This window comes from Periplaneta americana, chromosome 15 (genome assembly GCF_040183065.1).
Source record: "Periplaneta americana isolate PAMFEO1 chromosome 15, P.americana_PAMFEO1_priV1, whole genome shotgun sequence".
Lineage (NCBI taxonomy): Eukaryota > Metazoa > Arthropoda > Insecta > Blattodea > Blattidae > Periplaneta > Periplaneta americana.
Window position 1 is genome coordinate 175,642,294 of NC_091131.1, and position 288,358 is coordinate 175,930,651.

The window sequence follows — 288,358 nt, forward strand, 5'->3', positions numbered from 1 at the left end:
AGTGGTGTATCGGTATTAGTAGAAGCAGTACTAGTAGTAGTAATAATAGGAGCAGTGCTAATAGTAAGAATAGTAGTAGCAGTGTTTTATTATTATTAGAAATTGCAGTACTAGTCTTAGTAATAACAGTAGTAGTACGAATAGCAACTGTAGTAGTAGCAGTAGTAGTAGTATTAGTAGTAGCAGTACTAGTAGTAGTAATAATAGTAGTAGTACTAACATGAACAGTAACTGTTGCAGTGGTGTAGCAGTATATGTAGTAGCAGTACTAGTAGTGGTAAGAATAGTAGTAGTACTAATAGTAACAGTAGCAGTAGCAGTGGTGTTGTAGTATTTGTAGTAGTAATACTAGTAGTTGTAATAATAGTAGTAGTACTAATAGTAACAGTAGTAGTAGCAGTAGTAGTAGCAGTAGCAGTGGTGTAGTAGTAATAATAGTAGAAGTACTAGTAATACGAATAGTAATAGCAACGGTAGCAGTGGTGTTGTAGTATTAGTAGTATCACTAATAGTAGTAGTACTAATAGTAATAGTATTAAGAGTAACATTAGCATTAGCAGTGGAATAGCAGTATTAGTAGAAGCAGTACTAGTATTATTAATAATAGTAGAATTTCATATAATAACCTTAGCAGTGGTGTAGTAGTATTAGTAGTAGCAGTACTAGTAGCAATGATAATAGTAGTAGTAGTTATATTAGTAGCAGTAGCAGTGGTGTAGTAGTATTAGTAGTACCAGTAATAGTAGTAGTAATAAAAGTAGTAGTACTCAGAAGCAGTAGCTGTAGCAGTGGTGTAGTATTATTACTGGTAGCAGTGCTAGTATTAGTGATAATTGTATTTGTACTAATAGTAACAGTAACAGTAGCAGTGGTGTAGTAGTATTAGTAGCAGTAATCTTAGTAATAATAATTGTAGTAGTGCTATTAGTAACAGTAGCAGTAGCAGTTGTGTAGTTATATTAGTAGTAGAAATACTAGTAGTAGTAATAATAGTAGTAGTACTAATAGTGAAATTAGCAATTGCAGTGGCGTAATAGTATTAGAAGTAGCAGTAATAGTAGTTGTATTAATAGTTTTAGTGCTAATAGTAACAGCAGCAGTAGCAGTGGTGTAGTAGTATTAGTAGTACCAGTACTGGTAGAAGTAATAATAGTAGTAGTACTAATAGTAACAGTAGCAGTAACGGTGGTGTAGTAGTATTAGTAGTAGCAGTACTTGTACTATTAATAATAGTAGAGGTAATAATGGTTACAGTTGTAGTAGCAATAGTAGTAGTATTAGCTGTAGCAGTGGTGTACCAATAGTAGTAGTAGCAGTAGTATTAGTAATAATAATAATAGTAGTAGTACTAATAGAGACAGTAGCAGCAGCAGTTGTGTGGTAATATTATTGGTAGAATTACTAGTCGTAATAATAATAGTAGTAGAACTAATAATAACGGTAGTAGTAGTAGTGGTAGTACTAATAGCAGCAGTACTACCAATAGTAACAGTGGCAGTAGCAGTGGTGTAGTATTTTTAGTAGTAACAGTAATAGTAGTAGTAAAAATAATAGTAGTACTAATAGTGACAGTAACATTAGCATTGGTGTAGTAGTATTATTAGTAGCAGTACTATTAGTAATAACAGACGTACTAATAGGAACAGTAGCAGTAGCAGTGATGTAGTAGTAGTAGCAGTACTAGTAGTTGTAATAATACTAGTAGTACTAATAGTAACAGTAGCATTAGCAGTGGTGTATTAGTATTAGTATTAGCAGTAATAGCAGTAGTGATAATAGTTGTAGAACTAATAGAAGCACTAGCACTAGCAGTGGTGTAGTAATATTACTATTAGCAGTACAACTAGTAGTACTAATAATGACAGTAGCAGTAACAAAGTTGTAGTAGTAGTAGTAGTAGTAGCAGTACTCGTAGTAGTGATAATTGTAGTTGTATTAAAGTAACAGTAGCGTTACCTATGGTGTAGTAGTAGTAGTAGCAGCAGTACTATTAGCAGTAATAATACTAGTAGTTCTAAAAGTAACAATAGCAGTAGCAGTGGTGTGTTAGTATTTGTAGTAGTAGTACTAGTGTTAGTGATAATATTAGTAGTACTAATAGTAACAGTCGCAGTAGCATTGCTGTAGTAGTATTACTAGTAGCAGTACTAGTAGTAGTGATAATAATAGTAGTAGTAATAACAGTAACAGTCGCAGAAGCAGCGGTGTAGTATTATTAGTAGTAGTGATAATAGTGGTAGTATTAATAGTAACTGTAGCAGTAGCAGTGGTGCACTAGTATTAGTAGTAGCAGTACTAGTAGTGGTGATAATAGTAATAGTATTAATAGAAATATTAGCAGTAGCAGTGATGTAATAGTATTAGTAGTAGCAGTAGTAGTGTTAGTGGTAATTGTAGTAGTACTTATAGTAACAGTAGTAGTACTAGTGATGATAGTAGTGGTACTAATAGTAACAGGAAAAGTAGCAGTAGCAGTAGTTGTGATAATAGTAGTAGTACTAATAGTAACAGTAGTAGTATCAGTGCTAGTAATAGTGATAATATTACTAGTACTAATAGTAACAGTAGTAATATCAGTGGTGTAGTATTATTAGTAGTAGCAGTACTAGAATTAGTGATAATTGTAGTAGTACTAATAGTAACCGTAGCAGTAGCAGTGCTGTAGTAGTATTAGTAGTAGCAGTAGTAGTGTTAGTGGTAATTGTAGTAGTACTAATAGTAACCGTAGCAGTAGCAGTGGTGTAGTAGTATTAGTAGTAGTAGTGATAATAGTAGTAGTAGTACTAATAGTAACTATAGCAGTAGCAGTAGTAGTAGTAGTGATAATAGAAGTAGTACTAATAGTAACAGTAGTAGAAGCAGTAGTACTAGTAGTAGTAGTAATAGTAGTAGTACTGATAGTAACAGTATTAGTAGCAGTACTATTAGTAGTGATAATAGTACTAGTTCTAATAACAAAAGTAGTATTATCATTGGTGTAGTAGAATTAGTAGTAGCAGTACTAGAAGTAGTGATGGTAGTAGTACTAATATTAACAGTATTAGTAGTAGTAGTGGTAATAGTAAATCTACTAAGAGTAACAATTGCAGAAGCAGTAGTAGTAGTGGTAATAGTAGTTGTACTAATAGTAACAGTAGTAGTAGCAGTGGTGTAGCAGTATTAGTAGTAGCAGCTGTAGTAGCAGTGATGATAGTACTAGTACTAATAGTAACACAAGCATTAGCTGTAATAGTGGCGGTAATAGCAGTAGTACTAATAGTAACAGTAGTGGTAGCAGTGATAATAGCAGTAGTACTAATGGTGACTGTAGTAGTGGTAGTGGTGTAGTAGTATTAGCAGTAGCAGCAAGAGTAGTAGTACTGAAAGTAATAGTAATAATATTAACAGTAGCAGTAGCACTAGTATAGTAGTATTAGTAGAAGCAGTACTACTAGTAGTAATGTTAGTAGAATTTCTTATGGTAACAGTACCAATGGTATAGTAGAATTAGTAGTAGCGTTGGTGTAGTAATATTAGCAGGAGCAGTACTAGTAGTAGTGATAATAGTAATAATAGTAACAGTAGCAGTAGTAGTATTAGTAGTAGCAGTACTTGTAGAAGTGATAATATTAGTAGTACCAATAATAATAGTAACAGTAACAGTGGTGTAGAAGTAGTAGTAGCAGTACTAGTCGCAGTAATAATAGTAGTACTACTAATAGTAAGAATAGCAGTAGCAGTGGGGTAGAAGTATCAGTACTAGTAGTAGTAATAATAGTGGTAGTACTAATAGTAACAGTAGTAATAGCAGTAGTAGTAGCAGCAGTAGCATTGGTGTAGCAGTAGTAGTGGTAGCAGTACTTGTAGTAGAAATAATAGTAATAGTATTAATAGAAAAAGTAGCAGTAGCAGTGATGTAGTAGTATTAGTATTAGCAGTACTAGTAGTAGTAATAATAATAGTAGTACTAATAGTAACAGTAGCAGTAGCAGTGGTGTAGTAGTATTAGTAGTAGCAGTACTAGTAGTAGTAGTAATATTAGTAGTACTAATAGTAACAGTAGTAGTAGCAGTAGCAGTGGTGTAGTATTGGTAGTAGCAGTACTAGTAGTACTAATAGTAACAGCAACATTAGCAGAGGTGTAGGGGTTTAGTAGTAGCATTAGCAGTGGTATAGTAGTATTAGTAGAAGCAGTACTAGGAGTAGTAATAAGAGTAGAAGTGCATATAGTAACAGTAGCAGTGGTATAGTAGTGTTAGTAGTTGAAGTGGTATAGTATTAATAATAGTAGCAGTACTAGTAGTAGTTACAATATTAACAGTAATAACAGTAACAGTAGCAGTAGCAGTGGTGTAGTAGTATTATTAGTAGCAGTATATGTAGTACTGACGATAATAGTTGTACTAATATTAACAGTAGCAGCAGCAGTGGTATAGTAGTATTAGTAGTACCAGTACTAGTAGTGGTAATAATAGTAGTAGTACTCATAGAAGCAGTAGCAATAGCAGTGTTGTAGTATTATTAGTGGTAGCAGTGCTGTTATTAGTGATAATAGTAGTAGTACTAATAGTAGCAGTAGTAGTAGCAGTGATGTAGTAGTATTAGTAGTAGCTGTACTAGTTGTAGTACTAATAGTGACAGTCGCAGTAGCAGTGTTGTAGTAGTATTAGTAGTAGCAGTACTAGTAGTAGTAATTGTAGTAGTTCTAATAGTAGCAGTAGCAGTAGCAGTTCTAATAGTAGTAGTACTAATATTAACACTAACAGTAGCAGTGGTGTAGTAGTATTAGTAGTACCAGAACTAGTAGTAGTAATAATAATAGTAGTACTCATAGAAGCATAAGCAGTAGCAGTGGAGTATTGTTATTAGCGGTAGCAGTGCTAGAATTAGTAATAATAGTGGTACTAATAGTAACAGTAGTAGTAACAGATGTAGTAGTATTAATAGTAGCAGTACTAGTTGTAGTACTAATAGTGACAGTAGCAGTAGCAGTGGTGTAGTAGTGTTAGTAGCAGCATTACAAGTAGTAGTAATAATAGTAGTAGTAATAATAGAATTAGTAGTAGTAGCAGTGTTGTAGTAGTATTAGTAGTAGCAGTACTTGTAGTAGTAATAATAGTAGCAGTACTAATAGTAACAGTAGCAGTAGCAGTGGTGTAGTATTACCACTAGAAGCAGTAATAGTAGTAGTAATATTAGTAGTAGTATTAATACTAACAGTAGCAGTAGCAGTGGTGTATCGGTATTAGTAGAAGCAGTACTAGTAGTAGTAAAAATAGGAGCAGTGCTAATAGTAAGAATAGTAGTAGCAGTGTTTTATTATTATTAGAAGTTGCAGTACTAGTCTTAGTAATAACAGTAGTAGTACGAATAGCAACTGTAGTAGTAGCAGTAGTAGTATTAGTAGTAGCAGTACTAGTAGTAGTAATAATAGTAGTAGTACTAACATGAACAGTAACTGTTGCAGTGGTGTAGCAGTATATGTAGTAGCAGTACTAGTAGTGGTAAGAATAGTAGTAGTACTAATAGTAACAGTAGCAGTAGCAGTGGTGTTGTATTATTTGTAGTAGTAATACTAGTAGTTGTAATATTAGTAGTAGTACTAATAGTAACATTAGTAGTAGCAGTAGTAGTAGCAGTAGCAGTGGTGTAGTAGTAATAGTAGTAGAAGTACTAGTAGTACGAATAGTAACAGCAACGGTAGCAGTGATGTTGTAGTATTAGTAGTAGCACTAATAGTAGTAGTACTAATAGTAATAGTATTAAGAGTAACATTAGCATTAGCAGTGGAATAGCAGTATTAGTAGAAGCAGTACTAGTATTATTAATAATAGTAGAATTTTATATACTAACCTTAGCAGTGGTGTAGTAGTATTAGTAGTAGCAGTACTAGTAGCAATGATAATAGTAGTAGTAGTTATATTAGTAGCAGTAGCAGTGGTGTAGTAGTATTAGTAGTACCAGTAATAGTAGTAGTAATAAAAGTAGTAGTACTCAGAAGCAGTAGCTGTAGTAGTGGTGTAGTATTATTACTGGTAGCAGTGCTAGTATTAGTGATAATTGTATTTGTACTAATAGTAACAGTAACAGTAGAAGTGGTGTAGTAGTATTAGTAGCAGTACTCTTAGTAATAATAATTGTAGTAGTGCTATTAGTAACAGTAGCAGTAGCAGTTGTGTAGTTATATTAGTAGTAGAAATACTAGTAGTAGTAATAATAGTAGTAGTACTAATAGTGAAATTAGCAATTGCAGTGGCGTAATAGTATTAGAAGTAGCAGTAATAGTAGTTGTATTAATAGTTTTAGTGCTAATAGTAACAGCAGCAGTAGCAGTGGTGTAGTAGTATTAGTAGTACCAGTACTGGTAGAAGTAATAATAGTAGTAGTACTAATAGTAACAGTAGCAGTAACGGTGGTGTAGTAGTATTAGTAGTAGCAGTACTTGTACTATTAATAATAGTAGAGGTAATAATGGTTACAATTGTAGTAGCAATAGTTGTAGTATTAGCTGAAGCAGTGGTGTACCAATAGTAGTAGTAGCAGTACTATTAGTAATAATAATAATAGTAGTAGTACTAATAGAGACAGTAGCAGCAGCAGTTGTGTGGTAATATTGTTGGTAGAATTACTAGTCGTAATAATAATAGTAGTAGAACTAATAATAACGGTAGTAGTAGTAGTAGTACTAATAGCAGCAGTACTACCAATAGTAACAGTGGCAGTAGCAGTGGTGTAGTATTTTTAGTAGTAACAGTAATAGTAGTAGTAATAATAGTAGTAGTACTAATAGTGACAGGAACATTAGCATTGGTGTAGTAGTATTATTAGTAGCAGTACTAATAGTAATAACAGACGTACTAATAGGAACAGTAGCAGTAGCAGTGATGTAGTAGTACTAGCAGTACTAGTAGTTGTAATAATACTATTAGTACTAATAGTAACAGTAGCATTAGCAGTGGTGTATTTGTAATAGTATTAGCAGTAATAGCAGTAGTGATAATAGTTGTAGAACTAATAGTAACACTAGCAGTAGCAGTGGTGTAGTAATATTACTATTAGCAGTACAACTAGTAGTACTAAAAATGACAGTAGCAGTAACAAAGTTGTAGTAGTAGTAGTAGTAGTAGTAGCAGTACTCGTAGTAGTGATAATTGTAGATGTTTTAAAGTAACAGTAGCGTTACCTATGGTGTAGTAGTAGTAGTAGCAGCAGTACTATTAGCAGTAATAATACTAGTAGTTCTAAAAGTAACAATAGCAGTAGCAGTTGTGTGTTAGTATTTGTAGTAGTAGTACTAGTGTTAGTGATAATAGTAGTAGTACTAATAGTAACAGTCGCAGTAGCATTGCTGTAGTAGTATTACTAGTAGCAGTACTAGTAGTAGTGATAATAATAGTAGTAGTAATAATAGTAACAGTCGCAGAAGCAGCGGTGTAGTATTATTAGTAGTAGTGATAATAGTGGTAGTATTAATAGTAACTATAGCAGTAGCAGTGGTGCACTAGTATTAGTAGTAGCAGTACTAGTAGTGGTGATAATAGTAATAGTATTAATAGAAATATTAGCAGTAGCAGTGATGTAGTAGTATTAGTAGTAGCAGTAGTAGTGTTAGTGGTAATTGTAGTAGTACTTATAGTAACAGTAGTAGTACTAGTGATGATAGTAGTGGTACTAATAGTAACAGGAAAAGTAGCAGTAGCAATAGTTGTGATAATAGTAGTAGTACTAATAGTAACAGTAGTAGTATCAGTGCTAGTAATAGTGATAATAGTACTAGTACTAATAGTAACAGTAGTAATATCAGTGGTGTAGTATTATTAGTAGTAGCAGTACTAGAATTAGTGATAATTGTAGTAGTACTAATAGTAACCGTAGGAGTAGCAGTGCTGTAGTAGTATTAGTAGTAGCAGTAGTAGTGTTAGTGGTAATTGTAGTAGTGCTTATAGTAACAGTAGTAGTACTAGTGATGATAGTAGAAGTACTAATAGTAACAGGAAAAGTAGCAGTAGCAGTAGTAGTGATAATAGTAGTACTAATAGTAACAGTAGTAGTACTAGTGATGATAGTAGTAATACTAATAGTAACAGGAAAAGTAGCAGTAGCAATAGTAGTGATAATAGTAGTAGTACTAATAGTAACAGTAGTAGTATCAGTGCTAGTATTAGTGATAACAGTACTAGTACTAATAGTAACAGTAGTAGTATCAGTGGTCTAGTAGTATTAGTAGTAGCAGTACTAGAATTAGTGATAATAGTAGTACTAATAATAACAGTAGTATTAGCAGTAGTGGTAATAATAGTACTAAAATTAGTAACAATAGTAGTAGCAGTAGTAGTAGTGATAATTGTAGTAGTACTAATAGTAACAGTAGTAGTAGCAGTGGTGTAGCAGTAGTAGTAGTAGTGATGATATTAGTACTAATAGTAACAATAGTAGTAGCACTAGTAGTAGTGATAATAGTAGTAAAACTAATAGTAACAGTAGTGGCAGCAGTGATAATAGTAGTAGTACTAATAGTGAGAGTAGTATTAGCAGTGGTGTAGAAATATTAGTAGTAGCAGAATTAGTAGTAGTGATAATAGTAGTAGTACTAATAGTAACAGTAGCAGTAGCAGTGGTGTAGTAGTATTAGTAGTAGGAGTACTAGTAGTAGTGATAATAGTGGTAGTACTAATAGTAACAGTAGTAGCAGTGGCGTAGTAGTATTAGTAGTAGGAGTACTAGTAGTAGTGATAATAGTAGTAGTACTAATAGTAACAGTCGCAGTAGCAGTGGTGTAGCAATATTAGTAGTAGCAGAATTAGTAGTAGTGATAATAATAGTAGTAGTACTAATAGTGACAGTAGCAGTAGCAGTGGTGTAGTAGTATTACTAGTAGCAGTACTAGTAGTAGTGATAATAATAGTAGTAGTATTAATAGTGACAGTCGCAGTAGCAGCGGTGTAGTATTACTAGTAATAGCGATAATAGTAGTAGTACTAATAGTGAATTTAGCAGTAGCAGTGGAGCAGCAGTATTAGTAGTAGCAGTACTAGTAGTAGTGGTAATAGTGTTAGTACAAATAGTAACAGTCTCAATAGCAGTGGGGTAGTAGTATTAAGAGTAGTAGTGATAATAGTAGTAATATTATTAATAAGAATAGTAGGAGCAGTGATTTAGTAGTATTAGTGGTAGCAGAACTAGTATTAGTGACAATTGTAGTAGTACTAATAGTAATCTTAGCAGTAGCAGTGCTGTAGTAGTATTAGTAGTAGCAGTAGTAGTATTGGTGGTAATAGTAGTAGTACTAATAGTAACAGTAATATTTATAGTGATAATAGTAGTAGTACTAATAGTAACAGTAAAAGTAGCAGTAGTAGTAGTAGTGATAATAGTAGTATTACTAATAGTAACAGGAGTAGTATCAGTGCTAGTATTAGTGATAATAGTACTAGTACTAATAGTAACAGTAGTAGTATCAGTGGTGTAGTAGTATCAGTAATAGCAGTACTAGAATTAGTGATAATAGTAGTACTAATAGTAACAGTAGTATTAGCAGTAGTGGTAATAGTAGTACTAATATTAGTAACAATATTAGTAGCAGTTGTAGCAGTGATAATTGTAGTAGTACTAATAGTAACAGTAGTAGTAGCAGTGGTGTAGCAGTAGTAGTAGTAGTGATGATATTAGAACTAATAGTAACAATAGTAGTAGCAGTACTAGAAGTGGAGGTAATAGTAGTATTACTAATAGTAACAGTAGTAGTAGCAGTAGCAGTGGTGTAGTAGTATTATTAGTAGCAGTGCTATTAGTAGTGATAATAGTAGTAGTACTAATAGTAGCAGTAGCAGTTCTGTAGTAGTATTAGTAGTAGCAGTATTAGTAGTAGTGATAATAGTGGTAGTACTAATAGTAACAATAGTAGCAGTGGTGTAGTAGTATTACTAGTAGCAGTATTAGTAGTAGTGATAATAGTAGTAGTACTAATAGTAACAGTGGCAGTGGCAGTGGTGTAGCAGTATTAGTAGTAGCAGAATTTGTAGTAGTGATAATAGTAGTAGTACTAATAGTAACAGTAGCAGTAGCAGTGTTGTAGTAGTATTACTAGTAGCAGTACTAGTAGTAGTGATAATAATAGTAGTAGTATTAATAGTGACAGTCGCAGTAGCAGCGGTGTACTATTACTAGTAGTAGTGATAATAGTAGTAGTACTAATAGTGAATTTAGCAGTAGCAGTGGAGCAGTAGTATTAGTAGTAGCAGTACTGGTAGTAGTGGTAATAGTGTTAGTACAAATAGTAACAGTCTCAATAGCAGTGGGGTAGTAGTATTAAGATTAGTAGTGATAATATTAGTAATACTAATAATAAGAATAGTAGGAGCAGTGATTTAGTAGTATTAGTGGTAGCAGTACTAGTATTAGTGATAATTGTAGTATTACTAATAGTAACCTTAGCAGTAGCAGTGCTGTAGTAGTATTAGTAGTAGCAGTAGTGGTATTGGTGGTAATAGTAGTAGTACTAATAGTAATAGTAGTATTTTAGTGATAATAGTAGTAGTACTAATAGTAACAGTAAAAGTAGCAGTAGTAGTAGTAGTGATAATAGTAGTAGTACGAATAGTAACAGTAGTAGTATCAGTGCTAGTATTAGTGATAATAGTACTAGTACTAATAGTAACAGTAGTAGTATCAGAGGTGCAATAGTATTAGTAGTAGCAGTACTAGAATTAGTGATATTATTAACAGTAGTGTTAGTAGTAGTGGTAATAGTAGTACTATTATTAGTATCAATAGTAGTAGCAGTAATAGTAATGATAATTGTAGTAGTACTAATAGTAACAGTAGCAGTAGTGTAGTAATATTAATAGCGGAGATAATAGTAGTAGTACTAATAGTAACAGTAGAAGTAGCAGTGCTGTAGTAGTATTAATAGCAGTGATAATAGTAGTAGTACTAATAGTAACAGTAGCAGTAGTGTAGTAGTATTAATAGCGGAGATAATAGTAGTAGTACTAATAGTAACAGTAGAAGTAGCAGTGCTGTAGTAGTATTAATAGCAGTGATAATAATAGTAGTACTAATAGTAACAGCAGCAGTAGCAGTAGTGTAGTAGTATTTGTAGTATTGATAATAGAAGTAGTATTAATAGTAACAGAAGCAGTAGCAGTAGTGTAGTATTAGTAGTAGTGGTAATAGTAGTAGTACTAATAGTAAAATTAGCAGTAGCAGTGCTGTAGTAGTATTAATAGCAGTGATAGTAGTAGTACTAATAGTAACAGTAGAAGTAGAAGTAGTGTAGTAGTATTAGTAGCAGTGATAATAGAAGAATTACTAATAGTAACAGTAGCAGTAGCAGTAGTGTAGTACTATTAGTAGTAGTGATAATAGTAGTAGTACTAATAGTAACAGTAGCAGTAGCAGTAGTGTAGTAGTATTAGTAGTAGTGATAATAGTAGTAGTACTAATAGTAACAGTAGCAGTAGTGTAGTAGTATTAGTAGTAGTGATAATAGTAGTAGAACTAGTAGTAACAGTAGCAGTAGCAGTGCTGTTGTAGTATTAAAATAGTGATAATAGTAGTAGTATTTATAGTAACAGTAGCAGTAGCAGTTGTGTAGTAATATTTGTAGTAGTGCTAATAGTAGTAGTACTAATAGTAACAGTAGCAGTAGCAGTGCTGTAGTAGTATTAGTAGTAGTGATAATAGTAGTAGTACTAATATTATCTGTAGCAGTAGCAGTAGTGCAGCAGTATTAGTAGTAGTGATAATAGTAGTAGTACTAATAGTAACAGTAGCAGTAGCAGTACTGTAGTAGTATTAGTAGTATTGATAATAGTAGTAGTACTAATAGTAACAGTAGCAGTACTGTAGTATTATTATTAGTAGTGATAATAGTAGTAGTACTAATAGTAACAGTAACAGTAGCAGTGCTGTAGTTGTATTAATAGCAGTGATAATAGTAGTAGTACTAATAGTATCAGTAGCAGTAGCAGTGCTGTAGTAGTATTAATAGCAGTGATAATAGTAGTAGTACTAATGGTAACAGTAGCAGTAGCAGTGCTGTAGTAGTAGTAATAGTAGTGATAATAGTAGTAGTACTAATAGTAACAGTAGCAGTAGCAGGGCTGTAGTAGTATTTATAGCAGTGATAATATTAGTAGTACTAATAGTAACAGTAGCAGTGGTAGTGGTGTAGTAGCATGAATAGTAATGATAATAGTAATAGTAGTAATAGTAACAGTAGCAGTAGCAGTGCTGTAGTAGTATTAATGGTAGTGATAATAATATTAATACTAATAGTAACAGTAGCAGTAGCTGTTGTGTAGTAGTATGAATAGTAGTGATAATAGTAGTAGTACTAATAGTAACAGTAGCAGTAGCAGTGGTTTAGTAGTATTATTAGTAGTGATAATAGTAGTAGTACTAATAGTAACAGCAGCAGTAGCAGTGCTGTTGTATTATTAATAGCAGTAATAATATTTGTGATATTAATAGTAACAGTAGCGGTAGCAGTAGTGTAGTAGTATAAGTAGTAGTGATTATAGTAGTAGTACTATTAGTAACAGTAGCATTAGCAGTGCTGTAGTAGTATTAATATTAGTGATAATAGTGGTGGTACTAATAGTAACAGTAGCAGTAGCAGTGCTGTAGTAGTATTAGTAGTTTTGATAATATTATTAGTACTAATAGTATCAGTAGCAGTAGCTGTGCTGTAGTAGTATTAATAGCAATGATTATAGTAGTAGTACTAATAGTAACAGTAGCAGTAGCAGTAGTGTAGTAGTATTAGTAGTAGTGATAAGAGTAGTAGTACTAATAGTAAAAGTAGCAGGAGCAGTACTGTAGTAGTATTAATAGTAGTGATAATAGTATTAGTACTAATAGTATCATTAGCAGTAGCACAGCTGCAGTGGTATTAATAGTAGTGATAATAGTAGTAGTACTAATAGTAACAGTAGCAGTAGCAGTGGTGTAGTAGTATGAATAGTATTGATAATGGTAGTAGTACTAATAGTAACATTAGCAGTAGCAGTGCTGTAGTAGTATTAATAGTAGTGATAATAGTATTAGTACTAATAGTAACATTAGCAGTAGCTGTGGTGTATTAATAGGAATAGTAGTGATAATAGTAGTAGTGCTAATAGTAGCACTAGCAGTAGCAGTAGTGTAGTAGTATTAATAGTAGTGATAATAGTGTTAGTAGTAATAGTAACAGTAGCAGTAGCAGTATTGTAGTAGTATTAGTAGTAGCAGTACCAGTAGTAGTGATAATAGTAGTAGTACTTATAGTAACAGTAGCAGTAGCAGTGCTGTAGTAGTATTTGTAGTAGTGATAATAGTAGTAGTACTAATAGTAACAGTAGCAGTAGCATTGCTGTAGTAGTATTAATATTAGTGATAATAGTAGTAGTACTAATAGTAACAGTAGCAGTAGCAGTTGTGTAGTAGTATTAGTAGTAGTGATAATAGTAGTAGTACTAATAGTAACAGTGGCAGTTGCAGTGCTTTTGTAGTATTAATATTAGTGAAAATAGTAGTAGTACTAATAGTAACAGTAGCAGTAGTAGTTTTGTAGTAGTATTAGTAGTAACAGTACTAGTAGTCGGGATAATATTAATAGTACTAATAGTAACTGTAGCAGTAGCAGTATTGTGTTAGGATTAGTAGTAGCAGTACTATTATAAATGATAATATTTTTATTACTAATAGTAACAGTGGCAGTAGTAGTGCTGTAGTAGTATTAATAGTAGTGATAATAGTAATAGTACTAATAGAAACAGTAGAAGTAGCAGTATTGTATTAGTATTAGTAGTAGCGGTACTAAAAAAACTGTTATGTTTCATTTAACGACGCCCGCAACTGCAGAGGTTATATCAGCGTCGCCGGATGTGCCGGAATTTTGTCCCGCAGGAGTTCTTTCACATGCTAGTAAATCTACTCACATGAGCCTGTCACATTTAAGCACACTTAAATGCCATCGACCTTGCCCGGGATCGAACTCGCTACCTTGGGCGTAGAAGGCCAGAGCTATACCAACTCGCCAACCAGGTCGACTAGCGGTGCTAGTAGTAGTGATAATAGTAGTTGTACTAATAGTAATTGTAGCAGTAGCAGTGGTGTAGTAGTATTAGTAGTAGCAGTACTACTAGTAGTGATAATAGTAGTAGTACTAATAGTAACAGTATCAGTAGCAGTGCTGTAGTGTTATTAATAGTAGTGATAATAGTAGTAGTACTAATAGTAACAGTAGCTGTAGCAGTGGTGTAGCAGTACTAGTAGTAGTGATAATAGTAGTGGCACTAATATTAACAGTAGCAGTAGCAGTGGTGTAGTGGTATTAGTAGTAGTGGTAATAGTAGTAGTATTAATAATAACATTAGCAGTAGCAGTGATGTAGTAGTATTAATAGTAGCAGTACTAGTAGTAATGACAATAGTAGTAGTACTAATAGTAACAGTAGCAGTAGCAGTGGTGTAGTAGTATTAGTAGTAGCAGTACTATTAGTAGTGATAATAGTAGTAGTACTGATAGTAACAGTAGCAGTAGCAGTGGTGTAGTAGTATTAATAGTAGTGATAATAGTAGTAGTATTAATAGTAACAGTAGCAGTAGCAGTGGTGTAGTAGTATTAGTAGTAGCAGTACTGGTAGTAGTGATAATAGTAGTAGTACTAATAATAACAGTAGCAGTAGCAATTGTGTAGTAGTATTAGTAGTAGCAGTACTAGTATTAGTTATAATAGTAGTAGTACTAATAGTAACAGTAGCAGTAGCAATTGTGTAGTAGTATTAGTAGTAGCAGTACTAGTATTAGAGGTAATAGTAGCAGTACTAATAGTAACAGTTGCAGTAGCAGTGGTGTAGTAGTATTAGTAGTAGCAGTACTAGTAGTAGTGATAATAGTATTAGTACTAATAGTAACAGTAGCAGTAGTAATTGTGTAGTAGTATTAGTAGTAGCAGTACTAGTATTAGTGATAATAGTATTAGTACTAATAGTAACAGTAGTAGTAGCTGTGGTGTAGTAGTGGTAGTAGTAGCAGTACTAGTAGTAGTGATAATAGTAGTAATACTAATAGTAACAGTAGCAGTAGCAGTGGTGTAGTAGTGTTAATAGTAGCAGTACTAGTAGTAGTGATAATAGTAGTAGTACTAATAGTATCAGTAGCAGTAGCAGTGGTGTAGTAGTGTTAATAGTAGCAGTATTAGTAGTAGTGATAATAGTAGTAGTACTAATAGTAACAGTAGCAGTAGCAGTGGTGTAGTAGTGTTAATAGTAGCAGTAGTAGTAGTAGTGATAATAGTAGTAGTACTAATAGTAACAGTAGCAGTAGCTGTGGTGTAGTAGTGTTAGTAGTAGCAGTACTAGTAGTAGTGATAATAGTAGTAGTACTAATAGTAACAGTAGCAGTAGCAGTGGTGTAGTAGTGTTAATATTAGCAGTACTAGTAGTAGTGATAATAGTAGTAGTACTAATAGTAACAGTAGCAGTAGCAGTGGTGTAGTAGTATTAATAGTAGCAGTATTAGTAGTAGTGATAATAGTAGTGGTACTAATAGTAACAGTAGCAGTAGCAGTGGTGTAGTAGTATTAGTTGTATACTTGTTTTTTTGAAAGATGGGTTATGACAGGAGCGTTGCGATCGGCAAAACAACTGAATATTGCATAGCGTGGGAGGCTTGTTGCTATGGTAACAGCGGTTGAGTTGTCAAATAACAATGAAGCAATGACGTTTTTCCCACGTGTTCAGTCGCTCTCTTGGTACCATTCATTTTGTACACAGTGTCAGCTATTCGTACGTTTCGTGTTTCGTTCTTTGTTGATATTTGCCTCGTACTATTTATACCCTCGTGTGAAATACCGTATTTCCTTTAGTTAATATTATATTCATCATTCATTGTTTCGTTAGTGTTTTATTGTTTGTGATTTGTAGTGCTTTTTACTGCATCAAATTCTTCGTACAGTATTGTGTTTTATAGTGGTTTTTATATTTAGTACTATTTTAAAATTGCTTTTTATATAATGACACCTCGAAGAGGTCGACCAAGAATTCATCCTCCCGGAGAGTCACGAAGAAGCGCTATTCGATCCCAGGGAAGGGAGATGATAATTGCTGCCTGGAACTTTTTCGAGAAGGAGAACGAAAACATTCGTCAAACGAATACTCCGCTGATACCCTTCACTCAGATACAACAACGTACTGCGGCAGCTCTGGGTGTGAGTGTGGAGGGTGACGATGGAGAAATTCAGTTCGCCAGAAGAATCTTCTAAGCTCTCCACCCCGGGAAAGAAGAGGTCTAGGAAAAGTGCAGTTACCGACCTAGATTCCTTCCAGGAAGATGCAATACGACGTCATGTTTATGATTATTATATCAGGAGAGAACACCCGACAGTGAAGAAACTATTAGTATCGCTAAGGGAGTGTGATTTATTTTCTGGCGGTTACAGTTCCCTGTACAAAGTGTTGCACAACCTTGGTTTCGAATATAAACATATAAATGGGAGGAAGTTACTAATGGAAAGGGAAGATATTGTGACCTTGAGGTGCACATTTTTAAAAAGCATTCAAGGAGTAAATCTACAAGAAGTCGTGTGGTTTGATGAAACGTGGGTTAATGCAGGCCACACCAGGACCAAAGGCTGGTCTGACGATACCGTTAAGGGGTCAATGCCCGGTCCCACCGGAAAAGGAGGGAGATTCATTGTTCTCCATGCAGGGACATCCCATGGGTTTGTAGGTGGAGCGCTTCTTCTCTTCAAGTCCAAGAAAACAGTGGATTACCACGAGGAGTTGGACCACGACCGATTTTGTAGGTGGTTCAAGGAACAATTATTGCCCAACATCGAGGAGAAGAGAGTAATTGTGATGGACAATGCTGTTCAAGTCGACAAGGCGCCAACTCTTGCTACAAGGAAAGAAGAAATGCTGAACTGGCTTGTGAGGCCTGGAGTGCAAGCTGATCCCATCTTGCCCAAGGGAGCCCTGCTTGGCATTGTTAAAGATATCAAACCCAGGACTCCCACGTATTACGTGGATGAACTGGCTAAGCAACATGGGCATCAAGTCATACGACTTCCTCCTTACCATTGTCACTACAGTGCTATTGAATTGATATGGTCTCAGGTTAAGGGACATGTTGCTGCCAACAATAAAACTTTTTCATTGCGGGAGGTGGAAAAGCTTATTGTTGAGGGTGTGGAGAAAGTGGATGCTGAAGATTGGAAAAAAGCAGTGGCACATATAGAGAAAGAAATAAGGAAGGCTTCAGAGAGAGAAAGTGTACTAGATAATGCTATCGACAGCATTATTATTAGAGTTGGAGATTCCTCAAATTCCAGTAGTGATGCGACTTCCGACAGCGAGGGCAGTGGCAGCGAAGTAGACATGGAGGGAATAGTGCCGCTTCCCGTCGATTGAAGCCATCTGAATGGTGAGTACAAAATTATTATTGTTCTCTTACTGTGAATGTTGAAGTGTGTATTACTACGTCGTGTCTCAACAATGCTCCTTCGTATTCGTATTGTAAATTTATTTCAACTCAACAATAGGATGTTATTCTTCCAACAATATTCGTTATAGCACTCCACCGACGACAATGACAATTTACTTGGACTAGTACGAACAACAATGAACTGTTAATCTTAACTAATATTTACAAAGCACTATTTACAAATCAGAACTATCAGTTCTCAGTTCACAGTTCTTCTATCTCAGTCACTCGAGTTCACAGTATCTCGAACCACAGACCTTCAGAGACAGTTCACTGTACTCGAACTCAGGTCCCTCCAACTGCGGTCCACTGCACTCGAACTCAGGTCCCTCCAACTGCGGTCCACTGCACTCGAACTCAGGCCTTCGGATGCTGATACAGTTGCGGACGCACACTCGAGTCGAACTCCGGTACACAAGACTGGCTTGCTTGCTCTGGCTTACTCACTGACTGAATAACTGAAAAACTGCTCGAGTTCGCTGGCGTTTCTTCTTTTATAATCACAGCGACGTAGCCTCGAAAGTTCGACGCGTCTCCAGAGATTGCACTCCAGAAAAATCCAGAGCCCTCTCCTCTCTACCAGCACCAGATGCTCGCGCACTCTCGTCGCGTTGACGTAATACACCCCCTCTCTTCTCTCCGCCGCGCGCCGTCCCAAAGTGCTCCGCGCGATCTTCTCTCTTGCGGGACGCTGGTCGTGAGTTCGAATCTCACGTCGCTGTCACAGTATTATAGTTTTCGGACATGCCTATATATATAATTGTTTTCACGAGTGTTATTCTTCTCAGTTAATCTGTCGCATTTCTTCAGTGGTTTAAAAATGGCAGAAACACACATTAAAACATCGCGATACACTCTGATAGAATTTCTGTCATCTTGTTTTTGTTTACACTTTACTGCTGCTCTATTCGTGAGTGTATTTTAGCTGTTAAAATATAAATTCTGTTGCAACATCTCGTTGTATTATTTTAGATGCGAAGAATATGCGATATTTAGTTATATTGTTTCTTTATTTTATGTATCACAGTTCTATATAAAGCATGAAACATTATATATTGTCAATGAATGTTTTAACGCAAGCCATTTAACGTCATCTGCTAGCTCACATCAGCTGATAGCGTGGTCTCACATGTTGGCAACATAGCGCTGTAGTTCCAAACTCGGCCGCTTAGCTGTCAAACCCCATCTTTCAAAAAAACAATTATAAATATGTATGTTTAGGATTAGTATAAAACTGCCTATGCCTCCTATAGTGGGCGGGACATAAGTAACATTGACCAATCTTTCTTCATCATTTCCATCACTTGTGACATAACGGAAAATTGTTGATAACTGTGACTTACTGGACACGTCTGTGGATTCATCATGATAACAGCAATAAAACTTGTTTCACTAATTTTCTTTTTAACTTCAATAATCGAAATGCGAAAAACACATACAATTAAGTTATTCTGAATGTCGATATCCCAGAAAATACAGTAGCAGTCTATCAATTTGAGCAAGGAGGTGTAAAAGTTACACATAATTGCCCCTGATGACAGAGCTATCGGATTCATCCCTACCCCCAAACGAAAGTTCTTGCTGAGCCAGGAACACACTGCACGAGACATTTACATAACTAGACATCTGTTTCTTTTCACAACTTCATTGTGTTTTCTGTTGATTTTTTATTGCCTCGCTTAATGAGAAGTCTGTTCTCGTGTTGCCAAAATGCGCTAGAGAAACAAAGGATTCAACATGATTTTAAGAATTTTCATGACGCGCGCATAGCACATGGAAACTACTCATATTCTTGATACCATCTTTGGTCCAAGCGTTTTTTTTTTTTTCATTTGAAAAAAGTAAACACGACTTGCAAAAGAGTTGTGATAATTTTGCACTACCGCACAGCCATGGTGATCCTGTATACCATGATACATTAAAATGTCTTTCGAAACCTCCATGTGATTTAGTCTTCAAGTTGGTCTGCCATCCAAAGTAATATTACTTGTCTCACTAAATGTATGTGATCCTAAAGGCTCTGTATAATCGCGTCACAGTCTCACCATGGCCATGGTACTGAAAGTCACTGACACCCAGCCCTGGCGAGTTTGCCATTGAAGCGCTTCAGGCAACATGTGGCGTAAATCGGAAACACTGAAGTGTTGTTTATGTATCAGTTCAATTCATCAGCGCTAAATGGAAACCATATCTTTTTTTTTTTTCCTCGCTGTTAGTTATTTATACTCAATTTAACATCTCTGGTCATATCGCGAGTTAATCTTTGGTTGAAATCCGATGGCCTGTGTACAATTGTTGAGAGTGGTTCTATTGTTGTGAACTAGATGGCGACTGTGTATATATTACTGATTTGTTATGAATATGATTTCGATGATGATGATGAATGAGGCCGGTGATTTTCAGGGATGTTGTGGCCCGAATTTCCTGGCATTTGCCTTACGGTTGAGGAAAACCCTGAAAAACCTCAACCAGGAAATACAACCCGACCGGGAATCGAACCCGGGCCCTCTGCGTAAGAGACCAGCATGCTGACCCCTACACCACGGAGGTGGTCCATATCTTTTCTGACATGTGTTACGGAAAACTGGTGAATTTAGATTGTTGATAGAAAATACAAATTAAGAAATTATATAATAAGGAATATACTTAATTTCTATTTTTTTCTATGTTATTGTATGTTGTCACCAGCAACATAGACGTTACACCCCTGATTGTTTCAACTCTCTTCTTACAAAGTTCCCTCAGGAAACTGAAGCTAAGGTAGCAGCAGGTGTTTTCGACGGACCCCAAATTCATGAGCTGATGCAGAATGAAATCTTCCCTCAATCGATGTCCGAGTTAGAGAAGTTAGATGGTTAGCATACAAAAAAACGATAGAAGATTTTTTGGCCAACAAAAAATCTGAGAACTATAAGAAAATTGTGGAAAAAATGTTACAAAACTTTAAAAACCCAGGGTGCAGAATGAGTGTTAAAGTGCATTTTCTCAACAGCCATATTGATTACTTCCCTTCGAAATTTGGTGCAGTGAGTGAAAAACAAGGTGAGTGGTTTCATAAAGACATTAACACAATGGAAACTCGCAATCAAGATCATTGGGATGTGTTAATGATGGCCGATTATTGGGTTTGAAAAGAGACATTAGTGATGAACACATTAGGACTTCGAAAAAAATGAAGTTTTCTTCTCAGTAAATGTGAGCAAAGTTTTGAAATTCACAATTATTGAAACATAGCTCTCGTAATTCAGCATATTTATTCATATTTGAGTCAGAACTAAACACACTGGAACAATTTTGCCTCAGTTTTATGCCTCTAATATTTATAAAATTTCATTAAAATGTCAAGTACATTACTACATTTGTTTTGATATTGTTCAAAAACCTAACCCGATTGAGTAAAACTGAAACCAGATTTGAATTTAGCGTCACTCATCTGGAAATTACTTCGAGATGATGCGGTCGTTGCTGAAAGTTTCTCGCAGCAGATCTTTCACCTGGCGAGCGACATGTGGTGTTGCCTCATCTTGCATAAAAATAATGGTGTGGTCACAGATGCGTTCTTGGAAAGCTGGAATCACGTGTTGCACAAGCAGATCCCTATAACGTGCAGATGTCACTGTACACCTAACAGGCCCGCGAGGTGTCATCTCCTCAAAGAAAAACGGACCAAGAATGAAGGAGCTTTTGAAACCACACCAAACAGTAATTTAAGGTGAATGCAGAGGTTGTTCCTGCACGACATATGGAGGAGTCGAACCCCATACGCGACAGTTCTGTGTATTCACTGCACCGTCCAGAGTAAAATGCACCTCATCAGTCCACAGAATATTCCCCGGCCACATGTTATCCACTTCCATGCGTGCCAAAAACCGAAGGGAAAAGTCCAAGATGTGGAATATCTTGGAGTTTCAATTGCTGCACACTATGAATTTTGTAAGGACACCAGTGTAAAATGCACCGCAAAACCTTACGAGCTGTTGACCAGGGGAGCGACAATATTTCACGTGACACAGCTCGAGCATTGGTTGCAGAATTTGAAGCATGTACTGCACGACGATCAGCTACAGCTACAGAAATTTCGTCAACAACTTCCGTCCTCTCCTGGTGCGACACCTAATTTACCTGTTTCCTCGAATTTCTTCAAGCTCTTCAGCCCATTAATTGAGATGGGACCTCTTCTCAGCTGTTTCTGTCGGCGATATTCCCGCAATGCAGCGTTGCTATTGCTCTCATTCTGGTAAAACAACTTCACTAGCAGTGCACGGCCTCTCTTCTCAATAGCCATTGCGTTTTACACGGTAAAGTTCAACCTCCTTAATTTTCAACGAACATACACTTCAAAAAAGGAATGATCAACACGCTTCACCAAGCAACAGGGAACTGACACAACGTAATGCCACCAAAAGAACATACTGACGTTAGAGTAGTAGTAGTAGTAGGGTTTAAGAAGGGCACGTCAGCTACTATGGCTATTTGCGCCCTTATCTAAAATGCTTAATATAACAAAGATATAAATAATATAATAATCAGAGTGCTAAAAAACTAAAAAGCGGTGTCACGAGAAAATGAGGCACACAAATGCAGTATACATAAGATGATTTCTACAGAATCATAAAGTGAGCAATTTTACCACAATAGGTGGTATTCAAAACGAACAAATAGAACAATAAAACTAAGGCCACCAGAGATAACTTGTGAATCATATTTTAAAACCATAAAATTTTATAAAATATTCGGATGTACAAAGTCCGAAATGTCAACAATGTAAAATCAAATATAAAACAACAAATGTAACCTCCGGATGTAAAGGGTCCGGAGGATAAGTAAAACGGATCAATAAAAAACTAAATCACCTTATCCAAACCTGTATTTGATAAAAATCTCAGAACTGCATTTGTAAAATTAAAATCATTTCCAAGAGCGTCACGTAATGTCGGCCGAATTGGATATTGCCTCCGTGCATGGTCATATTTCCTGCAACGCAATAAAAAGTGTTCCACCGTAAGTGGAACATGGCACATATTGCACTCCGGCTGAGGTTAGCCACGTAGGAGATGGCCGTGCTGACGTTAGATTTACAGACAATTTCACGTTCTGACTGCTTATAGCGCCATATTTTCACCTGGTGGCACGACTTGGAACTAATTTTTTTGGCATAATTCGCGAGTGCATTGCTTAATTAGCATATCTACGAGCTTTCACACTCTTACGATTATTACAGTCCATTCTGTACGACGAGGGCATGTTGAAAAGTAATGCCTCCTAATTTTTATGTGAGAAATTTTATAGTTATTTGAGTGAAACAAAACTGGTAACTTGCTAAAACCTTACTGTTCATACTTGTAGTTTTATTTTTCCACATAATCGCACTGGCGACCAAATACACTTCTCCCAATGATGACCAGTTTCTTGATATCGTCACTGTAGAATGTTTCAATCTGATGACGAAACCACAGCCTCACTTCTGTCTGCACATCGTCAGGAATCAAAGACATGTCCTCTAAGGTGTTCTTTAAGTTTCGGGAACAGATGAAAATCTGATGGGCCAGGTCGGGACTAAATGGAGGATAATCAACAACAGCGAAACCAAGATGTTGTATGTGTTATGTTGTCATTGCACTGGTGTGCGGACGAGTGTTGTCATGTTGTAGGAGGGACTGGTCCATATCTGGACGAACCTTTCGAATTCGTGATTTCAGTTCTTTTAGGGTTTCACAATACCTTACAGAAGTACGGTAATGGTAGTGTCTTAGGCATGAAATGTTAAATGTTATGTTTTATTTAACGACGCTCGCAACTGCAGAGGTTATATCAGCGTCGCCGAATTTGCCGGAATTTTGTCCCGCAGGAGTTCTTTTACATGCCAGTAAATCTATTGCCATGAGCCTGTCGCATTTAAGCACACTTGAATGCCATCGACCTGGTCCGGGCTGTTCACTTTGATCTCCCGCCTAGAACACAACACAGACCCGTCAGCTGTTCACTTCGACTTCCCTGAAGTAAATAAATAATGCTGCATTTATAATGTTCAATTTAATAATAAATTATAAAACACAAGATAAACTTATCATCTCTTCATTTCGAATTCCCGCCTCACTGAAGTAGTCTAAGTGATGTTCAATTTGTATGATTATATGTATATGTTCAATTTATTATTTATTATTTATTTGTTTAACCTGGTAGAGATAAGGCCATCAGGCCTTCTCTTCCCCTCTACCAGGGGATTACAACTACAATATTAAGAATACGATTACAATTATAATTACAATTAATATTGAATTTACAAATACAATAAAAATCAAAGTACTAAAAGAATTAACAGACTAATAAAAGCTAGACAGTTCATTGTAAAAATTAAGAAGAGAGAAATTTTTTTTATTAACTAAGTAAAAATTAAACCTAATCTACGCAGTAACAAAATGCTTAATAAGTTTGCTTTTGAACGCTACTAAATTCCGACAGTCTCTGATGTCACTGGGTAGGGTATTCCACAAGCGCGAGAGCGAGATTGTGTATGATGATGAATACGATGATGTCTTATGTGTTGGTATGGCTAGTATGCGGCTATTTTGCGTGCGTGTGAAGAGATTATGATATGATGACAGGTAACTGAAACGGGAGGCAAGGTAGGTAGGTGTAGAGGTGTGAAGGACTTGGAAAAGGAGAACAAGAGAATGAAAATTTCTACGTTCGTTAAGCCGTAGCCAGTTTAGAGTTTGGAAGGATGGGGTAATGTGGTCAGCGCGACGGACATCGCAGACGAAGCGAACACAAGAATTATGAACACGTAATCTTTGCGACTGGTTGACATTGAGGTCGGTCAGTAGAGAATCACAATAATCGAAGTGGGGCATTACTAGTGTTTCCACTAGTATTTTCTTGAGTGATAGCGGGAGGAATTTTCGAATGCTGTTTAAGGAATGTAGTATGGAAAGCACTTTTTTGATAATATGGGTTACTTGATAATTCCAGTTTAAATGCGTGTCAAAGTAAACTCCAAGGTTTTTAACACAGGAAGCAAAAGGGATTATTGTGTCGTTTAACTTGACTGGAAGAGCAGGAGTAATGTTGCATAATAGACGTTGGTGTCCCACTAGGATTGCTTGTGATTTTCTTGCATTGAGAGTCAAACCAAACTTTCTGGCCCATGCAGATATGGATTGAAGGTCCTCGTTAAGATTGTGTATTGCGTTATTGAGTGAGTCAGGGGTTGTATGGATATAGATTTGTAAATCGTCTGCGTAAAGGTGATGCTTACAGTGCAGTAGAGTCGAAGGGATGTCATTTACGTAAATAGTGAATAGTAGTGGTGATAGATTTATATTTATAACACAACACAAACCCATCACCCGTTCGTCCACTCTCGCTTCCCGCCTCACTGAACTAAATAATGCACAAGAGTCTAGGGAGCGTAAGCAATTATTCTGCTTCTCGCAATGCCGAATGAGGGCGGAAAGAGAAGAATGCCATGCTGAATGACAGCAGTAAGTTGAATAATGACAACCGGAAGAGAGGAAAAGGCAATACTGCTCCTCGGAATGCCGTGCGGTCACGTGCTCACTGATGTAATAATATAGTTTTTATGTTAAAATATATCTTGAGGTAGGCCTAACTGAATTTTCGCTCATTGTCTGTATTATAATTAAATATAAAGAAATCTAATTACAATTGAAGAGTCCACTGCAAGATTGATGGATGTCATTTGGAATACATTTTGCAGGAGAAGCAATTGAAAGTTTGAAATGCCTAGCGGTCAAAGCTTAAGGCTAGGGCTCCGCTAGCTGTGTTTGACGGCTGCTGTGAGCTGCATTCTACTGCCTAGATTTGTACTGCAAGAAGGTGGCTCTACTTAATGTAAATTCTCTGCGTGTGAAAGCCGTAGTCTGCTGCTCCGCCCGGCTCCACTCCTGCTGTTCAGCTGAAAACTGCCTTGCGATGTTCTTTGTGTACTACAAGATCAAGCAAAAATTGCAGTGAAAATAAGCACACTATTTATCAAGGTGATTGTATGTTTGCTAGTGGTTCGCAGTCGTCGAAAATTACAAAGAAAATGGCGGATACATCCTATATATATTTTTAGTAGGTTATTTTACGACGCTTTATCAACATCTCAGGTTATTTATCGTCTGAGTGAGATGAAGGTAACAATGTCGGTGAAATGAGTCCAGGGTCCAGCACCTAAAGTTACACAGCATTTGCTCATATTGGGTTGAGGGAAAACCCCGGAAAAAACCTCAACAAGGTAACTTGCCCAGACCGGGAACCGAACCCGGGCCACCTGGTTTCGCGGCCAGACGCTCTAGCCGTTAATCCACAGGTGTGGACCATCCAATATTAAGTAACAGAAAACATGGAGGTATTTTTGCTGCAATGCATCTCAAACTTAGGGAATATCCAGCTAAATTCTTTTAGTTCTACTGGATGTCGGAATTTTGTTCTAAGCATACGAAGTAATTGTTCTGTATGGTTGTGAATCTTGGACTCTCACTTTGAGAGAGGAACAGAGATTAAGGGTGTTTGAGAATAAGGCTCTTAGGAAAATATTTGGGGCTAAGAGGAATGAAATTACAGGAGAATGGTGAAAGTTATACAACGCAGAACTGCACGCATTGTATTCTTCACCTGACATAATTAGGAACATTAAATCCAGACGTTTGAGATGGGCAGGGCATGTAGCACGTATGGGCGAATCCAGAAATGCATATAGAGTGTTAGTTGGGAGACCGGAAGGAAAAAGACCTTTGTGGACGCCGAGACATAGATGGGAGGATAATATTAAAATGGATTTGAGGGAGGTGGAATATTATGATAGAGACTGGATTAATCTTGCACAGGATAGGGACCGATGGCGGGCTTATGTAAGGGCGGCAATGAACCTGCAGGTTTTTTAAAAGCTATTTGTAAGTAAGTAAGTAACCATACCAAGTAATAATGCTCATACATAGGGGGTGTTTCGCCTCATGGACAAATGGACAGACGTTCAAAACAGGAGCACGACACATCTAATCAAATCAGAGCTGAAAACTGCAGTCGACTTTAACGATTACGCGAGAAAAATCTGTCTCAAAATACTCGTAATTTAAGCCTAGCTGGCGAAGTGTAGAATAAAGTTGTTTTTAGCAGCTAACTGAACGGAATATTTGTCAATTTTATATGCGAAATTTTGTCGATTTCTTAATCTCAAGTATTTTCTTCAAAACAAGTTGGCAACCCAAATTTGCAGTACAGGATACTTCTCAATTTCAATAATTTATTTGCCCACTATCGAGCTCCATTTTACAAATTGCAAACAATCAATCAACAATACTGTTGCGACACAACTGCAAGCACTGCGGTGCGTAGACTGTTTTACTACAGCTGCCAGCTGACTACCACGGCCAGTGGAGCCAGGCTTCGGGGACAGATAACGGCACGAAAATGGAACATGTTCTATTCCTCCGGCAGTAGACCTTGGCACTGCCGCCGTAATTCTGTTAGGCGCAGTGAAATACTGTCCATTTAGCCGCCTAGACTTGTTTTGCGTGTATTCCATTTTCAGGCAGTAGTCTGCAGCTCACAGCAGATGTCAAACACAGCTAGTGGAGCCCTAGCCTAACTGTGACTTTCCGATTATTACTGGACAATGACTATCAGTTTAATGCCATATAACTCTCTATGTACATGCTATATGTCTTAAGCTATGTATTGACAGTCTTGGTTCATTTTCGACAAGAAAGTGACATCCATCATTCTTGCAGTCGATTCTTCAATTAAAATGTCAATATTAAAAGAGCTCTGTTCTCTATCCGTATGTAGAGAAAACGAAAATATCTATCGACCACGGAAAATCGTCCCCGCTACTCCCCAGCCCCCGCGTAATACCGAATGACCAAGGAAAGGGACAACTGCTCTTCGCTATGCTGGACAGTGGACTTAGTCCTTTCAGTTTGGCAGGTCATGTTTCGAGTCATGTTATTCTTATTGTCGTGTTTTCGAGCCTGTTGTAATTCTGTGGTGTTCAGACTGAGTATCATTGTTCATCAAATTCGCGCCTGTTAATTCTGTGGTGTTCAGACTGAGTATCATTGCTCATCAAATTCGCGCCTGTTAATTCTGTGGTGTTGAGACTGAGTATCATTGCTCATCAAATTCGCGCCTGTTAATTCTGTGGTGTTCAGACTGAGTATCATTGTTCATCAAATTCGCGCCTGTTAATTCTGTGGTGTTCAGACTGAGTATCATTGTTCATCAAATTCGCGGCTGTTAATTCTGTGGTGTTCAGACTGAGTATCATTGTTCATCAAATTCGCGCCTGTTAATTCTGTGGTGTTCAGACTGAGTATCATTGTTCATCAAATTCGCGGCTGTTAATTCTGTGGTGTTCAGACTGAGTATCATTGCTCATCAAATTCGCGCCTGTTAATTCTGTGGTGTTCAGACTGAGTATCATTGTTCATCAAATTCGCGCCTGTTAATTCTGTGGTGTTCAGACTGAGTATCATTGTTCATCAAATTCGCGCCTGTTAATTCTGTGGTGTTCAGACTGAGTATCATTGTTCATCAAATTCGCGCCTGTTAATTCTATGGTGTTCAGACTGAGTATCATTGTTCATCAAATTCGCGCATGTTAATTCTGTGGTGTTCAGACTGAGTATCATTGCTCATCAAATTCGCGCATGTTAATTCTGTGGTGTTCAGACTGAGTATCATTGTTCATCAAATTCGCGCATGTTAATTCTGTGGTGTTCAGACTGAGTATCATTGTTCATCAAATTCGCGCCTGTTAATTCTGTGGTGTTCAGACTGAGTATCATTGTTCATCAAATTCGCGCCTGTTAATTCTGTGGTGTTCAGACTGAGTATCATTGTTCATCAAATTCGCGCCTGTTAATTCTGTGGTGTTCAGACTGAGTATCATTGTTCATCAAATTCGCGCCTGTTAATTCTATGGTGTTCAGACTGAGTATCATTGTTCATCAAATTCGCGCATGTTAATTCTGTGGTGTTCAGACTGAGTATCATTGTTCATCAAATTCGCGCATGTTAATTCTGTGGTGTTCAGACTGAGTATCATTGCTCATCAAATTCGCGCATGTTAATTCTGTGGTGTTCAGACTGAGTATCATTGTTCATCAAATTCGCGCATGTTAATTCTGTGGTGTTCAGACTGAGTATCATTGTTCATCAAATTCGCGCCTGTTAATTCTGTGGTGTTCAGACTGAGTATCATTGCTCATCAAATTCGCGCATGTTAATTCTGTGGTGTTCAGACTGAGTATCATTGTTCATCAAATTCGCGCCTGTTAATTCTGTGGTGTTCAGACTGAGTATCATTGTTCATCAAATTCGCGCATGTTAATTCTGTGGTGTTCAGACTGAGTATCATTGCTCATAAAAATAACATTCGTGTGATAGATGTGAATGCAGACTACAAGTTTGTGTATTATAATGTTATGAAATGTTAAGTAACATGTGTCGTGCTTATGTTGCTTAGACTGAATTCTTCTTGTATGTAGTAGGATAAGTGTCTTTTAGGGAATAATAATGCTGGTTTTAATTAATTTTGTAATGGTCATGAATGATAAAGGGTTAGCGGTTTCGTATTATAGTGCGTTTTGATGTATTAATAACAGAATAAACATGCCTAAACAGTTCAATTGTTCGGAGTGTAATAAAGGCTTTGACTATAATAGAAATCTTAGAAGACATGTATCAAAAGCACATCCTCATGTTTTAAAGATAAACCAGAAGTCGTATGCTTATGAGTGTTCTGCACAATAAAAATTTGAAATTCCACGAAAGATCAGTTCTTGGTACCGGCACACCTGAAAATGTTAAGGAAAGAAAATTGGCTTCCTCTCCTACGGCTGTCGCTGTCATTCAGCACAGCAGGTATCCGTGCGTTTTTTTTTTTGCGCTTCATGCTTTTGCTGCAGCAAAATGAGGGTCGAAAAAAAACGTAAGTAGGTCAAGTGACTGCAAAATGGTGGACAGTTAATATTGGCTTCTATTTCTGCCGTAATAAATTTAACCCTAAAAGAACCAAACATGTTAAATATAGTTTCGACTTCCATGATAATGATATGAAATTATTATTACTAGACGATTTTGACAATAACAAACGTTGCAAAACACCAAAACACACATTCCGCCATGATGGATCGTTCAGCAAACTCGTAAAGCGAAGTTTTGATTTGCTGTACGCTTGCTACAGCGCTGCTGCAGTGACGGTGAAGAAAATGTAATAAAAGAACGGTCTTGCTGCAGCACTACGTCTTGTTTAAAAAAAAAAACGCACGGTATAGCATTCGTCTCTTTCCGCCCTCATTCGGCATTGGGAGGAGCAGAATTGCTTACGCTCCCTAGTCCCTGTTTACACCTGCAGCCATCGTTCGACTTATAGCGCGGGCGCATGCGCAGTACGGATTTCGTTCCTTCCCTTTCGACATCTGCTGGGTAGAAGCTGTTTCTATTTCTGTGCAACATTCCCGTAGGTGGCCCAGCCGAATTCACACGACAAGACCCGAACATGGTTCGGAAAAGGCAGTAGCAGACAACTTTCAGCTGTTTCTCTGTTTCCGCGCGGTTTGTAGCGTCATGTCAGAGTGGAACAAAAACCAAGTAATGAAATTAATCGAGCTTTACGAACAATGTCTGAAATAAGGACTATCACAATAGGATGTGGAGGGAAAATTCGCTGGAGTTTATTTGTAAAAATTTGTTTCTGTTCGTCCCAATACTATTCCGTCCGACATCAAAACAAAAATAAAGAACATCAGGAGTCAATATGCAAGAAGAAAAAATTAAATTGACGATTCATTTTAATACAATAAATATTTATTAGACAATTTTGTTCCAGTTTGAAATCTTTACTGAGAACATGGAATAACCCTTCCTCCTGCCTTCTGGATATCCATTTCCTTTCCCAGAGTCTCTTTGTTTTTTTTTTTTTTTTTTTTTTTTTTTTTTTTTTTTTTGCCACTCTCGTTGCTCGAGCTCAACAACAAGCCTCGAGTAGCAGACGAGAAATCTGCCAAGAGTGAACGGTGATACTACATTTAGCCGACAGAAAGCGCTTCATATAGGACGTTGCCAGTGATCTGTTATTTGTCTATGACAGACGTCTCAATAGGGCCTCCTCGGAGCACTTCCTCCTCTCTCTCTTTTTTAATGTAAGAGTGGAACAAGATGCGGGAGCAGTTCGTGTATCTCCGGATGACGTCATTGACCGCGACGTTTGAATAGACATCTCCAACCACTACGATGTAACGGTCAGTCTTTGTGTTCATCTCCGAGGAAGGAACGTCCTTATTACCGCAAATGTATGAAGAAATAAAAGATTTCATAGGGAAAGTGAAATTATGGGAGTCGCAACTTTCAGTGGGTAACTGTTTCCACTTCATTAATCTAAAATTTTTACCTAATTTGAATCAAGACCAGTGTAACAAATAATTATGTAACATATATGGTTCTTCATGCTTCAGATTTATTCGTTTTACTCATTGATATATTCGAAAATAAAATTTTATTATTATTATTATTATTATTATTATTATTATTATTATTATTATTATTATTATCGTTGTTGTTATTGTTATAGTGAAGTACTGGAGGCCTTGAGAAAAGAATTTGAGACCAGATTTAAAATTTGAATAGTTCTAATTTAAAATAATTGTTTGTGAATTCTTAAGATATTTTGGTTATTTTTAATTATTGAAATAATTATGAATCATATTATTTAACTATTATTGTAATGAATATGTTAATATTGGCATATCATAAGAAAACGTACTTTAACAACCAAGTGTAATAATTTAATTATTATTGTTATTTAATTGAATTTAATTGTATTAAATATAGTATAAACTTAAAAGAAAAGAGATACTGGTACCAAAAAAAATACTAGAAATGAAGTATTGTTGTTGTTTAGTCAACTGTCCGAAGACAGGTCTCAACCTCTCAAATGATACCCACAAGGCATCACTTATGAGGCAACTAGGCCAGAGATAATGGATAGGGTAGCCAGTTATTATTATTATTATTATTATTATTATTATTATTATTATTATTGTAAATTACTTAAGAAATTCCTTCCGAAGACAACCGTCTATTGTGACAGTACAACACAAAAGTGCAGCTGTGTAACATTTCTCCCGCGACAGCTACAACGTAACTCGCTGATGCATGTAACAGGAATCAATGATCGGCTATCTTCGGGTACTGCGCTTATCTCTTCAGCTGGCTACGCTTGCTCTCTGTAACAACTTCTATGCGTTGACCTTGAGACGCCTGGTCTATGATCTCAACATAGCTCAATGGACGTTGCTCGACGACTTGCGTGGACGAGAAATCTGCCAAGTGTAAATGGTGATGCTACATATAGCCGACAAAAAGCCAGTGGCGGCTGATTGACTGAGGCAAGTGAGGCCCGGCCTCAGTCACTTGGCTTAACTGAAATCAAATTTTGTGTTTTTATATAATGTATTAGTTATTTGAATGAAGCATATATCGCTGTAGAAGCATTTGAAAACTTTGTGTTTTGCAGTAAAATTTGTTCCTGAGGCCAGGATTGCTCGTGCTGGGTCTGGCTTGTGATGTATATAGATCTGTTTTGTAGTAAAATTTGTTCCTGAGGCCAGGATCGCTTGTGCCGGGTCTGGCTTGTGATGTATATAGACCTGTTTTGTAGTACAATTTGTTCCTGAAGCCAGGTTCGCTCGTGTCGGGTCTGGCTTGTGATGTATATAGATCTGTTTTGTAGTAAAATTTGTTCCTGAGGCCAGGATTGCTCGTGCCGGGTCTGGCTTGTGATGTATATAGATCTGTTTTGTAGTAAAATTTGTTCCTGAGGCCAGGATCGCTCGTGCCGGGTCTGGCTTGTGATGTAAATAGACCTGTTTTGTAGTAAAATTTGTTCCTGAGGCCAGGATCGCTCATGCCGGGTCTGGCTTGTGATGTATATAGACCTGTTTTGTAGTAAAATTTGTTCCTGAGGCCAGGATCGCTCGTGCCGGGTCTGGCTTGTGATGTATATAGACCTGTTTTGCAGTAAAATTTGTTCCTGAGGCCAGGATTGCTCGTGCTGGGTCTGGCTTGTGATGTATATACTGTAGACCTGTTTTGGAGTAAAATTTGTTCCTGAGGCCAGGATCGCTCGTGCCGGGTCTGGCTTAAGCATTTCCAGTCTTTTCGCGGGCTTTGAGTTTACGCTTAAAACGTTGTAGCTGAGGCACAATTCGTCAGGCCTCGTGGCCTGGTCAGGTTTCACTTCTCCCATCCATGGGCCGGCCTCAAGGGTAGAGTGGGGTGGGAATAGCAATGGTAACTTGTCTTCCTAAATAGGCCATAAATAACAAAATTCCAGCACTTTGGCAGGTAGAGACCCACTCTACTCTCTCCCCTTATGTCTTAGTTTATGACTTAAGCGAGGGTGTTGTATTGTACTTCCTAGTACAGTAGTGAATCTGGGCCAATGTTGTTATGTATTTCGGGAAAATATAAACAGAAACAAATGCGAGAAATAATGCTGGTGCAGTTAATTCATTGTTAGAGCGTCCTTTTTCGAGAAGAAATAATACTGAAAGAAAGGAAGTTTTAAATAAAGAGAGACCTATCGAGATACCTACGACAACTCTGACAATTTTTCTGACAGATAATCTTAAACGCGAGTTTCTATTGCATCCTGGTATGAGCAACATACATTGTTAAGTGGTAATGTGGTGCAAAATAAACTTCTCTGTTGGCCTTGTTTGTTGCTGTCAAAGGAAAAAAAATAAAAAGAAAAGAAAGAAAGGGCTATTTCAACACATAATATGGGTTGCTTCATCACACTGAAACAATCATTGAAACTCACAGCATAACAGCTTATTTGGTGAGTGAAATTATTTTTCATGAATAATAATAATAATAATAGTAATAATAATAATAATAATAATAATAATAATAATAATACAGTAATAATGATATTAATAATATAATAACAATAATAATTAATATCATAAACAAACATTTCCTATCGGAGGCACTTAAACTAGATGCATCTGGCCTCACCGAGGATTTCGATCACCGGCCGCTACTGCAAAAAGCGCTTGATGTTGCGCGACAAATAGCAAGTGTAAATAGGGACCTAGACTCTTGTAATAATGCTCTATCAAGGGCGCATGGAGAAGGAACGAACGGAACGAAGAAGTGCAATCACAGTCTACTATATACAGTCGCGAAGCTCAATAGTAGTAAATATGCAAACATTAGATAGTTGCTCACCACAAGGATAGCTAATATCGCCTCATTACAGGCAATGCAAAATAGTACCGTCACAGTCTATTGTTTCTAGCACCCTCAAACTGAAGCTTCGTGACTGTATATAGTAGGTTGTGGTGCAATGTTAATGCTCAATCCAGGGAGCACGGAGCGAAATGTCTGTCAGGTTCTAGACGCTCGTGGAGGGAAACACACATATAAGTATGTACATAGAGAAAATTGTTTCCTCTATGGTAATTCAGTTGTTGACCAGGGGCCTGTTTCACAAATTTACAATCTTTGTAAATTGTAAACTCTGCTTGTAAATTGTAAACTTCTTTGTTTGTAATGTTGAACTTTACAAAGGAAATCAAATCTTTACAAATTAAATTTTGCTCACTTTACAAGTATTCTGTTTCACAATGAAGAGTAATTTTACAAACGTGTAAATTTTACTTGTAAAATTAGCACATTTTCTACAATACCTCTGAGATGTGTAAAGTTTGATATTGCAACAAATTATGAATAAATACAATAAAAAAATACTTATTAAATTAATTTTTGAGTAACTGGATAATACTAAGAATTAAACTAAAGCAGTTTTGATGTTATTAAGGAGTTCTAATGACTCAGACGAAGATATTGAATTTAGGCCTAATCAAACGAAGACGTATACGTAAAATTCTCCGGGCAAGAATTAATGCCAACACGTTTGTATCATTGTATAAATTTAATGAAAAGGTTTCGAATGAGTCCCGCGCTATACTTCAGAATACCACGTAAGTATTTATATACGAAGACTGTATTTAATAAATACTCGCACTTAATAAAGAAGTTCCCTGCACCAAAAATAAATAATTCAATAATGCAATAGTGACACTACTTACACGGTATTCTGACGTCGTTACGAGTCCCGTTTCGCTGGAATCTCTCCTACAAGATATGGGACATAATATCCAACATCGAAAAGAGAAAAGTGATGCCCTAGCCCCTAACCTCAAAGCGAGAACTGTATTGTTTTGCATTGGATGCATACTAGCTGTCAGTTCAGTGGGTTAGCAGATAAGCACGGAATTTCTAAGATATCAGTGTGTAAAAGTGCCCACAGGGTAGTTGATATTGTTAAAAGAGTTAAATTCGGGGCAGGTTTTTGATCACCAAAATGTTATTTACTATAGCACAGAATTTTTGTGCTTTGTACTGATGGATCAACACAAAAAATTAACCTGATTTTGTGGTTAGACATCGTAATTATTTTATCAATTGTATATTTGTACGTGGACCAAATCTGTTATTTACTTATTTGACTGAATTTTGTGCTAACTTTGTTCATTTAAGTAATAGACTTATTGGTATACTCGACCAATCACATCACATGAAACTCCATTGTCGCCAATATATAAAAATCTAAATACTTTTAATTTTTTTTAACAATACATTATATTTTCTGTTGGTAAAATATGAATCCGCAAGCTTAGAATAATCTATTTTAGTACAAAATATAAACATATATATCGATAGTAATAAAAATACAGCGACTTTAGCTCTGCTCCTTAGCGATATTTGTAAACTGTCGTTGGCGATATTGTGTAACCAATAATGCGTATTTGTAAATTTCTTTAGCTGGTTTTGTAAAGTTCGTCAGACTTTACAAACTAATAAAATAGCATTGTGAAACACAATTTACAAGCATTTGTAATCTTTTACTTGTTATTTGTGAATTGTTAATTTGTAATTTGTAAGGATTGTGAAACGGGCCCCAGACGGGACCAAGCGTGTCCGTGTGCACCATTCTCGATTAAAATTTGACCATGGTTAAGTCGGCACTTGACCATCTTCAACGCCAATTTACGGAGTATCAATATCGATCAAAGTTAAACAAGCGAGTTGATGATCAAATTTGATCACGGGTGTGGGACCGATTATCTTGAGTTGAACATGGTCAAGTCGAGAAAACCAAAATGGCGGCACGATTTGACGTACTTGATGGAATTGAAGATGAAATTATGTATCTTGAACACGCAAATAACTGCGGAAATAACAGAATTGGTGTTATTGTAGAAAGAGTAAGTTTGTAGATGAATAATAATTTTTTTTTCTCAAAATAGACTAATGTTTTATATATGTTTCTGCTTTGGAAGATCGGGACTTTACTTGACACAATATTATTTAGGTCTAACTGTCCAATTTTGTTAACATAATCATAAAGTAGTTATTCTATGCCGGTAATAATATAGTAAAACTAAATGACAGTTTTGTAGAATGCGAGATTATTACTTACTAGCTATAGATTTGCCGTTTGAAACTATTAGGACCTACTTGACGTTTTGGACAATTAGGCTATTTACGCTTGAATTAAGAGAAATTACACGGATACCTTCCTTTCCCTCTTACTCCAAAATTCCAACCGTGTGAACACAAAATAAATGGATAAAATTCAGAACAAGGATACTTTCCTTTCCCTCTTACTCCAAAATTCCAACCTTGTGCACACAAAATAAATTGGCATTAAAAACTTCCTTTTCGTATGCATGATGATGCGTATTCGACATACACAGACGAATTGCTTTTTTATTATTTTAAAATAATTGTTAGCGAGGTATCCGTATACTGAACTTTTCCCAAATAAATTATTGGCACTGAAATGTGTCTTTTCGTAAGCAAGATGATGAGCATTCGACAAACACATACAAATCTGCTCTTTTTAGTAGCCTATTTCAAGATAATTGTCAGTGCGGTATCCGTATACTGAAAATTTCCCAATTTTTATCAATAATATGAAATGACCACTGTATAAATTACGTTACAAATTATGTGGAATTATGTAAACACATATAACTCATGTTGAATTGTGAGGTTAAATCCAACCAGGTAGCCTGCTTTTCTCTTAGAGAACTTCAATCAGTATTTTTATTCTCTAATATGGATGCAGAATTGCTGACGAGTTCTAAAAGAATTCCCACTTCGAACTGTGAGAAGTTCGGCGCTCTTTTCTTTTTTTCTTCCATGATTATTGAAACTTGTTATTTGAAAACTGCAAGGATGTTTGAAACAGTCCGACAAACAAAAACGAAGCGATAATTGACAGAGTGCGTTCGTTCGCTGTTTTATACGCAGTAACCTAGCGCTCGGATGATTCTTCTCAAGCGAGCGTATCGTCAGCTGACGGAACTGAGTTGATGGAGGGAAAATGTCGGTGCACTGCATCTGTAACTTGATCAATGTCAAGAATTAACCATGTTTCCATGATTGCTGATAAACGGGCTAGATGATCGAGAATGGTGCACACGGTGTGTCACCAAATTTTCGGTAATCGTGATCGGGCCTGATCGCGATAAGTGGTAATCGCGATTAGTACTGTAGTCTGTCACTAGTGGAGGCAAAAAACGCAAGAAGTATGTTGGCACTCCTTCAGCTGCAAGACTCCTCTTGTTCAGATGTTAAAGCATAGGAGGACAAATGCTGCAGTTGAGCCGTTTCTTTCTTCTTGCTTCATTGATTTCAGCAATTTATATGCAATAGTTGACAGATCTTCTGTAGGCTTTGGTTCAAAATAATGTTAATCTTTGAATTGAAAGTCGCTGAATAATCCAAGACTAATTTAGACAATGGATCATCTTTGAAATATCCTATGAAGCCTATTGCGCATGCGTAGATTTATCGCTGTTTTTGCTTCATTTTGTTATAGTGTAGTTATAGGTTTAATAAGAAACAATCTGTGTACTGTGTCAATAAAAACAAGAAATGGAAGCGGATGCTGGTAAAAGAAAACGTGGTGGTAATTGGACTGCAGAAGAAAAAAAGATATTATTTTCCTTAATTAAACCAAAAATATCCGTAATTGAAAATAAATGCTTGACTACAAACGCAAATGCAATGAAAGAACAACCGTGGAAAGACGTTTATAACGAATTCTGTGTCATTTTTGGTAATGGAGATCGCAGCGTTCCTCGTCTGAAAGAGCAGTGGAAGAGATTAAAATCAAGTGCTAAATGCTATTTGCTAAAAGTAAGTACAAGTGTTACACATTTCTAGATTAGGTTTAACTATTATGAAAGATTTCAATGAACGAATTTGTTCTAATGCAATATTTCGTAGCCTAATTCTATAGAAGAAATAGACCAAAGGCGGCACTTTTTAAACGATGGCGCTTTCAAAACCAGTAGGCCTGTACCTGAAATCAACCACTAGGTCTATTAATAACCCCTAGAGTTATGCTGGCAAATGCTGATTAGTTATGTCATTTTAGTCCTTCATTTTGCTCGAGAGGTCCTGGACTACACCAGCAAGAAAACATTACAGATAAACTTATTGTGGAAGAAGGTTTTATTTTTACATGATTCATTGTATTTTACATTTAAATTGTGGTCCGTTCCCTCGTGACGTATGAGTGGATAATATGGCAGCGATAGATCCATTCATTGCTACGTACAACAGGTGGATTGTTCTAATTTATTCTGCGCAAAGTAATGGGTGCTAGAAAGTAGAACCACGTGCTTAGTAGTCTATTGGCTAAGGCCCACTAATCGTAGTGTGCAATTGTGACTTCTTTGGTCTAGTTCTGTAGAATTGGCTAGTATTTACTTATCTATTTATTTATTCATATATTTTTAGTTTGAACACCGAAATCCAACTGGTGGAAAATATCCTCCTCACTTGGAGTTTGACATAAACTTACTTGCATCTTTACCGCAAGAATTAACCCACCGCCGTCTGGATTGTAATATACTGCCTGCTCTATGGTAAAATTTAACATGGGAAACGCTGTATAGCAATGTTTCTAGAATTTGCCGCTAGAGCGCGACTGTGACTGCACCATACCGCATCATTTCTAATCTGCAGGTGTTAAAGTGTTGAGGCGATTGTTAGTGATTGTATGATTAATTATTACATCTAACTAAGCTAAATACTCGTTTAAGTCAGTAATGATGAAAATATTGATTGTCTGTGCTCTAATTTGCGTATATAAAGTTTGTGCAAAGTCATAAATTATTGCGAAACGTGATATTAATTTTCGACATGAATTAGGTGCTGTGTTCATGTTTAAAATGGTGAATTGTTGTGTTCCCCTTTGTAAATCTAGACAAGGAAGTTCACATTCAAAAGGAATAAAATATCATGAAATTCCCTCAGCAAAACAACTTAGAGAAAAGTGGCTGGCGTCTATATCCAGACAAAGTGCCTGTAAAGGTAGCAGGTGGGTTCCAACCGATTACTCACGTGTGTGTAGTCTCCATTTTCGTTCAGAAGACTATAGAGAGAACTGCAAGAAAAACATTTTAAAGCCTGGTGTTATACCAAGCATTTTCCCAGCTTACCCCAGTTATCTGCAATCTTGGAAGATTACACCTCGTAAGGAAAGAACCACTTCAGTGAAAAAGGAAAGTGAGGTAGACCTTTGCGGGAATTCTGGAAAGTACTTAATTAAGAACAAATTTTTAATATTTGCTTGAATTTTTTATCTTAGTATTGTTGCTAGAAGAAAGTTCTTTTTTTTCAGATGGGTCAAATAAATTCCACACAGAAACTTGTGATGAAATTGAATACAAGTGTGCGATAGGAGTTCAAATTAATCTCAAAGATGATAACAGTTCTGCATGCTCAAGAAGGGAAATTAATAGACTCCGATCTAAAATTTATAGACTAGAGAAAAACATGGCAGCTATGAAAATTGAATTGAAAAAAAATGCATCATCCGGAATTATATCAACTAACGGTTATAAAAGAATTAGCTGAAGAAAAAAATAAAAAAGCTGTATATTTACTTGACCAAATAAATAATTTTGGCAAGAAAAGGCCTGAATGGTCAGAATTAAGTATCCGTTACTGTCTAGCATGGAGACTAGTGTCACCCAAGGGTTATGATCATGCGCGAGTGTCCAAATTAATATCAGCCCCTTCCCGAAGCACATTGGACAGATACATAGGGAATGTTGATTGTGATGTTGGGATTTCTCCATTGGTAAAGAGCAGACTCCAAATATAATGTGAAAACCTGGAACCCATGGAAAAGATTGGTTCAATTATCTCCGACGAAATGGCAATAAAGGAACGGCTTCTTTACGATAGAACAAGTGACAAGTTCTTCGGAATAGTTAATGCAGAGGGTATATATGATGAATGCGTAGGAAAATATCCAACGTTGGCAAAAAAATTACTTTGTTTTGTGGTGAATGGCCTCTCAAAAAGATTCACAATACCAGCAGCTAAAGGTTTACAGGGTGAAGAGTTGTATCAATTGTTTAATCAAGTAATCAAAGCAGTAGAAGACTGTGGATTCTATATACTGAGAATTGTGACAGACAACCATAAAACAAATGTCTCAATGTTTCGACAGTTTGGAAATGGAGATCTGAAATTTAGTGTTCCACACCCTTGTGATCCTCAACGTCTGCTGTTTCTAAGTTTTGATTACTGTCATTTGATTAAGAACATTAGGTCTCAATTCCTAGACAGGGATATGGCTGACGGTGATGGACTAATAAGTTCCAAATATTTGAAGGAAATATATCGTCTGCAAGCGAAGTTGACAGTGAAGCCCGTTCGATACTTAACTAAAAAAACATTGAATCTACAAACTTCGAAAAAATGAATGTATTAACGGCTGTACAAGTTTTCTCTCCTGCAGTCACTGCCACAGTTGAATTCATGAAGAATAACAATGCCCGTATCAATACCAATGTAGACTTCTCAGAAGCTGGCCCATCTGTACATTTCATGAAGTGTATATATAAATTTTTCACTGTGCATGACGTAAGTGACAGAACACAGCATATGAGGCAATGCAACCCGAATTCCATGCAGTTTTATTCTGTAGCTGATGAAAGACTGCAGTGGCTACAGGAATACTTCGTTGGCTATATAACAAGGATTCAGGCTGAATCGAAACGGGCTAAATTGAAAGGGCTAACCAAAGAGACGACAGAGGCACTTCTGTTCACTGTGAACTCTACAGTTCATTGCATTATACATCTTTTGAAAAATGGATATTTCTACGCCCTCACAAGAAGATTTTCTGGAGATCCAGTAGAGGCTCTTTTTAGCACCGTTAGAATGGGAGGTGGTAGTAACGATGTAACAGATGCACGTACAGCGGCATATGCTATCAAAAGAATATTGAAGTCTGGTCTTATGATACCTTCCAAAGTAGCCAATGTCACTGGAGATAATGCATATTGTGGAGAAACCTTTCCAACTGGTGGCAATAGTATCACTGATACCAGTACCGAAAATGACCTTGTTCTTCCTGATCATGTTTTGATTCTTTTGGACAAACTTACAGTACCAAATGACAGAGTAGACATTAATTTAGAAACTGTCTCCCAAGCTTTGATTTGCGGATATTTAATACGCGTAATTGAGGAGAAAGTAAGTTGTGATTGTTGTATTAGGAATATATCTATGCCTAAAACGTCGACGCCATTAAATGAAATTATCCATCACCAAGATAGAGGAGGGCTTAGATATCCAAAATCGACTTTTGTTGCCTTAATAAAACATTTGCAGGAGTTCGTTGAAGCCGCAGTACCATATTGTACTAAGTCTTCTCAATTAACAAAAACAATTCGCACATTTGCGCATTCTCCTCTTTCAGAATGCGCATTATTGAATTGCAGTATGCCAAATCGTCAACAGATGGTTAGCCACATTATAATAACAAAGTTTGTACGACCACTACTAGCAAATATTGGAAGGAAAGAAACACAGCGTGCATTTCGACCGGTGTGCTATTCAAAGCCTCAGTCCAGGAAAATTCTGAAGTTGTGACTTCAAGGGATGAACATCATTTTTGCCAGGTAAGCTTTTATCTCTGGTATACATTTACACATATTATCTAGTTTAATTAAAGGAAAACTTGAGAATAATTGTGTTTATTAAGCAGAGTGCGTTTAAATTTCCATTATAACTAATGTTACGTATGGTGTTGTATGACCTGCCATCTAGCGGAGATTTTTCAGCAGACTGTATACGCAAAATGGACGTCATAGAGCAGGCAGTATATTACAATCCAGACGGCGGTGAATTAACCGAAGGTGACGCAGAATTCGACTCGGATTAGAGATGGGGTAAAACGTGATTTTTCATTCACCGGTGAAGCAGTGACAGCTCATTTTCGATCACGGTGATTTTAACCAGTGATCCAATGATTAGAGGTGATTTCCAGTTGCCAGTGATGACGACGAGAGACCGGATCAGCTGATCACTAGTAGAGCAGTGATCTAGTGAGTGGGGGTGATTAGAAGTGATTTCTCACTACTAAGTGCGAGCAATCAACTGTTTTGAATTATTGGTGAATGTGAATATGATCGTAAATGCATTACTGTTAAAATAATGAAAGGAATACGATATTATGGGTGCATTGATAGTGCAGAGGAAAAACAGAACTAACGCAGAAGAAATATATTATGATGAAATCGGACACATAGTTGAGATTATTTGCGGATTTTAAAAATAAGGATATTTAACTTAAAGTCCACACCTGTGGAGTAACGGTCAACGCGTCTGGCTGCGAAACCAGGTGGCCCGGGTTCGAATCCCGGTCGGGGCAAGTTACCTGGTTGAGGTTTTTTCCGGGGTTTTCCCTCAATCCAATACGACCAAATGCTGGGTAACTTTCGGTGCTGGACCCCGGACTCATTTCACCGTCATTATCACCTTCATCTCATTCAGACGCTAAATAATCTGAGATGTTGACACAGCATCGTAAAATAATTTAATAATAAAAAATTAACTTAAATACAGGCATTATGTAATTTTCATTTGGCTGCATGTATAATAAAGATGATAAACTGATAAGTGTGGTTGAACAAAGTGTTATTCGTAGGCCTGCATAATTCTAGCCTCTCCCTTCTTTTTATTCACACATTCCACAGTTATAGTGTGGTTAAACTACTACAATATACGGTAAATATTAGTGGTAATTCTCCAGAAATCTACGAAGGCAAAATGTTCTTTAGCTTAACTGGCTTCCGTGATATAGGTCTATATATAATGATAAACAAGTGACTTCAGTTTGCAGGTACAAATACTTTCAAAATATAAATCGTTGTATGCTTGTCAGTATATTCTAATACACTGTTGTGTTGTGGCCCCCCTTCTTTTGGTTATTTAACGACGCCGTATCAACTACTTGGTTATTTAGTGTCGATGGAATTGGTGATGAGATGGCATTTGGCGAGATGAGTTCGAGGATTTGCCATAGGTTACCTGACATTCGCCTTACGGTTGAAAAATCTGGGAATCAGCCCAAGCGGGAATCGAACTCACACTCGAGCGCAACTCCGGACCAGCAAGTAAACGCGCTACTGCCTGAGCTATGCCGGTGACCATTTTCTTGTTACTAGGGCTGATTAATTTTTTCTTGAATGAAAAAAAATCAAATTTTTTAATTGTGCTTCTGTAATTTCACCAAGCTGACTAATGAAATTTTTGCCTCACTGGTGAGCCACCATAACATTTTTAAAGCCCCGCTAATTACCAAGAAAACATGAGAGAGGTGCAGGACGAATTAACAGAGAAATGGTCATTTCTCTAGAATTGCGTCATGGACCTCTAGAGTGTTATATTTGAAACAAGTAGGGGGCAGAAGGGCAATAACAGTGCATTAGAATATATACCTAACTATAGAACTATTTTTATGTTATGTTTCATTTAACGACGCTCGCAACTGCAGAGGTTATATCAGCGTCGCCGGATGGGCTGGAATTTTGTCCCGCAGGAGTTCTTTTACATGCCAGTAAATCTACTGACATGAGCCTGTCGCATTTAAGCACACTTATATGCCATCGACCTGGCCCGGGATCGAACCCGCAACCTTGGGCATAGAAGGCTAGCGCTATACCAACTCGACAACTATTTTTATGTTGAAAGTAACCTAGTTCTTAAAAATCTACTAAAGAAAGTTATGCCACATCACTAAGTTGTTCAACTCAGCACTGAAATTATTATTGCAGTACAGTACTTTCTTTCATCACAAATCATACAAGCTTACAAAGAACAAAAATCCATGTAATGTCAAGCAGTTCAAAAATTACTCAACAGGTGGCAGAGGACTGCAATGTAAGATATTGAACTGAATGTTGAAATCACTGAGGAAATAGTGATTCGTTACAGTTGCTTCTGGTGCAATTAGTAAATCACCGCTTGATCACTGTTTCACTGCTTAACGAACAGTTCACTCACTGGAGTGAAAGTGATTTTTTTAATCACCGGTGAAAAATCGCTGCTAGTGATTTTTTCTTCCATCTCTAACTCGGATGCACAGGTGTCATATGAGGTTGTGATTTTGGTTCTTATTGCGTGTTTAAATGTGGAGCTATTACTTCATGGTAAATGTTTATGTCTAAAAGTGGCTATGTTATAATTATGTTACTTAAGGCTACATTGGGTATGGAGTAAATAATATATATCGTGTAGAAATATGAGTTATGTCAGTAGTAGGGCTACACAAAGAAGATAGGGCTGAACTAGCGCTGAGGTAGTTCCCTTCGTATTCCGCTTATACATCTTGCATATATGAATCTGTGACAGGTTAGGTTTGATTAGTTTAGTCTTCTATTATGCCTTGCATGTACGATAAACTGTATCTCCAAAAAAAAAAAAAAAAAAAAAAAAAAATCCCCTATAGATTCGAGGATTTTCATTTCCGAAATCACGGAACTACTTCAGCGCGAGTTTCACGGAAGATATAATTCACAATTATCGTGAAAGCACAAGCTACGATATACTCGTACCATACACTTCGGATCAAGGTGAAGTTACATCAAACATCTGATGTCAACCCATGCAATTATCAATCGTAACGTAATATCTCGTGTACTGTTATTATGAACACTGAGGCATTTACATGTAATAATTATTTATTTGTACTTTCAGGTTTCTGAGATACCGGTAACCCTGCTCTCTCCTTCATCAGAAGAAATAACATCAGTTGAGGTTAGCTTTCTCTCCATATAAGTATAAGAAATTTGTAAAATTCAAATTGTAGGTTAGTTATATCAAATTTTATCTCGTGTGTTCACTATACTTCTGGGCTCATGTTACAGTAGGTAACTCCTGATGCAAGTAAAATGACTGTATTTAATAATTTATACGGAAATACAATCTGGAGCTCCTCATTGTCTAAGTTTCGCTTACATCACACTGCGCATGTGCAGTAAACAAGAGACACTGTATATATGCTGCCTGTGGACAGTCTTGCGAAATTGTTCCCTATGTACAAGTGGCCTCCCATGAAGACTTGCTCCAAATTTTAATTCCGTATCTGTATAATGACTGTGTCAGTTAAAAATAATTTAAAGAACATGCTTTTTTATGTATGGTACAAGGGTAAAGAAATAAATACATAAAAAAATAGATGTTCCTTGCACCGAAAATAAATAATTCAATAATGCAACAAAGACATAAATGTACTTACGCTGTGTTCTGAAGTCGCCCCGTGTGTTTATAGACCAGCAGTAGATGATTTAAAAATACAAAATGACGGTATGTAATTTGGGTGATTCTGTAGGGCAACTACTCCGTGGTTTTCGAACTTTTTTTTTTTTTTTTCCCACAAACTACGATTTTATGCCCAACTTTCGAAAGATTCATTCATTTATTCATAGTGTTCTGCCCAAGGGCAGGTCTTTCATTGCAAACTCAGCATTCTCCAGTCTTTCCTATTTTCTGCCTTCCTCTTAGTATCTACATATGATCCATATAATATATATATTATTATTATTATTATTATTATTATGTGAGCCGGAAAGCAAAAAAGGGACTTCTTGTCGAAAATTTAAGATTGAGAGTTTATGTTATTTTCAAATTCAGCATAGAGTTCTAAAAATGTACTGAAATTTTTACTTTTCCGACAAGCAGTCTCTTTTTGCTTTTTGTCTCACATATCTTAATGTCGTCTATCATATGATATTTTCTTCTGCTCCAAACTCTTCTCCTGTTCACCATTCCTTCCAGTGTATCCTTCAGAAGGCAGTTTCTTCTCAACCAGTGACCAAGCCAATTCCTTTTCCTCTTCCTGATCGGTTTCAGCATCTTTCTTTCTTCACCCACTCTTCCAACATAGCTTCGTTTCTTATTCTGTCTGTCCATAATATAAAAAATTTCGGAAACACATTATTTCGACTGTAACCTAACATAACCAATTACAACCTAAACTAACCTAACCTTAACTAACTCAAGCAAAACTAAGCTAACGTAACCTAAACTACTCTGATTGCCACCAAGCAGTAAACATCACTACCAACAAACATAACATTATGCTACTGTCCAAAACTACATAAAACTTAAAACATGTAAAACCATAGACCGTGCGCAACAATCTATGCATATAAATTATGGGAATTGAATATAGAATAGTTACACTTGCTTAGAACTTCTAAAATCCATGGGGAGGCTTTTCTCGGAATTTGTGGTTGTAGTGATTTAAACATACCTTTCATTGTTAGAAAGAAAAGCCCTAAGAATAATGACAGACAGTGAGGGAACTGCGATGGTATGGAATACTGTCACTGGTTTCTATGGCCAGAAAACATACCGTTAGTGAAAAATGATATACTGTCACTGAAAAAATGTGATCGTAAAAATTTGTTTAAATAGGCTACATTTCTTCACAGCGAAGAGTACTATCTGTTTGCTTCGTAAATCTAAACCACAGCCTTCTAGAACTCTATTCAGTGTGTATTTTTTTTTATCCATGGCACTACAGCCCGCGAAGGGCCTAGACTGACCAGCTGGCTGCTGGCCTCACACCCACATTCCGAAGCAGAGGTGGACGATCATCTATCCAGAATGGAGGTATCGTGTGGTTAGCACGATGATCTCCCCAGCTGTTATAGCTGGCATTCGCAACCGGATTTGGTTACCTATCGAAATTTCATGAGAAAATTTCTTCCCCCATGAGGACTCGAACCAGCGCACATTCTGTAATGAGTCCTAGACAGGATGCCTTAGACCGCGACGCCACGGTGTATTTAGACATGCTTATTTGATAAGCTCAACTCCTGGAATGCTTATAACGGTAGTATTTCAAGTGTAGAAGGCTGAGTTCTGTACCTTGTGGTGGTCATTGTTGCCAATTTAGTGACTGTGTCATTTTTTTTTGTTGCACTTTTTATTAATAATAAATTAAGTAAGGCACTTTGACACTTTAACATTATTTTAAGTGATAAGTCTCAAAGGATATTGTAAAATGATCTAGTAAATAACCGAAGTAACTTGAAATTATTTTATTAAGAAATTTAATGTGTTACGTAAGTTTCAAAGATTCGCGTTACTGACTGGACGAAACAATTTATTGTATATATCATTTATGTCTGTTGTAAGGGAGGGAGTATGCCTTTTTTAAATTGAGGTATGCCAGAGGAAAATCTTGGGGTAGCATACCGCCTCTGGTTTTTTCTCACTTCCCTCACTGATGACAGGTGTGCATAAAAAGATATCCTGTAAGAAGATTTTCCAAAATTTAGGGATTTTGAACCTATATTTGAGTACAGTCTTTCCCTGATGATGTTTTATGTTAAAAATGAATACACTTCATCAAAACATTCATAATTTTAATACAAGACACAAATCAGATTTCCATTTAACATCTGTTAGCCTCAGATGTTGTGAAAAAGCAATTCACTATTCATGTGTTACAGTTTTCAATGCATTGCCTGCTTTTCTATAGCATGAAACACTGAAACTTCCAGCTTGCATTTTTCTAAGTTCTATGGTGTGGGAATCTTTGACTGGTTAGGTTAGGTTAGGTTAGTTTAGGCTTTTGTATGTCATGCATATACTAAGTGATGTGAAATATGAGTTTTGCATTAACTTTGAAGTGTTCTTTTTATTTCATATGTTAAATAATCACTTTCAGCAGGGTAACTATAGCGATAAATTCTTTCCAATTTTTACCAATTTTCTATTATGTTTTCAAATCAGCTGACGTCCTATATGAATTCTCAATATTCCAAACTAACTTTCTTCTGAAAATTAGACCATTTTTCCATTTTTTCGTTAAAAAACCTTCAGTGTCACGTGCTATAGAAAACCCACATTGCCTAATTATTTTAAAGCTTTGAACAGAATTAACCAAATTTCTCAATCTTCATATTGTGACAGCGACGTGAGAATCGAACTCACGACCAGCGTCCCGCATGAAAGCAGATCGCACAAGCTCCACGGAACATTGAGTGACGTCGCGCGGTGGAGAGAAGATCGCGCGGAGCACTTTGGGACGGCGCGCGGCGGAGAAAGGGGAGAGGGTGTATTACGTCACGCGACGAGTTTGCGCGCGCATCTGGTGCTGGTAGAGAGGAGAGGGCCCTGGATTTCTCTGGAATGCCATCTCTAGAGACGGGTCGAAATTTCCAGGCTACGTCGCTGTAGTTATAAATTACGGTCGCGAAGGAACGACAGCAGTTTCAGTCTTCAGAGTTTTCAGTTATTCCGTCAGCGAGTAAGCCAGAGCAAGCAAGCCAGAGTTCGACTCGAGTGTGCGTCCGCATCTGCGTCAGCATCCGAAGGCCTGAGTTCGAGTGCAGTGGACCGCAGTTGGAGGGACCTGAGTTCGAGTGCAGTGGACCGCAGTTGGAGGGACCCGAGTTCGAGTACAGTGAACTGTCTCTGAAGGTCTGTGGTTCGAGATACTGTGAACTCGAGTGACTGAGATAGAAGAACTGTGAACTGAGAACTGGTAGTTCTGATTTGTAAATAGTGCTTTGTAAATATTAGTTAAGATTAACAGTTCATTGTTGTGCGTAATAGTCCAAGTAAATTATCATTGTCGTCGGTGGAGTGCTATAACGAATACTGTGTTGAGTGAGGATCCAATTGTTGACGAGCGCGTTTAAGGTGAATTGTAGAAAGGAATTACTGTTGTGACGAATAAATTACATTGTTGTAACTAATAAAATTCACATTGGTGTCAGAACCGGGATATTACCGACAATGGAGAACCTACAGCAGATCCTGCAAGCCATCGCGGAAATGAAAGCAGAAATGAAAGACGAAATGAACAAGCACATCAGTGAGTTGAAGAACGACATAAGTGATGTGAAAACGGAGATGAAAAGTGACATAAGTGAAGTGAAAACGGAGATGAAAAGTGACATAAGCGGAGTGAAAGGCGACATAAGCGGAGTGAAAAATGACGTCACTACGCAAATTGAAAGCGTTTCGGCCCACGTAGATGGATTTGTCGCCATCGTGAAAGACGAACTTAAGGCCGATTTGGACAACCTAAACAAGAATTTTACAACTATAAACGAGACAGTAGCCGAGTTGAGACAGGATGTAGACCATTTCGACGGCAAGATCCGCGATCTCGAACGTCGTCAAGAGGAAACGTGTGTGCTGATGGACCAACATGCTGTAGAAAACAAGCACATCCTCGCGTTGGTGGATCGCCAGGCTAGAGAACAGAAACAGATAATTGCCGAGGAAGTTCAACGGGCCGTGGAAAGATCGACGTCAGAATTGAGGACCTCATGTAGTGGCCATGTGGAACCATCGCCCTCAGCCAGACATCACAACGTCAAGACGCCAAAGTTCGACGGTACGACGTCTTGGGCGATATTCCGTCGCCAGTTCGAGGCCACCGCAGCACATAATGGGTGGACCCCAGCGGAGAAGACTACTCAGCTGCTGGCCGCGCTTCAGGGACAGGCGTCGGAGATTCTTCACAGCGTTCCAGAAGATGGGACAGCCGCTGAGATAATGGCGGCCCTGGAGGGACGTTATGGTGACCATCAACTTGCTGCAGCATTTAGGACCCAACTAAAAACGAGGGTCCAACAGTCAGGCGAGTCCCTGCAAGAATTCGCGATGGCGGTGGAACAACTGGCCCATAAGGCGCTCAGGGGCCTACCTAATGACTTCATCGCTGGAGAGGCGGCCTACACCTTCGGCAGCGGAGTTCGAGACCCGGAAATAAAGCAACAGCTACTCTTGGCAGAGCATCGTACCGTCAACGCAGCTCTGGCGGCGGCCCTCAGGATGGAGGCGGCCAAGTCGGCGGCGGGAGTCTCAACACCGCACTGGATCAGGAGCGTCACGGCGACGGATGCTGGGGGGCGCCAACCGAAGCCACCCGAGCGGCAGTCAACGGAGCGGCGGAGACGACGGGCGCCCACCTGCTGGTCCTGTGGCAAACCGGGACACTTGAGAAGGGACTATGACCAATCCGGCCACAGGCAGGAGAGAGAGGTGGCCGACGTCGAGGAGCGCCAGCAGTCAACGGAGCGGCGGAAACGACGGGCGCCCACCTGCTGGTCCTGCGGCAGACCGGGACACCTGAGAAGGGACTGTGACCGATCCGGTCACAGGCAGGAGAGAGAGGTGGCCGACGTCGAGGAGCGCCAACAGTCAACGGAGCGGCGGAGACGACGTGCGCCCATCTGCTGGTCCTGCGGGAGGCCAGGACACCTAAGGAGGAACTGCGACCGCTCCAGCCACCGGCAGGAGAGAGAGGTGGCTGACACCGAGAGAAACCAACAGTCGCCTGAGCAACGGAGTCGACGGGTGCCCACCTGCTGGTCCTGCGGTGAACCTGGGCACCTGCGGAGGAGTTGCGACCGACCTGGCAACAGTCAGGAGAGAGAGGGGGCCGATGCTAGGAGGAGCACGTCGGCGCCATCATCATCGTCCCCTCGGCTCGTCCTGAAACCGGTCGACAGAAGATGCGACGATGGGCTGATTGCTGAAGGACGGATAAAAGGCCGTCCATGCAGAGTACTGGTGGACACCGGGGCGATGCTCACTATCGCCAGACCAGACGTCGTGCGGGGCCTACCTGGGAGGACGCCGCTGCGCCAATACGAGCTACGGACTGCTTCAGGCGAGAGCTTGCCCATCCAGAGAGAGGTCTTCCTGGACCTGACCTTGGGGAAGAGGAAACTGGAGATGTGGGTGTTCGTCGCCAACATCACCGAGGACGTCGTCCTGGGACTCGACGCCATGCGGTTACTCGATGCGACGGTGGACGTCCGGCGCCGTATACTCCGTCTTGGTCGGGATGAAGTGTTCCTGATGGACGCCGGGGACCAACCCGTGGCCAGCGAGCTCTCCTTGGAGGGCCAAGGGGAAGAGCAAGATGGCGCCCACGCAGTACGAGTATCGCTGCCCAGCCAAGCCAAGGATGGGGTGGCGCCACCATAAGGAGGAAGCAGCCGGAGGACCCCAAACGTTGGACCGACTAGCAGCCTACCAAGGGACTGCCCGAGACGAGCAGTCCTAAGGAGGGAGCAATGTGACAGCGACGTGAGAATCGAACTCACGACCAGCGTCCCGCATGAAAGCAGATCGCACAAGCTCCACGGAACATTGAGTGACGTCGCGCGGTGGAGAGAAGATCGCGCGGAGCACTTTGGGACGGCGCGCGGCGGAGAAAGGGGAGAGGGTGTATTACGTCACGCGACGAGTTTGCGCGCGCATCTGGTGCTGGTAGAGAGGAGAGGGCCCTGGATTTCTCTGGAATGCCATCTCTAGAGACGGGTCGAAATTTCCAGGCTACGTCGCTGTAGTTATAAATTACGGTCGCGAAGGAACGACAGCAGTTTCAGTCTTCAGAGTTTTCAGTTATTCCGTCAGCGAGTAAGCCAGAGCAAGCAAGCCAGAGTTCGACTCGAGTGTGCGTCCGCATCTGCGTCAGCATCCGAAGGCCTGAGTTCGAGTGCAGTGGACCGCAGTTGGAGGGACCTGAGTTCGAGTGCAGTGGACCGCAGTTGGAGGGACCCGAGTTCGAGTACAGTGAACTGTCTCTGAAGGTCTGTGGTTCGAGATACTGTGAACTCGAGTGACTGAGATAGAAGAACTGTGAACTGAGAACTGGTAGTTCTGATTTGTAAATAGTGCTTTGTAAATATTAGTTAAGATTAACAGTTCATTGTTGTGCGTAATAGTCCAAGTAAATTATCATTGTCGTCGGTGGAGTGCTATAACGAATACTGTGTTGAGTGAGGATCCAATTGTTGACGAGCGCGTTTAAGGTGAATTGTAGAAAGGAATTACTGTTGTGACGAATAAATTACATTGTTGTAACTAATAAAATTCACAATATTTTCTACAAAATGAACTGATTATGCTTCAAATAAAGTTAATCTACTTAATGTCTATCATCATCATCATCATCATCATCATCATCATCATCATCATCATCGTCGTCAAGGATTAGGCACTTAGACTGTTCTGTTTCAGAATTGTTCACACCATCTGTTTAGAAGTCGACCCACACTTCTTTCATCTTTAGGGCTATACTGGAAGGAGACCTTTGTTATTCCTAATGTCTGGCATTCGCTGAATATGTAATTCTATATTTTTCAATAAAAGTATATTTAGGCCCACTATAGATTTTATAAAAACAGTTATATTACCGGTTGTTCTGTATGATTGTGAAACTTGGACTCTCACTTTGAGAGAGGAACAGAGGTTAAGGGTGTTTGAGAATATGGTGCTTAGGAAAATATTTGTGGCTAAGAGGGATGAAGTTACAGGAGAATGGAGAAAGTTATACAATGCAAAACTGCACGCATTGTATTCTTCACCTGACATAATTAGGAACATTAAATCAAGACTTTGAGATAGGCAGGGCATGTAGCACGTATGGGCGAACCGAGAAATGCATATAGAGTGTTAGTTCGGAGACTGGAGGAAAAAAGACCTTTGGGGAGGCTGAGATGTAGATGGGAGGATAGTATTAAAATGGATTTGAAGGAGGTGGGATATGATGATAGAGACTGGATTAATCTTTCATAGGATAGGGACTGATGGCGGGCTTATGTGAGGGCGGCAATGAACCTGCGGGTTCCTTAAAAGCCATTTGTAAGTAATAGATTTTATATCTAATTCTTGTTTTATGTTGTAATTTCTTCTGGCATCTAATAGGCATAATGTGCATCCTTTTACATATCAGAAAAATCTCATTTCTGATGATTCAGCTATCTTAGTTGATCTGATGTTACAGTCTAGCTTTTGCACCCATATAATAATAGTGACTTCATATAATTTTAATAACGTTCCTATTCTTACTTTATGTTTCATTGTCCATTGTATTGTTCCACAGAAATATCTTAATCTATTTAATTTGCTTCCAACATCATAATATAACCTATGATTTTCTATACCCAAAAATGGTAACCCAAATATTTACCTGTTCTATAATATCTATTTGGAGCTTTCCTGGGTTATAATCCATGGAATGTCATTACTTTGGTTTGTTTTGTTGAAATTGACATTCCATATTTAGCTGCGGTCTGGCTTAGTTTATGGACTGCTTCTTAGACTTTGTATTCAGATCTCCCTATAATAAACTGATTGTCAGCATAATGTCATCAGCCAGTTTTTAACATCATCATCGATATATGTTAAAATGTGTGAGTGTAAGCAGGAAGACTGTGAAATGAGTGAGCCTGGGTTCAAATTCTGCTTGAGACAAGTTACCTACTTGAGGTTTTCTTCCGGGTTTTCCTTCAACTGAATGGGAGCAAATGCATTGGGCCCTGAACTAATTTGCCGGCATTATCACCTTCATCTCACTCAGATGCTATATAACCATAGCAGTTTAAAAATAATCAATTAAAAAAAAGAAGCAGGCATCCTTTGTTTACTCTTGGTTCATGTCGGCTGAAGCTATTCCATTTTTCTGAGTACGAATTCTTACCTTATTATTTATGTACAATGATTGAATTGCTGAAATTAAATACAGGGCTCCTACAAAAGCCCTTTCCTGTTTCGAACACATGTAATTTACATTCTATGAATCTGAGGTGCATGAAAATAGCACCAATGGAAAGAAAAATTAAAAAAGTTTAGTTGTGGTAACATTGTTTTCCTAGTTGGTAACATTACCTCATAATAGCGCATATAAACAAATTTGTCCATTGTTGGGGCGAAATGGCTGCTATAGAGGACAGAAAAACTTTTTATGTGCTTGATTTTCATGTGAACCATTCAGTTATTAATGTGCAGTGGCATTACGAACAAAATTTGGTGCAGATTCATCCAGTAGGCCTACAATCAGTAAATAATACACTGATTTTAAGGCAAGATTCTTCGCAAGCACTTGCGATTTCATCTCTACCGACTACAGTTGCTGCAAGCCCTAAAACCAGAGGACAAAGTGCGACAAACAAATTTCTGCATAAGTATGCAGACTTTAATTGAAAATAATGATGAATTTATTTGTTCCGTGGTTTTTTTTTTTTTTTTTTTTTGATGAAGTCACTTTCCATCTTTCTGGTAAGGTGAACAGACATAACCTCAGAATCTGGGGGTCAGAAAATCCGCATACCTATGTGGAACTTGACTATACGCTTGATGTGTGCCATGTTACCAAGGGATGACACATTGAACATCTTTAAGGTAAGGAACTAAACGTTTTGAGTTTCTCTTTCCATTGGTAATATTTTCATGCATCTCAGATTCATAGAACGTAAATCACATGTGTTCGAAATCGGAAAGGTCTTTGTAGGAGCCCTGTATATTGAGACCCCAATATCCTTCAGCGCTTCACACAATAGTTTTTGTTTTACTTTTTCGAACACTTTCTCATAATTGATAAGTATATAGTAATGGGTACCGGTAGTCAGAATTCTCTCTTTTTATGTTATTTGTGCCAAAGTAAAAATGCAGTATGTGCAGGATTTTCTGCTTGTAAATTCATGTTGGGACTCTTGTATTTTTTCGAAAAAGATGTCAGGCTTTTATTAGTCATTTTGGCATATAATTTATAGCATGAATTTAAGGGACTTAAATCCTTTGTAATTCGAATACTGGGCCTTATCTCCTTTCTTATATAGTGGATATATTAATGCTTCATTTCATTCTTCTGGTATGCAACCATTAACCCATCAAATATTAAGGATATTTAAGAGCCTTTGCATTAATAAGTCTGATGCTTGCTTGATCATTTCCATTATCTTTTCCTGGTGCTTTTTATTTTTAGTTTCTTTGACTAGTAATTTCGACTCGTACATTAACTTGAAGTTTACCACGAAAATCGTCTGTAGCTGCATTTAGATTGGCAACAGGCCATGATTGTTTGGCCAAACACCTGCATAGAATTGAAATATATCAGTCCCCTATCTGCCCATTGTGCAACTCAAACCAAGAAATGGATTCGAAACACCTAAAAATCTGTGGTTCAGTGGCTGACCATGATAATATCTTTGAAAAATATTGGAGTGCAAGAGGTCAAATGACTTTATTGTCAAACGCCTGGCATTAGAAAGCAACAACAACAACATTAACTTGAAGTTAATACTAAAATTTATTTCTTATTCTCCATCATTACTAGTCTAGTCCATAAAGATTTCAAATAGATTAACCAGCCATTTTCCGAAATTATATTTAATTGGACTTTATCTCTCTTACTTGTTTAAATATTTCATAATTTTATTTTAGATGTTTCACCTTGGCTTTCATATACATCATATTCGATCTCATTGACATAATGGTCCCAACTTTCTCTCTTAAGTTTGTACACTTCTTTCTTTACAAGGATGAATTTTCTTTTATAATCTGTTCTATAACCTATGTTATATTGTTGGTAGATCTCCTTTTTCTTCTTTTATTAGTGTTTTAATTTCGCCATTCCAGATTCTTAGCCCCCTTTAGAAAACTTCTTTTTCTAACTCCTAACACTGCGAAAGCTGAGTGCTTGTATAATTGTTATTTCTTTGATATTACTCCATCCTTCGTTTGCTTGTGGATTTCAATTGCCACTGTTGATTAAGTCTTTCTGATGGAGCAGTCGTATGCTTTCTTCTTACCATGTTCTTTGAAAATTTGATAATTTCCTAGAAGACGGTGCTCACGGGAACAGAGCCCTCTGTGATGTCATATGTGTGTGACGACATAGATTCGCATCAACAACGTTAATATACATTATTTAATAAAGTGTTTTTTGTAAATAAATTTAGAAAAATAAATATGAAGATACATTGTTTTATTCATCGTCAACTTCTACTCTTCTGTTACTAATATATACACAATCAAATACATAGCACAAGAAAATGGTTACAACCCAAACATAATAGACAACATCATAAGGAAGACAAAACAAAAACTCAAGAAACACAAAAACACATAAAACACAACACAAACACAAGAACACAAGAAATACATCACACTAACATACGAAAACAAAAACATACACAAGATCGCATCCTCATTCAGAAAACAGAAATAGAACATAGCATACAGAAGAGAAAACACACTACAAAGACATCTCAACACACAAACAACACAAACAAATAAATACAACCACACAGGCGTATACAAACTCACATACAATAGTTGCGACAGTTTCTACATTGGACAGACAGCCAGATCATTCCAAACTCGATACAAAGAACACATTAAAGCAATAACCAGAGGACACAATACATCTACATATGCCGAACACATAACTAATGCTAACCACACATACAATAACATAAATACAGACATGGAAATCCTACACGTACAACCCAAAAACCAAAAACTCAACACACTAGAACAATGTGAAATATACAGACACACTAAAACACACCCTGATCAAATTCTCAACACAGAGAACAATTTCAGAACACACAGACTATTTGACACAACTCTTCATCACACGAACACACCCACATAACAGACAGCGAAGTTGAGATAGCGCCGAGATCTAGTAGGCTCTGAGGATGGTGTCAAGCAACACCGTAACAGCTGTAAGCCACACATGCTTACATAATTAACACGAGTAAGATCGCTATTCAATCAATTACTAATATATGCTATTGGTTTCAATTCTTCTTTCGTACTCTGTATAAACTGTGCTGATGTCATGGAGAAAATGAGTGAATATTTTGTTCGGTGTTCTATTGTGTTGCCAAGTATATACATATTGGAATATATACATTTCGTCATGTTGCTCCAGACGTCCTTCCCTTTTTAATCCTGACTTAAGTGATTTCCACAAACACTATATTTTGTGCAGAGTGGCATGTTTAAAACAAAAAGTTTTGAACACAGTGTTCAAATTGTTTAAAACAATATCCATTGATTAAAACATGTTTTAAACACAACGTTCAAAACTATATGATATTATTAATTTTTAAGGCAACAGAATTCTCTGTTATATTTATTATTTATTTCTCCATCAATAATAAATAACGTTTAAAACTAATCTTTTTTTATATAGGCCTAGATATTTCATACAAGTTATTTGTCTCATTTTCTGCTTGTTTTATTTTATCCTAATTATTCACAATATAAAATCATGCTTGCCTTTATAAAATATACAGTTATGAATTTACAGCAGTGCTCCGTACTTTATGCAGCCAAACTTTGAATTCTTCCAAACAAACATTATTTTTAATAAAAAATTTTTGTAGTATATACAGAGGAAACAATCTGAATGTTGATATCTACATATAGGCCTACTGTCTAAAGCAGTTTTATTATATTTGTAAAAAATCCCCTGAAAATAATTTTAAGATGCTTATTATAAAATATTCTAGTCTTTTCACGAATCACCACTTCTACTTCATGTAATGTTTTGGTTGGTGGGTGCACGAATAACTTACCCAAGTTTCCTATGGTACAAGTAGCCATTCAGCCATGATCACTTGCTCACTAATCGATACTTGATAAAGCATAAAAAAGGAGAAATCCGGATATTCAGTTTGATTGGAAATGTTTGTTTTTCTGTCATGTCCAAGTAATAAATAGCAAATTTAAAGTCATCAGTGTTTTAGTTATGCTGTCTAAATATTTAGGAAAAATAAAATTCTAGTGATGAGGAACCTAGATAAAAAAATGAAATCAGAATTACAAGTTTGTGCTAATTCAAAACTGGATAGTCCAGCTTTTTTATAATGTTATAAAAAATTATTTCTCACTGTTAATAGGCGCTAGATCTTCAGAGAAATGTAAGCAGTCAAACTGAGGTAAATTTGAAAATATTGTTTTTTATGAAACTCAGCATTAAGTTTTATAATTTTTTTTTTTTTAGGTTAATAGGATATTAATTTTATGACTCACCTTATTTAGTTTAAAGCAACACAATATATTTAAAAGGCCGTTTCCCAAATTTTTCTTAAAAAAATCGAGAATTTCGCTAATTTTTACAATACCCATCTGGCAACCCTATGTATAAAACATGTTCAATATTAAAAAAAAAAAAAAGGACATGTCAACTTTATTATTTTCATCAGTTAAAAGATTAATCAACTCGAGATATCAACCATTTCCACAAAATTTCAAATAATAAAAGTTGGGAGCTGTACAACATATAATTCCTGAGTATCCAAGGAAAAGTGCAGTTACTTCCTTTCGATTACTCACAGGGTATGACTGTTTGTCAAAACTCTTGAACAAAATTGGAATTTTTTCTTCACCACTTCGTCTATTATGCACTCTTCAGAAAGAAATGGATCAGAAATTCCGAATTGTATGTTCATCCCTTTCTTTTAAACCCACTGTGTGTGAGAAATATTGGAGGGCAAGAGAGTTAGTGCCTTTATTGCCAAGAATCCAGCATTAGTTAACAACAATAACATATTACAAAAACGCACTATTTCATGGTACTGTTTAAAATAGTATAAAAACATTTTAAAACAAAACCAAAAAAAAAAAAAAAAAACGCTTTTTTTAAATAAAACTTTTTTTTTTCAATTGATTTTGTGTATTTTTTTTAATTATCCTTTCTTCCAAATTGTATGGAATGATTTACCATGTCATGAATATAGCCTTCTTTTCCAATTCACTGTAAGTTTCCCATCCATCTGTTTTAATTTTTGTACCAGGTAAAATGACATTTTTTTATTAATTTTAAAAGTGTGTTTTTATCCCTTTTCTGAACTATAGTATCAAACAGTTTTTGTTTTCTCTTTGAATACTGCCGAAAACCCATATTTGTTCCCTTTCACTACATAAGAAACAGCGTCTATCGGATTTTATTGTCCAAATATGCGATTCGTCTATCTGGACTACTGGGCCCAGTCCTCCTATTGGCTCAGTATTGTTAGTCACTATAACATAGCAAACCTCTCTGCAAAGGCTGTAATATTCTTGAACTGTATTTATGTTTAGCTCAATTTCAGATGCTGTTAGTTCTAATGTAAAATTATGTAACCAACAATATATTAATTCTAGACTCTGTTGTACTGTAATTTTAGAGTTTTTAAACCATGTATTAATAGCAGCCGAAATAGTTTTCCTGCATCTTAAGCCTTCAAAATATACGGAATATTTTGATTCGATTTCTTTTACTTAGAATTTTTTTCTATTGGTTAACCTGTGAAGTTGAGCAAATTTTATAGAACTTTAATGCTCCTAACTTTAACCATGATATGTCACTACACGTACTTTCACTTTCTTCACTAACAGCTCTTTCTTCCATACTTGGTCAAGCTGATTGCATTGCCATCAGTCACTCACTAAACAACTGAAAGTAGGTTTCAATTAGTATTTTTCCATATTTTTAGTTAGAGTTAGTAATGTTATCTATTTTTGAAAATTAAAACTAAGGTATTACTACCGGTACTCCCACCTGTTATCTACTACTGTATACGTTTTATGACTACCAATACCAATAGTAGAAACATTTTCAACTTGCTCTAATAGCTCAGTTGGTTGAGCACTGGAATGGAGAACGAAGACTCGCCATGGTAAAATTACAAATTTAAAATATAATAATTATAATTTGTAACATCAGAAATTAGATATAGACTTAAGATAATATTAAATAAATGTGAGTTACTTACAGGAATAAAGAAAAAAAGAGAGAGAGAGAGAGAGAAAAGGGGCAAGAAGGGAAGGCGAGAAGAGAAAGGAAAAGAAAAGGCAAAGAAGAAACATTTTTTCCACATCTTTTGTCACGATTTATGATGTCCCATATGACATAATTATTTCCCCATTCACATGCACTACTACTGACTATCTCTTCCCGTGAGAAAAGTCTTCTAGGAATTAACGGAAAGTTTCTATTTCATTTTTAGTATTTGGTCTTAATTTTTAAATAAATTATACTATTCACTACTATAAAGTGAACTGGAGGTATATTACAGCTTCTAAATACTCTTGTATCTTTTGTATTTGGCCATGTCTTTTTATTTGCTAAGATAATAATCTATAACAGAAGTTTGACCTCGAGCTACCCTTGTACATTTATGTATATAAAATGTCAGCTAGCCACTGGCATGGCTCAGTCGGTTAAGGCGCTTGCCTGCCGGTCTGAAGTTGCGCTCGGGCGCAGGTTTGATCTCCGCTTGGGCTGATTACCTGGTTGGGTTTTTTCTGAGGTTTTCCCCAACTGTAAGGTGAATGCCAGGTAATCTATGGCGAATCCTCGGCCTCATCTCTCCAAATACCATCTCGCTATCACCAATCTTATCAACGCTAAATAACCTCGTAGTTGATACAGCGTCATTTAAATAACAGACTTTAAAAAAAAAGTGTCAGATATTATCTCAGATCATGTTCTACTGATAGAGGAAGTAGATATTCGTCCGAAGAAGATAAGAGATGAAGAAATTGAACATGGAAAAACTGAAGAATGTAGAAGAAAGAAGAAAATTTGAAGCAAATTTTCAAGAGAAAGTCGCTACATTAGAATCCACACATGAGAATAGTAATGAGTACTGGACTCATATAAAAAGCTGTATACAGGCACAGCAGAAGAAACAATAGGATACACAGAAGGTGGAAGAATTAAGAAACCTTGAATCACAGGGAAAATGTTGGAGAAGATGGAGGAAAGGAGAAAATGGAAAAACATTAACACAGAAGAAGGTAGAAGAAACTACAGGAAACTTAAAAACGAACTAAGAAGAGAAACTGATAAGGCGAAGGAAAACTGGATGAAAGAGAAATGTAAAAAAATAACGATCTAGAGGGAAAAGGAAGATATGATTTAATGTACCGCGAAGTAAAATGTTTGGACTTCACAAATAAGAAAAGCAAATCCATGTGGTTGATAAAGACGAAATCGGAAATGAAATAACAGAAACACCAGGAATACTGGACAGATGGACGAAATATGTAGAAGAGTTATATGAGACAGGGAATTGTACTGTATGACTTGGCTATAGAAGACGAAGCAGCCATATCAGATGATGAAAAAGTATTTTCTGTTTTAAGGCAAGAAGTTGAACTAGTGCTTAAGGAAATGAAGAATGGGAAAGCAACAGAAGTTGATGAAATCCTCGTTGAAATAGTGAAATGCTTGGTGAAGACAAGAGAGAAATTCTATCATTATGCAACAAAATCTATGAGCAAGGCAACTGGCTGAAGATTTCATGGAGACGGTGTTGCTTTCAATACCGAAAAAAAAAAAAAAATGCCAAGAAATGTAACGAGTTCAAGACTGTCAGCCTGATATTGCACTCGGAAAAAATTATTCTGCGAATACTGAATCGATGTTTATATTCTAAGATGGAAGAACAGTTGGAAAAAGAGCAGTTTGGCTTCAGGAAGGGAAAAAGTACGAGAGATTCAATTGGACTGCTGTGAAAAATCGGCTAAAGATACCTAGAGAAGAATAAAGAAGTGTATATAGTATTTGTGGATCTAGAAAAGGTGTTTGACAGAGTGGATTGGAATAAACTGATGGGGTCAGCCTCGGGAGCATAGTTGGTATAGTGCTGGCCTTCTATGCTCGAGGTTGCGGGTTCGATCCCGGCCCAGGTCGATGGCATTTAAGTGTGTTTAAATGCGACAGACTCATGTCAGTAAATCTCTTGCGGGACAAAATTCCGGCATACCGGTGATGCTGGTATAACCTTTGCAGTTGCGAGCATCGTTAAATAAACAGTAAATTTTTTAAATTGATGGGTACTCTAAAGAAATTTGGCGGGATTGGAAAGAGAGGAGGCTGTTCAGTAACTTTTATATGAAACGAGTGAAAATCAGGATAAGAGAAGATGTGTCAGAAGGAAGTGAAATAGGGAGAAGAGAATAACAGGGATGCCCTTTATCACCTACCCTCTTCAACATCTACTTGGAGGATTTAGTGAAGAATTGTTTTTAGAGCATGGGAGGAGTGATAGTAGGAGGAAGAAGAATAAAGTGTATATGATTTGCTGATGATGTGGCATTGTTAGCAGAAGAGGAGTGGATACTAAGGGATATGCTACTGCAGCTAAATGACAGCCGTGAGCAGTATGGAATGAAGATAAATGCCAACAAGACGACCATGGTCATAGGAGGAAAAGTAAAGAAGGTAAACTTGCGAATTCTAAATGAGACCGTAGAGCAAGTGGACAGCTTCAAATACTTGGGGTGTACTTTAAGCAGTAACATGAGCTGCTGTCAAGAAGTCAAAAGGAGGATAGCAATAGCAAAGGAAGCGTTTAATAGAAAAAGGAACATCTTCTGCGGACCTCTGGAGAAAGAACTAAGGAAGAGACTAGTGAAGTGTTTGGTGTGGAGTATAGCATTGTATGGGGCAGAAACATGGACATTACGACCAAGTGAAGAGAAGGGAATAGAAGCATTTGAAATGTGGATATGGAGAAGGATGGAGCGTGTGAAATGGACAGAGAGAATAAGAAATGAAGCTGTGTTGGAAAGAGTGGATGAAGAAAGAATTATGCTGAAACTGATCAGAAAGAGGAAAAGAAATTGACTGGGTCACTGGTTGAGAAGAAACTGCCTACTGAAGGATGAACTGGAAGGAATAGTGGACAGGAAAAGAGTTCTCAGCAGAAGAAGATATCAGTAATAAAGGACATTAAGATACATGGAGACAAAGAGGAAGGCAGAAAATAGGAAAGACTGGAGACAGCTGGATTTGCAGTGAAAGTCCTGCCCTTGGGCAGAACACTATGAATGAATGAAGGTATCTGAGAAGTGTTGATTCTGAGCTCATTGTGTGCAGAAAATTCATTTAGTTTTTTCTCGTTATTAGTGTAATTCCCCCCTTTGTACCCACAATATTTTGTATTTGTGTGTTTCCAACACGGCCATTTATAAATCCCCCATTAGAAATAAATCGTTCTTGTTTATTTAATTTATTACTGCTTGTAATTCTCCTGTAGTATTTTGAGTTTGTCCATCTGTGGGTGCGTATAGTATGGGCAAATCCAGAAATGCAAGTAGAGTGCTAGTTGGGAGGCTGGAAGGAAAAGTACCTTTAGGGAGGCCGAGACGTAAATGGGAGGATAATATTAAAATGGATTTGAGGGAAGTGGGATATGAAGATAGAAACTGGAATAATCTTGCACAGGATAGGGACCGATGGCGAGTTTTGTGAGCGTGGCAATGAACCTCAGGATTCCTTAAAAGCCATACCGTAAGTAAGTAAAAGGTGCATATAGTTAGAATATAATTACATATCCTGTTTCAGCTTTTAGTCTTAACATTATTTATAAATGTATATGATTGTATCCTGTTATTTAACCATTTGTGTATCCAAATTGATACCGGTACTCTTGCAGAATCTCTTTGTTCCTGTGGTACACAGCCATATACAGTATCATTGTAATTCTATCGATGTTTGTAGTTTCAGTAACAGCAGCAATATCAGTCTTACAGTTATTTAATTCTCATGCAGTCTTCTTAAATTCTAGATTGCTGATGTTAGTGTTTCTGAGATATCAGTGTTGTTATTTCTTGTAACCTTATTCTTTGCATGGGTCGGTATAGAATGACGTAATAATAATTATGTACTTATATATTGAACACTTTAATTTTATTCCAATGTGAGTGGATCGGATCTTTGAGTTCACCATGATGATGATTTATCACTTTAATGTCCTTGTTCCATATCTCAAAGCTACAATGCTGATGTAAGATCTATACTGGTATGCGTTATTTGAGGCAGCTAGAATCAAAACCCTCCAAGTCCATAAAACAAAATTTGTGGGAAAATGGAAAAAACTGTTTCCATATAAATAAACATTCTTGGGATATAAACAATACTTTTATCAAGTATTTTATTATCATTAGATACGTTCAAACAAATTACAGGATTGCCCCTTCATTGAAACTAACAAATTCGTGAGGTTAAATTAGCACCTAACTGATTTTGAAACTGAAAAGTGTATTTGGAGGCTTTTGAAAGTAAGAGAATTAGTTCTGAGCATAAAAATGAGTCAAAAAGGAAAACATTTTAACTTAAACCTTACAAATTATGTAGGCAATGAAACCCAGACTTGAAGTATGATTATGCACATGCTTTAAACATAACAGCAGTATAAATTTGAAGATATGTTGCACTTTTTAAGTTCATACAAATTTTACACAATATTGTCACATTCCTCTTCCTCCAGATTAACAGTTTCTTCTTCGTCTTCTTATTCTTCACGTTCAATTCTATTGTTTTTTCTTGTTACTACCTTTGCAACAACGGTGTCAGTTCTATAGTTAAACTCATCTTGCACTGTTATCTGTTCTTTCAATGCAGATCGTCTTAAAATAAATCTTTTACAGCGGAATGGAACTTCTTCATGTCTAACAAAATTAAACTGTTGGATTTCCATTTACTGCCAACAGCATTATTACAAGCTGGTATAGCAGGAGGGCACAAAAGGAGTACCGACAAAATTATGTAATTAATTATTAATTGGTAAGAACATTTTTGTAACTCACTACTCACTCTATCCACCATTTCACTGAATATTATTAGAGTAGAAGTTAAACTTAATAAGGTTTAACAAGAGCTTAACCACACAAATAATAAATCAACATTGAACAGCTGAGGAATGCTGGGTAAAGCAGTCCCACAACCTGATTGGCAGAAAGGGACTTGGAGGTTTTTGAAACTAACAATGGCCGAAATTCAGTTGGATCTAGCGGATATTGAAACTAACCCTAACTTTTGTCCAGCATTTTGAGAGGAATCCAGCGGATATTGCAGAAAAATAATGCCAGCATCGGATTGCCCATGCGAAGATACACAGAAAAATAACTTTATCTCATTTTTTTTCTTCGATGGACTTGGCGGGATTTGATTCTAGACGCCTCATTATATATTAAGTCCATTTAATACTGTATTGGTGTGCTTATTTCAGGGTATCAGTATCCCATTTTCACCTACACCAGTTCCAAGTACATCTGAAGTGAATTCTGTTTCCACAAACCTGGATCAGTGTGCGTTAACTTTTTCAACAGTAATCAACAAGGAGTAAGTTTAAGATCTCATTCAAATTTAAGAACATTACTATTCATGACTACTGTATTATAACATTCATATAATATATATTATTTCAGGCAGTCCAGTGGGTCAGAATGGGACTGTTCTAGCAGTGAACGTCTTGGAAAGGTTTGTAATGATAATATAGCATTCGTAAAAAACAATTTGTTAGATACAGGGTGATTCAAAAGTCACGCGACATAGGACATCTCCGTTATTAGTGTAAGTACAAAAAATAGTTTCAAATAAATTTTTAGATATTGGTACATGTAGTTCATGTCCAAAATTTAAAGAAAATCGTAATAGCCATTTTTGAGAAAATTGCAACAAACATGTTCGCGTTTCAAGTAAAGTACCAGTTTGGTTAGGGAAAATGCATCCAAAACTGAGATGCCACATCTCTGGAGGATACGAAACTTAAATTAGAAATGTGGTTTGGGTCGCGCGCCGTAATTAATAAATTGTGTTTTTTTGTGTTGACAGCTGAGTAAGTTGAGAGTCACAGCGGCAAACTGAAACATTTTATCACTCGAACTTTCACGACCTGTGTAATTATTCCACATGCACACTAATGAAGTAAGTGTTCAAATTGGTGGCCATTTTGTTGACTGCACATCCATACACGGTTGAGGTAACTGCTCTGCACATTATGTAACACTGCAGGTGTTATTTGTGCACATTCTCTCCTGATATTTTCCTGCAGTTAATCCATTTTTCGGGGTCTGTTGCTGTAAACTACAGACTTGAGATGTCCCCAGAGAAAAAAATCAAGTGGCGTTAAATCTGGCGAACTTAGGCAGCCATTCCACTGGATCCCTGCGACCGATCCAACGCCCAGTGATAACTTCATTCAGCAATTTGCGGACTGTCAATCTGAAATGCGGTGGTGTTCCATCCTGCTGAAAGAAAAACCCACGTCTTCTATCTAGGGGGAGCTCATTCAAGTAGGCCAGCAGTGTAGCCTCGAGATGCTATCTGTACAGTGGAGCAGTGAGCTTGTTGTTCAGAAACACAGGACCGATGACATCCCCGTGTATGCCACACCACACATTTAATCTTGGGTCAAACTGATTATGAGCCTCTACAGCTATGTGGGGGTTCTCGGTTGCCTAGTACACAGCATTATGTCGATTCAATGTTCTGTTCAAATGGAAACAGGCGTTATCGCTCCAACAAATGTCAGCTTCAAGGTTTGGCTGGTGCGTTCGTCGTTCAAGAAACCACTCACAGAACTGCACCCGCATATGTGTCATCCCCATGCAGTTCCTGCACAAAGTGTATACGATAGGGATGGAAATGATTGACGGATAGTATTGACGCTTGACTGGTGCCACATTCTTGCGCCACTTCCCTGGTTGACCGTGATGGACTGACTACCAGCTTAGCTAGTATACTAGCTGCGTTTGCATCCACTGTTGCTGTACGAGGCTGCCCTGAACGTTTTTTTGTCGTGGATACTGCGTGATGTCTTGAACCGTTCCATTAAATGACCAATGCTTCCGTGATGTGGGGTAGGTTGATCTGGATGCCGTCTGTGATATTCTTCTGCTGCTTCCCGTAGACTCAGGCCTCCCGCATGGATGAGAACCATTTCCACCCTCTTAGGAATTTTGTACATTGTCTGTTGCTACCTGGTTCACTGGTGAAACTAGCACTTACTCATCTGTCTACACAAAAAAACACTATTAATTACGGCGCGCGACCCAAACCACATTTCTACTTTAAGTTTCGTACCCTCCAGAGATGTGAAATCTCAGTTTTGGATGCGTTTTCCCTAACCAAACTGGTACTTTACTTGAAACGCGAACAGGTTTGTTGCAATTTTCTCAAAAATGGCTCTTATGATTTTCTTTAAATTTTGCACATGAACTACACGTACCATTATCTAAAACATTTATTTGAAACTATTTTTTGTACTTACACTAATAATGGAGATGTCCTACGTTGCGCGACTTTTGAATCACCCTGTATATGCTTATGTAACCTCATTATATTTACTGCGTAACAAGCTCTGAGAACGTATACTAAGTGGGGCACATGTGTACCCCAGAAATAATTAATATTACCTAAGTTTAATGTTTGGAAATAAGGGAGTACAGCCTTACACACAAAAATGATCAGTCTCCTGTAGTGTGAGTTTGTTTAAGTCCACTTTAGGCAGCTCTTGGTTCACACGACTAGGGAAAGGATGTTTATTTTGCACCTAATTTACTCCTTGATTATATCTTTGTTGTAGATTAGTTGTAACACTTGATCTATAAACAGATAGAAAAAGTAACAAAAAAAAAAAAAAAACAAGGAAAAACAGAGTGTGCTTAAGTAATTTTTTCACATGTAAACCTAAGCTCTCACTGAATCATCTGAAGTATTTGAAGCATGTATGGCAGTTGGTCGTTTTTCTAAGATTATACATGTTTACAACTATACACAATGGAAAATTAGGACTGTGAAATGAAATTTATGAGAGCAACACTAGGATATAGTCACTTAGACCACAAAATAAATGAGGATATCATGCAAGAACTTCAGTTACAACCAGTGTCACAGTTTATAAACAAGTACTAGCTGCAGTGGAAAAACCATGTACAACGAATGAATCGTGATAGACTTCCAAAATCCATGCTTCAATACTGTCTTTGGGATGTCCAGAAAAAAAGGTGGACTGCAAATGGCTCACTGACACTAACAAGCCTTGTGACATATGTATACTTGAATAATTTTCAAGGGAAAAATTGTTCCGGGGCCAGGTATCGATCCCGGGACCTCTGGTAGAACGTACCAGCGCTCTACCACTGAGCTACCCGGGAACTCCACCAGACATAGTCTCAACTTTTCCCTTATATCCACACAACTCGCGTGGGCTGACGAAACGCCAGAGACCCACAACGAGTGCACACAATCTCTGTGTGACTTGGAATTGTGGTTTTCTGTTAACGTACACAGTAATGTTCAACCAGAGGTCCCGGGATCGATACCCGGCCCCGGAACAATTTTTCCCTTGAAAATTATTCAAATCTGCTTTACAGGAAGCTTCACCTGAAAGATTAGATTTGCATAATATGTATACTTGTCTGGATGATGATGATGATGATGATGATGATGATGATGATGATGATGATGATGATATTTTCTAAACCTCATGTGAACTTTATAATTTTCAACAGTTTTTCTGCTGATATCAGTACTTCTCATTGTCCCTGCTTCACTTCCAGAATACAGTACAAGCATAACTAAGGTTTTATACAAGCTTATTCTTGTGTGTTGCTGTATAAATAAAGTGTCCAAAATTGTTTAAAACAATATACATTGATTAAAACAAGTTTTAAACACGATTTTTAAATGTATATGATGATTTTATTAACGTTTAAGCCAACAGTATTCTCTGTTATGTTTATTATTTATTTATCCATTAAAACTATATGAATAAAAGTTTTTTTTTTTAGATATTTCATACAAGTTATTGTATTGGTTGTTTCATTCTAAATGTTTACAATATAAAATCATGTTTGCCTTCTATTTGGCCTTTATGAAATTTAGTTTGAGTTTACAGTGGTGGCATTCTGTGGTACAAGTAATCATTCATGATGATCACTTGCTCAGTAATTGATATGGTACTTGATAGTGACATCATAACAAATCAGAAATCCGGATATTCAGTTTGATTGGAAATATGTCTTTGTGTTTCTGTTATGTGGTCCAAGTAATAAAATAAATAATACATCCAAAGTACATATTGGTGTTTTAATTTTGCTGTCTAAATATTTAGGGAAGCGAAATTCTGATGATGAAGAACCTCCATTAAAAAAAAGTGTTTATTTCAAGAGATGGGATGGTGTGTATAATTGGCTTGTGCCCCCGCGGAATAATCACTCTTAAGCTCACTATGAACCACACATATGGTCAAGTGCAGGAACAGGTGCCTAATGCTTGAATTACAAGTTTGTTCCAATTCAAAACTGGACTGTCGAACTTTGTGTAATGTTGTAAAAGATTAGGTCTATGTATCACTGTCAAATTGAGGTAAATTTGAAAATATAATTTTTTTTATGAAACTCACCATTAAGTTTCATAAAAGGTTTTTTTTTTCAGTTAGTAGGATATTAGTTTTATGAATAACTTTTATTTAGCTTAACAAATAGCGCGATAGATTTAAAATATCTAAAATGCCAGTTTTCCGAATTTTTCTTTAAAACATCTGGTATTTCACTAATTTTGACAATACACATCTCACAACTCTGTGTAAAACATGTTTTATGTAAGAAGGTACCACTGGTGCCACACTTGGCTGCTGATCTGAAGTTGTGCACAGGCACAGATTCGATTCCCACTTGGGCTGATTACCTGGTTGGGTTTTTCCGAGGTTTTCCCCAATGTCAGGTATATATGGCGAACCTCGGCCTTATCTCGCCAAATACCATCTCGCTATCACCAATCCCATTGACACTAAATAACCTAGTAGTTGATACAGCGTCGTTAAATAACCAAATAGAAAAAAAAAGTATACATGAAGATGTCATTGGAGAAGAACAAAATCATCATCATCATCATCATCATCATCATCATCATCATCATCATCGTCATCTGGCACTACAACCCTGGGTGGGTTTTGGCTGCTCGTACAACAGTCCTCCATTCTGTCCTATCTTCAGTCTTCTTTCTAGGTCCCTGATGACCCCATCCAGCCATCTCTTCTTAGGTCTTCCTTCCCTTCTTCTGTTGTGGACTTTCCCTTGTAGTATTCTCTTGGGAATTCTGTTTTCGTCCATTCTCTGTATGTGTCCCAGCCATCTCAACCTCTGGGATTTTATAAATGTAACAATATCTTGTCCTCCAATCAGTTGATTGATTTCTTCATTATACCGTATCTGCCATTCGTTTTCATATACCGGTCTGTATATTCTTCTTAGAATTTATCTCTCGAAACACCATAGGAGATCTTCTTCTACTTTAGTTAGTGTCCATGCCTCAGATCCATATGTTATTACTAAAGTGTGGTATGTGTTTAGTTTGGTTGTTCTCGTAATTAGCCAACTACTAAGCAATTTAACATTCACAAAGTATACTCTGTTGCCTGACAGTATTCTGTCCTTAACAGTTACACTCATATCGCAGTTGTAATCGATTATGGCGCCCAAGTATTTCAGTTGTTTAACTACTTCAAACATCATATCTCCTACTGATATGTTTTGAGGAATTTTTCTAGTTTTGGCGGTAGGCATTACTATATACTTAGTTTTCTCTTGATTAATCATTAATCCCATTAGTTGAGCTGCATTAGGAAGTTCTGTTGTTAATCATTTAAGAGTTGCCAGGTTCCTAGTGATAATGGTAATATCATCTGCGTATGCACATATTTGGCTTGACTTGAGGAATGTAGGGCCTTTTTGGTCTACTTTTTCGATTGCCTGATGTATTGCCAGGTTAAATAACGTTGTGGATAATCTGTCTCCCTGTTTCACCCCAGCATTAAAAGAGATGCTATTACTGAATTTGTTCTCATGACTAACTTGAATACCTAATTCTCCCAGTGCTTCGTAGAGTGCGCTTCTGCACACACTGTCAAATGCTTGTCTAAAATCAATAAACAGCAGATGTAATTCTGTATCCCATTCGTGAAATTTTTCTATTTGTCTTATGATGAATATTTGGTATGTCCAAAAATCTGAAAGTTAGAATTTATAAAACAGTTATATTACCGGTTCTTCTGTATGGTTGTGAAACTTGGATTCTCACTCTGAGAGAGGAACATAGGTTCAGGGTGTTTGAGAATAAGGTGCTTAGGAAAATATTTGGGGCTAAGCGGGATGAAGTTACAGGAGAATGGAGAAAGTTACACAACACAGAACTGCACGCATTGTATTCTTCACCTGACATAATTAGGAACATTAAATCCAGACGTTTGAGATGGGCAGGGCATGTAGCACGTATGGGCGAATCCAGAAATGCATGTAGAGTGTTAGTTGGGAGACCGGAGGGAAAAAGACCTTTAGGGAGGCCGAGACGTAGATGGGAGGATAATATTAAAATGGATTTGAGGGAGGTGGGGTATGATGATAGAGACTGGATTAATCTTGCACAGGATAGGGACCGCTGGCGGGCTTATGTGAGGGCGGCAATGAACCTTCAGGTTCCTTAAAAGCCATTTGTAAGTTGTAAGTAAGTAAGAAGAACAAAATGGTTTTCGTAAAGACAAGTTTTGCTGTGATGGTTATTTTACATTGAAATTGCTAATTGAAAACACAGAGAATTCAACTTAGAGACACACATTGCTTTTATTGATTTTAAACAAGCTTCCGATAGAGTCAATTGAATAAATTATTTCAGGTGCTAGCAGATGATCATGTCCCCCAACAGCTTTTAATTAACATTCATAACGTTTACAAAACAACTTTGATAGCAGTTAGAAACAAAAATAGACTTTCAGATTGGCAGCAAATTCGTAGCAGAGTAAGACAAGGTTGTGACCCATCTCCATTACTTCTCATTATATGTATAAACAGAATCATTAGCAATTGGAAACAGATGCGTCATGGTTCAATTTCTGTCAGTCGAAGTTTACAGATTGATAGTCTGCTCTTTGCTGATGATTTAGCCCTAGTTGCAAGCGATGAAGATGAGCTTCAGTATTCAGTGCATAATCTAAATATGATCAGCACAAAATACGACATGGAAATCAATATTGAAAAAAAAAAACAAAAGTCATGATATTTCCTGGGAAATACCTGGTCGCAAGCAAAATTTCCTTAAACAAATTAATAGAAAGAGTAAATGAGTTTATGTATCTTGACTATAATTTAATATTTCTTGGTGAAACAGATATAACTTCTAAAATTTGCAAATGCAATAAAACAATGGGAATAATCAACAAAATTATGAAGCCTTCCCTAGTACAGTGATACACAAGAATATACTTCTATAAATCTTAGTTATACCTGTACTATGTTTTGGAAGTGAAGCATGGACAATAAGAAGTACATATGAGGAGCATTGTTTCAAAACGTATTATGTGCAACTTAAAATTTTTTTACACGAACGACGAAAAACTGGATTACTCGTAAACCGGAGAAGTTTTCAAAACACTACACAAAACCATTTTTAAGTACTGGTTTCACAGTTTACAAATATGACGACTTGGAACCATCAGACTTCACAGCATGAAAGATAAATAAATGGAAAGTAACAAATTTAATTTCGTCCACTGGGGGACTTAACACGTTTTGAAATGATGCTCCTCATATATCAGCAGAATAACAACCTGTGAAAGGAAATTTATGAGAGCAACACTAGGATATACTCGCTTGGATCGCAAGAGAAATGAGGATATCATCCAAGAACTTCAATTACAACCAGTCTTACAGTTTATAAATAAGTACCAGCTGCAGTGGAAAACCATGTGCAACGAATGAATCAGAATAGATTCTAAAATCCATGCTTCAATACCGTCCCCAGGGGAAGAGATCTTTGGGCCATCCAAAAAATAAGTTGAAGTGAGAATGACTCATTCACTCCGTAACAAGCCTTGGACCATATATTTGTTTGGATGATAATGATTACTTTTCAAAACACCATGTCAACTTCATCATTTTCAACAGATAAAGGCTTAATAAACTCAGAATATCAAAATGTACCATTTCCATGAAATTTCAAATGAAAAAGATGGGAACATCTCAATGTACAATATGAAGAGTTCGCGGGGAAAAACGATGAATGTCGCATTTCTGTTAAGGATTAGATAATGGTCTAATTGAGTCTGTAACTGCAAGATGTAGTGCTGTTTCTATAGAAAATAAAGGAAAGGATTACTGTATTCGTGGTGATAATTCTCCTTTTTACCATTTTTCATAAGAATAACATTAAATTTCGCAGTGATCCATTGAATTAGATAATGACATCAACCTTAAGAAAACTGTGACATTCATTATTTTTCCCGCGAACTCTTCATATATAATTCCTGAGTATCCAAGACAAAGTGCAGTTGCATCCTTTCGATTACTCACAGGGTATGATTGTTTGTCAAAACACTTCAACAAAATTGGAATTTTTTCTTCATCACTTTGCCCATTATACAGTCTTCAGAAAGAAATGGATCAGAATCATACGTCCAGCCCTTTCCTCTAAATCCACTGTGTGCGAGAAATGAAGGAGAGCAAGCTTTATTGCCAAGAACTCAGCATTAGTTAACGAAAACAACATATTTTAAGAATGCACTATTTCATGTCACCATTTAAAACAGTATAAAGGTACGATCACACGTCGCTACTTTTGCAGTGCTGCAATACAAAAAACTGCGCAACTCTTGTACTGCGACGTGTGAACAACGGTGGAACCGTAAAGTAGCGGGTGCCGAACCTGCTGCCCGCTACTTTTCCATGCTGCGCGCAACTTAATGCTAGCTCCACACTCTCGCCGAGTCAAGCCGAGCCAAGGCGAGCGCGAGAGTGTGGACGGTGAGCTCGCCTCGCCTCGCCGTGTCTCGCCTAGACTCGCACTCGCCTGCGCTCCGCTCCGTGTCGGTTTTTGGTGTCCGAGTCAAAGGAAGCGAATGGTGAACCCGAGCGTCACCCCAGATACAATAACAAAAAGTGTAGACCAGTGGTTCTCCCTACGCGGCCTGCGGACGGCTCTTAAAGTGATTTATTGCGGCTATTGAATTAATATTAGGCCTGCTATTACTATTTTTTTTACCTTTTCTTTTTAATTTCTGTAATAATGTGCAACTGGGGAAATCTTTGGTTACCCTGTATCCTTACTGCCAGTGAAGGCGTTCAACAACGACGCGCATTTGTTTTCATTTTTAAAAAGGTACAGCAGTGTCATGTCTCATGTCTTACTATGTCTTGATATAATACTGCGTTATAAATGTTTTTATCTTAATAGACATAGCGTGCATTCAAATTTTTGTAACAGGTATTCAAAAGATTCCCAATCAAAGATAGAGAAACTGAAAATGTTAAAAATTCCGTAATATCTGTATAGAAAGTAATGTATTCTCTGTACATAAAAATCAATTGACAACAAAAGCATCGTGCCACGTAGCAGACATTAAGCTATTTATAGATTCGGTGATTGTTAAGGAGTGTCTTGTAGCTGTATGTGACACCTTATTTTCTGAATTTCCAAACTCATTCAAAACAGATTACAGGTGAAATAAAACATCAAATCAACCTGCTCGTATCGTATGATTTGCATAAGAATAGCAGAGTCCGCCCTTTAACTTCAAAATATCAGTAATGTATTATAAATATTTGATAATGATTACGATGATGCTGATGATAATAATAACAATAATACACCAAATTATATAATAATTAAAAATCTGCGCATTTTGTTAAGCTTCAATACTGTAAAATGCATTGTGGCTCTCGACAAGTTCCTATTTTCCACTTTCGGCTCTCCTTTAATTTCTAGTGAATACCACTGGTGTAGACTCTTGTACTCAATTACTTCTTACAAATAACTTTTAGGGAATCCGGAAGTTCATTGCTGCCCTCACATAAGCCCGCCATCGGTCCCTATCCTGGACATAATTAATCCAGTCCCTAGCATAATATTCTACCTGCCTCAAATCCATTTTAATATTATCCTCCCATCTACACCTTGGCCTCCCCAAAGATCTTTTCCCCTCAGGTCTTCCAACTAACACTCTATATGCTTTTCTGGATTCATCCATACTTGCTACATGTCCTGCCCATCTCAAACGTCTGGATTTAATGTTCCTAATTATTTAGGTGAAGAATACAATGCGTGCAATTCTGCGTTGTTTAACTTTCTCCATTCTCCTGTAACTTCATCCCTCTTAGCCCCAAATATTTTACTAAGCACCTTATTCTCGAACACCCTTAACCTCTGTTCCTCTCTCAAAGTGAGAGTCCAAGTTTCACAACCATACAGAACAACCGGTAATATAGTAACTGTTTTTTTTTTAATTCTAACTTTCAGCATTTTCGGGAGCAGACTGGATGACAAAAGTTTCTCAACTGAATAATAACAGGCATTTCCCATATTTATTCTGCGTTTAATTTCCCCTCGAGTGTCATTTATCTGTTGCTCCAACGTACTTGAATTTTTCCACTTTTTCAAAAGATACATTTTATATTGAGGTTTCGCAACAAGCTCTTTTTTTTTTACGGTGATGGGTTGTTAGTCCTTCGCCCAAATCCCAAGCTGGAGGACCACCACTTATCAAATTTCCGCGACTGTCTGTTCAATATATTTCAGTTATTCTAGCTGCCAATATGGCGAGCCGCAATTCGTCTGGTATCGCTTTTCTCAGTTGTGTCTTTCTTTGAAATAATTGGCGATACAGAAGTTATCAAATTTTCCTGATGGTTCACAAAAATTGCTAGTTAAAGATATTTTCTAACATGTCCCTGCAATATAAATTAATATGTAGTTTTAAATGGCTTTAATTATCTTGGCAAACAAATGAATAGTCATATTTTTATTAATCATTTATAAATTCCTATTAAGATATTGTGATAACATTAGAGTCGATATATTGTGTAATAATAAAATCGTTGCCACGTGGAAATGTTCATAGACAAGTTACATTATACTAAATGAGAAAAAATGTAATATCGGCAAATTCATCTCGTCCGATTTTTGTGTATAGCTTCATCCACCATCTTTTTTTTTCCGAGGCTTCCGACTTTTTTGGTGTGATATGTTACCAATAGTTGTAATAACTAAGAGCACACAGAGCTGATGCAGCGGCAATTCGGTAACTTCCATCGTGTACACGTCACAACTGAACGCCTCACCTCGCCTCGGCTCGGCGAGAGTGTGGACGGGTACATCGCTCGCAACAACACGGTTTGCGCTCGCCGAGTGGCACTCGGGTCGACTCGGCGAGAGTGTGGAGGTAGCATAAAAGTAGCGACGTGTGAACAGGGTTCTCAGGGTTGCAGCCGCAGCATTTTTGATATCGGTTTTGTTGAAACTTTTGCTGTGGTTGCAACCAGTGTTACCACCCAAATGTGTCAATGACACTTTTATTATTTGGATATATTTTAATGTTAAATGTGATGAAAATAAATTATTTGTAACAGTTATTAAATACACAACACAGTCCAAGCATAATTGGAGACGATATAATTCATTTTTTAAATTATCTGTAGCGTAGTTCCAAACAGGAGGGTTGCCAACATTGATTACGTGAATATACTGTTGGTTATCATTTAAGTATATAGGCATTTTTAAAAGCTTTATAGTAAAAATAATGTCAATTTCTGAATACTAGATATGACAGAAAAGCAAATAATAGGTAAGGAAGCTTTTGCATGAGTTTCTTAATAATGCGAACATAACCACAAAATGTATATTGAGAAGTCAACACGGAGATGGGAACCTGCAGCATGACTGCGGCTGCAAAAGTAGCGCCTCGCGTGTGAACAGACTCGCAACCTCCAGTTGCAACTTTTGCAGCACTCAGGTTGCGCAGCACGAAAAGTAGCGTGCAGCGAGCTACTTTTGGCTTACGTGTGAACACGTCACGCAACTTTTGCAACTGCAGTATAAAAGTAGCGCTGCAAAAGTAGCGACATGTGACCGTACCTTAAGAAACAGTTTAAAGAAACAAACATGTTTTTGATTTTTTAAATAAAACTGTTTTTCTTTTTTGCCAACCCTGGATGTGAATAGTATTAAGACAAAAATAATTACCGGTACATTTTTTTTTTTTTTTTTTTTTTTCGTTTTATGTATAAGCCATCTTTTTTTTTTTTTTTTTTCTAACCTTTGGTGCACACTTTAAATGTCTGAATGATTATACACAAATATTGGTGTAGGTCATTCGTTATGTCGTGAAATAAAATGCTTGCATGTGCCATAAGATATAGTAAGAACCTTATGGTGGAGGTAAGTGAGCTTGCTTACTACGTACGAGTAGAACTGTAGCGAGGGAGAGAAGTTGAGAAGCTTACTTTCTTCTTCCCTGACAGAAAGATAGGTCTCACGAGATACGAAATGGTCCATACTTACTGCACCTTGTCCTGCACTTCCCTATCCCTATTTTTTAACATAGCTGCATCTCCCAAAGTGCGAAGGCTGAGGTGAGGAGGAAACATTCCTCTTTCTAACTTGTAAATTCCTCAGAATCAATTTTCTGGACATATTATAGCTAGACCACTTAGAAAAGGCAGCTATGGCGGAAACCTAAATCATTTCCTTCCAAAGAGTTTGTAATATGTAACTAGAGACACCAACGGCGCTAGTTTCGTGTACAAAATTGAACCGCTGTTTGGCCGCCATTAAAGGGAGTTGATGCTTCCCTGGGAGTGCAAGCAGTTCATGCTTATTGAGGAGTACGAATAAATATAAGTACACTTGAAGGGAAATAATAAGAAAATGGCGAAATACTGCGCCGCAAATATTTGTTCGAACATAGCTATTATTGTAGGATGCCCAGGAAAGCATGCATATCTTAATATTTGGAAGAATGTTCCAAATGCAGTTCCTCCTTTGAATGTGTTTACAGAAAGTCGGAATATTTCTTGGATAAAAGTTTTTCCAGAAACACATTAATCAGGTTTATAAGACTGATTTCAACAATGTATGTAACGGTTAGGTGCCATCACATTACAGTGAATTATAATAGCAGAGTGCATAAGAAAATCCGCAGACTATATCTGTCTAAAACTGTTTTGTTTCACAATAAATTAATTAATCATGTAATTTCCGTTTTGTGCAGCATGCACTTCTAATTTTTGGTTATATTAAATGCAAAGAAATTAATGAAAATATAGCTGATGGCCTAGCTAGGCCTATTATTACCACTGCTACTAGGTCTACTATGACCACTACTAGGCCTACTATTACCACTACTAATAGATCTATTATTACCACTAGCACTGACTAGGTCTCACTACTACTAAATGAGGCAGTAGAGCAAATGGACAGCTTTAAATACTTAGGATGTGTAAAAAGCTGTGTTGGAAAGAGTGGGTTAAGAAAGAATATTGGACAGAATTTTGTATGACATCAACAAAAGTGATATTTCTCAAAAGCTACTAGAGTTAGCCTTTTTTCCCTTCTCAAAGACACGCACAATACATGGAGACTCTGCATTGTTCTGGCACAGTTTCCTTTTCCCAAGTAGCAAGCACATCTTATAATTTCACTAGATAATGTGCTTCACCCTCTTGTATTAATTCTGCTGGAATTTGATCAATATCTGGAGACTTGTACTTTTTCACCTTTCCAGAAAGTGTGGATTCGGTATCAAAGGTTCAGCAATTTGTATTTGAATTTCGTTCTGATCATTTCTATTTGGCCTATGTACATTTAGTAGTTGCCCAAAATAGATTTTCTGTCTGTTTAGGATGAAATGAGAATGCAAGCAAGTCACCGTTCTCATCCTTGATCATGTTTACCCTTGCCTGATATCCTTTCTTAAATTCTTTTATGCCCTTATATAAATCTCTAATGTTTTTATTCTTACTATTTGTTTCTCCTTCAAGTAATCTCTCTTTTTGTTCCTAAGTGTATGACTTGCTTCCTGTCTTTCATTGAAATAATTATTTAGCCTATATTCGCCTGGAATGGATTCTGTAAGAATTTCAATTTTGCCAGTTTCCTTCTTCCTACTACCATGAAATAATCTTCATCAAACAACGGTTTCTTTTTCTTAGTTCCACTGTGACCATGCATTAAAGAATTATGAAAATAATTAAAAAAAAAAAAACATTTTACTTTATATGGTAAACTTTACATCTCTAGTGACTTGTTAAAAATATGTATTTGTTTTTTTTACTGCATATTGTGTGGACTAGAAGGCAAATTTTGTGTACTCTTATGTTTTGAATTTCGGAATTTTTTTTTCAATACACCCTATTCAACACTTTCATTCAGTAGAACATAGCCTGTAGATAGTCACATTATATGGTTATGGAAGTACCATTAAGAAAGTTTCGTTTTATGCTTTAGCTGTAATGTTAAATTTAGAATTGCAAAGATTACACTTATTGTTGTAATATGAATAATTTTTATTTGTAAGCAATTATAAAGAGAAACTGCATGAAAGAGAGCATTTTGTTTAGTGTTCAACAGTATTTAGAATGTATTAGTGTCTGTTATATAAGTTCTATATGTCAGCGTACTTCTTTGTTGTAGAGAATTTCTGACTGGATTCCATAAAAGAAAACTACAGCGAAAGAAGAAAGCTCAAGAAGAGTTTGAGCAGCAGTTGAAAGAAGAAAGAAAGCGATTACAGCTAGAAGTATGTATGAAATTTATATTTAACTCCATGAAGTCTTTAGGCTAAAAGGGCAATTTAAAATTGGACTACCAATTAAAAAGCTGGCATAAATTTTTGCTTCACAGAGTTTATGCAAGTGCAACATTAGCCAGTTGACCAGTATATTTGTCTGAGATTTAGATTTAAATTCTGGCTGCTAATACCAAGTTGGAATTTATAGTGGACAGTGCTTGGATACGAATAATTTTGAGGGAAAATTGTTCCGGGGCCGGGTATCAAACCTGGGATGTTTGGTTAAATGTACCAATGCTCTACCAACTGAGCTACCCGGGAACTCTACCCGACACTGATCCAACTTTTCCCTCTATATCCACAGACCTCAAAGTGGGCTGACAACCGTCAAGCAACCAACATTGAGTGCACACTAACTCTGTGTGACTTAAATTGTCGATACCCGGCCCCAGAACAATTTTTCTCTCAAAATTATTAAAAAATCAACTTTACAGGGAGTTTACCTGAATGCTTGATTTGCAGTGCTTGGATATGTTTCCTGGAGAATTGTCATTCCAGCATTTGCATTCCATTATCTCTTTAAAATCAAGACAAGGCTTCATGTCACATGTCTGTGGTGTTGAGATAATCCCCGGTATTGTGCGGACATGGAACATTGTTCCCCTTGGCTATCAACTTTCAAAGCTGCTTTTCCTATGATTCAGATCAGGGTGTGTAGTGATGTTACATACAAATCTGTCCAGTAATACTTCATTGACTTTTCTCAAATAAAGATTATGAACCTCCCTCCAAACTTGCAACTTTTATAATAGCTATGAATGAAACTTGTGAAAATATGGATTATATTTTTTAAGCTCTTAATCATAACTATAATTAGTGAAATTGTGATGTGGGCGCATTTATTATATCCTTAAAATGTGTTCAATTTATGTTTGCATGTTAAACTGGGACTCATGAAAAATGCTATTGAAGGCATGGAAAGGGATTGCTAGTTTTACAGAATATTGAACAGCACAGAACAGAAAGTGTTTTAAAGCTATTTTATTTGTTTACTAGCTGATAGTACCCGGTGTTGCCCAGGTTTTTCTTTCTGCTTCTGTTTTCAAATGAACTGGTTGTTAAATTTTCGGAAATGTCGGGAACCCAACTATAGACAACCAAAACGGATTGTTTTACTAAACTTTTCTCGCACATAAAGATGAATCTTTACTTAACTTCACTTAGCCTACATGAATTAATACTCCTTAGCCAAATGCCTGCCAAGTTTAACTAATTTTAAAACAATTGTAGATCAGGCACAGAAAAGAAAATATTTCATCATGTGCCTGACGTTCAACTTTGTTTCAAATTGATATATTTATTTGTTTTGTTTATTTATTTCTGCCGGTCAGTTACCGCTAAATTTCAAGTGCTTTATCTTAGTCGTGGCTGTCAGCGTATTAAACACCATTAATTTTTCTGCTGTCTCCTTTCCTCCCCGCCACAAATGTGACGTTGTACAGAGGCAGAGAAAAAATAATTATAAGATCTGTACATTTAACTGAAGCTGTGCTGACACACATTTCACGTAATTTCATGTCTATGTGTGCTTTCACTTGAACTTCAGAGACAGCTGATGGTGATTAGAGAATTCCCTTGTTCCCACTCTGAATCGTTGGGGTGTCATCGTGAGCCTAAATTTATCTATTGGTCGTACCAAAGAATCAATATATACGTATGTAATTCAATTTATATTGGAATATTTTTTACACCTTGACAGCTGTACGCCCGCTTATATCATACCAGGGCTTTTTAAAATATGACGTAAGATATAATATCTAACAAATTTAGAACATATTAAATATATTACTTTTTATTTTATATATAGAATGCAGATAGAGTATAATTTTGCAAGAAGTCATTGTTCAGCATAAATAATAATATTCTGAAAGACATCCTATGTTATAGAAAATGAAGTGACCGTTCTTTCCACAACGCTTGACATACTACACTGGCAACCTGATTACACAGATAAAATTTCGCCATAACATATTATTGGACATGGGCAATAATATTTTGAAAGATATATATTTTAGAATTAAGTAGTATATCGAAATGATTGCCGTCCAAATCTTGGATTTAAAATATCGGCATCCCAATCAATTCAAATGAACAAAAATAAAGAAAATGTAAATTAATGTCTTATTTTCACTGGGCTTACGTATATTCACATACTACTCGTACATTAGGAACATGACAAAAGTCTCATTGATATGCATACAATTCGTTTTCCCGTCTTTTGTATAAATATGTATATATTTTTTATTGCGTTATTTTACGACACTGTATCAACATCTAGGTTATTTAGCGTCTGAATGAGATGAAGGTGATAATGCCGGTGAAATGAGTCCGGGGTCCAGCACCGAAAGTTACCCAGCATTTGCTCGTATTGGGTTGAGGGAAAACCCCGGAAAAAAACCTCAACCAGGTAACTTGCCCCGACCGGGAATCGAACCTGAGCCACCTGGTTTCGCGGCCAGACGCGCTGACCGTTACTCCACAAGTGTGGACAATATCTATATATGTTTAGGTGTGCTCACTTGGAAGCAAGTTACGCAATTATTGACAATATGAAAAACACGGAGATTTAGGTGAATGTCTGCAACTTTGAGCGACTATCCTTGAGCTTTATTTTACTACGGTCATTACGAATGCTAGTTGCACTGAAATGGCAGTTGCTTAAAATCGAATGACATGTTACTGGCTATCATAAGAATATGTGGGATAAAAACATCTTTTCCTTTCCTTTTGCCAGTTAATACTGTCACTTCTATCACGTTTGTCATGAGTTTTTTCACACCAATTCCTGTTCCATTGCATAGTTCTTGTGGGTCAATATTTCGCAATAGTACTATTGGTGATTCATTATTAAGTATTAAATTATGTGTTGGCAATCCTTGTGATTTCAAAGAATTTAAGAATTCAGTTTGATAAAACACAGTCTGCTCACTATCTACAACTGTCTCGAGAAACACATAATACGGTTCTGGACTGCGTAAGGATACTTACTGCATGAATAAATTGTCTAGATTTTGACCTTCATGATGTATCTACAATGTTATTTTATATCGTTTTGCTTTTTCCATGGCCTCATGAAAGTCGATGTTGAATACAACAGACAATAATAAAGAACAATTGACTGTAGAAGATTGCATTTTAGTATTATACATGAATGTTTGATCGTATTTATTTTTATTTTTTACTTTTTTAATCAATTTAACTCCATTTTAACAATTTTAATATAGCCTATGTTCTTCTCCTGGTTATGAAGGTTAACTGTGCAAACTTTGGTACATATTGGTCAAAGCGTGTAGATTTGTATAGGGAACATACATACATACATACATACATACATACATACATACATACCCACATTCACTTTTATATATTAGATTTATTTACTTCTGTGCAGTGAAACTTGTTCAAAGTGGAATTGCAAGGGATCAAGTTTATTTTCTGAATAGGAAAAGTTTCCGGATTATACAGAATTACACAAGGCTTAAGAAATGTTGTTGACCATTGTAAGGGTACTAATCCAGTTCCCAAATCTTATTAAAAAGCTCAAGAATAGTTTTTTTTGCCTCTGTTTCCGAGTGTTTGAAAAATTCTGCATGAATTTATCTTCTCCTGGTGAGTTCCTTTGGATACTTTCTAAGTCATGTATAAGTTCTTCATCTTTGAATGCAGCTTTGAAAATGTGATCTGTTGTACCATTGATTGATTGTATTTTTCTTCAAAGATTTTCACATTTTGTTGCATAAACTCCTTCCTTTGGAGCCTGTGCATAGACTAGAGCAAAGCCATTGGTTATTTGAATATTAGAATGAAGGATCTTATTTTCAAACATTTTTGGTTTTTATTTTGGTATAGGTTCGCTGTTTTACGTATTGGATACAAATTTGTGATACTTCGTGCAATCTTTCTGGAAGTTTAGTTTGATTATGAAATTATTAAATTAACATACTTTGTCTTGTAAAACTGACTTCCTGAGGAGGGCTGTCTGTTGTCTCCAAGCCAGGTTACCCTGTTTGTCCCAATTGTTCAGCTGTATTTCGTAACTCATCACGTTCTTGATTTTTTAAATCTTGAGACCAGAATAATTTGTAGTTTTTTTATTGCTGCTCTTGGGATGTGCTTTTTTGCAAATTTCAAAATTTAGCATTAAGGCTTCTACATATTTCACTCATGTAGGTCGAGTAAAGTCATTATTTTTTTCTTGCAATTCTGCCTCAAGAAACTTCATGAAGTTTTCCTAGTCTGCATTTTTTAAATTCCATGTCACTCTAGCTCGAATTTTACCCATTTCAGATTTATATTGGCAATGACTATTCTGTGTCCAGATCCTGTACTGTATCTTGTTCAGTGTGTTGACATATGTCTGCAGACACAGGGAGGAGATCAGGCATGGTTAACAAGCCATTATTATGTAGATATAGGTATGAGTGTCAGATCTGTCGTATACTAACTGCAAAATACTAGAGTTGAGTATACCTTCAACTTCCTTTCCTGTTGCATTTCCAATATTGTTATTACAGCTTCAGTTGCGTGAGTGAGTATTAAAGTCCTCTATGAGTACAATCTTACAAGACATACTCTACTCTACTCTTAAATGGAAGGAGTCCATAATCGTACCTATCTTTAAGAAGGGAGACAAGACTAACTGTAGTAACTTTCGAGGAATATCACTTTTGTTGACGTCGTACAAAATTTTGTCCAATATTCTTTTGAGAAGATTAACTCCATATGTAGATGAAAGTATTGGGGATCATCAGTGTGGGTTTAGGTGTAATAGATCAACTATTGACCAGATATTTTGTATTCGACAGATAATGGAGAAAAAATGGGAGTATAAGGGTACAGTGCATCAGTTATTCATGGATTTCAAAAAGGCATATGACTCAGTTAAGACAGAAGTTTTATATGATATTTTTATTGAATTTGGTATTCCCAAGAAACTAGTTCGATTAATTAAAATGTGTCTCAGTGAAACATACAGCAGAGTTCGTATAAGTTAGTTTCTGTCAGATGCGTTTCCAATTCACTGTGGGTTGAAGCAAGGAGATGCACTATCCCCTTTACTTTTTAACTTTTCTCAAGAGTATGCCATTAGGAAAGTTCAGGATAACAGGCAGGGTTTGGAATTGAACGGGTTACATCAGCTCCTTGTCTATGCGGATGACGTGAATATGTTAGGAGAAAATCCACAAAAGATTAGGGAAAACACGGGAATTTTACTGGAAGCAAGTAAAGAGATAGGTTTGGAAGTAAATCCCGAAAAGACAAAGTATATGATTATGACTCGTGACGGGAATATTGTACGAATTGGAAATATAAAAATTGGAAATTTATCTTTTGAAGAGGTGAAGACGTTCAAATATCTTGGAGCAACAGTAACAAATATAAATGATACTCGGGAGGAAATTAAACACAGAATAAATATGGGAAATGCCTGTTATTATTCGGTTGAGAAGCTTTTATCATCCAGTCTGCTGTCAAAAAATCTGAAAGTTAGAATTTATAAAACAGTTATATTACCAGTTGTTCTTTATGGTTGTGAAACTTGGACTCTCACTTTGAGAGAGGAACATAGGTTAAGGGTGTTTGAGAATAAGGTGCTTAGGAAAATATTTGGGGCTAAGAGGAATGAAGTTACAGGAGAATGGAGAAAGTTACACAACACAGAACTGCACGCATTGTATTCTTCACCTGACATAATTAGGAACATTAAATCCAGACGTTTGAGATGAGCAGGGCATGTAGCACGTATGGGCGAATCCAGAAATGCATATAGAGTGTTAGTTGGGAGGCCGGAGGGAAAAAGACCTTTAGGGAGGCCGAGACGTAGATGGGAATATAATATTAAAATGGATTTGAAGGAGGTGGGATATGATGATAGAGAATGGATTAATCTTGCTCAGGATAGGGATCAATGGCGGGCTTATGTGAGGGCAGCAATGAACCTCCGGTTCCTTAAAAGCCAGTAAGTAAGTAAGAGTACAATCTTATTTGTGAACTGTAAGAGCTGAGAAACTGCAATTACTGCTGTGCTATCAGTAGCGTAGATTTTGAAGTGGTTGTCTTTCTTCTATATAACTTCACTATTTATCTCTTGTCCACAGTGTTACCCATTTCTTTTATTATTTTAAAACCAGATGTAAGACTGCTCACTCCCACTAATATTCCACTGGCAATTTGCATTTTCCTGTAAGATACAATGTACAACCCTTGAATTGATAGTGAGGCAGCTTATCTAGAGGAGGATTTGCTTCCATAAATATAAACACTTCAATCTTATGTTTTGTCAGGGTTGTCATTAACTTTGTCTCTTTAGCTTGAGATAGCAATTCAGCATTCCATTAACAATTTTTTAATTTCTCAGGTTTGTTCGTATAAGGAACAGGTGTCTTTGAGGTTGTGTCTTATGTTCATGGATCTTTTTGCCGTTAGAGATGCCCAAGGTGCACCACAAGAAAGTTACAGCCTTATCTAGTCTTGTCCACTGTATTTGCCACTAACGACTTTGTATTAAAAACCAATTTATTTGTCCTTGTGTTTATGTTCGTGCATCTTTTTCGTGTTATTTTATCATTCTCTGTACATTGTATTAAAGTGTGCTCCATTTTTATTTAAATGTTTATTGTTGTTGCCATATTACTGTAGCAGCACAGGAAGGTTGATTTACATTTCAAACTGCTGTAGAGCCCAGACGAGAAGTTATGGCACCAGCGCGAGGGACGCATTTTAGTTCGTTTGCTTGGACTCGCCCTCACACTCAACTGGAGGGGTGTTGGGTTAGTTGGTTACTAGCATTCCGAGTGTTCAGATCGTTCTGTTACTACCGCTATTGCTAATACTGAAAACATTGTCCTTCTGAGCGCCATCATTATGGCATTGTCTAAGGTGTGAAATCATAGAGTAGTTCATAGTCAAGGACATGAAATAGCATACAATGTATGGAAATTCATGTCAGAAGAGGCTGTAAACGGAATACCAATTCCATTGAAAAGCGTGTGTGCAAGAGTACTGGCTACCACTGGTATTTCAAAGCGAACCTTGGCAGAATCAGGAACGAAGGGAAAAATATTGAGGCAGGAACAGCAGATTCTTTCTCCAATCCGGAAAAATCACAGCCGAAGAAGGAGATTGTTGCAGCTGTAGACAGTTTTGATGAGGAAGTCATGAGAAGACTCATTTATAATTTCTATGCTACGCATAAACAGAGGCCGACCCTGCAATCGCTTCTTCCAAAAATGGATATCAGTGTATGATTATTGAAGAAAGTAGAGAATAATTACATTGAAATTGAGCACGTGATGGACAGTATTTTTGAGAACATTTCCATAGACTTAGGGACATCTGATTGCAGCACAGATCAGTCGTCTGATTCGGACGGAGAATAAGAATATAAAGATGGAATAGCGGGCGTAATTCCATTAGGTACCTTCGGACTCTTGAGTAGGAAAGTGGTGATACTAAGGTAAGACGAATGTTTTTAGAAAGAGATGAAATGGATATGCCTGCCACTCTGAGCTTGAGAACCGTAACCCAAACAACCCCCACTCCTGTACCCTGCTGGCCGGCAATTTAAAACTTCGCGCATGTTGGTGCAATAACATCTCATCTCAGCTCTACACAGCTGTAGTTTTAAGTTGATGGACTGCACCGCAGCTAATTAAAACACTGCTCAAACAGAAATTCATACTCTTCAGATTAAAACAAATTCAACAATTTTCTATGAAGTAACTCATTAATTTCAGTGATGGTCAACTCCTCCACACATGTGGACTCAAACTTAGCTTACACTGTCCAGATAAAGGTATGCTGAGAGTACTGGAGTTTGTGATTATCGGGGGAGAAACTGTAAAGCATTTAACTTCCTATGTCTTAGAGGTCTTAAAAAATGTTCATTCTTGAGGAAAAGATAGTAGCAATATCAGCTGAAAACACACAGGCGATAATTTGCATCACAAAAAAAAAAAAAAAAAAAAAAAAAATCAAAGTGATTTAATAGGTGTAAGATGCCCTGCTCATGTTTTGCACAATGTTCATGAGACTGGGCTGACTGCTTGCCCATTGTCGTACAGTTTACAATTGAAGAAATCTATCCTGTTTTCCACTTTAATGCTGTATGTATTGATATACAGTAGAATCTCTCATAACTGGCACCAAAGGGACCAGGCCAGTTCCGGATATGAGATTTTGCTGGATAATTAAATAAATACCAGTACATATAAAAAAAAAAGTTCGTATTTCATGGTGCCAAATGTTGAAACTGCAGCCATGTGAAGCTTATTTCTCTATCACTTGCTCATAACTGAATAAATGTAAAAACTGTTTGAATTTTCCTTATTAAAACAAAGCAGACAACACAAATAACACACCAATTCTAGGTTCGAATATTCACTGAAAATTGAAGTTCATGCGAACTTCATATGTGGCAACACTGACAGCCTGAATATAGGCCTAACTAAATAAACATAAAAACTGTGTGGATTTTCTTTATTAAAACACATTACATAACACAAATAATTCACTAATTTTAGGTTCGAATATTCACTGAAAATGAAAGTTCATGCGAACTTCATATGTGGCAACACTGACTGCCCGAACATAATTAAATTAACATAAAGACTGTGTGGATTTTCTTTAATAAAACACATTACATAACACAAATAACACACTAATTCTAGGTTCGAATATTCACTGAAAATTAAAGTTCATGTGAACTTCTTAATGTGGCAAAACTGACAGCCCATACTGTGGCAATGTGGCAGATTTAAACTTTTTTTTTTTTTTTTTTTTTTTTGGCTCAGCCAAAAGTGCCGTTGTTTTGGTATTGTGGTTATTTGGGTGCCAGTTATGAGGGATTTTACTGTTCTGAAATCTTTCTAAGACTCTAGTGAAATAGAATATAAAAATTGGAAATTTATCCTTTGAAGAGGTGGAAAAATATCCAGTCTACTGTCAAAAAATCTGAAAGTTAGAATTTATAAAACAGTTATATTACCGGTTCTTCTGTATGGTTGTGAAACTTGAACTCTCACTTTGAGAGAGGAACCCAGGTTAAGGGTGTTTGAGAATAAGGTGCTTCAGAAAATATTTTGGGCTAAGAGGAATGAAGTTACAGGAGAATGGAGAAAGTTACACAACACAGAACTGCACGCATTGTATTCTTCACCTGACATAATTAGGAACATTAAATCCAGACATTTGAGATGGGCAGCGCATGTAGCACGTATGGGCAAATCTAGAAATGCATATAGAGTGTTAGTTGGGAGGTCGAAGGGAAAAAGACCTTTGGGAAGGCTGAGACGTAGGTGGGAAGATAATATTAAAATGGATTTGAGGGAGGTTGGATATAATGATAGAGACTGGATTAATCTTGCTCAGGATAGGAACCTATGGCGGGCTTATGTGAGGGCGGCAGTGAACCTCCGGGTTCCTTAAAAGCCAGTAAGTAAGTAAGAATATGCAAATCAAGATTTTCAGGTATAACTCCCTGTAAAGTTGATTTGAATAATTTCGAGGGAAAAATTGTTCCGGAGCCGGGTATCGAACCTGGGACCTTTGGTTTAACGTACCAACGCTCTACCACTGAGCTACTCGGGAACTCTAACCGACACCGATCCAATTTTTCCCTCTATATCCACAGACCTCAAAGTGGGCTGACAACCGTCAAGCAACCAACTTCGAGTGCACACTAACTCCGTGTGACTTAAATTGTGGTTTTCTGTTAACGAACAGTGACGTGTATTATGCAAATCAAGATTTTCAGGTATAACTCCCTGTAAAGTTGATTTGAACAATTTCGAGGGAAAAATTGTTCCGGAGCCGGGTATCGAACCCGGGACGTTTGGTTTAACGTACCAACCCTCTACCACTGAGCTACTCGGGAACTCTAACCGACACCGATCCAATTTTTCCCTCTATATCCACAGACCTCAAAGTGGGCTGACAACCGTCAAGCAACCAACTTCGAGTGCACACTAACTCCGTGTGACTTAAATTGTGGTTTTCTGTTAACGAACAGTGACGTGTATTATGCAATCAAGATTTTCAGGTATAACTCCCTGTAAAGTTGATTTGAATAATTTCGAGGGAAAAATTGTTCCGGAGCCGGGTATCGAACCCGGGACCTTTGGTTTAACGTACCAACGCTCTACCACTGAGCTACTCGGGAACTCTAACCGACACCGATCCAATTTTTCCCTCTATATCCACAGACCTCAAAGTGGGCTGACAACCGTCAAGCAACCAACTTCGAGTGCACACTAACTCCGTGTGACTTAAATTGTGGTTTTCTGTTAACGAACAGTGACGTGTATTATGCAATCAAGATTTTCAGGTATAACTCCCTGTAAAGTTGATTTGAATAATTTCGAGGGAAAAATTGTTCCGGAGCCGGGTATCGAACCCGGGACCTTTGGTTTAACGTACCAACGCTCTACCACTGAGCTACCCGGGAACTCTACCAGACACCGATCCAATTTTTCCCTCTATATCCACAGACCTCAAAGTGGGCTGACAACCGTCAAGCAACCAACTTCGAGTGCACACTAACTCCGTGTGACTTAAATTGTGGTTTTCTGTTAACGAACAGTGACGTGTATTATGCAATCAAGATTTTCAGGTATAACTCCCTGTAAAGTTGATTTGAATAATTTCGAGGGAAAAATTGTTCCGGAGCCGGGTATCGAACCCGGGACCTTTGGTTTAACGTACCAACGCTCTACCACTGAGCTACTCGGGAACTCTAACCGACACCGATCTAATTTTTCCCTCTATATCCACAGACCTCAAAGTGGGCTGACAACCGTCAAGCAACCAACTTCGAGTGCACACTAACTCCGTGTGACTTAAATTGTGGTTTTCTGTTAACGAACAGTTAACATAATACACGTCACTGTTCGTTAACAGAAAACCACAATTTAAGTCACACGGAGTTAGTGTGCACTCGAAGTTGGTTGCTTGACGGTTGTCAGCCCACTTTGAGGTCTGTGGATATAGAGGGAAAAATTGGATCGGTGTCGGTTAGAGTTCCCGAGTAGCTCAGTGGTAGAGCGTTGGTACGTTAAACCAAAGGTCCCGGGTTCGATATCCGGCTCCGGAACAATTTTTCCCTCGAAATTATTCAAATCAACTTTACAGGGAGTTATACCTGAAAATCTTGATTTGCATAATACACGTCACTGTTCGTTAACAGAAAACCACAATTTAAGTCACACGGAGATAGTGTGCACTCGAAGTTGGTTGCTTGACGGTTGTCAGCCCACTTTGAGGTCTGTGGATATAGAGGGAAAAATTGGATCGGTGTCGGTTAGAGTTCCCGAGTAGCTCAGTGGTAGAGCGTTGGTACGTTAAACCAAGGTCCCGGGTTCGATACCCGGCTCCGGAACAATTTTTCCCTCGAAATTATTCAAATCAACTTTACAGGGAGTTATACCTGAAAATCTTGATTTGCATAATACACGTCACTGTTCGTTAACAGAAAACCACAATTTAAGTCACATGGAGTTAGTGTGCACTCGAAGTTGGTTGCTTGACGGTTGTCAGCCCACTTTGAGGTCTGTGGATATAGAGGGAAAAATTGGATCGGTGTCGGTTAGAGTTCCCGAGTAGCTCAGTGGTAGAGCGTTGGTACGTTAAACCAAAGGTCCCGGGTTCGATATCCGGCTCCGGAACAATTTTTCCCTCGAAATTATTCAAATCAACTTTACAGGGAGTTATACCTGAAAATCTTGATTTGCATAATACACGTCACTGTTCGTTAACAGAAAACCACAATTTAAGTCACACGGAGTTAGTGTGCACTCGAAGTTGGTTGCTTGACGGTTGTCAGCCCACTTTGAGGTCTGTGGATATAGAGGGAAAAATTGGATCGATGTCGGTTAGAGTTCCCGAGTAGCTCAGTGGTAGAGCGTTGGTACGTTAAACCAAAGGTCCCGGGTTCGATACCCGGCTCCGGAACAATTTTTCCCTCGAAATTATTCAAGTAAGAATATAATTGAATTCCAGGACATATTAAAACTATATGGTTATACCTCCTTCCAGCAGTTTATAGAGTCATTTGAGTTTTTTCCAGCTTTGAAGCCCTCCTTCAGTCATCATCTTTCATTTCTTTTCCATTCAATTGAAAATCTTCTCCAGTAGTATTTTTTTGTGTTGAAAAATAAAGCACAATTGTAGCTGAAGTAAAAAACGAATCCCTTCAATTCAATTCAATTCAGTTCATTGTGTAGATCACTTTAAATCAAGCTGTCAATTGTAAAAGTTGTAACAGTATGCAAGAATTCTAGAATTTTATAAACTCTAGTGTTCCCGACTTTTAACAAATATTGTAGTGTGTACAAATACTGTAAAGGCAAATAGGAGATTTGGAGTAGTATGTCAGACAATAGTGTCATTGATATGTGGCAGAAAATATTCGCTCATTTTAACAATAAGGCAGTGTGTATAAAACATATCAACTGCTTCGTTGAATTTTTGCTTTCAATTCCAAGATCTAATGTAGCAGTTGAAAGAATATTTTAAGTAATAAATTATTGTATTTACTCGCATAATTTCTCCCTCCAAACTTTTAGGACACATTTTCTCAGAATTCAGAATTTTGTTTTCTTCTTGCAGTGTTTCCCCTTGCTTTCATTAAAACAATAATTGGATATCCTTCTCGTTTTAAGAGAAATACTGTAAAAATTCGTACTGGTATGGAAAACCTATGGTCATTACCATAGTAAAAAGTACTGATGACATGTTATATGAAGACAATAGAGTGTACAATACATGCATCTTAATTAGTTTTCTTTGTGTGATTAATTAATTTTGATATTGGTACCAATCAATATCTTATGTGCGAATATTAACACTATAATCAAGGTGAGGCTACCGGCATAAGAACTAACACACAGTGATGCAACTAACATACAGCTGTAAAACTGCCCATAATTACTGAATTCTGATGATGGCCCATCACTACATATTATTTCTAACTTTGGTTGATTACTATCTGATCGAACGATTTCATCATATATAAAGTCAAGCAACACAAACACAGTGTCTTTGTCCTTAGATTGGCATTCAGAACAGGTAAGGTATGTTTTACATTGCCCTTTATAAAATAAAAGCTAAGTAAATAGAAGAACACGTCTTGTGCATGACCAAAGAGCATTTGAATTTCATTCTGATACTTGCAGCTAAATGACATCGCAAAGACCACTTGAAGTATGCATGTACCAGATTCTTTATTTTTATCACATGCAAACTCTTTCTGCTATATTCATTTGTATTAATATGGGCCATTATGACAGGCACCTCAGCAATAATCAATTCAAAAAGTTTTCTTTAATGGAAAGCTGTAACCTCCCATCACTGGTTTTTCCCCATGTTTTTCAAACCACTTTGTTTTCTGGTTGATTTGGGCAACACATTAATTTTCCATTTTAACACTGATCACACAAATTGTTCCAGCAAAGAGATTCCAATTTGTCATCACACATATATTCTTCCAGAACTCACTTGAATATGTACATTTGGGCGAAAGTGAATTTAGTTTTAAAATTAAATTCTCATGAATTTTGCATTTACAATGCTCTGCTGGAGTTTCTTCTAGTAACAAAATATTATTATTTTTTCTTTTTTCTTTTCTTTTTTTTTTTTTTTTTTTTTTTTTTAATTTATTGAGTATGCCCCGACGAGTATAACTCATATGTAGGGGTTATACAAGAACACATATGTTGCACATTGTAATTGAAAAGTCATGAAACTACAGTTTGTTGAAAACAAACAATAACACAAGAATTTATTAAAGAAAGAAAGCAAAATAAGAACAAATAACAAGATGACATAAAGTTTTGGACAGAAAGAAGAAAAAGTTTGAAACCATGGAATAAATAAATCAACTGAGAATTAAAATAAATAATCTTCCCAAAAACGTATTTTTAAACAATTCTTAAAACACCGACAATTTGGTAAAATTCTATATTCTAAAGGAAGTTGGTTAAAAGTTGTTGTTAAAAAATGGTTAAGTCGTTTCGTTCCATAAGTTACTGAGCAATGCTGAGAAAAAAAAAATATATTGTCTTTTTGTCTTGTTAAATAAGTATGTATGTCTTTAATAAACTGAAATGTAATATTACTATGTATTAAATTGTTAATAACTTTGTACATGAAAATGGCGGCACCTAATTTGATAATTGATTCAACTGGTAGAACGAAAGAAAATTGATATAAATATTTAACTGGAGTCAAATAATGAAAACCCAATAAATTTCTTAAAGCTCTATTTTGAATAATTTGTAAAGGTCTCAAAGCAGTTTTCTTATTATGTCCCCAGTTAAATGACATATACATTGAATGAGAATGGATAAAAGCATAATATCCATTCAAGAGACAAGATATAGGCAAAGATCTTTTAAGCCTTTTCAAATACCAGACATTGGAGCAATTTTCTCACAGACAGCCAAAATATGCTTATCCCATGTTAAATGTTCATCAACAATCAAACCTAAAAATTTAACTGATGCAACTTTTTGTATTACAGAATCATTAACCTTTAATTCTTTCGGAATAATATAATAAAATGAAGGTTTAATGAAAATCCATATACCGTATACAGTTTTTTTCAAATTCAAAGAAAGCCTATTTGTGCTTAACCAGTTTTCAAGAGTAATAATGTTTGCCTCAAACTTTTCAAACAGTTCTTCAATGGAGTCAGTAATATAAATACACTAGTGTCATCTGCAAAAAGAGTGAAGGCGAAGGCTGCAAAATTTTGAATATCCAGTTCTAAAATTTTGGTTTGCCTCTTTGAAAATGTGAAAGGCCTCTGTTAGAAACATGGTCAAGTAATGTTTTTGCAATTTTTCTTTTCTACCATTCTCCCAGATGGTAACAATGTCTTTCATTCTTGGGCATGTATGAACATTGTCTGGTTGGAAGAAAAATCTAGCAACCATAGAATATTCATGAGTGCCTGCAGATCTTTCTCCATATGATTTCCTAGTTTTATTCCAACACATTCCGCAAGACCTTCTACCACAGCTTGCAGTTTCCTGGGTGACTTCAGCAGTGATCGAGCCATTCTCCACAGTTTTAGAAAATGTTGCCTTCCATGACTAAAGACTAGGTCTATTGGGTGACTCGGAACTGTTATTTGACACATTTAAGCCATCAATCTTCTTTGCTCTCTGTAATCTCTTCCTGTCTCTTTCATATCTTCATAAATCCTCATTTTCTTTTTCACTCATGGAAGCCCTCTTTCTCTTTTTCAGATCTGCAATTCTTTTATTTCCTTCCTTTTGGTAGTTTGGATTCTCAGCTTTCAAACTTTCTCTCATCTTCATGTTTAATGCACTTGGGTTTTTCCATTGTTCCTGTAAAACATTTTAGTACAGATGCAACAGACTTGAAGAGCAAGTTTTGTTTTGACTACAAAGGTGATAGAAATAAAATTATTGGATACATGTCCCATATAGGATGATCACATGTGGGACAACAATGAAAATTATTACTTAGGCCTAATTCATTTTAATTAATAAAACAATTTTAAAATGTGATCGTGCAGTTGATGATTAAAGAAGAAGAAAAAAAAGTTACTCAAAGTTTTTTTAACGAATATCTTTTGGGAAACAAAATATAATCTATTTTGAGTCATGTGTGGGACATAGATGTTCATTATTTTTTTGATTGGCTTAATTAATAATTACTTAACACATTCATAACGTTATAATAATAAAAAAATGTTAAAATATATATTCATTTTTCACTCAGAAAAGGAAAAAGTTGCAGAATAATGTTTGTTAAGCATCTGAGAGTCTCAAAAACAATGCAGTTTCAGTCTAGCGGGAACAGCTGATAGAGGTCATCTTAAATGCAGGTGTACCACACTCACAATTGAAAACATTTGAAAAGGCATTATGTTTCTGCTTAATTCAGGGTTTTATGTAGGTACCATTTTACAAAACGTTTATCAACAGTAATCTCACTAGAGGTTTTGATTTGTCTAGAGAAAATCAAAATTCGAGTGGGATTTAATTGACTGTTACATGATTAGAAGAAAGTATATAAAGAATAGAAGTAACAAAGTACTCCATTACAATTAAATATTAATTGACTTACGAAAATACTGAACTGTCTTCAAATGTATATTATGTATTGTACCATCTCAACATTACAAATATTCCGCTATATGGCAGTAGTGTGTTATGATTAGCTGTTTTCTTGTTACCAGTTGTGCCAACTATAGAATCTTCATTGAACTCTGTGGACGGTTACCAAGGGTTCTAAAAGTCTATAGAAGCCTTGGACTGTTGCTAGTCAAGAAGGCTTTGTTGATTCAGTTCATTTTTGTTAAAACAGTTGCATTACACTTCAATTATCCGGATCCCAGTAATCAACGTCACTTGACAGATAATTTTCAATAAATCTTACTATTAAACAATCTCTGATACGTGACTATCCATAATATCATATAGCAGAAGCTACAACACAACTTAAACAATATAAACAAGTGTTAGAAAAGCTTTAATTAGGGATGATGAAATTAAAAATAAACATGAATAATTTTAAAAGGAACAATTATTGAAAGTACAGTTTTCAAATTGAATGTTTTAGTGGTTGGTGGTTCAATTGATGTTATATTGGACGTGTGAGTAAAAGAAGTGGAACTCGTTGATGTACATGGTGTATTCCTCAATTTATTTAGGGTTATTTGTAAATAGGGTTCAGGGAATATGCACAGCTATGACCAATGATTTTATTAATTCTTGTTCTTGAATGCCAATGCGAGTCATATTTGAAATTGCTGTGCATCGACTGGAGTGGTTGTTTTTTGACGTCCAGACCAGTGCAGTTTGAAATGTTGACAAACAAAGAAACAAATGCTAGGGTAGTGATAAAAACAAACAAATGCTAGGGAAGTGATAAAATTGTGCGATAAACAACCATGATTGGTTGAAAGAGGTCCTTTCGTATCGTTTTATTGGTCAAAAGTAGTATGATGTAGTAAAAGTGTAATAGTCTGAAAGAAATTACGATAAATTCATATTAATGTCCTATTTTTCATGGAATGTCCCTTCATTACATTTCTAATATGAACATGAAATTTAAGCATAAATAAGAAAAAAATAGTCAAGATTTGGAACATTTGTGACATTGATTACATTACATTAATATCTGATTACAGGCTCGAGAGTCTTACAAGAAGCTTGTAGTCTCACATAGACCAATACCAGAATTAGAGAACCTTGCCTCAAAGAAGTACGAGCTAGAAAACCATTCTGTAAATATAACAGAGCTCTCAGCATCCGACTTAGCAGAGAAAAACTTATGGATTGGTACGAGCAAGGTAAGGTTCATAATAATGATGTTATTTTTTTTGTCAGTATAAATGTGTTCAAGTCTTCTTAAATAATTGGCTGTCAAGTAGATATATAGTATTTTACTTTATTATTCTTTAAAACATATTATGAAATATTAAGAATTTCTCAACTGATATTTTATGTTCTACTACACTGTCTTCAAACATAACACAGATTCAAGTTGGGGGATCTTGAAGGCCACAAACAATGACTCACAATGCAATCGGCAAAAATGCTAGCCTACAATTTAAAACTACTGCAGTTCCATTTATTTCTTTAATTTGAGTGGGCAATTTGTTAAGAAATCTAATACTACTAGGGCAACATTGCTGTAAATCAGTGCTCCTAGCGGTGACCATTGAAATCTTGTACCATGTAATAGAGCAGCGATTGTTTCATAAATTTGCAATATTGAAAGTCTCGAAGTAACCATATTTTGTAAATACAGTGACTGTTTCTGATTTGTAGTAAACAATACAGCTCTAAAGGCTACCACACACAGAAAGCTAAGCTACGCAAGCTAAGGAAAAAAAAGCTCTAATGTAGTTGTATGGAATGGCACACACAAAGCGCTATGCTAAGCTAAGGTAAGCTAAGCTACACTAAGCTAAATTTCACAGATCGCCTAGGAGGCAATTTTCATAGTTGTAGTTGACTTCGCGCATACGCATAATCAGTTGTTTTCCTGGCATCTAGCAGATGGTTGTGTTGCATAGGCCAACTTTAATAGTTATATTATTGTTCCTGTTTACTAATTACTAATAATTGGAAAGAAGATCAAGGGAGGAAAGATTGATTGTAGAAATACAAAAATATCCTTGTTGCTATGACACAAGCTCAAATTATTATAGAGAGACAGCCAGGAAGGACAACTGTTGGCAAGAAATAAGTGGAACTCTCGGGATTGATTGTACGCATCTTTTATTCTTTTACATATCTATTGTACCCACTATAATTTACATACTGCTTATGAAATTAATGTATTAAATTGCATTTAAGTTTATATTGCTAACTTATTGAGGAGTTCATTTCAAACAGTCAATCTTTATTTCTACCTCTATAAACATAAGCTATTTGCCATGGAACACTTCCTTCATTCATGAAATAACATATAAACTCTTGCCTAACATTGAAAGCCTCTTGCGTAGCATTACAACCTACACGTGGAATCGAATCAAGACATGCGTCTTGTGTTAAAATTTCCTGTTCACGTTGTCCTTCTGGTATCACGTATATATTCTGCCTCATATAATTGTGAAGAACACACGTTGCCTTTACAATTTTATCAACTAGTTATGCCCTGCATCTAAAAGGCTTTTCATAAACCCTCTATTGTGAAACCAGAATACCAAAAGTACACTCAGGGACAAAAAAAACCGGACACTTCTATATTTGCTTGTATTTTGTTGCCAATTATTTCAAAATGAAACAAAACCCATTTAAACAAAATAATGTTTCATTTAGCACCTTATACGACAACATTTGAAAAAAAAATCTCTGATGAGAAAATTTACAAAAAAAAAATTACAAAGGGCGTATAACTATGGCATCGTTTGGTCTAGCTGTTTTTTCATTTTATGGTGCCTTAAACATTAAAAACTATTTTTAGTAACGGGTATTACCCCCTCTGGCTTGAATAACTGCATCCATATGTCTTGGCATGCTCTCAATTTGGTTAGCAATGTCTTCTTCAGGAATAAGTTCCCATTCTTCGCCAAGTGCTCACCTCAACTCTTGTAACGATTCTGGTCTCGGTCGTCTATTCTTAACATGCCGTCCCAGCATGTCGCACGTGTGTTCAATTGGGTTCATGTCTGGACTCCTTGCTGGCCATGGAAAAACATGGATTCCCACTTCTTGGAGATAATCTCCGACCGCATGAGCAATATGCGGCCGTGCATTATCATGCATTAAAACAAAATTATCGCCTACAAATTGGCCAAATGGCACAACATGATCAGCCAAACATTCATTTGTATACCTATCAGCTGTTAGTCTTCCATTTTCAACAAAAACCAACTCTGTACGAGCATCCGTACACACTCCTGCCCAAACCATCACTCCACCACCTCCATACGGCACATTTTCGAAAACGCAACACTGTGCAAATCGTTCTCCCCTCCTTCTCCAAACTCTTTCACGTCCATCAGGTGAGCACAGATTCAAACGGGACTCATCGGTGAACAGAACACAGCTCCACTGTCCATTTTTCCAATCCCTGTGATCATTTGCAAAACGCAGTCGTTCATCTCGATGCATCCTGAGAAGTCTGGGACCAGTTGCAGGTCTACTTGATATCAGTCCACTTGCTTTCAACCTCCTTCTACCTTTTTTGGCCGAAATTGGGCGTCCATGCATGTTAACAAATTGCTGGGCTACACTAGTAGCTGGCAGGTTGCGCTCCCTAAGAACTCTCAACACCATATACCTGTCTTCATTTGGATTTGTAGCTCTTGGACGACCCGAACCTGGTCTTCTGGTATATTCTAGGGTCTCTCTATACCGTTTTATGGCATCATGGGTTGTGCTTCTAGCCATATTCATAACATTTGCAATGTAATGTACACTGTGTCCATCATCGTAAAGGGCTACAGCTCGAGCCACATCTTCAGGTCGCATCTTGTTTTAAGGCAAATGTTACAACCCCACGTAAACTCAGAAAATGTAAAAAATAAAGAAATAACGAATGATAACGATACTGAAGCACAAAATGGTTGAGACAAAATTGTTATAGCTGAGACTCCGAAAGAAAAATTGGAATATTTGGTTGTAATGGCTTGTTTATAAAACAAAAAACAATCAACAATGTATACACGTCTCCATAACAACAGATGGCTACCATAATATTGTATGAGAAGATAATGTTTTCCAAAATACCAACAAATATTAAAGTGTCCGGTTTTTTTTTTGTCCCTGAGTGTATTTTTAACAATACGTCTGGCTTGTTGTTGTTTTCTAATGCTAGGTGTTTGACTTGCACTCCAATATTTTTCAAAGATATTATCATGGCCAGCCACTGAAGCACAGATTTTGAGGTGTTCCGAATCCATTTCTTGGTTTGAGTTACACAATGGGCAGTTAGGGGACTGATATATTCCAGTTCTATGCAGGTGTTTGGCCAAACAATCATGGCCTGTTGCCAATCTAAATGCAGCTACAAACGATTTTCGTGGTAAATCGGGAATTAACTGTGGATTATGATGCAGAGAGTTCCATTTTTTTCCCTTGAGATTGTGTTATCAAATTTTGTTTGTTGAAGTCTTAGTATGTAGATTTAATAAATCTTTTCACAGAGTAATACGTAGATTTAGTAACAGGTCTGTAAGTAGCAGTGCTGCCCTTCTTTGCTAAAGCATCCGCATTCTCGTTTCCCAGGATTCCACAATGGGATGGTATCCATTGGAATACAATTCTTTTATTGAGTGTTATTTGAGAGAGCGTTTTAGTTATTTCTGCTGTTTGAGATGAAGGTATGTGTTTAGAGACGATTGATAGAATAGCTGCTTTGGAGTTTGACAATACAACTGTATTTTAAAATTTATTGATGTGGCATAGAAGATTCCTGAGACTTTCACTTATTGCAATGATTTCTCCATATCCAAGAGATCTGTAAAGTGAGAAGAGACAGCACCTAACACCTGCACCGGCACCTTGTTCTCTGGAGATCAAGGATCCGTCAGTGTATAAATGAAGCCAGTTTTGTGGAGGGTACCTAATATTAATTGTGTCTAAAGACAATTGTTTCATTATTTCAGTGTTTACTTCTGATTTCAGTATTTCTTCTGTTAAATTTAGATTATATTCTATATTTAATAGAGTTAAAGGGTTTGGTTTAATTTGTAAGATTTCTTTTAAATTAGAGATGTTGATTTTCTGTTTTAATTCTTGAACCATGGATATGAAACTTTTTTGAGTTTTTAATCTACAGAGAGGACTGTATGAATGCCAATTGTTTCCTAGTAATCTGATAAGTTTTTCATCTTGAATCAGTGCTTTTTTCTTCTATTGTCATTTTGATGCTGCTAATATTAGTGAGGAATCTCATAGAATCTATTGGAGTTGTTTTGATTCCACCAGTAATGAGCCTGAGAGCTTGGTTTTGAACACATTCTATTTCGTTTATGAAAGGTGAAGTACGTCAGCACTGGCTGTATAAAAATTTTCTATGTAGTGTTCAAAGTATTTCTAGAGCAGGCCTGCACAAGGTTTGCACTCTCCGAGCCGGCTCACAGCTCATGAGCGGAATGCAGATATTAGCTGTGCTCTGTATAGGATGGACTGGAAGAAGGGGTGATCTCGTACAAAATGTACACAAAAGGAAGTACTGTTACGAGTGTTCGTGAAATGAATTCCCGTTCATTGTTTGCAAAACTATCTTGGACTTATTAATTAATGCAGAAATATTTATTTTACAGAAATAATATAAATTCTGTACCTACTTAAATGTACAATATCATTTTGTTATTTTTTTTATTTATCAGTACATCAAAACGAGGTTTTATGCTGTTGGCAGCTGAAAGGAACAGTAGCCTACTGATTGTAATACAACATCAGTTACAGATGTTCGATGCCTGCCTTTATTAATGTTGATTATGGAAAACAGTTGCTCACAAATATAAATGTTGAGCCAAACATAGCAATCATTTTCACAGCCAGCCTGTGTAGTCGTGGATATTATTGCTAATGTTTAGTCTTGTAAAACTCAACCAGGCTAGTAGTATTATTCAAATGATCTTTAGCCCTTAGGCCACATTGAAGATCAATAAGTCTGAGCTGTAAATTGTTAAATGTTATGTTTTATTTAACGACGCTCGCAACTGCCGAGGTTATATGAGCACACTTAAATGCAATCGACCTGGCCCAGAATCGAACCCGCAACATCGGGCACAGAAGGCCAGCGCAATACCAACTGCGCCAACGAAAATCGAAAAATCGAAAGAGAATTGGGAGGACAAATTTAAAAGGTACGCAAAACGCGTCCTTGCAAGGGGTTGGGGGCTGTACAAAACTAAATATGTGAGCTCCAAGCCTGTTGGCCACTAGTCTCACTCCGGGTTACGCTGCTCCACTGAAGGAGTTCTAGAAAATTTTGAAGGGGAAGCCGAAATGGGACATAATCTCTTAGGTACCACATACGCGAGGGGGACTGAGATTTGATCAAGTGATCACGGAACGGGGCGAGGAGGAGTTGGCTGGTGTTTGCCGTTAGGATGCCGAGACGCTGTCATCTGTTGTTCGATGACAAAGCATGTGAAGGCCGTCAGAAGAAGTGCCGTGAAATCTAAATCTGCAATTTGAGAGGTCCCTGTCCTTTCAAATTGCGACTAATTGAGTGACCTCGTATATTTAATAGACAATTTATAGGTTCTGAACTAGGGCATACGTCGTTTATATAAAGGGAAATATATATCAGGAAGGGCATATAGGTCCTTGGCCCATTTCTTATAGAGCTCATCCCGACATTTGTCTTACGCCTTAGGAAAACCACGGAATACCTTAGGCAGGATGAGTTGTCTCATATATAAGAGACTAGCCAATTTGGCTATTATGTAGGAGGTGATTGTTGTCATGAGCCTTGTTGAATCGTCTCAAATTTTGAGACCAGCCATTTGGCTATATGATGGCTCAATTACGAAGAGGGGGGGTGAGAGATGTAATTGTTAATTAATTTAGAGTAATTAGGGAGATTCATGGGGATATGAGTGCAGGTCCGTGGCCCATTTCTTTTAGGGCTCATCCCGACATTTGTCTTAGCACCTTAGGAAAACCACGGAAAAACCTTAGGCAGGATGAGTTGTCTCAATATCAGAGACTAGCCAGTTGGCTCTTAGGCAGAATGACTCTATGAATCGATGGATATATACTAGCCCATTGGCTCTATGATAGTTCCATCGATCAACAAAAGTAGATATTGTTAGGGAGGGATTTTGTTTAGCCCAGTTAAGACAAGGTCATTTTAAAGCAGTTGCACTATCCAAGGAGTCTCATGGAGTTGAGTCGTGGCTACCAAAACCTGGGAGTAACGCCAGCCTCCCTGTCCTCCTGTCTCAATAGTATAGCTAATGGACCTGTCTGGTGTCTATGCCAGATATGAGCGGGCTGGGGTTAGCACGAGCTTCTGCATACAGGTTCCTAGCCAGTCGAGCAATGAACTCGTCTATGGTTGGCAACTCTAGTTCATCATGGAACTTTCTTCTTGAGGCGACTCGGGGGAGATGGGTAATGAGTCGAATCACCTGGTTTTGGATAACTTGGAGTTTACGTAGATGGGACACTGCTGCAAACCCCCATGCGGGTGCGGCATAGGTAATGACAGAGCGAATGAGGGCCTTATACTGCGCCAACCAGGCCCACCTGTAACTTATATGACTCTGTTTCAACTGGTGTTGAAGGAATTTATTATGATAACTTTAAACTTCTTTCCAATTAAGACAAGATTTTTAGTAGGTTATTTTACGATGCTTTATCAACAGCCTATGTTATTTAGCGTCTGAATGAGAAGAAGGTGATAATGCCGATGAAATGAGTCTGGGTCCAACACCGAAAGTTACTCAGCATTTGCTCATACTGGATTGAGAGAAAACCCTGGAAAAATCTCAATTAGGTAACTTTCCCCGATCGAGAATCGAACCCGGGCCACATGGTTTCGTGGCTAGATGCGCTAACCGTGTGGACCTTAAGACAAGATCTTTGAACCTAGAATTAAATTCATTCTGAATTTCAATTAATATTTGCACATAATCGTTTAACATGGCTTCATCACGAGCAGTTTCAATCGTTCGAAAGTAAGCCATATTACCTTCCCGAAACTGACTTACGAAAAGTGTAAGGTTACGACTGAAATCCCGTAATTTATTCAACATATCAACACTGAGTTGGCCTTTTTCCTGAAGAGAGATATTTAAATTGTTGAAGATTAATATCTTTAGTATCTTTATGTCTGGACTCGTAATGACGCATTATGTTATGTTTCTTTCTACGTTTAAAAATGTTGTGGCGGATAAAGCACTGAGTATTTACTCCAGCAGCTATGAAAAAATAAGCATTTTCCCATGCAACATTGAAAGAATCTGCGTGATCATCACTTTTCCGTCTTTTAGATTCCTCCATACTGTACTGTAGCAGTAGGTAAGCAACGTGAAACAGTTACTGAGAATACGCACTGCACTCCACTAGATAGCTGAGTGGTTGTTTCCCTCTCCTCTACCTATAGCAAGTCTATGTCATTCTGATGTTTCTTCCTTTCTGATTCAGCGAGCAGTAAACAGCTTTCTCGCTCCAAAGGAGCGTGCGCACTTGTTGAGTGCTGTTTGTGCAGGTATGTTCTAGACTCTAGAGCATCCCCATTTCTTTCCTGCTAGTCTTTCCAGAAGGGAGAATCTTTTACGAGCTTTTTCAGAAATATATTTCAAATGGTTGCTCCATGTTAACTTTCTGTCGAAAATAACTCTCATATGTAATGTTCGAAAGATTTTATAGCCACGTGTATTACTCGACATTATTAATTTTCAAAACAGATAGGGGAAGCAGAGTGCTGTCGGTTGGCTCTACATTCGTTCTATAAATGCAATCACTCTATTAACACTAGACAGCAATCCATCATTTATAATGAGAGAACAATGGAGTCCGACAGTTAATAGAAAACGTAGTAGAAAAACAGAATAGGCCTAGTAGCGGAGACTGCATGCTACATGTCGTCAAGATCGGAGTCTGTGTCACTACATTATACTCCAGCTATCACTAGAATTGTTATCTCGATTAATCATTTCACTGACTACAATGTCATTGATGAGTTCTTTGGTTGCACGATACTTATTTTTAACTACATGGTCACAATATTTTTTTCATCATCATAATGACAAGTAACATTGCCCTTTTAATGAGGCAGGCTTTACGATGCAGTAGGCCAGGCATGTCAATTATACCCACAGGAGCAAGCGTGCGCTTTAGAGCCCAGGAGAGTCTGAGAGCTTTACAGCTGAAAGGAAAGAGACAGACGAAAGAGGTAGTATATGCCGCTTGGTCGAACTATATACAGGGATGGCCAGCACTGATTCAATGGACAAAGGGAAGAGAACTTATTAAAACTGTATCCATGTTAATTTTTAGATTTGCCTGAGAAGTATAAATGCATTATAAGAATGTAAGTTTTAATTTTAATGTTCATTTTTCACAAGTTTGATTTTTTTATTCTAAAGAAATATTTTCTCAACTTTTCGTATAGAAAATTGAAATTTTCAGGTATAGGCCTATTTATTTAGTAGCCTTGCAGAATGTTTTCGTAAATCTAATATACCGTATATACGTATTACTGAAGGTAGTGTATTGCAAATTTTGAAAATATTCGCGTGGAAATTGTTTGTAAGGAAATGAATTAACAAAGCAACTACTGTTACATCATAAGCAAAAGATACGTGCCCATGTGTTGTAAAAATGTCAGCTCTATAGCTTCAGCAGATTTCGAGAAAATAATTTAATATTCTGATGATAGGAAGTTCCTCACAAATATCAGCTTAAAAGCATAATGCGATAAGGGTTTTGTTATGTAATATTAGTTACACTTAAAACAGATACAGTACCTAGGTAACTTTGCTTTGTACTGTAATATTGTTTTGATTAGTTTATTGATTACTTTTGTAAGGCTAAAGATACTATCAATATAAATTCCAACATATCATGTCATACTCAATCTCTTTCTTTGGAATATCACTTTATTAATGATGTGTTTTATCCACTTAATACAGTATAATATTATACTACTATGGAATTTAAGTGAATAATCCTTCTTAACTCTCTTATGTTGTTAAGATTTAAAACACAAGTGCAATATTAATAAATCAATGTTAGTACTTTTGTTTTACAGACAATATAGATAATATCAAACAGAAAGAAGCCATATAAAAATAACGACATAAAATTTCACGTTCCGTTTTCTTAATCCAACAGATTGCTTATTCATATACACAACCCTTCCTCTTTCCATACTTAGCGCTTGCTGCCCGCGCACGACGTCAAGGTCAGAAAAATGCGCTTGCTTTGACATCACTGCAGTAGGCAATCAAATTTACCGACTTCAATATTATTAGAGGTGCTTGTACAGATACGGAATTAAAAAATGGGCTGAGTCATGGTAGCAGTCCTCCCCTATGTAGGCAACAAGCGTTGCAAGTCTGTTCATAAGTTCTTGTTTACTGCACATGTGCAATGTGTTGTATCTGGAACTTAGTAAAATTGGGCGATCCAGATTTTGTTTCTGGATCTGTACTTTTCTTTCCTGGAGATTTAATTTTTTCGTCATGAATATTTGCTAATTTTGATTGTTTCAGTGTTTTACAAATAGTGGATTCAGACATTATGCAGAACATTATGTAGCATGGACACTTTAATTTTCTGGTTGACTTTTCTTTATCAAAAAAACTTAATTACATTTCTGATTAATTATTTCACGACCCTCGCTATTGATAGCAAATATAATTCTTGATAGATACCATGTTCTCTTTTGAAAATTTAACATGTGTGAGTCACATGCTAAAAAGAAGAATATCTATTCAGACTGCACACATTGCCTAGCCAAGCTGCTCAATACTCAGTCTTATGCCGATGCACATTGTTCACGTGTTTTGTTAATGAGGTCGCACAGTAGGCGGGATGAAGATGATGATGATGGCGAAATGAACCCAGGGTCTGGTGCCGTCAGTTAAACAGCATTGTTCTTCACTTTGTGTTATTTTTCAAAATTCAATAAAATACTTTAAAAAGTTGCTGTGCGCAGTCAACATGCCAAAATCCAGTCTTTTTGTATCAGATTGTCTGCAGCATTGCAATACGTGCTATAATGAATGAGAAAGTACATACCTAGAAGGTATGGAATACAAAATGGAGTGTATTTAATTTTAAATACAATAATTAGGTGTCAATATTATTTGTTTCAGGTAATATACGAAGATGAAAGTAGTGAGAACAATGACCAGAAAGATACTCAAAAAGATGAATTAACGAGATTAAAATTAAAAACACCAAAAGATGTAAAGAAGATACTAAAGAAAAATGCAAAAAAACAGGTTCAAAAGAGTAAAACATTCAAATTAAAAAACAAGTTAGAAAGGCAAAAAAACAAAAAGGAGTCACTTAAAAAGAAAAAGAAAAGAAAGGGTCATTCTAAGTCCAGACAGGCAGGGAAGAAAGGAAAACGATAAAATTCAATGTATTGAGCTGTGAATATTCTTTCTTGAGTTTTGTTACTAAGATTGATACTTTATCACGCCGAAACGTGTCACAGATTTAATTACAGCTGTTGATAAAGAGTGTACTGAGTCAAAGGACAGTGAGTTTTTAATTGAATCAGATTGGAAGACTAATACAACTAAATACTGTATGTTGTAGAGCAAATGAGTATGAAATCAGTGTACCTACTTTCTTTCTATAGAATATATGTATGAAAATTTAGGAATTCTAGTTATTAAATACACTGCACCCCAGACATGTTTAACCCTTATGATTAGGGACCGGATTTTTATGTAATATCAAGGTGTGAAATATGTACATATTTATGTAAGAAAAATAAGCTGAATATGTACTAAAATATGTAAAATCATGAAAATATTTAATATCAATATCTGGCAGGTATAGGAAAGGTAAGACTCCAGTTGTGATTTCATAGAGCACCCGACTTTTTTACCGCACACTTGACACATTACTATTTTTCCATCTGTAGTGAAAGTGTGAAATTAAATCACAGCTGAGGTGCTGAGGCGAATATCACACCGAACCTGGCAATGCTTTGTTTTGTGTGAAGAGAATTATGGAGGACATATCTACTAATCCTGTAGACACTTAGGACACGAATTAATGTAAAGTGGATATATGTCTGAATTATGAATTACATAAATAATGTGTATATTTGAGGTATTTATAGGGGTTAGCTTTGTGCCCACCCTGTAGATGCTATAACAACCCCTAACCATGCAGCTCATGTCAGACTTGACACAAGTTTTCCATGGAAGGATTAGGAAGAGGGTGAGAAAGGTAGCAAATTGCATGGAAACGGCTTGTTAAGACGTGTGCAGAACAATTATAGTTCGAGACAAATCATGTCGTCCTCGTCCCACTCCGCCACATGAAGACAACGCTGCTTTCTGAGTGACTTTTACAATACATGGTAGTTGTATGAGAATGGTTGCCTTTTGTTCATCATATTTACAGTGGACGGTATGGGGTGAGTGCCTCTATTACTTTCTGGAACTAAGGACGTTATGTTTTGTCCCGAAATATATATTTTCTTGGGTAGGTAAAAAGGCTTTTTAAATCTGTGTATTTCAAATTGTAAACTTCCCCAGCAGAAGTTTTTTTTTTTCTTTTAGAGAAGTAAAAATGAATAAACCCCCAGAATGTGTAGATTTATGTAATACTAAGTGACAATATGTAATATGGGGTAAATATGTAAAAATATATAGTATCAAATTTTAATATATTAATGGTAATTACAAGATTCGCAAAGATTTGTTATTTATATATGGTTAGGTTGAAAGGAATATAATATGTAATTACATAAAAATCCGGTCCCTACTTACGATTCAACGTGTATCTTCTTGAAAGTTCCTCAGTGTGCTGTATATGTGCCAGAGTGTTGTTGGCAGTTTTAAACATGTTATGATTGCTCATTATTTACAATATTTGCCAGTTTTGTAACATATATAATACTATTATTGAACTATAAAATTGTCTTTTGGCATACCCACTTTAGAATTTTATCTGGAGACAAAGTAACCATGTTAGCCACTTTTGTTCAGATGGTCAGTGGTTAGATGCTGGTGGTCCTATTACATTTGAATGTAAGAAACATACAGGCTGTGTGTTCTGAAGGAAACTTTAATCAAAAGAACTCCTCATTTGAGAGACTCATTATAGGCTCTAAAGGACTGCTATCTGTAACTCGCAATAGGAACCTCTTGGTTGTGGTAGACGAATACTCAAGGTTCCCTTTAGCTTTTCCATTTTTTTTCATTTTACAATTCTGTAGGAGATTATACAACAAATTTTGAAAGGAAAATTACTGTTGTTTATATCATCGTTATTTCTGCAATAACTCCTATGTGCAAAATATAAAATTTTTCAGTAGGAAAAGAAAACACATTTATTCATACTATGGCAGTCGTACGTAGGAGACTGTGAATTCTTACATTTTCGAAACAAAAAAATATAATTACATATAGGAGATTTTATTGTTTGCTGTATCACTATTTAAATTATTTAATAGAGCAAAAATTTGAAAATCAATAAATATGTCACATAGGAGTTATTGCCGGAACAATGACGATGTACTCTTGTATAAATTAAACACATTCCAAAATGCTGTCATATTATTGTCAAATTCAAGGATAACCATAAATGCTATAATTTCAGGACAGTCTATAAAAAGGACTAAAATTCAGGATTGTAAGAAAATTATCTATTACTTATCAAAACCACAGAAAAAATAAGTTTACAGTGGATTTCTTCCCACCATGATATAAAGGGATATAAAACAGCACACTTTTTGACTAAAAGGGGCACCAAAATTTTTCAACCATTTAATAACGGACTTTCATTTATTCTGTAAAACAACTAATCGAAAGTAAATTCATATCTGTCGAAAAACGACAAAATTCGGATGGAGCAGAAAGTAAAACCTAGGAAATTTTATTGACTAACCTCTGCATAATCCCCCAAGGGCCACTTACATCTGTCTGCACAGGATAGGAACTTACCATACATCCGCCTATGTATTGTATAATGCAAATGAAGAGATGATCATGGAACACAGCAAAAGAAGCACAGTATTGCTACAAGAAGATGAATCATACAGAAATACTGTAAGACTGCAGTTGAGCTGATTGTCAAGTGCACGGGCATTGGACCGACAGCAACATCATAATTGTCATGTGTACGATATGATGGAGCTTACATGTGCCTGTACCTTCGATCTTTTTGTGTTAGTATTTCTTGATATTCTTGTCGACAATTGGGATTTCTACGAAGCAAACCTTCTACCCACTTTTCCCCTGAAAAGTTATTTTCAAACTTCCCAACTCATCCACTTCTGGCCAAATTTTTTTGCCAGCACACATAAGTCAAACTTTGAAAATGGAAATCCTGATTAAAAACTACTATCAAGTGGTCAGCAATTGCATCCCCTTTTTCTTGATTAAATACAGGCTGCTTTCCATGTTCCATGTATGTTTTCCACTAATATCACTTCCTAGTGCGGTCCTAGGAATCCCTTATCTTTTGCAGCATTTATTGTTGATAATTTTTGTTATTCTATTTCTTCAATCATGGGAGAAACGTGGGGTCAATATCAACGGCAGAAGACTATCTAATCTGAGGTTCGCAGATGACATCGTCTTATTCGCTGACTCAGCAGCAGAACTGCAAAACATGATTGAGGAACTGAACACGAAACAAAGACGAAAACAAAAGTGATGACAAACAACACGAAAACAAAAGTGATGACAAACAACACGAAAACAAAAGTGATGACAAACGCACAAGAGATCCCAATCAGAGTAGGCGACACAGAATTGCAGTATGTCTCTGAATATGTGTATTTGGGTCAAATAGTTACCTTCTCACAAAGAAACCACAAAGAGATCAATAGAAGAATTTCATCAGCATGGAAGGCATTCTGGAGCCTGAAGTTCATATGGACGGACAAGACAATCAACCGCAATCTCAAGTTCGAGGCACTAGAGACATGTGTGATCCCAGTTTTGCTATACGGCTGCCAAACTTGGACATTGTCCGAGAGACAACGCTCAAGTATACAAACATGCCAGAGGAAGATGCAAAGGAAAATACTGGGCATCACGCTACGAGACAATGACAAACGAAACACTGCAAAGACTGACGAACACTACTGATGCAGCACAACGAGCCACGGCAACGAAGTGGACCTGGGGGGGACATGTGGCGAGACTACACCAGGCAAGATGGACCATGCAGTCACGATGTGGGACCCCTACGTCGGAAAGAGAGGACAGGGAAGACCACGGCTCAGATGGTCTGACATGTTTACCAAAGAGGAGGGGAAACAATGGTCGAGGACAGCAAAGAACAGAGTTTTGTGGAAAGAACTAGGGAAGGTCATTGTAAATAGATAACGTAATCAGTGTTAAGATATTGTAAATAGTAAAGTCAGTATTAGTGAAAGTGTAAGATAAGTTTTGTAAATAGTAAAGTCACTGTTGAGAAAGTGTCAGGTAAATAGCGTAAATAGCAATCAGTGTTTGTCAAAGTGCCAGTGTCAGTGTAATGTGTGTAGTGCAAGAAAAAAAATGAACAAAGAACAGAGTGCTGAGACTAGTCAAAGTCTAACAGGGTTATTAACCATGTCACAAAAGTAGTATACACGACAAGCTTGCCTGGATTGGCTCACCAAGCGAGTACACTTGAGCCATTCCTGTCGAGGGGGTTCTAACCCCATTGCAGGAGGCCTGTGCCCAACATGGGACATCATGGCTAACATTAATTCATTCATTTCTTCAATCGCTTTATTAAAATTCACATATTTGTCTTGTGATAACTACGTGTTAATCCATGTGCAGCAACAATACTTACGGTGCCAATATCAATTACTCATCTAATTTACGTGAGGAAATAAAGCACGCCATAATGTTAATCAACTTACACATTGTCAGATACAGGAGGCTGACTCAACACCTGAATTAATTTCAATTGTTGTTTTGCTTGTATTGGCAGAAAATGTAAGTACTGCCATTATCAGTGAATGCAAATAAAATTTAGAAGTTGTGGACAACAGTTAAGTGTATAATTATGATAATACATTCTCTTATTACTAAAAGTTGGACATCATGTTTTTATTACTGACCCAATTCTTTTATTATTTTAATACGCTATCGCTACAGCTGGTGTAATAGCGTACTGTGATCACTTACATGTCAAGTGAAGCTTAAACATCTTCCACATGCATAGTACTTATGTGCCGAAGGTTACAGATGAAAAGTAGAATTATATTATACTGATTACGAAATGATGACTCAAGACTGTTTGATGGTTTATTGATTTTGATATAGGGACCATGCCATTAGACAAAAAAAGTAATTTTGCTCTAGGTTTTGGCCAATCAGTGTATTTCCATGAAGCTCTTGTTTACTATGGCTTTGTAGTACTACTTAGGCCTATGTCAACAAAGAAAACTGAAACAAACAATGAATGTACACTTTTGAGAGGAATCTAATAACTCAAATTATTCAGCCTTTTGTGGCTTTTTGAACAAGCAAGTACTGTAGTTCAAGGAAAAAAGTCTACTACTTGAACTGTCTTTTCTATCAATCAATCTTCTTAATGTATCCAGCTGCTTGCTGACAACGTAAAGTCCACTATAGTCCACTGTAGTCTATTCAGTTGTTTTTCACGAGAAATGAGGGGTATTTTGATCGGTGTTCATTATAGATGCCTGTTGCTAGTAGCCAGAGGTGGGGTGTAGTCAATATATACTGCAGGGCTGTGTCTTCTGCAACTGGTACTGATGATTGTAATTTACTTCTTTTGTGGTTTAAGGATGGACAGTATAGAAGAATGTGTTCCAGATCTTCATCATGATTATTACACCACAGACAAGTAGAATTATCAGAAATGTGAAATCGGTGTAGGTACAATTGAGTGACAATGTGACCTGTTCTGGCTCTTGTTGAAAATGTTTGACTATATCTGGGCAAGTTTTTGTACATTTCCAGGTCATTTGGTTTCTTTTGTACAGACTGTAAAATTTTTCCTTTGTCAGAAGAGAGTCAATTGTTGATCCATAGGTTTGTAAAATGAGACTTTACTGAAGCAAAAGCATTGGATAGAGATATCACTTGAAGAGGTCTTGGTTGCAAATATGTTGCCTGTTTTGCAATATTATCGACTTTCTCGTTTCCAGGTATACCACAATGACTAGGTATCCATTAAAATGTTATTTCCTTTTGGAGTTTTTTAGTTGACTTAGTTGTTTCTGAATTGGAATAATTCTATGTGCGTATAGGTTTGGTACATATTTGATTATATTAAATATAGCCCCCTTGGAGTCGGTAAGTATGCAAATAGATTTTTCAGAAATTTGAGTAACACACTGAAGAGCAGCATCAATAGCTAGCAATTCAGTGTCAAGACTGGAGGAGGATGAACATGGTATGAAATAACTTTCTTGATATTTTGGAATATAATACCCTGCTCCTGATGTCCTATTATTAGGATTTAGAGATCCATCTGTATAAATTTGAAGGTGATCCTTATATGTACTGCAGAGTAGTTCCGTGGAATCTAACTTAAGAATGTATGGAGGATCATTTTTGGAATGATTTCCTGGAATTTGTATGCTATGTTCTGGAATCAGCCATTTCCATATAGGAATTTCGTTCACAACTGGAGTTTCAGCAATGAGTGTGTCTGTGATATAGATTGGTACTTAACTGTCTTTTCTATCATGGTGTAGAAATGCAATGCGGTTTTTATTAAGTAAGGATATGTATTGTCATCAGCAAAATGGGTGTATCTATAGGGAAGTCTCATTAAGAATATTATTTTCCCAATTGATCGTCATACTTCCTGCTATATAAGCAAGCAAGTGGTGCTTAGGCATAAATATTGTAATCTCGCTAGTTGTGAAGAGAATGAATTCTTAAATAAATGCGAAAAAATGAGAGCAGACCTTTCCCTCCGTACAGTTATTAAAAACATTTTTATGTGTCAAAATGAAAGAAGCCAGTTTGCAAAAGATAGAACCTTAGTGTTTTCTAAGGCTCAGAGATAGGTGTATCATCACAGTAACCTAAATTTAGTGTCATGGATTGCTCAGGGTACCAGCTTATGCATAAGTATCACATTTAAAAACAAGAACGCTATTGTTTTTAACTCTTCCATTCCCTAGACTGTGATTTATAACAAACAAGAAATTCTTGAAACAAACTGGTGTGATGTTGGTGAGGATCTCATTAAAATTCGACATAAACTGTTGATGGACTGCATCGCGAAATATGGTGTTGGAAATGTGTGGACCATGGATGAAGTCGTTGTGAAGCAAAAATAAGAGTGACCTGTGAAGACATTCCAAGGCAGCAGAGTGTGTGTGTGTGCTTGTGCTCATTTAGTAATTACGTAACTAAGTATAATTTGCGGGTGCTCTTGTAAAGGGGGGTTAAGTCAATATTACTCACTTTTCCCTCCGTACATAGGCCTATCTCATAAATCGGGATATAAATATTTCTACACGAAAACTGGCTGTAAATGTCTAAATATATGTTTACTTGGCTTATGATACATTCATTCATGGTATTCATCAAATGGTGCGAAGTAATTAATATTATTGTGTAATCACTGACATAACCCCTTTAGCACAAAAAAGCTGTAACTTAACCCATTTGGTTCAATCATTTTATTGAGAAAATCAACAATATACAATAACAAGAGATCAATGTTTGAATTATTTAAACTGACTGAATGCTACAACAGTATAAATATTAAGTTAAAGTGCCAATAATAACTTTAATTTGACAATTACTGAAAATATTTCAATAGTGTATTTGGATGTTTTTACGAAAAATGAGTTCTTTTTCTTTGATGGAATGAATAATGATTAAGAATAATACAACAATTTAATTATAAAGTAGAACATGTCAACAATACTAACATTTAAGACTCTTCTGTTTCATCTTCATCTGGAAGAACATCTGGTAACTCTTCTATTTTGAGATTTTGATAAAATCCCCAAAATATCTTGAGGATGTAAGGAAGAAGATCTTGGAAATCCTCTTTCTTCTCTTTACTTATGCTTGGAGGCCCATCATGTATGGCGAATCAAATGGGCTCAGTGGTTTCACGGCCTCTAAGGTGGTAGCTCACTTCCTTAAAAGGAGTCTCTTCATTCAAATCTGTTTTCACTTCACCAGGTAGTTCCTGCCGTGTTAATAGTGAAACCAACGTACCTCTTTCCACACAAATTTCTCACCTTCAGAATTCTTCTTTCCTGCCTGTAGAACTGTATCACGGAGGGCTGCAAAATCATAGAAATCTGATTGTTGCATCTCTGTCACTTTGAATGGTGTGTTCTTTCTGCACATTTTAACTAGCTGATACCAGCGATGGTGGTGGTATATTTGGAACATAATTGTCTTCTTTTTTGCCTCAATAACTGAGGGTCCGAGTCACATCCCAAGTGGGTGTGACCCAGAACCAGAACTTTGTGGTCAGTCTGCTTTATTTTGCTGTTTTCCATTGTCATGAGTGCAAAAAAAAAACATAGCCACCATATCTGTTTTTATTTTGATCTCCTGCTGTATCGGAATAGAGAAAGGCCTGTTCTAATCTGTTGTTTTCATTTGAAGACAAATATTTGTATAAACATGACGCAGTTTGATTTGCACCCCCTTCCGGCTATACCTTCGTGCCACATAAAACAGTGAGGCTGACCTATGTAACGATCATGAATTGTCAAATTATGTGTCCATAATTGCCTTTTACTTGATGTCTCAAGATTTGGTGTTGGGAGGCATTGCTGCAGGTCGAAAACTACAGTTTCCTTGTTTTGACTTCTCTTTGTCAGCCGCTTTGGATAGGTACGCTTTGTCAGCATCTTCTAGATGTATTCTCAGAGCATCTTTGATTATGAACTTTTGATCTTCTGCAGCTAGCACCAGCTACATTTGAAGCTTGTTACACTTGGCACATGTAACTTTATTTGGTATTTTTATTGCGATATTCTGTGGGTGAAATATTTCTTCATACTTGGGACGACCTACAAGATTGATGATCTTTGTTTGTCCTTGATATTCCTCACACAGTTTCTCCAATGTATAGTAGGAATGTAGGTATTTCTTCTCTGAATCCCTCCTTGTGTAATGGCTCTCGTATTTTGGAACAGAGTAAATATGCTGATGAACTCTCTCAATAGCGTCCTCAGACTACTTATTTGAAGGAGGTGTAGTACTCTGTAGTTAGAAGAAGTTGTTCCAGATGTTGAGGCTCCCATTTTATGAAGATTCATTTACAAGAACATTTTAGACTCCCCTAAGTTTTTTGGAAACACGTTTTGCAGATAGCCTCTAATTTAGAATCTATTTGCAGGTGATGGGCGTAATCATAAGTCACATACCTAAACTTTTGTTTATTTGGACATAGTCTTCTCTTTGCAGTGATTGGTTCTTTGAATCATACAAGTCCACACACATATTTGACCCTTCTATCATAGAACTGCAATCCCTGTACTCTCGGAACATTTTCTTCCTTATAATATCGTCCTTAAAACGAGATGAAAACTTCATTCTACATTCACTCAAAGATTTGCATTCCCTTGAAGGAAGAATTTTCCATTTCTCAGTAACATATTCTACACTCGTGTTCCCTTTTCTCTTACTATCTTCTCTTGCTTTTCTGGTGATTCTTTAAGAGTTTTTCGTTTCATCTGGGGGCGGGCTGGTACTACAGTTTCCTCACTCAAGTCGTCAGAATCTTTATTTCCATCCATGCTTTCGTCATTACAAATTACTGGCACATGCGAATTATTACTACGTACTGATGGAGCTCCTTCTGAATCAGGAGAAATCATGTCCATATCAGAGTCTTGTAGTATAAAAGCAGGATCGATATTCGAATCATCACTATTAAATATGTCTAGAAATTCCTCGGGTACATCAGGTGGAGGGCTGCTACCTGAATGGGGAAAGGTTAACAAATGGGAGTTGTTACTTGAAAGAGAACAATATTCATTACTTTTTAATTGGTTTTTTAGGGACGCTGTATCAACTACGAGATTATTTAGCTTCGATGTAATTTTTTATTATGTGATGATGTTTGGCATAGTAAGTCCGATGAATCACTATGGATTGTCCGACATTCGCTTTACAGTAGGGAAAACCTCGGAAATACCTAACCAGATTGCAAACATATTGTAGCATCTACTACAGTTCTCTTGATATTTTTCTTTAATTTTCACCTGTCGCTAATCATATCTCTGTGCATTATGTGGACATATCAATCACTTAAAGGGGATAAGTCAACATAAACTCCCATACAAATATAATTCCACGGTATGAACAGAGTCAAGTCAACTTAACCCATTTCACACATTAATGTCTGACTTGTAAAAAGAGATATGTAAACTTGTCTCATTTGGCACTGAACATAATCCCTTTGTCACAAAATATGGAGCACAGCAACTCCGTCATCAATGGAAGAATCACATAACCCCTTTAACACAAGATAGAAGTAATTGTAGAAAGTTAAAATCTGTACTTATCCCATTTTAGCCAATTTCAGACTTGACCCCCTTTACACGAGCACCTGCAAATTACAATTAGTGTGCTTAAATGCGACAGGCTCATGTCAGCAGATTTACTGGCATGTAAAAGAACTCCTGTGGGACAAAATTCCGGCACACTGGCTATGCTGATATAACATCGGCAGTTGCAAGCGGCATTAAATGAAACATAACATTTTAAGTTATATGATATTCATTCCGAAAATATAAATTACTTATTCATACCTGTTACTGCCAGTAGTGTGTTTTCATCTTTATTGATTTCAACTTAATTCTAGCTGAGTTATCAATTAATAGGAAATCTTTACTTGTAGCAACTTCATATTTTATATATAACATTTTTTCTTAAGTTGAATACCCTGTTACTTGACAGTAATAATCTGGTTGTCTCTGACAGAACATTGTAAAATGACCTTCACTCACCCCATTCCCCTATACCTGCTGACCAGAACCCTCTCTCTCACCCTGAAGCATTCAACAATTTAACAACATACGTTGAAAGAGTAATGGAACGGAGAAAAATTCTCTCCGGCACCGGGATTTGAACCCGGGTTTTCAGCTCTACGTGCTGACACTTTATCCACTAAGCCACACCGGATTCCACCCCGGCGTCGGAAGAATCATATGTACTTTGGTACATTACAATTATATAATTATATAATATGCGTAAATCACTTCGTGATTTAAGACGGCGCTTATTCCGTCGGATCCCGGCAAACTAGTCACTCATTACGAGTGCACCTCAGCACATGTGTGGACTTCGGTCCTAGGTTCATAGATATCTATGATGTAGTGCAGAGGGCAGCCACTAGAGGGAACCTAAGAGTTGGAACTTAAAACTGAGACGATTCTTCCGACGCCGGTGTGGCTTAGTGGATAAAGCGTCAGCACGTAGAGCTGAAAACCCGGGTTCAAATCCCGGCGCTGGAGAGAATTTTTCTCCGTTCCATTACTCTTTCAATGTATGATGACGCAGAATATCTGCATGGAAATATCATATGTACTTCGGTACATTACAATAATATAATTATATATTTTAACAACAGCATTTTCCAAGAACCCTTCATCCCTTCACGTAGCCCATATTAATGCTCAGAGTTTGGTTGCACACTTTAACGAAATTCAATCCATATTCTCAATTCAGAATTTGCATGCTCTTCTCATCTCTGAATCTTGGCTAAAGCGTATACTATCCTCAGCGACATTACACCTAGATGGTTATACGCTATTAAGAAATGATCGTTTAAATAAACAAGGGGGCAACGTTGCTGCATATGTTAGATCTGATCTCAATCCCAGAATAGTATACACATCTCCTGGCGAGTATGCCGAAAAACCTGAAATGTTATTTGTAGAAGTCTCGACAAGCTTTCAGAAATGTTTTATTTGTGTTATTTACCAACCCCTGAATATTAACGATATCACAGAGATTGAGAGATCGTAGTTGGAATTCATCACAGGTTAAGAAATGTTTTATAATTATGAGTGACTATAACACAAATTTGTTAGCCTCTGGTTCGAACTACACTAGACATCTATTGACCATGTTCCAGGCTCTTGATCTAGCAGTCCTTCCCCTTGAACCCACCCACCATACCCAATCTTCCGAATCTCTATAAGACTTAATTATTACGAAAAATGCAGACAAAGTACAAACACATGGACAATGTGTGGCTTCGGGAATTTCGTACCATGACATTATTTATCTAGTATATTCTTTGAAGTGTCCCAAGCCCACACCTAAACTCATAAGGTACCGTGACTTGAAACATGTTGATGAAACCCAACTACTTGAAGACGCAATAAAGATTCCCTGGGACTCAATATGGACCTTACATACTGTTGACGAGAAACTTTTGAAACTAAATGAGTATATTATAAATTTATATGCTCCTAACAAATCTAAACGCGTAAAAAGGACACCAGCACCATGGATGACTGCTGACATATATAGTATGATTATGGACAGAAACACTGCATACAAAATGTTTAAACATGACAAGACAGAAATCCCTTATAATTATTTTAATCTCTTACATAACAGAACTACTCAAGCCATTAGAAACGCAAAACTGAGGGACCTCACTCTTCCAAACTGTGGAGAAACTTAAGGACAGTTGGTTTAGGAAATCCCAGGACTCAGGCAGACAGTGTGCCAGTTTCTCTTGGCGAACTAAATGACCATTTTGCAACTGTAACTTGGATATGGTCGACAAATAGCAGACAGTTCACCAATTACAAATGACTCCAATTCCGAATAGAGAAATATTTTCTTTACTTATGTCACAGAAACCGAAGTAAGAGTGGCAATAAAGCGTATTACCTCTAAAGCTGAAGGTGTGGATAATATTGGCGTAATATTAACGTCAAATAACTGTTCAATCACACAAGCTATGTTGAACCCCACAATCAAGGATCAAATACGTTTTTGACGCCTTTTGCTTGTATAAGAATAGTTTAAGCATTTTTATATGCACCTTATTGTTTTATGGGAGAATTTTACAGAAAATCTGATCATCAATGTCTAAAACTCATAACAAATCATTCCATTCCAGGACAGTCTCTTTCAATAAAGGACAGATAACTGTCCTGCCTTGTATTCGACTTTACTCATTAACTACAAGTCAGTCTGTTGAGATTACGTGTGAATGTTATTGCAAAAATTAAACTAATCTTCATTCCATACAAGATGACTCTGCATATCAACAAACATACCACAAAATCCTTCTGCGTCCTTGGTTCCTATGTTTGTGCCAGAAAATGAGACATACATCGATATGTGTGGAGTAATAACAGATGACGTGACATGGAAGATACACTGGCATGCCTAATTATTTTAAACTAAGTATCGAATGCTTGCAGAACTTTTACAAGAATGTACTTACATTATGAAGCATCCATGTCAGGTAACGGACTGATTCCCTCTTAAGTCTAAATCTGATTGAACCGATTCGTGTTCACTACTAGAAGAATCATCTACAACAGCGTTTCTCAAACTTTACTGAAGTGAGGACCACTTTTTTAAAATTAGAACAGTTCTCCAGACCACCTTACTCTTGTTCCCTTCGAAAGAAAATTTATCATTTATGTAGGATATTTTAATACCAGTATACTTGCATTTTAATGTACTGTAGGAATAATTAATTAAATTAATTTAATTCACTTACTTTTATATTAGTATTAAGTAATTAAGTTAATGTTAACAGAAGAAAATGTCTTATATCGTCACCTGTAAAAACAGAAAAAATGAAAGTTAATGCAGAAACATGCCCGATTTTCAACAAGTAAAGATGCAATTTTGCATGTTCTATTATTGGTGTACGATATACAGTACGTGACCATTTCAATGTGCAGACTGGGTGTCGGCGAAACTATTAAGAAAGTCATAAATACATGAAAAGGTTCGGTACTTTGGTCCTGTTATGAATTCGGATAGTCCTTGATGGATTACACGCACGACGCCAGATGTGTATGGAAAAAATAGCGAGAAACACCACATTTATGGTGCTTTAAATCCCTCTTTTTTTACTGAGAGTAGAGTGGAAGTCAATAGATGGGTATGGTAAATAAATTTCATAAAATGTCAGTACTGGGAGAAAAAGTGAAAGGCGATTGCAATGTGTCATTTACAAATTCTGAGATTTTCAGCTATAGTGTGATACGTAATTTGTTAAATTTTATTTCTTCTTCTGTCTTTTTTGAAGGACCACAAGGGTAGACTTCGAGGACCACAGGTGGTTCACGGACCATAGTTTGAGAAACGCTGGTCTACAATACTGATGACGATTTGATGAACAACATTGTCAATTCTCACATTGTGATACGGAGCATTATCCATCACTATCATGCTGTTTGTTTCTGGTTTTGATAGTACACTCTCAAACCACACTTTAAACATGTCTTCATGGTTGTCACCTGTCTTTTTCGATTCGAATAGCAGCAGGCTACCTTCCACAAAACAGCTATCACTGCCTATGTGCGTCACAATTAACCTCTTCCCTTCCCAGATGGATTTTTATGCCAATAGATAATCTCCCCAGAAAGTCTGTCTTCTGCTTTTCACACTCGTGTCTACCCATGTTTTCTTTGTCGTCCACATATCTCGTCAATGTAGTATATTTTGTGTTCTCTTTCCGTGTGTTATCATATTGACTGTAAGTATCATCTCTGTCACAATGCCACATCATCATCATCATTACAGATTTTTTGTCTCTTTTGTCGTACTTAAAACTAGTGCTGCCGATCGATCAAAATATTTAATCGATTAATTATTTGAATTTAATCGATTTGAAAAAAGTTATATTATAATACACAATTATTGTTAAATTTAATTTGTGTTCAGTGATAAGCATACGTATAAAATGTTCTATTTCTGTTTATACTGTATTGTTATATTACAAAACTATACTACTTTAGTTATTTACTGACATATTTATTATGCAGATTTATAATAATTTATTGTGTCAATTTCTCTGGGAATTTTTTAGATAAACACAAATAAAAAAGTATGAAGACTCACCTAGTTAATACTGCTCCATCCATGATTTTAAACATATGAGTGCATTCACATGCTCTGAATTAAGTGCCGCTCTACATTTACTAACAATGTTTTCTCCATCACTAAACACGAAAGAACTTGTTTCTGTCAAGCACTTCTCCATGATTGTTTAATTTAAATCCAAACGTTTTACAGAGTTAACCTCTCAAATTCTCATATGACATAATGGAGTTTTCACTTTCCACAGAACACAGAATCTTATTTTTTCTTCAGCAATTGTAATCAGATTACAACATTTTAGAAAGAGAAGACTGTCTCATTTGCACACAGTGCAGCCATGGCTAAAGGATGAGGGGGCAAATCCCAGAAAAGTTTGTATTTCATATGCTAGGAAGATGAGCTGACAACAAGGTGGGGTCCACATCTGTGGAGTAATGGTTAGTGTGTCTAGCCGCGAAACCAGGTGGCCCGGGTTCGATTCCTGGTCGGGGCAAGTTACCGGGTTGAGGTTTTTTCTGGGGTTTTTCCTCAATCCAATATGAGCAAATGCTGAGTAACTTTCGGTGTTGGACCCCGGACTCATTTCACCGGCATTATCAGATCAAAATTCCTCTCGGATTTTTTTTTCTAGGAAAGTAGATTAAAAATTACATACAGAATTGTAATGTTAATAAAAATCGGAAGACACAAAAATAGGCTTGAAATACAGTATACTCTCGATTATCTGGGCTAATGATTGGGAAGAGGTACCCCGACGGATAATACGAAAGTTTATTATTTTGCATGTACTGTGTAGTATATAGGTCTATTTGGTGAGGAAATACTTTTAACTTCTTCATTCTTTGTTACACTCTTTTAACACTTGTGTAGTCACTGGTTAATGTTATTTCTTTACTGTGTTAATATTATAAAAATTACCTGGCTGACTAGTTTTGACGCGGTGTCCGCCATTGTCATGAACAGGAAACCAGAAGATAGCACTGGACCCAAAGACGTTATATAGTCTGCGCATGTTTACGCCACCATTAAATAGGTAGAAACAGCGGTAAACACAAAGCCCGAGCTACTTGCAAAGTGGCTTGTTGCTATTAAAAGAGATAAATTTGTGCCTTCATCTAACGTAAAATTGTGTTTGGCTCATTTTAAAGAGACAGATTTTTGGAAAGGTAATGGCAATAGAATTTTGTAAGATGATGCTGTACCATCCCTGTTTAATTTTCCAAGCCATTTGCAAGAGGTACGATATATTATCTCTGTTGTTACACTATCAATACCATTAAAAATCAATCAGTAGTTTACGACAATAAAGAATACTTAATTCTTAGTACAGGTATATCAGACTGTAGAGAAATCCCACTGAGTGAATTATTTAGACTTACACATCAGTTATTAAACACAATTAGTGGAAAGATAACTTTTTCTTTTTATTATGTAAATTAATTTATCTGCAAGATAATAAAAATAGATTCAAAATCTATAGGTGGATAAGTAAGTAAATAAATAAATGGCTATAATAGCTAAGCCTACTTTGTGGACTTATGATTCAGGGTTCATGATCAATATGTATAGGCCTAACTAGACTAATAAATTAGCCAGCCGTGGGTTTGATCTTGTTGGAGAACATGCTATGTTTCAGATGTAAGGAAATGAATACATAATTTCCTGTGGGAACTAAACATCACTAATGGGATTCTAGGAGGGGGGAGGGAGAGAAAAGTTATTATTTTCTGTTCAACCATCTTTTGGCGTTTAACAGCAAATACATATGTTCTACCTAATTAAGTGTATAAATATTTAAACATTTAATATTATATTGTAGCAGATTTTGTAACTTAATAGAGGTTGTTTTTTGTAGGTTGAGACGCCTCCCTGTAGGCCATTAAAATTACTTTATATTTGTGAGTGGTCTATGCTGTCATTTGCACAGCAATTTTTGTTGTAGTTTTGTTTTTGCAGATATTCCTAGTGCATTATTTTTCACTGGGGGGATTATAACTGCATATAGTTCACATGCAAATAACCCGTTTATATTTTGCCGGATATATATTACTGTATTTAAAAAGCAGGGAATGTCATCTTATTGATATAACATGTGTGCATAAAATTAAATACTATCATTCCACAAGCAATGATATATATTTATTCATTTAAAATAACAATATATTATGTAAAGAAATCCACGCATAAAAAGTGTGTTTTTTTTACATAATATGATTATGTTTAGTTTTTAAGTCTTCATGTTACCTATTTTTTGCAATGTATTAGGTACCAGTAGGCTACTTTTTATAATTGATAGCATTCCCTTTATTAATTGAAGAATGACTTATAAATGCAATGTAATTTTGCTACCTTTGCGCATTATATTTTGCGTAGTTACCGGTACTTATGTCCTGTGGTCTAAAAGTGCCGGTAATATAATTTTCGATTCTCTAAAACTTAACAACAGGTCTATACTGATTATCATATATTTATTTCACTTAAGAATTTGATTATAATAAGAACTTGTATAATCAAGGTGCATATATTTACGTCTTGTGATCTAAGAGTAATGTACATATGTTAATATAATTTTCGATTCTCTGAAGCCTAACAATATGCTGATTATCGTAAAATTATACATTCTATAATGTGTATTGTATAGGCCTATTTATGGATGTATGAGCATGTTTTCTATCAATTGCTGCGTACATATTTTCTTTCCTTTAATGCTCTGACCCATATCAATGAAACTTTGAATATGTTTATTTCGTCCTAATTTTACGTTAAACGTCGAAAATGCCATAATCTGTCAATTCTAGATCATCACAGCCTTAAATTGTGTGATTTACGTACTGCTATTATGCGTCTGCTCTCCTACATCATGGCAGCAAGCGCAGCGTTCAATTTGCCCCGGTTTCCTCGTTCCGCGCAGTCGAGACTGTAGGGGCTTGACTGGACCTCACTAGGCTTAGGACAATGATGGACACCACTTCGAAACTAGTCAGAACGGTAATTTTTATAATATTAACACAGTAAAGAAGTTATAAAGGTAATCAGTGAAATACTTTTAAATTTATATGTAACTTCATATTTACTATAATATACACAGTATGTGTATATCATTTTACGTCGTGTGTGCAGAAGTCGCTAACACAATATAAAGGCTATTGGCCTGAGGAAGAAGCGAAGAATACAGTAAGGGAAGATGGAACAGTGGTTACAGAAAGAGACTTCAGGAAATGATAAAGTAAGTGAATTAACTAGAGAGGAAAGGAATAATAATGCAGGCTTGAGTCAAGCAGAAGTAGATATGAAGAACCAGGCTTTAGAAAACTTAAGACTAAAGGTAGAAAACATCAGTGAAAAGATAGAAGAGTTGATGGCAGAAAATAACCAATTAAAGAAGAAAATGAGTGACTACGATCTCAAGATGAGGAAAAACAACTTAATAATTTTCGGGGTCGAAGAAAGGGGCTGGGAAAAAGAGATGGATACCTTTGAGAAAGTGAGAGATTTACGATGATTTGTAGAGAATAATTGAAATTGAGATTTTAGTGAATAGTAGTTAGAGGAAAAAGGGTGGTTTGAAAGGAGTATATAATATTAGATATATTAGTAGGATAAAATTGAATGGGACCGTCAATGCTTATCTGTTGTTAAGCATTGATGGTCCCATTCAATTTTATCTTATTATAGCTTGCTTATCGGTCAAATTCTCAACAAAATGAAATTAGATATATTAGGATTAATGAACAAATAGAAAATAGCAAAGGAAATGTAGGAGAAATAATGAAGGGGAGATTGACCAAGTAACAAAAAAGGTACATAGTGTAATTGGGAGTATTGGTGTAGACGTGTACTGCAAATAATGTGTTATTGTAATAATATGTTAATGGTGGCACCGGGTACAGAAATGTGAGGTACACCATTACATGTAAAGAAGTGCTGTGACGAAATATACATATCATTTTACACATGAGATTAAAATTCACTTACAATTTAAGGCTGTAGAAAACAAAGGTAAATTTGTTGTTTACATAATTTATGACCTGAAGTAGTCTGTTACTTTTCTGCTTCTGATCATTTGTTTTTTTATTGCAGTTCATATTATTTTTTCATGATTTCTTGTCACTATATATTAATAAATAATAAATTATTTTCGAGCGTAAGACATGCACAGTAATTTGAAAACCAGACAAATCACACATGGACAATCGAGAGTATACTATATAGCATTAAAATGTATTGGTAAAACATCAGTACTTGAATATTTTTTGTTTATTTTAGCAAACACGTCACGCGCCGTGGTGTCGTGGTCTAAGGCGTTCTGCCTAGACTCGCGTTGGTTCGAGTCCTCATGGGGGAAGGATTTTTTTTCTCATGAAATTTCGGCCAGTGTATGGGACCGGTGCCCACCCAGCATTGTAATGCACTTGGGGAGCTACAATAGGTAGCGAAATCCAGTTGCGAAAGCCAGCTGTAACGGCTGGGGGGGGATCATGTTGCTAACCACATGATACCTCCATTCTTGTTGAATGATCGTCCATCTCTGCATCGGCCTGTGAATATGAGGCCAGCAGCCAGGTGGTCAGTCTGGGGCCTTCAAGAGCTGTGGTGCCACGGATTTTTATTATTATTGTATTAGCAAACATGCAGTAAACCAGATGCATTGTAATGTAGTAGGCAATATAGTACAGCAGTCGCATTGCTGTCACAGTTTAACCAGATCATATCTACTGCGAACTGTGTGAGGTTGAACACATGCATGAAATCAGGGTTGCCATATTCTCTCATCAGGAATCCAGGACAGTGATGATACTGCGTACCTTAACATGACTGCACATTTGAATTAATTCAGTTTGTAATACAACTGATTTTATCCATTTTATGTATTTGAACTAATTATATAGGACCTAAACTTTTAATTTTGTTATATTTTTGCTTGATTATGAAATTCCCTTTGAATTATTGACAAAGTCTGGAAATATATTACATCCTGATCAAAACAGAAAAAATTCTTGATAACAGTGTTTAAATCTTATCAATAATAAATCAACTTCCAAACAGAGTAAAGAATAAAGATACTGTTTAAAACCTAATATATACTGTAGTATTATCGTTTTTATTTCTATGCAACCAGATAGGAGGCGCAGGCTATATTGACAACAATGTTGAACATAGGTTGAACAGGATCTTGAAAAAAATGAATAAGGGGTTTGAAAAATAATTCCCTCGAAATTATTCAAATCAACTTTACAGGAAGTTGTAACTGAAAGCTTGATTTGCATAATACACGTCACTGTTCGTTAACAGAAAACCACAATTTAAGTCACACAGAGTTAGTGTGCACTCAATGTTGGTTGCTTGACGGTTGTCAGCCCACTTTGAGGTCTGTGGATATAGAGGGAAAAATTAGATCGGTGTCTCGGAGAGTTCCCGGGTAGCTCATTGGTACGTTAAACCAAAGGTCCCGGGTTCGATACCCGGCTCCGGAACAATTTTTCCCTCGAAATTATTAAAATCAACTTTACAGGAAGTTATACCTGAAAGCTTGATTTGCAAAATCACCATTGTTTTGACCACTTTTTGGCTTTTGTCTTATTGTCGAAACTTGGATATTCGTTGAGATATATCATAAAATGAGAAAATCGGATGAAATTTAAAGAGAATTTAACATCTCCTTTCCAAGAATACTTAATGGATTATTGTGCTGATATATTGTTTTTCTTTTTTTTGTCCTTTGATTTTAGGAACCATTCCTGAAGCCGAATTATGTATTTATTCATTAATCTAACTGTACAAATGGTGATTTACAATCAACAAAGAGAAATTCAAAATTTGTGTAGGAAGTATTTGAAAGTACAGTAGGTTGTAAATAGTAGTATTCAGGGATGAAAGGCACAGAGACTTGCTTTCCTTCTGTCCTTAGTAAAGTATTGGGACGCATTTTTTATTTACAACGAAGTCTTTGATATGATAATTTTATTTGAGACAGACTTTACGAATGAAACAATGCTCAGTTTAATTTTTTTCTGCCTGGCGATAATTCGAATGAAAGTGAACACCTGAAACAATGCTTAGTAATTCGTTTACTCTTCCCACTTAGAACACATTGGTCAGTTTCAGTATATACGTATAAACCGGGTGATAGTGCGACTAGGCTATTTTATCAAAAGTGCTTTATTTAGATTTTATCATTGGCAAATTTTAATTCGAAAAAGACGATCTGAATTAAGTTCTGGGTTAGATGGCAGGAGCGTTCCATGCGACACAGGGCTGTATTATGTCATATTCTACAGTTAATTATGTTCTCCTGCTTGTTGTTTTCTGTTTGTGTCAAAATTATATTTATAACTAGCCGTACCCGTGCACTCTGCTGCACCTGTTAGAAATAAATATAAAGTAATTACATAATTAAAATAGGACATATGATCCAGGGAACAACTTTTACAACAGCGCAAGATAATCTGCTTCGCTCATTACTCAATTTTTTTTTGCATTGCATTTATTGCATATATATTTTATGAATTTTAACACTATTCAATTGAGCATAGTTAAAATTTGAATTATAAAATAATGGATTGCTAAGCTAACGTACTATTACTGCATACTAAATCAATACACTCTCGTTGTTCGTTAATTCTTTGAGATTAAAATGAGTGTACATAAATAATATTTTAAGAAATACAGAAAACGAATGTACAAAATAGCCTATCAAATTTTCTGTGTTTAAGAAGCTATTTTAATCTTACCTTCCTCGATTTACTCAGACGTTACTGTAATAACATTATAGCATTATGTCCATCTAGAGAAACTACACTTTCCAATGGTGAAATAATAATTAATGATACAAATCGGTTAATTTAGCTTCTGATATTACTTCATACAAAAACAGAAACATTCTCTGTAGGCAATATTTAATAGCTTTCGATTGTTGATGTCCAAGGCCCCTGTTTCGATTGTTGTTGTCCAAGGCCCCTTATAGACGAAGTTCTTAATTCATTGCACCGTCTTAGACGGCGTTATTTTAATTTTAAAACTCATTTATCTCATTAAATATCAGTCCTATCAAAATTTTGTAAAGAATAAAACTTATCGGAAATCATTTTTGAAGAAACTTTTGTTATGTAATATTTTTCATAAAAATCAATAATAAGCGAGATATTTCGATTTATTTAATTCAGGCCCCCTTATAACCCCCCTTTTAAATAAAGTATTTTGAATGCCATATAGCCTAAAATCTAAGTTACAACGAACTTAATTTATATTCCAATTTTCATATAAATCGGTTCAGCCATTATCGCGTGAAAAGGTAACAAAAATACAGACAGACATAAAAACAAAAATTTCAAAAATGCGATTTTCGGTTTCAGGGTGTTTAATTATATATGTTAGGACCAATTATTTTTGGAAAATCGAAAATTACCACAAAAAAAATCGGCTACAGATTTATTATTAGTATAGATTATTTTGTATAAGCTAGTATAATTTAATATAATTCAATATTTTCTTACCTCATAATCTAATTCAGTTTACAATAAATAACAGCGTAAAGTTGCATAATATTGAGCGATTCCCCTTAAGAGATGGGTGGGGAAATCTGCAGTATGCAGAATATAGATACGAGTAAACTGAATATTCATGAACCTAAATGAGAACTCTGAGAACGAGGTGCACGAATAAAAAAAAAAGAAGGATCTTTGTCGAAGGTGAATAGTGGCTCTTTAACCATAAGTTTAGTATTGTAAGTAGGTACCGTACACGATAAACAGGATATGTAGCGCCGAATGTCTTTCTTTGTTTATAGGGAAGGGTCTATGGGGCTTGAATTACTCGTATTTTTTTTTCTCTAATTGCAGAAAGAAGAAATGCAATTTTTAATAGGATGATACAATATGATCGCAGTAGTATCACGATTATTCGTGCGTTTTGTAGGTTAAGGAAATGAAGTTTTGAATACCGTTCTATCTATGGTGATTTTGAAAATATGAAGTTAAAACATGGTTTCAATAAGTTACATAGACAATATTAGGTATTTATAGGCCTTAATTTTTTTTTTCACTATGGATCATCCTAGATAATAAACAGCCCAGTTCATCGAGAGTTTACTGTAGGCCAAGTATCGTTCCATTGTAAAATGCAGTCGTAAACTTCAGGGACTCCTACAAGTACTGCATACAGTCTAAGCTAACATAGCTTGCTGTCAGGGTTGCATATGTTTTTATTAAAATTTTTTTCTTTGCCCTCTTCCAAAATGAAACTGTAGCTGTCTGGAGGGGCGAGACGTAAGAGGAGCAATGGCACTCTAGTCCGTGGCAGAGAGGGGGGGTAAAGCAGCTGGTGACTGAGGAGAGAAATCCAGAGAAGCCTAGATAGGCGCCATCTTCTGGAAATTTCGAGCAATCGTACTTTCTCGTAACTATGGTGTGGTTATAAATTACGACGCGAGTGAACTCGAGCAGTGTTGTTATAGTCAGTGGACAGCAAGCCAGCCAGTCTTGTGTAGCAGTTCGACTTGAGTTGTGTCTGTAACTGTGGAGCCGGAAGTCCTGAGTTTGAGTGCAGTGGACCGCAGTTGGGGGACCTGAGTTCGAAGTTCAGCGGATTGTCTCTGAGGGTCTGGGGTTCGAGATACTGTGAACTCGAGTGACTGAGCTAGAAGAACTAGCCAAGGCAAACGAACTCTGAACTGAGAACCTACAGTTCTGATTTGTAAATAGTGCTTTGTGAACATTAGTTAAAATTAACAGTTCATTGTTGTTCTCAATAATCCAAGTAAATTGTCATTGTTTTCTGTGGAGTGCAAATCCCATTGTTGACGGGAGTAGAATTAAATTGTAGAAAGTGATTATTATTGTTGCTTTGAATAAAAGTTACATTGTTGAGTTGGAATAAATTTACAATATTATCATGGCTGGCCACTGAAGCACAGATTTTGAGGTGTTCCAAATCCATTTCTTGGTTTGAGTTGCACAATGGGCAGTTAGGGCACTGATATATTCCAATTCTATGCAGGTGTTTTGCCAAACAATCATGGCTTGTTGCCAATCTAAATGCAGCTACAGACGATTTTCATGGTAAATCGGGAATTAACTGTGGATTATGATGCAGAGAGTTCCATTTTTTCCCTTGAGATTGTGTTATGAAATTTTGTTTGTTGAAGTCTAGGTATGTAGATTTAATAAATCTTTTCACAGAGTAATACGTAGATTTAGTAACAGGTCTGTAAGTAGCAGTGCTGCCCTTCTTTGCTAAAGCATCCGCATTCTCGTTTCCCAGGATTCCACAATGGAATGGTATCCATTGGAATATTTATTCTTTTATTGAGTGATATTAATTGAGAGAGCATTTTAGTTATTTCTGCTGTTTGAGTTGAAGGTGTGTGTTTAGAGACTATTGATAGAATAGCTGCTTTGGAGTCTGACAATATAACGGCATTCTTAAATTTATTGATGTGGCATAGAAGATTCCTGAGACTTTCACTTATTGCAATGATTTCTCCATCAAAACTTGCTGTTCCATATCCAAGAGATCTATAAAGTGAGAAGAGACAGCACGTAACACCTGCACCGGCACCTTGTTCTCTGGAGAGCAAGGATCCGTCGGTGTATAAATGAAGCCAGTTTTGTGGAGGGTACCTAATATTAATTGTCTCTAAAGACAATTGTTTCATTATTTCAGTATTTACTTCTGATCTCAGTATTTCTTCTGTTAAATTTAGGTTATTTTCTATATTTAATAGAGTCAAAGGGTTTGGCTTAATTTATAAGTTTTCTTTTAAATTCGGGATATTGATTTTCTGTTTTAATTCTTGAACCATGTATATGAAACTTTTTTGAGTTTTCAATCTACAGACAGGAATGTATGAATGCCAATTGTTTCCTAGTAATCTTATAAGTTTTTCATATTGAATCAGTGTTTTTTCTTCTGTTGTCGTTTTGATGTTGTTAGTATTAGTAAGGAATCTATTGGAGTTGTTTTGATTCCACCAGTAATGAGCCTGAGAGCTTGGTTTTGAACATATTCTATTTCGTTTATGAAAGGTGAAGTAATTAAAATTTCTCCGCAGTATGTCAGCATTGGCTGTTTAAACATTTTGTATGTAGTGTTCAAAGTATTCCTAGAGAATCCCCATTTCTTTCCTGCTAGTCTTTTTAGAAGGGAGAATCTTTTACGAGCTTTTTCAGAAATGTATTTCAAATGGTTGCTCCATGTTAACTTACTATCGAAAATAACTCCAAGATATTTGGATTCACAAGTCCTAGGAAGGTGTTGGCCATTGTATTGGATTTTGAATTCTCTTTCTTTTTTTTACCAGGTGAAAATATTTTGGTAGTTACTTTTGCTTAAATTGAGTGTCATCAAATTTGATGTATTCCATTCATGTAGTTGTTTTAGAGCTTTAAGAGCAGAATTTTGAATTTTGTCTCTATGTCTGTAAGATCCTGAAGTCCACAAAACTATATCATCTGCAAATAGTGCTGTTTTCATGTTTGATTCCTCTAATAGGGAGGGTAAGTCATTTATATAAATATTGAATAAAGTTGTGCTGAGGACAGCGCCCTGAGTTAGACCTCGATATGTTTGTCTGTAACTAGAAAGTGAGTTACTGAATTTAGTGGCAATGAATCTTTGACTAAAGAATTCTGATATCCATCTGAACATATTGCTGGAAATACCTAATTTCTGGAGTTTTAGTAATAATTTATTTCTCCAAACAGAGTCATATGCTAACTGAAAGTCAATAAATATTGCCAAGGTATCTTCTTTCTTGTTAAAACTGTCTTTTATTTCTTGGCCGAGGCATATGACTTGTTCATTGGTAGAGTGTTCAGATGATATGTCATTCAGCGTATATTTTTATTTAAATCATTTTGGAAAATGTGATTGTTAATTGTAAAGGTTGACATACGAAGAAAAACAACTATAAAATACTTTTTTTCTTTCGAAATAATAAAGTATATATAGATACTGTCAGCGCTTTTTTTCAGCCGGGATGGTCCGGAACGCGTTTCCGTAAACTTTTTGCCATTACAAATTCCAACGAGATATATTTTATAAGCGAAATTGAAAATTAAAATTGCCGCCACTGCCGAGTTCAAGAGTTTACATTTTCTCATTATTATCGTTGGTGCAAAAGTAACTCATGCAATCTAGTGCTGCCATCTTCTGTTATTGATCCTGAAACTATAGCTCGAAATCGCAAAATTTCCATTATTCTTAAAATCAATGAGCTCCGTTTGGAACTTATTGCAATATAAGGTATGTAGGCCTAATATTTTTAAACCTACGTTTTTGTTGAATAATGTGATCGAGTGATAGAGTTCCGGTAAACTTTTTTCCAGAAAAAAAAAGCACTGGATATTATAAATGTCTCTGACGTATTACATAATGGAGTATGTACATCACTGTCCATGAGAGTCAAAATCAGACTGCCCCCTTAAAACGCAGTTGCCATAAATACGCGATTTACAAGCGGTTCGTTGAAGAGAACCTTGTAGGGATTTATCTTAATAAGTAGTAGTAATAATAATAATAATAATAATAATAATAACAATAATAATAATAATAATAATAATAATCAAACTTTTTACAATGCACCCTGGTACTACTCGTATTTTAATTACGACTACACCCCCGGGCATATACTAATCCAACAGATGTGTTTTGTACAACAACTCTGACCAAATCATGGACAAACAACACCTTCTGTTCTGCCCAGCCTTAAACCCAACTGCACAACAGACTGAGGACCTTGTTAGATCGTACTGGGAAGCTAGAGAGAAAATTACATGATCGTCAATTTTCGCAATTAGAAAATAAATAATAATAAATATGTTTCAATATCAACTAATTTTTAATTGTGAATATTCAAATTTCAATACTTTCAATAAATTATTATATTATTTACTTCTAAACTCATTTCGCTTTGATAAAATATATCTGTTTATTTTAAAAAGTGCAATATTAATATTAAAAGCTCTGTAAATAGGTGAAAAATAATGAGTATTGGCTTTCACTTTTTGGATGAAATATATTGTGAAAAAAAAGTAGACCTATCTAGAATCTAGATGCATTTTACTTATTGTGAGAATAAACCTTTGTTGTCCATAAGATGGCTTTAAATAAATATTTTGTTTGTTATTAAATACACATAACAGTATATTTTGTACGTGGGTAGCATTTTCATTCTTCAGTGCTTCTACTGCCCTATACGAATAAACAGATGTATCACATGAAAAGGTGCAGGCAAAAGAGTCAGAACCCTCCTTTGCAAGCGAAGCTAGTATGATCCATGTGCATCTAACTTGTACTCAAAGTAATCGAACGCAGGACTCTCTCTACTTATAACCTTATAATCCTAAAAGTTCATAAAAATCTGTTATGTTGATGTGCAGAATTAACCATATTAAAATTAAAGGATCATGGTGAAAATTTTGTTTTATAAAATTCAAATCTTATTTTATTCTCCATCTTTCAGTTTCTCATATTCTTGATACTCAGAAGTCATACATGACCAAGCAGTAGTTGTAACATTGCATCAGTCGAATTTGTATCGGACCCTGCTGTGCTTGGTTGCTAGGCCTACAACTTCTGTGATGGTGTCGCCGTTGTTACATTGATGTTGATCATTGCTGCCGTAGTGGTTAAGGGTTCTGCAGAATTCATGCCAAGCTGTTTCTGTACATATCGAAAAATAATATAATTAGTAACGCAACCATAAAACATTAGCATTAAAACATAATTGAACTTTACTGCTTTAACTTCACTTACAGACTCAAGTAATGTAATATGTAACACAGAGATAGGCCTTCAGTCATGTGAAATGTTCCGAAGATTACCAAACGTCTAGGTGCTCTTGACTTTCTTTTGCAAAAATCTGTGATCGACAGACATCGATTGCAATACTTAAGGTATATGTACACCCACAAAACGCAAAAAATGATGAAAAATTAGAATTTTCAAAATATAACAATTTTAATTGAGAATTTTCTCCCCTTTAATTTGATATAATAATTTTCGATTTATGCCTTATGGTTTTCCAGATAAGTCCCATTTTCCAAAATTCTGCGTCATCAGGCACGATCACTTCTACGAAGATCACTCCAAAAGCAATGCACAACATTTTTAAAAATGTATTTTTTATTCTAAACCTTTACATTTTATGGAGGTCATTTGAAAGGTGCGGGGATTATGTGGAAAAGTGATGTATTGTTTCTGAAGGCTGTATCTACATTCTATTTTATTTTTGTAGGTTATTTTACGACGCTTTATCAACATCTTTGGTTATTTAGTGTCTCAATGAGATGAAGGTGATAATGTCGGTGAAATGAATCCGGGGTCCAGCACCGTATTGGGTTGAGGGAAAACCCGGAAAAAACCTCAACCAGGTAACTTGCCCCGATCGGGAATCGAACCCGGGCCACCTGGTTTCGCGGCCAGACGTGCTGACCGTTACTCCACAGGTGTGGACTCTACATTCTATGAAAACAGCAAAGCTGTAGGATAAAAATGTAATTTTTAAATAAATATTCTGGATTACTTTTGGAGTGATCCTCGTAGCTGTCAATCCCCTCGTCCAGCATTGCTTGTAAAATAAACTTCTTTCTAGTCCCAAAATAGATGCACAGATATCAGGGCATGATCATTAGATTGAAAACACGTTTTTACATGATGAAGTAATTTATAATCTTTTACTGTTAGTCATAAAACTGTAAATTTGTGTGTCAGTGATGTTGTACGTCATTTTAATAAGAGTCCAAAAGTAGAAATTAAAATTCTGAGGAGGATGGGAATAAACACTGGGACAAACACCATCGCAGGATTTGTTGCATCAATGGAAAATAAGGACAAAATGCCAAAAAAAAAAAAAAAACCCACTCAACACCTGAAGTTAAAACAAGGAGGAGGTATTTGAGAGGCAGAAAGAAGCTGAAAAACAGACTGATCCACGCCGGTGGCCTTAGCTACATATTACACTAATCAAACTTCAGATGCATACAAACAATTGCTCTTCCTCTGATACATATCGTTAAGTGAGATGTACTGCCTGATAATAAATGTACATATCAGCCAGACCCTCAGTCAGTGGAGTGAGTTTAGTTTGCTTACTAAATGTTTTCACCAGTTAACTGTTTGTATAATGCAGTGGCTATTTGTTTAACGTAAAAGTAAGAAAAATAACTGTGTAACTTATGCAAGTTACGAAGTGCGAGGGTTTTTGATTGGCCATAAGATGGAAGACTATAAACTGTTCTATTCATTTTGTTACCTATTCTTATCGAGTATTTAACGACGCTGTACCAATTGCATGATTATCTAGCGTCGATGTAAATGCTGATAACGAGATGGTACTTGATAAGGTTTGTGCGATGATTAGCCGTAGAATTATGTGAAATTGGCCCGATAGAACAACTCGAATAAACCCAGTCAGGTAGTCAATCCGAGCGGAGTCGGAATCCACACTGCAGCACAGACTTTAAACACGGATCCCGCTCGCTAATACCTAAACCATGCTGGCGACTTAAAACTGCTACAATTACAGCATTACAAACTGCTCCAAATCGTACTTTCGATTTCCGAGGGATCATAAAACGTGAGTCAACAAAATTCTTTAGTAGGCCTAATGCCTTCGTCTCTGTTTTCATAGAACAATAAAATTAGCTTTTTTATTTAGGCCTAATAAATGAATAGAAGTTAAAATGTATTGGAAATTTTAAGGTTTTATCAAATTAAGTTTTATTGTTGTCCACATGCCTTTACTAATATTATTACAAGCATCATATTACTATCAAATTTATCTTTGCAGCTGTTAGCAATGAGTATATAAAACGTTATTGTAAATTCATTCTTAATGTCGAAATTAATTTTGTCTCACTAAAGCAAAGAAAAAATATGTAACAATTAATTACAGAAAGTAATGGGAAGTATGCAATATTTCTCATAATAACCAGCTTTGATACAAAATAATATTGTTACATTAAATACTATTCAACATTTTCTTAAGTGTCCCATACTGTATATTATTCCACATTAGTACATCACATTGTAAACATAGTCCGATTCCCGCTATGTTAATATTTGTATTTGTGGACGTAATACCACACCGCTTCGCTAGATGTCAGGCCCACGATATTTCGCACTCTCTCGTTAATGCTGCTACTAAAAGCCAGGTTTTGAACCGACTAAACCGGAAGCAACGTTCTGTTGCTCTTCTTATAAGCTCTGTTGCCACATAGTGGCGCGAGATTCAAAGCGTATTCAGCGTTTGTCACCGATATGTTTAAAATAACTACTGTATATAGTTCTCGATAACACTATCAACAATATTAGTAATTAAAATTACTGTTTTAAGAAAGCACGAGCTAATGACGCTGGTACGAAATGCGACTCGTAATGCACGTGGTACTGCAAATGAACTGGGAAGTTTGGCTACACTGTCTCCGTGATTCCGTTGCCAGATTTTCGTTAGCGGACAACATTTTTACGTGAGGTCCAATGAAAAGCTTCGTACTCCCTTTCCCCTCGAACCCCCCACACTCAACGTGGCATCGCTGCAGAGGCTACCCCTCTAACCGGCACTTTCCTCTCGCCCTGCCAACTACTTCCTGTTTAGTCGGTTCATAACCTGGCTTTTAGTATACTGGGTGTTCAGTTCAAAGTGTGTCATGACTCGCTGTATGCCATCATGTGGCTAGTCGATGAGCCTAGAGAATTCAATCTTCCTACACTTCCGCAGAGGTATATTACTTATGTGCTAGAGAAGTTGCCTAGCAAGTACGGCGTTCATTCAGAAGAGTACTTACCGATACGTACGGTAACGCCGGTAGTGGCAGGAATGTGAACTGTTTGGAAACATGTACTGAGGTGAGTTTTTTCTTACTGTCGGGATATGTGGAAAGGGTTAAGACGATTACTTACGTATTTCTTGACATTAACTTCGACGGTCAACATGGACGCTTAGCATCTGATTTGTATTGTGGAATGTTGCCATACGCAACCGATGTACGACTTGCCCGCGCAAAACACAGTTCGAAAGAGGTTATGGTAGCACACAGACCGTACAGACTGCCATCTGTTGCTACGACGTTCTAGTTATACCGTACACGTTCTCGAGTTCAGATTGAAGAACGCCTTGATTAATAGGCAAGTTCTCTGACACAAAAGCTGAAACTCGCTTCAAATCGCTGACTCATCAACAGTGACGTCATGACACATTTTGAAATGAACACCCAGTAGTATACAGCTGTCCGGTATTATTATGTAAGGTATTTGCTGTCACTGCATTCTAAATATTCCATGTAAGCTACTAACACAGTCTAGTATATACAGTCACGAAGCTCAATACGTAGGGAATATGCATCCAAGATAGTTGCTAACCACTAGGATCGCTACTATCGCCTCATTACAGACAATGCGAAATAGTACCGGTACAGTCTATTGTTCCCAGTACCCTCAATAACTCAAGCTTCGTGACTGTATATACTAGACTGTGCTACTAATCAGGAACAATTGCGAATGAAACGATTATTTCGGCAATGTTGTAGTGGTAGATGGCCGTGATTGTTTGAAACTGGACGAATTCTTATATGTGATAGGTGACATTGCATGAGCGAAATAGTAAGCGAAATAAAATACATCTTTAGAGAGAATAATGCCAATTTGCGTACTTACTGCTATAGAAGCAAGTGTATTCTTCATCTTGTCTGTTACATTCCGGACGTTGTTCATTAATGTCTGTTCACCAATCTGCAATGCATTTATAATTGGCTGTAAGACCTTCTGGATCATTGAAATTTGTCCTCGAATCATCCGATTTAACATGTTGATGATCAACGTTATTCTGATCTGTAGATACGTTATTATGATGTTGATCGTCGTCTGTATAATCTTCAGTTGGTCGAATACGGCCGTCAAGAATCTCTGCAGTGGAATTTCCGCTTTTGTTATAGAGATTAGCAACTTTAGTAAGATAATATGGAGTTGCTGAAATCCTGCTGTAAGTTGAGGTCTCACTGTGTCCTACATTCCGTTTACACGGTTGATCAGACCTTTCGTTTTCTTCGCTATTTCCTTCGGAATGTAAGTGACCATATCCTGTAACATCACATGATCATGTAAGAATAATTCACTATTATACGAGGGGGATCCAGGAAATAACGACCGTTCGCGCATACCCGCCGCGCAGCTGACTCCCCTTCCTTGTTTGAAGGTCAACTGGCTTCCTTAACATGTGTTCTCATAATGTTGTGAGTACTGCTTGCAACAAGTCGCCATTGTGCATTTTGTGTTACTTCAAAATGAACGACGTGATTGATAATCCCGCCGACTGCGAGGTGAGGAGTGTGATTCGATTTTTGAATGCCCGACATTTGAAACCTGTAGAAATTTACCGGCAATTGAAAGAAGTGTATGGTGATACTGTAATGAATGAAAGAAATGTGAGAAAATGGTGCGAAATGTTCAACAATGGGCGAACAAATGTCCACGATGAAACTCGACCCGGAAGCCCATCACTCATCACAGAAGACCTGAAGACTAAAGTGAACGAAAGAATCTTGCAAGACAGGCGCACATCACTCGACGAATTGCATATTGCCTTTCCTGACATTTCTCGTTCTTTGCTTGGTGAAATTGTGTCGCAACATCTTGGCTACCACAAAATCTGTGCCCGCCCGCACACTGCTGCTTCAACTCGAGAATTGCTGGATCAATTCGGTTGGGAAATCTTTGATCATCCGCCCTATAGTCCAGACCTTGCTCCTAGCGATTTTCACCTTTTCACTAAGCTGAAAGACTTTCTGGGTGGTACGCGTTTTGGAAGTGATGAATAGTTGAAGAAGACAGTGAACACCTGGCTTAATGAACTGGCGGCAGAGGAGTATAACACGGGAATTCTAAAGCTAGTGAACAGATACGACAAATGTTTAAATGTAGGTGGTGATTATGTAGAGAAGTAAAGGAAGCTTCAGTTATGTAACAGACTTTGTTTTTTCAAATAAATATATTTTTTTAAATTATTACAACAAAACGGTCGTTATTTCCTGGATCCCCCTCGTACAAAGACTTTCTCGAACAAGAATCTACCGCAACGTATGTCAGTCTGCCTGATGGAGTATTTGACAGGAGGATGTCGCTTCATTCTGGCTGAAAGGAAATCTGTCTGTCTGTCTTACAGCCAAATTATTGCCAGGGTCGTACTGAAAGTCATGAGCGACCCTTGCTATGAAATTATTTTTTATTTTTTAGACAAATCAGGTACATATTTTAATCTACACACTTTTCTGTGACTTTTCAACATAGTCTCCATTTGTTTGCACACATTTTTCCAACATTTTATGCATTCTGACTTCACAGGCAACAATGATCTAAAGTTATAGCTCAATTGTTAAAGTAATAAAATTAAATATTTGAAATATTTTCTTTCCGATAGCATGTTTAGGACTGTACATAGCAATAAAAATAAATAATTTGTTCTAAAATTACAAAACAATGGTGGGTGGTAGAAAAACTCTGACTTAATTATTGGAATCAGCAGATGAAATTACACAAGAAACAGCGGAAATTGTACATTTAATAAAATCACTTTTGACCAGTGTTATTATAGTTGTTTCATAATTATTTTGTGCGAGATCGTGCGTATTTGCTTGGTTTCCGCGGAAAGTTTAAAAATTCCACATTCAGTATTCCCAACCTAACACACACAACAATTTCCCTCTTCTTACCGCTTAAATGACATATTGATTTTACTGCTTTAGGCTTTTAACATATTATTTTTAGAGACTTTCAATATAGTAATAATTATAAATTGGAAACTTACCACTGCAATTTCACCTAAATTGCACTGTTAATTATTGTTTTTAAATATTTGCAAAAATTAAGTAAACTCTACAACTCCACTAAAGTTACTGCATTCGTGATGCAAGTAACATTAAGGAAGCCGTGAAAAAATCAACAAGATTCCAGATGCCGATGTTATTACTGCAATATGTTATATAAATAATATTGTTAAAATATTAAAATGAAAAATAAATCGTTTCTTTTAAGTTCGCATTTATAGACTGGGGGAAAAAAAAGACAGACGTATATCACGGCCTGCTGGAGTATAGTAAACACAGAAAACATTTTAAAGCAACAATGTTGAAGATAGATATTTTTGTTTTGCAAATTTGCCGTCATTGAACAGAAACCAAGATGGATATATCATTGCAACTAATTAGAAATTCCTCTTTCAGGTATGTAATAAACGATCTTCGCACAAAATAATGTACGATACACGAGCGGTATGTTTTCTTTCAATTTTCGAAAATTAAAAAAGCTCAACTACGTTTCGCTTTTTCAAACTTTTCCTCGAACATGAAAACTTCAACATACCGGTCTTGTAACGCATATTACTAATAAACTTAGAAAAAACACATTTCCAGTACAATAATTTTATTACAAAACGCAGCAAAATCAAAAAGCTAAGAAAATTGTTTAATAAGGGAAAAATTTTCAGAAAAATGTATAATTTTATTATAGCAGCATAGGCCTAATAATTGCAAGACACAAAATCACAATCACTAAGATAAACATTTTTGCTTATTAAGGGGAAGAAAGTTTCATCACTATCCTGGATGCTACACATAAGATCAAGTATGTAAGCGATTCGACATCAGTGATCAAAACACAGGCTGATGTGTTTCACCATAATAATAGCGAAGTACCGTAAATCGTGGTTCGTCAACAACCTCTCTCACTCCAACAGACTATCCTTCGATGTGCGCCTGAATGGAAACGCTTAAGAAGTGCAGTAGCGGCTCGTCCTAAAGAAAATAGGTGAAGTGCTGTTCCCATACACAAATGCATGAACAGTTTTGCTAATATAATGAGAAGACCTACTATTCGTAAACTACGTACAATTTTACTAGTTCTGGAACACATGAAAAGAGGAAAATTAATTTATTTCAGGACTCACCCAATTTCTTACATACAAAGTCAATCCTCCTGTCTTTTAAAGCAGTAAATCTGTCATCTGTCATAATGTCTTCATGAGATGTCTCAGTTCAACTGAAGGTGGACAGTATCTCTATGCAAAGCTATGGGGCTAATGATAAAAGTATCTCCTGTTATGTGGCATTCCAAATGAAATTTTCAATCTTTTCAAAGAGATAAGCTTCTTTCATCGGAATAATTTAAGTTATTTTATACAACTTCTCTATTTTTAGCACTTTTTAAAACAAAGAACAAATGGAACTGTAGGACATCCAGAATTTAAAACATCTTTTCCATCCTCATATTTATGTCTGCAAAACGGTATTTCCAATATATTACAAACCGTGCCATTTCCGGGATACATATTTCGCAATCATTTATTAATATTTTCTATGTACTGGTACCTAAGTATTTGTATAATAGCACTGTAGTGAATACCTCAGAAAGTGACCTCAGTGTCTAAAGTTTAGAATAGTTGTTTCCCCTTTATTTGGATTAAAAGTCACTGGTTCTATATTGTAGGGTAATATATTTGACGTTATTGTGTGTTTGGAACATTTCAAGTGAAATATCGTTTTAGTGTGACAGACATTTATGAAGACGAATGGAAAACTGACAGACTACGAGAAACAATTCTAAGGAGCATTCACATGTTTTGAAAAGTATTTCAGCTTTTGTACAGAAACCTTGAAAAGGCTTTGAAAGTAACTTAATGGTAATTCAAGCTGCCTCACAGCTCACAGGTGGGGCTGGGCTAGTCATAACTTATCGGGATTTGTATGCCCTAATTGTTGTCACAATTCTTATGTCTTGAAGGGAACATGTCCCATGTCACATAACTCAACGCGTGAGGGACGCTAACGAAACAGGTGTTCCTCCCTCAATGGCTGTTGTTCCCTATATAAGTTTTGACTCGCCCTGACCCCTGGCTCATTTGTGACTTCTTGTTTCCGCGCTCACTTGCGTATTCTGCGCTAGTCGACGCTAACATTCTGTAACTTTGTATCTTTAACATTTTGTAACTGTGTATCTGTTTTCATTTAAGACTTAAATTCTGTGACTAAGCTTCAGCTATCATTTCGGCCTGATATCATTAGAACCGTTAATAAACGTGAGCTAGCACAGTAATCCTTCTACTTATTTCTTCAACTCAACTCAACTCAACTTATCTTCCAACATCTGGGGTCGTCGCCGGTACATGGAGAATTACGTACAACCTACGTCTTCGAAGGAAGTCCGTCGATCCTGGGACTGCAGCCTGGGACACGACAGCACTATAGTGATTAAACATACAATATACACTGCGATGTAGGATTAATACACTGTATGCACTTATCACTAATATACTCTAAATACATTAACTAATAAGCTAATAAGTACTAAACTACATGTGTACATTTACGCGCGCGTTAAACTTTCAAGTAGGCCTACAAGAGCTGGTACAAAACTGGCAAACTCATGAGAAGAAATAAACACGCGACGGAAAACAACTTTTAAACTTTACGAATATATGTGGCGTGCATTCCTGATAAAATAACATATAGCCAGCTAATTTACCGCTGCATGGCTGGCTGATAGACACAAAGAATGAGGATACTTTTCTCGAGTCAGGTAGTAGGCCTACATACTGTAAAATTTCACAGCCCTTCAGCAATAGTCCCCGGCCTTGGAGACCAGCTTCAACCCTTCTGTACCGTTAGGTCTGCAAACTGGTTACTCCACCTACAAGAAGTCTGACAGTTCCCTGTAACTGAAAGATTCAGAAACTCACTTCACTCATACAATCTTCCTTTAGTGCGTGACGTCACGTTACCATGGAAACCAAGTGCTGTTTGAGAATGGGAGCCCAAATATTTTCACCTCTACAGTATTAGGTCTGTAGGTTCCAATAGACACCGCTCGGCGCTCGTAACAGTTGACATTATCCTATTCAGCGACGGTTACAGGCACTATTTATACAGGGACATCATTTTATTTTTACTTCAATTTTTATTGTACCTGAGTTTTTGAATGTACTTCACTTCCATCCCTTCTACTAATGAAGTTCCAACTGTCCTCCACACAGAACCAAGGCCGCATATAGTAAGCAGTACTGAGTTAGTGAGTATAGTACGTTCCAGAAATATGTTCGCGTTTTCCAGTGACGAAAGAGCTTTCAATATTGAATCATATTTTCGCACAGGTACTGTCCGTTTGCCTACGTCGCATCCCGATTTCCCCCACCTGTTTCTGTTCGCCCCTCTGTAAAAGCTGGGCTGTCTTAGCTCTTTTGTGAAAACATTAATTTCTGTTAGGAATTGGACGTTTACGTAATATTAATTTTTTTTAATTTTATTAGGTTATTTTACGACGCTTTATCAACAGCTTAGGTTATTTAGCGTCTGAATGAGATGAAGGTGATAATGCCGGTGAAATGAGACCGGGGTCCAGCACCGCAAGTTACCCAGCATTTGCTCATATTGGGCTAAGGGAAAACCCCGGAAAAAACCTCAACCAGGTAACTTGCCCCGACCGGGAATCGAACCCGGGCCACCTGGTTTCGCGGCCAGACGCGCTAGCCGTTACTCCACAGGTGTGGACCGTAATATTAACAACTGTTTAAAGTAACTTAAATAAAAGGGCCTCGTTAAGTAATTAACTGTCACGTGATTTTCCCCCTTTCTACGATTCTGCGGCATAACCACTTGGAACGGACAGTAGATAGCATGTCTGAGTAATTTTATCTGTGCGGGTCGGGCAGAAGTGAAGTTTGAATTTACAGTACGTAAGGTACTCTTTTATAGAGTAGGTACAGAATTATTTCAACGTGAGTTACTAGTACGAGGGACGAAACTGACAATTGGAATTAGATGCAATAGTCTATAGTGCGATAATATGCACAAAAGAACTGAAGCCTGTATCGAAATGAACGGCCACCATTTTCAAAAATGTGTTTAAATATTCATATTATGATTATTTTTCAATTTAATTTTTTCTCTATATTGTACGCTAATGTGCTATAGACAGTATAATATACACTGCATAATGAATACGCTCGCATGGATAACTCAGTTCGTAAGTAAGAACACTAAAATACAGTACTGTATTTTGATTAAACAAAAACCTAATGAAAATTATGGAACTCAAAATAGCGATATTTCCTAGTTTACGTAAGTGGATGAACTACTTTTCTTCCCTCCTATACCTAGTAGAGTGATCTGTTTGTGTTTTACGCCAGTGTCATCGAACTACAGTCGTGGAAGGGGACAGCAAACTGTGTTTCCGGTTCTCTAAAGGTATAGCCAGGTTAATATTAAAAATGTTAGTAAAAATAAAATGATGTCCCTGTATAACTAAACACTGTTAATAACGACTGAAAATAATACTTATTTTTTTTTTTTTAGAAATACGGAACCGGTAATAACTAGAATTAATTATTAATACGAGATAAAATTGTGTTTTACACGTAAATAGGTGAAATGGTACATCATCTACTTCACCTGAATAACCGCCCCTGAAGAAGTGGGGGAAATAACCTTCCCATAAGACTCTCAAAAAACTCAACGGGTGATTTATAGTGTAGTAATACCAAATTTGGGTGGTGGATATGGTAATAATCAGGCTTAGGATCCAATGTATGCACGACTTGACTATAGAGTTCCTTGAACACAGTAGACAGGCACACTGTGAATGTAAACAACGACGTCCATGTGCTGCGTTATATTCTGCTGTTAATAGTACAATCTAGGTACGGTGGAAAATGAAGTAGGATACATACCTCACAACTTTTCATGTCCCTCGAAGACGTAGAAGGCGTTAGCGTTATCATGGACATATTTGCAACTAGTTCGAAAAAACTTTTCGCTATGAACTGAAAATGCACTGTGATGGCCTGAGTTCGTTTCGTAGGGACAGACGGAAGAATACTGTACCTCTGATCACGAACTGAATTGTACTCTAACGCACAGGTAAACAAAACTCAACGCCTCACCTCACTCCATCTGTACTCCGCTGCACTGTAACTTCACTTCATTCTAAAGTTGTCTCGGATCCTAAGCCTGGTAGTAGTAGTAATAATAATAATAATAATAATAATAATAATAATAATGGTTTATTTTAGCTGGCAGAGTTAAGGCCATAAAGCCTTCTCTTCCACTCAACCAGCAAAAAGTATTACATACATATGTATGAACTTACAAACTACAAAGAATAAAACAAGAGTCACTTGTGAATTAAAAAAGTTATTCATTTAGTGTTCTGCCGAAGAGCAGGTCTTTCACTGCAAACCCAGCTTTCTCCAATCTTTCCTATTTTCTGCCTTCTTTTCGTTTCCTCATATGATCCATATATCTTACTGTCTACCATCTGATATCTTCTTCTGCCCCGATCTCTTCTCCAGTTCACTATTCTTTCCAGTGCATCCTTCAGTAGGCAGTTTCTTCTCAGCCAGTGGCCCAACCAATTCCCTTTCCTCTTCCTGATCAGTTTCAGTATCATTCTTTCTTCACCCACTCTTTCCAACACAGCTTCATTTCTTATTCTGTCTGCCCACTTCACACGTTCCATTCTTCTCCATTTCCACATTTAAAATGCTTCTATTCGCTTCTCTTCACTTCGTCGTAATATCCATGTTTCTGCCCCATACAATGCCACACTCCAAACAAAGCACTTCACTAGTTTCTTCCTTCTTGGTACCTTAGAATAGCGAAGCGGGGTCGTTTGTATAGCCGCAAGGAGCATTTTGCGATCCTTCTCAATTTATTTTCTCTATATAAATTAAAATTAATGACTGGAAGTGTCTGTATTATTTTGTACTTTTTTAAAACACAGAATAAAAGATTGAAATTTTCACACCAGATCACTACCCAGTTCCAGGCTTTTTCTCCCGCAAAATTTTCATAAGTCCCATAAGTGGGACAGCGTAACTGAAGTGAGACAAGTGACCTTTAGTTAGGGGCTCACATTAAGGTTAAGATAATTTCCAAGAGTCCTTGCAAGGACTCGATAAATATCGTATACTTTTGACCTTATACTTCCTCTTTCCTACCTCCTTTTATTTATTCACTTCAAAAATTCCACATGGTTTAGCTCATGTGGTAGCTATTAGGTTACGTCTATTTTCGACTTTTCCTCTTCAGATTTATCTTAAGTTTCTTCACTGGAACGTTAAAACGGAATGAAACAAGCAGCCAACAGTCTTGGAGCTCACAAATTCAGTTTTCTCAGTCCCAAATTCCCTTGCAGAGACGCGTTTCGCGTACTTTTAAGAGTTTCTCCTCCCATTATGGTGCCCGCTATCGTTAGCTGTTTGAAAGCAACCGGAATCCTACTCATTCCGGAGAGATAGATCAAACCACGAGATAAGTGGCATGTTACACATAAAACTTACATCTTTCATTCCCTAATCCCATCACCTGAGGTCCTTGGATATAGAGACGCATTTACGAAAATATACCTACTTCAATAATTGTTTAGGGAGGCCATATTAATAAGCTCACATGTAGTAGTGATGGTGAGCGAAGTTGGCGTTGCGAATGACGGTCTTCATCGCTAATGCCGGCACTCTGCTGAAAGAAGTGCTGAAGGATGTTATCACATTCTGTACGTCCTGCAGCAGCCCCATCGCTGTCGTAGTAAGCGCTGCTGTTGCCGCTGCAGTCTGTATAGCTTTTTGCGCCAGTGGCATGTCCCCATTTTTCACACACTGCAGGCTGTTGTAAGCTTCTTGCACCTGGAAGTGAATTACATTGAATGAAGTGGCTAATGTTCTGTTGAATTATTGTACAATTTCAAGCTAAGTCTCGTCTTATTGTTGTGCCTGATTGCTACCTTCCTGACAAGTGATTCTTCCACATTCTATCAGATCTACCCCTCTCCTTGAAAATATGTTCAGATGTGGGCACTATAAAAAATGAAATAAAAAAATTAGCTCCCAACACGATCGGTAAAGCTCAAGAACATCTTGCAAAAATACTAAATATGTAAATACCTTAAAATCTGTATTTCGGTAACTCTTTCTCTAGTGTGTTGGAATACATGTGATTGATACACCCTTTGTCACCCTTCACGGTTTCTTGTTTTCTAGAGCTGTAGACCAATTTCAAATTTCAAATTCAAATGTATTTACAATTTACATACGAATTGAATACATATGAATAGATACCCGAAATGAGCATATGCTCGTGCTCGGGTACAGTCCAGTAGTCTACATAAATTTTACAGGGTTCAAATTATAATACTGATGATATAAATAATAGTAACAATACTAATAATAATAATAATAATAATAATAATAATAATAATAATAATGGAATAATCGTGACAGAAATGATACAGAGATTGTAATACAAAATAATTTATTATTAATAATAATAATAATAATAATAACAGTGATAAAACAAAAATATTTACAATAATAAAATAAATACTAAGACGGATAAAATAAAATATAAAACCACTAGCGAGAGTTAACACAACTTAAATAAGCATATAATAACCGGAAAAAATGACGAACTCGAAAATCAACAGAAAAGTTCGTTGTATCGCAGACGACAGCAACCGCCGTATTGACATTGTGTTGTGCATTAATGGTAGTAGGGGGGAGCTGAAAGTCTACGTAACTGCCGTTCTCTTCGAATCTTCTCGTTCGATCATGGGAAGTTAATGCTGCAAAAACAAAATGTCTACGAGTCAAACTGTTCATTATTACCAGGATAAACACAAATAATACTGAAATATATTAATCACGTTTCAGTTATAGATCTCCCATTTTGTGGAAGAGGTATAATATCAAAATATTTTATGAATGGCGGGAAAAATATAAATTTCAATAACTTTCTAGTGACAAGATATAGAGACAAGTACAATCAAGTGTATCTGTGGCGATGCTACGGAATCATTTATTGGAGATATACACTGTTATTAATTAAGAAAAATGATCTAATTTATATTTATTACAGTGTTTTATCTTATAAGTTACATGCATCCCATGTATTGTGGGTCCCTATACCACGGCATGGCGCGTCCTCAGGTTGCGGATAGAGGAGACGGCCTCCAGATATGGAGGGTAGCTGCGAATATATTGAATAAGCAGTCGTGGACAGCCGATAAGGGGTGGTCCTCCAGCTTGGGGGTTGGGCGAAGGGCTAACAACCCATCACCGTAAAAAAACAGCTTGTTACGTATCCCTATAATAAGCCTCGGAATAGGACTGATTCTCTGGCACGACCACAGCAAAGGAATAAGGATTTGAGATTTGGCACTTGGAACGTAACTAGTCTTTATAGAACAGGAGGGGTAACATTAGTAGCAAAAGAACTAGCTAGATGTAGAATAGACTTCGTGGGAGTACAAGAGGTTAGGCTAGATGGGAATGGCATATCACAAATAGGAGATTACTTGTTGTATTATGGGGAAGGAAACAATAATCACCAATTAGGAACAGGATTCTTTGTTCATAAAAGAATAAAATCAGCAGTAAAAAAGGTCGAATTTATCAGTGACAGGTTATCATATTTAGTACTTAAGGGTAGATGGTGCGACATCATAGTTATAAATGCTCACGCCCCTACAGAAGAGAAAGACGACCATATAAAGAATAGCTTCTATGAGGAATTGGAACATACTTTTGATCAGTTCCCTAGATATCACATGAAAATTTTATTGGGGGATTTCAACGCTAAAGTAGGACGGGAGGATATTTTTAGACCAACTATTGGAAAAGAGAGCCTACACGCAATTAGTAGTAACAATGGAGTTAGATTAGTCAACTTTGCCACATCGAAAAATTTAATTGTCAAAAGTACAACATTCCCCCATAAGGATATACATAAATATACTTGGACTTCTCCAGATGGATTGACACACAACCAAATCGATCACATCTTGATAGGTAAACGGAGACATACTAGTATAGTAGATATTCGAACTTTCAGGGGTGCAGACTGTAATTCTGACCATTATTTGGTGATTGGAGAATTAAGAGAAAGATTATCAGCAGCCAAGCGAGTAGAGCAACAAGTTAATATTACTAAATTCAATATTTTGAAATTAAAGGACGAGGAAGCTAAGCAAAATTATCAGGTCGAAATTTCGAATAGGTTTGCCACTTTAGAAAGTTCCGACGAAGTTGAGAAAAAATTAGATGTTAATAGCGTGTGGGAAAATATCAGAGATAGTATCAAAATTGCAGCTGAGCAGAGCATAGGTTATTATGAAACTAGGAAAAAGAAACCGTGGTTTGATGAAGATTGTTGCATGGTAGTAGAAAGAAGGAAACAGGCAAAATTGAAATTCTTACAGGATCCAGTTGAGGAGAAGAGAGATAATTATTTCAATGAAAGACGGGAAGCAAGTCGTACACTTAGGAATAAAAAGAGAGGTTACTTGAAGGAAAAACTGAATGAGGTAGAAACAAATAGTAAGAATAAAAACATTCGAGATTTATATAAGGGTATAAAGGAATTTAAGAACGGATATCAGGCAAGGGTAAACGTGATCAAGGATGAGAATGGTGACTTGCTTGCAGACTCTCCATCAATCCTAAACAGATGGAAAAACTATTTTGCGCAACTACTAAATGTACATAGGCCAAATAGAAATGATCGGGACGAAATTGAAATACAAACTGCTGAGCCATTTATACCCGAACCCACGCTTTCAGAAGTCGGAATTGCGGTAGAAAATCTGAAAAAGTACAAGTCTCCAGGTATCGATCAAATTCCAGCAGAATTAATACAAGAGGGTGGGAGTGCATTATATAACGAAATTGATAAACTTGTACTTGTTATTTGGGAAAAGGAAATTGTACCAGAACAATGGAAGGAGTCCATAATTGTACCTATTTTTAAAAAGGGGGACAAAACCAACTGTGGTAACTTTCGAGGAATATCACTTTTGTTGACGTTGTACAAAATTTTGTCCAATATTATTTTGAGAAGATTAACTCCGTACGTAGATGAAATTATTGGGGATCATCAGTGCGGTTTTCGGCGTAATAGATCGACTATTGATCAGATTTTTTGTATTCGACAGATAATGGAGAAAAAATGGGAGTATAAGGGTACAGTACATCAGTTATTCATAGATTTCAAAAAGGCTTATGACTCTGTTAAGAGGGAAGCATTATATGATATTCTTATTGAATTTGGTATTCCCAAGAAACTAGTTCGATTAATTAAAATGTGTCTCAGTGAAACATACAGCAGAGTCCGTATAGGTCATTTTCTATCTGATGCTTTTCCAATTTACTGCGGGCTAAAGCAGGGAGATGCACTTTCACCTTTACTTTTTAACTTCGCTCTAGAATATGCCATTAGGAAAGTTCAGGGTAACAGGCAGGGTTTGGAATTGAACGGGTTACATCAGCTTCTTGTCTATGCGGATGACGTGAATATGTTAGGAGAAAATACACAAACGATTAGGGAAAACACGGAAATTTTACTTGAAGCAAGTAGAGCGATCGGTTTGGAAGTAAATCCCGAAAAGACAAAGTATATGATTATGTCTCGTGACCAGAATATTGTACGAAATGGAAATATAAAAATTGGAGATTTATCCTTCGAAGAAGTGGAAAAATTCAAATATCTTGGAGCAACAGTAACAAATATAAATGACACTCGGGAGGAAATTAAACGCAGAATAAATATGGGAAATGCGTGTTATTATTCGGTTGAGAAGCTCTTATCATCCAGTCTGCTGTCGAAAAATCTGAAAGTTAGAATTTATAAAACAGTTATATTACCGGTTGTTCTTTATGGTTGTGAAACTTGGACTCTCATTCTGAGAGAGGAACATAGGTTCAGGGTGTTTGAGAATAAGGTGCTAAGGAAAATATTTGGGGCTAAGCGGGATGAAGTTACAGGAGAATGGAGAAAGTTACACAACACAGAACTGCACGCATTGTATTCTTCACCTGACATAATTAGGAACATTAAATCCAGACGTTTGAGATGGACAGGGCATGTAGCATGTATGGGCGAATCCAGAAATGTATATAGAGTGTTAGTTGGGAGGCCGGAGGGAAAAAGACCTTTAGGGAGGCCGAGACGTAGATGGGAGGATAATATTAAAATGGATTTGAGGGAGGTGGGGTGTGATGATAGAGACTGGATTAATCTTGCACAGGATAGGGACCGCTGGCGGGCTTATGTGAGGGCGGCAATGAACCTTCGGGTTCCTTAAAAGCCATTTGTAAGTAAGTAAGTAAGTTACATGCATCAGATAAATACAATAAAAATTAGTACCATATAATGCTAGTAACACTTAAATTTTTTAAATATCATACCAACATTTTCACTTTATTTTTAAACTTAAGAATGTGTAAATTGCTTAGGTCTGGATTATTTTTCAGTACTGAATTGTATAGTCTTGGTCCATAATTCCTACTGTGTCTTAATCCAGCTGTAGTGTGGCATTTAGGTTCTGCCAAAAGAGTTGGGACATTTCTTCTGGTGTTATGTACCATGTTTTTCAGTTATAAAATTCATTCGATTTTTGTGAAAATAAGTTAGTAATGTATGTTTATATATTTGCTCAATTTTTGGTTCTTGGAATTCAGAATAAAATGCAATTAGTATGATAATTATTCTTTGTCCTTTTGAAACAATGAATTTCTATTAGCGTAAAGGGTAAGGATTTCCTCACAAATGTTTAACGATGGCATAACACAGAGATAATAGAACATTGATCCAGATCATAACACCAATCTGTTCCTGCCATAGCGTGAGATGTGACATCGCTATCGACACGAGGTGATGTTCTGAAAGACAATGGAAGATTATTAAAAAAGTGCAGCTTGGATTTTTTTTACATTGTACATGGGTGGTGAATATGGGAATTGGCGACGTTTCGAATACGGAATGTGCCTTAGTCTTGAGGCGAACAAAATAGAAGGGTGAAAAATTATTTTCGTACTTATTGAGTTCGTTACAAAGTGTTAAATTCACTTTACTGATCCAACAACCGCAACGAGTAGAATTTTTCTTCTTTTTTAAGTTGAAGGAAGAAGGAACCTTCGAAACGTCGCGAATTCGTATAATTAGGGCCTATTCATCACGGATAATGAAAAGCTCTTCTAATAAGTAGAAAGATTAATTAATTATAGTTAATCGGAATATATTACGCTGTTATTTTTAAAACACAATTCTTGTGTCTTATAGTTTATATTGACAGCTAGGTCCTTTTAGCGTAATTTTCCTTTATCCTTCACAAACTTTCAAGAAGAGTTTCGAATTGATAATGAAAGGTTCGCTTGTGGCTAGGTCATTGTTACACAATCTGATGGTTGCTTCGTACTTTGTGAAGGAACACTAATTTTAAGCCACTTCATTAAAATGGAGAGTCGTGACTAAATATTTGAAGATTAAATATAATCTTAGATTAATATATAATCATGAAATTTGACTCGCTATTATTGACGGTTTACTATCCCATTCAATATCATTTACAATTTATATCGCAGTTGAGGTGAGGACAGATCTGCGGGGTGGGTTACACAGAAGAATGAGTGTAAGAAACCAGTCTGCTCGGAAGCTGGTGTGTGCAGGCTTCTAGTTTACTGCTGCATCACAAATCATCCTGAGCTGCCGCATCACAATATTTAACGCGTAAATATAAATTCTATTAAAATTAATAAATAATTTTGTCCATAGACAGCAGGTTTATTATGAAATTATTATTAACTGGGGAAGCTGAGCTTTTTAGCTTACATTGACGCTACGCCACTGCCATTTTGTAAGAGTGTTAGAGAATGCGTGTATGACGTAGCCTACATTCAGCAGTTCTCAGAAACCTTCATTGTCTCGACTAAACTGTAATTCAACTATAAACATTTTGTATCCAATCTTATTTACAATTCGAGATTATTAGGTACCGGTACTGTCTTGTAATACAATACACAGGTCATACTACATACTAGATACTGATCTAGTTAAAAATTACTATTCTGCCTCTGATGTAGTGTAAGTTGAAACGTAGAACCTAGTCTGTCTTCATTAACAAGTAGATAGCTCTTAACTTTTTTTTATTAACAGTTACATTTTTGTTGATCACTTGCTTGTTGTAATTTTGAAGAAAATATTTGGCGTAGTATTTGACCCAGTCAGTTTGAAATGGAGAAAATTAGTAAACAAGCAGTTTACATTCTCTACATGGAACCCAACGTAGTTGTAAAATTGAAAGCAAAAACGATGTAAAGGATAGAACATGTAATTAGAGCTCTATTAGGAAAAGATTAAGAGAGTTTTAGAATAACTATCGTGTGACACAGGTCACTGGGAAGACCAAGTCTGCGATCTTGAGATAATCTAGAAATATTTGTGAATAATAGAAGGCATGTAACTTACAGGTAAAGCACGGTGGCATTTTATTGACAATTCAGAAGCGAAGAGCTTTCATAGCTTGAAAAGTTAATATAATAATGATTACAATAATAATAATAATAATAATAATAATAATAATAATAATAATAATAATAATAATAAAACGTATCATAACAATAACTTGCTTATTGCAGTATTTACCAGTATAAAATTTTTCAGAGAAAATTTAGATGTGATGTGTGGAAGATTACATTACAGAAATTTTATTGGTCTTATTTTTATCTCGTTTGGAAGGATTTAAACCCTCAAATATTGGAATAAAACACGTAATAACTACTCGACCATAGAGAACGATACTCAGGATTACCTTAGTTTCCTTCTGCTAACAAACATTAAAATATATTTCTATAGAACATTGGTGTGGTCCAGGGGAAATTACCGAGTAGTAAATACAGTATAATTTATTATGTATTATATGAATAAATAAATAAGTAGGTAAGTACGTAAATAAATAAATACCTAAGTAGATATATATATATATATATATATATATATATATATATATAAGTAAATAATCACTTACGTAGTTCCACAGTCTACTATATACAGTCACGAAGCTTGGGGTGATTTTTTGCAAATCTCGCGATGGTTGCTAGTCGCTTGGAGCGCTGTGAGTACTAGGAACCACAGCCATCGTGATCTAATTCAGGCTGTAAGGCAGACCATGTAACTCGCTTAACCCGATCACGAAGGGCGGCGTTTCAACCATATAAATTAGTTGGAATACATAAACAGTAACATATGTTTCTATAAAATGTAGTGTAATTCCATTATTAAAAAATTTAAAACAATGATTATGAGACACTTCAGACATAATTTACTTGCGAGATAAGATGTAATATTATTTATGGTGTGAAAATTACGTTGTTCGTATGTGTAATACCTGCCTTTATTTCGATTGAATATTGCGAAATTCTTGTACATTCATTTATGCACGATTCAATAATTTTCGATTGCACCGCACGGATATTTAGATATGTTGAAATTATAGGTTATGTTTACTGTACCAGTTGCCCCTTTCTGTCTAAATTTAGTGATATCCAATGCCTTGCCATTCATATGAAAATTTAAGGAAGGTAGATGTGCTAAATTGAAATCTCAATGTAAATTCTTTTTTATTAAACCTCAAAATAGCTTCCATTCTAAACTTGAAATGTTGACGCGAACAGATTATGTTAACATGTAAAATTCCCTTTACATTAAAATAACATAGTTTTGTAATTATTTCTGCAAAATATTATGCAACAAGAAGTAAACGGAACTTGTAACACATTACACTAAATAAAGCTTAGCAATGATAAGCAATAAAGCTATAATATAATAATTCACTGAGCTGCAGACACTGAAATAGAAAACCCGAACAAACATTACGGCCTGGTCTAGATCGAAAAAGCATTGACTGGTCCGTATTTAGCATTTTTGTGAAAAGTTCGTTATCGGTTGTAATAACTGTAAATGGCTAAAATACAATAATTTGAAAAATAATATGGGACAAGGAGACGTTTGTAGTACTATAAATTGTAAGAAAAATAGGTTAGAGTTATCCTTCCAAGATCCAGGAAGGTGAGTTTATAGAATATAATATATATTTTATGAAAATAATATATAAACCTTATTTAATATTTAAATAGTGGAAGGAAGGTGTTAATTTTTTTCAAAAGAACACGATATCGAAAGTACAATACATTTTATGGTCTGCTAGGGAAAGAGTCTGTGATGAGGCGATAGTAGCGATCCTGATGGTGAGCAACTCTCTATGGATGCATATTTCAACAGTTTACGTTTGCATATTTAGTAAGTATTAAGCTTCGTGACTGTATATACTAGACTGTTGTAGTTCTACGTATAGGCTATTCTACATGTGACAGCGATTAGAATGTAATGAGTAGGCCTGAGTAATATGCCGTTATACTACCAGTGGGCTTCGTGCGCCTCTAACTTTGAATACGTCTCAGAGTTGGGGTGAGTCAACGCAGTGTCTTTCATTCGTTTGAATTCATGCTTATCGTCACGGCAAGTTAGTGCTCAGCATTTGGGTGGTTGAAAGCCACTCCTTAGACTTCGAAACACAACTATCTGCTAAAGAAAAATTTAAAGACAACATTTTCTTTGTTAAAAAAAAATTTCACTAGTTTAAAGACATGTTGTTTTCTGTCTGTAGAAAATACACCTAATATAACATTGACAATTATCAGCCTTTTTATTTCACTAGGCCTATGTTACGTGTATTACGTTCTTGTTTTACATAATTCTTCATTTCATATATTGTTGCAGTGAATAACAAGCCACATTTTCAAAGGAGAATGATTGCCTGTTGCTAGAAAACACAGCCTTACAGCTAGAAAAACTTCCTTCCACTTCTGCAGAAACAATTAAGACATATTTGAAATATTTTACACAAGTATTATCTATCTCAAAATCTGTACCATTATTATAAATTTCCTCATTTGAAATTGTCACACATTTTGCATACAGCTAAATATCCATAATGTTTATCTACAGGGACATCATTTTATTTTTACTTCAATTTTTATTGTACCTGAGTTTTTGAATGTACTTCACTCCCACCCCTCCTACTAGTAAACTTCCAACACAACCAAGGCCGCGTACAAGCAGTCAAGCAGTACTGAGTATAGTACGTTCCAGAAATATGTTCGCGTTTTTTAGTGACGAAACAGCTTTCAATATTGAATCATATTTTCGCACAGGTGCTGTCGTCCGTTTGCCTACGTCGCATCCCGATTTTCCCCACCTGCTTCTGCTCACGCCGCTGAAAAGGCTAGTGGCTGGGCTGTCTTAGTCTTTTCTGAAAACATTAATTTCTGTTAGGAATTGGACGTCTACGTAATATTATGCAACTGTTTAAAATAACTTAAATAAAAGGGCCTCGTTAAATAATTTTCACGTGATTTCCCCCCTTTCTACGATCCTCCGACATAACTACTATGACGGACAGTAGATAGCATGTCTGAGTAATTTTATTTTTTCGGATCGGACAGAAGTGAAGATTGAATTTACAGTACGTTTTTACAGAGTAGGTACAGAATTATTTCAACATGAGTTATTAGTACGAAGGACGAAACTGGTAATTGGAATTAGGTACAATAGTCTATAGTGCGATAGTATGCACAAAAGGACTGAACCCTGTATCGAAATGAACGGTCACCATTTTCAAAAATGTGTTTAAATATCCATATTATGATTATTTTACAATTTAACTTCATTCTCTATATTGTACGCTAATGTACTGTAGACAGTATAATATACACTGCAGAATGAATACGTTCGCATGGATAACTCAGTTCGTGAGTAAAAACACTTATTGTTAATACTGTACTGTATTTTGATTACACAAAAATTTAATGAAAATTATCAAACTCGAAATTGCGATATTTCCTAGTTTACGTAAATGGATTAACTACTTTTCTTCCCTCCTATACCTAGTAAAGTGATTTGTTTTTATTTTACGCAGTATCATCGAACTCCAGTCGTGGGAAGGGGTAGCAAAAGGTATAGCCAGGTTAATATTAAAAATGTTAGTAAAAATAAAATGATGTCCCTGTAGTACTTTTTCATCTTGTTTGCTACATTTTTCCTATTTCGTGTTCCATCTCGATTTATCACAATGTCATTGACTACATGTTATTTTCTGTCTGTATAAAATACACCTAATATGACATTGGCAAGTATCAGCCTTATTATTTCACTATGTTAATATGATAGTGTGTTACGTTTTTGTTTTACATAATTTTTCATTTCATATATTGTTGCAGTGAATAACAAGCCAATGTTCAATTTTTCAAAGGAAAATTATTGCCTGTTGCTAGAAAACACAACCTTATAATTATCTAGAGAAACTTTGTTCCACTTCTACAGAAACAATGGGGGGATATTTGAAATATTTTACACAAGCATCATTTATCTCAAAATCTGTATCATCATTACAAATTTCGTCCTCGGCATCTTGCTTTTATTCTTCTTTACAAGACGTTGAATGTTGCCTGTTACGAATAGCAGCATTCGGTCATAATGTAACCGATCAGCTGAAGTTCCCTGCTGAACGAAACACACTGCAATCCCCCACCCCAACGCAATCCCGTACCGGTCAGAGGCGCATGAAGCACAATGTAACGGCGTACAATTCTTAGCCCTAGTGATGAGACTTACCTTCAGTAACGTTTCAGCAAGTCCTTCAACTTGTTGCGTTAATTTCCCGAATGATTTTTCCCAGATCTCGTTGAATTCTTGAAGAGATGCGTTGTTTTTTGCTCGATTATCCAGAAACTTCCCGTACATATGATCTTTGATGGCTTTAAAAAAACCAAGCGTTGGAAGTGTCCCAGTTTCCTGCAAATGGATGAAGAATTTTGAGGCAATATTGTAAAAATATTTTTCGATTAGACCGTAAGTAATAATCAAGTTTAGTTTACCATTATTCAAAGTATAAAGCGTTGGTATCATAGTGCAACAAAATTATTTCGAGATTTTCACAGTAATATACACTCACGGAAACAAAAAGTGACTGGCCGTGTTTTTTTTTATTGACAGTCAAATAGTACAGTTATGTGCAGGGTAAATTCAACTTGAATGTAAGTTACATTAATACAGTTAAAACTAATTCTGTTGTGGCATACAAAAACATGCGTAGTAATCAAGATTTAGAATGTTGAGAAGCTATATTGTTTATTTTATTTTATTTTTTATTAGGGTCTATTATTAGGGGAGACTGTTGTACCTTTAGCATAGTGTACCTTTGAACATTTTTTGTTTTTTGATTTTTGCTGTTACCTAGAGGACTCAAACTGAAGTAGATTGTAGAGAAAGCCGCTAAGTAGCTCTGGTCGTAGTTTTAGTTTGATTTATTGCAAAGTGTGAGTTCTGTAGACAAAAGAAGTTTTTTTTTAGTACCAAAAGTAAACATTTCGTTCATTGATATATGTTTTCTAACACAAAACCAGATTGTATTTGTTAATATCTTTCAAGTACGGTGTGTTCCCTATCATTTGGTGAGTAATAACATATTTTAATTTCCATGATTTATTCGAATCTCTAGTTCTGGGAGTCATATTTCTTTAAAAGTGCACCCTCTTGTACCTTTGAACACAAAACATGTTGTACCATGGAAGATGTTCCAAGGTACAAAATACTATCAGTTTTTGTTTTTCTTTTATTTTAAGATTATGTCACGAAGTAAGTCTGGAGTTAAGAGGTTCCCAATTGATCCGGATGCCTTGAAGAAAGCTGTTGAAGCAGTTATTGCTTCTCTAGGAGATAAAATCTCACTCAGAGAAGCCTGCCCTGGTTTATGATGGCAAGTACATTTTAAATATGATTGTCAGTTTTTACAGCTTATATTCCCACCTACATTCCAGCTGTTCCAACTTACAAGAGGGTATGTTCCAAGGTACATGATCCTGTTGTACCTTTGAACATATTACATATCCCTTCATTTTATTTTTTCCATCCTTAATGGATCTGTAAAACAGGAAAATACGTACAGGAAGTTGTAAAGGAATCTTCAATAATTATTTCAAGCATTTTTTTATTTAAAATATTTCATTTTTCAAAATTAAAAAAAAAAATAAAAATGTGAAAAGTGTTTAGAGGTACAACAGTCTCCCCTACATCTTTGAAATTTGAATTCAATCAGAATTATTGTATGTTTGTTGAATACATTTGAGGAAAATTACATAGCCCAGAAAAGAACTGTGTTTGGGTGCTCCTTGAATAAGCTCTGTTGTCAGCGGCTTCTGGCAGTCGAGTGGGAAGCGTTACACCAATTTTATTGTTAATACTCGCGGAAGCATAATATAAGATTGGAACATACAGACCAGAACAATAGGATAACTTGCAATTTATTGTCAACTGACTAACATTATCAAATCACTATATTCCACTCTTTAAAGAATTTTATAAAGGAAATATTGACAAAATATTTAAACGTTCTAGTATAAATTCAATAATAATAATAAATGTACAGATCTAGTTAACATCAATCAAAACTCAGCCTTATCCTCATTTTTCATAACTGGAATTATTCCATAACATTAATAGTATAAAAACGTTAACGGTGGTATCTATACTAATAATAAATCTGCAAGCGAAATTTTTCTGGCAGTTTTCGATTTTCCAAAAATAATTGGTGTTAACATATATAATTAATCATCCTGAAACCGAAAATCGCTTTTTTGAAATTTTTGTTTGTATGTCTGTCTGTCTGTCTGTCTGTCTGTCTGAATGTTTGTTACCTTTTCAGGCGATAATGGCTGAACGGATTTCGATGAAAATTGGAACATAAATTAAGTTCGTTGTAACTTATATTTTAGGCTATATGGCATTCAAAATACTTTATTTAAAAGGGGGGTTATAAGGGGGCCTGAATTAAATAAACCGAAATATCTCGCTTATTATTGATTTTTGTGAAAAATGTTACATAACAAAAGGTTCTTTAAAAATGATTTCCGATAAGTTTTGTTCCAGGTAAAATTTTGATAGGACTGATATTTAAGTCTGTCTGTCTGTCTGTCTGGATGTTTGTTACCTTTTCACGCGATAATGGCTGAACGGATTTCGATGAAAATTGGTATATAAATTAAGTTCGTTGCAACTTAGATTTTAGGCTATATGACATTCAAAATACTTTATTTGAAAGGGGGGTTATAAGGGGCCTGAATTAAATAAATCGAAATATCTCGCTTATTATTGATTTTTGTGATAAATGTTACATAACAAAAGTTTCTTTAAACATTATTTCCGATAAGTTTTATGCCGAGAAAAATTTTGATAGGACTGATATTTAAGGATATACAAGAGTTTTAAAATAACAATACAATACATTTGAACGCCGCCTCAGATTATAGCGTCGTTGTTCCGTAATTCCTATGTGCAAAATATAAAATTTTACAGTAGAAAGAAAAAAACAGATTCATTCTATGGCAGTGGTACATAGGAGATCGTGAATTCTTACATTTTCGAAAGAAAGAAATATAATTACATATAGGAGATTGGATTATTTGCTGTATAACTACTTAAGTTATTTAATAGAGCAAAAATCTGAAAATCGATATGTCACAAAGGAGTTATTGCAGGAACGATATCGATGGCTATAATGAAATTAAAACAAATGACTCCGTCTATTTAAGGCGGCCTTGCCGTTTATCAATATTAATATACAGAGAATGTTAAATTTGTCTGTTTGTATTAAGTAATCTCAGAAGCAAATTTGGATAATTCCTTCACTATTTGAAATTTGTAGTTTCTGTAGATGGATATAATGCGACATATAAGGAATGAGGTAAGATGAAAATAGATCTTTACCCACAGAAAAATTATCTTCGTACACAATCCACTCTATTAATTTGGAGTGATTTATTAAAGATGCATTCAAGACTAATTTAGAAAAATGTTAAACGGATTATCGTTGCATCAAAAACGGATGTTCTCTGAACCAAATGATCATATTTTAATTATTTGCATGTAATAACAAATAAGAAATATGTTAAAGGAATTGTCATTGCACCAAATGAGTGGTCCTGGACCAAAATGATCGCATTTTAATTACTTAAATACAATTTAAATTAAGTAACATATTAAACTATTTATTCTCCTATCAAACACAAATGTTCCCTGGGGCAGATGTCCTATTTTAATTATGTAATTACTTTATATTTATTTCTAACAAGTGCAGCGGAGCGCACGGGTACGGCTAGTATTAAATAAAATCAGTAGGAATGAGATGTGTATAATAGGGTTAGGCCTACGTAAATTTAATTACTGAATTTTAAAACTATTTTTGTAACTTTATGAACGAAAGATAAAATATTTTTGATCCTCGTGAGGTTTTAACAGCGATAACGTAGCCAATACGGACAAGGTGCAGACAGAATCATTCGATAAGAAACGCCCTGTCAAAATTAGTGAAATTAAAATTGGTTTTGTCATTTCGAAGTAATTTATCGTCTTCATTTAAGTGTATTGTTGTAGTTTACTCGACTGTCCGAAGACACGACCTCACAAGTGATACCAACAAGGCACTACTTACGAAGCAACTAGGCCTGGAGATAATGGGGCAGGGTGCCCAGTTCCTTTCCACCTCCATGGATACATCGCCGACTAGATACATATTACACTAATCAGACATTTAAGTGTATTGTTGTACAATAGCGATGGAATTAAGCAAAATGTTACGATAGGGATAGTGGAATAAAACTAATATTACGTGAAAATATAGACTTAAATACTCGTAGTAGGTATATTGCGGTACAAGTGCATTATAACACAATCAAGGAAAAGTTAGAGAAAACGGAGACGAAGTCTCCTCTTCTCTATTTCCGAGATTTTGTTATGCAATTAACACATGCATTGCATACTATTTTTTGTCCGATCTTAAAAAAATAAATTATTATTTATTATTAATCATTTTTAATTTAAATAAATAGTTTGTTTTTGAACGATAACATTTTCATGTGTGATCGCCATTTGTTATTTGTCGATAGGTGTTATTCATTTGTTATTATTCGAATTTGTCGATAGGTGTTATTCATTTGTTATTATTCGGCGGCGATTGTGAAAATGTTGTAATAAAATAAATTATAGAAAGTTTAGTTTTGTCTTCAAAGAAGTAGGTACGTGACACATTAATTATATACCGGTATCAATATAAATAAGTAGCATATAGAACATTTTTGTAGATATCACATTAATTACACATAAATGAAAATAAATTTCGTACCGGTGCTTGAATACGTATTTTACTCCATGGATGTTTTCGCGTTCAGCCACGACCCCACGAGTGGCGCTCTGAGCAACAACCGGAAGTTATCAGAAATAAGTAATTGATTAACTAGCGTTTTACTCGTGTTAATTATGTTATATTATAATAATTAACACGAGTAAGTGGGCTAGTTAGTCAATTACTTATATTCAAGTGTTAAAAGTAGTGTACGCAAATGGATCATCAGAAATGTTTTTCACGCTTACGTCTCATCTACATTAATTCCTGTTTCTTACAAATCTCCACTCCAATAAATGACTTTTGTGCGAGATCGTGCGTATTTGCTTGCTTTCCGCACAGAACCAATACGCGGTAAGTGTGAATGCCACATTCGATATTCCCAACGTAACACACATAACAATTTCCCTCTTCTTACCGCTTAAGCGCCATATTCATTTTACTGCTTTAGGCTTTTAACATATTATTTTTAGAGACGTTTAACATAATAATAATTATAAATTGGAAACTTACCACTGCAATTTCACCTAAAATTGCACTGTTAATTATTGTTTTTAAATATTTGCAAAAATTAAGTAAACTCTACAACTCCATTAAAGTTAGCCTACTGCATTTCGTGATGCATGTAACATTAAGGAAGCCGTTTGTTTTAAGTTCGCATTTATAGACTGGGGGAAAAAAAGACAGACGTATATCACGGCCTGCTGGAGTATAGTAAACACAGAAGACATTTTAAAGCAACAATGTTGAAGATAGATATTTTTGTTTGTGAATATTTTGCAAAAGGATTATAATACGCCATGAATTCTTGAAAAAATTAACACCATAAGCCCTACTTGAATGCAATATAACATTCAACTTTTGAAAAATATAAAGAAAAAAACACGAATACAAAAATTATGGAATTACTTGCATTAAAAACTGTAGATACATTATCCAAAATCGGTACACATTTACACATGATCTCTGCAAAACAATAATATATTGTAACAGGTATTTACTTTGTTTTTATTTAAACTCTCTTTCCTGACATACAAATAGGTAACTGATAACTAATAAATGTTTTATATAACACAATACGTAGGCTACCTACAACGTGGATTATTGGTTATGACTGAGTTATGATTTTCTCTTGGTATTTAGGGAATCTGAAGAACGACAAATTCGGAGATTTAAACTTGTTGTTACTGCAATTTTCGTCATTGCACACATTGCCTTTATTCCGACGCATGATTAAAACGTTATTATAACATCTCGCATCCCTTTAAAGCACGTGCTGGCTGTATCAACCCTATGACCAGTGCCTTGCCTGCCGCTCGAGCGCTAGTGTCGTGAATGTTGGCAAAAAAAAGTGTTGAAGTTGCGCGACTGTATATATTAGACTGTGGTACTGTCAGGAATACTACTGAGCAACATAAAATGACATTATACGCTCTGCTATCCAGAACATGCCGAAGTGACAGAGAAGCTGTTTTGTGTAATATGTATTCATATACCAACGTTGTTGTTATTACTATTATTATTATTATTAGTAGCAGTAGTAGTAGTAGTAGTAGTAGTATTGTTATTACTATTGTTAGGTATATTACAATTATTATTATTATTATTATTATTATTATTATTATTATTATTGTGGTGATTTTATTCCAACAGAAATACATGTTATGATAATGTTATGATAAAATAATTTTTCAGAGGCAGTGCAGTTTCAAGAATTGAAAGGCCAAACCTTGAAGAGAGTCGAAGAATTTAGAGTCTATGTTTAGGAGCAAGTTCTGTAGTATGTTGGGAATTAGCTAAGGCACTAAAACCCTTCACGGATGGTGAACTTGTAATGAGATGTATGGTGCCTGAACAAAATATAGTTAATTATATCTGTGTACTGGAACAACTCATTTGAATTCACAAAACACAGATTTAGTGATTTTAGACGTATGGAAAGTGATATTAATCTTTTTGTTAATCCTTTCGTAGTAAATTTAGTACAATCCGTGAGAGTGCAGTTCCAGAACGAGTTAATTGATTTACAAAGTATACCTTATTTTATTTCAAGGAGTGCAGTTCGGTGGCTCCTTTGAACACCAAAGTACACTCCTTGAAATAAAATAAGGTATAACGTAGAATCGAGAACTAAATGCAGAGAATATTACTTGACAAGCATAGAAGTATTAAAGCACGATGAGCTTATTCGCTGCCACTATGTTAGCTACCTTTGCCTCGACTTATGTATGCGAAGAATTATTTTAGAGAATGAAGGTTGCTAAATCCAAACATAGATTCCGATTAACAGATGAGCATTTTTCGAGCCAGCTACGTATTGAGTAAATTTGTTGGAAATAGGTTTCCGATTACTTGCAGAAAAGAATCCACATGTTGAACAGACCGCAATGTGTGGTGGAATATGAAAATAACATTATCTATGATATAATAATAATAATAATAATAATAATAATAATAATAATAATAATAATAATAATAATAATAATAATAATAATAATAATAATAATAATATCGTAACTATATTAAATATAATACACAATGTAATAACTGGATATTACAGTGCATATTCTTTCCTTTTTCAAATTCAGTTTATTATCCGTGTTTGTAAGAGTATGAGAGTGATGCCACAGGCGGTGCTGCAATGTAGTTGCGGAGCCCAGTCCGTACGCTGTGTGTGTTATGCAGTGCAGCATCATCCGTGTAATCGGAGCTTTTACAATTTTGAGCATACCTGCTTTATATCTTCACGTAGAACTTCGTGTGGGTGAAATCTCCACTCGTCAGATGCATAGCTTGACTATGCACCAACCATATATTTACGTAGAACTAAATATCGGGGACATGGCCGAAGGTTTTATGTGAATACGTCTGACTTAAATCGGTAGATTTAGACGAGGTTCATTCGTTTGGTAATAAAATCAGCGCGCTGACGCTTGTGCGGCACCAACTGAAGGTCATGCTCGCATCATAGTCATACATTTATTTGAATCATATTGTTAGGTGTAATGTGGGAATGGATCACCCTGCAAACGTTACATCGCTGTATCCCACGTGCCGGTCTGATTTTAAACGCGTATTTATGTCAGAATATGGAATATATGGAGAAAAAGGGACATATAAGGAGAATAAAGAGAATATAATTAAGGAAAGAGAATATCTTACAGAGTACGAGGGAAATATAATGATGACAAGGGGAATACAAAGAGAACAAGGGAAATATAAGGAGAACAAAGGGAATATAATAAAGGAAAGAGAATATCTTAAGGAGTACGAGGGAAATATAAAGATGACAATGGGAATATAAAGAGAACAAGGGAATATGAGGAGAACAAAGGGAATATAATTAAGGAAAGAGAATATCTTAAGGAGTACGAGGGAAATATAATGAGGACAAGGGGAATACAAAGAGAACAAGGGAATATGAGGAGAACAAAGGGAATATAATTAAGGAAAGAGAATATCTTAAGGAGTACGAGGGAAATATAATGAGGACAAGGGGAATACAAAGAGAACAAGGGAAATATAAGGAGAACAAAGGGAATATAATAAACGAAAGACAATATCTTAAGGAGTACGATGGAAATATAATGAGGACAAGGGGAATACAAAGAGAACAAGGGAAATATAAGGAGAACAAATGGAATATAATAAACGAAAGAGAATATCTTAAGGAGTACGACGGAATATAATGAGGACAAGGGGAATACAAAGAGAACAAGGAAAATATAAGGAGAACAAAGGGAATACAATAAACGAAAGAGAATATCTTAAGGAGTACGAGGGAAATATAATGAGGACAAGGGGAATACAAATAGAACAAGGGAAATATAAGGAGAACAAAGGGAATATAATTAAGGAAAGAGAATATCTTAAGGAGTACGATGGAAATATAATGAGGACAAGGGGAATACAAAGAGAACAAGGGAAATATAAGGAGAACAAAGGGAATGTAATAAACGAAAGAGAATATCTTAAGGAGTACGATGGAAATATAATGAGGACAAGGGGAATACAAAGAGTACAAGGGAAATATAAGGAGAACAAAGGGAATATAATAAACGAAAGAGAATATCTTAAGGTGTACGACGGAATATAATGAGGACAAGGGGAATACAAAGAGAACAAGGAAAATATAAGGAGAACAAAGGGAATACAATAAACGAAAGAGAATATCTTAAGGAGTACGAGGGAAATATAATGAGGACAAGGGGAATACAAATAGAACAAGGGAAATATAAGGAGAACAAAGGGAATATAATTAAGGAAAGAGAATATCTTAAGGAGTACGATGGAAATATAATGAGGACAAGGGGAATACAAAGAGAACAAGGGAAATATAAGGAGAACAAAGGGAATATAATAAACGAAAGAGAATATCTTAAGGAGTACGAGGGAAATATAATGAGGACAAGGGGAATACAAAGAGAACAAGGGAAATATAAGGAGAACAAAGGGAATATAATCAAGGAAAGAGAATATCTTAAGGAGTACGAGGGAAATATAATGAGGACAAGGTGAATACAAAGAGAACAAGGGAAATATAAGGAGAACAAAGGGATTATAATCAAGGAAAGAGAATATCTTAAGGAGAACGAGGGAAATATAATGAGGACAAGGGGAATACAAACAGAACAAGGGAAATATAAGGAGAACAAAGGGAATATAATGAAGGAAAGCGAATATCTTAAGGAGTACGAGGGAAATATAAAGGTGACAATGGGGATATAAAGAGAACAAGGGAAATATAAGGAGTACAAAGGGAATATTATTAAGGAAAGAGAATATCTTAAGGAGTACGATGGAAATATGAGGACAAGGGGAATACAAAGAGAACAAGGGAAATATAAGGAGAACAAAGGGAATATAATTAAGGAAAGAGAATATCTTAAGGAGTACGAGGGAAATATAATGAGGAAAAGGGGAATACAAAGAGAACAAGGGAAATATAAGGAGAACAAGGGGAATATAATGAATGAAAGCGAATATCTTAAGGAGTACGAGGGAAATTTAAAGATGACAATGGGGATATAAAGAGAAAAAGGGAAATATAAGGAGTACAAAGGGAATATAATTAAAGAATGAGAATATCTTAAGGAGTACGAGGGAAAAATAATGAGGACAAGGGGAATACAAAGAGAACAAGGGAATATAAGGAGAACAAAGGGAATATAATTAACGAAAGAGAATATCTTAAGGAGTACGAGGGAAATATAATGAGGACAAGGTGAATACAAAGAGAACAAGGGAAATATAAGGAGAACGAAGAGAATACAATGAAGGAAAGAGAATATCTTAAGGAGTACGAGGGAAATATAATGAGGACAATGTGAATACAAAGAGAACAAGGGAAATATAAGGAGAACGAAGAGAATATAATGAAGGAAAGAGAATATCTTGAGGAGTACGAGGGAAATATAAAGATGACAATGGGGATATAAAGAGAACAATTGAAATATAAGGAGAACAAAGGGAATATAATTAAGGAAAGACAATATCTTAAGGAGTACGACGGAAATATTATGAGGACAAGGGGAATACAAAGAGAACAAGGGAAATATAAGGAGAACAAAGGGAATATAATGAAGGAAAGCGAATATCTTAAGGAGTACGAGGAAAATATAAAGTTGACAATGGGGATATAAAGAGAACAAGGGAAATATAAGGAGTACAAAGGGAATATAATTAAGGAAAGAGAATATCTTAAGGAGTACGATGGAAATATAATGAAGACAAGGGGAATACAAAGAGAACAAGGGAAATATAAGGAGAACAAAGGGAATATAATTAAGGAAAGAGAATATCTTAAGGAGTACGAGGGAAATATAATGAGGAAAAGGGGAATACAAAGAGAACAAGGGAAATATAAGGAGAACAATGGGAATATAATGAAGGAAAGCGAATATCTTAAGGAGTACGAGGGAAATTTAAAGATGACAATGGGGATATAAAGAGAAAAAAGGAAATATAAGGATTACAAAGGGAATATAATTAAGGGAAGAGAATATCTTGAGGTGTACGAGGGAAATATAATGAGGACAAGGAGAATACAACGAGTACAAGGGAAATATAAGGAGAACAAAGGGAATATAATTAAAGAATGAGAATATCTTAAGGAGTACGAGGGAAAAATAATGAGGACAAGGGGAATACAAAGAGAACAAGGGAAATATAAGGAGAACAAAGGGAATATAATAAACAAAAGAGAATATATTAAGGAGTACGAGGGAAATATAATCAGGACAAGGTGAATACAAAGAGAACAAGGGAAATATAAGGAGAACGAAGAGAATATAATGAAGGAAAGAGAATATCTTAAGGAGTACGAGGGAAATATAATGAGGACAAGGTGAATACAAAGAGAACAAGGGAAATATAATGAGGACAAGGTGAATACAAAGAGAACAAGGGAAATATAAGGAGAACGAAGGGAATATAATCAAGGAAAGAGAATATCTTAAGGAGTACAAGGGAAATATAATGAGGACAAGGGGAATACAAAGAGAACAAGGGAAATATAAGGAGAACAAAGGGAATATAATGAAGGAAAGCGAAAATCTTAAGGAGTAGGAGGGAAATATAAAGATGACACTTGGGATATTAAGAGAACAAGGGAAATATAAGGAGAACAAAGGGAATATAATTAAGGAAAGAGAATATCTTAAGGAGTACGAGGGAAATATAATGAGGACAAGGGGAATACAAAGAGAACAAGGGAAATATAAGGAGAACAAAGGGAATATAATTAAGGAAAGAGAATATCTTAAGGAGTACGTGGGAAATATAATGAGGAAAAGGGGAATACAAAGAGAACAAGGGAAATATAAGGAGAACAATGGGACTATAATGAATGAAAACGAATATCTTAAGGAGTACGAGGGAAATTTAAAGATGACAATGGGGATATAAAGAGAAAAGGGAAATATAAGGAGTACAAAGGGAATATAATTAAGGAAAAAGAATATCTTGAGGTGTACGAGGGAAATATAATGAGGACAAGGAGAATACAAAGAGTACAAGGGAAATATAAGGAGAACAAAGGGAATATAATTAAGGAAAGAGAATATCTTAAGGAGTACGAGGGAAATATAATGAGGAAAAGGGGAATACAAAGAGAACAAGGGAAATATAAGGAGAACAATGGGAATATAATTAAGGAAAGCGAATATCTTAAGGAGTACGAGGGAAATTTAAAGATGACAATGGGGATATAAAGAGAAAAGGGAAATATAAGGAGTACAAAGGGAATATAATTAAGGAAAGAGAATATCTTGAGGTGTACGAGGGAAATATAATGAGGACAAGGGGAATACATAGAGTAAAAGGGAAATATAAGGATAACAAAGGGAATATAATTAAAGAATGAGAATATCTTAAGGAGTACGAGGGAAAAATAATGAGGACAAGGGGAATACAAAGAGAACAAGGGAAATATAAGGAGAACAAAGGGAATATAATAAACGAAAGAGAATATCTTAAGGAGTACGAGGGAAATATAATGAGGACAAGGTGAATACAAAGAGAACAACGGAAATATAAGGAGAACGAAGAGAATATAATGAAGGAAAGAGAATAAAGGAGTACGAGGGAAATATAATGAGGACAAAGTGAATACAAAGAGAACAAGGGAAATATAAGGAGAACGAAGAGAATATAATGAAGGAAAGAGAGTATCTTAAGGAGTACGAGGGAAATATAAAGATGACAATGGGGATATAAAGAGAACAAGGGAAATATAAGGAGAACAAAGGGAATATAATTAAGGAAAGAGAATATCTTAAGGACTACGACGGAAATATAATGACAAGGGGAATACAAAGAGAACAAGGGAAATATAAGGAGAAAAAAAGGGAATATAATAAACGAAAGAGAATATCTTAAGGAGTACGAGGGAAATATAGTGAGGACAAGGGGAATACAAAGAGAACAAGGGAAATATAAGGAGAACAAAGGGAATATAATGAAGGAAAGCGAATATCTTAAGGAGTAGGAGTTAAATATAAAGATGACAATGGGGATATAAAGAGAACAAGGGAAATATAAGGAGAACAAAGTTAATATAATTAAGGAAAGAGAATATCTTAAGGAGTACGACGGAAATATAATGAGGACAAGGGGAAAACAAAGAGAACAATGGAAATATAAGGAGAACGAAGAGAATATAATGAAGGAAAGAGAATATCTTAAGGAGTACGAGGGAAATATAATGAGGACGAGGGGTATACAAAGAGAACAAGGGAAATATGAGGAGAACAAAGGGAATATAATTAAGGAAAGAGAATATCTTAAGGAGTACGAGGGAAATATAAAGAGGACAAGGTGAATACAATGAGAACAAGGGAAATATAAGGAGAATGAAGAGAATATAATGAAGGAAAGAGAATATCTTAAGGAGTACGAGGGAAATATAATGAGGGAAAGGTGAATACAAAGAGAACAAGGGAAATATAAGGAGAGCAAAGGGCATATAATCAAGGAAATAGAATATCTTAAGGAGTACGAGGGAAATATAATGAGGACAAGGGGAATACAAAGAGAACAAGGGAAATATAAGGAGAACAAATGGATTATAATTAAGGAAAGAGAATATCTTAAGGAGTACGAGGGAAATATAATGAGGACAAGGGGAATACAAAGAGAACAAGGGAAATATAAGGAGAACAAAGGGAATATAATTAAGGAAAGAGAATATCTTAAGGAGAACGAGGGAAATATAATGAGGACAAGGGGAATACAAAGAGTACAAGGGAAATATAAGGAGAACAAAGGGAATATAATTAAGGAAAGAGAATATCTTAAGGAGTACGCGGAAAATATAATGACAAGGGGAATACAAAGAGAACAAGGGAAATATAAGGAGAACATAGGGATTATAATCAAGGAAAGAGAATATCTTAAGGAGTACGAGGGAAATATAATGAGGACAAGGGGAATACAAAGAGAACAAGGGAAATATAAGGAGAACAAAGGGAATATAAAGATGACAAAGGGGATATAAAGAGAACAAGGGAAGTATAAGGAGTACAAAGGGAATATAATTAAGGAAAGCGAATATCTTAGGGAGAACGAGGGAAATATAATGAGGACAAGGGGAATACAAAGAGAACAAGGGAAATATAAGGAGAACAATGGGAATATAATGAAGGAAAGAAAATATCTTAAGGAGTACGAGGGAAATTTAAAGATGACAATGGGGATATAAAGAGAACAAGGGAAATATAAGGAGAACAAAGGGAATATAATTAAGTAAAGAGAATATCTTAAGGAGTACGACGGAAATATAAAGATGACAATGGGGATATAAAGAGAACAAGGGAAATATAAGGAGAAGAATGGGAATATAGTGAAGGAAAGAGAAGAATATCTTAAGGAGTACGAGGGAAATATAAAGAGGACAAGGGGAATATAAGGAGAACCTGTTGAGTATAAAGAGAAGAAACGGAACAGGTGCAATAGGCCTATAAGGGAACAAGGAGGAGAAGAAGAAAGAACAATGTTATATAAAGGAACATAGAAAATAGGAGAACAAGAAGAAGAGTAGCGGGAAGCAGAAGAAACAGAAGTAGAACGGGGAAGGAACATTTGGAGAACAGAAGAAACACAAGGAGCACAGGGGAACAGAAAGAGAGCAGGGGGAACATAAGGAGAATAGGGGAAATACAAGAATAACAGCGAGGATACAACGAGAAGGAAGGTAATGCAAAGAGAACTGCGGGAGTACTGTGAGAACAGGGGGAGCCGGCATCTGTCGAGTAACGGTTAGCGCGTCTGGCCGCGAAACCATGTGGCCCGGGTTCGATTCCCGGTCGGGGCAAGTTACCTGGTTAAGGTTTTTTCCGGGGTTTTCCCTCAACGTAATATGAGCAAATGCTGGGTAACTTTCGGTGCTGGATCCCGGACTCATTTCACCGGCATTATGACCTTCGTCTCATTCAGACGCTAAATAACCTAAGATGTTGATAAAGCGTCGTAAAATAACCTATTAAACAGGGGAATAAAATGAGGACAGTGGGGATTCAAGGAGAAGAGTGGAAATACAAGGAGGAGAAAGGAGATACGAGGATAATGGGTTGAATATAGCGAGAAAGGAAATTCAAGGACAGCCGGAATATAGGGAGAACAAGGAGAAATCAATAAGAACAGTGGGAATACTAGGAGAATAATGAAAATACGAGAACTGTGGGAATACAAAGAGAACAGTGGAAATACAAAAATAAGAGTTTGAATACATTGAACACAGATTGAATACGAGGAGAATAATGCAGCTACAAGAAAACAGATTCAATACAAGGAGAACAGCAAGAATACAAGGTGACCAAGGGGAATGTAAAGAGAAGAGGTTGAATACAAGTAGAATAGTGACATTAGAAGGAGAAACTGTTGAATAGAACGAGAACCGTGGGAATCCAAGGAGAACAAGGGAAGGGGTCGCACTTTTATATGACTGTCAATTCTGACATTAGGCTCCATAGCCAGTAACTTAAGAATAAAGACAAGTTCTGCCTTGAAAGTATTTTTGAACATGTCGTCTGTCTGCTCTATACCTGTTTAAATGTTACGGATTATGGAAGCATGGCGATAGAGCTCACATGATTTATTTATCTCGGCACGAGCAGATGGTTATCTGGTCAGCAGCATGCTACGGACGCCTTTCAGCAGGTACTCAACTTAACAGGATTCTGAGTGCACTCTTAGGCCCAGTTTCTTCAACCTTTGTTAAAATGCACCTAACATAGCGTTAATTAACTGTAAGTTAAAAGTATGAATTGCTGTTAAAATATTGCATTTCTTCAACTTTACATTTCACATTTTAACTTTCTGTTTGTAAACTCTCTGATAGGACCAGAGATTCTAGAGTTTAACCATAACCTATAACCAAGTATTGGCTCACTTCTTTTTCTGAACTCTGAAAATTGCGATTCTCGCTTGTTTCCGTTGTTTGATTCAGGGAGGATAGAAGTCTTTCTATTCTCTCAGGTTTGATTTCTGCTTCTTTCCTCGTCTGTATCACAATAGCGTGGAGCGGCGTATTGGTATTGCTGTTATGAAATGGAAAACACTGCAACAAAAAGAAATCGTGGGACTAATTCTCTTCGTTCGAAAGAAACCTTCTGCTGGAAATTATTTCGCATTATAAGCGAAGTATAATGTGAATAAACAAACAAACGCATCTAAGTTGATAGCAAAAAGTGAGGCTTGGCAGAAAATAGCCTATACCTTTATATGAACTTCTGGTTTGTCAAATCACAGAAATCATCCCCTCTGTTATGTATTCATGGATATCATTTTCTAAAAAATCCAGATATATAAGTTCAGCCTCTAACGCACCAGCCATATTGGATACTACTATGTTAACAGAGAGTTAAATGATTTAACTGCATGAAATTGGGCAGTTAAATTAACATAGGTTTTAACAGCCTGTTAGTACTAACAGTAGTTGAAGAAATGCTTCAAATGTTAAGTTTACAGTTAAAATGGGATAACACACTGTTATAATTTAACAATGGTTGAAGAAACCGGGCCCTAATCCATCCCGTAGGTTACGTAAGGTCACCACCACCGAGATCTTGCAGTCCGCAATCCGTTGATCTGCCGACTGAGCTATTACGATTCTTTCAACTGTCCAAAAATTAATCTTCATATATTGTCACCGAGCGAGTTGGCTAAGACGTAACGTTTGAGACTCGGATTCAGGTTCGAACCCCGTGGTAGACCAATATAACTGAGGTTTTTCATGGTTTCTCTCAGTCACAAAGGCAAATGTCGCATTGGAAATGTACATACCATGAGTCATCACCGCCTCAAAACAAATATCATCTATACTAATAATAAATCTGTAGCCGAAATTTTTCTGATAATTTTCGATTTTCCAAAAATAATTGGTCCTAACATATATAATTAACCACCCTGAAACCGAAAATCGCATTTTTGACATTTTTATTTGTATGTCTGTCTGTATGTTTGTTACCTTTTCACGCGATAATGGCTGAACCGATTTATATGAAAATTGGAATATAAATTAAGTTCGTTGTAACTTAGATTATAGGCTATATGGCATTCAAAATACTTTATTTAAAAGGGGAGTTATAAGGGGGCCTGAATTAAATAAATCGAAATATCTCGCGTATTATTGATTTTTGTGAAAAATGTTACATAACAAAAGTTTCTTTAAAAATGATTTCCGGTAAGTTTTATTCTTTACAAAATTTTGATAGGACTGATATTTAATGAGATAAATGAGTTTTAAAATTAAAATAACGCCATCTAAGATGGTGCAATGAATTAAGAACAAATGACTTCGTCTATAAGGGGCCTTGACAACAACAATCGAAACAGGGGCCTTGGACATCAAAAATCGAAAGCTATTAAACATAGCCTACAGAGAATGTTTCTGCATTTGTATGAAGTAATATCAGAAGCTAAATTAACTGATTTGTATAATTTATTATTATTATTTCACCATTGGAAAGTGTAGTTTCTCTAGATGGACATAATACTATAATGTTATTACAGTAACGTCTGAGTAAATCGAGGACAGGTAAGATTAAAATAGCTTCTTATACACAGAAAATTTGATAGGCTATTTTGTACATTCGTTTTCTGTATTTCTTAAAATAATATTTATGTACACTCATTTTAATCTCAGAGAATTAACGAACAACGAGAGTGTATTGATTTAGTATGCAGTAATAGTACGTTAGCTTAGCAATCCATTATTTTATAATTCAAATTTTAACTATGCTCAATTGAATCGTGTTAAAATACATAAAATATATATGCAATAAATGCAATGCAAAAAAAATGGGTAATGAGCGAAACAGATTATCTTGCGCTGTTGTAAAAGTTGTTCCCTGGATCAAACGTCCTATTTTAATTATGTAATTACTTTATATTTATTTCTAACAGGTGCAGCGGAGCGCACGGGTACTGCTAGTAAATAATAAAAATCTAAAATCAATTACATGAACTGAAGACATCTACAACACACAATAGAAACAGAAACTCAACAATAGTACAAGTGATCTACTGATATACCCAAAGATCCTACACACACAATATGACCACAGATGTTAAGGCGTATATATAAAAAGAGGAACTTTTGACGTCCTTCGAAATTCTACATAATTTCATTAGAAAATTTCACCAAGCATTCAATATTGAACATTTTGATACATTACATGCAGGGAATTTTTTAAAGAATTAAGTGAATTCCTGTTATAATACGGAATGATTTGTATAGAACTAACACATTTCTTTCTTTATTTATTTCAAAACGAATGATGCTGGCCACGTACCTTAAATGTAGAGTATCTTTGGGAGATTACTAACCTCTATAGCAAAGGTTGAAAATTCTTTATTTATTCGGCTGGAAATTCACTTAGCCTAATGACCAGTTTATAACGTCAAATTAAGTAGGAGTTTTCATTCCCTGTCACGAGATGCGCAGATGTTTACGATTATGGATTACGATGTTTGCATTATCACTCACCGGGATCCTGTTGTTTCATTTGTCTACCAGTCCCAGTATTGTGTTTCTTTTGGGGGGATTACTTTACAAATGGCTTTTAAGGAACCCGGAGGTTTGTTGTCGCCCTCACATAAACTCGCCATCGGTCCCTATCCTGAGCAAGATTAATCCAGTCCCTACCATTATATCCCACCTTCCTTAAATCCATTTCACTATTATCATCCCATGTACGTTTCGGCCACCCCAAAGGTCTTTTTCCCTCCGCCCCCGTAACTAACACACTACATGCATTTCTAGATTCGCCCATACGTGCTACATACCCTGCCCATCTCAAACGTCTGGATTTAATGTCCCTAATTATCATCAGGTGAAGAATACAATGCGTGCAGTTCTGCGTTGTGTAACTTTCTCCATTCTCCTGTAACTTCATCCCTCTTAGTCCCAAATATTTTCCGAAGCACCTTATTCTCAAACACTCTTAACCTCTGTTCCTCTCTCAAAGTGAGAGACCAAGTTTCACAACCATACAGAATAACTGGCAATATAACTGCAAATTTTTTGAGAACAGACTGGATGATAAAAGCTTCTCAACCGAATAATAACACGCATTTCCCATATTTATTCTGCGTTTAATTTCCTCCCGAGCATCATTTATAGGAAGGAATGGTGAACGGAAGAAGAGTTCTGGGCAGACGAAAATATCAGATTGTAGACAGCATTAAAATATATCAGCAGTGGCGGTGCGTCAATAAGAGCACAAGAGCACGTGAACACCTTGTTTCCATTAATGCACAACTAGTTTTATTATTTAATACCGTATTGGCGTACTGGGGATGTATAATATCAGGATCGAGTATTTTAAACTTTCCGCATCTTGCATAAACTTCTTATGTAAACTTGGCAACATCCGTTCACGTACAAGCCGTGCTCTTTTCAAGAAGGCTACAGAAATTTCACGCAAGCGCGGGAGAAAATTGTCTTTCGCTGGCCGCTTATGACTCGTCAAGAGCACAAAGCATTAAGTGAACAGTGAATCTATCCTACAGATGTCAGGTGCATCGATGTCTATCGTCTACGAGCAGCATCTCACTGTCGGAACGTTTATTTTATGTGATGTGTGTGCAATGCTGCTACGAGAGTGTAGTTTGTGAATTACTATACTTCAGTTTCGGCATATAGCATAGTTTAGCTTTCAAAGACGTGCTGGCTGAATGTGACGGTGGTATGAATTTAAATATCTGTATGGTGGCGTATATTATGTAAGAATAATATCTACTGCCATGTATTTATAGTAATCAATCTATGCGAATGGGATTACAGTACTGGTATAGGCTATAGTGTATCAGTGTGTTGTGAAAAAAATATATTACTGAACACACGCTTTTGTAAATTGTTTTATGTATTAATTTTTAACAAACGTAAACAATGAACTCTGTTCAAGTAATTTTGAAGAGTAAAGAACTGGGTAAACTGGCTTTCCAGAAAAAATTGGAAATAAAAAGACTGGGTTTCATTATTATTATTGTTATTATTATTATTATTATTATTATTATTATATGTTGTTTTGAATTTATATACGGTTTTTTCGACAGTGAAACATTGGAATCATGACATTTTATATTAGGCTAAAAACGTACGATTTCAAATTCTCTTCGATTTTGGAACAGAAAATTGTGAACACACATAATATTTTATCACGAGCCGCCACTTAATATATGGGTCATAGACCTATGAAGAGACAAAGAGGAAGGCAGAAATACGAAAGAATGGAGAATGCTTGGTTTGCAGTGAAAGACCTGCCCTTGGGCAGAACACTATGAATGAATGAATATAATTTGTTACTGTTGCTTCAAGATATTTGAATTTTTCCACCTCTTCAAAGGATAAACTTCCAATTTTTATATTTCCATTTCGTACAATATTATGGTCACGAGACATAATCATTTACTTTCTCTTTTCGGGATTTACTTCCAAACCTACCTCTTTATTTGCTTCAAGTAAAATTTCCGTGTTTTTCCTAATAGTTTGTGGCTTTTCTCCTAACATATTCACGTCATCCACATAGACAAGGAGCTGATGTAACCCGTTCAATTCTAAACCCTCTCTGTTATCCTGGACTATCCTATTGGCATCTTCGAGAGCAGAGTTAAAAAGTAGTGCATCTCCTTGCTTTAGCCCTCAGTGAATTGGAAAAGCATCTTGACAGAATCTGGCCTGTACGGACTCTGCTGTACGTTTTACTGAGACACTTTTTAATTAATCGAACTAGTTTCTTGGGAATACCAAATTCAATAAGAATATTATATAAACATTCTCTCTTAAACGAGTCATATGACTTTTTTGAAATCTATGAATAACTCATGTACTGTACCCTTATACTCCCATTTTTTCTCCAATATCTGTCGAATACAAAAAATATGATCAATAATCGATCAATTACGCCTAAAACCACACTGATGGTCCCCAATAATTTCATCTATATATGGATTTAATCTTCTCAAAAGAATATATTTCTTTGCTGTGGTCGTGCCAGGGAATCAGTCTCATTCCCAGGCTTATTTAGAGTAGTTGTAATTGAATTCGTAATCCAGTATTGCTTCACAAGGAAAAGCCGTTGATTTAATGTGTACTGCATTTTCAGTGACTAAAACAAAATGTCGAAAACAGCTGCCAACAATAAGGTATAAAGAATAAACTTCTGCACATCTCATGACACAATTACAAGTTGGAGGGATTTTCTGTGATTTATCCAAAGCATTTGACTGTATAAATCATAAAATGCTGCTAGATAAATTAGATTATTATGGTATTAAAGGTGTTGCACACCAATGGTTTCACTCATATCTCATAGATAGGAAACAGAAAGTTGAAATCAATACAACTATGAAATCTACATCGACATGGGGAACTATTAATAATGGAATTCCTCAAGGATCAATATTAGGCCCCCTACTTTTTCTAGTGATTATAAATGATCTTGCCCCCCTTATAAAAGATGTAGGTCATCCCATATTATTTGCAGATGACACAAGTATAGTAATTACAGCCAATAACTCCAACATATTCCAATCTTCAACAGAGGAAATTCTCTTCAAAATATGTGACTGGTTCTCAGTCAATAAATTAGTATTAAATTGTAACAAAACTAACATAATTCAATTTAAATCCTGTCCAAATTCAACGTCGCAAATTTCTAGCGCAATAATTAACAATAGATCCCTATTAGAAACAACAACAACCAAATTTCTTGGCTTAAAAATCGATAATGTGTTAAATTGGAAAAATCATATTAAAGAAATTACCCCCAAACTAAATTCAGCTTGTTTTGCTATTAGATCTATGCAAAAGATAGTAAATATCAATACCTTAAAAACAATATACTTTGCATACTTCCACTCGGTAATGAGTTTTGGAATAATATTCTGGGGAAATTCCACAGATAGTAACAATATATTTCTATTACAAAAAAGAGTAATAGAATAATAGTAGGTGCCAAATCTAGAGAATCGTGTAGGACTATTTTCAAAAAACTACAAATAATGCCCATGGCTTGTCAGTATATCTTTTCATTAATAATCTTCCTCGTATGTAATCGTGAAAACTTTGTAACTAATTCAACAGTTCATAGCATAATTAAATACACGTCAAAAAAATGACTTTCATACTCCATCGGCAAGTCTATCGTGCTATCAAAAAGGAGTGCGTTATATGGCAGTAAAAATTTTTAATAGCCTCCCTGTCGATATAAAAAATGAAACTCAAAACATAAAATTATTTAGGGCCAAATTAAAGAAGTACCTAATTTCTCACGCCTTCTATTCTGTAGGTGAATTCATGACATTCAATAACACTTCATGAAATTGATACTAAAACTATGTGTTGTACTAGTAGACTATATTGTAAATCTCATCTGTATATATTTCATCTAGACTGTGACTATAAATTAAGATTTTATAATAGTATTAAGTTTTTTGACTTGTTCCATATTCTAGCTGTAAAGCAATGTATGAATACCATGGAATGTTAATAAATACAATACAACAATACAGGGAATCAAAATTGGTCATTAAGTGAATTTCCAACCGAATAAATAAAGAATTTTCAACATTTGCTATAGAGGTTAGTAATCTCCCAAAGATACTCTACGTTTGAGATATAACGAATTGTGGCTAGCATGATTCGTTTTGAAATAAGGAAAGAAAGAAATGTTTTAGTTCTATATAAATCACTCTATATATTATATTGATTGCTTGTCATAGGTAGAGCGCCAGCGTCTTTCTGAGATAATTGTACATTTTACTTTGCTCTAGAATATATAATTAGGAAAGTCCAGGATAACAGAGAGGATTTGGAATTGCACGGGTTACATGAGCTTCTTGTCTATGCGATGACGTGAATATGTTAGGAGAAAATCCATAAACTATTACGGAAAACACGGGAATTTTACTTGAAGCAAGTAAAAAGATAGGTTTTGAAGTAAATCCCGAAAAGACAAAGTATATGATTATGACTCGTGACCAGAATATTGTAGGAAATGGAAATATAAAAATTGGGAATTTATCCTTCGAAGAGGTGGAACAATTCAAATATCTTGGAACAACAGTAACAAATATAAATGATACTCGTTAGGAAATTAAACGCAGAAAAAGTATGGGAAATGCCTGTTATTATTCGGCAGAGTAGAGTTTTTCATCCAGTGTGCTCTCAAAAAAACTGAAAATTAGGATCTATAAAACAGTTATATTACCGGTTGTTCTGTATGGTTGTAAAAGGTGAACTCTCACTTTGAGAAAGGAACAGAGGTTAAGGATGCTTAGGAAAATATTTGGATCTAATAGTGATGAAGTTACAGGAGAATGGAGAAAATTACATAATGCAGAACTGCATTGTATTCTTCATCGAACATAATAATTAGGAACATTAAATCCAGACGTTTCAGATAGGCAGGGCAAGTAGCACGTATGGGCGAATCCAGAAATGCGTAGGCTATAGAGTGTTTGATGGGAGACAGGAAGTGAAAAATTTTTAATGCTGACGGGAATATAATATTAAAATGGATTTGAGGAAGCTGAGAAATGATGGTAGAGACTGGATTAATCTTGTTCAGGATAGGGACCGATGGCGGGCTTATGTGAGGGCGGCAATGAACCTCCAGATCCCTTAAAAGCCATAAGTAAGTAAATAAGTAAGTGAGTGAGTGAGTGAGTAAGTAGTACGCTTGAAGTAAGTATTGTGTTCTTTAGGTGGAGGCCTGGAATCGTGCTTCCCTTGTTCGGGAAGAGATCCACGACTTGCGCGTCTAGTGTCAAGTGAAAAAGCCCAAACATGGGTTTATGATAAACTTCGTCAGAATTAAGAAGGGAAATAGACAGCGGTATTGCTAGTTAAAGGTAAGAGAAGAGAAAAATTATTTTCAATTTTTGATATTCCAAATCAACAGATTTACGAAGGAATTCTGTGTTGTTTCGCAACTCTCTCATCTTTCATGTTGATAGCAGTGTTTTTTATAAGCCCGACATGTGAAACTTGACGTGTTTGCTGACAGTTATTTCTCATGTATTAGGGCTACTTGTAGATAGTGAGTCACGTCCGTCACACGCCAACAAGTTTGTGACGTCGGTGTGATATGGGAAACAACCCTGTTGCGCTAGTATTTACCCGATAGGTAGCGATAGTCTCTCCTCGAGAGACTTAAAAAAAATATTATCTAGTTTGTTTTCATGGTCAAGTAAATTAAGTTCGTAGTTGGTACATCAAATTAATCCAAATATAGTTGTTTCATTTATTAGATGAATCCTGTATGTGTAATATAAGTTATCATTTTTGTAAGTTCATAAACATACAGTCATAATTTCTTAGTCAAATATAGGGTATTTTTAGAGTAGCATAACAATCATTGTAAGTGGTTTTAAATTCACGAATATATGTAACAATGCACAAAACATGAGTAAATTATTTTATCTCAACAAATCACTTGCAATACAATCACTTCGTGTCTGTGATTTTCACTTTTATGTTGTGTTTTCAGTGTGGCATAAAATGCACACACATAAACACATATACAGACGGTCCCGCCCTAAATAAAATGTATCGGTGTACCCAAATGTATGACCTATCAATAACTAACTAACAATAACATAAATATAATTACAGGAGATAGACTTTCAACTTTAATGCAATATATTTCCACGTTATAAGAACAAAGGGATTAATCGTTCATTATTGTAAGATTATTAAAATAATAACAATTATTAATAAATGTTATTAAAACTTATAATATATAAAGTAGCCACGTTCAATTAGTAGGCTAGCGGTGCCAAAGAGGACGGAAGCTTTGTAGTTTCAATAATTTTAATTATGTCGCTGTCCATTGTCGTCAAGTCTTTTGAAGGCCGCTCCATTGTCGTCGTCAAGACTTTTGAAGGCCGCTTCAATACTCCACGCGGAGTGTATAAACCAGAGTTGCAAATTTTAGCAGTGTGTCTTGTTCTAGTTCACAGTGAAAATTAATTATATTACAGTTCATTGTATAATAAAAATGTGGAGGCCGTGGGAAGCGAGTGAAGTGTCGGAACCGATACCCATGAACGTCAATAACGACGATGGTAATAATAATAATAATAATAATAATAATAATAATAATAATAATAATAATAATAATTCAGAGTTAAATAACAATTCAAATTCGAAAGCTAGACCAAAATTATGTAAGTAGTGTCAAACGTTTGTGTGCAATGCTCACACGTATGTTGTAAAAAACAATTTAGGTCAAGGAAAAGTTTCGGAGACATCTAAAATTCTTAAATTAAATAGAAATACTGTAAGTAAAATTGTAAAAAAAGGACCTAAGACACCTAAAAAGCGTGGACACAAAGTCACAAAATTAATAAAGTAGATGCTTTTACGTGCGATTACATTCGCCGTGAAATATATAGTTCTTACAATAAGGGCCAATCCTTAATAATAAAAGAATTATTACAAAAAGTCAAACTTTCCGGTTTTCCTTATGGAGAAACATTGAATTATTTCTTTAAATAATTAATTTAAAATAAATAATCTTCAAATTAACTCATGCTTTGAGCAATTAAGCCTAGCCCATATCCATGTTATATTAATATATAGCAGCAACAAACAAGACGTGAAAAACGTCGCATTTTCATTTTATTATCGGTGCATGCAATAAAGACCTACAAATCTTAAAAGGAATGCCGCTGCCTAATAATTAAACGTGGCAACTTTACTATAGTGATTGAAATTAAGCAGGCGGGTAGGCTATCAATAAGCATATACTTGTATCTGCTGCTTGTTGTACTTATAAAACTTAAGTGTACTCACATTGAACTCTAGTGAAACTGGACCATGCGGCGCGCTTTCTGTGATGCGCAGGTATTGATGATTCCACTGACATCAACGGATCTAGCCCTTTCACATTCGATACTGAGGAGGCTGAGTTCACCAAGTCTTCTTGGGTCACAGAATTCCGCAGATAGTTCTTTATAAGTGTTAGCTTCGAAAATGATCGTCCGGCCGAAGAAACAGTAACCAGAATAGTTAGAAATAGGTAAAATGCCGGGCATAAGTCTGGAACGCTAGCAGCTACGATTGAATTTTCTATTACTAATAGATTTGTTAATTCAGGTACAGAGGTTAATGGGGCTATTTCTTTGTTCAGAGCGTTTCTGAAACCTATTACCTGGTCTGGGAATTCACTGGATAAATCTTCCTCATATTCATTTTGAAGAACCACATTGTGAATCTCTTCGTCGGCAGCAGAATTTAGAAATTTTGGGGAAATAATTTTGGAGAAATGGTTAACATTATGCATACCCTCAAACCTGTTTTAATTGGGCTACAATAATGTCCAAACAGCCATTAAAACAGTGGTTCTGAAATATATCTTTGGATCTACTAGCTGCTCGTCCTGACACAATTCATCAAATGTTTTTTTACTTTTCAAGTTCTTTTATTTTCAAATGTGGTGGAATGCCCAAAGATGTAGCTGATGACATTGCTTCTTCAAAATTATTTCGGTAACAAGATAAATTATCGGCTGCATTCTGAATAAAAGAACACGCCTTATCAAGCTCTACATTTTCCGATTGCATAAGTTGTGATGCTAGATTAGTACATTCTGGAATCTTTGATTGCAACACTATTTGAAAAATGAATTGAAATTTCTCTAATTGGTTTTTCAAAGCAACAGCTTGTTCTCTTTCTTCCTTTTTTTTTTTTTTTTTAGATATCAATATTAATTTTGACAGAGCCTTAAGTACATCGATATAAGCATAACGCAGGGCTTTAACAGACTGGTATCTCGAAGACCAACGTGTTGGGCAAAGTTTTTTAAGGTATAAAAAGATAGCAAATGTTCCCATCTTTTAATACCATGACTGAAGAAATATACAACATTTCCACTGTGTCATAAAAGGACCTAACTCTTGCATTCCACATGCAGCATCGTTAAGTACTATATTTAAATTATGCGCTGCACAATGTACATATTTTGCAGTTCTTTGTCTTTGTTCGATTCTCGTTCTGACACCTTTGTATACGCCTGTCATATTGGCACAACCGTCATACCTCTGATCACGGCATTTAGTTAATAAGAGTCCCTTTTCGTCTATTGCACTGAATATTTCCTTCTCTATTCCTAATGCACTTTGATCTTTTATTTCGCGAAAACCTAAGAAGCTCTCATTTATCTTCACGTCACAAAGCTTTCCAGTTACATCATGTGAAACTGTGACATATCTAAATATCTGTCTTAATTGTTCTTTTTTTTTATATGTCCTGTGTTGTATCTGTAATTCTTGAAAAGAATGGGGCAGAGTTATTGCCATTAATAATTTCTTTTTCAACTGCACGGGATGAAACATTTGTTAACTCATTTTGAATGGAAGGGCTTAGGTACTTTTGTGTATATTTTCGTTTATTTATGAGATCGCGTAATACAGGATTGTACTTTGCGAGAAGTTCGATGTTTGCTAAAAAGTTTCCACTGTTTGATTTTCCAATTTGTTCCCTATGTCCCCGAAAAGCTAGATTATTGGATGCCAGAGTTAAAGTCACTTTCACAATTCGCTTAAGGGCCTATTTCCATATATTTTCACCTTTCTTTAATTCTGAATCCGCGTCAACTGTGTTTTTCTTAACTCCACGAATCGAAAACTACGCATGTGTTCAAATTAGGGTTGCCAGGTTGAACTATCGACAAAACCTGGAGATTTACGAAGCCTATAAAATTAATTATTAGTACTATTATTGGCCGTATTATTATTATTATTATTATTATTATTATTATATCCGTTATAATTAATTATTGCTATGTTTCATTTTGTATTGCAAATGATCGGTTAAAAATAAAAAAATATCGAATTTGATTTGATGCATAAATTAATATTTGAAATCGTGAAAAGAAAAACGTTTTCAACAAGTTTCCTAATTTTAATGCCAGATTTGCAGACTTTAGCAATTTATTCCTCCGTCAAATAAAATCCAAACATGGTGAAATTTTTAGGCATGGCACAGAAAAATATGCTCTCTTAAATGCATATTAATTAATTTTTTCAGAGCCTCACATAAAAAAATTTGTAAAATTGTTAAAAATTCAGCAATAATCAAATCTTTACTGTATTAAGAATAGACGTAGGCCTATCTTAAAATTTGTATTTCTTGGAGCTCCTTGGAGATTCCAGAAGTCTCTTATTTTCCAAGACTATTTTGTAGAATTCCTGACAGCTCACACTCACGTTCATTTTAATACAAATTTCCGCTCTCACTAGTTCTGTTGACATTCTGTTCCTGTTATCTGTCCACAAACCATTCATGACTCTAAACACCCTTTCCACATGCGCGTTACTTGCTGGAATTGCTAGCACATGTCGCATTATTATTAACATATTAGTGGCCGTAGCTTTTTCGAAAAAAGATACCCAAAGTTTCCAACACTGATTTTTATCTTTGTCTTGCGTCAGTGTTGTTATCACTTTCTTTAAAATTCACCACTCATTTCATTTCATTAAATGAGAACAGTGATGGGCTAGAAAGATCAAGAACAGATATAACTGAGAATATGTTATTGTCACTAAAATCGTACCACTTGGCTAGATACTGCAACAATCTGTCACACACAGCGGTGAAGACTTTCATTACAGTTTGTTTTTCGGCCTCTGTGAGATTTTCAAGCGACATATTCACTTCCATACCGAAAAATTAGTCCTTTTTACGACTTTCTACTTGAGTTTTTACTCCCAATATGATTTTGTGCACCTCGGTTGAAAGCGTATTTTCACATTCTAATATTTTAATCGCCTTACAGAAAATTGTAAGTGTACAATTAACAAAATACAGAAATCATTCTGCCACTCACAATGAATGTTCATTTACTTCATCTTCTTGGCAACATACAAATTTTGAAATTAAAGGATGTGTTTCTCCTTCACCTTTTGCCAAATAATACATTTTCAAAGCGCGCCACATTTTAACAAGGCGTTTAACAGCTAATTGAAGAGACAACCATCGAACTGGAATATGACGCAAAATCTGAAAATAGTCCTGTTGAGCAAATTCACAGAAAAATTCCTCAACATTCTTACATGACGACGAGAAGTCGGAATATATTTTCAAGACTAATGCCTCAACATATTTAAGGAATTTAAAACCAAATTTGGCACAATTATGCAGTACATGGCAACAACAATTAGCCTTTACTATATTAGGATTTTTGTCTTTCATTTTTCTGAACACTGAATTGTATTTACCATAGTTAACAGATGCATTGTCAGCCGAATAAGCTATAATGTTACTTAAACAAAGTCCATTTTCTGCAACAGTTGATCTATTTTATTTGAAATGTCCTCAGCACTGTATTATTGTCTTCATAGAAGTGTAGTATATCGCTATGTTTTCTATGTTTTACAGAAAAATGAGAAATGCTTCTTATTACCTTTATTTGACGCATCTGAACGAATTGAGAATGGGGTATTTTCCAAGTCATTCAGAAGCCTTTCCTGTGAGAATGGTAAAAGAACGCTTGTAACTAGGGCTTCACTTTTGGTTCGCGCACAACTTACTTTTTTTTTTTTTTTTTTTTTTTTTTTTTTTTTTTTTTTTTTTTTTTTTTTTTTTTTCCCCGCTACTGAAGTGTCACAGAAAACACAAGAGTAAAATTTATTCCCACAATCTTGTGAACTGTAGGGGTGGTGATGTTTTACACCATGAAATGTTAAAGCAAACTCAGTTGCTGTAAATTTATCATGTTCAACTGAATATCGTGGGGGCATAAATTTCAGAATAGAATTATTCCTACTTTGTACTCTGCAATGTTCTTTGTGCCTCTCTGATTCCAAATACTAACAGCTTTAACGCCATCATACTTTACTGTAAATGAAACATTGCACACTTTACACCTGCAAGAAAGTTCATCCTCTCCTTTTCCTAGCCAGTCCTTGTACTTATCATTCGTCAGCCATTCATCACGAAAAGAACTAAAGTATCTTTTTGCCGGATTCATAGTGAACACAACACAATACTAAAAAACCTCGCACAAATTTCCGCACTTCGCATAACAGACTGCACTGCACTATAAAGCTGTAAGAGCTGACTTGTGAAGGATCAAGGAAGGGAATATTGAGCTTTAAATTTGAAATTGTTCCATTGTTATGCATTCAGGTTTCGTTAAAATATTGCTACAAAACTTTATTAATGGAAAAAGTTAATTGAAAATAATTGATTGAAGTCATATTTCTGAAATATATTATCAGCATATCAAAATTATCTGTTTTAAGTTTTTGTTTACGTCATCTTTCATTGTTGGTGATTGTTGGCGTAGTGTGAGAGACTGGTGCCTGATGTGCGGAAAGAAAAGCGCGCTGAACATCAACACTACCGCAGACACTCTCTTTTAAAGTTATATTCTTGCGCCATTGTAAGTCTGACGCAGATGCTCACTTTTAAAGTTCTATGATGGACAGTGAATGTTCACTACAACATTATAATTATTAACATTTCGAACGTAATTTCTCCGGGCAAAGATTTCCTGTCGGCCGGAGATGGATTCATAAAACCGGGCACACTGGGCGGCGCCCGCAGATCTGGCAACCCTAGTTCAAATCGACGGTCCCAAGGAAGAACATTGCAACTGACAAAATGAACTTTTGCTGTACAATTAAAAACAACTTCGGATGGCTGTGAAAAATCAGGATTTTGCATTAGGCCTTTTTTCTTTGCATTACCATTATTGAAATTGATATCTTACCCCATTGTAGTGATAACACATTCTCTGAAATCATTCCTTATATGCGTATTGTTACTTACAACATTAGGAAGTTAACATTGTATGTGACATACAGTAGTATTGCTTGTGAAAGAAGGAGCGATAATGTCACAGTTTACACTTAACAGAATTGTAACTACATAACTACAAACAGGAATGTGCATAAATATTTACAAAAAGTATAGTAATTTGTTTTACAATGCCACTGAATTTAATGTTATTCATCACAGCCGTGATAAATGCCAGGAATATGGGCTGTATTTCGTCACAATGATAGCAAATCGATGAATACTTTACTTTGGGAGATGGGTAGTGGAGCAATGTAATCATATTTTAGATTTATATCCTTCCAAGTCCTGAATTTGACTTCGCGTTGTATGTCAATGCTACTGTATGTTTTTGTTCATCAATATGATTGTATTTTATGAATATTTTCTTGCTTAATTCAGGAACAATTTGAATTTGTTTCACTTTCATCGAAACACTTTTTCATTTTCTTCTGTCAAATTTCAGTTCTTTTCGTTGGCGATTAGAGATTTTAAGTTTTTAAAACCGATTTGTGCTATTTAAGTTACCTAATAGGGTTTCCACTTGCTTTAGCTATTTTCACTAGCATTATCCGTTGTTCAGAGTGAATGCTGTTCTTTCTTTTTTTCTTCGTTCATTTAAAGGATGGATTGAATCTGCTTTATTCCATGTGTGTTCTTTTTTTCCGGGAATTTATCCTGAACAGTCATATTATAATACTGTACTATTGTCAAATACAATGTGTTGTAGAAGCCCCTTATCGTTATCATCAGAAGTATCTTGCTCTGGTGCCATTTCCATTTGGTGCAGGTCAATCTGTGATACAAAATGACAGGACGCTAGGACTCACGTTACGGAATGCGCGCTGGTTCGAGTCCTCATGGGGGAATTTTCTCATGAAATTTCGGCAAGTGTATGGAACCGGTGCCCACCCAGCATCGTGATGCACTTGGGGAGCTACGATAGGTAGCGAAATCTGGTTATGAAAGCCAGCTATAACGGCTCGGGGGATCATCGTGTTAACCACACGATACCTGCATTCTGGTTGGATGATCGTCCACATCTCTTTCGGCATGTGGACGTGAGGCCAGCAGCCGGCTGGTCTCGTTGGTCATGGTCCTTCATGAGCTGTCGTGCCTCGGATTATTGTAGGTCTGCATGTTGTTGCAAAATGCAGATACAGTACTTGTAAATTACATACACTGATTCAATTATTCATTCGGAGAAGACTATGGTAACTGTGTCACTTACAATAGTTTTAACGGGACATTATTGCGACAGGAGGCAGTCGACAATTCTTAAGTAGATACAACACTATTCTACGTATAAAATGTATGAATGTTGGTTACAATATTTCAATATTGCGCGATTGCTGCCCAAATATCCAGCCGATCTTATTCATGTTTATTCCACAGATGGTTTGTTATGAAACCTTCAGCTCTACGATTAAAACTCAAATTCTTCAAAATGTCAGTTACAAGGTTCTTCCTAGGGACCGTCGAAATGTGCGTAACCTTATAGTCTCGTGTTGCACTATACTTTTGGTTTATCATCTCCAATCTCGGACCCCTTCCCTCCAAGCTGAAGACGACTTCTGCTGTCCAAAGAGCCAACACGGTTTACAATAAACAGAGTCATTTTTAATTGAATAACAGTACCATTTTCTCCTAATTCTTTGCCCTGTCAATGTGAATTTATCGTAATATTTCGTGGAAAAGGATCTGTTATCCTGCTTAGGATTTTTAGGGAAAGGGCCCGCTGGCTCTGGCTGATAAGGATTTTGTCTAACGAAGAACTTTTTAGTTTTATTATCTACTTCTAACTCATAATCTGCACGATCATTTGAAACTCTGCAACTGCGATATTGGTAGCCTAATTACATTTAAGGCGATTTTGTTACAATCTTCTTTTTCGCTAATGCATTCACAATTGCTGTCTCCACTAACATCTATTTCTATATCACTTTTCACTTCAGACGCGCACTCACTTGTGGCACTGCAAACATTCGTAACTGTGGAGCTAGCACTACTACTAGGACCAGGAAGAAAAAAATACTTATTTTCACTAATTTGTTTCTTTTTCTAACTCTCGCTTCTTCTTTCTTTTCTGGGCACCACTTAGATGTTCGTACTTGACTTTAAACGGTTTCATTTTTCAGTAACTACACTACTTTACTGTCTATACTCTCTAATAATAATTCACTCAATTAAAGCACAGAAAAATATACGAACAAAATTGAATTAAAAGCTGTTCAAATAAAGTTGGAAAAATATCACACCGACCACACAACTGACATTAACTTCCCGCAAAGACAGCTCGTTCGAAACTGAGTAAAGTTGACTGATCGTTACTACACAAACATCTTATTGGATAATTGTTAACATTATAATTTGAACGAAAACCCATTCCATTGTTGTCGAATAAATGTATAACAAAAGTTAAACGTTCAGAGAAAAATGTGCATAAAACCATCTCAGGTACCTACTCATCAAGAAAATACAATTTTACAACTATAGTCGCGACGCTGTTATTCCCGGCGTGACTCCTCCTCTTTGCTTACGTCTTACGAAGTGAAGGCTCTATAAAATCTAGGTAGGTAGTATCGTTCGCAATTTTTTTCTTTCGTTGCCGAACTACCAGACGAGGAATCTATTTGCCACACCGTTAAACATTATCATCTCGTAGCTCCTATGATAATAAATCAAACGCATTGTAATTTAGCAAATAATTGAGCGGCAAATAACGTCTTCGTGTGCTTTCTGCGAATGCCAATGAAAGAGCCAAAATGGCGGGCGATTATATTAAGTATTTATCGAGCCTTAAGAAATGAATAACGTCTTCCTCAGCGAATTACAAGACGCACACGTTTAAAAGTAGCCGACCTGCAACGCGATTGGCTGCCGGAAATTAGAGCGACGGGAATGGCTATTGTTGTTGTTGTTGTTGTTGTTGTTGTTGTTGTTGTTGTTGTTGTTTCATATACGCGTACGTTGACATTCTTAACTCTTAATTTTTTTTTTTCCAGGGACTTTTTTATTTGGCAAGCTGTTGGACAATTATATTCGGGGCAGAACGTTCCAGGTTAAACTGAACGACGTGTACTCCACGTCGCGAGGTATTAACGCTGGAGTGCCTCAGGGCAGCATTCTGGCACCGATACTTTTCCAAATTTATATTAATGACCTACCTTTTCATCAAAATTTCAACAATAGCATTCTAGCGCTATACGCGGACGATTCGGCATTTCTCACGGCATCGTGGAAGCCAAATTTTGCCATAAATAGGCTACAAGGTCACCTACGTGACATTGAACCATGGCTCCTCAGATGGAGAATTAAATTAAATATATCAAAAACACAAGCCATATTATTTAGCAGGAGAAATAAATTCAATAGACCGGGCATAAATCACACAAAATTAGCCATAAATGGATCACAAATCGAGTGGAAAACTTCAGTAAAATATTTCGGAGTAACACTGGACAGACGGCTCACTTTCTCCGAACACGTACTACAAAAACTCAGACTTGCCAATGCTAGATTGGTGGAGCTTTATCCAATATTAAATAAAAGCAGACATCTAAACATACACACAGCTTTAACTTTGTATAAAACATTAATTAGGTCAGTAATACTATATGCTTGTCCTGCTTGGGGACATGCACCTATTACAATCCGTAAAAAATTACAAGTTTACCAAAACAAAATTTTAAGATTCATCACAGGACTTCCTAGAGTAACTCCTGTTAGATTGATTCATGAAGAACTAGAAATTCCGACAATTCAAGAATTTATTTCAAATCAAGCCTTCTGCACGTACACCAAGTCATACAGCAGCACAGACCCACTAATTTCTTCACTAGGAAATTACAACCCTGCGTTAGATAAACATAAAAGACCTAAGAGCGTGCTCCACCCTCTAGCTTGGAACGACAACGTACAAGACGAATACCAACTTGAAGACTAAATAACCACTTGACTCTACACACAGACAAGTCTATTAATGCACTAATAATGTTATTTCTCTGTTTCAGGGTCATCACATTGTTGGCAGCATAGATGCATTGTTCTAATTGTAAAAACTTTTTTAATGTACCTTTAATGTATTTGTATTTTGAATAATGATTAAATCAAAACCTCCCACCTGAACATATTCCGACCACACTATAGCCAATTGGCTTGTCGTCAGCACGACATCTCATCCTGCTCTAGGTTTTTCCGTGGTTTCCCTTGAGCAATAAGACAAATGTCGGGATGAGCCCTAAAAGAAATGGGCCACGGACCACTTCCTTTCCCCCACTCTTTCTCTTCTACTATCACAAAGAACTTGCTAATTTCTTAGATACGAACCCTGAATTATGATAACAGGGGAACATAAATATATTGTAAGATCACAGGGCTAACGGCTTCGAAGCTGGGTACCTGGTTCTAATGAAGTGCACTGGTAGCAATCTAAAACATGGGGGCATGAGATAGTTACTCTGCCTGCCATTAAAATTCACTTCACTAAATCCCCATTTAAAAAAAAAATTAACTCTTAATAATAACTCGTCCTCAGCACAAGACACTGCAACCTCGGTTTTAGTCCACGTGGATTAGACAAGTAGGTGTCATTTAATAATGGAAGCAGCTTATTGGTTGCAACATTGAAATTGAGGCGAGTGATTGGAGCGGCGACATAAGAAACTGAAAACAATAATGCAATTAAATTTCAAAGACCTGCCGAATGTTACGCACGAGGCCGCTCAAACACCTGCCGAATGCTAACCATGAGACCCCGGCGATAATACGTGTTAGACGACACGGCTGTCGGCAAGGGCACAGGGCAAGCATTGTTTACAGCTGTGCTGGATTCAACAACATAGTCCGATTCCATGAAACCGCCGTGAATAATAGGGTTGCCAGATCTCCGGGCCCGGTTTTATGAATCCATTTCCGGCCGACAAGAAACCTTTGCCCGGGGAAATTGCGTTTGAAATGTTAATAATTAGCAATGTTGTAGTAAATATTCACTATCCATCAAATGACTTCAAAAGTGAGCATCTATGTCAGATTTACAATGACGCAAGCATATAACTTTAAAAATGAACGTCTGTAATAGTGTTGAAGTTTTAGCACGCTTCTCGTCTCACCAATCAGACACTAGTTTCTCACAATAGGCCAACACCAACAATGAAAGATGACGCAATTATAAAATTAAAACATAAATTTTGGGAACATCTCCATAATACCCACGGCAGACCAATATCGATAGTCGACGCTACTCGCTGACCACTAATCACCAGGCCGTACCGAGCCTTGCCAAACAAAATATAATCGAAATGGTGGTAGCCAAATTCGCGACTATATTCTTAAATAATTCACTCCATTAGTCAAGTTCAAGGTTTTATGTAGTACAACGGCGGTTTTTGAATGCATTAAAAGGAAATGAAGATGTAGTAAGATCTTAAACTAGGTTATCACAAGGAAATGAACAGGAAGAAAGGTGTGTTTCACGGAATACCACGAAAATGACGGAAAGTAAATTTCCCGTTAATGTTCGCCAAAGCGTAAAGTACGTAATTATGACGGCGTTGCTGTTTTATTTCTGGCCTAGAGAAAAATACCTAGCCTTTTACGAAAAAAAAATTTTAGGGACCCTGAAATTATTCACCGCTTTCATTTTAGGCCTATTATTTTTTTTATCAATATTACGAATGAAAAACTGTAATATTATATATTTTTAACTACTACATGGACGAATGAAATCAAATTTTATGTTAAAATTAAAAAGTTTCTTCAAATACATGGAAATGATAACATTTATATTACATAATATGTAAATGAACTTCATGTTAAAATCTCCTGTCACTTCCCTATCCCTAAACTAACCTAACCAAAGCTGAGCTAAGCTAAGCTAACCTAACCAAAGCTAAGCTAACCTAACCTAACCAAAGCTAACCTAACCTAAACAAAGCTAACCTAAGCTAACCAAACCTAACCTAACCCTAACCTAACCTAACCCAAACCTAACCTAACCAAAGCTAACCTAATCTAACCTAACCAAAGCTAAGCTAAGCTAACCTAACCAAAGCTAACCTAAGCTAACCTAACCTAACCAAAGCTAACCTAAACTAACCTAACCAAAGCTAACCTAACCTAACCTTCTCCCACTCCTCGACCTCACATCAATTATCACGTGCAGCTCGCGACAGGATCATATTACCTGTCTGCGCATGCGCGGACTTGATTAATAAAAACCTGAACTAACCAAACCTAACCTTCGTAAATGCAAGGTCTGTAACCGGAGCAAGAAGGGAGCTCAATCATTCAATCTGCAATGTACACGCGAAAATAAATTCAAGATGAAAGAGTAATGAAACGGAGAAAAATTCAAGTAAGGTTCACGCTTCCACTGCATGAGAGGTCCGCGCATGCGCTACAGCAAAACTGTTTCTGTCCCGAGCCTCTCATCTAAGGCACTCATCATAATTTACTCGCAATATTTACGCAAATACACATTGTCGCTAACAGTGGTGCTATGTCTCAATAATGTTCAGAACGAAGGAGGTAGACAGAGAGAAAAAAAATATAGCACAAAACTGTTTTGTCTCGAGACTCTCATCTAAGCCAGGTAATAAGTCACGTAATCTACTTGCAATATATTTGCGCAAATACACTTTGTAGCTAACAGTGGTGCTATCTCTCAGTAATGTTCAGAACGAAGGAGGCAGAGAGAGAGAGAGAGAGATTTCTCCCGCCAACTATGCCACGCACCAACGTCATGTTCTTATGTTGATGACATTGTGTATGTAGTTAAATTTGGTGGTAAACGTAACGGCACGGTTCAAAGCGACCGTGGTAATTCTCCACTATAGCGAAATGTTGATATGATGATAATATATTTCAGAAATATGACTTCAATCAACCATTTTCAATTAAACTTTGTCATTAATAAAGTTTCGTAGCAGTACTTTAACGAAACCTGAATTCGTAACAATGGAACAATTTCAAATTTAAAACTCAATATTCACTTCCTCGATCCTTCACAAGTCAGTTCTTACAGCTTTATAGTGCAGTGCAGTCTGTTATGCGAAGTGCGGAAATTTGTGCGAGTGATTTGCTAAACAGGACTATTTTCAGATTTTTCGCCATATTTCAGTTCGATTATTGCCCCTTCAATTAGCTGTTGAAGGCCTTGTTAAAATGTGGCGTGCTTTGAAAATGTAGACCTATTATTTGGCAGAAGGTGATTGGAAATTTGCATGTTCTCAAGAAGATGAAGTAAATGAACATTCATTGTCAGTGGCAGAATGTTTTCTGTATTTTGTTAATTGTAGGCCTACACTTCCAATTTTCTATAAGGCGATTAAAATATTAGAATATGAAAATATCCTTTCAACCGAAGTGCACAAAATCATGTTGGAAGTAAAGACTCAAATAGAAAGTCGTAAAAAGGACTCATTCTTCGGTTTTGAAGTATGTCGCTTGGAAATCTCACATAAACAGAAAAGCAAACTGTAATGCAAGAGTTCACCACTGTGTATGACAGACTGCTGCAGTATCTGGCCAAGTTAGATTTTGGTAACAGTAACATGTTCAATTATATCTGTTCTTGATCATTCTGTTCTCATTTAACTTAATGATTTAGTTCGCGTATCAAAGAAATTGCAAATACTTTCGAATTTGACGGAAATGAACTCTACAATGAATGGTCAATTTTAAAGACAGTGAAAACAAAACTGACGCAAGACAAAGATAAATATCAGTGTTGGAAACTTTGGGTATCTATTTTCGAAAAAGCTACGGCCCCTAATATGTTAATAATAATGCGACATGTGCTAGCAATTCCAGCAAGTAACGCGCATGTGGAAAGGGTGTTTAGAGTCATGAATGGTTTGTGGACAGATGAGAGGAACAGAATGTCAACAGTACTAGTGAAAGCGGAAATATGTATTAAAATGAACATGAGTGTGAGCTGTCAGGAATTCTACAAAATAGTCTTGGAAAACAAGAGACTTCTCAAATCTGCAAGCAGCTCCAAGAAATACAAATTTTAAGACAGGCTTACGTCTATCTTAATATAGTAAAGATTTGATTATTGCTGAATTTTTAACAATTTTACAACTTTTTATGTGAGCTTTGAAAAAAAAATTAAGGAACACGCATTTAAGAGAGCATAATTTTGTGTGCCATGCCTAAAAATTTCACCATAATTGGATTTCATTCGACGGAGAAATAAATTCCTGAAGTCTGCAAATCTGGCTTTAAAATTAAGGAACTTGTTGAAAACTGTTTTTTTTTTTTTTTTTTTTTTTTTTTTTCAAATATTAATTTATCCGTCATATCAAATCCGACATTGTTGAACTTTTAACCGATCCTTTAACTTTCAATACAAAAGAAATATAATAAATTAATTATAATAGGAATAGTAATAATAGCAATTAATTTTATATATTGTACTTCGTAAATCTCCAGGTCTGGCGATAGTTCAGCCTGACAACCCTAGTCACTAATGGGTAGTATAGGCTTGAGCTTTGGGACACGGCCTACAATCAGTCAAAGACAGTCTTCGCTCAGCACCTACTGCCTCTTTCATGATAGTATTCGGGTTTTGAATTCTGATTTTAATATGCCCAATAGATTCCCAAAATGAAAGTCATTCAATCGTAAACAATTTTTGAAGTCCTGTGGTGCATTTTGTCTCTATCACGTAACCATTGCTTTGTATATATATTTTTTCCGAGGTTCGTTTTTCTTAAGGATTTCGAAAATGCTACCTCAAACAGAAAATTGTACACTACTCTATAATGGTTAGGTAATTGTTCATCTCATCTGCAACGAATGTCATGTGATCAAATAGGCCTATTTGCTTGTTTTTCTAACATTTGCCATGAGTTTCGACCCATTAGTAACGGACATTCCTTTTAAGAAACTTAGATATAACATGTATACATAACATAGAAATGTTTTTATGCAATTAATAATTGAGCCCTCTTTAATTCCATTTAAATCCTCCTTTCAAATTCGCAGTGAGTAATTTTTTTATACTTACGTCATTTTCACCTTTTATGAAACCTGAAACAAAAATAAATAGCGTTATTCGTGGATAACATTTCAGTTTTAAAGGACACTCGAGATATAACTGGTACTACTTTTACGTAAGAAACATTGCGATTCAAGTAGAGTGTGCGGCATATACCGGCATTATAACCGGTCGTATTTAGTGGGTAGATTCTCTGACACGGGAGGAAAACGAATCGGCGGTGAATGTCAGTGATTTGGGCCTATAGTCCCATACAAAGGACGCGCTAGTAAAAGGTAATTAGAAAACATTATGTTGATCTTACCTCTTATGAAAGCATATCTTGAAAATTACGTTCAGCTTCCTGAATTGAAGAATCGCATCGGTGTAAAAAATTCTGAAACACTTCGTGCAACTTTCTAATTGAATTTCACTCAGCAGTCGACTGATTTAATTCTCCAGCTCTTCAGAGTGTGTAGATTGTTCACGTATACTTACTTCATTCAGTGTAACTTCTACGCCGTATATTATATTGCAATTATTGTTTAGTATGTTTGCATTATTTTACTCAGCTTGTGCTTGTATGACTACATCAATTTTTTAGTGTTCTTTAAATATTAATTTGTAATAATTAACTTGTATTACTGCAAATTATATCAGCTTCTTTTGTTTCTGGCTAAGTTGAAGAGAAGACCTGGTGGATTTAACTTCGCCAGAATAAATAAATAAATAAATTAATTAATTAATTAATTAATTAAATAGTAAGTAACTAAGTAAGTAAAGAAGTAAAATAAGTAAATTAGTAAATTAGTAAATAAATGCCGGGTGGCGTGGGTCGTGTAAATGTACCTAGAAGGGAGAGGTTAAACTGAGAGAAAGAAAGAAAATAAATAAATTAATTAATTACTTGACTAATATAAATAAATATAAATAAATACATTAATTAATTAATACATTAACTAATTAAATTATTATTATTATTATTATTATTATTATTATTATTATTATTATTATTATTATTATTATTTACCTTTTGTATTCCCCCACAGACACAAATCACAAACATTTTAATCCAGGAAACAAACGGAGAACGTCCGCGGTTAATTATACAGTCATCAAATATTTCTTTTAATACTTTTAACGATATAGAGCCTGTATGTGCAGTGGCGTTATACTCCTAGAAGTAAGCATTAGAGTTGGGTCGATTCGTGAACGAATCGTTCATTCGAACGACTAACAATAAAGAATCGTAAGAATCGATTCGTGGTATCAACGAATCGTCGTTCAAAAGAATAGTAACGAATTGACATGGTATCGTAACCCACGATTCTATTTACTTGTTTGATGTAACCTGTCAACGGACATTTCCGAACCGTGTCGAATGCTCCCGAGCGAGAATGAAATCAAAATACTGCATTTGTTAAGTATGGAAAATAATGAACAAACACCTGAAATTTGCATAGTTAAATAGAGATGTAATGCAAAAAATGTACTTCATAATAAGGTTCAGCTGATAAATTATAATTTAGAGACATTACCTTGGGTAATTTTGTAGACTAATGGAGGTCATGCTGAATGGTTCCAGCCAGTGAGAAAGAGGCAATCCAATGTCTCGCCTCTTATGCCATCTATGCGAGAGATGTAGAACGTTTTTGTTCTACGCGTGGTTTGCAAAGGAAAGTGTCTTGCGACGATTCAAAATAATAGTTGGAATCGCAGACTGGGAAGAATCGTGAACTCCTTGACGATTCAAAAGAATAGTTTGAATCGCAGACTGAGAAGGATCGTGAACGAATCGTTAGAATCGATTCGTAATGTGTGATTGAATCGTTGGAATCGACTTCTGAAAAAGAATCGTGTTGCCCAACTCTAGTAAGCATAGGCTGTTTTTCATCTTCAGTCAGTATTAAAAAACGAAGCCGCAGCATGTCTCGCATATGACGTTATGAGTTGACTATCGTGGAAGGAGAGGGGGTCACGCAGTAATGGCACATCACACTTTTTTATCATGCACTAAATGAAAATGTTCAGTGTCGCAGTGCCTTGTATTCTGAGAGAGGATATAACCTCATAAATGGAACCAAACTTCGTCCCCCATTATTAGAGATATCAACAGAACCGTCATAAATTGCAGCAGCCACTTACAAAAATTCACGCGAGTGTCTGGACCCCCTTGCTGTAGTCGATGAACCACTGACACTCTAATGGTAACAATGCAGTATTTTCAGTCCTCTTAATGCTGGTGTCTTCGACATGTGACGTTCTTGTGCTGATCTGCGTGAAGATTTCCTAGCAGTCAGCCAGCTGCGAACTTTCTGCCTAGGCAAACTAGGCACCTGTCCAGGGTCCCGACGTCAGAGAGAGCCCCGGCCTGTGACGATGATGATGATGATGATGATGAAGATAATAATAATAATAATAATAATAATAATAATAATAATATTAATAGGGTATTTGTTGATACACTAAAACTTGACACTGAAAATAATGTCAGTTTTTCCTAAAGAAGTAGAAAATAATTGACCAAAGAGGGGGCCCGACCCTGTTAACTGCCTAAGGAGGGCCCTGGGTCTCTATGTCCGGGCTGGGCTTGCTGAATTCTTATCTGAATTTCTGCAATTTTCACCGATGCGATTCTTGTGTCCATAAAAATGGATATCATTGTCAACATATTGTGACAGCTGCACCGGGGTTCGAACACGCGTCCGACAGGGCGCGCGGCAGACGAAACGCTGGTACGGGGAGCGTCTGGATGCTGAGAGGGTAGAGGGGCGGTGTACTACTGCGACGCGCGAGGGGAGGCTGCGCGCGCAGGTGCTACGTGCGGAGTGAAGGGGGGGACGGACCCTCCCGAATCTTCTAGAGGAGTCCGTCGAAGTGGAGATATCTAGATAATTCGAGAGAGCTATCTCTGCACACCCATAGAAATTTCTCGCAACGATAGTTAGCTATAAAAGAAGAAACGGGAGCGAACTTGAGCAGTTTTTCAGTTTATTCAGCCATTCAGTGAGTAAGCCAGTGAACAGAGCAAGCCAGCCAGTCTTGTGTACCAGAGTTCGACTAGAGTGTGCGTCCGCAACTGTGTCAGCATCCGAAGGCCTGAGTTCGAGTGCAGTGGACCGCAGTTGGAGGGACCTGAGTTCGAGCGCAGTGGACCGCAGTTGGAGGGACCTGAGTTCGAGTACAGTGGACTGTCTCTGAAGGTCTGTGGTCGAGATACTGTAAACTCGAGTGACTGAGCTAGAAGAACTGTGAACTGAGAACAGACAGTTCTGATTTGTAAATAGTGCTTTGTAAATATTAGTTAAGATTAACAGTTCATTGTTGTTCGTAATAGTTCAAGTAAACTGTCATTGTCGTTTGTGGGGTGCAATAACGAACGCTGTGTTGCTGTGCGGAGAGCAAATCCTATTGTTGACGGGAGTGAAATTAAATTGTAGAAAGTGAAGAGATATTGTTGAGATAATAAAATTACATTGTTGTTGAGTTGAAATAAATTTACAATATGCTTCGATGAAATGTAAGATAAACATAATGTTTTATTATTACCGCTTACCGGCGCATTATTTGTACAGAACTACAGTAAAACCCCGAATATCCATCACCCTATTAACCGATTGTTGGATTATCCGACTGTCTTTCTCTCCCTTCCTCCCTCCTCCTCTTTATTTATTTTATTTTATATATATTTTTTTTTTTGCTACAGATACATATGAAGTAAGTACTACTGCAAATTTTATTAGTACCAGCACGAAGCCTTGATACTTACACAGTATGGTCTACTGTTCGAGTCGCCGTACTTTATATAAAGTATATTCCATGAGTGCCAAAACAAAACGTGTTGTGCTAAGCACCGAAAAAAAAAGTGCAAATAATAATTGAGTGGTTTGGGGAAAGAGAAACTGTGGCTGATCTCGCATCATAATACGAGACTGATGTTACAATTGTGCGAGAATTAATAAAAATCAACAAAGTACGTAAATCTACAACACGAGACCTGTACTATTCCTATCTTTCCGCTGACAGTCATTACAAGGAATTTCCTTGCCCCTTAAAAACTTGTCGTTGACAATCAGACTTAAATGAGAGAAATACTGATTCACTACCTAGCATGTTGAACACAAGACCAGGGAGGAAATTTAAAAAATGCAAGTATTATCCACTTAATTTACGAAAATATTTTATGGTACGGATTATCCGATTAACCGTTTAGTCCACCTCCTTCATTACCACGGATAATAGAGGTTCTACTGTATAAACCTAAATAACCTCCATTGACCGCCGATTCGTTTTCCGCCCTTGAGAGAGCGGTCGGATCTCCGTACTAAACACGCGCGCTACGACCGGTTTTAACGACGGCAAGTTACATATGCCGCGCACTGTAGTACAGGATATCTAAATAACAGTAAGGCGTATTAGGACACCAAGTAGGCCTACATTGGTCAAAATTTGATGAAAAATTTCCATGAACATACGTCCGGTAAAAAAAAAAAAGAAAAAAAAAAACAAATACATGTTGAGATAAAGGTCACCTATTGTGCCCAGTGTGCTGAGTAGTCTGTATGTAGGTTCACACTGCCACACTTCCTGCAGTCCTGCGTAGCCTATCAGAGAATCACACTTGGCTGCTCCCGGATTCGCCGACATGCGTTGTACACACTCTTCTGCTATGTTTGTACGTTGTAGATGGGTGTGGTATACACCAAGGTCTTTCAGTGTCCCCCAGTAGATTAAGGTCATGTGATCGGACCTACTGTACCTTCTCGACCATCCCATCACTCATTTTTGTCTGGGTTTTTATTTTATTTATTTTATTGGGTTATTTTACGACGCTGTATCAACATCTAGGTTATTTAGCGTCTGAATTATATGAAGGTGACAATGCCGGTGAAATGAGTCCGGGGTCCAGCACCGAAAGTTACCCAGCATTTGCTCCTATTGGGTTGAGGGAAAACCCCGGAAAAAACCTCAAACAGGTAACTTGCCCCGACCGGGATTCGAACCCGGGCCACCTGGTTTCGCAGCCAGACGCGCTGACCGTTACTCCACAGGTGTGGACTTTTGTCTGGGTTAGGTATTGTTGCGCGAAGTGTAAAAAATGGGGTCGTGCGACATTCGTTGCCTTCATTCGAGGGCACGTAAATATAATATGTAATAGGGTGATCGGATACGAATACTTTTTCCAGCCCAATTTATAGCTGAATATTTATTAAGACATGAATAGTAATGCGTGGGGCGACAGCCCATGAAAGGCGAAAGGCAACCAGCAGCTTGCTGGCCTGACGTTCACATGCCTGGGTAGAGCAAGCCCCTACAGTCTCGGCTGCGCGGAACGAGGAAACCGGGGCAAATTGAACGCTGCGCTTGCCGCCATGTTGATGGAGAGCAGACGCATAATAGCACTACGTAAATCACACAATTTAACGCTGTGATGATCTAAAATTGACAGATTATATCCATTTTCGATGTAATAAATTAAAATTAGTCTTAAACTATATACGTCAACTTCCAATGAGATTACCACGCATTTAAATTGTGATAAATTAAAATTGTTGTTGCATTATACAGGGTGATTCAGACCACCTTTAACAGTCATTTATTTCGGAAACTAGCGCATTAAAATTTTCGAGAGAAAAATATTTATCACTAAAGCACATGTGAACTTTCACTTGAGCTTGATTTCATCAATCAGCCTTAACCGGAAGTAGGGTCAGTGGCGTATTACTTTAAAATTTCAAATGGGAGTAGTGGTCAAATAGGTTACCATTTGATAGAGCTCTTCAAAACAAACAACTTTCATAGGAAACGTTTTTATCAATTCCTATTCTTTCAATGAGAAAACGTACAAAAAGATGGCATTAATACTGGGAAATGTTACGAGAAGAAAATGTAAACTAGGTAAGTACATTTAATGTTGACATAGGCTAGTACATACGCACAATTACCTGGCTGAGTGTAGACCTGGTGGCCGGCAGCACCGTCGAGGGGTGAATACACGTTAATTACCCCTTCCCCTTTGCTCGCTCAGCAGTGTTTCCTTTAGCCACCGCAATACAGTATCTACGGCCAGGTCTACATGTACACTGCACTTAGCCAGGCAATAAGCTCAGTTGGGCTTGCGCAACAATCTATACTAATAATAAATCTGTAGCCGAAATTTTTCTGGTAATTTTCGATTTTCCAAAAATAATTGGTCCTAACATATATAATTAACCACCCTGAAACCGAAAATCGCTTTTTTGAAATTTTTGTTTGGATGTCTGTCTGTCTGTATGTTTGTTACCTTTTCACGCGATAATGGCTGAACGGATTTCGATGAAAATTGGAATATAAATTACGTTCGTTGTAACTTAGATTTTAGGCTATATGGCATTAAAAATACATTATTTAAAAGGGGGGTTATAAGGGGACCTGAATTAAATAAATCGAAATATCTCGCTTATTATTGATTTTTGTGAAAAATGTTACATAACAAAAGTTTCTTTAAAAATCATTTGCGATAAGTTTTATTCCTTGAAAAATTTTGATAGGACTGATATTTAATGAGATAAATGAGTTTTGAAATTAAAATAACTGCCATCTAAGGCCATGTAATGAATTAAAAAACAAATGACTTCGTCTATAAGGGGCCTTGGACAGCAACAATCGAAAGCTATGAAAGAGAGCCTACAGAGAATGTTTCTGTGTTTGTATGAAGTAATATCGGAAGCTAAATTAACCGATTTGTATAATTAATTATTATTTCACCATTGGAAAGTGTAGTTTCTCTAGATGGACATAATCCTATAATGTTATTACAGTAAGTTCTGATATAATATAATGTAATATAATATAATATAATGTAATATAATATAATATAATGTGTCATATTATATAATATAATTTAAGTTATTTGAAGGGTTCAGAACCATACTGGGCCAAGCGCCATTTACTGAATACGAAGAAAACAAGGGTTAAAATTAAGTTATTACCATAATTCAATTGAAACCTATAACAAGTAAAATAAAATATACACATTAAATCTAAATGATGTCAATGTTCATTAAACTATGGTTGCATGTAATAAAAATTAGAAACATGTTAAAGGAATTGTCATTGCACCAAATGAGTGTCTCTGGACCAAAATGATCGCATTTTAATTATTTGGATGCAATTTAAATTAAGTAACATATTAAACGATTTATCCTTCTGTCAAACACGAATGTTCCCTGGATCAAATGTCCTATTTTAATTATGCAATTATTTATTTCTAACAGGTGCAGCGGAGCGCAAGGGTACGGCTAGTGTACAATAAGAAGGAAATGTTTTGTTTTCTCTGTACCTACGTACGTACATTTTTCTAGTTTTACAATTACTTTTGTGACTAATAAAATAATTACCTAAAAGTTAAGACTGATTACAAATACCTCCTACGTACTACAAACAGATGCGGTCCTGTGGCATGGCCAGCACGATCTCCTGACTTGAATGTTTGGATTTCCGTCTTTGGGGACGGTTAAAAAACATCGTCTATCCAGATCGTTCTACAACAAGAGATGACATTGAAACAGCGAATCCGAGAAACCTTCCAGTCACTTGACCACGCCGAAGCGTTAGGAGTTGCTGACAGTGTTAGAAGAAGAGTACGGGTGTGTGCTGCTCAGAACGGCAGACAGTTTGAACATTTATAAAAATTAATGGAATTGTCCAGTCTTTCAGTAAAATGTCAACATTAATATTGTCTTGTTTAAATTTTCGTATTGTAACATTTCTCAATATTGATGGCATTGTCTTTTCGTACTTTTCTCATTGAAAGAATAGGAATTGAAAAAAAAAACATTGCCTATGAAAGTTGTTTGTTTTGAAGCGCTCTATCAAATGGTACCATATTTGTCCCCGACTCCCATTTGAAATTTTAAAGTGATACGCCACTGACCCCATTTCCTGTTAAGGCTGATTGATGAAATCAAGCTCAAGTGAAAGTTCACATGTGCTTTAGTAATAAATATTTTTGTCTCGAAAATTTTAATGCACTAGTTTCCTAAATAAATTACTGTTACTGGTGGTCTGAATCACCCTGTATAAAACAACTTAAAAAATGAGATTACTGAATTTACAGGATGTCCAGCGCACACCTTGAACATCCGCGATATACGCCCCTGGTATTACATCTATGTTTTTAGTCATGTATAGGGTAAAGGTTGGTGATATTGCGATATGAGTAATATTGTGTTAGTTCTTTTTGAGAATTTATTACAATTTTATTGAGTGAGAGGAAAATCGATTTTTTTTGCGTCAACATATTAAGGGAATGTTCGTGGACAAGTTTCTGCACGAAACTGGACGTTTTCTCATTCAGTAAAATTGTAATAAATTCTGAAAAAGGACTATCACAATATTACTCGTATTACAATATTTACAACGTTTGCTCTATGTAATAAGTACAATATTTTTAATAATTTTGTCACAGTAGAACTATTTTATAACCAAAAATACACAAAAATCTGTGTTTGAAATATTCTTGTAAGAGCACTTTTCGCTATAACAAACAATAATTTGGGAATTGAAAATATATTTTCTTAACTTAATTCGCTGTTCTGAGTACATACATAACAAATATATATTTTTTTTATTTTATAATAACAATCTTTCATATAATAGTACATTATGCAACGAGCCTATAATGATAGTAATTAAGAATCGAGTATGGATATTTATGAAACGAGCGTAAGCGAGTTTCATAATTTTCATACGAGCTTCTTAATTACCATTATAGGCGACTTTCATACGACTTTTTATGCTCGACCATATTTCTAACTTGAAATTACCGGTATTCAGATGTATACATTTTATTTGTAACTGACAAGATCGGTAGTGACCTTGTTCCAGGTCGTGAATTGTGAGATGTGCGCAGACGCGAAAGTATTGATTTTGTCCGAGGAACAATAATGTCATTGACCTTGACGTAGTCCCGTTAAACTTGATAATATTATAATATTATAACCTTGATTATTGAATTCGACTTGAAAAACGAGATGACAAATTGAATTTATTTGAATATTATTTATAATTAACGCTAATTATTATAGTATCAGAACATAACCTCCTGCGACAGTATTGGATTTCCAGCCTCCGTGACTTTTCGCTAATTCTCTTTCGATTGCGTATCCGAGAATAATCGATACTTGCAGTTTTATAACGGTACAAAGCTGACTTGTCATTGGCTGAACACATGTAAGCTGAGTTATCATTGGCTGAAGACCTGTACTTTAATGAGTAGGTGTACTTTAATGACAGGCATTAAAGGACTGCTACCAGATGTATAATTAGTACATTTCGGCATCGTCGAGCATAAACAAATTAAAAGGTATTGGAAGTTTATACTTAAAAATTCAGTAACAGAACGTTTCACTGAAACAAATAACCACTTATACAAATATTTTCAGTTCTTATTCTACTGGTTTTGCATTGTTTTATTAGAAAGGAAAAAAAAAACTAAAATAAAATGCTTTCTACATACACAACAAAATTAACAACGATTATACTTGGCTTGGCTCTACATATGCGCACACACATTTGCGCACGCTTTGACGTCCTATCTTATGCGATGATTGTCCTCGTCCGACAGGTGAATCGCGGGCCGTGAGCCATCCTGCCTCAGCTCCTGATATACTCAGGTCCCATTTCAAGGACGAGCCAGGTCTCATCCACACACGAAGTACGTATAAAGCCCTTCCTATATCAGCATCGGAAACTCGTATTACCCCCAGGACTTCACCCCAGCCTATTTCACTGTTGAAAATGATATATGAAATCAGGCGAAGGTGAAGAATGTTGGTAGAATGATGACGGAGACGGAAGTACCCCGAGTAAAGGCTGGTTCACAATAAACCGGAAACGAGAATCGGAACGAAAACGAAAACTGTAAAACTGTTAAAATGTGTACATTTAAATGTGAGTATTCACAATTAACGAAAATCTTGCCGGATCCCGGGATCGGGAACGGAGAGTTGGCCAAGTTTCAACTTTGGCGTTCACGTTTCCGATCACAGCCCACAAGATTCATTCTATTGCCATCTAAAAGCTATTTTGTCGTCATATATTTTGTAGCAAGAAGACCGTGACATAACCTATGCATTATTTTGTTCTGTGCTGTGCATCATGGAGCAAATTTTATTTGATGAGATTCTAATATTGAGTGTTGAGGGAAATCTTCACGTTTACGATAAGCGTCGCGCCTCGTATAAAGAAGAGAAAATGAAGGAGAATACGTGGCTTTCAATAGCTGCATCTTTGAACACCGATCGTAAGTGAATCATATTTTATTACTGTATTGGTTGTATTACACACTACATATTCATGCTTCAATTCAATAACTACTGTTGTGTTCATTTTTGTTCTATTACAAATGTTTCTTCTCTAATTATTTTACGTTATGGTAGACTTCAAATAGGTTGTGATAATAAAGATGCATGAGCATATTTATAGTACCGTACCTATGGAAATGTTTCAGTTGAAATTTCGAAGTTAGTTTACCTGTGTTTATGTTGGCTGCCTTGTACTCATGAGAGAACGCCATTGATCAATTATACACAAATAACATCAGAATGCGTAATATCGACTTTACATATCGTTATTGACATGCATATCGATATGCATAGTCGTCTACGTTCTCGGTTTATTGTTAATCAAAAATTTTCATATTCACGTCCTCTGCTTCTCGTTTTAATTCTGGTTCTCGTTCCTGGTTTATTGTGAACCAGCCTTAAATCCCTTTGCAATGTCAAAAACAAATTCTATCACGTCCTGGTCGAGGATCGAACCCTGGTTGCCTAGATATAGAAGAGCAGCACGCTAGTGCGTGAGCCATACTATACTTATTTTCAAAATAAAGAACACATACGAAGAATAAAACAGCAATGATTAGTGTATGACTTGAGGCTTTCCCGGCGTTTGATGTAAAATAACTCTTCTCGGATTCTCAGCCAGGTGAGTTGGAGATTAGCTTCCAAGCTTTCGACGGCTAGCTCTGCCATCTTCTTCAGGGACGAAGTGATGTGGGACCACGTCTAGCCGGTATATATGCAAAAGTAGGGCTTCCCGCTGCGGGCCAATCAGGAGCTAGTTTACAAATTTGTAAATTGTTTCACGTATCCTGTTACATAAAAAGGTGATTTGTCTATCCCATTTCAAGTGCTGATCAACAATAATTCCCAGGTATTTCACATCTACAGATTCTTTCAGGCAAGGGCATTTACAGGTTGTAGAGAGTTTACAGAATGAGTTATGGATTATTAATTTTAAATGAGAAGGTGATTTCAATTTGTTCAATCCAGAGACTGTTAAAGAAAATGGCACCAAAGTAGTTTTAGTTATATTTAGAGATAGAAAATTTGCATCAAGCCAGTTTTTGATCAAATTTATACCTACATTGGCATGTTTATAAGTGTCCTCCCAAGTTAAACCACTGAAAATCACCACCGTATCGTCAGCGTAAGAATAACAGGAGCCATTATGTACTTTCAAATCAATGTTTAATAAATCATTAATATATATTAAAAATAGAATAGGATCTAAAATTGTTCCCTGAGGGACACCTATATCAATGTTTACATTTTCACTGATATTATCATCAATTTTGGTTACCTGAGTTCTTTTGTTTAAGTATGATTGAAATAACTTATGCGCAATACCTCTGACTCCTATATCAAATAATTTGTCCAGAAGTAAACGATGGTTAACCGTGTCAAAAGCTTTCCTTAAATCTAAGAAAATCCCTAAACATTTAGAACCGTTATCCAACTCCTGCATAATTTTACCAGTGACTTCAATAATTGCGTCATCCGTAGATAATTTATTTCTGAAACCATACTGATGTTTGGACATAATTTCATTTTTCTCTAAGTAATTTACTAATCTGTTTTTAAACATTTTTCTAATATCTTTGAGAAGCTAGATAGCAAGGATATAGGTCTATATTTATTCAGACTTTTTCTTTCCCCTGACTTATGGACAGGTACAACTACAGCATTTTTCAGAGATTTGGGAAAACTCCTTGGGTGAGACATAGATTGAACACATAAACAAGCGGTTTTAATATATTCTGGTAATTAACTTTTCCTGCTATACTGTTTGGTTAATCTGTGACAGTTTCAATGCATTGTTGTGATTATTTGAAGCTTTCTTGTAACAAATTTCTTGATTTTCGTGATGACATTATCGAAATAGGAAAGAATTGATATCAATCTTCATTCTGGTAGGTTAAGCCACAGAAATGTTGCAGCAGAATTGACGAACAGTTCTCTGGACATTCGATTGCTCGGCGTGGACCAGGAGAATGGCCGGCCAGGTCTCCAGATTTAACACCCCTTGATTTTTTTATTTACGTATGGTCGTGTTTAATTCTAATTGACTATCGATGCCGGAACGTTAACAGAACTATTTTCCTCAGCGGAATTGCATTGTTTTCACTTGCAACGTTATTGCTGTTAAATATAATCCGACGTACTTATTCGTATTGTCTTAATTATGTTGACACTATTTTCCAAAATTATTTACTTTTTATTACTTTGTTTACATTTTCCGAATTTACAAAATAAACTTTAATTCAATTTTGAAATTAAATTAAACAATTGAGTAAGGGACAAACTAGAAATTAGCAACAAAACTAAAGGATGCGAAACACTCTCTACAGCTCTACACGAAATACAATATTTCTTCCAACGATTTAGATTCTGGAAAAGTACCCATAACACTTATAGCGTTCCCTCGTTGAATGACAATACTAATTCTTTGGCGGAGGAAAGCCGTAGAGCGAGAGTCACCGTTAAGTGCTGATAAATACTTGCCGATATCTGAAGTTAACAACTTCGCCTCGGAACACCATGGGCCCATAGATTGCACGGCGAAAACGACAAAATTATATCTATTGCGTTTAATTGTAACAGCAGATGCAGCGGCTGACCCAGCGAGTTTGGAAGTTTTGGGTAAATAAGAAGAAGCGAAGGTGTTATAACAAGTGGCATCCCATAAAAGTGATTTGCCTTTGGACTATGGTGTTATAGTTAAGCCATCTGGACGTTTGCCATCGGAACGATTTATGCCAATGGGTTCTAGAATGGTAGGAAAACCAGCGGAAATTAGGGCCCTTTTAATGATGTCGTTAATCGTGACGTGTCTGGAAAATCGTCCAGAATTTTTTAGGCAACTTAATCCATGGAGGCCAGAAGAATCGACATCTGCACCACAAATACATTTGTGTGGAAAACAAATTTTAACACCAACCTTAAGGCAATAGCAACCTTAAAGGACGTATTATCCATTAAGGTGCCTATGTTGGAAGAAGGTAAGGCTTGAAGCCAGAATCCTGATTCTTTTCTTCGTAAAGCAAGAAAACGGGATCTGTCAAAATCTGAGGAGGACACTATTGTTTTTCTTAAGGCATAAACGTCTTAAGAGTATTTTGCCTACTGAAGGTGAATTGCTGCTGTTGCGAATACAAAACCCGTTGCTCCGAGTTCGTGAGGATCTCTTTGTTACTCGCTTACGGTTGGCTGTTCACCGTCTAGATTGCAGAAGATATTTCAAGAAAATTCGGAAGAAATTATGGCATCAGTTGACGGACGCACGAACGAACGAACGAACGAAGGTAGTTATTTTATGTAAGTAGTAAATTCAATAAATCAAGTATAGTTATGTTTGTAATTAATTTAATCTTAAATCTGAATTGAGAAACTAAGTAGATTTTCTATATATCCTGATTAAAGGTAGTATAATAAGTAAAACAAGTGAAATTAGCAAAATTAAATATAACGAGTGAAATTAGCTACACAATAAAATGTTAAGGAAGTTGGAAACGAGGTACAGTTAGTCTTCTTTTTCCATTATAAGATATTATAACGGCGATGTCAGAAATCCTGATGACTTTGAGTGTGGTATTCAGTGGGAGTCGAGTGCAGTAGCCTTCTGTTCTGCAAGCCATGTGACAAGTTGTCGAGCATAACAAATTTCTTTTTCACAAGTATGACATCATAACAACTTGATGTCAGACAAGCAAAGCGGCGAAACATCTACAAATAAATTATTTTGTTTCCGGAGTTTGCTATTTGCTAAGATCTGGACATGCACTGGTGTGTAATATTTAAACCATTTGGCACAGAAAATTAAGACACATGAGCAATCTATTGCTCATAAGAGTGCTTGCCTAGATTTGTTGGTCCTTGGAAGAGCAGAAATTTGGCAACAGCTTAGCTCAGCTTCCAGGCAGAATATTCAAAGAGATAATGATAACGTAAGGAAAAATCACCATGTTCTTTCAAAGATATTGATCATCATAATTATCATCAACATTTTAAGGGAATTATCTACTTTAAAGAACTCTAGTATTATTATTTTTTTTTTTTATTTTAAGAAATGGGACATTATTTAAATTGTTGGAAGACTATGTAATATAAATATAGTGAACCCCTGTCATTTTGGGCACGGACAGCCACTGAATTCCTGTATTAGGGAGTTTAGTGAGTTAGCCTATAGCGTATCATTGTCTAAAGTAGAAAGACATAACGGCAGAATAGGGTTAAAAGGCGTGAAAGGAAAAACAGTCAACGAGATCATGAAGACAGTGTGATGAAAAACTTCGTGCATGGCCACCATGAAAATTTCCTTAAGCCAATCATTTTTCTTTTCTCGAGTTTACATGGTTCTTAAACATATATAGGCTATCTTAGTTATATCGGTTATCTTCACTTCACACATTCATTTATCTTATCGACGTGCAATGATTTTGCTGCAGCCACTGTGATTTGGCACTACTCTGCGATAATAATTAAAGCGAATGCCTCTCACAAGGGAACTATTCCATCTGGGCGGCGGCTATTTGAATTAAAAATTATACAAGCTAATTTTTGTATGGTAAATAACGTGATAATAGTCGCTTATGTCGCTTTTTTGTTGTTAGACGACATATAAAATCATGAAATTCGAACGCATAGACTTATTCCGCTCTTGAGCTGAACGTGACTAGCTATGGCGGCGCATCTAGTAAAGTTCTAGCCTCCGAACCGTAAGGTTGTGTCCGCTCAGTGCATGTTACAGTGTGGTGAACGAATAGTTTATTTAGTACAATATTGTCTTTAATTTAGTATAGAGCTCTACTGTTTTGAAGTGGATTAGTAGTTTTTTTTCGATACTTTCTTCCTTACAATTACTATTAGAATTTTTATTTTTAGTTATTTTTTTGAGTGGAAAGTGAATCAGTAAACAACGATGTCAAACTACAGGGACATCACTTTATTTTTACCAACATTTTTAACATTAACCTGGCTATACTCGGAAACACTGTTGCCCCCTTCCATTACAGGACTTTGATGTTACTAGTGCAATATGTAAACAAATCATTTTACTAGATATAGGAGGAGAGAAAAGTAGTGTATCCATTTATGTTGTAGGGAAATACGATATTACGATTTTCAGTTTGATCATCACTTTTACGGAATTTATCAAAGTACAGTAGAGTAGTAACATTTTTCTTTTCAAAAACTCAACTTTTCAGGCGGCTATGTTCGTTATGTAATGTCTACTTTATTTAGCATATTAATTATTGATGTTATCATACAATATAGAGAGTGAATTTAAATTGAGGGGGTCATAAGTAAAGGGCTGTAAGAGCACTTGTTACTTTTGAGAAAATGGGGTTTCAATATTTCAGCTTTCGTAAAATCGGTGAAATTTTTTATTTAAATTTTAAGGTGTGATGCGATTAAAATATCCCTTTGCCACTAAAATTTTAGATACTTTTGCTTACACTGGATGCACTTATCTCATGTTATTACAAATGTCACTAGCATTCCTTTGCTTCTAGCCACCTCAATTCAAAAAAAGCTAATCTGAATTTTTAAACAAGTTGCTGAAAATAGTTCCCGTTCATTACAATGCAGGCTTCAATTCAGTACGCATATTATTAAAACATTTTGAAGCATATTCTCTGAAATTGAATTTATCGTTTCTTGAATATAATTTTTTAGTACGATATTAATATAGGTTCTTTCTTCTATGGAAAACACAATCATATTTATGAAACACACTATACACTGCAGTGTTTACTTCACTGCTTGAAGACTTCGAATGCAACAGCGGCCGTAAGTTTGTGTGTCTGACGGGAGCAAGGACATTAGTGAAGGGGTGAGAGTGAAGTACATTCAGAAATGCAGGTGCAATAAAAATGCAAGTAAAAATAAAATGATGTCCCTGTATAAACGTGTAAACACTATCAGGATAACTTTCGAAACCTCTGCTACCAGACCATCTGCTATGGAAATACACCATTGGTTGTCGGACAAGATGCAACTGAAACCCGACCAAGTCGACACGATCCAACTGAACTCCAGAGAACGCTGCATATATTTGAAGGTAATATCTCCAGGGTTATATGATAAACTGTTACAGACGTATGATACCCCATCAAACTTTCGGTATGAATCCGGTGAAACAACAAAAGTCACGGTTAGTGCAGCAGATACGCAAACAATAAGAGTTCGCTGTTTCAATATGCCACCAGAAGTGCCGCAACATGTCCTTCGAAATGTTCTTAGTAATTTTGGTTCGGTTCTCGACATTAGGGACGAACGGTGAAGTATGCAATATTTACTACCAGTGAATAATGGTGTTAAAGCTATTCGGATGGAACTTAAAGCATTCCGACGTCTCTGAAAATCGCAAACCATGATGTTAATTTCTCACATCCAGGACAGGTGCAGACCTGTTTTAGATGTAAAGCAACCACACACATAAAAGAAAATTGCCCTTTGCAATCGTCAATTCTATAGCTATTACGTAAACATAAACAAGCCAATATTGTTCACGCATCACCGAACACGGCATCTTCCGGCATTCTGCAAGCACAAACCAAACCCTCAGAATCAAATTGGCCTCGTAACCCAACCGTCCCCACCACGCCTGCACTTCCAGCTAGTAGAGATGACAAACACTCAACATTTAGTTACAGAACACAACAATCAGAATGACGAGAAACAGCTAGAAGATACTTCCGCAGCAGAGGACCTCGGAGAGACTACCGAAGATGCAGTGAGCAACACAGAAATGGAAACTGATGAAAGTATGCAAAGACGTAAGAAGAAAACAGAAAGTACCAACACCGACGACACTCATGCAACAAAGCATTTCAAGGCAGATTTAGTATCGACCAAGCAGCCCGCTCCGGATGATGTGTGTCGAGTCGAATCGGAGCAAGGAACATCAAGCACATATGAGCTAGAACAAGGCGAAGGTGAGGAAGACAAGCAACAATACACAGAACACCACATATCACCACGGGACCCCCGCTTGAAGAGCACCGATTCGGCCAAGACTTCCCCGGAACACAAGACCGCAAAAGACAAATCCAAACCGCCCAGACACCATCCATATGCCGTCTACGGGCGAACAAAAGAGATAACCAAAAGCAATAATAACAATAATAACGAAAAGGATTGATCGTCAGTATCAAAGCCTCACCCCCCATTCCAGCTCACATCATGTTTTCCGCAATTAATCTCCCTTGGCTTTGGTTATTATTGATTCTAAGCTCTCCTTTAATGAATATTAGTCGCACATATGTCACGATTAATATAAACTGCATCAGAAGCCATCACAAACAACTTTTATTGAGAGATTTTGTGTATAGTAATGATATCGATATCCTCTTCTTGCAGGAAGTAAATTTACAGAATCTCGATTTTCTTGGTCCCCGTTATAATTACATTTGCAACGTAGGTGATGAGCAACGAGGTACTGCCATAGTGTATAGACATGGAATAAATGTAATGTCCAGTGAAATGCACCCAAGCGGACGACTAACCTCGGTACTTACCGACATGAACACTCTGCACGTAAATGTCTATTTGCATTCACGCACAAATCGTAAACACGAACGTGAAGATTTTTTCACCAACCAAATGCCCTTTTACTTGCGACACAGATTCCACAAAATCATGCTGGCAGGCGACTTCAATTGTGTCCTGACAGCAAAAGACCAAAAGCCAGAATATCATCCTTACCCTGCATTGCAACGCATGTGTCAAGATTTAAACCTTATCGACTTATGGGAAGTAGTTCATGGGAATGCCGATGGATTTACATACTTTCGCAACAACTCAGCTTCCAGACTTGATAGATGGTATACCAATAAAGTTTGCCAAGTAGACGTACAAAATATAACTAATACTTCAGTGCCCTTTTCCGACCATCATTGTGTAATTGTATCCTGTAGAGCTGACTATACCACTCCACCATACGACCGCAGCTACTGGAAATTGACTTCCCGATTACTACATGATGAACAAGCAGCTACAGAATTCAAAGAGCTGTGTAACTCATTACACACACGAACACAAAAATCCAACAAAGATGCGTTTCAGGCATGGACTTCTATATATAAACCCGCTATCCAATCCTTCAAATGGAAAGGCATCGAGCAAGCACACGCACGGCGATCAACATTGAATTTTTATTATTCTGTAATTCATGAGCTGCATAAGAAGCAAATGGAGGGGCAAAACGTTTCGGTGGAACTTAACGACGTTAAACAGGTTATCTGTGAATTGCAAAAACGCATTATGGAAGGAGTACGAGTTGTTCTCGAAACAAAACAATCATTGTGGAGGAAAAAACTGCACTTTTTCATGTTGCCAAAGAGAAACAAAACGGCCAATCTCGTTTCATTTCAAATATTCATTGCCCAACAACCAGATCGCCCATACAACACTCCAATGCCTTACAGAAGCGGTGCGCTATTTTGGCGATCTCTACAAACACAAGGACAATGATTTACAGGCACAGCACGAGCTTCTATCGCAAATCACACCAAAACTAGATGAGAATGAAGCCAAAGCAATGACGAGGGAAATCTCTGAACTTGAACTGGAAGCTGCCATCAACGAATCTAGCGGACATTCAGCACCAGGGCCGGATGGATTGGACTACAACTTTTATAAAGTATTTTGGAAACTTCTGAAACAACCTCTCCTGTTAATGTTTAATGTCATCCTTCGAGAAAATCCACTATGTCCTTCCTTTAACGAAGGCATAATAATTTTAATTCCTAAAACAACGCCGGCGAAAAGAATGTCAGATTACCGACCTATAACACTGTTAAACACAGATTATAAGATCTCCTAATACTATCCTACCAACACAGGAAATCCTAAATTCAAAATTAATATATCAAAATCTGCTGGAATCAACCGAAAGGAATATCCGTATTATGGAGAAATATCCTAATCTGAAAAGGGAACAAATCTGGAAAACTTTTAAAATCCCCCACATTCCCACAGATTGGAAGGCAATTGTTTACGCGGTGGTAAACGAAACTCTGGCGACTGAATTCAAAAAAATTCCAACACAGCATAACAGCATCACCAATCTGCAAAGATTGTGGCCAGTTAGATACTATACATCACCGTTTAATATTATATCCGAAAATAAACAACATTTGGTTATGGATGAATGAACGCATGACACAACTAAACCCTTCGGCAAACTTAAATATTATACGTAAACTGCTACTACACATGGAAGTGGATAGGACAACCAACACGACAATTCAAGTGATTTTTGCAAGTGCGTATATACATACGGTAATAGACGACCAACAAAAGGAATAAACCAACTTAGACAAAAACTGCAACAACATTACAATATCATCGCCCCACATATGAGTAATACAACGGCGAAAATATTCAGTCAATTGCTGAAATAGTGGCTTTTGGTTTACTGTTCGTGGAGAAATGTCAGTTTATTTATCCCCATTGGTAAAGATTGTTTTATCTTGTATAAATATTTATGTCTAATAATATTGTACCAATGCGAATGGGAAAGGTAAACGGAGTGGGGAACTTAGTGCGTATGTATGTCTGAAATTAGCATTGTACCTCTTGGTATTAAGTGTAAGGAATACACGAGAAATTGTATGTTACGAACGTTTGGTCTACATAATTTGTTGGGGCTCATCTTTATAACCCAAGCTATATATATGTGTGTATGTATGTATGTATGTATGTATGTAGCGTTTATTGCATACTTCCTCCCCCCCTCCGCAATTCAATTGGAAAGTGCCTTAATGTCTCCCATGAAATGTAGGTTACTAAGTTCAGCTATTTGAACTGGTGGATTCTCTTCAATGGTTAATTGTGGAGTATGGATTAATGCATTGAGATTTCTTTCTTTCTCGTTATATTCCTCTTTCATTGTTACGGCTGTTGAAACTGAGCTGTCATGTCGGGGAACACTGAAGCTTGAATGTGTGCGTGTGTGCGTGTGTTTACTTATTTTATAAGGGCATATCTATACTAATAATAAATCTGTAGCCGAAATTTTTCTGGTAATTTTCGATTTTCCAAAAATAATTGGTCCTAACATATATCATTAACCACCCTGAAACCGAAAATCGCATTTTTGAAATTTTTGTTTGTATGTCTGTCTGTATGTTTGTTACCTTTTCACGCGATAATGGCTGAACCGATTTATATGAAAATTGGAATATAAATTAAGTTCGTTGTAACTTAGATTTTAGGCTATATGGCATTCAAAATACTTTATTTAAAAGGGGGGTTATAAGGGGGCCTGAATTAAATAAATCGAAATATCTCGCTTATTATTGATTTTAGTGAAAAATATTACATAACAAAAGTTTCTTTAAAACTGATTTCCGATAAGTTTTATTCTTTACAAAATTTTGATAGGACTGATATTTAATGAGATAAATGAGTTTTAAAATTAAAATAACGCCATCTAAGACGGTGCAATGAATTAAGAACAAATGACTTCGTCTATAAGGGGCCTTGGACAACAACAATCGAAACAGGGACCTTGGACATCAACAATCGAAAGCTATTAAACATAGCCTACAGAGAACGTTTCTGTGTATTAACCGATTTGTATAATTAATTATTATTTCACCATTGGAAAGTGTAGTTTCTCTAGATGGACGTAATGCTATAATGTTATTACAGTAATGTCTGAGTAAATCGAGGACAGGTAAGATTAAAATAGCTTCTTATGCACAGAAAATTTGATAGGCTATTTTGTACATTCGTTTTCCGTATTTCTTAAAATAATATTTATGTACACTCATTTTAATTTCAGAGAATTAACGAACAACGAGAGTGTATTGATTTAGTATGCAGTAATAGTAGGTTAGCTTAGCAATCCATTATTTTATAATTCAAATTTTAACTATGCTCAATTGAATCGTGTTAAAATACATAAAATATATATGCAATGAATGCAATGCAAAAAAATTGGGTAATGAGCGAAGCAGATTATCTTGCGCTGTTGTAAAAGTTGTTCCCTGGATCAAACGTCCTATTTTAATTATGTAATTACTTTATATTTATTTCTAACAGGTGCAGCGGAGCGCACGGGTACGGCTAGTCTATTATAATTATATAGTTTGAAATTACTTCAGATCGTATATGAATAAAAATCCTGTTATATACAATGTTTGTTGTGCAATAAATTTGAGAATGAATTAAAAATAACTATAGTAATAATAATAATAATAATAATAATAATAATAATAATAATAATAATAATAATAATAATAATAATAATCTGTACTGTAGAATGTAACAAGAAAAACAACATGCAATTTCAAATCTTGTATAGCTAAACGTACAACATTTCAATTTCTGAAATATGAGGAAATTTTACATGAGATCATAAAGGACAATAAGCTCTAATTTATACGCAGAACAGTACAGTTGGTAATACTTCCTCATTTTTTTTACATCATATCGTAGCTCCGTGTGTTTCTAAACAATACAATTTTAATTATTAGTTTCATGTAGTGAAAGATTGAAGTGTCAATTTGTTAATTGAAATAATTCTAGAAATGCAACAAAGAAGATTATGTTTCCAACTTTTAATTTCACTGTAAGTAATGTGAATTATATAAATATGTTGGTTGCATTACTGTAATGTACACATTGTAATTATGTTAATTTGTGCGGTTAATGTGCTTATATGAGGCAATGTCTAAATAAGTTATTATACATAATTATATTTGGTAAGGTAATCACCGTATATATCCTGGTTTTATACAGTGTAATGTAAAATTCACCTGTCAAATAAAATTTATTTAAAAAAAAAAATCCACGAGCACTGTTGTATTTGGTTGTGTCCATGGTTAGACAGTCCGTAGCCTACTGTGTATATATATATATATATATATATATATATATATATATATATATTATCTTGTGTTAGGTTCTTATGTTTCTTTCGTAAGGAACGGATTATTTTTGTGTTCACAATTTGTATTGAATAGGAAGCTTATATTATGACGTGCATTAATCCCATTAGTGTTGTTAACATTTTGAAACTGGAAGTTGATAAGGTGTATGGTGACATAGTCGGAGAAGGAGCAGAAGATGAAGCATTTCCGTATGAATTTCTACTACTTCGACATGGCAAATATAAAAACAGGACACTTTAGACGTCGATAGTGATTCGGATAGTGGCGAAACTTTACATGAAGGAAGTGTAGATTCAGAATCTGATCCAGGACCTTTCACTAGTGAATACGAACCTTCAAGTCCTCAAAAACGGAGTAATCCGCACACGAAAAAATGCAAATGTTCTTGACAGGTACAAAAGAGTACGGAACTGTATGAGAGCCTGAAAACCCTCGGAAACAACTAGAATATAATTACACCTGCAAAAAAAAAAAAAAAAAAAAAAAAAGTGCACAGTGAAATATGTAAAAAAAAACTATAGAATATAAAAAAGCCTCCCAAATCAAGCATTCGGGACACTATAAAAAAAAAAGAAATGCTATATGCGTTCAAGGTATCCCGCCAACAGAACCTAACTGTCCACGATTTTAATTTAAAAAAACTAGGCTATATTATCAGCAAAAAATCAGATACTTGCATGTGAAAAGTTTCTTCGACGTTTTAAGAAACAAAACAGAATGAGCTCCATAAAAATAACAGAAAGAAAAGATGTACAGGATGAGTCTATATTAATTAAAACAACAAAACATTTTGTGACAGATATAAACAAAATTACTTCTTAAGTCCCATACAATGCTGACTGTGTATTCACCACCGATCGGTCTCGATTTGAATACGAGATGATATGTGGCAGGATTTTATCACAGACAGATGAAAAGAAAACCCATACAGTTATGCAATCATTATTTTCTATCACGCATTCCTACAGTCTAAAGGTCCATATTTCATCGGCTGGCACCTTAGGAATTCGATTTTACATTTGCTTCCAAGAACCGAAAGGAGAGTTTGGGTTCAAAGTTAAACTATTGAAAGGAAAACTCCATTTAATCTTGTAGTTGATGCTAGCAATTTAGGAAAACTCACAAAAAACCATGTGAAATGATGGCTGATGAGTCAGTTCATTGCTGATGTTAAGAATGATATGTGCCGTTCAGAGCAGAAGTGGTGTAAGTCAAAAATGGGCAGTCTAATGAGAGTTAAAGTAAAATACTGCGCAAAGTAGCAATTAATATGTCCTTCTTGCTATCCACTGACTACTAATAGTTTAAATAAACTGAATATTAATTGCTACTTAGCGCTATATTTTACAGAATTTTTACTTTAAACCTCATTACCTAATTTTTACTTACACCACTTTTGCTTTGAACGGCTCATATATTACTTCTACTAGCTTCATGGAGTGAAAACTGATAAAAAACATTTTTAATGATCCCGAAATAAAGATGTTTTTAAATAATAAAACAAGTCAGACGCAAATAATTCCCCCCAAGACCTCTAGGTTTGTGCAGCCACTTGACGTTTACTTTTTCCGGCAGTATAATATTGTAATTCGGAGAATAGAAGACTATTTCGGACACAAATCATAATTGGAAATAGTACAGAAAATGTGCATGGTAGTTTTATAATAAAATTACGCTCTATTGTCTATCATCAGTTCTGTTCCCTTGTACTGCAAGACATGTTAGCACAAGCGTGGCGATGTAAGATACATACTGGACAATGGTTTTCGAAATATTCTTCAAACTCTGCGTCATAACAGTTGAGAATGTGAAATGGAAGATTGTGAAGAAGCAGCATTTGTTAAATGTCTGTACTGTTCCATGACCCTTTGTCCGAACCACTTTGACTTTGTTTTGAATCCACACTCCATCGATAAGGTAAGAGTATTTTAAATTTTAAATTTATTTAGAATGTAATATGAAGGTATTATGTGAAACAAGGATGAATAGTATAGATTTAGAACTTGCTGCTTGTTGTTCTGCTTGCATTTAGCGCAAGAGTAGCATATCTACGTCCTTGTTTAAAATTTTTATATATCGGTAATAAAAAGAAATCGATATAAGCAAATATTACCACGTTGTTTTCTCATACAAAAATTAGCTTCTATAATTTATATTGAAATAGCCGCGGCCCAGTTGGGACGGTTCCCTTGTCAGTGCAATTGATTCATTATGTTGTTTAAAATGTTTTTTTTTTTTTTTTTGTAATGTATGAAGGGGAAATTATATGTAAGGTCTATATAGAATTCCAAGCAATCTGATTCCGAGTTCAGAGGCTGGTTTTTAGCTTTATCTTGACTTACAAAGCGTATGTGGCGCCTAATGAACAGAACCCTCTTTTTCTTTGGTATTAGCGATAAACGCGAAAATCGATTTTTAGTTGTGGTTAGAGATACAGTATGTGCATGTTTACTGTCAAGTATAGTTCATCTATGACAATATTTTACAGGCGAATTTGCGCGATAGATAAGAAAAGTAGCCCAGTGTATTTTTTAATTTAACTTGATTTAACAGAAAGTGAAATGTAGTTTTCCAAGGAAATACAGGTAAACATTTTGACGTTATCTTATTTATATACGTAGAGACCAACTAAAAGTATATTTGCCTGCCAGTTAATACAGGGACATCATTTTATTTTTACTTCAATTTTTATTGTACCTGAGTTTTTGAATGTACTTCACTCCCACCCCTTCTACTAATGAAGTTCCTCCACACAGATCCAAGACCCCTAGCGTAAACAGCACTGAGTTAGCGAGTACAGTACGTTCCAGAAATATGTTCGTGATTTCCAGTGACGAAAGAGCTTTCAATATTGAATCATATTTTCGCACAGGCACTATCCGTTGCCTACATCGCATCCAGAGTTCCCCCACCTGCTTCTGTTGGCCCCTCTGTAAAAGCTGGGCTGTCTTAGCTCTTTTCTGAAAACATTAATTTCTGTTAGGAATTGGACGTTTACGTAATATTATACAACTGTTTAAAATAACTTAAATAAAAGGGCCTCGTTAAGTAATTAACTGTCACGTGATTTCCTCCCTTTCTGCGATCTTGCGGCATAACCACTTGGACGGACAGTAGATAGCATGTCTGAGTAATTTTATCTGTGCGGGTCGGGCAGAAGTGAAGATTGACTTTACAGTACGTAAGGTACTCTTTTATAGAGTAGGTACAGAATTATTTCAACATGAGTTACTAGTACGAAGGACGAAACTGACAATTGGAATTAGATGCAGTAATCTATAGTGCGATAATATGCACAAAAGAACTGAAGCCTGTATCGAAATGAACGGCCACCATTTTCAAAAATGTCTTTAAATATTCATATTAAGAGTATTTTTCAATTTAACTTCATTCTCTATATTGTACGCTAATGTGCTGCAGACTGTATAATATACACTGCATAATGAATATGTCCGAATGGATAGCTCAGTTCGTAGTAAAAAAACACTTATTGTTAATACTGTACTATATTTTGATTAAACAAAAACGTAATGAAAATTATCGAACTCAAAATCGCTATATTTCCTAGTTTACGTAAATGGATGAACTACTTTTCTTCCCTCCTATACCTAGCAGAGTGATTTGTTTTTGTTTTACGCCAGTATCATCGAACTACAGTTATGGAAGGGGGTAGCAAACTGTATTTCCGGTTCTCTAAAGGTATAGCCAGGTTAATATTAAAAATGTTAGTAAAAATAAAAGGATGTCCCTGTACATAGCTCCATCACCCCTTGGGAACGTTGCTTTGGGAACATAAAACGATAATTTTAGCGGTACTTCATACTATGAGTTTTTGTATGATCATTCTGATATTTCAGCAACAAAGAAAGAATTTGACGATTTCCTAATTCAGGCAATGAATCTATGCAAACAATTTTCACTGGTTTTCATTCTATATACTTGGTAGGTGTAGCAGATAATTCCTGAAGTGAAGTGATAGTGTAAAGATGGGGCGCAAAACCGAAACAAGTGCGTCTCGTCGTTTTGTGGAATACCGTAGCCTTGGGTTTTCTTTAAATGATTTTCATTTTCTTAATTCTTACAAGACGTCCTCAGTGAAATCGGAAATTATTGCAACATCTCGTATGTTACAGTTTGCTCTATTTCACTGATTGAAATTAAGAGAAATTGAAAGTAATAATTATGCTATTTACTTCACTATAATATATTGCCGTTCATAATGTCCTACAACTAAACAATGTATCAAATATTATAATAATCTTACATAATATCCGCAAAATAATAACAATATTAATATAATTATTTTACTTTTATTATTATTATCATCTTTATTATCATCTATTTAAATATATCCGGTACACAAGAACAACATGGGGAATGCAAGGAGAACAAGGGGAATCCAAGGAGAACACGGGAAATACAAGGAGAATATGGGGTATTCAAAGAGAACAATGGGATTACGAGGCAAACAAGGAGATTATGGAAAGAATAGGGGGAATGAGAGGGAAATAGGGAAAGTACGAGGAGAATAGGAGGATGCAAAGAGAACAAGATTAGTACAAGGAGAATGGGAATATGCAAGGAGAATTCGAGGACAAAAAAGTAATTAAGAGAAGAACAGTGGAAATGGGAGAAGAACAGGAGAGGATACTAAATACAAATCTGGGTTTTATTTTCGAAATTCAAAAATTTTACAAAACACTTCGACTTTGACACTCCTTTTTAATTGTCATCTTCGCGCTAAATTGGAATATGCCTCAGTAATTTGGTCACCCACTTGCAAATTATATAGTAATGAAATTGAAAAAAAAAATTAAAAAACGATTCTCAAATTATCTGTATTTTAGAAAATATCATTATTCGGCCCTCCATAACAACATTTCGTACAACAATCTACTTGCTGAATTTATTTAATGTCTCTTGAAAGTCGTAGATTACCTGCTGAGCAACTTTTATTGTATAAAATATTCAACGGTCTACTGGACAATAGCGAAATTTTATCACAAATGCAGATTAACGCTAGAACATCACATTTAAGGATTCGTCGATAATTGTTATATTACAAAAAAAAAAAAAAAACCAAACACTTCAGCACATAAAAATTCAAAGCGTTAAAAATGTTTTCAAATTTCAATGAAATATGTAAAACATAGGATCTAGCCTAGATTTCAGCATTTCTTACATGAAATATAAACATTTTATTATTAAAATACTGAAGTTACTTGATTTTAAATAGTAATGCTATCTATTTGTTACTCTGTAATTTGCCAATTATAGCTATATTTTACATTTTTGGCTATGATATCTATACTTACCTATTTCTCATTTATATCTATATCCGTGCCATTATTTAGATAGTATCTATTTGTCTGTGCTTTTTTTTATTTTTTCATTTTCAATTTGTACTTACACATATCTTGCAATTGTATCTGTTTCATCTCTTTTTTCATGTTATCTGCAATATTGTGTTTTAAACAAATTTCTGTACTGTCTATTGTAATTGGGCTTAGCCCTGTTATAGGCATATATAAATGAATGAATGAATGAATGACTGAACAAGGAAACTAACAAAGGAATGAATGAATGAACAAATGAACAAAAGAACGAATGAATGAACAAACGCATGAATGAATGAACAAATGAACAAACGAACGAATGAATGAATGCATGCATGAACGAACATACGAATGAATGAATAAACAAATGAACGAACAAACGAATGAATGAATGAACAAGCAAACTAACAAACGAATGAATGAATGAACAAATGAACAAACGAACGAATGAATGAGTGCATGCATGAACGAACAAACGAATGAATGAATGAACAAATGAACGAATAAATGAATGAATGAACAAGCAAACTAACAAACGAATGAATGAATGAATGAATGAACAAATGAACAAACGAACGAATGAATGAGTGCATGCATGAACGAACGAACGAATGAATGAATGAATAAATGAATGAATGAACAAGCAAACTAGCAAACGAATGAATGAATGAACAAATGAACAAACGAACGAATGAATGCATGAATGAACAAACGAATGAACAAATGAACAAACGAACGAATGAATGAATTAATTAATGAATGAATGTATGAATGAACGAACTAATGAATGAATGAAGGAACGAAGGAAGGAATGAACGAATGAATAAACGAATGAATCGATAAATGAATAAACTAACAAATATACAAATGAATAAACAAATAATTATACAAATGATTAAACAAATAAGTATACAAATGAAGAAATAAATAAGTATACAAATGAATAAATAAATAAGTATACAAATGAATAAATAAATAAGTATACAAATGAATAAATAAATGAGTATACAAATAAATTAATAAATATGTATACAAATGAATAAATAAATGAATATTGAAATGAATAATTGTTTGTTGTTAGATTGTTTAATATTCTATTTAATGAATATGTAAATATTAGTAAAATTCTTCAATGCATCACGTGAGATATTTGAACATATGCCTGAAGATGCCAAATAGGCGAAAACGTTATCAACATATTATTTAATTCAATGAATTATTATTCATATGTTTAAATATTTGTTGTTCTTTCTTAAATACCGATAAGACATTTTGACAGAATCTCATTCTATAAAGATTCTTATAAGAGTAATGTAGACAAGTAATACATAGTTACCAGGAATAGGATAGAGGGAAGATAAAGGAGGACTACTACTACTACTACTACTACTACTACTACTACTACTACTACTACTACTACTACTATTACTACTACTACTACTACTACTACTACTACTACTACTATTACTACTACTACTACTACTACTACTATTACTACTACTACTACTACTACCACCACCACCACTACTACTACTACTACTACTACTACTACTATTACTACTACTACTACTACTACTACTATTACTACTACTACTACCACCACCACCACTACTACTACTACTACTACTACTATTACTACTACTACTACTATTACTACTACTACTACTACTATTACTACTACTACCACCACCACCACTACTACTACTACTACTACTACTACTACTATTACTACTACTACTACTATTACTACTACTACTACCACCACCACTACTACTACTACTACTACCACTACTACTATTACTACTACTACTACCACCACCACCACTACTACTACTACTACTACTACTACTACTGCTGCTACTAGCAGCACTGCTACTAATATTACTACTGCCAATGGTACGTCTACTACTACTACTATTACTACTACTACCACCACTACTACTACTGCTGCTACTACTACCACCATTAGTATAAATTGTTCCGGCTTTCTATTGGTTTTTACAGTGAAACAGCTTAGGAGCCACAATCAGATAGTTCATCCTTTCCAATTACACAAAATAAAAATAAAATATTTTTACTAAAATAATAAATTTTCCTGTTATAATTTTAAAGTTTAACTGCGTTGTGATTTCCAAAAAAAATTACACACTCACCATTAGCGGCCCGCGGTTACAAAGGTTGGCAGTTCTGCATAAAAAATAGTGTATTTAGCAAACACATGCTGTTTATTGCATTTAAATCGGATAACGCGTGTAATTACCGCCCCTTTTCAAAGTCGACTGTGCACCCGAAATTGTACTCCAATCATCCGCGCGTCCTACTCACCTCTCAACCTGGCACAAATAGTCACGTAGTGGAGATATGGCACACATGTTGATACCTGAATGAACAACCATCAGGAACTTTCTATCTTCGAACGCTTTTAACTCCTACCGAATTCCGTTATGCCAACTTTTCTAGCCTACACCCGTACCGGCTGATGGAATTATACAACAGAGAGCTGGGAGTTCCTACAGATTTACAGTAAAGTATCGTAGCTTTACCAGTTTCTTGCATTATTAAATTTAATTCTTTGGCATAACAGTGCAAGAAATGAGCTGTGGGACACAATACAAAATCTCTCTGTTTCTCACTCATTACGTTAGCCCCACCATTAACCGGCACAATTAATTCATGTGGTTCAATTATGACTGAATTATGACCGTTAAGCCTATATTCCATTAAGATAGTTTGCACCAAACTTTCAGCGTCATGTTTTGGTGGCAGTGAAGGGAAATGTCCAATAATTTTATTGTTATCCAGCAATTAATTTTGCATTGTTTTCGTAGTTCCTTTGAATTGTAACGAGCCCTATAAATGATCTTTGAAAGTTTAATCTAAACGTGGAGTAAAGTCAATCAAACTTCGAAATCTTCTGATTCGGCAAGTCCTCACATCGCTAATTCAAATGCGGCACACAATTTAGATAGGCCGTATCTATTTTTAGAAACATTTTCAACTTTTTTCTGAATGTTAATCCAATACGCAGAATCAAGCTGTGTTAGAATATTTTAATATCTCTAGCAGTGACAAATCTGTTTGACTTGAAATGAGTTTTCGAATTTTCATGCTTTTCTAGTTTTTTAAGTCAAATTAACTAAATCCTTCACTCCGGTCTTTGTCCATGTATTTTCTCCTCTAAACAGAATACACGGGTGGGAGAGAAAGCGTTTTCATGAGCGCAGCAATAAACCAATCGTTTCCGTTACACATTTCGGTATTAAAATGACTAGTAGGCTACATGATTTCCTCGACACTTTCCAGAAATTTTAATATATAAATTTGGTGTAGGACGTCCTAATTTCTTAAGTTAACGTGCAATTTCTCTTTTAATTTCTAAAAGGGTTTGTCAATTAGGTTTTCATTTCATTTATTTTTAATATAAAATATTTCCTTAGACACACTGACTATTCACATCACACCAGCTACAGTACTATAACACACTGGAACTGTAATGATATTCAGTAGTCCAGAAGCCTGTGTGTTCTAAAGCAGGTCATAAAGAGATGAGGGTGTTGGCGGTTCTTTTGTATATTCGGAGAGAGCTGCTTCGGTTGCAGCTCTAATGCAGTCTTATGGGGCGGTGAAGAAAACCAGTTTTCTGCTGCCGACTGCCCTACGTTGAGCTTCAGGAACTGCCGATCACAGATCCGAAAAGTACACTACAGCTAAAATTCTCGAGCAGCTCAAGGCCTCTACAGGCAGTAAAATCTCGAATCGAAGGAGAATGAATTGGAAAAATAAATGAAACAATGAAGTAGATTACATAAAAGCACGTTTTACATTTTTAATTTTACAGGTCCATTTAAATGGCGGTTCTGCAGCTCTGCAGTTCTTATTGTAGAGCCGCCCCTGACACTCACCATACCGTGTATTTAATAATAATAATAATTTCTACTTTTGAGTAGTGACTCTCATCTCCGTCCCCTCCAGAATGACTTATAGTAACATAAATATTTAATACTTTAATTCACTTATGGAACGGGATTTGTTTATAATGCACAGTAATTCCAGTAATGGAATATGGTGCTGCATGTTGGGATCCTTACAGATTAGAACATATTAAGACACTGGAAAAGATTCAAAAACGGGCTCTTAAGTGTTGTTGGAAAAATTCACCATTAAAATGGGACACACTCACGGACAGGAGAACGCGAATTCGATTATGCGCACTGTTCAAAACATACAGAGGTGAGCCTGCCTGGAAAGAAATAAAAAATAGGTTGCAGCCGCCAAATTACTCTTCAAGGAACGACCACTCATATAAATTGAGGGAAAGAAGGCAGAGGACGGACACTGGAAAGTTTTCTTTTCTCAATCGTACTATCAGGGACTGGAATGCTTTACCTGCAGACTTACTAAAGGCTTTACCAACAACCAAAAATGTATTTAAAAATAGGCTTAAGGACCTTACTAATAGACGGTAATTATACACAGTACTTAAAGGGTGTAAATGATATGTTGTTATTGAAGTGTTGTATCAGTGAAGAATTATGTTGTGTCAGTGAAGTGTGTTGTATCAGTGAAGAAGTATGTCGTGTCAGTGAAGTGTGCTGTGTAAGGGAAACGTGTTCCTGTCAGTGAAGCTGTATAGGTTATAGTGGCAGTGCAAAGTATTTGAACAGTGAAATGTTTTTGAAGTGTTAGTGAAATCAGGATAGAATCAGTGAAATGTGTCGTAGTTCCAGTGCAGTGAGTGAGTTGACAGCGAAATGAGTGTAATGTTGAAAGGTACTTGTGCAGATATGAACATATACTCGTGGGTTTTAGTTCGATCTTAGTTTTAAGATACAAATTAGAATATTTCAAATGTTATTTTAAGTGATCGTTTCATTTAATTTAGTATATTCCCTGTTGTTGTTGTTATTATTATTGTTATTATTATTATTATTAGTATTAATTATTAGTATTATCATTAATTGTATTTTTAATTAATAAGTTTATTATTGTCATTATTGAGTGTAATTAGTTACCACTGCCACCGGGTATATACCCATTGCAGTGTGAATAAATACATACATACATATAAACCGATACACATCCTCCCCAACCCATAACAAGCTGACGGTGACCTGCTTAGACTACTTCTGTTACATGTAAATATTATGTTTAAGGGAAAGAGTTGTATAATTTGAAATTTTCTCTATCAGACGGTCATTTTTCATTTTTATATGTAGACATATCATTGCTGTAACAACTGAAATTCGAGATTAGTAAAAATAATTTGGTCAGACGTCTTGGAAAAAAGTGAAGTACCGGGGCACTGTAGATCACCACAGTGAATATATCTGAGCCATTATTAAGATAAATTCAAAACCTCTCTGCCAGTTTACTCCTAAAAGCACATTCTTTAAAAGGTCTATAGCACACTTTTGAATATTCGCTTTCAAAATATTGAAATAAAGAACATATCTTAAGAATCAATTTTAGAGATATATTTTTATAGATACATTAGAGGATATTTTTCAAAGACAACAAAATAACAAATCTCTGTTACACGGAAAAGTTTCCTAATAGCCTAAGAATGTGTGTTTCACATATCATGAATTATGTAGCATTAAGAGTTCGGAAGCTATAAAGATATTTTGTCTGATGAATTTTTCAAATTTCGAAAATTATTTTAAAGAAAATATTTTTCTTTCAAAAATATACTGGTTTTCTACCAATTGTAAACGTCCTTGCCCCTTGAAAACCCTGTGCACCAGATCTTAAAAACAGCGTTGCAGCAGCTAGCAAAGGCACAAATCTGTATTACATCCTTTGTAATACACATCTCTCACATGTCAAAGTCTGTTTTACAGCAAAATCATTATTTTTAATTCACTGGATTTCCACCATATTAAAGCCATCCTCCCTCCTTAACATCCCATATAGCATTTGCAACGAATTTTCCTATTCTTTGTCTTCTTGAATTAAAGTTTTCTTGATATTGCTTGCCTATTTTCATTTAGTTAACATTAAGCAGAAATCTGAATGTTTGTATAATAATATATATTTATATAAAGTTAATTTCCCCTTCGTCCATTTCATGTATGGGGGTGAGGTGAGAGTTGCTGGGAAATATGTTTTCCCTTATCATTGGCAACATTTGTTCTTTTTAGTTACGTGGTCATGATTTTACCGTAAAACATTGAGTTTAGAAAAAATATGCTTCAATGTTTTATCATGTTTCCTTATTAAACGGTTAGCTATGTCGAAGTTGTTAATGTAGTTTCAGACAAAGTACCTCATAACCTTTAAAAATTCTAGAACATATGTAAGTGGCTACGGACTGGAAGGTCCGGGGTTCGATCCCAGGTGGTGACAGGATTTTTTCTCGTTACCAAACTTTCAGAACGGCCCACAGTGTGTAATTTCAAGCAGCTAGCCGGCCAAAAATCAATTTTCACACCCTATATTTAATGCTAAATTCTTATATAGACGTGTTTATAACACTCCAAAGTATACTATCCAAGTGTAGACAGATGCTTACATCTGTTAGGGGACCCTCACAACAGAGCGAAAGTTGCACGTCTCCGATAAGATCATTTACGCTGCAGAGGCGGACTCGAAGTATGTGTTTGGATGGTGCAAAGTGGTAAAGTTAATACAGTATTTTTTCTAATACAGAGTGTGGATATATTATAAGAAGGTATATATACTTACATATAAGGTGATTTTCGTGACAAAAATTATTATCTTATTGTCTAGAATAAGTGTCTGGATAAACATGTGCAAAGAGTTTGAGTTTTACCTCATTATATGAATTCGAGTTGACTTTTAAAAGGTGTAGCCGTCTATCACCTCGATGAAAGTTTGTAGAGATATTCATTATACTTTTCTGAATACGACGTCGTGATTTTTTTTCTGCAAACAGGTGCAGACAGAGTACCTATTAATTATTTTCAGACACTATGCGTTCCGTAATCAGGAGAGCTGTTTTCCAGATGTGGAATAAGAGCGAGATAAAAGTGAAATTCTGAAATATAATTGAACATTTTGGTCTCAAAGATTACTCTGAAGACATTTTACAGTCAATAAAAAAATGAATTAAATTTCTATGCTCGAAAATTCGATTACGGTAGGAAAAATGCAGCAGAAATGAGAAAAATGTCTTAAAATATAATGCGCTATGTTTCAACCAAGATGCAAAGTCTGAAAATAAAATATATAATACTTTTCCATCTACTGCAAAACAATTCCGTTCTGCCAGTACAAGCATTCGAGGACGTCCACGTAAACTTTTCGGAGACTTAACGAAAGATCAAAACGGAAAAAAAACTAGTCCACATTTTAAAGAAAGAACGCCAGAAGAAAAGCTTTCTTTTGCCCATATGAATTTCAGAACTTCTAGGAAAAGAGATGCGGCCAATATTGTAGGAAAGCTTTTACTTACATCACTTCAACGTGCGACAAAATGGAAAAAAAAAAAATCGTAAAAATTGATTTTGCATGAACGACCAACAAATGTCACCTAATAAAGATCTCACTTTGATTACTGATCTACAGTTGACTTCAAATCAATATAAAGAATTAAGGGAAATACAAAATCTTGTAACAGTTAATTTAGATCCACCGTTTTACTTATTGCGAAACATTGAAGATAGGATAGGTTCAGGCATGTTGACATGACATGTTGTTGACATAATAAAACAAAGCAGTCGCAATAAAAACGATGCAAATACCGTAAGAATATTTTTCAGGGAGGTTTCCACTTTCGCATATATTACGGGAATAGATGGAAATCTAATAAGTTTTTACACATGATATATCAGAAACCTTTTTCATGCGGTTTTGCAATACTGATGAACGGGCACTTGACATGTATGCAAGGGAGACAAGGGAATTATATTTATGCTTGCACAAATAGTATTATATGCCTACAACCTTCACAAACTCTTGGCTCATGGACAGGAGGTCACAGGACACTATTATACTTACTGGCAACCTATCTGAGGAAGCGAGGAACAAATACTATGTTAGACTTTTCAGAGAAGTCTTCGCAAGAAAAACATCAAGAAAAACACAAATGCCGATTTTTACTCAGGCTACTTATTTCTTTGGACACTTACATCACCAGCTTAAAGAAATTAAGAAGAGGAAATCGCTGTCCATTTCAATAGTAATGCTACAGTTCTCTCCGAGCCCCCATTACTCGGTGCTGTCGAAGGAGAGACTAGCGCTGAGGATACAGATTCTGATGGGGATGCATCTGACGTCCGAACGAGTAAGATATGTAGCAATATTCCTTCGCCTTACGCTTTCAATTTCTAAGTGTATTCCACATTATGAACATTAATTTATTTTTTTCACTCGAATCGAATTTTTTTACAATATTACTATTTTTATTTTCAGTAAAAATAGTTGCTATTTTCATTTTCATTATTAAACACTTATTCACTTCAATAATTGAAGGTATATACTACATTTTATGAAAATTGAGCGATTAGTTTTCGAGAAATGATTTTTGGCCGGCTAGACTCGCTAAATTACACACTGTGCGGCCCCGAGGTTCACTCAGCCTCCTATAAAATTGAGTACCGGGTCTTTCCCGGGGGTAAAAGGCGGTCAGAGCGTGGTGCCGACCACACCACCTCATTCTAGTGCCGAGGTCATGGAAAGCATGGGGCTCTACCTCCATGCCCCCCAAGTGCCTTCATGGCATGTTGCGGGGATACCTTTACCTTCACCTTTTTTTTTTAGAACATACGTAAGTTAAGTACTAACAAGCAAATGCATGAGCTTAGCTTCCAGTAAGCATGTGGTCATTCACACACTAATTTCAGTGCACTCTAGTGGCAGCTAGAGGAAAAGACATTTCTTGGCACAAAAGTGTGCGTTTGTTGTCATGATAATATTTATATGGCACTATTGTGATAATGTGGCATATTATGCACTATTATGAAGACTGTTCATAATGCTGATGTACAAAAAATTTAATTACCCTCTTAGCTGAATAGAATGTTCTTAATTATTACATTCACGTTTTGAAATTTGTACCTTTTGTGATCTATGGTTAGATAGAGCTGAATTAGTCTCAATGGTATGTTCCTAGCATTGTAATTTTGTAGTTTGCCTAGTAAAAGTGTATGTATGTATGTATGTATGTATGTATGTATGTATGTATGTATGTATGTATGTATGTATGTATGTATGTATGTATGTATGTATGTATGTATGTATGTATGTATGTATTTATTTATTCACACTGCAATGGGTATATACCCGGTGGCAGTGGTAACTAATTACACTCAATAATGACAATAATAAAATTATTAATTAAAAATACAATTAATGATAATACTAATAATTAATACTAATAATAATAATAATAATAATAATAATAATAATAATAATAATAATAATAATAACAACAACAACAGAGAATACTGTGATCTACTGTATAGAATCAAAAATTGTGATCGATCCAGAAAGACACAATTTGATGCTAAAATAATGACAGTAATACTTACTTACTTACTTACTGGCTTTTAAGGAACCCGAAGATTCATTGCCGCCCTCACATAAGCCCGCCATTGGTCCCTATCATAAGCAAGATTAATCCATTCTCTATCATCATATCCCATCTCCCTCAAATCCATTTTAATATTATCTTCCCATCTACGTCTCGGTCTCCCTAAAGGTCTTTTTCCCCTCCGGCCTCCCAATTAACACTCTATATGCATTTCTGGATTCGCCCATACGTGCTACATGCCCTGCCCATCTCAAACGTCTGGATTTAATGTTCCTAATTATGTCAGGTGAAGAATACAATGCGTGCAGTTCTGTGTTGTGTAACTTTCTCCATTCTCCTTTAACTTCATCCCTCTTAGCCCCAAATATTTTCCTAAGCAACTTATTCTCAAACACCCTTAAACTCTGTTCCTCTCTCAAAGTGAGAGTCCAAGTTTCACAACCATACAGAACAACCGGTAATATAACTGTTAATAATAGCAGTAATAATAATAATATTATTATTATTATTACTATTATTATTATTGTTATTCTCTTGTTAACTAACTTAAAACGTTTCTTCCGAAAAAAAAAACTGATATTTAACATCTCCTATTGTACCATGCGAGAAAAAAAATTATACTAGAGCTGTGATACAGTGCGCACAAGAAGCGGCATAAGTAGCATCGAATTTCAAGTCATTATATTTCGTAAACTAGGGAAAAACGAAACGAATCACTATCACCACATTTTTTAACGAACGAAAATTAGCTTAAATATGCATTTCCATTAAATTCAAAGTACACGACGTGGGACAATTCCCTTGTAAAATTTTCGCTTAGCTATAATTGTCTGAAATCCAGATCAGATGATGCAAGAGCACAACATTTAATGAATGAGCCGTTCAGAGCAGAAGTGGTGTAAGTCAAGAACGGGTAATGAGGGTTGAAGTAAATATTCTGTAAAATACAGCGCAAAGTAGCAATTAATATTCACTGTATTTAAACTATTAGTAGTGAGCGGATAGCAAGAACGACGTATTAATTGCTACTTCGCGCTGTATTGTACAGAATTTTTAATTTCAACCTCATGATCCGATTTTGACTTACACCGCTTTTGCTCTGAACGGCTCAAATAACTTGTTAAGTTTGAGCAAGGCATTGAACCATGTGTTGTCTGTTAGGTAAAGTGAGACAGCGTAGGACTAACGCGATGGGTGCATATTCTGGTTACAACATGTTTATCTTGAGGCCATAACTGCATAACACTAACAAAGATATTTGATCAAGTAAAAGTGTTTAGAAACAAACAGCGGCACACCCACGGGGAACTACTCGGGCTCAAGCTTCCTAAATGATAATGAAAATAATAATAATAATAATAATAATAATAATAATAATAATAATAATAATAATAATAATAATAATAATAATAATAAAACGGAAAAAGAAAGAAAAAAAGAAGGAAGAAGGCCAAAGGTTTTAATGCTTGACGAGTCTTATCTACAAGTAGGCCTATTACTGTGGGAAATGTGTGATGTTTGAAACAGTTTATTTTTAATAGGCTTCTATGTGGATAGATTTTTAGATTTTGGAAAGCTCAAACTTTCGATAATGTTCGAAGATATGTAAATTTTGTTTGGACAATATTTAGTAGCCGTAAACATTCCCTGTCAGCCAATCACATACAGCGACGCTGTCTGTACTTCTGAGTCCATCTACGCTTTGCGTACAGCTTTAATGTTCGTCTGATATGAATAGCTTCCCATGGTTATATTTTTGGGTGTGCCACTGGAAACAAGTAAGAAATGGTAAATATGAACTCACCAAAAATGTTAAAGACGAGGATGTCTCTTGTCCTCTTTTCTGTAGAGGAAAGAAATGCCAGTCTGTATTACAATTCAAGTCATTATATCATTTGTTTAAAGCGAGTCAAATAACACTATTTAGGTGGGATGTCTTCGTTGAGGTGCCAGGTGTCATATCCTGGTATAATCATCTCCTCTTGCGCTTCTGTAAAGACATAAAGTGCCATTCCGTAACATAATTTATTTGTTTAAAGCCAGGTAAGTGACATTAATTACGTGAAATGTCTTTATTTAGTTGTTTAGATATCTTGTCCAGGTATGTTGTCGTGCTGCTGTTCTGCAAAGAAATTAAATTCAAGTCATTAAATCCTTTGTTTAAAGCAATGTAGTCACATTTATCGTTGATAAATTACATCGTTATTTGCAATATAGCGTGGCTTCTTCCTATTTCGCCCGCAATTTTTCAGTGACACGAATTGTTGCCAAGTATAATCTCTCAACGCTTGCATTCCGCAACATTTACGATTCGCGGAACAGCAAGATATCCCGTCCTTCAACCAGAAACTGTTTTTGCTCAAACATCATTACCAGTATTCGAGTCTGTGTTATCTGCCGTAATTGCAAGGTGAAAGATTAGTGTTGCTACTGCCCAGAACTGAGGTTCGATTGACATCACAGTGATACCTCTAAATTTATTGTCACATGTATTTGGCGGGAAAGTATTGAAAAATAGTCAATTAGTCAGAATTTCTCCCACACAGGTGCTTGTTTTCACTGGATGACAATTGTTCCCTCTTCATTGCATACATCGCCAACTAGCTACATATTACACTAGTCAGACTTCAGATGTATGCAAACAATTGTTCTTCCTGTAAAGAACAAATCCATTTATTCATAGTGTACTGCCCAGGAGCAAGTCTTTCACTGCAAACCCAGCTTTCTCCAATCTTTCCTATTTTCTGCTTCCTCTTTGTCTCCTCATATGATCCGTTATCTTACTGTCGTCAATCATCTGATATCTTCTTCTGCCCCGAACACTTCTCCCTTTCACCATTCTTTCCAGCGCACCCTTCAATAGGCAATTCTTCTCAGTCAGTGATCCAAATAATTATTTTTCTCTTCCTGATCAGTTTCAGCATCATTATTTCTTCATCCACTCTATCCAACACAGCTTTATTTCTTAGTCTGTCTGTCCACTCCATTTTCTCCATATCCACATTTCAAATGTTTGTATTTCCTTCTCTTTACTTCCTATCCATGTTTCTGGCTCATACAATACTCCACTTCACAGAAAGCATTTCACTAGTCTCTTTCTTAATTCTTTTTTTCACAGGTCCGCAGAAGATGCTCTTTTTTCTATTAAAAGCTTCCTTTGCCATTGCTATCCTCCTTTTGACTTCCTGGTAACAGCTCATGTTACTGCTTATAGTACATCCCAAGTATATGAAGCTGTCCAATTGCTCTACTGCCTTATTTAGAACTCTGTAATGTACTTTCTTCATTTTTCTTCCTATGACCGTGGTCTTCGTCTTGTTTGCATCTATCTTCATCCCATACTTAACACAGCTGTCATATAACCCCAGTAGCATACACTTTAGTATCATCTCCTCTCCTGCTAACAACGCTATATCATTACCGAATCTTTTGCACTTTATTCTTTTTCCTCCTACTATCACACATCCCATGTTCTGAAAACAGTTCTTCACTAAATCCTCCAGGTAGATGTTGAACACGGTAGGTGTTCGAGGGCACCCTTGAAGTATTCCTTTCCCTATTTCACTTCTTTCTGACATTTTTTTCTCCTATCCTGACTTAGACTCGTTGTTGCAAATAAAGATTACTGAACAGCTTTCTCTCTTTCTAGTCCACACTTATTTATTTAGGATCGCCATCAGTTCATTCCAATCCACTCTGTCAAACCCCTTTTCTAGGTCCACAAATACTACACATATACTTCTTTATTCTTTTCTAGGTATGTTTCGCCGATTGTTGGTAGCAGTTCAACCACATAACTTTTCTTTTCTAAAGCGAAATTGCTCTTCGTCCAACTGTTCTTCTTAGAATTAAAACGTCGATTTAGTACTCGCAAGAGAATAAATTTAATGTTGAACTAAACTTGTCTACAGTTATATATATATTTGCATTTTCTCAGAAAACATTGCACAACGCAAATTATGTTTATATGTTGATTTCAGGTCATAATTAAAGCTGAAACTAAAATTTAATTTCCATACATATTATTAAGGATGCTTACTTCACTACACCATGCAAAAATTTAACGAGTAGAACAAGTTTGAGGGCCTAAATTATACTAAACATTTTAGAGAGTCCGTCAAAATAAAATATGAACCTTTAAGGATCCTGACACCCAATAGGCTGGAAGCCGCTGATCTAAGTAATCAGAGTACAGAAGCTGCTACAAGATAGAGGCAGGAGTACATTATTATCTAAGTTCGATACGTAATCTCTTACCTTTGTCTCCGGGACAGGCGTTCTTTTCTGGTTTTTTGGCGATCTTCTCACGCTGTTTCTTCCTCTTGCCTTTGGGGCTACTCTTCCTCCTCTGAACTGCTTGGTAATCCGAGTTCTTTTCTCCTGAAGTACTCCTCCCCCATAACTCGGACATAGAACTCGCGGAGAGACTCTTTGTCTGGGGGTTTGCAATCTTCGTCCTCTGATCGTCGAGGTGAATAGTGCCGGTACTTCGGGGAGAGGTCAAATTGGACCTTCTTCTTCGGACGATCGGGATCCCGTTCTTCTTGTTTATCCTTTTTCAGGATAGAACGGGGAGGAGGCGGAGACGGAGGCGGAGGCGGAGACTGAGGTGGCGGTGGCGGTGGCGGTGGAGATGGAGGTGAAGGTGATGGGGATTGTGGTGATGACTGTTCTGTGACCGCCATTGAACCTACTGGTGTGGGGGGTATGTAGAAGTAACGAAATCTTGTGGGATACCGGAGGTCTGACGTAGTGGATGAAGAGGGAGGTGGATCAGGCGTCGCGGAGTCTTCATCCCTGTCCGCCAGACCACCGTTCTTCCACAGATAGTACCCCCCTATTCCCGCCATCCCAGTCATTGTAATAAGTCTCACCAGTCCTGGCCTCCCTAAGGACATCCGTGCTGCGCCTCCTGCAAGTCCACGGCGTCCCGCGAGCGCAGATCCTGCTTTGAAAACTCCAATCGCAGTTCGCAGGATTCCTGAAACATTCGTTCAAAATAGCAAACCATAGTGTTTCCAAGGCAAATTATCCTTCTTGTCGTGCCTGTCGGCCATTTTTTATGACGTCGCACGACAATATCCAAACGCGCGAGTACGTTGAAATACTGATACAATAAAAGATGCGAACGTTTTCACATCTTCTACATTTAAGATATTATTATTATTATTATTATTATTATTATTATTATTATTATTATTATTATTATTATAATTATTCACTTCATTAATACTTACGAGTAAAAATTGATTACTATTTTATAGCTAGACAAGTGTTAAATGCTGACACACAAATACGTAGAAATTATAATATTTTATTAGAATGCAATCTGCCTACTTATACATAGGAAGTATTCAGGGTGGGTTACTACTCGTTTTGACTTCATACAGTGATAAATATTAGAGAATTTCTCTCTTATTTAATTCTGCTGTTCCATAAGATATTTTATACCGACAAGGCAGTGTTGGCATACTACAGGTTTTATTATCGAAATATTACATGTGTAGGGACGACGATGAATGAACGTTATTGGAGGGAGACGGGCTTGAATAAGTAAGATTTTAATGGAAATGAAACAGGAACCATTTCGAAACATTTACAATTAATTTAGAATACTCAGTTTACTGCATTGTACTCTTACCAGTAAGAATAGCTTACTAAATTTATTTTTGAATACTGTTTAATTCCGACAGTCTCTGATGACAATAATAATAATAATAATAATAATAATAATAATAATAATAATAATAATAATAATAATAATAATAATATAATAATGATAATAACAACAATTTATTTTAGCTGGCATAGTTAAGGCCGTAAGGCCTTCTCTTCCACTCAACCAGCAAAAAGTATACAGACATATATATGAACTTACAAAGAAATAAAAAATTTGATTTAAATAAGAGTTACATGTATACAAGAGTTATTTACGAATTAAACAACAAAATACTATGAACTATTATTTAAGCACTGAAATACAAACTGTGTAGCAGAAGTAAGCTAAAATAAAATACGTAGAATGTTAATATTTTTCAAATAATGTTAGATAATAGAAAGAGATTATGAGACAATTTTGAAAAGCGCTATCAGGATGCATGTCTAAAGGAAAAAGTAACAATGTAGTCCGTGATAGTTTAAATCAGTATGATTGGAGTGAAATGCTAAGAAGGTTATCTTTTAAGCTGTTTTTAAAGTGTTTATTTTCTTGCAGCCCCTAATACTTTGTGGCAAGGAATTCCATTGTCGCGAAGTGGATACTGTAAAAGATGATGAATAACAAGATGTTCTATGAAGAGGTATACTTAGCGTGCCACAGATAAGTGATCTGATATTTACGTCGTGGTTAGAGTATAGATAAGAGGAACGAGACGAAAGGTAACTTGGTGTTGAGGTGTGCAGAATTCGAAAGAGTAAAGACAAAGAGTGTAAAGTTCTACGTTCTTTAAGTCGGAGCCACGAAAGACTTGCGAAGGACGGTGATATGTGATCATATCGTCGGATGTTGCACACGTATCTGACGCACATATTCTGAACTCGCTGTAACTTGACTGACAGTTCAGAACTTAGGTCACTTAACAAAACGTCACAATAATCGAAGTGCGGCAATACTAGGGCTTGTACTAGGGTAAGGTTTAGTTGCTAGGGCAAGAAGTTTCTCAAGCGACTCAAACAGTGAATGGAGGAACAGATTTCTGATGTCACTGGGTGAGTATTCCACAAGCGCGATAGCGAGATTGTGTACGATGAATACGATGATGTCTTATGTGTTGGTATGGTTAGTATGCGGCTATTTTGCATGCGTGTGAAGAGATTGTGATACGATGATAATCAGCCAGCAAGCCTTGAGAAACTGCTATAGAAGCAGCACCTTCTTTGTCAATAGTGTCTTCACTTGTAAGATACGTATGCTGACTGCGAGGACTGTGGCTGCAGTATTTGTTCTTTGTGTTGAATGGGGACAATCACGTTACACACGTGATCAGGAGTTAAGGCTGTTGCAACCATAAGGCAAATTTCTGCATGACGCAACCTACAGTAGGTTCTGGAATGTAGACTATTTTTACACCATAAAAAACTCCGTTCAAAAGAAGAAAAGGACAATAATGCAACAAAAAGTAGAACATTTCCTAAAAAAAAACAGTAAACCAAAAAAGATTTAAAAAATGCAAATAAACTCAAAATAAAAGCAGGCTGTATTGGTTCGTGTGAAGTGACACGAGTTTATATTCTATCCTGCATTGTCTGTGTTGTCTAAGAAAAATATTATACTTCATCAACTTCCGAGACTCATTACTTCCTTCAATTTTTCCAACTTACCTGGTAGATTTGAAGTCTGCACATTCCACGATCCGGTAGACATCGGTCTTCTTTTCTTCTCTTCGTTGGCTTGCATCATGAAGCGTCCTTCCCCAGTATCCCCCACCCGGACATCCGATCGGGGGGATAGTTTACGTCCGGAGTTTTTTACCAGGGACGAACTCATCATGACATACTTGCAAATTATTCTTGTGATATATGAATGCGGTAGCTTCCCACTGCTTTCCGCACACCACTCTCTCTTTCGCATCTTAAAAGATCCCAGGGGGCCCCAGCGTGGAGGTGAGGAGAGTGGATTTGACTAATTAGGCCCCCCGGACTTCACCGAAATTCACCGCAAGGGTTAAATATCAGTTCCATCAGGGTTTTTGACCCGATCAGAGACCAGGAAATCCCAATTAGCCTTTGCCCCCCTTATTGAGTCTAAAGCCTTATAAAGGTCATCAGTGTAAAAAGACAACTAAGATACGTATCGAACATGACTCCAAGAAAGTTAGTCTTCCAGAATAATTTAAGATTAAAGTTATGCCACTGAAATTCTACAAATGTAAAATTAACATTATTACTAAGAAATACACCAATATATTGTGGGTCCCCTCACTACGGCATGGCGCGTTCTCAGGCTGCGGATAGAGGAGACGGCCTCCAGATATGGAGGGTAGAGTGAATATATTGAATAAGCAGTCGTGGACAGTCGATAAGGGGTGGTCCTCCAGCTTGGGGATTGGACGAAGGGCTAACAACCCATCTCCGTAAAAAAAAAAACAGCTTCTTACGAAACCATACAATAAGCCTCGGAATGGGACTGATTCTCTGGCACGAACACAGCTAAGGTTTGTATTCGACAGGTATTGGAGAAAAAATGGAAGTATAAGGGTACAGTATATCGGTTATTCATAGATTTCAAAAAGGCATGTAACTCGGTTAAGAGAGACGTTTTATATAACATTCTTATTGAATTTGGTATTCACAAGGAACTAGTTCGATTAATTAAAATGTGTCTCAATGAAACTTACAGCAGAGTCCGTACAGGCCAGGTTCTGTTAGATGCTTTTCCAATTCACTGCGGGCTAAAGCAGGGAGATGCACTATCACCCCGAAAAGACAAAGTATATGATTATGTCTCGTGACCAGAATACTATACGAAATGGAAATATAAAAATGGAAGATTTATGCTACGAAGAGGTGGAAAAATTCAAATATCTTGGAGCAACAGTAACAAATATAAATTACACATGGGAAGAAATTGAACACAAAATATATGGGAAATGGCTGTTATTATTCGGTTGAGAAGCTTTTCTCGTCTAGTCAGCTGTCAAAAAATCTTAAAGTTAGAAATTATAAAATTACCAGTTGTTTTTAAGTTTGTGAAACATGACTCTCACTTTCAGAGAAGGGCAGAGATTAAGGGTATTTGAGAATAAGGTTCTTAGGTAAATATTTGGGATTAAGAGGGATGAAGTTACAGGAGGATGGAGAAAGTTACACCTAGTGTTGCCTAAACCCCAAAAAAACACAAAATTACATACGGAAAAACGAGCTGTTTTATCATCATTAAAAGCTACATATTTTCACACATTCGAAAATCCAAGCTATCAAAAATCTCTATAAACTAATTTCAAGAATTAAGGAGAATTGGCCGTTCAAAACGTTATGAAAATGCAATAATTTAACATGAATATTTCTCAAAGCAAAAGCCTTACATTTCTAGAGATAAATAATATTCAAACCTCAGTTCCCTGCTACTGCAATGCGGACCAGGAATATTGCTGGAATAATAATTCATGATAATTCAATTATTTGACGTAATGAAAAGATGAAAGCCGCAAGGTCTCACCTTGTTGGCGAAACGATTAGTCCACCCTCATTACTTCCGTTGGGTATCCCATTCCATTGTCTGGTATTGCGATGTGGCCAGATATTCAACTAGGTTAGTTAAAGGTTCCCACTCCTTGGACTGCATATCATTCTCGGGTCGATGTCTCCCACTGCATGGGCTCCAGTTGTTCCTGGAAAATTTCAGAAATGAATAATAAATGGTGAGATTTCAACCCACGATAGTGAAGTTTTAAGGGCTATGAATGCCATAATATGGCTCATTTTAGAACAAAAATAAATTGGGGTGTCATTGATATAGATTGACACAATTAAATTAGTCTTATTCCTGAATGAGTGGATTCTATCAAACATTTGAAAGTTCACCTTCTTTGAAAATTTATTCGTCGCAGGTAGATTTCTCTGTGACTTTGTATACATTTTACAGTATTCTCTAGATTTAAAATACTATTTAAATACAATTTACGATTCACAGAATTCCAAACTTTCAGAAGCACTGTATTACACGATTTACTTTGTTTGTATTTATGGATAAAGAAGGATTGTCATAACACAATTTAATGTATTAAAATCATAAACCTCTTTGCCCTCAGTAATTTTTTAATTGCGTCGCGCGTTTTAAATGTGCCAATCCAGTCGATGCTTAATTATCACCCCCCCCCCCCAATATACACATGTATTCCTAGAATCGTCATTGACGCTATAAAGCGTAAATGTTTTTATTCCCTACTTATTATTCCAGTTTTCAAGTAAAAATCATAATATAACTTTGAAAGTTTACCTTAGTGGGAAGACGTTCATCCTGGTTGTCCCATGGGAATCGATCTGAGCTCCTCAATACACATACTCTCCATAAAGCGCTTCTTTGCTTGCTTTAACTGAAATCAAAAAGCGTAATGCTGGTCCAATATGTGATTTGCATTGTTGAAGACGACATTGTTACGTGTTGAGCGATGAACACGAATTCCATAGAGAATGAAAAAATGGTTCTTGAGCGCCTGTCTAAAATATCTTCGTGCCAAACTGGTGTTTCAAGCACTCGCCGTATTGTGCACCTTCCCTTCGGTCAGAGGACAATCTTCAGCGCTTAAAATGCTATCATTTCGCAAATTGTTGCATAAATAACTATTATGTGATTATTTTATCCCATTTTTTAAACACATTTGCAAACATATATTTTGTAAACATGTCTACTTTACACTTTTCAGTTTCAACAAATAATTTTGCATAATGTTTTTGGTACATTTACGGTTTAAGTGATAATAATTTAATACCCTAATTAATATCAAATTAGTTTAAGTAATGGATATTTACCCACATCGAGTGCACACAATCTCTGGGCGACTTGGAATTGTGGTTTTCTGTTAACGTACACAGTGTCGTATATATTATGCAAATCTAGTCTTTCAGGTAAAGCTCCCTGTAGAGCAGATTTGAATAATATCAAGGGAAAAATTGTACGATGTGGGTCTCTGGCGTTTCGTCATCCCACGCGAGTTGTGTGGATATAAAGGGAAAAATTGAGACGGTGTCGGGTGGAGTTCCCGGATAGCTCAGTTGGCAGAGCGCTGGTACGTTCAACCAGAGGTCCTGGGATCGATACCCGGCCCCGGAACAATTTTTCCCTTGAAATTATTCAAATGCAAGATTATTAAATTTGTATAACATGTAATGAGATTTCTTCAAGTCATCCCTCAAAATTTAGAGAAACAAATGTTTTGTATTATAAAACTGCAGTAACAGATGTCCTAATATTCTGCGAAATAATTTAGAGAGCGGAATTGCAGAGCATTATCTGAAGTTAACTGTGCAGTTTACTATAGCTTGTTCATGTGAAAATGAAATCATTAGACTCTTTCCTTTATGGATCATACAGTCGTATCTAAAGAAACTGCGGATTGTATTGGAATCGACGAGTTTTATTTTAATTTACTAGCCGTTTACTATAATGTTGTAAGCTTAAATAGTACAAGAAATGTCTGAAGGAAGTGAAATGGGGAGAGGAGTACGACAAGTTTGCCCTTTATCATCTACCATGTTCAACATCTACTTGGAGGATTTAGTGAAGAACTATTTTCAGAACAATGGAGGGGTAAAAGTATTAGGCAGAAGAATAAATTGCATAAGATTACCTGATGTTATGGCGCTGTTAACAGAAGAGAAGATAATACAAAGAGATAAGCTACTGGAGCTGTGAACAGTATGGAATGAAAGTAAATGTAAAGAAGGCGAAGACCATGGCTGTCGGAAAAATCAAGGAGGTAAACGTGCGAATACTGAATGAGGCAGTAGAGCAAGTCAACAGCTTCAAATACTTTGAGTGTGCTAAGTGCAGTAACATGAGCTGCTGCCAGGAAATTGAAAGGAGAATAGCTATTTCAAAGGAAGCTTTTAATAGAAAAAGGAGCATCTTCTGCGGACGTCTGGAAAAGGAACTAAGGACGAGATTATTGAAGTGCTTTGTGTGGAGATTGGCAGTGTATAGAGCAGAAACGAGGACATTACGACGAAGTGAAGAGAAGCGAATATAAGCATTTGAAACGTGGCTATGGAGAAGGATGGAATGGCAAAAACGTTGACAATGTAAAATACAATGTAAGTTTATAATTTGCTTTAAAGATAAGTCACATGATTGAATAGCATTTCCTTTGTATGTATTACTTGATTTATTGGAACTTTAAAAAATGAACTCAGAAAATCTAACTAGATCATGGAAAGGCCTGAATATCTTTATTTCCTCTGATAGCCAAGCTGCACAGGGTGTGCTAAGTGCGCACAGGGTCGACTCCAGGCTGGTTGAAGAATGCAGAACTAGCCTGGAAAGTCTATCCAATGTCCCAGGACATAGTGAAATGTCTGACAATAACAAGCCGGCCTATTGGCCAAGCAAGGAACTTCCATCCAATGCTGTGCCCGGAGCTCTGTGTTCGAATCTCTAAGTATATAATGAAACTGGCCCTAAAGGAGAACCTGTTGAAAAGTTTGCTAGAACCTGGAGATCTACACCAGCCATATAACAGTCTAAACTCCTTATTGAGAGTTTTAACCTGACTCAACTGAACAACACCTGGTACTGGAAAGGAGAATTTTTAAAATGGTTAACTGGAATGTTGACCGGACACTGTCATCTAAATAAGCCCCTACATGTTGACTCAACTTGTAGGAAATGTGGGTTGGAGGCCGAGTTATCACTTCACATTTTGCTGGATTGTCCAGGTCTAAGCCAAATGAGGCTCGTTATCAAATGTTGTCACTTCTGAGGAAATTAATCCCAGTAGCATAGCAAAGCTGGTAACACATTGCGGACTTCTTGGCTGATCTCCAGTATATGGAGTGCACAAGGGGCCATTTGTGCCCAAGTGTTACAGCAGTAATCTACACCCTTCATTTAGAAGGAGAAGGAGAAGAAGATTACATTACGCATCAGTGATTACGCATAGCATTTTCAATTCCACATTTTCTACGACGTTTTCCCCCAATTCTTTCCTCTATATAAGTGTCTACACTATGTGAATTGTGAAGATTTCTCAAAATATATTCTTTCCATAATATGCTGGCAGTTATTAGATTTATAAAACACATAATTTTAAGATTTGTTCTTCTGCCTAGAGGTGTACATTTTTACTATTCATTTTTTAGTTTCGTTAAATTAAGCTTTACGTCATGTAATGTTCTCTGTCAGGAGTTATTTTCAGAGTCTGTTATATTCAGGCGATAAAGATGTTTTTCCACGCAGTTCACACTATTTGCCAATATGAATAAGGCGATTGCGTCTCTTTTTGTTTTACGACTGTCTTCCATCCAGAGTTCACTGGCACTCTATGCTAAGTCACATTTTCGTTGGACATCGTTGCAGTTTAGTCCTACTTCGGTTTTATTACACGTTTAATAAAGTTTTCTGTTACAGTAGAAGAATCGTAATTTTCGATTGCAAACATAAAAATTCGAACGATTTTTCAGTGTTAGATGTTCTAACTTTCTCAAATAACTAGAACAATGCAACGTTTAAGAGATTATTATTATTCTGAAGTTCATTTGTGTTATGCATTATCTAAAATGTCTTCATTGTTGTAACATAAAATGTCATTGAACATTGCAAACATTAGTACAATGTATTCTAATTTTAGAAATTAACATTTTATCCTTCATCATAGTGATTCAATATCAAAGTTTAAAGTTTCCTTTGCGATGGTGCAAGTCAAGAAATTATCAATTGTTTAATATTTCAACGTTGTATATTATGTTGTGAAGTGTACACCTCTGTTGGGTACAATTTCAATTTTATGTCCTATTTTAATTTCCGTTATTATGTCAATATATTTCTTGAGAAAAATAATTGCTCTCGAATATAAGATCATTAAATTTGTGTGATATGTAATGAGATTTCAAGTCATTCCTCAAAATTTAGAGAAGCAAATGTTTTATGTTATAAAATTGCAGTGAGAAATGTTCGGTGAAATAATTTAGAGAGCGGAATTGTAAACCATTATTTGAAGTTATCTGTGCATTTTACTATTGCTTGCCCATTAGACGTTTTGCTTTATCAATCACGCAGTCACATCCAAAGAAACTACAGATTATACCGAAGTCGACGATTTTCATTTTAATTTACTAACAGCTTATCATCAAGTACATATTGTAAAGTTAAATAGTACAAATTGCAACTGAAGCATTATAGCTATTTTAGATATAAATGTAACGCATGCGCAGTAGGTACCAACCACTTCCTATCTAACAGTCGCTACCGGTCAAGATATACCGAGAGTATTATACCAGGTGGTCGATCTGCTCAGTTTTAAGAAAGATTATAGAAAACCCATCAAACAGAAGAGGACAACGGGTTGTCTACATTACAGGGGCAATGCCTTCATAAAAGCAATGTGACGACAACTCACTGGCTAAATATACTGAAAGAGATTTGTACCTGGTAATTATTATCATTATAATAATATTATTATTAATATTAATATTTTTACCATAATTGCCATTCACTAACGTCACTTTCAAGCTGCTACCGGTAAAGCCCACGAGCTGCAGTTTCATTTAGCCGTAGAGCAGGACAATATCGGTGACAATATGAAGACCTCCCACAAAGAAGGTTGTATATCATATACTATTTCATACGATATACAACCTTCTTTGAGAGAGGCCTTCATATGTAATGAGATTTCATAAACGCATCAGAAACACCGCTGTTATTATAATTAGTAAGAAAACAGGAACGCAGTATATGAAGCGGATTCAGAACCCTCTTACTACTTGTACTTGACGTTGCAATCGATTCAAACGTTTGCACTTGTTCTGGGAATCGTTCCCTAACCCTCTTTAGCGTTTTATGCACGAATGGAAGTCCAGCTCAACAAATGACGGGCCACCAGGCAGCTGGATTTGAAGCTTCTGACGAATAATTTGGTTTTCATACAAACTGTGTTTGAAACTATTACACGGTTAGAAAAGTCACAGCAAGAGATGCCGGAAGCCCTCAAATTAATTTAGAAAATCATGCAGAGAATTAATGAGACATCAAGTACACCGGTACTGAACGTGTAAAACAGAAGTGGAAATCAATTTTATGTAAAAATAACGGATATGGAACACTGTGAAACATAGACAGCAAATTAGTGAACATAGAGTCAACCGAGAATAAAGGACTGTCTCTTAGAGACTGCAATGATGTTAGGGTTTTTCGTTTTGCTCCTATCACGTTATGCGACGTAGAGCGCAGCTTTCTACAGTACAAACTTTGGCAGGTAACAGAAAAAGATTTACGTTTGAGACACTGAGAATGTATCTTGTAGTACATTTCAATTCGGTACTGTAATTGCACTTCCTAAAGACGATCAATAGGATAAATGAAGAAATTAAAATTGCTACATGCTTATTTCCACCATTATCACTGTGTATAATTAAACATTGTAGCCTTTATTGTATTTAAAATTTGTTCTAAGGTATTTCTATAGTCCACCGCTGTTCAGTAACGGTTACCACGTCACACCGTGAAACGAACAGGCTCGGGTTCAAATCCTAGTTGAGACAAATTACCTGGTTGAGGGTTTCCTGGTTTTCTCCGGGATTTTCCCTCAACCACTTGCAGCAGAATAGCACCTAGGACTCATTTCTCTATCATGAATTCACATATCATCACCATCCATACAGTCGGTATAGATTGCGGGTTCGATCCCAGCCCAAGTCGATGGTATTTAAGTTTGCTTAACCCATATCTGCCTAGTGTTGCGTTTTCACAACACTCTGCATTAATTATTGTTCTGCAAAAATGCAAAGGAATGAATTATAGTATTAACTTTTATTTCATTGTTGTGTATACTAGAAGAATCAAAGGAGCCTGCAGCCCTTCCATTTCAGTTTCATGTGGCGGTGCGAAAATTATGAAAATATTCAATAAGAAAAATTTATGGGCATAAATGGGTTAAATGCGACAGGCTCATGTCATTATATTTACTGGCATGTAAAAGAACTCCTGAGGGACAAAATACAGGCACACCGGCGACGCTGATGTAACCTCGGCTGTTGCGAGCGTCGATAAATAAACCATATTTAAAAAAATGTATCATTCATACAGTAGCTCGGGTTAAGTTCACGGTGCGGCGTGCTGTACTTGTACAAAAGCGCGGCCGTTCCGCTACCCAATAATTCACAGAATAGGAGTGGTAAGCACAATAAGCCTCAAGCTGGAATGTAAACGTTCGAGTCCCCTCCTCCGTACAAAAGAAAAAAAAGTATGTTTGTAGAAATGGAATAGAACATGGATCTCCAAACGCCTATAGAAACAGGAGATACTGCACGTCAAGCTTGCTCTGCTAAGGTCAATAACTTTCCATATGAAATAGGAAAAACGACATTAAAGAATCTGCGCAGCGGGTTGCTTATCCAGGGGTTGCCTCGTACGAGTTACAATTGGACATCTATGGAACAGAACTTGCGGGAAGGGGTCACTATGGCCCAGCACTACGACCTATTACAATTTATTGCGCTAAGCTCAAGATAGGCGCATTCTCAAACCCAAACCGGCTGACTACACTAAGGTTTCGACCAGGTAATCTCCGTCGTTCCAGGCCAGCCCCCTACGTGCGTCGCCATCCGGCGATCGGGGAATGCTAAGGACTGATGACGAAATGAAGTAGTGTGCCTAATATAGAGAAGTGGGAGAACCCAGGAAAAAAACCAACTGCGACCTTGTCCGCCAGAACTGTCACTATGGATTTTTCAATGAAAAATCACAGAACTGACCGGGACTCGAACTCAGGCCGTCTGCGAGACAGACCGGAAGTCTGACTACTCAGCCGGCGCAGGGATATCTTTGTGGAAAGTTCGTTGCGTTGCAAGTTGTTGTAATGGGGACGTTTTGTTTGTGAATTTTAGGTAGTGCTGTCGTGTGGAGTTGTTGGTCTCCCACCGGAGGCGGATAGGGGAAAACCTGTCAGATATGGAGGGTACTGGGGAAATAAAATACCCAGGGGGGACCAAAACTGGTACTACTTCCTTGTAGTTTGATAATAGTTTATCTAAGGCTAAAGGAAGATAACCTTGAACAAAAATTACCTGGTCCTCCAGGTTGGACGTTGGTGCAACGGGCTAGATTCTCGTTCATTGTAAAACAAAAAAATGCTAAAAAAACGAAACACCAAGTAACACAGAGGAGTGGCGTTTGGTTTCCGGAATACGGCGACAGCTGCTATGACACGGAATGATTGGTTGATTGATTGATTGATTGATTGATTGATTGATTGATTTATTTATTTATTTATTTATTTATTTATTTATTTATTTATTGATTGATTGATTGATTGATTTATTTTATTTATTTAATTTATTTAATTAATTAATTTATTTATTTATTTAATTTATTTAATTAATTAATTTATTTATTTATTTACTTATTTATTTACTTACTTACTTATTTATTTATTTATTTATTTATTTATTTATTTATTTATTTATTTATTTATTTATTTATTTATTTATTTATTTATTTATTTGGTAGTGCTTTTATTTTGGTGGTTGAGGTTTCATCTGTATTAATGAACGTTTTTCTGTTGCGGTTAAAATTAAGTCTATAGTTTTTATGATACTTTTTAAAGTTATATTTAAATTTGGTAGTAGAATCTGATTTGATTAGTTCAAAGTTATTATCCGAAATCAATTTTTGTATTTTTTTCTATACAAGTTGCTTTTTCCGTAACTACTGTTGCTTTCCATTTGTCTGCTTTTGTGATGAAGGCATTATATTGTCTTATATTTTCTTTTTATAATTTTATCGTTTGTATTTCCTGTTTAATAATCGGATTATTTTATATTTCTTTTAGATTGGAATTTGTTGATATTATTAGCTATTTGACGCCTAGCCATCTTCCCTTATTACTTCTGTACATATGCTAGTTCAATATAGTAACTTCTTAGGTGTCAGGTTGAATTTTCTTTCGCTAACTTAGTTTCGAACTTCGGTACTGGCAAACACCGACTACAACTGGCAGTTACTTTTTACATGTAACGTTGAGAGCATTGTTTCCCTTTGAAGAATGCCAACATTCATAAAACGAAAGTTACTAGCCAGTTTTTTTTTAATTTGAACGTAATTAATAATTATATTAATATTGTTAATAAATAATGCCGCAATAATAAATGAACATCATATACAGGACGGGTTAAAGGTCGCTTCCTCCAAACACTTCCTTACATTTCACTTTCCTTCTAAACTGAGACAGATCTTGATGCAGACCCTGGTGATGCCTTACTTTGACTACTGCGACGTTTTGTATAGTGACCTTAGTGTTGAATTGTCATTTAGACTTCAGCGTGTTCATAATGCTTGTGTCCGTTTCATTTTTAACAGCCGTCGCTATGATCATGTCTCCGAGTATTTCTTACAATTATCTTGGCTTCGTTTACGAGAGAGGTTCAGTTCATTCACTCTGCTGTATCAGATTTTAAATAATTCCACACCTATTTACCTAGTTCCTCGCTTCAAACTTTTAGCATCCCACCACAACCGTGATACGCGTTCACAACATAACCTTGTTCTATCAATTCCATATCATCAAACATCTCTCTACTCCGCTTCCTTCACAATACACACAGCCCGTTCCTGGAATTCCTTGTCACAGGAAATCAGGAGCAGTCGGAGTCTAAAATCTTTTACGTACACTCTACTTAGAAATGTTTTTATTCAACAGAACTAGACTCTTGCGGAAGTTTCTAAATAGTCTTAAATGACCAAGTTTTTTTCTCCTCTCTCTTCTTTTTTTCCGTTATTATCTTGATAGATTACTTAATCATTTGTATCTGCATGCCACATATAGTGCGGATTACCTTACTTAATACCCTAAGGGTGAAACCTAACCATTTTTTCCCTATTACTACATATGCTAGTGGATTATATTGATTTTCTAGCTCTCAGGTTGAATTTCCTTCTACCAACTTCGTTTCCAATTTCGGGTACTGACAAATACTACAACTGGCAGTTATTTTCTAACCGTTATTTTGGCAGCAACAATTTCGTTTTGCAGTAAAGGAAAGTGATGAAAATGAAAACAATTAAGTATATTTTTAGGTTACGTCTCATGAATCATAAACTGTTTAGTCAAAGCAATGAATTTCATATTGCCAGACGAAATAGATTTTAATATTAGATTATACTAATCATAATTACCAACATAGTATGCGAGACGTCAAGGAGAAAAATATACTGTACCATACTATATTGTACCATTTAGGAAAAACCTCGCAACATAAAAATGAGATGTGGTAAATAAGCAAGACATTATTGTTAATCCTGTATTATAATAATAATAATAATTATTATTATTATTATTATTATTATTATTATTATTATTATCATTACGTTGTGTTGTGATTTTACCCCTTTTTGGTGATATCTGGTATTAGTTGGCAACACTGAAGAGACAGGCAAATTAGATTTTAGGAACTACGGTACACTTACGTGATCCTCACTATAGTACGATTTTACTATTCAACATTTTATATCTTGTAACCCACATGTATTTTCTTATTAGTATATTAATTGTATATTACTCAAGTGAATTAATCGTCGAATTTATCTCGAGCAGTTTATGTCTTATAAATTGTGTATATACATATTCCCCTTATGTTATGGTAGTGATTTTGATTTCATGTAATTTTCTGCTTTATTTTGTATTGTCCTTATAGCCTATTATGTAACTAATCTTGACTATTTGTAATTTTCTACTATATTTTATGTAATTTCTAAGGTATCTTCTTTTGTGTTGTTTTATAATCTACGACATAATTTTGTATTTCATGTATATTATTGAAACCTGGTTGGTTGAGTGGAAGAGAAGGCCTTATGGGCGTAACTCTGCTACGCAAAATAAAACTACTACTATTACTACTACTACTACTACTACTACTACTACTACTACTACTACTACTACTACTACTACAATTACTACTAGTAGTAGTACTTCATTCAATTACATTCAATTTACATTTGACTACACATTCCTTTACAGATTTTGATCAAAATGGAGGGCCCTGATTCTCAATACACAATTCATAACTAATTTACAGATGACAGAACATAACTCACGATTTTCATCGATTTTCACGAATGACTGTTCGATCATCTGTTGCAACTGATGCAGATCCTGCGGTTTCTGAGCAAAAACATCGTTTTTCAGGATAACTTACCCCACTGCGAAAAGCACATGACGTCAGGTCGCATGATCTGGGTGGCCATTCTGTTGTGTCATGACGGCATATCCATTCGTGGAATTGCTGGTTCAAGAAGTCCCTCTCTGCTACACCAAAATGATGTGGTGCTCCATCCTGTTGTGATATCAACTGCATTTCGGCAAAACTGGTGCTGTATGTGATCAAACAGAATAAAAATGTTTTGGTGAAATAACTGAATTTTTCGTCGTCAGACAAAATATATTTTTAAATTAGATCAATCATAAATAAATATTATACAATATATTTATTATTATTTCAGTACAAGTCATTGTGATTTTACCTGATTTTGGTGATATCTGTTTTTGAAAAGTGCAACGCCCAGAAATAATGACCCGAACGACTCCAAACTCGGGAGATGTGTAGAACAATGTACCACCAACAATTGATATGAATTTTCGTACCATCATTCGCAGAATAGATGCAGCTCTTTGCTTGTTTCAATCTTTTGAACTGAAACAACCCAGGACTCACCACGTGGAGGTGGCTGCATGTCGAGTCCCGCCCTGCCCATCCCAACCTCCCTACCATGTGGGCAAGTATATTCCATTATCCATTATTTGTCATTTTCAATTTATGTTCATACTCTTTCTTCTTGCATCAGTATTTAGGTTCCCATTTCATATCTTTTTGGTCTCAATTTATAAAAGCCACATTATTAACACACTCAATCACTGCATTTTAGTGCAACGAAAAATATGAAGAAATGCTTGATGTCATTCTTTTTGTCTGTTATTTTTCCCCCTGTCGTAGTGCCATGCATATGAATGTATACTCGATAGCTAAAGTTTAAGGTAACTTTCGGTACGATGGATAATATTTTTGACATGAATTTAGGCAACTTTTGTTTCTTGTTTCTTTATTTATTATCATTTCACATTTTGCTGGATTGCCCAGATCTAAGCCAATCAGGCATTGTTATCTTGGGAAGCAAACATTGCCTCTTCTGAAGAAATTAATCCCAGCAGCACAGCAAAACTGGTAACTCATTGCGGTCTTGTAGGTTAATCTCCAGTTTCTGGGGTGCACAAGGGGTCATTTGTGTCCAAGTAATCTACACCCTTAATTTAGAAGAAGAAGATTATATTCTGTTAGGTATTGCGCAAATCATTTCCAATTCCATATTTTCTGATAGTTTTGAGCTAATTCTTTTCTCTGTGTATGTCTTGACCGTCTGATTTCTGAAGTTTTCCCAAAATATATATGCTGGCAGTTATTATTGCACTTACTGTATATAATAAATCACCTTACAAGTTTTTCCGCCTGCCCTAGAGGTCTACATTTTTACTAATCATTGCTGTTACATTTCAAATATAATATTTTATATGTCATTTAATGTTCTCTGGGTTGTTTTAATACATTCTATTGTCCCTTTTGTCCCTTTTCACACCGCCGTTGTTCTTATTACTGATCCAGGTCGTCGTACTGCACAATAATAATATCAGCTTATTTTCAGAATATGTTACATTGAGGCGATGAAGATGTCTCCACGCAGTTCTCACTATTTGTCAATATGAGTAAGGCGACTGAGTGTCTTCTTCCTTCAGGACTATCTTCCTCCCAGAGTTCACTTCACCTCTATGTAAAGTCACATTTTCGTTGCACATTATTGCAGTTCAGTCCAACTTCGGTTTTGTTACACGTTTAATAAATTCTTTCCAGTTTTCTGTTACAGCAGAAGAATTATAATTTTCGATTGCAAGAATAAAATTTAGAAAGATTCTTCAGTGTTATATGTTCTAACATTCTTGAATAAATAGAATGATGAAAATTAAAAAAAAAACTAATATTCTGAAGTATATTTTTGTACCTCTACATTGCTGTAGCATAGAAGGTTAATGAATATTGCAGACAATGGTAAAATTTATCGTTATTTTACAAATTATGATTATATCCTTCAGCATGGTGGTGCAATATTAAAGTTCAAAGATTCCATTGCGATGGTATAAGTCAATAAATTATCAACTGTTTAATAGTTCAACGTTGTATATATTGTGAATTGTATGTCTCTAAAACCTGCTCCTATTGATAAAACATAGTGAAAGTGATTTGTAAGTGTATTAATATTTATTTTCATGAGAAAATATAGGAACTAATCGACTTGGTTACAATTTCAATTTTGTTTCCTATTTTAATTTCCGTTATTTCGTCCATATATATTTCTTCAGTGAAAAAATGCTTTCGAATACAATATTATTAAATTTGTATAATATGTAATTAGATTTCTTCAAGTCATTCCTCAAAATTTAGAGAAACAAACGTTGTATGATATAAAATTTCGTGATAGAAGTTCTACTATTCGGTGAAATAATTTAGAGAGCGGAATTGCAGACCATTATCTGAAGTTAACTGAGCATTTTATCATTGCTCGTTCATGTGAAAACGAAAGCATTACACTCTTCCCTTTATGGATCACACAGTCGTATCCAAAGAAACTACAGACTATGCTGAAATCGATGAGTTTTATTTTAATGTACTAACCCTTTACTAACATATTGTAAAATTAAATAGCTAAGGAAGGAAGTGAAATAGGGAGAGGTGTACAACAGGCACGCCATTTCCATGTCCAACATTTATTGCAGGATTCGGTAAAGAACTGTTTTCACAACATGGGAGGGGTGAAAGTAGGAAGAAGAAGAATAAAGTGCATAAAATTTCCTGATGTATGGCTTTGTTACCAGAAGAGGAGACGATACTAAGAGATATGCTACAGGAGCTAAATGACAGCTGTGAGCAGTATGGGGTGAAGATAAATACAAACAAGACGAAGACCATGGCCATGGGATGAAAAATAAAGAAGGTAAACTTGCGAATTCTAAATGAGAGAGAGTGGAGCAAGTGAACAGCTTCAAATACTTGGAGTGTACTATAAGCAGTAACATGAGCTGCGCCACCGGCGTGGTTCAGTCGGTTAAGGCGCTTTTCTGCCGGTCTGAAGTTGCGGCCGGGTGCGGGTTCGATACCCGCTTGAACTGATTACCTAGTTGTGTTTTATCCGAGGCTTTCTCCAACTATAAGGTGAATGCCAGGTAACATAAATGGCGAATCCTCGGCCTCATCTCGCCAAATACCATCTCGTTATCACCAATCTCATCGACGCTAAATAACTTAGTGGCTGATGCAGCATCGTTAAATAACCAAATAAAAAAACGTGAGCTGCGGCAAGGAAGTCAAAGGAGGATAACAATAGCCGAGGAAGCTTTTAATAGAAAAAGGAGCATCTTCTGCGGACCTCTGGAAAATGAACTAAAGAAGAGACTAGTGAAGTGTTTTGTGTGGAATGTGGCATTATATGGAGCAGAAACATGGACGTTACGCAGAAATGAAGAGAAATTAGCAGAAGCATTTGAAATGTGGATATGGAAAAGAATGGAACTTGTGAAGTGGACAGGCAGAATAAGAAATGAAGCTGTGTGGGAAAAAGTTGAAGAAAGAATAATGCTCAAACAGGACAGAAAGAGAAAAAGGAATTTTTGGGTCACTGGCTGAGAAGAAACTGCCTACTGAAGGACGCAATGGAAGGAATGGTGAACAGGGTCGAGTTTTGGTTAGAAGAAGATATGAAATAATGGATGACATTAGGATAAGTCGATCATATGCGGAAACTAAGAGGAAGGCAGAAAACAGGAACTATTGAAGAATGCTGGGTTTGCAGTGAAAGATCTGACCTTGTGCAGAACATGTATGTATGTATGTATGTATGTATGTATGTATGTATGTATGTATGTATGTATGTATCTATGTATGTATGTATGTATGTACTGTATGTATGTATGTATGTATGTCTGTATGTACGTATGTATGTATTATGTGTGTATGTATTATGTATGTATGTATTATGTGTATATATATATGTATGTATGTATGTACGTATGTATGTATTATGTGTGTATGTATTATGTATGTATGTATGTATTATGTGTATATATATGTATGTATGTATGTATGTATGTATGTATGTATGTATGTATGTATAATACAATTGAAATATTGTAACCAATTTAAATGTAAATGTAACGCATGCGCAGTAGGTACTAACCACTTCCAATCTAACGGTTGCTATCGGTCAAGATATACCGGGAGTATTACACCAAGTAACCCATCTGCGCAGCTTTAAAAAAGATTATAGAAAAGTCATCAAACAGAAGGGTAGGAATGATTTTCTACATTACAGGGGCAATGCCTTCATGAAATCAATGCGATGGCGATTGTCGCTGGTTTAGATCCGTGGCTAAATACAGTTTAATGAAAGAGATTTGTAGTTTGTGATGATGATGATGATGATTATTATTATTATTGTTATTATTATTACTATTATTATTATTACTATTATTACTATTATTATTATTACTATTATTATTGTTATTATTATTATTGTTAATATTATTATTATTATTATTATTATTATTATTATTATTATTATTATTATTATTATTATTATTATTATTATTATTCATTAACATCACTTTTAAAGCACTGCCAGTAAAGCCTACGAGCTGCAGTTACATTTTGTCGTGTTTCACCATTCAGCAGAAATTTGTCGGTGTACCCCTCATTACTAAACGCACCAGAAACACCTCTGTTATCATAATTAGTAACACAACAGGAACAAAGTAAACAGAGCGGGTTCTTAACCTGTTACTAGTTGTACTTGGCGTTGCAACCACTATGAAACTAGAGTCAAATGCTTGCATTTGTTTCGGTATCCGTTCCCTAAGCCTCTGAAATATACAAAGAAAAAACAATTGTTTTATGGGCCTTGCCTAGAACTTTGTAGAAACTATGTGGTAGATAGACGTTTCTATGGCAACAGCACCATATGCTCAACGCTTTTTTCTTGACGTGATGTTCTTAATAGGCAACTGTTTAGCATTTTGTGCATTAATGGAAGTCTAGTACAAAAAAGACGGCGCAGATGGGCCACCAGGTAGCTATGTCACACTAGCGTTGCAGTGAAGAATGGTGTACATACGAAAATAGCCGAAATTGAAGTGAAGTGGTCGCTTAAACAATACTTACACTGCAAGAAACTCTTTTCAACGTTGCATAAGAATAACATGAAATATCACTGAAGAAATCGTCTCAAGTGTCTCACAGTGGTTAGCGATTGTGTGCTTTAATTTCAGGTAAGGATCTATTAATTCTTGATAAAATTATTATATGTCATGTGTACCATTCTGGAGCAAACTGACTACGCAACAAAGCATTCTGCTGGCGCTTCGGTACACAGATGATTCCTTATAATAATTATTTTTAGGGAGCTGTTACTATGAAACTGTTACAGAAAGTAAACGACACATTTTGTTGAGGATTTGAAATATTATTTGCTTCACTTGAATGTAATTGGTGACAGCGAGATGATAGTTGGCGAGGTGTGGCCTGAGATTCGTCATTTTATTACTTGACATTCATCTTATATTTAGTATTAGCCTCTGAGAAATAGCAAACATAATCAACCAAAGTGGTAATCGAACCCACGCCTGAGCGCACCTCTGATTTTCAAATTTAGTTTAACAAAAGATTCAATTAACACGATGGAATTTCCGATAATTACATAATCTTGAATGACTGCAAGAGTAAAATCCTGAGAAAAGGTCGGTGAAAAAGAGCCGAATAATGTAATGTTGAAATGCAGATGAAGAAGAGCAATTCAGATAATTAGTGAATATTAGTCAGAGATAAGATGCTTGAAGATAAACAGAAAATTAGGGACAATAGTAATGGAAGGCAGCAATGATAGTAGAAAAGGTTTGGAATGGAATGGAATGCAATTTACGGGGTGGGGCACTATGGCCCAGCACTGCGACCTATTGAGATCTATTGTGCTAACCCTCTAGTGGCGCATTCCCAAACCCACACCGGCTGACCACACTAAGGTTCTCTGTGTGCCCAGGTGTCGAGCAGGCAACCCCACTCGTCCCTAGGCCAGCCCCCTCCGTGCGTCCCCAGCCGGCGTTCGGGGAATGCTACGGAATGGAGAAATGGTGACGGAATGGTGTGAATGCCTAATATGGGGTAAAACGGGGGAACCCCGAGAAAAACCCCAACTGAGACCATGTCCGCCACAAGTGTCACTATGGATTTCTGACCGGGACTCGAACCCCGGCCGCCTGCGTCTGGCCACTCAGCCACCGCAAGGGTTGTAGAGAAGGATTAGTAGATTGCAGCCAAGAGAGTTTATAATCAAGAGTAATGCACTGTAGATAAAGATTGCACAGTTATCAGGAACAGAATAGAGGGAAGACAAAGGAGGAATACTACTACCTGTACTACTACTACTACTACTACTACTACTACTGCTGCTACTACTACTGCTGCTACTACTACTACTACTGCTACTGCTACTGCTACTACTACTGCTACTACTGCTACTACTACTGCTACTACTACTACTACTACTGCTACTGCTACTGCTACTGGTACTGCTACTACTACTGCTACTGCTACTGCCACCACTACTACTACTACTATTACTAGTGCCACTACAACTACTACTACTGCCACTACAACTACTACTACTACTATTACTGTCACTACTACTACCACTAATACTATTACTGCCACTACTACTAGCACTACTACTAAAACTACTACTACTGCCACTGCAACTACTACTACTACTACTACTACTACTACTACTACTACTACTACTACTACTCTACTTTAAATTGCTGCTTTCTATAGATTTTTACAATGAAACGTCATAAGAGCCATAATCAGATAGTTCTCCCTTCTCAATTTCCCAAAACAAAAATAAAATAATTTTTATTAAAATAATAATTTGCCTGTAGGTCTACTCATCTTAAAGTTTAAGTGCGCTGTGATTTCCGAAAAATGTTTACACAGCTACTCAACAACTGCGAGTTTAATAATATATTTTTTTTAATTTCCACTTTTGAGTAGTGTCTCTCATCTCCGTCCCCCACCATAACGGAATTGATACACAGAATCAGTTATACTGGCCTAAATATTTAATACCTTAACTCACTTATGGATAGAGACTTTTATAATCTCCACATCTTGGTTTCACAAGTAAAGAACCTTCGTTGCAGAGTTGGGTTCAGGAAGCCATAAATCTGACTGACTCGCTCCCCCAATTAGTGAAACTGTGGACAAAGGTACCGCCAGGAGACCGCCGAGAATGCTGTGTTGTGAATTTTACATTTTTGAAGGAATATCCCTGTCACTGCATCAGAGTATTCCAAGTGCCTTGCCACTGCATCACGGTTCAATTGCAGCGCAGCAGTATGATTGTGAATTTAGAATGTTTAATTTCTTTCGGCCGTGGATAAACTATAGTAATAGTGAAGTGCCTCCACAGTAAGAATTGTAATAAATCGTCAATAGGAAAGGAGACGAAGTTACAAAAACAAAGTGTACAAAATGTTAAGGGGACACTCAACTTGAAAATTGCAGAAAAAGTGTCGTAGAAATGAAAACTTAAATTTCTACACTAATTTACGTGACAGAACTAATTCAATTCTTCCCCTATTCATTGAGAAGTCACAGTCAAATGCACAGAGCCAAAAAATAAAAAATGATAATTAAAAGTGATATTTCAATTAATGATTGATTAAAAATTGAAATATTTTTTTTATTTTGAAAAGTATTGGATCTAATGAGCTGCGATTTTGCATGTTACTTTCCATGTGTATATTAAACTTTTTCTCCAAATTTGAAAAAGATTGGTCAAATAGGAAAAAAGTTCCACAATATAGTTGAGTGTCCACTTAAGAACTTTATTAGAAGAATAATTCAAAATGGCGGAAATTTGAAAGAAGGAATATTAATCAATTGGTGGAAGAGGCGACAGGTCTTAGTTTAAGGAGCATGAAGAGAATATAAAATATTGAAGATCCATCTACGTATCACACTCCGGAAAAAGAAGGGAAGAAAGGGAAGCCGTCCTTTTGAAAATTCGATGATTTCTGACATGATCTTGTGCACGAATGCTGCCATGCAAGAGTGGAATTTCACCGACAGTACAGTCCGTAAAGCATGCTGTGCGCGAGGAAACTAGTGGCGCTGACTACGAATTTCCTTATGGCAAAAGTACTGCTCGTAGATTGCTCCGAAGTATGGGGTTTTTACATAAGAAAGTGTAAAGAAAACCAACTATAGCTGAAGCCAGTAACGTCACTGCCTGGAGCTACTCGCATCTCGAACAGACAAGACTTGCGTTTACAAGGCTACAGTGATGTGTTTGTAGACGAAACCTGGTGCGACGTCATAACGAACTGAACAGACGACTCCGAAAACTGTGTGGTACCGATGTCAGGTGCAAAGGATGACAGAATTGTTATTGTGCCTTGTGGGGGGGGGGGGATTCGGTTTCATAGATGGCGCTCTAGCTGTTACTCACAAGGAAATGGCAGGTGCACCTGCAGATTATCATGACACAATGAATTCTGCAGTTTTCGAAGAGTAGTTGGAAAAAAGTGTCCTGAAAATGCTACAGGACTCCTCTGTAATAGTATGTGATAATGCACCTTATCACAGTTTTCAGTGTTATTTTTGTGTAGCAAATAACTTATAATAGAACCTAATCTTGCTTACTAAATTAGTCAGGCCTAGCCTATAGCATACATATTTCAATGCACGATGGCACAACAACAGATAGTTTACTTTTCTTAATATAATGACAGGCATGTTCACCACTTGATGATCGGTGATTACCTGTTGTATTATTATTATTATTATTATTATTATTATTATTATTATTATTATTATTATTATTATTATTCAACTGATTTAATTGTTCGTAAATAGAAAGCACCGGGACACTGAAAGAATCCAATCACTTGCAAAAGAAAATACATTTTATGCTCGACCATGCCGAAATGTAGTAATTATACACCTGGTAGCAGACCTTTAATGGACCTCATTAAAGTACACCTACTCATTAAAGGTCAGGTCTTTCAGCCAATGACGACTCAGGTTACAACTTTTCAGCCAATGACAGGTCAGCTTTGTACCGTTATAAAACCGCAAGTATCGATTATTCTCGGATATGCAATCGAAAGAGAATTAGCGAAAAGTCACGGAGGCTGCTGTCGCAGAAGGTTATGTTCTGTTACTATAATAATTAGTGTTAATTGTAAATAATATTGAAATAAATTCAATTTGTCATCTCGTTTTTCAATGTCTAATTTATTTTTAATGTTATCTCTGTAGGTTCTTATGGTCTAGCAAGGTCATTGTGAACATCTGTTCCTCGGAAAAAATCAATACTTTCGCGTCTGCGCACATCTCACAACACACGGGACATTGGCCAAGGTCAGATACAAAGAAAATTAATAATATCAAGTTAGAAATATGGTCGAGCTAAAAAAAGTCGTATGAAACTCGCCTATAATGATAATTAAGAACCTCGTATGAAAATTATGAAACGAGCTTGCGCTCGTTTCATAAATATCCATACTCGCTTTTTAATTACCTTCATTATAGGCTCGTTGCATAATGTACTATAAAGAGTCCAGCCAGGAGTAAACGTGGCAACAGCTGAAAGTTTCAGCAAGACAGCTTCCCCTAACTGGCCTGTCAATCACTGTCAGCTGTGTAGAAGTGGTGTGAGGCCAGGGTTCTTTACTTGTGGAGCCGAGAGACCCTCTCCCACCCATACACAAGCTGTCAGTGTCCTGCATAGACTACTTCCGATACATGTAAATCTTACTTTTAAGGGGAGATGACTGTATAATTTGAATTTCTTCCTATTTGATGATCATTTTTCATTTGTTTTTATGTAGAAATATCATTGCTGCAACACCTTAAATTCGAGATTATTAAAAAGAAAATTGGAGCAGAAATCTTGGGGGTGGGGGGCAAAGTACCACGGCCATGTAGTTAACCACAGTGAATATCTATCGGCCATTTTTAAGGTAAATTCAAAACCTCTTTCTCGTTTTATTCCTAAAAGCACATTCTTTAAAACGCCTGTAGCAAACTTTTGATATTCGTTTTCAAAATGTTTAAAGGAATACATCTTAAGAATCAATTTTAGAGGTACTTTTATAGAAACATGAGGGAATATTTTTCATAAAACTTCCCTTGCCATTGCAATCTACTTTTTGACTTCCTGGCAGCTGGCTTCGTAAATGAGTTGTTTATAATGAACATAGGCTAAAAACCCCGAAAGAAGTCAACCCCTTGAAAATGATATTTACAAGCGAGCATGTTAATCCCAATTCTGTATATTTTTCTTAACAATACTGGATATTTACAAGTGATATCTTAATTAGACCAACACAATTATTTGCAAAGATGAGTTATGTTAAGCTTTATAGAAACCAAGTGAGAAATTATGATTTCTTATATTTTATTACTTCAGCCCTTTCGTGCATTTATAGAAATGTCAAGTTAAAAAGTTCAAAGAGAATGCTGTTCAACCATATGACTTATCTTTAATGCAATTATAAATTTACACTGTATTTTTTTTATACTCCGAGTTACCTAACACGTTTAAGTACATAATCTGTGATTTATTGAATTGATTCGTAATATATAATGACACGATAGTTTTTCGTCTACATGCAATAGACAAATCGTACTTTAATAAAAAGAGTGTGATATGTCGATTCAATTTTAATTTAATCTTAACATATTTTTTGTAAAATATGCTTATTTAACTATTTTACATATTAAAATACTAGTTGACAACAATTTTCTCTCATGTACGTAATACATTTAAACACAATGTTTGTCTTCTTTCCGAACGAGTCTCAATATGCCAATACAATATTAGTATACGCATTTGATTAAAAGTTATCCATGTATATGTGTTTTTTGCATAGTAGGATATGGTTACTTAATTCAATTTGATTTGTACATAAATATGCATATTGGAAATTGTAATTTGTACATTCATGTGTTTGCAATGAATATGTAACAAACCCCAAAACTGAAAATGACTTTGAAGAAGCTGAAAAACAAATTAAAGAAATGAATACATTAAATAACATTACACAATTTAATCCACATCGAAGCAGATGAAAGACGCAGTTGTCATAATGGAGAGAGAATAATATATTAATAAAACAATTGAAATTATAGAACAGAATATTATTACTGAAATAAGGTGTGACCCTACCGATACATTTCAAAACGAAATGAGAGAAACATTAAAATCAGTTCAAAACCTGATCCCCAAAAATTCAAGAACCCCACTATTTCTAAACTAAAAACACGACCAAAAACCCACAAAGCAAATTTATTTATTTATCCAGGCCACCCGTCACAAACTGCATGAATGCACCAGCTTATAAGATTAGTAAATTTTCACATCAGTATCTAAAAACCAACAAAGATCTCAAATATAAACAGGCAACAGGCAATACGAACCAATTGAGTAGTAACTCACAAAACATTACATTAAATAAACATATAAAAATGTTACCATCGATATAACTAACATCTATACAAACATTCCCATACTAGAAACCATTGATATAACAAAAGAAAATTTAATCTATAAACAAAGACCTAGAGAAGAAATAGAACAAGTAACAACACTTCTTAACATAGTAACTAAACAAAATTACTTTGCATTTAGTAACAGATTTTATAAACAAACCAAAAGTGTAGCAATGGGCAACCCGCTCTCAGGATTACTAGCTGAGATATTTCTACAGAATATTGAAGATGAATCAGTCAACCAAATCATAACAGACAATAATACTGTATATTAATGTACAATCGGTATGTTGACGATACATTAATCTTACACGACGACAGTATTAAAAACAGTGATGTCACTAATTCTTTCAACAAATTGCATAATAATTTAACGTTTACCACAGAATTGAAAAGAGAAAATCAATTAAATTCCTTGATATTAAAATCACAAAATATAAAAGCAATAAGTTGGTCTATATATGAAATATAAATATGATATATGACATGATAAGATATATATATATATGATATATATTATATGACATATATGACATACATGTTATATGGGATATATGACATATATGATATATGGGACATATGACGTATATGATATATGAGATATATGACATATGAGACATATGATATATATGATATATGGGTTATATGACGTATATGATATATGAGATATATGACATACATGATATATGGGACATATGACGTATGACATATGTGATATATGACATATGAGATATATGACATATGATATATGAGATATATGACATATATGATATATGAGATATACAATATAATTATATGATAACTACGACATACATGAGATATATGACATATGAGATATATGAGATATATGACATAAATGATATATGGGACATATGAAGTATATGATATATGAGATATATGACATGACATATGGGACATATGACGTATATGATATATGAGATATATGACATATGAGATATATGGAATATATGACATATATGTTATATGGGACATGACTTATATGATATATGAGATATATGCGATATATTACATATATGGTATATGGGACATATGACGTATATGATATATGAGATATATGACACATGAGATGTATGACCTATATGACATATAAGACATATGACATATATGATATATGAGATTTATGATATATGATATAATTATATGATATGTGATATATACGAAATATATGAGGTATATGACATATGAGATAGGCTATATGACATATATCATATATATATTTTTTTAATCCAATGCCACCAGGTTGTCTTTTCGACATTTCTGGTCTTCTCTCCTGGCAGTGGCTTAGTTGTAACCCACTTCTGAGGTTGGGGCGCCTGGAAGGCGGAGTTACATTACCACGATGATGTGATAGGATGATTATGATAATGTGGTGCCATGAGAGGTCTTAAATCTAAACTTAACCTAAATTCCAGACCATGGACGAACACAGGAATAATCCCCTATATACCATTCTGCATACTATACTATATCCTATACAGTATAATACACTATAAATTGTACTGTATAATAAACCATATACTATACTCTATAATATACTATATACTATACTATATGATATACTATATAGGCCTACTATACTGTATGCCATACTATACTACACTGTATGCTATACTATACCACACAGTACACTAGGACTATACTATATACTATACACTACACACTATAGGCTACTCTACTATACTATACTATACTATACTATACTATACTATACTATACTATAGTATACTATACTGCTATACTATACCTCACAGTACACTACGCCTATACTATATGATTGATATACACTATACACTATACACTATAGGCTAATATACTATACTATTACTATACTAATTACTGTAACTGCAACTGTAACTATAACCATAACAATGACTATGACTATGACTATGACTATGACTATTACTATTACTGTGCTATACTATACCACACAGTACACTAGGCCTATTCTATAAACTATAAACTATACGCTATAGGCTACTATACTATACTATTACTATACTAATTACTGTAACTGTAACTATAACCATAACTATGACTATGACTATGACTCTTACCATGACAATGATTATTACTATTATTATTACTATACTATACTAGACTATACTATACTATACTATACTATACTATACTATACTATACTGTATGCTATACTAAACCACACAGCACACATGGCCTATACCATATACTATACACTATACACTACAGCCCAATATATACTATACTATACTATTACTATACTAATCACTGTAACTGTAACTATAACCATGATTATGACTATGACTATGACTATTACTATTACTATTATTATTACTATACTATACTAGACTATACCATACTCTACTCTACTATACTGTATGCTATACTATACCACAGAGTAAACTAGGCCAATACTATATACCATACACTATACACTATAGGCTACTATACTATACTATACTATTACTATACTAATTACTGTAACTGTAACTATAACCATAACTATGACTATGACTATGACTATGCCTATTACTATTATTATCACTATACTATACTAGACTATACTGTACTATACTATATTATATTATACCATACTCTATGCTATACTATACCACACAGTACACTAGGCCTGTACTATATACTATACACTATACACTATAGGCTACCATAATGTACTATACTGTTACTATACTAATTAATGTAACAGTAACTATAACCATAACTATGACTATGACTATGACTATTACTATTATTATTACTATACTATACTATACTATACTATACTATACTATAATATATTATATTATACTCTACCATACTGTATGCTATACTATACCACACAGTCACTAGGCCTATACTATATACTATACACTATACACTATAGGCTACTACACTATACGATACTATTACTATACTAATTACTATAACTGCAACTGTAACTATAACCATAACTATGACTATGACTATGACTACAACTATTACTAATAGTATTACTAATACTATACTATACTAGACTATACTATACTATACTATACTATAATATACTACATTATACTATACTATATTATAATATACTATGCTATACTATACACTACTATACTGTATGCTATACTATACCACACAGAACACTACACTATACTAGTTTCTGTAACTTTAACTGTAACTATAGATATAACTATACTATACTATAACTATAACTATTACTATTACTATTATTATTACTATACTATAGTATACTAGACTAAACTATACTATACTATATTATACTGTACTATACTATATTATACTATACTGTATGTGTATGCTATACTATACCACACAGTACACTAGGCCTATACTATATACTATACACTATACACTATAGGCCACTATACTATACTATATTATTACTGTACTAATTACTGTAACTGTAACTATAACCATAACTATGACTATGACTATGACTATGACTATTACTATTATTATTACTATACTATACTATACTGTATGCTATACAACACCACACAGTACACAAGGCCAAGACTAAATACAATACACTATACACTATAGGCTTCTATACTATACTATACCATTACTATACTAATTACTGTAACTGTAACTATAAACATGACTATGACTATGACTGTGACTATGACTATTACTATTATTATTACTGAATTGTACTAAACTATACTGTACTATACTATACTGTATGCTATACTACACCACACAGTACACAAGTTCTATACTATATACTATACACTGTACACTATAGGGCACTATACTATACTATACTATTACTATAAAATTACTGTACCTGTAACTATAACCATGACTGTGACTATGACTATTACTATTATTATTACTATACTATGCTATACTGTATGCTATACTATACCACACAATACACAAGGCCTATACTATATACTATACACTATACACTATAGGCTACTATACTATACTATACTATTACTATACTAATTACTGTAGCTGTAACTATAACCATAGCTATGACTATGACTATGACTGACTATGACTATGACTATTACTATACTATACTATACTATACTATACTATACTGTATGCTATACTATACCACACAGTACACTAGGCCTATACTATATACTATACACTATAGACAATAGGTTACTATACTATACTATTACTATACTAATTACTGTAGCTGTAACTATAACCATAGCTATGACTATAACAATGACTATGATTATTATTATTATTATTATTATTATTATTATTATTATTACTATAGTATAGTACACTATACTATAGTATACTATACTATACCACACTGTACACTAGCCCTATACTATATACTATAAACTATACTCTATATGCTACTGTACTATACTATACTATATTATACAATACTGTATGCTATACTATACCACTGAGAACACTAGGCCTATACTATATACTATACACTATACACTATAGGCCACTATATTATACTATACTGTTACTATACTAATTACTGTAACTGTAACTATAACCATAACTATGACTATGACTATAACTATTACTATTAGTATTATTATTACTAGACTATACCAGACTAAACTATACCATACTATACTATACTGTACTGCATACTATACTATACGTCACAGTACACTAGGCCTATACTATATAGTAGACACTATATACTATAGGCTACTACACTATACTATACTATTACTATACTAATTACTGTAACTATAAATGTAACTATAACCATGAATATGACTATGACTATGACTATACCTATTTCTATTATTATTCCTATACTATACTATACTATACTATAGTGTATGCTATACTATACCACACAGTACACTAGGCCTATAATATAAACTATACACTATACACTATAGGCTACTATACTATACTATTACTATACTAATTACTGTAACTGTAACTATAACCATAACAAAGATTATGACTATGACTATGAATATTATTATTACTATACTATACTATACTATACCATACTGTATGCTATACTACTCCACACAGTACACAAGGCCAATACTATATACTATACACTATACACTATAGGCTTCTATACTATACTATACTATACCATTACTATACTAATTACTGTTATTGTAACTGTAACTATAACCATGACTATGCCTATGACTATGACTATTACTATTACTATTATTATTACTGTACTGTACTAGACTATACTGTACTATACTATACTGTATGCTATATTATAGCACACAGAACACTAGGCCTATACTATATACTATACACTATACACTATAGGCCACTATACTATACTATACTATTACTATACTAATTACTGTAACTGTAACTATAACCATAACTATGACTATGACTATGACTATGACTATAACTATTATTATTACTGTACTATACTAGACGTCTCAGGAATTTAAGAATGGTTCAGAAAAATGTTTCCTAATTATTTATCCCTGTATTCATTAGATTTAATTTGAAATCTCTCATTTAGTATACATAAAGCACACTACCTACATTAAAAGTAGTAACTCACAGCATATCCTCCGAGTTACGTAACACATTTAAGTACATAATCTGTGATTCATTAAATTGATTCGTAATATATACTAACACAATCAGTATACTTGAATAATTTTTCATCTGCATAAAGTAGAGACATTGTAGTTTAATAAGTCTTAATGTGACAATACGACTAGTATACGCATTTGATTGAAACTTATCCATGTATATATTTTGTTTTTTGAGTAGTAGGATATGATTACTTAATTCAATTTAATTTGTACTTAAACATGTATTAAAGATAAATCATAGGATTGAACAGCTGTCTCTTTGAATTTAATAATTCACTTATAGAAATTAAAAAAAATGAAGTAAAAATTCAAATAAACAATAGACTTCAACCACATAGGCGTATACAAACTCAAATGTAACACCTCCAATAACTTCTACATAGGACAGACAGGCAGATCATTTCAAACACGTTACACGTCACAGCCATAACAAAATTACAAAACACCTTCACATATGCAGAACACACCGCAAATACCAACCGCACCTAAAAAGACATCAACAGAGACATGGAAATACTGCACATTCAACCAAAAAGCCAGAAACTCAACACACTAGAACAATATGAAATATACAGACACACTAAAACACACCCCAACGATATTCTCAACACACAGTTCAATTTCAAAACACATACACTCTTTGACTCTACACTACGAACGCACCCTCACAGGAAACAAGAAGCGCCAAGACCAACAACGACCAGTTCTGAAGATGGCCCAAAATAGGTCGAAACATGTTAACAAGGTACGTTAAAATTCAACATAAGAAAATTCTTATCATACATATTCCGATGTAAAAATTCAAGTTAAAAGATCTAAATGGGGAATTTTACTATATCTGAAAAAAATAACCGATTCCTTTTGTTTACTATGTTAATGAAAATAAGATTGAAACTGCAAATACAACAATTTGGAAACACAAGGTTCTATTTGGAAACAACAATTTTATTTCAACTCAGTACAACATAAAATAATATTATTCCGAACATTTTAGATTCACGAAATGATAAACAACTCATTTACGAAGCTACAAACCGGAGTAGTCATTACAAATATTTTCCATTTTGATTTTATTTCCAGACAAACTTAAAAATGCTCTCCTGTAAAATTTACAAAACAGTAGATAGAACCTTTTTATTCTGAGCCCTCGATTGTTCGGCTTGATTAAGCGGTCATGATTTTACCATCAAACATTGAGTTTAGAAAAAACATTTCAAATTGTTTGATCATGTTTCCCTATTAAAAGGCAAGCTGGGCGGAGTGCACACAGATTTCTTGGGACGGAAGTGTACAAAAATAAGAACCAAGAAGAAAGTACACCCCTTTTCTGTAAATAAAACAAACAAATAAATAAATCAATGAATCAAACAAAACAAACAAATATGCAAACAAATAAACAAACAAACAGACAGACAGACAAACAAAAAAATAAACTGAAAGAGATTCGTACCTTGTAATTATTGTGATTATGATAATAATTATTATTAATATTAATATTTTTACCATTATTGCTAGTCATTAACACCACTTTCAAGCCACTGCCGGTAAAGCCTACGAGCTGCAGCTTCATTTAGCCGTAGAGCAGGACAATATCTCTGCACAATATGTAATGAGATTTCGTAAGCGCATCAGAAACACCGCTGTTATTATAATTAGTAAGAAAACAGGAACGAAGTAAATGAAGCGGGTTCAGAACCCTCTTACTACTCCTACTTGACGTTGTAATCACTAGTTCACTCGAGTCAAACGTTTGCATTTGTTCTGGCGTCCGTTCCCTTTAGCGCTTTATCCACGAAGGAGAGTCTAGTTCAACAAATGATATGCCACACTAGCAATGCAGTGAACAATGCTGTACATAATAGAATGCCTGAAATTGAAGTGAAATGGTCAATAATTACACTGCAAGAAACTCCACTTAAAATCGTAAAAAGTGGTAGATTCATAAGAATAAAATGAAATGTCACTGATGATATCATTTTACATGACGAAATCTTCTCAAGTGTCTCACAGTGGATAGCCATTTTGTTTTTTAATTTCAAGTAAGGATATATTAATTTTTGATCAAATTATTATGATTCATGTGTATCTGGGGTAAATTGACTAGACAACAGCGCATTCAGGCGGCGCTTCGATACGCAGATGATTGCTTGTAATAATTATCTTTCCAGAAGCTGTTACTACTAAACTGTCACAGAAAGTAAACGACACATTTTGCTGAGGATTTCAAACATTATTTACTTCACTTCAACGTAATTGTTGACAGCGAGATGATATTTGGCGAGGTGAGGCCTGAGGTTCGTCATTTTATTACTTGATATTCGTCTTATAGTAAACAGATAATCAACCTAAGCGGTAATCGAACCCACGCATGAGCGCACGTCCGATTCTCAAATGTAGCTTGATAAAAGATTCAATTAACATAATGGAATTTCCGGTACTTACATATTCTTACTTCATGAGCTGCGTAACATTAATATGAATTGGCGATATCTGATTGCACGTCTGTCTGCACTCCTGTCCACTCAGTAGCCGCTGTAGAACAGATGCAGCCAGTGCCTTTCCTGCCACAACTTGAAATGTTTACAATTTTAATGCAGGAATAAAAATATGTATTAAAGATCCAGTTGTTGGTAAGACCACAATTCATTTTGAAATCGATACACTGACTGCGTAATGAAACATTACTGGGTTGCAGCATCTTAATAGTTATTTATGCAGCGATCATAATGATGGCCACTGAGACCGAGTGCCGGAGTCAGTTCAGACGTAAGCCAGTCTTAACAGCCATTATATGAGAGTTACATATAACTGTTTTCTACTACTTACAGGAAGGTTAAACAAGAATTCACTAACTCATTAAAATTTGAAATTAATGTTTAGATACATAGGCTGCTTCTTTATATTGAAAATATGGAAGTATGAATATGCTTTGAGACGGAGGGAAACAAAAGAATGCAAGTGATTCTCATTTGCAGGGTGAGCATTATGGGGGATTAATAATAAAAATAATAATAATAATAATAATAATAATAATAATAATAAGTTAATAATAATAATAATTAGAAATCTTAATTCGCAAACGCCTACGGTACTTCGTAGTACAGTAGTGAATCTGGGCCAATGTTATATTTCGGGAAAATATAAACAAAAACAAATGAGAGAAATAATGCTGGTGCAGTTAATTCATTGTTAGAGTATCTTTTTTCGAGAAGAAATAATACTGAAATAAAGGAAGTTTTAAATAAAGAGAGAGACTACCGAGATACCTACGACATCGCTGACAATTTTTCTGACAGATAATCTTAAAACGCGAGTTTCTATTGCATCCTGGTATAGGCCACATAAATGGTTAAGTGGTAATGTGATGCAAAATAAACTTCTCTTGGCCTTGTTTGTTGCTGTCAAAGGAAAAAAATAAAAAGAAAAGAAAGAAAGGGGAATTTCAACACATGGGTTGCTTCATCACACTGAAACAATCACTGAAACTCAGAGCATAACAGCTTATTTGGTGAGTGAAATTATTATTTTTCATTAATAGTAATAATAATAGACTAATAATAATAATAATACAGTAATAATGACTTTAATAATATAATAACAATAATAATTAATATAATAAACAAACATTTCCTATCGGAGGCACTCTAGTCTACTGCTCTAGACATACAATATTTATACTACCAACGCCTAAAAAGACGAAAAATCCTACGAAATACTTGCGTGAAACAGGAGCAGCAGCGATTCTTGTCCTCATCTTCGTCTTCTGCTGACTGGTCCTCCGCTGGTTTGACAGCGTCTACACTGCTCTCCTTTGACTGAGTAACAGCGTCTACGCTGCACTCGCCAGTCTGTGTGGGAGCGTCTGCCATCATCGTCGTTGCCAGGTCACCTGCAGTTGTTTCACGTCGAGGTCAAAGACAGTGAAGTTCTGAATTGAAATCTTCATGATACACTGATTGCTAACTATGAAGAGTTCGTATAAGTAGGTATTGTCCGGCGGAATGTTTATGTCGCATCCCGGTTTGCCACACTCGTTTCCCCTGTCCTCTCTGTAAGGGCTACTAGCTCAGTTGATAGGCTCTTCTCTGCAATTATTTGCTGTACGGAATTAGCACTTTACGTAGTATTAAACAACTGTTTAAAATAATTTAAAGAAAAAGGCTCTCTTAGTCTAAGTAAGTAATTATCATGTGATTTCCCCTGTTTTGACGACCATGTGACATAACCACTCGGACGGGCAGTAGCATGACAATAAGTGAATTATAAAAGTTGTTGTTGTTTTCTAATGCCAGGCGTTTGACAATAAAGTCATTTGACCTCTTGCAATCCAATATTTTTCAAAGATATTATCATGACCAGCCACAGAAGCACAGATTTTGAGGTGTTCCGAATCCATTTCTTGGTTTGAGTTGCACAATGGGCAGTTAGGGGACTGGTATATTCCAATTCTATGCAGGTGTTTGGCCAAACAATCATGGCCTGTTGCCAATCTAAATGCAGCTACATACGATTTTCGTGGTAAATCGGGAATTAACTGTGGATTTTGATGCAGAGAGTTCCATTTTTTCCCTTGGGATTGAGTTATCAAATTTTGTTTGTTGAAGTCTAAATATGTAGATTTAATAAACCTCTTCACAGAGTAATACGTAGATTTAGTAACAGGTCTGTAAGTAGCAGTGCTGCCCTTCTTTGCTAAAGCATCCGCATTCTCGTTTCCCAGAATTCCACAATGGGATGGTATCCATTGGAATACAATTCCAATTATAAAAGTAAAGTCTGACAGGAATTAAAAAGACGAAGGACGTAGTAATGGTTAATCCTAATATAGGTATAATCTCAAAGAAAAATAAATTCAGGGATCTGAAATAAAGGAAGTTTAGACTTTAATTAAAAATGAAATTAATTTATCCATATTCTTTTATTTACAGATGGCTCCTAAATATTGTATGCCTGTGTGTACCAGCAATTACCAGAGTGCTATAAATGAGAGTGTTATGTTACAGTTATCAAATGTCCAACTGAAAAGGATAAGTTACGTGGCTAGAAGCTACTCGTATACCACGAAATGCCTTCACGTCAACAAAGCATTCACTTAAACACTTTGGAGTAAACGAATTACACTGTTCTACAAGGGTCATTTTTCTTATATGAAAATATGTGATTTTTATATGGCAAATTCAAATCTGAAAACAGAAATTCGCTATCAGGCATAGTTTTTTGTATACGACAATATACGTCTCATTTAACTGACATTTTAAGTTTGTGATAAAGATGGTGAACTTTGCTTAACAACAGTTGCCTACAGTTAATTTTGTTCTTCATTGGTTTTAATTTTCAAATTGTGGCATTCCTGTTGCTAGTAAAATTTTATGTTAATAAGCAAGTCGCTGTCACAGGATTTAAAATTGAGTTAATCTGGCATTATTTGGAGACATTCCTTATCATGTGAGTAAATATTCATTTTCAACCATAATATGCCGACATATGTGGTATATAAAATATGTAATACTTAACATATTTCTCTTTTACAGAAACCTCCTAAATCATAGAAATAAAATATACAGATTCTAACAGAGAGAGAGAGAGAGAGAGAGAGAGAGAAATCTTGAGTTTAACCTTGCACAAAATGGAAGAATTTTTACATATGTTGAAAGAAGAGGTAGCCAAGTTGGAAATGAAGGACGACAAATCATCCCAAATTTTAAAAGAACTCCAACTGTTACAACTGAATAGTTCACTCAGTTTAGATTAATTCAGGAATTACAAACGTGTTCCCCTCGGTGCAGTGTTCTCTAACCATTGCATGCTCGCTCATGAGTAATATTAAACCAACACTGAACATTATTTAGTGTACATTTTACTTCAACTTATATTAATATTTAAATGTATGTAAATATGTTGTTATTAGTGAAATAAGGGGAATTTTGAGGTTACAGATTAACTTAATTTCAGTTATTCTCAGTTTGAAAAATAATGTAAGTTTATAACTTATTCATTCAACATCACAGTTTCTCGTAATGTAGCTATAATGATAAGCCAGGAATTACTGTATGATTTTTTATGTAATTTTAATTTTATAGTTAATAGCACAGAACGTTAATTCTGTTATCTATTGAAACTACATGGTATATATTGACTCTGAAGATGAATTAGAGTGAAAAGTCCAAGCCCTGAAGTTAACTGAGGCTATTGACGATAAGTTTCGAAATAATTACACTCTCAGATTGCGTTGGTCATCTAGGATAGCAATGTAGTATGCTCTTGCAACACAGTTTAAAGAATTCTGAACTTGTAGGAATTAAGTTTCACATATTGTGTTGCGTGGCGAAATTTTAAGATCACTTTTTGAAACTGTTTTAGTTTACATAATGTTTGAGATAATGTTGTAAGAAAGATAAGATATTATTGATATTATGTTTAGTGTAGAAATTTCTGATCTTTCTAAGACGATTAGATATGTAAAATTGAGTTTGAAGAGAGAATATTGATTTACTGATGTCTCGGAATTCACTTTGGAATGCTGTGTTGAGAATTCTTTACAAAGTATTTAAGATCAATAATTTAATTTTCAGAATGCTTGTTACCATAGTGCTTTTTGTAGAATTGTCTTGTTGAATGACAGCTTTATTTGGGTTTAAGTTAGCTCTGAAATAATTTTATGAAGTCTTTGTTCTGTATCTGTTTTAATAAAAAAAAGGACAAGGTTGAACAAAATGACCTTTAAATAAAAAAATACAAGAGCTATACTTATTAGTTGATTATTATTATTATTATTATTATTATTATTATTATTATTATTATTGTTGTTGTAAACAGAGGATATTTATAGGTTAAATATGTATTAGTTTTTGTTACATTTGTATAGAGAGTGATGGCAAAGAAAATGATATAATAATAATAATAATAATAATAATAATAATAATAATAATAATAATAATAATAATAATAATATTCTCTTGTTAACTAACTTAAAACGTTTCTTCCGAAAAAAACTGATATTTAACATCTCCTATTATACCATGCCAGAAAAAAAAAGTATACTAGAGCTGTGATACAGTGAGCACAAGAAGCGGCATAAGTAGCATCGATTTTCAAGTCATTATATTTCGTAAACTAGGAAAAAACGAAACGAATCACTATCACCACATTTTTTAACGAACGAAAATTAGCTTAAATATGCATTTCCATTAAATTCAAAGTACACGACGTGGGACAATTCCCTTGTAAAATTTTCGCTTAGCTATAATTGTCTGAAATCCAGATCAGATGATACAAGAGCACAACATTTAATGAATGAGTCGTTCAGAGCAGAAGTGGTGTAAGTCAAGAACGGGTAATGAGGGTTGAAGTAAATATTCTGTAAAATACAGCGCAAAGTAGCAATTAATATTCACTTTATTTAAAGTATTAGTAGTGAGCTGATAGCAAGAACGACATATTAATTGCTACTTCGCGCTGTATTTTACAGAATTTTTACTTTCAACCTCATGATCCGATTTTGACTTACACCGCTTTTGCTCTGAACGGCTCAAATAACTTGTTAAGTTTGAGCAAGGCATTGAACCTTGTGTTGTCTGTGAGGTAAAGTGAAACTAACGCGATGGGTGCGTATTCTGGTTACAACATGTTTATCTTGAAGCATAACACTAACAGAGATATTTGATAAAAGAAAAGTGTTTAGAAACAAACAGCGGCACACCCACTCGGGCTCAAGCTTCCTAAATAATAATAATAATAATAATAATAATAATAATAATAATAATAATAATAATAACAATAATAATTATAATGATAATAAATAATAATAATAATAATAATAATAATAATAATAATAATAATAATGAAACGGAGAAAGAAAGAAAAAAAAGGAAGAAGGCGAAAGGTTTTAATGCTTGACGAGTCTTATCTACAAGTATTATTGTGGGAAATGTGTGATGTTTGAAACAGTTTATTTTTAATAAGCTTCTATGTGGCTAGATTTTTAGATGTTGGAAAGCTCACACTTACGATAATGTTCGAAGTTATATAAATTTTCTTTGGACAATATTTAGTAGCCGTAAACATTCCCAGTCAGCCAATCACATACAGCGACGCTGTCTGCACTTGTGAGTCTATCCACGCTTTGCGTACAGCTTTAATGTTCGTCTAATATGAATAGCTTCCCATGGTTATATTTTTGGGTGTGCCACTGGAAACAAGTAAGAAATGGTAAATATTAACTCACCAAAAATGTTGCAGACGACGATGTCTCTTGTCCTCCTTTCTGTAAAGGAAAGAAATGCCAGTCTGTATTACAATTCAAGTCATTATATCATTTGTTTAAAGCGAGTCAAATAACACTATTTAGGTGGGATGTCTTCGTTGAGATGCCAGGTGTCATATCCTGGTATAATCATCTCCTCTTGCGCTTCTGTAAAGACATAAAGTGCCATTCTGTAACATAATTTATTTGTTTAAAGCCAGGTAAGTGACATTAATTACGTGAAATGTCTTTATTTAGTTGTTTAGATATCTTGTCCAGGTATGTTGTCTGCAAAGAAATTCAATTCAAGTCATTAAATTCTTTGTTTAAAGCAATGTAGTCACTTTTATCGTTGATAAATTACAACGTTATTTGAAATATAGCGTGCCTTCTTCCTATTTCGCCCGCAATTTTTCAGTGACACGAATTGCTGCCAAGTATAATCTCTCAACGCTTGCATTCCGTAACATTTACGATTCGCGAAACAGCAAGATATCCCGTCCTTCAACCAGAAACTGTTTTTGCTCAAACATCATTACCAGTATTCGAGTCATTTGTTATCTGCCGTAATTGCAAGGTGAAAGATTAGTGTTGCTACTGCCCAGAACTGAGGTTCGATTGACATCACAGTGATACGTCTAAATTTATTGTCAGATATATTTGGCGGGAAAGTATTGAAAAATAGTCAATTAGTCAGAATTTCTCCCACACAGGTGCTTGTTTTCACTGGATGACAATTGTTCCCTCTTCATTGCATACATCGCCAACTAGCTACATATTACACTAATCAGACTTCAGATGTATGCAAACAATTGTTCTTCCTCTAAAGAACAAATCCATTTATTCATAGTGTACTGCCCAGGAGCAAGTCTTTCACTGCAAACCCAGCTTTCTCCAATCTTTCCTATTTTCTGCTTCCTCTTTGTCTCCTCATATGATCCGTTATCTTACTGTCGTCAATCATCTGATATCTTCTTCTGCCCCGAACACTTCTCCCTTTCACCATTCTTTCCAGCGCACCCTTCAATAGGCAATTCTTCTCAGTCAGTGATCCAAATAATTATTTTTCTCTTCCGGATCAGTTTCAGCATCATTATTTCTTCATCCACTCTATCCAACACAGCTTCATTTCTTAGTCTGTCTGTCCACTCCATTTTCTCCATATCCACATTTCAAATGTTTCTATTTCCTTCTCTTTACTTCCTATCCATGTTTCTGGCTCATACAATACTCCACTTCACACAAAGCACTTCACTGGTCTCTATCTTAATTCTTTTTTTCACAAGTCCGCAGAAGATGCTCTTTTTTTCTATTAAAGCTTCCTTTGGCATTGCTATCCTCCTTTTGACTTCCTGGTAACAGCTCATGTTACTGCTTATAGTACATCCCAAGTATATGAAGCTGTCCAATTGCTCTACTGCCTTATTTAGAACTCTGTAATGTACTTTCTTCATTTTTCTTCCTATGACCGTGGTCTTCGTCTAGTTTGCACTTATCTTCATCCCATACTTAACACAGCTGTCATATAACCCCAGTAGCATACACTTTAGTATCATCTCCTCTCCTGCTAACAACGCTATATCATTACCGAATCTTTTGCACTTTATTCTTTTTCCTCCTACTATCACACATCCCATGTTCTGAAAACAGTTCTTCACTAAATCCTCCAGGTAGATGTTGAACACGGTAGGTGTTCGAGGGCACCCTTGAAGTATTCCTTTCCCTATTTCACTTCTTTCTGACATTTTTTTCTCCTATCCTGACTTAGACTCGTTGTTGCAAATAAAGATTACTGAACAGCTTTCTCTCTTTCTAGTCCACACTTATTTATTTAGGATCGCCATCAGTTCATTCCAATCCACTCTGTCAAACCCCTTTTCTAGGTCCACAAATACTACACATATACTTCTTTATTCTTTTCTAGGTATGTTTCGCCGATTGTTGGTAGCAGTTCAACCACATAACTTTTCTTTTCTGAAGCGAAACTGCTCTTCGTCCAACTGTTCTTCTTAGAATTAAAACGTCGATTTAGTACTCGCAAGAGAATAAATTTAATGTTGAACTAAACTTGTCTACAGTTATATATATATATATATATATATATATATATATATATATATATGCATTTTTCTCAGAAAACATTGCACAACGCAAATTATGTTTATATGTTGATTTCAGGTCATAATTAAAGCTGAAACTAAAATTTAATTTCCATACATATTATTAAGGATGCTTACTTCACTACACCATGCAAAAATTTAACGAGTAGAACAAGTTTGAGGGCCTAAATTATACTAAACATTTTAGAGAGTCCGTCAAAATAAAATATGAACCTTTAAGGATCCTGACACCCAATAGGCTGGAAGCCGCTGATCTAAGTAATCAGAGTACATAAGCTGCTACAAGATAGAGGCAGGAGTACATTATTATCTAAGTTCGATACGTAATCTCTTACCTTTGTCTCCGGGACAGGCGTTCTTTCCTGGTTTTTTGGCGATCTTCTCACGCTGTTTCTTCCTCTTGCCTTTGGGGCTACTCTTCCTCCTCTGAACTGCTTGGTAATCCGAGTTCTTTTCTCCTGAAGTACTCCTCCCCCATAACTCGGACATAGAACTCGCGGAGAGACTCTTTGTCTGGGGGTTTGCAATCTTCGTCCTCTGATCGTCGAGGTGAATAGTGCCGGTACTTCGGGGAGAGGTCAAATTGGACCTTCTTCTTCGGACGATCGGGATCCCGTTCTTCTTGTTTATCCTTTTTCAGGATAGAACGGGGAGGAGGCGGAGACGGAGGCGGAGGCGGAGGCGGAGACTGAGGTGGCGGTGGCGGTGGAGATGGAGGTGAAGGTGATGGGGATTGTGGTGATGACTGTTCTGTGACCGCCATTGAACCTACTGGTGTGGGGGGTATGTAAAAGTAACGAAATCTTGTGGGATACCGGAGGTCTGTCGTCGTGGATGAAGAGGGAGGTGGATCAGGCGTCGCGGAGTCTTCATCCTTGTCCGCCAGACCACCGTTCTTCCACAGATAGTACCCCCCTATTCCCGCCATCCCAGTCATTGTAATAAGTCTCACCAGTCCTGGCCTCCCTTAGGACATCCGTGCTGCGCCTCCTGCAAATCCACGGCGTCCCGCGAGCGCAGATCCTGCTTTGAAAACTCCAATCGCAGTTCGCAGGATTCCTGAAACATTCGTTCAAAATAGCAAACCATAGTGTTTCCAAGGCAAATTATCCTTCTTGTCGTGCCTGTCGGCCATTTTTATGACGTCGCACGACAATATCCAAACGCGCGAGTACGTTGAAATACTGATACAATAAAAGATGCGAACGTTTTCACATCTCCTACATTTAAGATATTATTATTATTATTATTATTATTATTATTATTATTATTATTATTATTATTATTCACTTCATTAATACTTACGAGTAAAAAATTGATTACTATTTTATAGCTAGACAAGTGTTAAATGCTGACACACAAATACGTAGAAATTCTAATATTTTATTAGAATGCAATCTGCCTACTTATACATAGGTAGTATTCAGGGTGGGTTACTACTCGTTTTGACTTCATACAGTGATAAATATTAGAGAATTTCTCTCTTATTTAATTCTGCTGTTCCATAAGATTTTTTATACCGACAAGGCAGTGTTGGCATACTACAGGTTTTATTATCGAAATATTACATGTGTAGGGACGACGATGAATGAACGTTATTGGAGGGAGACGGGCTTGAATAAGTAAGATTTTAACGGAAATGAAACAGGAACCATTTCGAAACATTTACAATTAATTTAGAATACTCAGTTTACTGCATTGTACTCTTCCCAGTAAGAATAGCTTACTAAATTTATTTTTGAATACTGTTTAATTCCGACAGTCTCTGATGACAATAATAATAATAATAATAATAATAATAATAATAATAATAATAATAATAATAATAATACTAATAATAATAATAATATATTAATAATAATAATAACAACAATTTATTTTAGCTGGCATAGTTAAGGCCGTAAGGCCTTCTCTTCCACTCAACCAGCAAAAAGTATACAGACATATATATGAACTTACAAAGAAATAAAAAATTTGATTTAAATAAGAGTTACATGTATACAAGAGTTATTTACGAATTAAACAACAAAATACTATGAACTATTATTTAAGCACTGAAATACAAATGTGTAGCAGAAGTAAGCTAAAATAAAATACGTAGAATGTTAATATTTTTCAAATAATGTTAGATAATAGAAAGAGATTATGAGACAATTTTGAAAAGCGCTATCAGGATGCATGTCTAAAGGAAAAAGTAACAATGTAGTCCGTGATAGTTTAAATCAGTATGATTGGGGTGAAATGCTAAGTAGGTTATCTTTTAAGCTGTTTTTAAAAGTGTTTATTTTCTTGCAGCCCCTAATACTTTGTGACAAGGAATTCCATTGTCGCGAGTTGGATACTGTAAAAGATGATCAATAACAAGATGTTCTATGAAGAGGTATACTTAGCGTGCCACACATAGGCTAAGTGATCTGGTATTTACGTCGTGCTTAGAGTATAGATAAGAGAACGAGACGAAAGGTAACTTGGTGTTGAGGTGTGCAGAATTCGAAAGAGTAAAGACAAAGAGTGTAGAGTTCTACGTTCTTTAAGTCGGAGCCACGAAAGACTTGCGAAGGACGGTGATATGTGATCATATCGTCGGATGTTGCACACGTATCTGACGCACATATTCTGAACTCGCTGTAACTTGACTGACAGTTCAGAACTTAGGTCACTTAACAAAACGTCACAATAATAGATGTGTGGCATTACTAGGGCTTGTACTAGGGTAAGGTTTAGTTGCTAGGGCAAGAAGTTTCTCAAGCGACTCAAACAGTGAATGGAGGAACAGATTTCTGATGTCACTGGGTGAGTATTCCACAAGCGCGATAGCGAGATTGTGTACGATGAATACGATGATGTCTTATGTGTTGGTATGGTTAGTATGCGGCTATTTTGCATGCGTGTGAAGAGATTGTGATACGATGATAATCAGCCAGCAAGCCTTGAGGAAGTGCTATAGAAGCAGCACCTTATTTGTCAATAGTGTCTTCACTTGTAAGATACATATGCTGACTGCGAGGACTGTGGCTGCAGTATTTGTTCTTTGTGTTGAATGGGGACAATCACGTTACACACGTGATCAGGAGTTAAGGCTGTTGCAACCATAAGGCATATTTCTGCATGGCGCAACCTACAGTAGGTTCTGGAATGTACGCTATGTTTACACCATAAAAAACTCCGTTCAAAAGAAGAAAAGGACAATAATGCAACAAAAAGTAGAACATTTCCTAAAAAAAAACCGTAAACCAAAAAAGATTTAAAAAATGCAAATAAACTCAAAATAAAAGCAGGCTGTATTGGTTCGTGTGAAGTGACACGAGTTTATATTCTATCCTGCATTGTCTGTGTTGTCTAAGAAAAAATATGATACTTCATCAACTTCCGAGACTCATTACTTCCTTCAATTTTTCCAACTTACCTGGTAGATTTGAAGTCTGCACATTCCACGATCCGGTAGACATCGGTCTTCTTTTCTTCTCTTCGTTGGCTTGCATCATGAAGCGTCCTTCCCCAGTATCCCCCACCCGGACATCCGATCGGGGGGATAGTTTACGTCCGGAGTTTTTTACCAGGGACGAACTCATCATGACATACTTGCAAATTATTCTTGTGATATATGAATGCGGTAGCTTCCCACTGCTTTCCGCACACCACTCTCTCTTTCGCATCTTAAAAGATCCCAGGGGGCCCCAGCGTGGAGGTGAGGAGAGTGGATTTGACTAATTAGGCCCTCCGGACTTCACCGAAATTCACCGCAAGGGTTAAATATCAGTTCCATCAGGGTTTTTGACCCGATCAGAGACCAGGAAATCCCAATTAGCCTTTGCCCCCCTTATTGATTCTAAAGCCTTATAAAGGTCATCAGTGTAAAAAGACAACTAAGATACCTATCGAACATGACTCCAAGAAAGTTAGTCTTCCAGAATAATTTAAGATTAAAGTTATGCCACTGAAATACTACAAATGTAAAATTAACATTATTACTAAGAAATACACCAATATATTGTGGGTCCCCTCACCACGGCATGGCGCGTTCTCAGGCTGCGGATAGAGGAGACGGCCTCCAGATATGGAGGGTAGAGTGAATATATTGAATAAGCAGTCGTGGACAGTCGATAAGGGGTGGTCCTCCAGCTTGGGGATTGGACGAAGGGCTAACAACCCATCTCCGTAAAAAAAAAAACAGCTTCTTACGAAACCATACAATAAGCCTCGGAATGGGACTGATTCTCTGGCACGAACACAGCTAAGGTTTATATTCGACAGGTATTGGAGAAAAAATGGAAGTATAAGGGTACAGTATATCGGTTATTCATAGATTTCAAAAAGGCATGTAACTCGGTTAAGAGAGACGTTTTATATAACATTCTTATTGAATTTGGTATTCACAAGGAACTAGTTCGATTAATTAAAATGTGTCTCAATGAAACTTACAGCAGAGTCCGTACAGGCCAGGTTCTGTTAGATGCTTTTCCAATTCACTGCGGGCTAAAGCAGGGAGATGCACTATCACCCCGAAAAGACAAAGTATATGATTATGTCTCGTGACCAGAATACTGTACGAAATGGAAATATAAAAATGGAAGATTTATGCTACGAAGAGATGGAAAAATTCAAATATCTTGGAGCAACAGTAACAAATATAAATGACATTTGGGAGGAAATTGAACGCAGAATATATGGGAAAATACCTGTTATTATTCGGTTGAGAAGCTTTTCTCGTCTAGTCTGCTGTCAAAAAATCTTAAAGTTAGAATTTATAAAATTACCAGTTTGTTTTTAAGTTTGTGAAACATGACTCTCACTTTCAGAGAAGGGCAGAGATTAAGGGTATTTGAGAATAAGGTTCTTAGGTAAATATTTGGGATTAAGAGGGATGAAGTTACAGGAGGATGGAGAAAGTTACACCTAGTGTTGCGTAAACCCCAAAAAACACAAAATTACATACGGAAAAACGAGCTGTTTTATCATCATTAAAAGCTACATATTTTCACACATTCTAACATCCAAGCTATCAAAAATCTCTATAAACTAATTTCAAGAATTAAGGAGAATTGGCCGTTTAAAACGTTATGAAAATGCAATAATTTAACATGAATATTTCTCAAAGCAAAAGCCTTACATTTCTAGAGATAAATAATATTCAAACCTCAGTTCCCTGCTACTGCAATGCGGACCAGGAATATTGCTGGAATAATAATTCATGATAATTCAATTATTTGACGTAATGAAAAGATGAAAGCCGCAAGGTCTCACCTTGTTGGCGAAACGATTAGTCCACCTTCATTACTTCCGTTGGGTTTCCCATTCCATTGTCTCGTATTCCGATGTAGCCAGATATTCAACTGGGCTAGTTAAAGGTTCCCACTCCTTGGCTGCATATCATTCTCGGCGTCGATGTCTCCCACTGCATGGGCTCCAGTTGTTCCTGGAAAATTTCAGAAATGAATAATAAATGGTGAGATTTCAACCCACGATAGTGAAGTTTTAAGGGCTATGAATGCCATAATATGGCTCATTTTAGAACAAAAATAAAGTGGGGTGTCATTGATATAGATTGACACAATTAAATTAGTCTTATTCCTGAATGAGTGGATTCTATCAAACATTTGAAAGTTCACCTTCTTTGAAAATTTATTCGTCGCAGGTAGATTTCTCTGTGACTTTGTATACATTTTACAGTATTCTCTAAATTAAAAATACTATTTAAATACAATTTACGATTCACAGAATTCCAAACTTTCAGAAGCGCTGTATTACACGATTTACTTTGTTTGTATTTATGGATAAAGAAGGATTGTCATAACACAATTTAATGTATTAAAATCATAAACCTCTTTGCCTTCAGTAATTTTTTAATTGCGTTGCGCGTTTTAAATGGGCCTATCCAGTCGATGCTTAATTATCACCCCCCCCCCCTAATATACACACGTATTCCTAGAATCGTCATTGACGCTATAAAGCGTAAATGTTTTTATTCCCTAAATATTATTCCAGTTTTAAAGTAGAAATCATAATATAACTTTGGAAGTTTACCTTAGTGGGAAGACGTTCATCCTGGTTGGCCCATGGGAATCGATCTGAGCTCCTCAATACACATACTCTCCATAAAGCGCTATCTTTGCTTGCTTTAACTGAAATCAAAAAGCGTAATGCTGGTCCAATATGTGATTTGCATTGTTGAAGACGACATTGTTACGTGTTGAGCGATGAACACGAATTCCATAGAGAATGAAAAATGGTTCTTGAGCGCCTGTCTAAAATATCTTCGTGCCAAACTGGTGTTTCAAGCACTCGCCGTATTGTGCACCTTCCCTTCGGTCAGAGGACAATCTTCTGCGCTTAAAAAGCTATCATTTCGCAAATTGTTGCATAAATAGCTATTATGTGATTATTTTTATCCCATTTTTTAAACACATTTGCAAACATATATTTTGTAAACATGTCTACTTTAAACTTTTCAGTTTCAACAAATAATTTTGCATAATGTTTTTGGTACATTTACGGTTTAAGTGATAATAATTTAATACCCTAATTAATATCAAATTAGTTTAAGTAATGGATATTTACCCACATCGAGTGCACACAATCTCTGGGTGACTTGGAATTGTGGTTTTCTGTTATCGTACACAGTGACATATATATTATGCAAATCTAGTCTTTCAGGTAAAGCTCCCTGTAGAGCAGATTTGAATAATGTCAAGGGAAAAATTGTACGATGTGGGTCTCTGGCGTTTCGTCATCCCACGCGAGTTGTGTGGATATAAAGGGAAAAATTGAGACGGTGTCGGGTGGAGTTCCCGGATAGCTCAGTTGGCAGAGCGCTGGTACGTTCAACCAGAGGTCCTGGGATCGATACCCGGCCCCGGAACAATTTTTCCCTTGAAATTATTCAAATACAAGATTATGAAATTTGTATAACATGTAATGAGATTTCTTCAAGTCATCCCTCAAAATTTAGAGAAACAAATGTTTTGTATTATAAAACTGCAGTAACAGATGTCCTAATATTCGGCGAAATAATTTAGAGAGCGGAATTGCAGAGCATTATCTGAAGTTAACTGTGCAGTTTACTATTGCTTGTTCATGTGAAAATGAAATCATTAGACTCTTTCCTTTATGGATCATACAGTCGTATCTAAAGAAACTGCGGATTGTACTGGAATCGACGAGTTTTAT

At 35.9% G+C, this 288,358-nt stretch overlaps 1 protein-coding gene across 4 annotated transcripts; it reads left to right on the forward strand.

The window, feature by feature from the left end:
* The first annotated feature begins 43,838 nt into the window (after nt 1–43,838).
* On the forward strand, nt 43,839–193,723 carry LOC138715551 (nucleolar protein 12-like). 4 transcript variants are annotated; one of them, XM_069848615.1, is made up of 7 exons: nt 43,839–43,993; nt 44,541–44,600; nt 64,622–64,734; nt 78,853–78,958; nt 96,168–96,329; nt 180,885–181,031; nt 191,976–193,723. In XM_069848615.1, exons 1-6 carry the CDS (start codon nt 43,973–43,975, stop codon nt 180,942–180,944), a joined length of 522 nt encoding a protein of 173 aa, XP_069704716.1. In that variant the 5' UTR covers nt 43,839–43,972; the 3' UTR covers nt 180,945–181,031; nt 191,976–193,723. The 4 variants fall into 4 exon arrangements, with proteins under 4 accessions (XP_069704716.1, XP_069704717.1, XP_069704718.1 ...); XM_069848616.1 differs by lacking the exons at nt 180,885–181,031; nt 191,976–193,723 and adding exons at nt 96,811–96,929; nt 106,275–106,412 and having other exon boundaries at nt 43,840–43,993; XM_069848617.1 differs by lacking the exons at nt 180,885–181,031; nt 191,976–193,723 and adding an exon at nt 96,811–96,933 and having other exon boundaries at nt 43,840–43,993.
* The last annotated feature ends 94,635 nt before the right edge of the window (nt 193,724–288,358 follow it).

Coding starts and splice junctions, on each gene's coding strand:
- LOC138715551 (XM_069848614.1), top strand. CDS start 43,973: ATGTGGAGCTATTACTTCATG. Junction 43,994..44,540: donor TGTGGAGCTATTACTTCATG/GTAAATGTTTAT, acceptor TTGTACTTTCAG/GTTTCTGAGATACCGGTAAC. Junction 78,959..96,167: donor GAAAGCGATTACAGCTAGAA/GTATGTATGAAA, acceptor ATCTGATTACAG/GCTCGAGAGTCTTACAAGAA.